The sequence below is a fragment of the Myotis myotis genome, unplaced genomic scaffold (genome assembly GCF_014108235.1).
Source record: "Myotis myotis isolate mMyoMyo1 unplaced genomic scaffold, mMyoMyo1.p scaffold_m19_p_16, whole genome shotgun sequence".
Classification (NCBI taxonomy): Eukaryota; Metazoa; Chordata; class Mammalia; order Chiroptera; family Vespertilionidae; genus Myotis; species Myotis myotis.
This window is the reverse complement of record NW_023416320.1, coordinates 33,442,962-33,731,319: the sequence shown is the minus strand read 5'-3', so window position 1 is coordinate 33,731,319 and position 288,358 is coordinate 33,442,962. Positions and strand designations below refer to the sequence as shown.

The 288,358-nt window shown below is 39.5% G+C and overlaps 2 protein-coding genes and 1 long non-coding RNA gene across 5 annotated transcripts; 2 read left to right on the top strand and 1 right to left on the bottom strand.

Moving 5' to 3' along the window:
- Positions 1-117,740: 117,740 nt before the first annotated feature.
- Positions 117,741-271,131, top strand: LOC118670889 (cytochrome P450 7B1). Of its 3 annotated transcripts, none has more exons than XM_036338375.1 (6): positions 117,741-118,150; positions 244,303-244,439; positions 251,972-252,559; positions 253,056-253,262; positions 263,812-263,987; positions 269,889-271,131. In XM_036338375.1, the coding sequence occupies exons 1-6, from the start codon at positions 118,038-118,040 to the stop codon at positions 270,183-270,185; spliced, it is 1,518 nt and encodes a 505-aa protein (XP_036194268.1). In that variant the 5' UTR covers positions 117,741-118,037; the 3' UTR covers positions 270,186-271,131. The 3 variants fall into 3 exon arrangements, with proteins under 3 accessions (XP_036194268.1, XP_036194269.1, XP_036194271.1); XM_036338376.1 differs by lacking the exon at positions 117,741-118,150 and adding an exon at positions 193,345-193,388; XM_036338378.1 differs by lacking the exon at positions 117,741-118,150 and adding an exon at positions 224,046-224,083.
- Positions 271,132-275,395: 4,264 nt separating this feature from the next.
- Positions 275,396-279,198, top strand: LOC118670890. Its single transcript, XR_004972496.1, has 2 exons — positions 275,396-275,797; positions 278,547-279,198. It is a non-coding gene; the product is annotated as an uncharacterized LOC118670890 (long non-coding RNA).
- Positions 279,199-282,494: 3,296 nt separating this feature from the next.
- BHLHE22 (basic helix-loop-helix family member e22) lies at positions 282,495-285,851 on the bottom strand. Its single transcript, XM_036338374.1, has one exon. It carries the CDS (start codon positions 285,042-285,044, stop codon positions 283,932-283,934), a length of 1,113 nt encoding a protein of 370 aa, XP_036194267.1. The 5' UTR covers positions 285,045-285,851; the 3' UTR covers positions 282,495-283,931.
- Positions 285,852-288,358: the final 2,507 nt, after the last annotated feature.

Here is a 288,358-nt window from a genome sequence, read left to right as displayed (position 1 = left end):
GGATGTCACTAGATGTCTCTCCCCTTAAGAAAGCATTAGCCTAAATCATGTCCTTGGCACGACAACTAAGGTATGCTTGGCCCAGCTGCTCGGTCCCCACAGGCATGGAGTCCCTATATGTAGAGCTACCATGGCAGCTGCTACATGGTGGCCCTTTGTACCACTGTCTCATAAAGGATTTTACAGCTTCAGGATCTGCTCACATCAGAGCTAAGGTTCACATTGCTATTTGTCCCAACTAACAAGTGGATAATTGCTCTCACAATGAGCTAGACTTGAGTTTTCTTTGTCTAAATTAAGGTTCACTATTGGCATAAAATCTATAGCTGGAGCAGTGAATGTCTGTTATGGCAATAAAATATAAATCTAGAAATCCAGAGTCAGATATTTAAAAAAGTGTATCTACAACTATGGGTCCAAATCTCATTGTACATTAGAGTCAGATGGGATTCCACTAAAAACTCCTGGTGACTGGCCCTACTCAGATGCCTTAAATCAGAATCTCTGGAGTTGAGGCCCAGGTACTTGTTTTGAAGCTCCAGCATATGACTTAGTGTGCACTCAGGGCTCAGAACCTCTGCCCTAGGAGAAGGGCTTGACATGACCTTCCCTCTCACGGCCATGCCAAGGCACAGACGCCATGGTCGTGTGGCCATTGGGAAGTCCACCTCAACACTGACTCTGGGTTACACTTAAAGTGCTGGACTCTGAGAAGGCAAGTGAGTTTCATCAATCAGAGAAAATTCCAGGCTAAGTGGATTTCTAATTAATTAATTTATTTGTAGCAAAGCAAAACCACTGGTACTCTCAGTGCTTGGAGCTGCAGAACACTGAGTTGCAAAACCTTCCGTGCATAAGGGGAATGTTGACTTGGATGGCACAATGATGTATACCAGAAACATGCCGGAGAAAGTGTGATACTTCAGTTTTTTTTAAAGGTGTCATCAAAAATAACTGTATACATCCAAGATATATTTGGAACCTTTTTGCCCCCCCACCCCCACCCCATGCTGCCTTTCTCCTACAGTAGAAACAATAAGGACATCTGTGAGCTCAGTTCAGCCTCTTCTAAGCTGTGCAGAATAATTGAGCTTCCCTCTTTGTCCATCTTTACCTGCTCCTTCCTCTGGGCTTTTTTTATGCCTCCTTGTAGACAAACCACCCAGATTGAGGAGTCTCTGTCCACGCTCCTGAAGTCCAGCACAACAGACACATCCCAACTCTCTCCGTGGACTGTGGTTGGTCTAAATCTGCAAGAGACAGGCTCTCACTGCCTTTTATTAAAGGCGTGGGTTTTGTGACTTAAACCCATTCAGAAAGATCAAGATACCCCCTTTTGGAAGAAACATGAAGTCATATTGCAACAATAAAAAAATCTGCCTCTAAAAAAAAGCTATTTCTAAAAGAATCTGTTCACTATGTACCAGCGAATCAAATTACACCCATAGGGAGACATGCACGTGAATAAAAGAGCTGCAGGAGACAGCAAACCACATCCACTGTGCTTCTTACAGCAAACAAAGAAATGCTGGGGGTATCAACAGGCAGGGCCTCTTTTGATTAAAAAGTACTTACAGGATGAGGGCAAATCAAGCTCTTAGGCTTCCTGGTTCTTTTCATAAGGTGAGGATGGTGGGGAAAGGGGGCAGCTGGACAGTCTGAGTAATTCATACAGGGAAAAAATCATTTTCAGTGGCCTGCGTATGGCTTTGAATGCGAACAGATTTCCATGCAGAAATGATCTATGGGCCAGGGATTACACCCCTTTTTGCTCACAAGGACTGATTGCATGGCCCACAGCTGGAGCTAATCCAGATATCTGTTTAATTAAATAGGAGCTGTCATTCTGTTGCATTACATCAAAGCCCCAGAAGGTGACATGGAGGAGAGATGGCAAATGTAAATTTTTAGTCCTTCATTTCTTATATAGCAAAGGGATAAAAATTCTGATTTTCAGTAGAGGTGTGTGTGTGTGTGTGTGTGTGTGTGTGTGTGTGTGTGAAAAAATAGAAAAATAATTGAGACATCTGTGACTAGTCCAATTTCCCATTAAGATGATTCTTCCTAAAATCATATATTTTTCTGGGACAGCATGTTTGGTTGGGTAAATCTAAAGAGATTATCAGTGAGGCAATCCTTTCTTTCAAGAAAAATCCTGTAGAAATGGCATTACAGGGACCCATTACGGACCCAGCCAAGAATACAATTTGTTTAAAAAGGGGACTGTAAGGGCACTGTTTTCATGGTTGAACAATTTTGGGCAACAGAATGTTTATTAAAATTGCTGTTTGCAGTTCAGAATTTATAAAAACCAGTACCCGAATGAATATGTTTACATTCAAGATCAAACAAATGAAAGATGATTTCATTATGAGAATCAAATCAACATTTAAAAAATAAGGACTACCCATAATTTAATAAATAAACTTAACATGATGTACATACATCAAATATATCAAACACAAACTTGTGTAAATGTGATTCTGATATTAACTATCTTCCACTAACTGATTATAAAAACCTTTCCCAGGTGTGGCTACAAGAAAACGTTGTTAGAGAACTTCATCTAAGAAAAGAAGCTGATGGCATTACCCTCTTTTAAGTTCTCGTTTGATAAGGTTTTTATTTTTTTTAAATTATTTTTTAATTTTGAAAAATGTTTTCACTTACAGTTAACATTCAGTATTATTTTGTACTAGAGGCCTGGTGCACGAAATTTGTGCATGTGGGGGGGTGTCCCTCAGCCTGGCCTGTGCCCTCTCAAAATCTGGGACCTCTTGGGTAGGGTCACTAGGCTTGGTCAGTGATCAGGGCCTATTGGGGCTTTCCTTCCCCTGGTTGCCAGCAGCTGGCCCCACCCCCGATGCTGCTGCTGCTTGCCATCTGTGTGGCACTGCCCCCACTCCCCCACCACCAGTTGCCTCCCTCTGGGGGTAACAGGTGTGGGGTGCGATCACTTGGCTGGCCTGGGCCTCCGTCTGCGGAGTGATCGCTGGCTAGCCCCACACACCTGCCACAGTGTTGCTGGCCAGTGGCCTGGGCCTCCCTTTGTGGGGCGATCGACTGCGGGGCCCCCAGATCTATTGCCCCGCAGAGGGAGGTCCCGCTCACCCACCATGGTGCTGCCAGCCAGGTAGCCCGGGCCTCCCTCTTTGGGGCGATTGATCACAGAGCCCCCCCCCTCCATAGATTACCCCAGAAAGGGTGGCCTGGGCCTCCCTCTGCAGGGTGATTGTGGGGCGATGGCGGGGCCCGCCGACCAATCACATCACACCCGCTTTGGCTGGCCTGGTGCCAGTGCGTGTCTTAGTGTGGTCGTCCGGAAGGTTGTCTGGATGGTCGTTCTGCTGTTTGGGCAATTTGCATATTATGCTTTCATTATTACAGATTTGTTTGAGGTGTGCCACATAGTGGTTAGGCAATCATATACTTTACAAAGTGTTCCCCCAAATATTTGCAGGTACCCATCTGGCTCCATCCATAGATATTACAATATTATTGACTATATTCCCTATGCTGTACTTTATAGCCCCATGACTATTTTAACTACTAATCTGTACTTCCCAATCTCTTTATCTTTTTTTAAAATATATTTTATTGATTTTTTACAGAGAGGAAGGGAGAGAGATAGAGAGTTAGAAACATCGATGAGAGAGAAACATCGATCAGCTGCCTCCTGCACACCCCCTACTGGGGATATGCCCGCAACCAAGGTACATGCCCTTGACTGGAATCGAACCCAGGACCCTTCAGTCCGCAGGCCGACGCTCTATCCCAGCCGTGGGCAAACTACGGCCCGCAGGCCGGATCCGGCCCGTTCAGCTGTTCTATCTGGCCCTCGGAGCCGAAAGAGCGGAGGGTTCTCTTGCTCTCCCCTCCGCTCCTTCACCAGCAGCAGTGTTAACATGTATTAGTTCACACAAACACTCCATCCATGCTTTTGTTCTGGCCCTCCGCTCCAGTTTAAGAACCCATTGTGGCCCTCGAGTCAAAAAGTTTGCCCACCCCTGCAGTCTATCCACTGAGCCAAACTGGTCAGAGCCCCAATCTCTTCATCTTTTTCACCCAGTCTCCCAATTAGCCTGCCCTTCACCAACCATCAGTCTGTTCTCTGTATCTATGAATCTGTTTCTGTTTTGTTTGTTTATATTGTTCTTTAGATTCCACATACTAGTATAAGTGAAACCATATGGTATTTTCTTTCTCTGTGTAAGAAGGCTTTTAGGAGGATACACTTGATCTGTGTAGATTTCTTATCATAAACTGATTTATAAGTCACGGTTCCCCTGGAGAATAGAAATTGGTAACTAACATCGAGATTAAGGAGATATAAAAATGAGAACATCCTAAAAATAGGCAGCTTCCCCGGGCTTACTTGTACATCACACAGAGTGATTATCTGTTCATTCAACACCACAGTGTGTCTCAGTCCAGAAGAAGGAAGCTCCATCCCGTAGTCCAGGGACTTCCAGATATTGCCGCTGTATCAGTGACAGTGGCATCTTTCTTGTTTCTTTCACTGGTCCTTAGTAAAGCTCTCTGTGTTGGCTAAAACTTATATTGAATGTGATTCTATTTGGGTCAGTGCATTTTCTCATAGGTTTGTTGCAAGGAGTAAATTAGTTAATATATGAAAAGCTCTTAGAATGGTGTTTAACATGAATGTGCTATGCAAGTGTCAGCTATTAACAGTATTACAGTTCAATGACTTTCTAAAACAGTATTGTAGAGGTTCCTTTGGATCCTTGGTGTGAGTGTTAGAGATGCAAATGGTCTCTTTACATAATAATTAAAATTCAGAAGAAAGGCATATATAACACCAGCCAGCAATAACGCGAACAGTGCTGTAAGAGGTCCCACTTTATTTCTTCACTGTCTTGGTGTGGGTTTCCCCAAGAGCAGACCCAGAGACAAAAAAGAGAATGTAAGTAGCTTATTTTGGAGGTGATACTAGGAAATAGCAGTAGGTGAGTAGGGAAATGAGATAAGGATGGCAAAAGCAGCCAGTAATGGGTGAGTGATCAAACAGATTTCCACTGTGAATAACTGGGACTTACTCCCACTGGGCAATTCTTCAAGCCAGTGCAGATGCAGAGCGTGCACCTTTGAGTTACCCTCACCATAGAAGGAAGACACTGGTGTATTTATATACCACCTCCCATCAGCCAGCCATTGGTTGAAGGAGGAGTTAATTGTCTATTACTTCAGCCTTTCCAGGCAGGGGCAGCTTGCGCTCAGAGAAGGCCCTCAGGCAAGAAGGCACAGAAGCTGACAGCTGGCAATTGGCCAGTACAACTACAACAAGGGTAAGGCTGGAAGGGAAATGCACAGACCATGGGCAGAGGCTGTTGTATTCAACAATTTCAGGCATTTTATTCCTGAACATAGAAGAGAATCCCCATTAAAAAAGGTTAAGACCTGATTCATCTGAAACCTATATAATTTTATTAACCAATGTCACCCCAATAAATTCAATAAAAATTTTAAAAATGAAATAAAAATAAAAAGTTTAATACCCAATTAAAACAAAGCATAGGGTGGATGGGATTTAAGTCAGGAGAGTATATATGAAATGTTTGATAAATAATTGTTCTTGGAAACAAAATAATAAAAAATACTCCACTAAAGACAATACAAATACTTTAGTATACAGTTTATATTGGTATGATGGAATCCTGTGCTCAGAAATATTAATTTCCAATTATAGGCACTATCAAATGGGAACTATTTGGATCTTCAACTATGGTCTCAATTAAGTGTTCATTTTAATTTATTATTACTTCATTATCAATTATATGCACAGTTATTTGAATCTTGCATCTGGTCTCCCATCTGAATCCCAAAAGCAGTTCTGCTTTTATGACCTGGGAGTTGTTTTCTTCTGCTTCAGAGATCCTGGGGACTTTCTGTCTCCCGAGTTTCATTTCTCAAAACCACAGGTCATTCTCCATAACTTTCACCTCTCTGACCCCATCTCAGCAAGTACCAATATCCATGTTACAGTTTCATACATTTCAGAACCCACTGAAGAACTCTTCATCATGATTTACATTGTCTCTCATTTGGTTTCGCTATAAAAATGTCTTCTTCCTTCCACCCATTTTACATCCCTTTGCTATGCCCAATACCAGTTTTAAGTTTTAATTATGCAAAATAGAGCCTGATGTGGAGGTATCAGAAAGGATTCTTGGAGAATACCCTTGACATTTGAGCTGCCATCTGAAGGATGAATGGATTTAATACCTCCCAGGCGGGAATGCTCCATGTGGAGAGAACAAGTGTGTGCATGGTCCTGGGGTGGAAAAGAGCCTGGTGCCTGGGAGGAATTACATGGCAGGAATGGCTGGAGCTCGGGGAACAAGTGCAGGTGTCAAACAAGAGAAAGCTCAAAGGACAGGTGGGGACTGATACCAGGTTGAGAGCTAGGGGTGTCTGTCTTTATCAAAAGACAAATGAGAAGCCATTAATGAATTTTAAATAAAGGAGTGGTCTGATTGGGATTTTGCTTTAAACTCAGTGCTCCTGACTCGACCAGCGTGGCTCAGTGGTTAAGTGTTGACCTATGAACCAGGAGGTCATGGTTCAATTTCTGGTCAGGGCACATGCCCAGGTTGTGGGCTCCATCCCCAATGTGGGGCATACAGGAGGCAGCCGATCAATGATTCTCTCTCTTCATTGATGTTTCTATCTCTCTCTCCCTCTCCCTTTCTCCCTGAAATCAGTAAAAATATATTTAAAAAAATAAACTGAGTGCTCCTGCATTGATAATGGATTGGAGGAGTACGAGAATGAAAACCGAAAGACTTGTTGATGAAGTTTGTTGTGAGAGATGACAGTATTGTAGATTAGCCTGGTGAAGGAAAGTGGAGATGATTAAGCCCACAGAAATACCACAGAAGGCCCCCTAACTGCCAAAATGTATGCAGAATAAGAGTCTGAACTGTTTCATACTTTATGATATAAAGTGTCACATTTTTCATTTTTCAAATTAAATAAACACTAAGTGAAAACCCCAGATGCCTTGTTGGAAAGAAGTTTGTTATCACACTCTTGGGTTTACCTAGATTACTGAAGGACCCCAGGCACTCCACAGGCCAACAGTGAGGCACACTAGTCAGCCATGACTACCTTCGCTCCTCATTGCACCACAAGGCCCTGTCTGGCAAATCTCGTGCTGCTTGTTCTTGCCTAGGGTGTCTTTAGAAGTCATCCGTTCCTACAAAACTTGGTCACTTAGCTGCTATCACTTTTACTGCCCGGAACGTTCAGGTGTATGTATTTCTGCTCTTCTCCAAAGTCCTGCCAATTAAAACATGCTTGGTCTGAGTGGATTTGGGCATCTGTTCTCTGAGGAGCGTGCAAACACTAACTAACCCTTTTGTTAATCCGAGGCAGCTACCCAGGGAGTTGGCTGCTTTCCTTTATCAATTCACAAACACAAAGGACGTATTCAGTAATTTCCTTCTACAAAGAGCTTGATTTCCTTTTAGGAAGCCTCCAGTCATTAAAAATATATAAAAATCTCACCGAAATGAGATTTCCGTGTACTTTCCTGCAGAAGTAATGCAGAACAAACCATGATTTAATTATCAGGTCACTGAGAATACAGTATGCTTATGTTTCATGTGCTGTGGTTGAGGAATTAATAGTACAAATAGGTTGCTATGGGCTTCAGAGGAAGAATCCATGGACTGCCCTTGGGGTGGGTGGGGGTTGAGGGACTAAAGAACAGAATTTGAGTTTGACCTTGCAGGCTGAATGGGAGCTTGCAATGAACAGAAGGGAAAGCAAAACAAGCAAGCAGAGGCAACAACTTGTACAGGGGGATGGAGAAATAGTGAGTGATCTGCTATGGCTAGAACATAGGATGTGTGACTGGGATGCAGAGTGTCAGGATCATTCTAGAAAGATAGATAAAACCATATTGTAGAGGGCTTATAATGGCATATTGAAGAACTTAGACTTTTTTGTACCCTAGTCAATGAGAAAATATAGTAAATTTTTTAATATTTATTTTAAAATTAGAGAAAAAATCAGATTGGCATTTCAGAGATTTGGTCCTAGGAAAACTTGCATCTCCTGATATAAGCAGGTGCACACAGGAAATCAAATTACAAAGCTAAATATTGTTTCATAATCCTACAATTAGAGAAGAAGATATAGATTGTCTTAGGGCAGCTGTGGGCAAACTACGGCCTACGGGCCGGATCCGGCCCATTTGAAATGAATAAAACTAAAAAAAAAAAAAAAAAAAAAAAGACCGTACCCTTTTATGTAATGATGTTTACTTTGAGTTTATATTAGTTCACACAAACACTCCATCCCTGCTTTTGTTCCGGTCCTCCGGTCCAGTTTAAGAGCCCATTGTGGCCCTTGAGTCAAAAAGTTTGCCCACCCCTGTCTTAGGGTATACTTTTCTGGATACATTACTCTTCTTTATTCTAGTAAAGGAACTCCACCTCTGCCCCAGGCCATGTTGAAATCATAAAAGCTTTGCCTGACAGCAGATGCATTAGGGTTGGGAAGTCAGGAGACCAGTTCAGAGGCATTATAGTAATGCAGATGAGAAATAGCGTGAAGTAAGTGTCTACTCTTGGGGAAGAAGAAGGGCAGATTCAAGAGAAACTTAAGAGGCAGACAAAAGAATGTAAAGATGGATTATATGTGGAAGGTGAAGCAAAAGAAGTTGAGGCTGATTTTTATATGCGCCCCTCCCTCCCGCCCCGGGACACGTGAAGTTACAGCTAACTATGAGGCATTCACATGGAGGAAACCAGTAGGCTTTGGACGAGGAGGCAGATTTGTAAATCATCATTAGATTCATCTCTCCGTATGAGGATGAGATTTCTCAGGAAGTGTGTGTAGAATAAAAGAAGCAGACGGTAATGCATAGAACTTTAGAGCACACCAACATTTAAAGGGCAGAGGGAGAAGAGGGGCCCCAGCAAATGGACTGAGAAAAGAGCAGCCAAAGAGATAAGAACAATCAGGGAGTAATAATGCCACACAAGATGATTAAGAAGATTTTTTCAATAAAGAATGAGTTCTCTTTAAAAACTCGCCAAAAATGGTTTCTTATCAAGCCAAATGCCACCAAGCGGCCACAAATGAGAAGGAGCCCCAACAGGTGTTTATTGTACATAACAACAAGGAGGTCCTCCGCTGTCTGTGACTGGTGAAGCCGCAAGTCAGACTGTAATGAGTAGGAAGGTAGGTGGAGTGAAGGTGCCAAAGCAATAATCTGAGGCTACGCTTTCAAGAAATTTGGCTGTGAGAGAAATAAGAGTTGGCAGGTAGTTTGGGGTTGCATTGGGCTTTATAAGCTGGTTAGGTGTGAGCTTGCTTATTTGCTGATTAAAAAATGCTAACAGAGAAAAAGTCGTTGGATATACAGAATGGGAGACTAAAATATGCTTTTCCAATAAATGACGTTTCAGGGTAGACTCATGGGTTGCTGTGCAACCTCTTTAGTAAACAAAATGTGAAACTTTAAAAGCTAGCCAGGATAGGTCATTAAGGGTAGTCCTGATCCTGAAATTAAAATTTTAGGGATAGGACAGAAGCAGGTAAACTATATGTGGACATGTGGCTAATTTTATTAAATGAGATTAGGCCAGCCACTTTCCATATTTAATTTGGATATACAAATAAATCTAAAATATGAAATATGAATCTAAAATATATACAAAGTATAAATAAAAAAGAGTATTGCAACATTGTCTAAATTAATTTATTCATTCAACAAACATGTATTGAACCATCCACTCGGTGACTGTCTTGGTCCTGGGATTTCAGGTTAACAGACCTTGTTTTGATATGTCAGGTGATATAATTTGCTAGTTTTCTGAAATAACTTCTTTTTCAATACTTTATAAAGTGCTTCAATGGCAAATATTTTAAATAATATAAACTATGTCGTTTCTTAAATATATGGTCAATCAGATGGCAGGATTTTTAGAATACATGCTTGTTTGTGCTTATGGGTGGAAGAGAATTGACAAGGGAATTATTTGGAAAGGAAATGAAGAGTTACAAAGATAAAGCAGAGCGTGCCTTTGAGAGAAAAGTCACTAGCGTGGAAGTGGCTTACAGAATACTGTCCTTAGCATTTTTAAGTTCGATTGAACATTTTCTTTATGATTTAAGTTCTTAATTTTATGCTGAATCTTTGCTTAAATCCAAGAAGTGTTAAACTCTGAGGGAATATTTCTGACTATAGATATTAAAATTACTGTCTTATGAAATAACAAATGCATCAAGGTTATACTTAGGATGTCCTTTTGAAGCAATAATAATGCTTTCCTAGTTTGGCCTTCTGCTTTGTTGAAGCGCGATATCTTTTAATCCACCATGAAACATGTTATACTATTTCATTTGATATTTTCTTTAAAGACTTTTTTTTTTAAGAAGAGAGAGAGAGGAACATTGATGTGAGAGCATAACATTGACCTGCTGTCTCCTACATGCCCCCTACTGGGGATCAAGCCAGAGACCTGGGCTTGTGCTTTGACCAGAACAGAACCGGCAACCCTTCTGTGCATGGGATGACACTCAAGCAACTGAGCCACATCGGCCAGGGCCTTATTGTTTTCAAACCACTCACATTTTGGGGAAAAAGTAGTATTGTAAAACTTGTTTCATTGGAAAGGAAGTGCTTTGTGCACACCAAAATAAAGGGTTTATAATGAGAAAGACCTGAAATATTAAATAAAAACTGTGCAGTTCAGAAGGTGATACTACTGACTAGGGAAATTACATAAAACACCATGCTTAGCAAAGTCTCTTGGTGCATTGTGGGAGCTCAGATAATGAAAAATAGCAAATGAAAATAATGCACAAATTTACAGTACCTTTATGGTATTTTCACACCCAGAATCTGCTAAACTACACAGGAATTTAGGAGTACATTTAGAAAGAAAAATGCAAATCAAATATATTTCTCTCAAGTCTGTTTATACTGTTGATACTGCAAGATCTTTTCTCTCTTATGAAAGTTAAGAGGCTTGATTATTTGGTTCATACCTCTTATAAACAATTAAACAAACATGATTTTATTAATTACATTTTAGTTATTTAAAATCCTAAGCTTGGTTTATTTTCAAGAAAAAACAAAAAGTAACGCAAACCCAGGTCTACGTTGTAAAGCAGCGGTTCTCAACCTATGGGTCGTGACCCCCTTGGGGGTCAAACAATCCTTTCACGGAGTCGCCTAAGACCATCAGAAAACACATATATAATTACATATTGTTTTTGTGATTAATCACTATGCTTTAAGTATGTTCAATTTGGAACAATGAAATTGGGGGTCACCACAACATGAGGAACTGTATTAAAGGGTCGCAGCATTAGGAAGGTTGAGAACCACTGTTGTAAAGAAAAGTAACTGCTACTCTATTTGAAGAGACTGTTGCTCATCAGCTAGCCTGGTTATTCAAGTGAATATGTTATCAAACATTAACTGAAAGGTAATGCTTGTCACCTGTCTAGTTTAGCACTACATAGTCTAGCCAAAATGGCCTTTGAAAACAAACTGGCCATCTATCCATTCCACTGCCTGCACGGTTACATTAGGCCTCATGGGAACAGCATGCACTGTTAGGAAAGCCAGCAGAGGTCACTCCAAGAAGCAGAACTGGAGGGGAAAGACCATGACTTACCTAGGAAGAGCCAAGCACTCTGTCATATTAATAGCTCACTAATTCCAGAAAGCTTTAACACTTAATGGCCTTGAAGCTTAATTACTCTCATTTGTCTTGCTAATAAATGATGCCAGAGCTTAGATATGCAGGAGATTTACCCATGGTAAAAATCAATAAATGAATTTGGGGCCATGACTATATTGGAACACCAGATCTATACGTGACTTAGATTGCCTTGATGCCAAAATAGTAAGTGTAAACACTCAACCCAGAAACCACTGGGCCTGTCCGGCGATTGCCACACTTCCAATTGATTTCCCAATAGAGTTGGCTGGGCCTACATCTGCTGGCACAATGTAATTTCAGTAGTTAAATAAACATATACAGAGAAGAATAAAATAAATCAATGTAATAATTCCAAGAATGAGAGGTGCAGACAGATTTGGTTTTAGCTATTCCCACTGTAATGTAATAGAAACAAATACAAAAATAAATAAATAAAGATTCTAAAATAAAAAAAATGGATTAAATGGAAGGAGCGTTAGAGATTATGAAGCTCAGTGACCAGCTCAAGTCAAAGTGGCGAAAGGTCCGAGGAACAAGAAAGATGCACTCTGCATGGAAATGCATCCTGGTGCTGCAAAATCTGAAAAAGTTCACTTTGTAAACTAATGCGACGCTCTACATTTCCTTAAAAACTGTGAGTTCAGGAAAATGGCAGTGAAATGTTAAAATGCTTATTAAAATTAAACGGGCATTGCAGACATCTTCTGAACAGATACTCAGGCTCTTCTCTTAATTATGTTTCTATTTTCAGTCACTAAAGACACACATTTACATATGGTGAGCATTAGTTTGAAGTGGTCTGTTAGCTTTTGTTAAGTCCTCTCATTAAATTCCTTGGATGGATGCCTGTCCAGCTTATCCTACCAAATCTAAAGTTTGTTCAGGTGTTCAGAGTGAAGAATTTCTAAAGCGAGTAAACAGCTTCATGTGCTGTCACTAAAACATGAGAACCATCCAGAAGCCTCATGTGTTCTGTGTGGATGTTGGAGGGGAAAAACAGTAAACAGAGGCTGAACAGCGAGAAGTGTGAAAAACACAATGAGGAAGACTATTGCAAAAAGGCCCACCAGAGAATGGGGCTGGGAGCATTTTACTGAACTCTGAAAATCCAAATTCTATTGGATTTTGGTGGTAACCAACAACAGTTAACATTTACTGAACGTTTTCTCTATCAAGCACTCTTCTAAGAGTTTTGCCATGTATTAGCTCAGTTTATCTTCACAGCAACCTCAAAAGGCAAAAACTTCTATTATTCCCACTTTACGGACGAAAAGATTGAGGCAAAGGGATGCAAAGTCATTTGTCCAAAGCAACATAACTAGTTAGTGGCAGAGCTGAGACTAGTAACCAGGAACAGATGATGCCTATTACATAGTAGCCCGTTCCAGGCAGTGTCTTACTGAGAGGGAAGGTTTTCTGTGCATAAATTGGTATTGGAGAAGCAAGGCTATGTTCTCTTCTTAAGTTTGTAGCTGGGCATATGAGAGTTTTGACCAAATTCTGCCAATTCAATTTCATACATTTACTAAGCACCTACTGTATGTGAGGAACACTTCTAAGTATAGAGGATAAGAAGATGAATCATTTGATAGATTCCATTTTCAAAGCTCACAGGCTAAGTTTTTGAGTAAATTAATCGGAAGACTTTGGCAAACAAAAGATAACAATAACAATTAGAGCAATAGTAGCTACTACTTACTGAGCACCCACCATGAATACTGCATTGCTTGGTACACAACATAATTTATTTCATGCACTCTTCATAGCCATGCTATGATATAGATTGGTGATTCTCAACCTTCCTAATGCCACGACCCTGACCCTTTAATACAGTTCCTCATGTTGTGGTGACCCCCAATTTCATTGTTACAAATTGAACATACTTAAAGCATAGTGATTAACCACAAAAACAATATGTAATTACATATGTGTTTTCTGATGGTCTTAGGCGACCCCTATGAAAGGGTTGTTTGACCCCCAAAGGGGTCACGACCCACAGGTTGAGAACCGCTGGTATAGATAGAATAGAGCTTATTTTACCAATGCGGAAATAAGACTCAGATAGGTTAAAGCAACTTGGTCAACCTCATACAGGTAGTAAATGACCGAGCCAAGATTTGAACACCAAGCAGAGTGCAAATGGATCTAGAGAGCTTGTGTGGAGGTTCCAGCAGGGGAGTGAAGCTACTCTTGTACCTATGACCAAATGGTCCTTCTTTGTCTGGGAATTCCATACTCTTTAATGGAGTGGGCAACTCTCAGAAGAAAGCATATAACTCTGTTGGAAGGGAGGGGACAGCCACCTCGATATCATGTCAGCTAAGTAATGGGCAAATGACGTTTGTTACTTGTATATAGTGGCTAGAGAAAGTGAAACATGCCAAAGGCAGATTTAGCGATAAGCTAGTATATTATATAGTTTTATGTATAAACTAGAGGCCCGGTGCATGAAATTCGTGCACGGGAGGGGAGGGGTATCCTTCAGCCCAGCCTGTACCCTCTTATAATTCAGGAACCCTCGGGTAGGATCCCTAGGCCTCGCCGGTGATCAGGGCCTATAGGGGCTTTCCTTCCTCCTGCTGCAGGCAGCTGGCCCTCCCCCCGCTGCTGCCACTGCTTGCCATCTGTGTGGCGCTGCCGCCCCCTTCCCTGCCACTGGTCACCTCCCTCTTCGGGCGACAGGTGTGGGGTGCAATTGTTTGGCTGGCCTGGGCCTCCCTCTGCAGGGCGTTTGCTGGCCAGCCCCACACACCTGCTACAATGCTGCTGGCTGGTGGCCTGGGTCACCCTCTGTTGGGTGATCGATTTTGGGGCCACCAGATTGATTGCTCCACAGAGGGAGGCCCCACACACCCACTGCAGCACCACCAGCCAGGTAGCCTGGGCCTCCCTCTTTGGGGCAATCGATCCTGGGGCTCCGCGATTGATCGCCCAGTAGAGGGAGGCCCCGCCCACCCGGCTGGGGCTCTGCGATTGATCACAGCACAGAGGTGGCCTGGGCCTCCCTCTTTGGGGCAATCGTGGAGCCCCCTCCTCCCTGATCAATCGCCCCACCAGCTGGTGGCCTGGGCCTTGCTTTTTGGGGTAATCGATTGTGGAGCCCCCCATTGATATCCCCACAGAGGGTGGCCTGGGCCTCTCTCTGCAGGGTGATCATGGGGCGATGGAGGGGCCCCCAACCAATCACATCACACCCGCCTTGGCTGGCCTGGGGCCAGTGCATGTCACAGTGTGGTCGTCCAGAAGGTCATCCAGAAGGTTGTTCTGACGTTCCATCATTCTGTTGATTTGCATATTACACTTTTATTATTATAGATGGCATAATATACACAAATAATTATAATTTAATAAAAATATGTTAATAAAATAAACATTTAATCTTTTTTGGATGTTATAAAGTTTATAGTATTGGCAGCTTTAAAAAATTTATTACAGCTGTGTGCTGAGGGCACCTAGCAGCCTGGGGGAGGTGCTGAGGGCTGTCGGCCCAGGGTCAGTGAGTGGGTGGGACAGCAGAAAGCATATTCCAACCTGGCTAGGAGTTGCCTATGGGACCTGAGAGCTCACCTGGAAATTTGGCCCATTCTCTACATCCGGGAGCTGCCTATTATGATGGAAAGTTTAACAACCTTGTTGCAGAAACCAGAGGCACCAGCCCTTTGCAAACCCTCAGGCCTTTGCATACCCCCAGGTTTTTGCAAACCCCCAGCCCATATTGTCTATAAACTGTCCATATTGCATAACCATTCTTATCCCTTTTGCCTACTTCCTCATGTAATCTTTGTCCTTCTAACCAAACTAAGCAGCTGATTTATGGTTGGGGACAGAACAGATTTTCTCCCATACAACCAGCACCATTGGAATAAATGCTCATATATGATTTTTTTAAAAAGTATTACATGTTAGCTAAAATTTATTATTTTTTACTAATAATATTCTAGTTATAAAATAATAATTAACAAATTGTTAATTTATTTAATTTTTAGATAAGATTCATATAAAACAAAGTTGGCCATTTTAAGGTGTAAAATTCAGTGGTGTTCAAAATGTTTGCAATGCTAAGAAACCATTACCACTATCTAATTCCGGAACATTTCCTTCATCCCAGAAAAGAAACCCTCTACTTCCAAGTTTTCTCACCTCCATCCCTGGCAACTACTAATCTACTTTGTGTCACTATACATTTGCCTGTTCTGGACATTTTATATAAATGAAATCATACAATATGTGATCTATTGTGTCTCTGACTTCTTTCACTCATGACTTCTTTCACTCAGCATAATGTTTTCAAGATTCATACATGCTGTGGCATATGTCAGTACTTCATTCCTTTTTATGGCGCAATAATAATTTGTTGTATGGCTGTACCACATTTCCTATGCGGATTCCAGTTTCTTTCTAGCATCCTATCATTTGCGCCTGAGGGACATTTTTAAGGGTTTTTGTTTGTTTGTTTTTTGTGGGGCAGGTTTGCTAATTTGATTATCTAGGAAAGTTTGATTTTCACCTTAATTTTTGAAGGATGGTTTTACCAGATATAGAATTCTTGGTTGACAGGTTTTTTTGTTTTGTTTTGTTTTTCCTTTCAACACTTTGAATATAGTCCTGTGCCGCATAATGATGTTTCAGTCCACAATGGTCGGCATATTTGATGGTGGTATACCACAGAGCCTAGGTGTGTAATAGGCTATCCCATCTAGGTTTGTGTAAGCAAACCCTAGGATATTTGCACAACGACAATATTGCCTAAGGATGCATTTCTCAGAAAGTATCCTTGATATTCAGCATGACTGTATATCATTCGTTGGCTTTTGGTTTACGAGGTTTTTGATGAGAAATCAGCTGTTGATCTTTTTGAAGTTTTCTTGTATGTGATGAGTCACTTCTCTCATGCTTATTTACCAGATTTTACAAATAAATCTCATATGACACTTGAGTTTGCTGATTATTTTTTCCCCCCAGATCTGCTGTTGAGCCCCATGAGTTTCTTATTTTAGTTATTGTACTTGTGAACTCCAGACTTTCTATTTGAGTCTTTTAGTTTCTCTCTCTTTATTGATAATTCCTATTTGGTCAGGCATCATTTTCATGTTTTTCTTGAGTTATTTAGACATATTATTTACTTTAGTTTTTTGAAGATACTTAAAATAGGTGATTTAAAGTCTCTGTCTAGTAAATTCAACATATGTGCTTCCTCAGGAAAACTTTATATTAATTGCTTTTAATCTGTCTCTAGATCATACTTTCTTGTTTCTTTGCATGCTTCATAATTTTTTGACGAAAACTGGACATTTTGAATATTATAATATGGCATTCTTGGAAGTTAGATTCTACTTCATCCTAAGGTTTGTTTTGTTCTTTGTTGCAGTTGTTAACTTTTTTAGGGACTTTCCTGAACTAATTCTGTGAAGTGTGTATTCTTTGCCATGTATGGCCACTGAAATCTCTGTTTGATTTGCTTAGTGGTCAGCTAATGACTGAACAGAGATTTCCTTCAGTGCTCTGCACCACAAAACTCCCCCCATCTTTGCAGAAGGTTTCTGTATTTATTGGGGTATGTATTCAGTACTTCTCCCGGCAGTTTACAGCTCTGCCTTAGCCTTTTTTTTTTCTTGCACATAGCCTCAAGGTTAGCCATAGTCTAGACTTTAGAATCTTCTTAGGCCTTTTCTGAGCATGCACACAGCTCTGCATGTGTGTGGCCTTCCAGATTCTCAGGACTATTTTAGAGCCTTTCAAAACTGTTACTTTCAAAAGGCTTTTCTTCTAAGTTTTTGGTTAGTCTATCATTTACTTCAACAGTGACTTATTGCTTCTGACAATAGCAATGAAAACATTTGCTTATATATGTTTGCAACAAATGGACCAACCTCAACCTCCTACCTCTAGCCAACACCCATTGCAGATTTAGCACTGAGCATGTTCTGAGTCAGGTGAAATAAAGACAAGTCTTTTGAGCCAGACTGGTCAAAACAAATAATAACAACTCTTTGCAGTAAGTTTCATTCTTCTCCCTTTGTATGAACACTGGGAATGCAGGCTGTTATATTCAAGTCTACCAGTGAGCTGAGAAACTGGAGATGAGACTAGAATAAATAAAAATATCACAATTCTCATTGTTCTTACCCAAAATCAGCCATTTTCTTGGATAAGTCCTTCCTGGTTACTATAAGTTTTTACTTAGTTTCCAAAGTTATATATAAAAAAAGATTCTGCCAATTTTTTCCAGGTTTGTTGTTGCTGCCCTTATGAAAGGGTGGAATTTTGGAGTTCCTTATTCAACCATTTCACTGGTATCACCCCAAAACATTCTCTTTTGTACCTATATTTGTATTTGTAATTTCATTTTCCTGAGAGCATCCCCCAAATTATGTAGCCATGAAGCCCCATAAGACCTGAATCTGTCCATATACATGACAATGGGAAGAAGGCAGTATTATAGAAGGAAGAAAATATTTTAAGATGAGGGGATTAAAGAAGGAATTTAAAGCGAGCTTTCATGGAAAAATTATTTTCACAAAGTAGAGAAGGGAAGGTGGTGTGGAGAAGCTGAAAAGATATTCCAGACCCAGAAAAGCAGAAAATATAGATTGTGGGAAAACTGACATATTTGAGAAAAAGCAGTGGATCCACTTTGACTTGGGTGAAGAATGTTTGAAGAGTTGTGAGGGAGATAAAGTTGACAAGGTGGCTTAGGGTTGCAAATGCCTAAACTAAAGGGTGTTATAGCAAACCTCATTATAAAGAAATGATATATTTTTTTTAACCTGCATGTTATTTTTACCCTCAGGTTAGAACCTTACAGGCCATTATGTGTGACATGTATCCATGCTATCTTTCTGTAAGCCATGTCTTACATAGTATGCTGTACCCTTAAATAACACAGTTGTGAGTGAGTTATGGGGCTTTCTTGAACGTAAACGTAATTTGAAAACCCTGTACATGTGAGGGAGGTTCCATTTCATCATCTCGCTGGATAAGCTTTTAAGTACTGAGCATCCTGATTCTGGAGTCGAAACAGAGCATGACTAGAAAAGAAGCAAGAGGTGTGTGTGTGTGACAGATTTAGAAGAAGCAATAGAGATTAATTACTCAGAGCAAAAGGAAGCACAAAATTCTAAGGTCTAATTTTTGGAGCTGGTGAGGCTTTATAATAGCTATTCACTTCTAATCATCCTCAAATAATAAATGAATAGAACAGTCAATGCTATTAGAATAATTTACCATTCATCAAGAATAATAAATGAGGGGAATAGGTTGTTATTCAAATTTCTCTAAAAATAGCAAAGAAGAAGGAAGGAGAAGAACTACTTCTGTTTTTCAGTCTGGTAACAACTTGTGCAGTGGTGGCAGGATTGCTGGGGCACCCGGGGGCAGAGGAGGAGATGGAGCCAAATGTGCTTGCAGTCAGTGCCTATGACTTGGCCGGACACCAAAGTCAGCTGAAAAAATGATGAATCCTCCTGGTTATTCCAGCTCTAAAAAGCAAAAGACCTTCCTGCTTCCTGCCTTGCCCCCAATGAGTTGCCTCTTCTTCCCATTAATCTTTAGTTTGTGAACTCTATTGGCAAGAGGCACACGAATCATCCACAGATAACACAAATAACAGAGGTAGATGGCATTGACAGCTCCTGGTCACATAGGTCTGTTCACTCATTGGCAGTAGCTTTGAATCAGCGTCAGCCTCTATAGCCCTAGTTTAGCCACGCAAAGCAGATGTGATGCAGATGCGATTTGGTTGTGTTCTTTATCCACAACTCACTTCCAAGTACTCTCAATAAAAAAAAAAGAGGTGGAAATGAGCACTGGGACACGAAGCTGGGCGTGGGAAGAATGGGTGTGAAGTCTAGATTAGCCTCCCACCTTAAGTTGTCATTAGCGTCATCACTTGGCTGCTGAGCACTAAGCTGAAGCCCCAGTAAGGAACTATTCCAGATGCATCCTTTGCTGCCATGAGTTAAGACCTTGAGAATTTGCACAGCCTGAGGGGGGATGTGTCAAACAATCCCGACCTGCATTCACCCACCTCTTTCTGTGAGGGGGGCCACATCAACAGGCCTGATTCCTTCAACATTGATGATGAGTTTTCCTACCAGGGACTCAGCTGTGTTTTTCTACAACACAATCTTATGGGCTGGGCCAGCCCAGCCAATCACTCTTTTTATTTTTTAATAATTAAAATTCCTAGGAGACGAATGAAGTTTTAAATTGGGATCTAAATTCCTTTACACCCAAATGGAAGGGGATTTGCTGAGGACGGGATGTTGATAACTTAAGGCATCTATAAATGTCATATTACTGAAGTGAAATTTCTATGTGGCTTGTACTAGCTTGAGATGTTTATGGTTGAATATTTTAAAAAGTAGATAAGTTTATCTTCTTAGCACAAAGGGGCAGGGTTGGCAGATAAAATACAGGGTGTCCAATGAAATTTAAAATTCAGATAAACAATAAGAAATGTTTTAGTGTAAGTATACACCCAGTATTGCATTAGACATACTTACTAGTATACTAAACATTTATTCATTGTCTATCAGAAATTCAAATTTAACTTAGTGTACTGTATTTTAATTTGCTAAATCTGGCAACCCTACAAAGGAGACTGTATATACACATATCTGCCCAATTGTGAAAGAAATGATTCTTTGTAAATATGATTAGGAGCTCTTCCTAGATATGTGTACCTTGCGGAATTACTCATGAACTTGTTATTTAACATGTGAAAAGGCAACATTCTAAAGCCTGTTAAACTGTTATCAACATGTGACTTATACTGTGAATAAAACACCAATAAACATGTATTATGCTAAATAAATAGCATACACAAATGGTTCCAAACACAATATCACTTGATTCCCAAAGCCATAATCAAATGGTTTCATGCAAATGAAATGGCCCCAGTAGTTATCAGTGTAATGATGTTGTGAAACAGCCCTACTGTCAGGTAACCTTATCATTTATGTACTTTTCAAAATGCCTAATATGTCACACTAAAGCACTTTTAAAATTAAATAATGCCTTACTATTTCTAAAATGAGATACCTGCTGAGTTTAAATCACTAAAAAATATAGAAATGTTGGCAAATTTTCAACAAAACTAGATAGTTATCTGGTTTTGTGAAAGAAACATAATAACATATTTTGTTTAGTTACAACCAATATTTCATAAAAAATGATCATTCCAAAGATGTCAAATGGTTGAACTTTAGAGGCTGGATCTCTGTATAAATATGCAGAAGGTCTTAAAAAATAAAATGAACAATAACCATTGCTCACTGAAGAGTTTTCTACTCTTTTTTTTTATTCTGCAATACTGATTTTTTTTTAAGGCTCCAACTTCTTGAACCTCTTATCCTCTTCATCGCACATTTGGAGACCCTTGATATCTTCTTGCTAGTACCACCCCCACATCAGTGTCAAGTACCACAAACCCAGAATCCTAAAGTAAGGCAGGAGAACATTAAGGAAATCTGGCCAATAGTTGGTGATTGTGCATTGCATCACAATCACAACCTGTCCATCTCTGATCTTGTGTCCCAGTAAAAATTGTCATGATTAGTTGGATCCCTAGATATGAAACTTAAAGTAGGTGTCCACCTACACCATATCGATAGGTGATTTCTTGAGTTTCCAACATTCAAAGTGATCTTTTTTACCTAATTACCTCTTCCCTTTTTTCAAGTGAACTTCCTAACATTTAGAGTAAGATGCCAATACCATGGCATAGTAAAGAGGCGTTCCATATAATAATAGGGATGGGGAAGGTTTTGTAGCTCTAGCCTTTCCTCATTCATCAGATTACCTAGTTGCAAACTTGAGAGAAGAGAAAGAACTTAGTACACAAGACTATAAAGAAAGATCAAATGCGTTAGGTATAAAAGAAGATAAAGAAGAGAGAAACTGCTGTGTGGAACGCTGGGCACTATGAAGCTGGGGGTGTTCGGGGAGCTGGGAAGCCTTTGAGATGTGGGACTCCACTGAATGTGCAAGAAGAGAAGCAAAGCCTGTTTTTCCCTTTTACACATTTTTCCTTGAACAAGCTGTTTTTGCTCATGGTTATGGGTCATATTTTCTTACTTCTCAAGGATAGTACTTTTTAAAAATTAGATGCTAGATATTGTAAATGGTACAATATCCACTGTTTGGATTTTGTTTTGTTTTCCTTTTATTGTCTGGATTTCATGTCTGGATTCTATTAAGTTTCTTTAAAGAATGTTAAAATTGTCTTCCAGAGCATGAATTTACTTACAGACTAACTTGATATCTTTAAGGCTTGTTTTCAAACTTTGCTTAGGGAAGTATAGATTACTTTTCCTCGTGGGCTAGTTTGGCACTACTTCTAATGCATGACTTTGGTGGGGTCTCTATTGACTTTATCTGGTGTTCAAGGAAATCTCTTCATTCTGGTTAGTCGGGACAATTGTGTGAAAGCTTGGGTAATTTCCTAGCTTATTGCGCTCAAGTAGTTGTTCTATTTGGGTTTTTGTGACTCTTTCTCTTAAACTCATTCATTCAAATTCTAGCAATCTATGCTTTCCTAATTTTTGATCTGCCTCCTCAGCCTAAGAGCATTTCTTTAACCACCCAAGAACTACTGATTGTGCACCCACTATATGCCAGGAATATTGTTCTAGAATCTAAATGCTTGGACTTTTAATGCAAAAAAATACAAAGCCCTAATTTTAGAGGGAGATAACTTTTACATATGTGGAAGGCAATCAATAGAATAAAAACAGGAAAAAAAAAAGAAAAAAAAATCCCATCTAGTAGGTGAAAAGATGATAAACTCTATAGAAAACAAAAGAAAACAGGGTATGAGGCCTCAGGAAATAGGGGATTGCAATTTTCAGTAGGTGGTGTGGGTAGACATTAAAAATATGACTGTTGAACAATGACGTAAATGAATTAGCATGTGAATATTTAAGAGGAAAGTCTAGAACTGAGTGAACTATGTGAGGCCTTGTTAGACATTAGAAGGACTTTGGCTTCTACTCTGAGTAAAATGGGAAACCAATTCATTGAGAAAATTGGAGCAATTAGAAGAGAACTCCCACAGACTCCAAGAATAAGAGTGCATTCAGGAAGGCTTATGGAGGCTGCGGAGAAATAAGAGGGTGGTCTAGGAGAGAATGAGTGGAAGAGGGAAACTGACATGACTGCCAGGCAACATTGTGGGTGCACCTGAGATTTCACAAATTTAAAGGGAGGCAAGTTAGGGTAGTTGTAAACTTTTCTCCATCCCTACACTGTCCAAGTGCAGGCAAGAACTAGGAAGACATATGGATTTAATTCTCGGCCATAGTTTTGCTATAAAGAGTTGGGATAGAATTATAATGGAATTTAAGCTGGGAAGAGAGTTAAAGAGTTGAGAGGATTAATGGATTGCAGGTGCCAGGGAGGGACCTGTCCAGCTATGGCACAAAATCAAACTTGGGAGAGCACCACACCCATTTGAGCTAATGCTGGTACTTTAGAAATCTGATCTGGAAAGCAGGGCATGGCAGCCCTTATCCAGGGAGCAGAGAAAAATGAGTACACGAGTCAGCCAGGCACTAGTTTCTCAGATGCATTAACACATTTTTGAGGAATAAAAATCTGTCAAGTCACAGGGAGAAAAAGGACTGAAGATGGATAAACATTCTCTTGCAAAAAAAAAAAAAATCACAAGGACCATTTTTAATACACTTGCAATTAACGCCAATTTAACATTTTTTATTAAATAAGCGAAGAACAATGCTAGAGCCATAATGATTCCACCTCTGGCCACTTCCATTTCCTCTGGTCACTTAACAATGAGTTTTTAAAAATAGATTTTTAAAATTTACTTTAGTGTACAAACTCTTTGCTAAAGTTGAAGCTGTGATAAAGACAGCAGGATTAAAATGGAAGTGAGTTTTACCAAAAAGCTAAAAGAATAGCAAGAAGAGAGAAAAAAGTGCCTGAGTGAATATTTTAATTAACTCACATGCAATTTTAATTAAAAACATAATGTGTCAGGAAAATGAGTAACGCCTTAGGGCAATAAAATAACTGGGTTTCTTGCTTAATCTTCTGCTTCATCTCTCTCACAGCACATGCATGTTATTGTTACGAAAAGATTTTCTTCTTCTGTTTCCTTGTCAGGGAGAACCCCTGCTAACAAAATGAGCTGAGTAAAAGCTGTAGAAAGAGCCTGTGTGAGCCCTCTCATTTTCTTTCCAAATGTTCTTAGGCTAGTTGACTTCCTTTCTCAGAACACGCCCTTTTCAGGATAGCTGATAAACTGGATTAAATCAAGGCCTCCTAACTCATTGTAATCAAAATTTGTTGTTTTGAAAACTATATATTTTTATTGATTTCAGAGAGGAAGGGAGAGGGAGAGAGATATAGCAACATCAATGAAGAGAGAGAATCATCGCTTGGCTGCCTCCTGCCAACCCCACACTGGGATTCAAGCCCGCAACCTGGTCATGAGCCCTGACTGGGAATTGGACCGTGACCTCCTGGTTCATAGTTCAACACTCAACCATTGAGCCATGCTGGCTGAGCAAAATTTCTTATCTTTTTGTGCTTAGGATTATAATGAAAAGCCAATAATCTCTTCCCTTCCCTTAGATATTGGGTCCAAGAATGCCTGGTTCCCTGTGGGGTACAAAAGTAACCCTGACTTGGAGTCATATGATTTAGATTTTATTTCACCTCTTTTTGTAAACTAACTGTGAAACTTTGTGGACTTCAGTTTTCTGAAGGATGAACCATGGAGAAAAATGCCTGCCTCCCATGACTGCAAGGAAGAGTAAATGGTACTACATACAAGGAAGTGGTCACTTCTCCTTAAGGACTTTATTCTGGTGTAATAGGAATGTTTTGTTGCTATTGTTGTATAACTCACTGTCTTCTAAGAAATTAGTCTTGGTAACTACAAGGTAAATTGGGGAGGATGGGAACACAGCGTAAGGTGCCTACATACTATGAGGGGCCAGCTAGCATCTAAATTTCACTAAGTTGAGGGGCCAGTTAACATCTAAATTTCACTAGGATTGTGACAACAGCCCGACCCTTAAAACAGAAAGGACTCACCCTCATAATACTCCATCTGCTAACCCCCATGACAGCTCCACTAGTAGTGAAGTCATCACTCCAGCATATCCAGGGGACTTGATTTTATCCTTCCTTATTCCTTTCCATATGTTAGCCATAAAGCACTTACATAAAGTTCCCCATACAATCCTATGTATCCTAAACTCAATCTAGACATACTGAATCCTAATACTTTTCCCAAATTTTCCTAAGAAACACAAATTCTATCTTTAATGAGATTTGGGGGCTCCTTGCTCACTGTTGGCATTCCACTGTAATTGTATTTTTAGCCAAATGTATTGGACAGATAAATAAGAATAGGCAGAACCCTTGGAGATTTACTGGTGTGACTCTGCCAAATAAAATGACAAATTAGAGATAAAAGTTCAGACTTGAATTGGTTTCCTGAAAAGATCCGATCAAGTTTTATAGTATAGTTCCTGCTATCATCATTCCAGATTTCCTCCTCCTGTTCAGGTGGAAGTTCACTCTAAGAACTATTCATTCAGTACCAGCTCACTATCCTGTGGGCTAAAGATAAAGACATGAATACAAAAAAGTCACTAGTCCACTTCCTAAATTGTGCTTTCCCAAAAGTGGCCAGTTTACGGCCTTGGAATTTATATCTCTTTTGGTTCCCAATCTGATTTCCAAGTTCACTGTTTAGCACAAGAGGTTTTCCTTGAGTGTTAAAAGTCACCAGTCATGGCAAAGAAAACTCAGAAAGTTTCACAGTTGCCTTCATAGAAGTAACAGCAATGCTTTTCTGCCGCATGGTGACTGTGTCACAGCTAGGTCCTCACTCAGACGGGCACCAATTCACAATGTGTCATTTGTGAGACGGGGAGCCTGAGCCCTTGAGATTTTTGCATGGTTGCCTTGAGCCCCAGAGCCCCAGGTGACCTTAAGATGTCTTCCTTCAAGTCTGTTTCCTGTAACAGCCCAGAAAAGCAAGGGACCGGTCAAAAGAGTAATTCTGCTGACCTCTCCCTTCCAGAGCTAGTCTAATCTCTGTGTTCATCTGGGGCTTGTCCACGTCTTCTTTTGAAATGACCCTTACTCTGTTCCGATCAATTAGAGGTTGCTTTTTACATTTTAAACGTGGAACTTTCTATTTACCGAAACAGTCCTTAAATCATTCTGATGTTAATCAGAACGATTAAGCAATTTAAAAATATTGCACAATCTGGATGTTGCAGAACACATAAACAAAGGGCAGACTTTGATATTAGTGTTGAGATGCTTCTTTCTTGTTCAGTTTCCACAAAATTTTTATTTTCAAAAATCATCTGGTTTTTCTTCCATTGCCTCCTTTCTATAATTCAAATTTCAATAGGGTCCTCATCACTATTAAAATAAATCAATAAAAATATATTTTTACCTCCCCCCCATACTTATTTTTTCTACTATGTTTTCATCAACACTTTTAAGAAGACACCCATTGTGTAATATTTGGGCCCTGTAACCTTTACAGATAAATGAGGCTGGTAAATGCATGTTAGCCTCTATCACCTATACTTGGCCACATGCCCACACTTCCTCCAGTGGACCTTTAATAGGTCAGCTAGGAGGGACTTGATCCTGGTCACAGTGGAAATAACCCTTAGTTTTCTATCTCTACCCTATAGGGTAACTCAATTCCTGAAAATGTCCTGAGCTCAGCTTTGGTAGAAGAGCAAAAACAAAATGTGCCAGGCTCAGTGGAGACAGAATAAGTAGAGTGTGTCAGGCAGAGAAGTGGTCGGAACTGTGGGGCTGGGGATCATGTGACCTCACATTCATCACAATGTTTACTATGACTAGTCTGAAATCAGGAATTTGCTAGGCAATCGCCAGGTTAGGGATGTCTCAGGGTTTCCTTAGCAAATATTTGGTGCTCTCTGGATGACCAAAGCCCGGATGGTCCTTCAGGACACCCATGGCTTCACTCAATCTCCTAAAGCAGACAACGCAGCATTGTTTTTTGAAGAATTAAAAATTTTTATTGCTTCAGTATTCCCAACTTAAGAACAATAACTGATATAAGAATGCATTCACTATATATTGTTAAACTAGATGGAATAGAGTCAAAAACAAAATGGATTCATAAGCAGAATAAACTAGATAATGGGATCACTGTTGTCTGTGTCTATGGGTTTTGCATATATGTTCTTGTGCTAATCTCTTCACCTTCTTCCATCCAGTCCCCTTGCACTCCTTGACAGCTGTCAATCTATTCTCTGTATCCATGCCTCTGTTTCTTTTTCGTTCATCGGTTTATTTGTTCAGTAGATTCCACATATAAGTGAGAACATATGTTATTTCTATGATTGGCTTATCTCACTTAGCATAATACTCTCCAGGTCCATCCATGCTGTCTCAAAGGGTAAGACTTCTTTCTTTTTAATAGCCATACAGTATTGCATTGTGTAAATGTACCACAGCTTTTTTTTATCCATTCATTGACTGATGGGCAGTTGACTATTGTAAATAATGCTGCTATGAACATAGGAGTGCATATATTCTTTCGAATTGGTATTTCAGAATTCTGAAGATATAGTCCTGGAAGTGGGATCACTGAGCCAAAAGGCAGTTCTATTTTTAATTTTTTAATGAAACTCAATACTGTTTCCCACATTGACTGTAGCAGTCTGCATTCTCACCGGCAGTACACCAGGGTTCCCTTTTCCCCACATCCTTGCCAGCACTTGTTATTTGTTGACTTGTTGATGGTAGAAAGCAGCATGGTTTACTAAGGATCTGATTTCTTTTATTATTGCTGAAGAGGATGTTGGTAAGTGGATATCTGTTTGTCCTTCTTTGAATCCATGAAAAAAAAATTACTGTCCTGACTGCCTAGACAACCTGTGGAGAAAAGGACACATAAGGTGAAAAGTCTAAGGTACAGACATTCAGATTCTTCAGGCTGCTTTTGTGTGGCTCCTTGTTACTTCAATCTTATCACTGCTATGGCAATAGAAATAAAATAATTTTTCCAACACACAGGAGACTTTCTCCTTTCACTAGACATAAAGTATTTTTATTAGATTATTATCATTTTAATGGGTACTAATCAGCTGGTAAACATACGGGCAAAGCTTATACCAACACCTGTTCTCCGCTGGTATGAAGATCTCTTTGCAGCGTTTCACACGCTTAGGCTTAGTTCATTAAATACTAAATACTGTATTAATAATTGACTTCCTTGGAAACAAATTGGCCCCAATGCTGTGTGTTCTGTTTTAATTTTCCTTGTAGAGGCACAAAAAATGTAGAAATCTTCTCGTGCGGGTATTTTAACCAAGTAATCACAATTATTACTGAAAACAACAGTTCTGACGCTTTTTTGCAGGTTTCCAGGGACTCATGAAAAATTCCATTTTTTCCCTTTGCAAGACTATTCATTTCATTTAGCTTTTAAACGCTATTTCTATCCTGTCTCAACTGCAGGATCTCGCTTTCTGAAGCCAAAACACAATCAGCTTTGCTTCTTTCTTTCTTTTTTCCCCTTCCTTCCTTCCTTCCTTCCTTCCTTCCTTCCTTCCTTCCTTCCTTCCTTCCTTCCTTCCTTCCTTCCTTCCTCTCTCTCTCTCTCTCTCTCTCTCTCTCTCTCTCTCTCTCTCTCTCTCTCTTTTTTCTCTCCCCTCTCTCCCTTCCTCACTCCCTCTCTTTCTTTCTTTTTCTTCCTTTTTGTAGACAAATAAGAAGAAATCAGAATCTGCCCTAACCGGTTTGACTCAATGGATAGGGCATTGGCCTGTGGACTGAAGGGTCCCAGGTTCGATTCCGGTCAAGGGCATGCACTTTGGTTGTGGGCACATCCACCAGTAGTGGGTGTGCAGGAGGCAGCTGATCGATGTTTCTCTCTCATCGATGTTTCTAACTCTCTATCCCTCTCCCTCTCTGTAAAAAATCAATAAAATATATTTTAAAAAAATTCCAAGTATAAAAAAAAGAAATCAGAATCTTAATCTACTTAGCACAATTTAACTAATAGATGCCTGCAATTTGGATTCAACATTATTTTTGAAAAATAATTTTAGCTCTTCATTTGATATTTGAATAATCTGTATAAATAAGGATAAACGGAGGAAACCAAAGAAGACAAAGTCAAATAAAGCCAGCAAAATAGGGATCCACCTGACACCAAAATCTGGGTTCTTTCCACCAGCATGAGGCCCATTGGAGATATTTTTAAAAATACATTTTCTTTTCTTCTTTCTTATTAGCCTCAGTTTCCTCTGATGTATTCGTCAAAATGAAAAGGAACCAGTTAAGACCTCTGAAGAGAGACTGTATACTCTGAGTTTGATAAAGCAGTTTAATTCTCCATTGAAGAAACTTGTATCCAAGTACTGAATGTGTAACAGCACCCACCCTAGAGAATTATAATAGGTTGAGGCTGCCAGTTTATTACTATTGATAAGAAGGTGCGAGTTGCTGCCCCTCTAGGCTAGAGCCCAACAAACAAAATATGTTCATTCTCTATGTCTTCACAGAACTTGTGTGGCTCACAATATTTTATGCATTGAATTAATTTTCAGTTAGCATTTCTCAAGTGTAGATAGAGATGAAAGTCCTAAAGGTTTTCTTGTAAGATGTGAATAATTCCTGGCGAGTACATTTAAACAGTAAGATGACAATGAACATAACTTCAGTATTCCATAACTTTAGTGGTCAGTTTAGTATTTGTCTGCTTAATCAGATCAAATCCACAGCTAATCAATGAGCACTCACTATGTACAAGGCTTTGTGTTAAATGTAGAAAAAGGCCTGTGCCGTGTTCATGAGGAGCAAAGCTATGCTGACTTGCATAATGCAATAGATTTATAACCAAGGCTTTGTCACCAGTAGGTAAAGCTGCATTTCTGAAGCATCTATCTAAATAGTCTCTGCATAATCTGAAATCTAAACTTGATCTTTTGAAAAATTGCCCTTGAGCCATGATAAAATCAACTATTAATAATTAACACAACAGTAAAACTCTAAGGTGTTGATCACTGGAATAATGTCTACCAATTTAAAGACATACATCAATTCCTTCTGACTTACATTCCATAATGGGACCTTAAACAGAAGATTCTTAGGAATTATCTATATGACACCTACATAAGTGGAAACTCCCATCCAAAACCTCGGAGTGAGCTGGTGATTGAAAAAGCAGACAGCTTCCATAGAGATAATACAATAAAAGTCATTTCCTCATTTCTCAGCAACTTCTTTTTGTACTTTTTGCTTTACCACTAAGATTGCCTATTATTAGACTTTGCATCCTTCATTAACTAAGTAAAAAACTCTCAAAAATATACTTTAAAGGTTTTTGGGGGGAATTTTTTTAAAAAAATCTTTGTCCTGTTAACTTTAACTTCCTGTGGACTTTTGCCACTTTAAACAAAAACTCATTGGCACATTTTCTAAATTAATAGCTACTGTTTTGATTTGACTTATTGCCAACAAATTAATTAATTATTAATTATTAAACAGTTCAGATGATAGAGTCCCTTTTTCAGTTCCCTCCCGACACTTAAATATACCTCACATCATTTAATCCCAACTTTAATCTTATAAAAAGTGAACCTTGACCTCATGTCAACTAAAGCTGTGGTCGGCAAACCGGGGCTCGTGAGCCACATGCGGCTCTTTGGCCCCTTGAGTGTGGCTCTTCCACAAAATACCACGTGCGGGTGCACACATGGTGCGATTGAAAATTCGTGGCCCATGCGCAGAAGTTGGTATTTTGTGGAAGAGCCTGTATTTTGTGGAAGAGCCACACTCAATGGGCCAAAGAGCCGCGGTTTGCCGAGCCACAGTTTGCCGACCACTGAAAAGGATCCTGTCAAAAACACTATAACCATATCAGCAAAACCTAGCCCATCAGAAATAAAAATTAATATTGGGGATATCGCTAGTATAATAGTGAACTTGTTCTCTTCAGAGACAATCCTGTTTTGAAGGAATTGTTTAACGCCACTCAAGATATTATACCCCCTTGAAAAAAGAAAATGGTTCACGTCTGTTATCCTAAATACTATTCTTACTTTCAATGTAGTCCTTGCCCAATAGGACACTACTTCTTATGTGAACATCAAAATTACTAGTATATGTTTGCTACACACTGACTGTGAATTACAATGACCCCACAGAAGGGATAATACAATTGTAAAAGATGTTCTAAAGTGTGTCTCTGATCTTAGCAAACATCATAAGTGACATAAATTCTGCCCTAGAAATCCAACAAGCAATTTTAAATTTATTAGCCAGCATTATCATAGATAACTCAATAGCCACTGGTTTTCTTTTAGCTAGCTAAGGATGAGGCATCCTAGAGTAAATACTTCTTTGCCTGACCTATGTGTGTTACAAGGAAAGTAAAACAACCATGACTAAGAAAAACAACAGGCACAATTGGATTCTGGCACATGCTTTCATTGCCTAGGTTTTAGAACTTAAACTCCTGGATTCAAGGCTTGTTACAAGGACTAATAATGTTTTTTCTGCAGTAATTGTGTTACAGTTGGCTGGTGTATTTTATTCAGAGTCTGAAATGCTAAAGCACAGCCATGGTTACATAAGGTAACTTATCCTACAATAAAAAGAAAAAGGGAAAACATGGATTTAACCCTTGTATGTGATTGACTACCTTCTCTGGACACCCTCCTGATCTTAATCAGCAAATCTTGTTAAGGGAGAAAATCTGAATATCATGGATTGATATCCCATGGCCCGTCTTTGTCTTCCCTTGGTTAAAAAGGAGGACTGAGAAGAAAAAGCAGGACCTGACAGCTACAAACTGGCCCAGCTCTATCAGGCTCCGGTGTTGCTAGGAGCTGGCCTGGCACTCCCAGCGAGACATTGTGGTTCTCCAGTTAAACACGACAATTCACAGGACACCGGTATCAGAAGAGGCCACTTCGAGGACCATGAAGGATCAAGACAAAAGCACAGCATACTGATGTCTGAATACAAACAAAACGTGAACATTTTTTAAACCACAAAAATGAAGAATCTCCATATCATGTCTGATATATGTGACTACTGCTTCTTTAACAATTTTAACTTCTATCTATATTTTTCTCCTTCTAGTTGAGATTTTTTTTTAAGATTGCCAATCAGAATTACCTCCATTTCAAGTCAGCATCAAATCCAAAACAAAGCCTTACTTCCTTAAATACTCACCAAAATCACCTAATACAAAGCCAAATACTTCATATAATTAGTTCTAACTCTCCAACATGCCCCATGGCAAGTGAGTATTCTTCCTCTTTGAAATATCAGTAAACCCAACTTCAACTGTAGGTATGTTCTTGGTAGTCTTTGGTTGGAGGACATTGACAGTCAATCAATAAAATTCAGTTCCTGATTTAAGAAGTGTACAATCCAAGATGGAAACAGCAACAATTTGTCAGCATCTTACTAATAAAAGCCTAGGTGGTCCTCACCCCATCACACTGTGATGCCCTCACGCCATCACAAGATGGCTCCGAGTGGCTTCCACTTTGGCTCCTGCGGCCCCATGCCTGCTGCGGAGGCAGGACCCCTGGGTCTGGCCTACCTCTTTGGGGCAATCCATCTAGGAGCCCGGGATGGGTGGGCGGGGCCTACCTCTTTGGGGCAATCGATTGTGGGGCTCCCACACTGTGAGAGGGCACAGGCCAGGCTGGGGGACCCTCCCCCGCCCCGAGTGCATGAATTTTGTGCACTGGGCCTCTAGTTTATTATATAAAACGTTAGGCAATTAATATGGTAAAAAGCAGTGTCATTATCAAGATGACAACATCATTTGCTCTGTTGCTGGAGTAGGTGCCAGAATAGTTTCATAAAAGAGAAGTCATTTTAGGTGGACTTTGAAAGATGAAGAGAAAAAAGCAGCAAAATGAAAGCTAATGCTAATAAAGAGGGAGGAACATATCCATAGAAGGGAATGGCATGGGCAATGACGTTGCAGTGTGAAAGGTGATGGGTTTTTCAACGACAAAAATAGTCAGGTGCAATGCAGCCAGATCTGGTACAGGAAACAATGGAATTTGAACTTTATAGCATGTATATTTGTGTATGTTTGTGGAAGCAATTAAAGCCACTAAGCAAGCAGTATATAAACAGAGTGCACTTCAGGAAGACACTCCTGGTAAGAGAGTGAGAGAACAGAGTAACCTAGAACAGAGACTGATGAAAGCTATAAAAGCATTGTAAGTGCCCTGAACTCAGGCAGGCAGTGGGAAGAGACCAAACTCAAAATGAAACATTTTTGAATTGCAAATATTACTGAACTCAGTGACCAATAGGATGTGTGACTTGAAGAGAGAACCCAAAGATACCTCTAGCATGAAGTGTGGAGAAGATACATATCCCACTATGGACCTGTTAAGATTTCTGTACATTGGGACACTTTGATGGGCATATGCAAAGGCTTCTGGAAATCTAGATTTGGAATTTAGAAGAGAAGTCTAGTCTGGAGAAAGAGACATGCAGGTCATAAATGAAGATGAGGCTTCTCATGAAGAGATGGTAAAGTAAGGAGAAAGTTGAGGACAAATCTGGGGTTCTGGACAAACCCACCAGTTAAGGGGTCAATAGAGATGAAATGGAATGTTCAGCAATGAGAACAAGGAGATTAAAAGTTCCAATTCTATTTTTCTCTCTCAAAATATCCCTTATTTTTCCACTTTTGGTAAAATTTCCTCTCATGATTTTTCTGCTACCGTCGGTTAATTAAAAAATCTTGCCATGATCTATGTCAGACTCTTACACTTCCCCTCTGTAAGAAACACTGGCAAAACAAATACACTTAATCTGATTTATACTTCTTAAATTACTTTGCCTGCAGTGTACCACCTGAGTAGTCAAGAGGCCCCAGGCTTTTTAAAATACATAAACAAAGAAACAGGAGATAGTTAATGGCTGCTTCTGCAGCAGCTCAGTAAATTAGAATAATTGAATGCATCTTGGAGTAAACACATGTGCACATAGCTGTAAACAGTAATTTCCATTCTTTTAAAAGTGCAAATCATTTATTGCAACAATTCATAATCAATCTCTCAAGTTATAGATGAGAATAAGTCATAATGAGAGAATTTGTACTTTCTAATCAGTTGATTTTTAAAGCAGAAAAATAAAATAGTGAAGTCTATAATTAATTGAAGAAAAGAAAAGAGAACTTAGAACACGTCCAAATCAGTAGAAATTTAAAAAGTTTCACTCATTCAGGAAAATCCACAAAGCACTTATCCTTTCTCCCAGAATCCCACAGACTCTGTATAATGGGGTAAGACAGTACCATGAGCTGCTGGGGAAGAGGAATTTGGTGAGTTGGTCATGCTCTGAAAAGGCCTCCATTTTGGGTGTGTGCCAGGTTTCCCCGAGCACCCAGTGCACACAATTACTGCATTTGCATGTGTAAATTGGGTAATGGTGTGCCTAACTATCAGATTTGTATGTGAAAATGCTATCAGCATATGCACTATTGGTTGTATGCCCACTGAAAGAAGACTTTTAATGGGGTTGTGTTAGTTGGGGAGCAAATTTTCTAAAAATTTGAGACCAGGTTCTACATCCCTGGCTCCAGTGTAGATGGTGCCCCTATGAATAATTGGCACCCCCAATAATTACTTTGTTTTGTATATCCTCTCAAATTCTATCTAGGGGAGGAAATTCATCAGAGAATCATTTGACCAACTCTAATTAGCACAGAGCAAAATTGTACCCAAGTTACTCTTGGCAGTGCCTATCTGAGCCAAATGAACAGACTGCGGCACAACCAACCCATTCGTCTTGACTATCTTAACAATCAACATGGATCTATGCAAAATTGACTTAGGTTTGTTTTTTCTTTTTCCTCCCTAAGACACAGTATTCCTCAAACATTATTTTGGTCACATCATTTTACTTTTCTGAAGACTTCAGTGTTTCTCAGTTGCATCATAGAAGAAGTAGACAAAATTATTGTCCCTCCACCCTTCCCCCCCACCCCAAAATAGGTAAGACATAATGATACTTCTTTCAGCTTACCTCAGTGGATTTTTTCCTTCTGGAAGCTTCCATACTTATTAGTACCCTAGAATGTAAAACATAATTTGAGAATTCGCCTAAGAAACACAGCAATCACATTTCTTGAGTCAAAAATTGGTGCACAGGGTATGGGGATAATGGAACTGAATATTTCAAATTGGAATTTACTGAAAAAGATCTGTGAGGTTTGGCTGTTGTAACTAAAAGGTGCCTGATTCCAGGCAGCTCCCTATTTGATCTGCCTCATTTCCCGTCTCCCCCCAAATACTTCAATTTAAAATAACTGTCATAATACATCCTTCTAGAACCCTGCTGTCTCAAGTGACAATTTTTTTTGCACAAATTGCTCATCCCAACTCTCTATTTAATCTCTTGATAAAATCTTTTCTCAGACTGCTAAAAACAAGGAATTATGAATCACTTAGTCTTCTTTCCACCCATTATCTTTCTAGCAGTCTTTCTCAAAGTTTGTTATGAGTAACATTTAATAAGAACCACCTGGAGAGCTCATGAGAAAGGCAGATCCCACGTCTCATTCCAGACCTACTGAATTAGAAACTGGGGGAGTGAGGCCTGGGAATCTGTACTTTAACAAATGCCTCAGGTGACTGGCAGACTAAAGCGTGTGTGTCACGCAATTCTGTCTTAGTTTTGTAATTTGACTTCTTGTGTTTAGCTCCAAGTATTCTCAGTACTAAGTTGTAAACCAGGGGTCCTCAAACTACGGCCCGCGGGCCACATGCAAATACAAATATTGTATTTGTTCCCATTTTGTTTTTTTTACTTCAAAATAAGATATGTGCAGTGTGCATAGTCCAGCCCTCCAATGGTCTGAGGGACAGTGAACTGGCCCCCTGTTTTAAAAGTTTGAGGACCCCTGTTAACTATCAAAGGCATGCATTGCATGCCCCTTCCTTTAATACAGACAGGATCATCGCACTGGTTTGCAGTTACGAGCATGACACCTTAGCAAGAGAATACAACATGAATATTCACAATAAATGTCACAACATAAAACACACTTCCGTCCGGGAAGATCACTGCGTTACTCAATCTGCCTGCTTCCCCTACAGATATTTTCAACAAATGGCAACCTGAAGGACCCAACATCATCTCTACTTAAGGTTTGCCATGTAATGGGCATCTCTTCAGCAGTTATCCCTGCCCCAAGAATGCATGCAGGAGGTGATAAGAACAGACTGATTTATGATCACTCAATATCGGAAAGGTGTAGCATTCCATTTCACAAATAGTATTCTGCTAGATTAGAAAATATCATAAACACATTGGAGACTCCTCAGCCCAGGAGCCATAAACCACTGCATTGCCCCCACCCCACATTTTAATTTAGCTATCTGTTTTGAATTACATAAATAAAAATGAGCCTGTATTTTCTTTATAAAATAAATCAGTCTCTGTACACAGGAATCACTGGTGAGACGGAACATTAGGGCATGTATAAAATTGCACCCTTAAAAGACACGAAAACATTTCTCAATGAGAAAGAAGCTGCTCACGGTGACCTTCCTGTTGAACAGCGGGGGGTCAGGCCTGGCACTAAATCATTTTGATTCACAGATGAGATCAACATATTCATATTTGTTTGCCAAATGTGTATTTTAATTTAGCTTTCTCTGATTGATGCATGTAATTTATGCCGCTCAGAACTAAGGCATCATATTTTTCTTTTTTCCTAACAGGGGGAGACTTTCTTGGAAACAGATAAAGGAAAGAGTCCAGTAATTTGTAGCAATGTGACTACAGCCACACATGTCCTAGAATTAATGTTCTTCATTAGGGTGAGTAGGATCAGCTGTATGTATACATCAGGTTTTTAATTAACTCAGTCCCCACAACAGGACTCATGATTCAAACTGTTAGTATTTTCTTCTTAAATCACAAAATAAAAAAAATTGGGTGGTACATCTTTTCCACACACACACACACACACACACACACACACATGCACACACACAAAAGGAGGGGGAAACTCAGAGACATGAAAGGCTCTTTGTACTATACTAACAGTGCTCAGGAGATCTTTATAATCCTCAGTTAATCAGATGAAGGAGAGCCTGGCATTGAAGGACTCCACCGAGATGCTGAAAATCCAACCATTGTGACAGTATTTTCTCCATATACTAGATATGATTTCAGTTTATTCGTACTGATGTCTTCAAACTAACATTTGGAACTAGTTAGATATTTTTAACTGCCTTGTTCTTGCAGTTAAACTGACCTGGTGATATTTTAATAAGACACTGCTAATTTAAAGAAATTTCAGTACAACAACATGAGGCGCTTGCGCAAGGGGTGAGGGGAGAAACTTTTTATAGCAGCTTCATTCTCTGAGATCATATTAACATAAAGTTGACAGTTAATCTCCATATTGCAAAAAGGCTGCCCAGACTTATTTAATTAAACTTAGAACAAATATGTTTCTTTATTTGCCAGGTACAGCTTTTATCTTAAAATATCCACTTCCAATTATGAGGCTATGGTTTAGGACAGGAGCTTGGGGCCGTGGGTGGTCAGAGCAGTGCAGATGGAGGGATATGCTGCTAAGGCAGCTGTGGGCAAACTACGGCCCGTTTGAAATGAATAAAACTATTGAAAAAAAAGACCGTACCCTTTTATGTAATGATGTTTACTTTGAATTTATATTAGTTCACACAAACACTCCATCCATGCTTTTGTTCCGGCCCTCCAGTCCAGTTTAAGAACCCATTGTGGCCCTCGAGTCAAAAAGTTTGCCCACCCCTGTTAAGGAGAGAGTCTGGCTGCTGATGCAGTGATCCTGGTTCCCAGGATCCAAAGAAATCTCACAAAAGATGCTGATGATTTGTAAAATCGATTTCTTTGCTTTAGATTTTAAATGATAGAATTAAGTTTGATCGAGATGTTTTTTCCCCCCTCAAATACATTTACAATCTATTCTTTAATAAATAATTGTCGAGCAAACGTCCAAGCTGTTTATCCAGAGAACTCTCTCAAAGGATGCACGTGAAAAAAACTGCGCAGGAATGAGCAAGGCCTTTGACATGGGGAGGCAATGAATTTATACTTTGGATCTGTTCCATTCTGCAAATAATTTAACCTTTATGAACCTCATTTCCTCTTCTAACCAAGATGAAGGATATCTCATAATTTTTGGTAAAAGTGAAACATGATGGTTCATTCATTCCATAACTACTTATGGGACACCTTGTTTGTCCCTGCCTTCATGGAGCTTACATTATGTCAGGCCATTTCAAATCCCATGAAGCAACACCAGGAATAAGAGGATACACCATGCTGGCAGTGCGCAGGTGATATTTAGCTAGGGGACAGGCAAAGGTCTCTGAGAAAGTGACATTTGGGCAGGCTGGGATGAAGTGAGAGAGCAAAGCCTGAGAATTATGGGGAACAGAGTTCCAGGGAGAGGGAGCAGTAAGCTCAGAGCTCCTAAATGGAAGCTGACTTTGCTTGTTGAAGTTATAGTCAGGCCAGCAGAGGGTGAGGCTTGAGTGGGAGGCTGACCAACCCTGGTTGACTTTGTCACCTCATTTCCTACCACCAACCCTCTTAGCAGCCACAGGCAGCTGAGGGCTTCAATCTGACTGCGATGGGATGCCATTGAAGGATCCAGGCAGGGAAGTGACAAGATCTGGTTTGCATTTTACACACATCACTGGCTGCCTTGTGGAGCATAGACTATAATAAGGCGATGGGAGAACAGGAAAGATGTGGGAGACAACTGCTGCTTTCTAGGCAAGAAGGTGGCTTGGACTGTGATAACAGGGATGGAGGAGATAAAAGTGATCAGATTCAAGATATATTTTGAAGGTAGAGTGGCCTGGATTTGCTAATGGATAGCATCTCAAGCTTCTTGGACAAACAAATAAAGAATATATTTACTCAAAGTCACTCTACTACAAAATAAACCAAAAAGAAAGCCAAAAGGTTTCAGAAATGCAGCAAACAAGCAAGCCTTCACAAGAGAGACAATAGTACGGTGGGTGTCGCGCAGGACTTACCGCAATGCCACTGTGGTGTAAAGGTTATAGACAGCCTCAGCCTTTAACTGTTAAAGTACAATGAAACCTTTGGAAATTCTCCACAGGGGTTCCTGTGTATGCACATGATCAAAGCTATAATATATGCAAAATTCCACCAAACAAACAAAAGCAGCCAGTGTCAGGAAATTAACCTATTGGTGCTCAGGTAGAAGTAAGAGGCCAAGCCAACTCAGAGGAAATTTCACACCAAAAGAGGATAATCTTCCATGTTATAAATCCCAGGAGGAAAAGACTGTGTTCTTCTTCTTCATATCACCAGGGCCTTCTTCATGCTAGATGGCCTTGTACTATTTATTGGAATGAACAGCAGTGAAAAATATAAGGGCTTTTAAGAAAAAGCTCATAAAAACAACTTTCAGACATTTAGCCTCTATAAGCAACGTTTTGGGTCCTTGTAAGACTTGGGGCAATTACCATTTACCAGTTCCAGATGCAAAATGTTTGTGGTCTTTGTATTCCTCTCAATAAAACTTCCTACTGTCAACTCACAGTCTGGGTGTTTACATAATTTTGAACTATTGCCAATCAAGTTGGGGTGCCTAGTGTCCACGTTTCTCAAAAGCCAGTGCAAGTGTCACTTGCCTACAGAGTAACCTGAACCCTCCACACCACCTGGTTTCAATGATAACAATCCTGGTAATCTGTCACAAGTGAAGAGCAGGAGGTGGTAACCCTCAGGAGAGAAGACAAACGACTAACTGGAGGGAAGTGAGGGTTTTCCTTTCATGCCATGAGTGAGATGGTCATGAACTTCGTTGCCCCACATGTGCATCTCAAGCTCAATGGCCTATTGTCTGCTATCCTTGACACAGACTGCTGAGTTATAGGTTTTCTGCTCCCTGTTCCCCTGTGCCCCCCAATCTCTGATGTTCTTCTATACTGAGTTTCAAGCTCCAGTAACACGTTGGCCCCTCCAACACACAGCAGACTGGCTAAATAGTTTTCTGGGGACATCTTAGTCCCCTCCCCTTCAGAGGAACTGGGAGGAGTAAAGAGAGAGAATTTTCTCCCTTTCCTTGAACAATATTGAGCCATTGTGTCTTAAGAATATCGAAGAGAATAGCAGAATATAAAAATCAGGGATAAATTATTTTTCCCTCTTAGAATAACACCCAAAAGTAAATAAGCAGTTTTTCACCAATTGGTAAAATATGAAATAAAAATAATCATCGTACTTTGGGTAAACAATACTTTCACTTCTATAACATAAATCACTTAACATATGACAGCAATTTTACATGCATTTACTTGTTTGATAAAGGTCAATGGAATAGAAATTGTTCCTGCAATTTTATAGATATAAAACATGTTCAGCAGGTTAAGAGACATGTTCAAGGATATGTGATATGTAATGAGCCAGGACTCTGCTGTGGGTCCACATAGTTGACTAGGTACAGGAACTTTGCATCTATTTACTAAAATTACTGTATTAGTCAGGGTTCTTAGTAGCACACATCAGCTTGGGCTGATTTAAGCAGAAAAGCATTTATTTTTCCAAAGGCTCTTGCGTGGTTCCCGGGATTGCCAAAAGGTCTGAGAAATGGTTTCATTTATGTGCCCCAAATCTTTGATGAAAAAGACTTTTGTCATATCCATTAGTCGTCACACTAACTGGTCATTAAATATCCACTTAAGGAATGCTTTGTTCACAGAAATATTTAACTATTACTCATGGGAGAATAGTCTAGCATAATCTATCTTTTCTCTTTCTTCCCTCAATGGTACTTAGTGAACCCAAAGACAGAGGAACTCAATGATATGTTGTTTTCATCTAACCCCTGCACAACAGTCTACAAAAATCAGAAGATTAAGAACCATGAGATCTGTTTTGAGTCCCAGATCAACACTTACTACCCATGTGATTTCACTTCTCAGATTCCTTACCTTTCCTATTTACCTCAAAGAGTTGATTGTTCATTCATTCTGAAAATATTTATTGAGGGCTGAGATTAATACTGTGAGAGTGATTTGTAGACTATAAAGTTCAATGACAATTATTGTTACCACATAATTTAGTGCTTAATTTTATCTCAGCACTTATTTATAACTGTTTCTTATTTCTGTTCTTTCCTCTTGGGTTGTAATATTCTTTACCATAGTCCATTCTTCTTTTAATATGCAAGGAGAGTGCTAGTTCATAGTAAGCTCAACTATGGGACATACTGAAGTCCCAAGTTGATCTGCATAAGGTACAGCTCTGACTTTGATTCTCCACTGTTTAAAGTCATCTAACGTTCCCATTGCTCAGAGTCATAGCTGAACTCCTTAGACCACCATTCAGAACCCTTCACAATCTGGCTTTTACGTACCTATCTTTTCCCCCTTGTTTTCTTCACCAAACCTCAACTTTCTCTGACCAAATTAACTTATAACCCCTCACCACTGGAAATGCCCTGTGCTCACTTCCCATCAAACTTTCTTACTTTTGCTATTTCTTTCCTGTGGAAACACTCATCCCATTGAATCTCCACATTTCAAAGCCCAGCTCAAATGCTAATTCCTAAATTACTCTACATGTGCACAATGCCTTTGTTTCACAAACAAATAGCAATTTGTGTATCTATAATATGTTTATTGTTATGAAGCCATTTTTCATAGGGCCTCTTAGTCATCTCAGGGGGATGTGTTCCAGGAAGTTGCATCTTCTGTGTCAGGATAAAGTTCTTAAAGCTTATTATATTTCCTATTATGACAAATTTTTGATGCATTATTACTTACATTTCATAGACAGAAAAGTTAAAAGTCAGGCTATAATAAAATCAGGTAGTAATGATGGAAACAGGATTAGAAGCCAGGTTCCTTCCATATAAGCTTTACATTGCTCATATTTAGGTTTTGTCTACATTTCTTCCAAGTTAGAAAACTAAAATAATAATAATTGCAGATAAGTTAATATTTACAGTAGATGTGGTTTCTGAGTGACAGTGTGGGAGTGAATCACAGAGTACTTACTAGGCTTTGTGGAAATTGTACTTTTGAATTGATAAAAAGGGAACTAGCAATCTTCCTGGTCATCTGGGGAGATAAATCTGTAAAACTTATGGCTGATATGATAAGATGCTACAGTAAATCTACCTTAGAGGTGGTGGCTTCAAGCTCTTTCTGCAACTGAAAACTGGGTTACATCCTTTGTTTAAGGAAGTTAGGGACTCCACTTCCAGCTATTAAAACAGATATTATCAACCAAGTGTAGGAAAAAGATTATCATTTTGGAACTATGATTTCATATATGTTTCTAGTCTCCAATACTAGAGAATGTTGTCAAATATTTCTGAGAAAGCTCACAGTCTCCGTGGGTTGATTAGATGAGCTTTCCTACATTGGAAACCTGAGTACTTTCCAACAACTTGATTTCACAAATGGAAAAACAGCATCTGTTTTCCTGCAGCTTCGCATATGGCGATCATTGTTGCTAAGACGAGCTGAAGCAGGTAGACCGTGTGTCAGTGCCCCTCTGAGTGCTGCAGTCTCCTGGGACCAGAGAACGCTGGTCTGCTGTGCAGGGCTCTGGCTCCCCAGGCAGCGGAAAGTGTATATTTAATCAACATATGCAAAGCATTCGTATGAACAGCAAATTACAGAAAAATGATCAAATGTAATATTTAGAACCGTTGTTTGCATGTGCAGTGGCTAATTTGGATAGGTGTACTTTATGCCATATTCTCCTACTTTGAATGCTTAAAAAAATATTAGCTACTGCCTTGCATAGGGGAAGGAGTTGAAAGGCTTGTATATATGCAGGAAGTGGGTGGTAGTATTTGTTATGAGGGAATGAGACTTTGTCACATTAGCCAGCAACGAAGAATGAAAAAGAGAACCAGTGTTGGACAGAGATGGGAAATGTATTTTGCATATGAAAAGCCCGGACACCTCTAGAATTTCATTAAGAGGGGTCCTGTCCCCCTGGATGCTCTGACTGTGTTTTAAAAATTTCAATGTATATAACATAAATAAGATTCCTTAATCAGTGGCCCATTTGGGGAAAAGAATAGCCATGAACCTGAACGACAAAACCCTTCTTCCAGGATCAATGTTTTAAAGGTCAAGAGATTGGCAGCAGTAGAAACTAAATTCTAGAATGCATCCACCAGCCAGGTAGATTGCAAGCAGATGTTCTTTCTCCGAAGTTGCCACACCAGTCACCTTAATCCTGATTTGAAAGGACAGTGCAATCAACTATGGAAAGAAGAGCCATTAGTGATTCTGGAGTAGTGCTGGACTTTTGAATATTATTAAACAAATTATTGTTTATCAAAAGCTGTTTCTCCAGCTGATCTCTACCACAGGCTCATAATAGATGGGAACTGGAAAATCTCGAGGTGTTCAATCTTTAATTATCAAAGTAAAAGCCAGGATTCCAAATTTACCCATCTTTTTGTGTGTGAGAGATCAACTTTATTCTGAAAAATGTCCAGTGAGACACTGATAAATTTGAAGCCTTTTGCAAAGTTAAACAGTAACCCTCTTTTGACATGAGAATGAGGAAGATATAGGGAAAAGGCAGAAATTAAAGGCAAGTTAGGAGAAGAATATCAAGTTAAAGGCTAAGAGCCACATATAGGTTAAAAGATGTCAGGAAGAAGACAGCAGAGGCTACCGTTCCTCAGCAAAAACTGCAAAATCAAATCCCCACAAGCAGATCAGTAGGAGGACACCTGTCTAGGGCTGCCTTACAATTTAGAAACTCATACACTTTAGGACTTGTACCCCCAAAGTACACAATCTGAACAGTATTGGATGTCAGACTTCATGTGATTCTGTGACCTCAGGCTGCCCACGAATTGCATTCATAAAAGGCAGTTTTCAATGATTACCATCCATGAGTCCCTTACACATGTTCTTAAGCTGCAAGAGAAGTTTTCAAGCCTGGTCAACTTTCTTCTCAGATCACACCTAAGCCTCTTGTTTTGGGAATCTCCCCTTCCTCAGTCTGGCCTCTTCATGCCAATGGCCTATGTTACTCTCAGATGTTGACCTCACTTTCCCATTCTTGACCCAGGTGACTTGCCCATCCCTATATTACTGGGTTTTCCCAAAGCCTATTTTGGGCTTATTGTTTCTCCTAACCAGTCTGAGTTCTAGTAAAAATAATCTGGAGATAATATACTATGTGGATTCCATTGTCAACTCTGTACCTAATTAGCTATGTAACTTTGGGAAGACAATTTCTTTATCTCACGTAGCCTCTCTCTTTTCAACTGTACAATGAGGGAATTTGGCTTGAGAAGTGAAATTCACTTTGAAAAGCTCCTCAAAGGCCCAGGGAAAGAGTTGCTTCCATGCACTCCTTCAGCCAGATTTCACTTAGTAATATTTTGGATTTCTGTATAAAATTTTGTTTAAAACAAGGTTTGGTCAGCAAAAAAGAATCCTTAAACATCTGAACTAGAGGGTTGCCAAATTCCATTTTAGATTCAATAGTTTAGGTTTTTTTCTGATAATTTATTCTCATAATCAATCTTCATTTGAAAATTGAGGATCTAGCATTCTGCAAAGTTGCCTGGTGAAAATATTTGGGACCAAGGTGGATTGCAAGCAACTTCTAGAACAAAGGGAATATACTTTAGTGTTTTGCATTTCTTTTTTTTTTAATCATGGGATAAATTGTACTGCAGGCACTTAATACAATTTGATAAACACGTACTGCATGCCTGTTTTATATCAACACTTTTCTTGTGTTTGGGGATGCAAAGGTGAAGTAGGCATTCTTTAACAGATCTAGTGGTGAAGTGTTGTCAGGATAAAGAAATATAACTAATAGAAGAGAGGAAACTCAGAGCAAAATTTTAGCAAAGTTGGCATAAGATATAGATTGGCAACCCATTTAATGCTGTACTGTATTTTAATATTTATTTTTTGATGAAAATTAAAACCCTAATAAGATTTACTATATTGCCCTGCTGGTGTGGCTCAGTGGTTGAGTGTTGACCCATGAACCAAGAGGTCCCTGGTTCGATTCCCAGTCAGGGCCTGGATTGTGGGCTTGATCCCCAGTAGGGGACATGGAGGAGGCAGTTGATCGATGTTTCTCTTTCATCGATGTGTCTATCCATCTCCCTTCTTCTCTAGAAAATCAATAAAAAAAATATACTTATAAACGATTTACTATACTAAGGAAAAATTTTGCTTGAGGAAAAATTTCCTTTCTTGTTTTTTTCAAACTTAGTAAAAGTCTTAAGTGTATTATTCTACCCTGCAAAAGAACAAGCTTTATGGCTGAGACCTGACCCTTGACTACTCACAAATTTTACAAATCAGTTGGGGAGAAGTTTTGACATTTAGTGTTCTGCAGGCTGCTGCACTCTTTCCCTGCTGTTCCTCTTGAACTCAGCCTTGAAGCACCCTTTGAACAACTAACTATCCAATGTCTAATGGTAGTTATTACAGTATCACCAAGCATACCCCAAAGGCAAGCTTATCAATTCCATAAAGTCCTGACAGTCTGCTTGTTTTTCAGCCAAACAACTCCCAGAAACAGTATTATGCAGCACTGATATAAAAGCCTGGCCTCAGAAGCCATACTATGGTTCAAATTCTAGTTTTTCCTTAGTTTCCTAATCTGAGTAGAGATAATAATGGCATGTAACTGATAAGCTGTTTGAGGCTACAGCAGATATAAAACCAAATGTTTTTGCACTTAAGAGGGCTCTATATAAGCAGCAGCTACTATTATTATTATATCATATTTTTTTTTAAGTGAGGTCCGTAAGAGGCTTGACAAGTCTCTGTGGAAGGTAGTTCATACCAGCTTAGGAAACACACTGAAACATCTGTGGGGCCCTCTGGGTGAAAAGTGATCTTTCCAGACTAGAAAATAGCAAGGGCTTGGGAGTCACTATGCTTGAGGACTGGGCCTACTTCTCCCACACTCAAGACTCACCAGAGATTTGTAGAATGCAGACTCCAGGGCCCACCTTAACCTCCAGAGTCAGGATCTCTGCGGTTGGAGCCCAGGAGGTGCATATCCACCACAGACTCTAGTGTATACTCTGTCACCCAGGGTTTAGGCACCAGCTCTGCCATTTAACTGATTTGAGCTTGTGACATTGGGACTGTTACTTGATCTCTTCAAAACCTGCTTCCTCACCTATAAAATGGGGCTAATGGCTCTAAACACATTGTGGAAATTACATGAGACAATGCAGGGAAAATGCTCTGCTGGTCTGGCTCAGAGGAAATGTTTGAAACATGATGGGTATTAGCTTCCTTAAGTTTTAGCCCTGTTTTGGATTAAAATCACCAGAAAGTATTGAAAACTAGTTGGACAGTACTAACATCTGCATTGAGTTCCATAGAGAGGTGAGTGTCCAGATAACTTTTTTCTCATAACCATCAATCTTTCCTGTGGTAGGTGGGCTGGGTAGACATACATTTTTCTGTAATAAACAAAACATAGTTACTGATGAGAGTGTGGTGAAGCCTTTGGTTGTGTTACAGCAAAAAACCAAAAGTTTGAGTACCACTGCCCGAGATGGACTCGTATGATTTTTATTTTGACAGAATCATCCAACTCCTCACCCTCAATTCAGTCTTTGCTCTTCCACTCTTAGGAACTTGGTACCCAGTTAGAGTAATTCACTCATCCCAGATCCCCAGTTTGTCCTCTTTCTCCTTTCTCTAGTGTCTTTTGATCTTCTTTGAAATTTAAAATTTTGGACTAGCTATCTGATTTCATATTTACTTTAGGAATTTAAATTATATTGATAATTTTATATAAGAATGAGTAAAACAGATAAAAATTAAAGTCATAAAATATATAGGAGATATATTTGTGTTCTCTATCTAGGGAGGCTAAAATGAGAGTAAGAAGAATCAAAACACTGATGGAAATCGATTCAGGTCAGACAGAGCTCAGCAATCAAAGAAAAATTAAGCTTGTAAATTAATAATCAAGAATAAATAAATACATCAGGACAAAAAACTTTTTGTTAACAAAGCACAAAGTACCAAATAAAAGGAAAGGCAGTTACTAATCAGACCAGACTTTTCTTGTAACTATGACTATACCTAAATATTGCCAAATGTAAATAAAAATGGAAAAATCCAGTGAATGATTTTTAATTACTCTTTTCTAAGTGATGCCAAAATGCATATTAATAAATAGCCGAATGATTGACTGAATGTTTTGGTTTTCATCTGTATGCTTGGAATTAGGTAGATAAATACTCAATCTAGAATCATATTAGCAAATTGAGAAGCAAAGCAGCAACTCATTGAAGAAATGATGAAGGATTTTTAGTTTTTGTTTTACACATAGATACCATAGAGAAATTTCCAAATCAAAACGCAATATGTACTTGTTAGCATTATTTCTAACCCTTAATTGTGCTTTTGCTGCACTGATGAATCTTTCTTGAACATTCAATACTACTATCCCATTCCTATTTAAATTATAATATTATGCCCTAGCCAGTTTGGCTCAGTAGATAGAGCGTTGGCCTGCAGACTGAAGGGTTCGGTTCAATTCCAGTCAGGGCCACGTGCCTGGGTTGCAGACTCGATCCCCAGTGGGGGACGTGCAGGAGGCAGCCAGTCAATGATTCTCTCTCATCACTGATGTTTCTCTCTCTCTCTCCCTCTCCCTTCCTCTCTGATATCAATAAAAATACATTACAAAAATAAAAATAAATGTTATAATATTATAATGCAGCAATTTTCAACTATTTTCCTCTCATGGCACATATAAACTAATTACTAAAATTCTGCAGCACACTAAAAATATATTACATATTTTGCCTATCTGACCAAAAACTAGGAATAATTTTTATTCATTCATACCAGACGGCTATTGTTGTGTTGGCTGTTGTCATTTTTTTAAAATTTGACAATCTAAGGGAAAAGAGGTCAGTGCCCCTGACTAAATAGTCAAGTATTGCATGTTTTAAAGATTCTTAGAGGATATTTTCATGTCCTTGCAACCCAAAACTTTTAGTGTAAATGCTGGGACTTTCAATGTGCCTACTCTTGTCTTCTGTAGCTCAGGAAACTTCCAGTGTTATTCCATAATCACTGATATTTATCTCTTCCTTTTCAAAAACATTATTTACATATTGAATCTCCAGGCTATATCTGAAAAAAATCGTCTCATTTGTTTTATTTATTTTTAGGGGACATTTTCTCTGAGTTCTGAGAAAGCTTTTCCAGTTTATCCTCCATATTACTGGGTCTAGTTTTTACATTGACCATTCTACTTTTTATTGGCCCACTGATTTTGTATTTCTTCAATTAAATCATCACTTAAAAATAAATTTATACAATTTGTATATGAATGTAGTAGTGTGTTGTAGTTTATATACTTACAATCTCTACATTTTTTAAATCAAATTTTAAATTTTCAAGCCCTAATTCATCTCAGCCTGCAGCTCATTAGCTCCTTTCCTTTTCAGCTCAGCCCATTGACTTCTCAGGTCTACTTTTACTTATTTGTTGTTAGATAATTCAGTGCAGTACAGAGAGGGGTTGAGTGAAATCAGTTAAATGAATGCAAGTGACAGAAGGAGCTATTTAGAATTAAATGGTACTGTGAAAGCTCAGTCTTTACAAAACAACTGAAGAATCCCATGTATTCTGGCTAATGGTTATGATAACTGAGGAGGAAGACAGGAGAAAAATGGCGTTAGAGGCTTTTGAAGAACTCCACAAGAACAGAAAACCATAAAGTAAAAACCTAGACCATGTCTTGGCAATAGAAATGGTATAGATATGACCAAAATCCCATCTAGAAAAACTCTACAGAGATGGAAACCTGACATTAAGGAGGTGGGCAGGCAGAACTTGGAAATTAATGCAAATGTGACATCATTTGTATCATAGGTTGTCAGGACCTAGGGTATAGGGGTTGTGCCAGTAATCCTGACACTATAATATATTCTATTAAATTATCCCAAACATTCTTTTCTCTGATGCTTCAGCAACCCTAACATCAAAATTCCCAACCTCCTCTCCCCATGGAGATCAGGGAGGCCTGAAATGGGATTGAGACATTGGCTGTAAACTGCAGCTTCCACCAAAGCCACTAGTCCCACTGCTGGTTTGCTTTCTCAATTTTGAAAATGTCTATTTCAGCTTATCTCCATTTCTATGTTTATTACACTTCTATGTGAGAAACTGGACAAATCTGTAAAGTAAACCTCAAAGCTTTTACCTTTCTCTCCCAGTTTATTGCCATTCTCTGTGTTCCTCCTGGAGTAAATATTGTTGAATCTGAGCTAGGAGTTAAAACAACTGGAAAACACTCATAGTCTCTAAAAGTTATTGGACCTCCCCTTTTGCATCACATTCTTGCTCCTGTTTAGACTCTTTTGTAGCAGTAAGCAAGGGAATGAATCACTTCTCCAGAACGTTCACGCGACACTGCCCCCTTGTGCAACTTGATAAGGGCCCAAATGGCAGGGATCCAAGAGAAAGAAAAAAGGCTCAAATAGGATTCTTTTAGGGATTTTGTTTCCAAATATATAGAGGAGCCAAAATGCATTTTCACACGGCAGTTTTTTCCCCATTCATTGCCTATGTAAAGGAAAACACTTTGTTTTAAAAAAGGGGAAATCCACCTCTGAAATTATGGAACACTGACACAGCATCATTCATCTTGGCAGAAGTTGATTGAGCAGATGATGTAGATCCACTTAACTTGGACTCAATCAAAGGTTTTGCTATTTTCATTTCACAGGCCAGATGTAGCTCATCATCAGTTGGAATCAATTCCAGAAGAGGTGTTAGAGTCTGTTGGTCCAAGAGAGAATCTGATCCAGGCACCAAAAAGAGCCATGAGGAAAACGGATACTATCTCCACCAGTGGCCCAGCAACTGAGTCCAATATTCAGTTCAGATTAAGCTGAGGGATAACCTAGAAGTAATGCTATTTTATTTTTTGATGCAAAAAAAGCTTTATTTTTTCCATTTGGCCCAATGCATGGGAGAGGGCTTCAGGGTGGTTAAAAGAATAGCTAGGGCCTTTGGGGAGAGGCTCAGGCAAAAGCCAGACACCAGGGAATGCAAAGTGTCCTCAAAGGCCTCAGGGCTCCACAGGCTCCTAGTCGTGCTTGAGGGTGAGCCTTTGGAAGAGATACTTGCCCAGCCCAGCCTGGGGGCCCGCCAGCCTGCAGAGGTGAGTCAGGTGTAGCCCATCTTCTTGATGAGTTTCACCTCCTCACCCCGGAAGTGGTTCTCTAGGAAGTCACAGAGACGAGGGTGTGCGTGGGTAGAACGGCCTGCAGCTCCAAAAGAGCATGGTTCAGGTTCCTCTCCAAGGCCAGGGCTGCTTCTATGGCATCCTGAGTTTTGCCCACTCATCTTGGGGAGGCTTCAGCACGTCCCGGAGAGAATGCAGCCACCCCGCTGGTTTTGCATCTTTAAGAGACGCTCAGCACCCTTTTGCTTCTTCTTGACCAACTGGCAGAAGAAGTGACCACGCTGTCCAGAGCCACATCTTCAGGGTCGAAATGGAAGCCCAGAGAGAGAGGTAGGTGTGGGAGGCCCGCAGATGCAGGTTGGCCAGGTGGTTGATGGCAGCCTCCACCTCGGTGGAATAATGCTGACAAATTTGGGAGCTCATTGTTGTTCGGCAATAAGGAGTTAAGGTAGAAAAGAAATGGTGTGTTGGCTGGTCTCAGAGATGGTTCCAAAGATGGTGACTGGATAAGTCGCTGGAGAGTGGTGGGAGGCTGGAACACTGTTAAAGCAAGAGATAGATCCGTGACCACCAAGCGCACTGTGAGAAGTGATGCTATTGCACTTATAACTTATTAAATCCCCAGTCCTTGTGAAATCATGTCTCACGTCTACTCCTGTGACTACACTGTTATATCTGAATGGATAGGAAAACTGAATAATTAATAATATATACACTTGGGTTTCTGATACGTAGAAAAAGCCAGAAACCAATTACAAGCTAGGGATGTATTTAATTGGGCTACTTGAGTCATCTGTGTTGACTTGAATCTGACTACTGAATAAATGCTTTATAATTTATCATAGCTCCTATAATTCAAATGAAAACAAATTCTTAATTTATTGAATAGAATACAATGAATCAATGTTACCTGATTCAAATAAATTTAAAAGAAGTTTAGAATCTTTATATTAATTTTGTTATATATTACAATATAGATTTCCCATTCTCATAAGATAACAGTGGATTTCTCTACACATCCATCATAAACAAAATAAGACCAACCACAACTAATGCCTACAGCATAACTAGGAAACAGAAAGTACTGTAAATTTCTATACCTGAGTAGGGAAATAACACTCTTTCAAAAAATTCTGAGATGTTGTGACTACCATTTACTGATATTATGACTTGAAATTTTTTCTCTTAAAGGATGTTGAAGTCCTGACTTTTAGTGCTTATGAATGTGATTTCTTTGGAAATAGAATCTTTGTAGATTATTGAGATTTCACTAGGTTAGATCTTATTCATAAAAAGAAGAAATTGGGACAAGACAAGCATCTCCACCCCCCCATATCCTCTTCTACCTTCTCCTACCCACCCCCAGACGTGGAAGATATTAAAATATATTATAAAGCTATAGAAAAAAATAGTTTGATATTGGTACATGAATAGATAAAATGATCAATAAACAAAAGAGAGTCCAGAAACATAGTATCATTATAGATGAAAACAATATAAATGCCTATCAGCAGAGAAATAGGAAAATTTAAATAATGTATTTATAAAATAGTCTTTTATTTTATAAATACATTAAAATACCTACAGCCAGAGCTACCTGTGTTAACATAGTTGTATCTAAAAAAACTTAATGGAGTGTGAAGACAAAAACAATCAAGAATTAGAATGATATACTACCATATATGCAAAATTTTAAACACACAAATAATACTACATGATTTTGGATACATACACACATAAATAATAAAAATTTAAAAATAAGGCCATGAAAAATACACAACCTAGTTGTTAGGAGGCGATACACTGCCTTAACTCATCAATGTCATTACTCTTTCTTTTTGTTAGTATTTACCTGATAAGTCTTTCTCTGTTAATTAGCTTTTGGATAGTCTTTTTCCTTTTTGAAAATTGTTTCTCTCCTAAGTGGTATATAGCTAGCTTTTGTTGTTATTTTAAACCAGTCTGATAATTATTTACTGACTTATTGATTGATTGAGTGATTGATTGATTGTTGATACTATTAAAGTTGTCCCCCCAGTCCCCCCAAACTCCTCTAGCCATTACCACACTGTTTATTTATCAAATAAAAAGCCAAAAGCACCCAAACACCCAGACCTCTGAAGGTGCCTCAACTACACAGCTGCTTGTGTAGCTGCTGGGAGTCTGCCAGGAGCCAGATGAGGTCCATGGGATTGCTTCTCACAGTTGGCTCCCTGAGGTCAGGGGGGCATTATCACATGATGCTTTGCATCCCTAGGATGTTGTTTGAGGATGGGATGACAAAACTCCCATGATATTGTTGGGGGAAGTCATGCTTTGGGGAAAAAGTAGCATAAGGAAAAACCTATTAGAATGCTCACCTCATATTTAATCATAATGCATATGATTTGTTGCAGCTCAAATTATGTTCTTATACAAACTGTAATGCCTTTTTCCATAATGTGGAAAGAAGGCTGCATAGCATTATCTAATGCAACATTGGTTCACTCAGCACATACTTACTTAGTTCCAATTAGATACAGGACACTGCACTGGCCACCATGCGGATGTAACACTAAGACTGATTTGATTGTGACCTTCAGTTTACAACTGGTGAGAGAGATTAAGTGCACAAATATACCACCTTACGTTTGTATAGCACTGTTGAGTTCCTTGATTGCTTTCCAATATTTTATTCCAATTCAGTCTCATCACACTCTATGAGATAATTTTCCCTCCAAGGAAAATGAGCATCCAATAAATCACCTGGCTGGTAAACTGCAGAGAGATGGAAGCCTGTGTTGATCTCTCTTCAGATCTCAATGCGGACTCCCACCAGGCAGCAGCGGGCCCCTTTGCAGGGACACAGAGGACTCACTGACCCTGAGCAGCCCATGCATGCCTTCCCCTCTGTCCCCAGGCTTTGCCACTCTCTGGGCTTACAACTCCCCTACACTTAACTCTTACACATCATCTTCAAGCCCAACTATGAAACGCACCCAGATGTCAGAGGTGAGAATTAGTTGCCATCCTCCCTGATTTTCAAAAGCCTTTTTGACCCTTTTCATACGTGAGTGATTCAATTTCAGCATTACTAAATGTCAGGAACACAATAGTGCTGTGAGGTGTTATCTTTACCATACTAAAGGTCATTTAGAGTAGTAATTTAAAATGTAGATTCTGTAAGCAGTCTTCACAAGTTCCAGTCCTGGCACCAGGTTATGTTCCCCTCAGTAAGATGGGATAATAAAACATTCAACTCCAAGAACTTTTGTAAGGATTGAATCAAATAATACAAATAAAATGTCTGATGCAGCCCTGCTGGCGTGGCTTAGTGTTTGAGCGTCAACCTATGAACCAGGAGGTCATGGTTTGATTCCCAGTCAGGTCACATGCCCAAGTTGCCAGCTCGATCCCCAGTGTGGGACATGCAAAAGGCAGCCAATGATTTTCTCTCATCATTGATGTTTCTGTCTCTCTCTTCCTCACCCTTCCTCTCTGAAATCAATAAAAATATAAAAATTAAATAAAAATAAAATGTCTGATGCATGCAACACATTAGCTAATATTAGTTAATATATGAAGAAATTGAAGCTAATAAAAGTTAAGTAAAAGTTATTCAACCCTCTCTTGGCTAGTAGGATAATAAGTAGTAGAGACTGGATTGAGAACAGATTGGTCTAGCTCCAGCCTTGGAAATATGCTCCTTTCTTGAGAACAATTATACTCAAACCTTTAAGTTACATCCTCATATCAGTAGGAAAAAAAAGAGCATGTTCCCAATATTTATTATAAATTTTATCTGTAATACTTTAATAATATATTAATGCACACTATAAATAACACACAGAACATAAAGGAAGGCTATAAAACCAGAAATAAAGTTACACTACATTTTCTCTCACTTCAGATTATTCTTGCTACCTCCATATGAGTGTTTGTCTAATTTTAGTTTGTATGCCTAGCCCTAGTATAAAATATAATATCTTGCCTATAGCAGATGCTCAATAAACATAGTGAATAAAAGAGAATGAGGTTTTACTCTATGTTGTTATACTCTATACTCACTGCTGTAACATACTGACATGTTTGAATGCAAATGTGCTCAAAAGCAGCGTCCTTGAATTGCTTTTTAATATAACCACTAGCTTTCAGCTGCTAAAGGTCAAGCTTCAGTCATCTTCCTCAGAGCATTATTTAAAAGAGAGAGTTTGTTATACAGCATGAACAGCTGGTATCCCAAAAGGGACATTTACAAGAAGGAGGAAGATCTTCAAAGGCATACATATCCCATTCAAAATTGTTTGTTTAATTCCCCTATCCATATAATCTTACAGAAAATAAATGCCGTTGCTGTCTCTTTAAAAGCCCTGGATCTGCTGGGGAATTTGAAATTGTTTAATAATCATGGCCCTTAATTGTTTTGTTTTGTTTTTTCGATGAATGGAATAAACTATAGGTGTAGGTCTTCAACTTGGAGGTGATTGCCTGTGGACTGGATGAACGTGTGTGTTTTATTTCCTTCCCCACCAGATGAGAGGGCATAAAAGCAGTCACCTGTCAACCCACTCCAGCAATGAAATTCAGCAGCCTATTGTCCCAATCACTGCTCTCAATCACTCTAAACGGCCTCCAGAGGCCATCATTATTATAGGACATGTTCCTAAGAGCAGATAAATGGAGCTCCACCTGCCAGCCTGCATAGGGAAAGATGGACACTCTTGGCCAAAAATATGAAAGGGCCTGGAGCTTTATTGACATTTACATCAAAAATAGTTAGCAATGAAAGCAGCTGTTGTGGCGTGCTTTCACCACGACGTGTTTGGAATATGCTGTGAATTGAAATACAGACCTCCTGACAAGCAATTTACCTTCTGTCAGTCTCCCTGTGCTTGCAGCATTACTGGGTACTCGCTGTGATAGGCCACTTACAGCTGCACATGTGTACAGTTTGGATGAAAGATTAACTACAATTTGAGACAGGAAGTAAGGAATTGTGGAGTGTCATTCATAATGGCTTACATTGTCATCTGCAGGGTGACACCAGAGCAAGAAGGTGCCTCTGTTGTGACTGCCTTATGGAATCAGATGTCATTCATTTTAATGAAGATCTGACTGCAATTCTAATAAGCAGAGTGCAAGACAGCTCAGGACTGGAAGCATTAATCTGCCTTGTTTGTTGACATTACGGTGACGACTAAAATGCCATTATGCAAGAAATTCTTTCAGAAGTGATTCGATAGGGGCAATTGTAACACAGCGTATATAACGGCCCAGAACAAAAGATGTGCCAGGAGTTCATTTCTGTATTTATTCTTCTCAGTCGATTCACTACATTGAATTCCCCCTCCCTTGAAAAATTTCTTTGAGATGAAATATTAGGGTGTCTCATTCGTAAGGTACTGATTGCTTTGTCTAAGAATTCCAGGTTTTAGAATTCCAGTATCCTCAATGCAAAATTTTGTACCAAATTTTGGTGGCACTTTCAGAAATCAATGCAGCATTTCTTATGAGTAAGAGTAGATTAAATACTTAGTCACTCTTTCCCTAAAACTGTTGTCCTGCACCATGCTATCTGTAGTTCTAGAAGGAATAGTCAGTCATGTGCAAAGAGAAATAAATAGCTGATTGTTTTTTTTCTCCCTTGACTAAGGAGTTCATCATGTTCAATCTGGTAAGCTGCTCCACAATGTAGGGCCAATGGTTAACTGCCAACGCTGATATTTCTATAGAAATCCAGCGCCTTTTGAGTCATTACCAAGCCCACGAGTCATTCCACATTTCTTTTGAAAAGACGACAGAGAGTTTCCTTTTCCTCACTAAGTGTTGAGAAGATGCTCTCTGTCTCTCCTCTTTCACTAGCATCTAAGTTGGGAAGTTCCTGTGAGTGTAGCTGATGAGGAAAGAAAGTGGTGAGGAAATGATTCATGACAGTGAATTTTCACAATTCCGTAGAAAGAAGGCAGCAAGGAGATGATGCCTCAAATATCCAACACACTTGCTCTTAGGGTCATGTGTGTATCATCAGCAACCCTTGAACCATCCAGTCTCTAATTCTCCAATTTCACCCTTTTTCACCACTAGAGTCACAGGCTGTGTGTGGCCAGCATTTCTACTTCTGCTTCAGACCCAAATGTGAACTGAAGTCCTTAGTAAGCCTGGGAATCTAGGCTTTCAACCTCTTCATGCTAGCCAGACTGGTTTGGTTTTGTTTTTAAACTTTTTTTTTTTTTAATTTAAAGAAGGAAGATATGATTACTGATTTCTATTGTATGCTGAAAGATGTAACTGAACTTATTCCGGAAGCATATTCCTGCTAATAACAACTCCAAACATGTTCCTATGACTATACACTTACACATGTATTTCAAAGACCATAAATTCACGGAATCATTTGTTGTGATTGGCTGTTGGGCATTTGGCGGCTACTCCTGGCTCAGCACAGAAAATTGATGTGAGGCGAGTTCTAACGGGCCTGTGTGTATCAAAGCAGAGGCATTGCTGTGGGCGACTCACTTTCAGTGAAACTGCCTTAATTGAGTCTTTTGGTAGCTTCCAGCCAATACATAGCGGAAGGAAACCACCGGCAGCTGCCTAGCTGCTGGCAGGCAGAGGCTTTAAGGCAGCCATGCACATTAACGTGTTCCTGGAGCCCCTCCCGAAAAACAAACAAGCAGCAAACATCGAAGTTTCTCTGAGTGACTTCCTTTTGACTTTCTGTTAACTCAGCCTTGTCCTCGTTCCTATTCCTGCTGTAAAAATTGTCACAAATTTAGTGGCTTACCACCCTATGAGTGTATGACCTTACAGTTCTGTAGGTCAGAGTATGAAATGGGTCTTACTGGCCCCAAGTTGAGGTGTCACCAGAATTGCATTCCTTCTGGAGGCTCTAGGGCAGAATTCGCTCCCTGCCTATTCCAGTTTCTAGAGGACACCTGCATTCTTTGGCTTGTGGTCCCTTCTTCATCTTCAAAGCCAACAGTCCAACACTGCTCTCTAACTCTGACCCTGGCCTCCCTCTTTCCTTTAGGACACCTGTGATTACATTGAGCTCACTTGAACCATCTCCCCTTCCAAGAATCCGTAGCTTAATCACATCTGCAGGGTTCCCTTGGCTGAGTAAGGTAACATAGTCTCAGGTTCTGGGGATTAGGATGGTGACATCTTTGAGGCGCCATTATTCTGCCTCCCACACCTACTTTCTAGGGATGCTCTCTGTGTTCATTGTCTTTTTCTCCCTTACAAACTTGAGAGGTAGGCACTGTAGGAAGGGCTATCACTCCCCCATGGTCAGCAAGGAAACTGAGGCTCAGAAATGTTGGTGACTTGCCCAACTCCATAGTGCTTTGTGCAGAATTCTGCTGGGAAAGGAGTATAAAACTCAGCACTTTTTAAAAAACAACTCTTACTTTTGAATCCTTATGAGCATATCACAAAGGCACACAGAGAGTGCCTGGTCCCCACATGATGACCTTGCATTCCAGCTATAGGTCTCTCCATGCCAGCCTCCCACCATTTGAGTCTCTGCTTCTTTAGAATCCAAAGGTGGGTTTAACAGAGAACAAATCTTTTGCTTCCCTTTATTAAACCTCCTATCTGCTCTTCCTGTTAGGCCTATCCTCCCCAAAGCACACATGCTCTTAAATAATCCTTCAGGTCAGATGAGTAAAAATCTTAAAAAACAAATATTGTTAATGGGCCACTGCATTAGGGTAAGCTTTTCAGTAGATGGAAGGTAAACAGTCACAACATTACAATTCCTATAGTACAGTAGTGAGGCCTGGATTCAAATCCGAAATTCTTTTTTATCTAGATGACCTTGGCTAGATTACTTTGTGCTTCTCTAAACCTTAATGCCATTTTTTTAAAAAAGGGGCATTTGTGATTAATGGCATAATTATTAATGATTAAAAGGGATGACATATAATAGTACCATGCTGGTGTGGTACTATTATGTGTTTAACCTGTGTTTATTCTTTCTCTTTTATTGCCCAAGAAAAACAGGACAGCTGAATCATGGACTCTAATTAGGTGTATTTGCACATTAAAGAAAGCAGGAAGGGAATTTTGGGGGCAATATCTAAAATTTTGAAATCTCAAATAGTATGGCAGATGCAGAGGTGTTTCTAAGTGAGCACCTTCCAGCTATTTGCCAAATTTCATCACATGGATGTAGATCCCAGATCACAGGGAATTATAGTCATTATAATAATTACATGGGAGATCCCCTCAAATATATGACAAAAATGACTGGGTAATACAAATCTTTTTTAAAGATTATCTTTATTGTTGAAAGTATTACAGATATCCTCTTCCCCTCCCCCCCCCCGTAACCCCCCCCACACACACCTCACCCACCTTCCTAATACAAATTTTTTACCAGAGGATCATGGAAAATTGAAAAAATAGTAAGCCAGCAGTCCTTGTCTTATCTCCTTCATTCCACCCAAAGCTCATTTGTTCATGATTTTCCCATGCATTAATTTATTGGACACTTCCTCTACATTTACTCTGTGCTACTTGTATTAAAGTAGGAATATCATGATTAATAAAACTAGAGGCCTGGTGCATGGAATTTGTGCACTGGAGGGGGGTGTCCCTCAGCCCAGCCTGCACCCTCTCCAATCTGGGATCCTTCTCACAATCCGGGACTGCTGAATCCCAACTGCTTGCCTGCCTGCCTGCCCAGTTGCAACTAACCGCTTCTGCCTGCCAGCCTGATCACCCCCTAACCACTCTCCTGCCAGCCTGATAGATGCCTAACTGCTCTCCTGCTGGTTGATTGCCCCCAACTGCCCTCCCCTGCTGGCTTGGTCACCCCTAACTGCCCTCCCCTGCCTGCCATCTTGTGATCACATGAGGGTGGCCATCTTGAGTGAGGGTGTGATGGTCAATTTGTATATTACCTCTTTATTATATAGGATAAGTGTCTCCAACGTAGCATAGACAAGCAGTAACAACTGAGGAAAGTGAATGCTAGGATACCCAGTAGGCTAAGATGCTTTAGGAGCAGAGTGGAAGGCCATCCATTTCAGCCATTAAAGGAAGGGAGTCAGAGATGTTTTCCTGAGAAGGGGCTATTTAATATGAGAACTGAGTAATAAGTAGGAATTACCCAGGCAAGGAAAGAGAGAAGGGAGGGTATTCTAGCTAGACAAAGGCAGAGCCTATGTAACGACTTGAAGAAGAGAGCAAATGGCATGTTTGGGGGACCATAAGACATTCATCTGGCTAGAGCAGTTTGTAAAATATTAGGAATTAGGAAATGTGCTATCCCTCTCTGCCTCCCCCAACTCAATACTCTCTTGAATAGCAAATGTGGACCCCCTCTCCTAAGAACACACTCTCTCTCTCAAAGACACAACTCTCCAAAATGTCAGACAAGATTCTTTTGTCAGACAAGATTCCCCTAACATTTTCCAACTATTCTAAAATGATTTCCTTCAGAAGCATTGATCACTTTTCCCAGTAATGGTACACACTGGAGTTTGAGTCTTCGGTATGCTGAGAGACCATAACCAAGAAGAGTTGGAGTCCTTTCTGCTTAATGTAAATAAGGCTAGATGGTCATACCATCTTAGTGCAACAGAACCATAGTAGATGAAGGTGTGGTGAACCCTGAGAGGTGGGTGATCTAGAGGCTGGACGTCTGAATGTGCTTTTCAACAGCAGGTCTGAGAATTGTCTTTAGTGAAGTCCCAAAATGGGCAGAAAATAAAACCAGTGCAAACCTAGCTAGTCAGCCTCTTACTGGTAAAGATCACATCTCTGGTATGAGTGAAAAATTAAACACAGAGAAGACATAATAAACAAACCGAAAGCAAAGGGTTGAAAATAACTGTAGAACAAGGGGTATGGAAAGACTAAGAGGGAGAAAATAATTCCAAAAGTAATTTACTATAGCTATCTGGGAAAACAATCACAAAACTGTTTAAAAACTTAGTAGGCTATAAGAAGATAAAGCCTTTAGGAAATGGGTACTCACACATAGAAAAGAAATAGGAAAGAAAAAGGAATGAAATGAAAATGATATGAGCAAGCTAAGGAAAAATGTCACTAAACGAAAACACATAAAATTACAATGAAAAGTACAGCAGGCACTACATAAAATAAAATCAGCAATAAGCAGGACAAACTTTAGATTGGCCTTAAGAAAAAAAAAGGATAAAATAACAAAAGACTAAAACAAATGAGAGACCAGTGATGGTGAACGCAAAATAGCAACATAGCTTCAAAGTTGTATTACTGCTTAAGGAATAAACTGGAACGACTATACCAAAAGCAAAAATTCAAAGACAAATTTCAGAGTTAACTGGTATCAATAATTATGATGATGAATTTCAGGTGGCTGTCAAGTGGGAAGCCTGTTTCACTGAGGAGGTCTTACACTTGACAGGAATCCGGGCACCAATGCCTATTGTACTGGTGATAAGCCATATAATGTCTAATGCAGGACTAAAGAGTTACAGGAAAGTTTGAAAGTTTAAAGGTCAAAGATATATGTATTATTTTTTCCTCAAGCTTCAGGTTCTTTAACAATTGAGTAGTAAAGTCAGGAAGAGACACCATTATTTTTTTTCTAGCTCCACTCTTTCCTCAGAATGTTTGAAAGAAAAATAATAGAATAAACTATACCAAGCAAATGCTAAACAAAAGGAAATGGATTGGTTGATATCAGAACTAATAGAACTTAATGTGATATGATGAGAAATATTTCACCAAGAAGATATGACAATTATAACCTGCATTCATTGCAACCTCATATACAAAGCAAAAGTTGTCAGAATAACAAGAAAAAGTTAGCAAATCTACTATCATACTTATAGATTTAATGTACATCCAGAGCCCAAATCAATAAGGATAAATATTTTAACAGCCTAATTCATAAATCTAATTTAATGGATTATTCTAAAGACACTTCTGTATTTCCAAAATAGATAAAACACTTTTTTTCCCAGTAGAGTTGGAATAATCACAAAAATTGATCATATATTAGACCCCTAAAGGATCTCACAAAATTCTAAAAAACTGGGAATCAATAATGAAAATATGTTCTTCCAAATCCATGCATTTGGAAACTAAAGCAAGTCTAAATAATTCAGAGTTAGAAGGAAACAATCCTAATGGAAATTTCAAAATATTCAGATTCTAGTAATTGGTCACAAAGGAAGATGAAACTCTCTCACTGTATCTGGTTACTTTAGAAGCCCACTGCTTTCCTGAGTTTTTTGATTGTTCTACATCTAAATGCCTCTTTGCAAGGCCTGATGCTCCACCAGGCTGTTCTGTCCTCCGGCTTCTCTGAGCCCTCTGGGAGATCTGGAGATTGTGCCTTTGCAGCCCCTGTCCTCATGTGCCCATCCAGCAGAGGTTTGCCCAGGTTAGTGTTCAGTAGCCAAACGCAGGACCCTGTGGGTCTCTGGAGCTCTTTCTCTGTGGCCCTGTCCCCTCTGGTTCTCTGCTCCACACATTCCAGCTGCCAAACCCTCCCCCACTCCAGCCTCTGTCTCTCTGCCTCAGCCAGTGCCCTCTGGCACCCCTGCCCTACAAGCTGGTCAGGAAAGTGCCTCCAGGAAGAAAGCCAGGGCAGCAGTCTCAGGGATCACAGTTCTGCACGGCTGTTGTGCAAGGTCTGAAAATAGTCCCATATATTTTTGTCCATTTTTTAATACTTTACAGTAGTAAGGCAAGTCCAGTTCCAGTTACTCCCTCAGAGCTAGAAGCAGCATTGTGACCCATATCATTTTAGCATTTCTCCCATGTGCTATTTTTAAAAAATATATTTTTTTATTGATTGCAGGGAGGAAAGGGGAGAGAGAGAGAGAGAGAGAGAGAGAGAGAGAGAGAGAGAGAGAGAGAGAGAATGAGAAAGAAATATCAATGTTGAAATCATTGATTGGCTGCCTCCTGCGTGCCCCCTCCTGGGGACCGAGCTCGAAACCTGGGCATGTGCCCTAGACCAAAATCGAACCTGGAACTTTTCAGTCCACAGGCCCATGCTCTATCCACTGAGCCAAACCAGCTAGGCCTCCCCATGTGCTATTTGAACGTAAAAATGCTCTTTGTGTGAGCTTTGCTTGTTTCTTTCTTTCTTATTTTCCTCCAATTTCAAGACAATTTGGAATTTGATTTCTTATTAAACTCTAGTTAAACCGTAAATCCAGGAAGACAGCAATCTTTAGAATCTAAACAAACTGAAAGTAGAAGGAAACATCATTTAACTCATTAAAGATGAATTCAGTCCTAACCAGTTTGGCTCAGTAGATAGAGCGTCAGCCTGCGGACTCAAGGGTCCCAGGTTCAATTCCGGTCAAGGGCATGTACCTTGGTTGCGGGCACATCCCCAGTAGGGAGTGTGCAGGAGGCAGCTGATCGATGTTTCTCTCTCATCGATGTTTCTAACCCTCTATCCCTCTCCCTTCCTCTCTGTAAAAAAATCAATAAAATATATATATATATATTTTTTAAAAAAGATGAATTTAGAGTGTTAATACCCACACAACACTCCTACTCCTTCACCACCAAGAAAGTAACTAGAAATTCTGAGAAAGCCCATAACTCCTTTCGTGGCCCCCATTATGTGATTCCCACGCAAATCTCAAGGAGCAGCAAGTGATAAGCTTGACCTGTGCATGGTAACCTTCTCCGTGAGACCACGCTCACATGTATCTTCACTTTTAGTTTTCATCTGGACAGCAACAGAAAGACTTACATGGTCACAGAACTAACTGAACAAAGCTAAGTTACTATAATTTGCACAGTCGAGTTTCTATACTACATGGTCTTTTTGTTATTACTGTTCAACTCCCCCATTTGAGACGGACCAAAAATGTGCTTTCCTCGTGGTGGGACAGTGCTCTATTGAGGGGCACAGGTGGGCTGGAGGCCCTGGCCATGGGCCACTTGGTGTTATGCTCCTGTCCCTGAGTGCGCACACAAATGCGAGTTTCCCAGTAGGTGCCCCATAACTCCCTCACTCATCTGCCTTAACCAGCCCTGCTTACTCCCATTGCCCCTGAAGGTCACATGTTTCACAATGAGAAAACCCCATGGAAGCCCCTTTCTCTCACCCCTGATCTCCAGTGTGGTGGGAGCCTTCCCTGGCTTCTGCCTAATACATTGCGATGCAGGCCGGCCAGCAAGTATGCTGACAGCTAGCCTTTCAGGCAGGTCAGACCTTCCCTTTCGGTGATTTATTACGTGGCCAGTGTTTCAGTTAGATGAAAAAATGCCATGTGCTGATGAAGGAGTGAGTGTCCTTAGTCCTCTGGCTAAACTCTAAACGTGATCTATTCTCATCCCTTAGTTTCAGGAAAACCATGCAAAGTAGGCAACATGCATAAGCATGATTGTCCCAATGGAAAAGTAAGCAGGAAAAGAGAGAAGCCAAATGTTTGAGGTATATTTGGTTAAGTTCATAATAGCTTATATTACAAACTAAGCCCTTACTTGGTAACAGTAAAACCTGCCTATTTTGCCTTGTGCGTATTGTCTTTTGTTTTATTTTGGTTGGGTAGGTAGCATTTTGTAAGATTTAGGTTTATGATGATGAAAACATTAACAAATGATATTTGTTGAATTTCTTTAAATCATCCAAAATTATTTTCTTGTTTTTTGTCTAAAAGATTGAAATTAAACACACTATCTTCTATGTCTCATGTTATTTTCAGTTTTTAGGGAAGATCAAAATAATATGTAGCCTGTATTTATTCACTCTTTGTTGTAGAACATAGAAGAAAAGTTTATGCAGACAGAGCATTTTAAAGTATAATACCAACCAAGATAAAGACAACAATTTACTTATTTACTTTTGAAATTGGCTAGTAGAATCTTCTAAATTGTAGAGTTTCTTCTTATGAGATTCCCGATACTTCATAATAACATTTGCACATGTTTCCATAAAAAAGGAAGTTTATGAAACATGTTTAAATATTTATGGAATGTTAAAAATGAGGCATTAATTGGCAAACAGCTTAATTAAAATGCTTTCTCAAGTAATTAGCAAAAACTACTTCCCTATCTGCTTTGCATGCCATTTGTCTTGTGTTTGTTAAACCCGCTTGTCAGTCAAACTTTGCTTCAGGTAATTTTTTTTTTTTTTTTTTGCTCTGTGGGGAAAATCTTCAAAAAATTACATCTGAATTTAAAATATTTTGATTATCATTTTTATCTAACAAATTCTCTTTTTTACTTCATCTTCTATATGTCCCAGTAAACCACCATCCTGGGAATTTAGGGCCTGAAGATGAAATTCCGCATCAAGGCATTACCGAGTTTCCAAAAACACTCTCGAGAGAACAAACGGAATCAATCTAGAATCAACAAACAGTGCAGTTAATTAATGAGAACACCATAAGGGAGCTTTTTTAAACAATGTTGACGGCTGCTGCCTCAGGACCAATAGCTCCAGAAGTTATTGCTGGTTTGAAAGAAGTGACTCTTAGGGTTCCCCCAAGGCACCTTTTGCTTACATTAGCTATTTACCACAACTTTTCCTTTTATTTGCACTCTAGGGGAAGTACACTTATTTCCTAAATTACTTTTTAAGTGATGCTTATTCCTGCCAGTAGCCTGAGGTACAGAGTGAAGGTACCACAGAGTAAACAAAACAGAAATCAAGTCTGAAAGAGCACTGAACAAGTCTGCAGAAAAATCTTTGTACCGTAGAGTTGTTTGCCAAACCACAAGTCCTCAGATGGCTCATAAATTGTGGGGGCTTCTTCCTTGGGCCTGATCTAACTGGAGGGGGTGAAGAGGAGAGGGTGAGAGTGAGAGGAAACCTCAGAAGCAGGTGGTGGTGTTGGGTGTGAACAGTTAGGAAGATGCAAATACTTATTCAGGGCAACAAATCTCATTAAAACTGAAGTGACTAAAAGATATTTAGATCTTATGATAAGACTAGAGGCCCGGTGCATGAATTTGTGCACAGGTGGGGTCCAGCTGGCCCGCCGCAGTTGGGGCCAATTGGGCCAGGCCAACGGGGGGAGGGGCTGTGGGTGGTTGGCCGGTCAGCCCCGCCCCCTGGTTGACTCCTGGTCGAGGGGACAATTTGCGTATTAGCCTTTTATTATATAGGATCTTGCTACATCTCAGTGTTTAAAGGCATCTATCTACAAAACTTACTGTCCACAGAATGTGAATTCTTCAAAAACAGGCATCTGACTTTTGTTTGCTCACTATTCCTAGCTCCTAAAACAGTGTCTGCTGCATAATAAGCACGCAAAAAAAAAATAACTGTTGAATGAATGATTAAATGATTAATGATTGAAATGAGTGGAATTTGAGAAAAGAAAATCTTAACTTGGTTATTTCTTGCCTTAGCAGTTAATAGTTTTTAGAATCAGCCATTTGCCATCGATGTCTAGTGCCTGATATAAGAAATGTCCTATAAAGTTCAGTTATTCACTAAGTATTTGTAGAAAACCTATTAGGTGTCACGTATTGTATTAAATTTGGAGATCAACAGTCACATAACAGATTTGGTCTTTGCCATGAGTTTGTATTCTGATGGGGAAATCAGATAGTAATCTAACAATTATATCAATATTTAATTGAGCAATGTGACAAGGGCCCTAAAAATGATACTGGGTTCTATAAAAGCATATAAAAGGGTCCAGAAGATTGAAGTGGTCATATAAGGCCATTTTTAATATAATGAAAATATTTTAAGTGCAAAGGGGGTAATTTAAAATGTGGGACTTAGGGATTCACAAACTAGACTATTCACCTCTGCATCCTTTCTTGTGAATTATAAACTCATCCAAAACTCTGAAATTCAGAGTTATTTAATATGTCAGCTGCTTCAAATCATATTATGCAGTTTTAAAACTTTCAAAACTTGTACACCCACATAATACTATTTGAGTAGAATAAGTAGGCATTACATTTAGTAAGTCTTAATTCCTTTACCTATAACTAGGATTTTTAAACATCTTAGAAAAAAAATAAGATTAGTCTTTAAGTAATGAATGACCAAATGAAGAATCTAAACTTTTTGGATTTAAAAACATTTAGGTTTCATATTAAGCACAATAATAGAAAAAAATAGATATTTATTGACTGCTTTCTGTGCCCCAAAACTATGCTAGATTCATTTACTCAATTTCAGTATTCAATTATATTTTAGTAGTTTTATTAAACTAAAAAATGTGGGTTTTCTTGCCAGATAAGATTCTTGTTTTCATGCTGTTCATTTTATATATAGTTTTTATATAAATGAATGAGATGAAAATATAAACCATTCTGAACTTTTTTTTTAATCTAAAGAAAAATTTTGATACAAACATAGACAATGCCTCTACCAATGGTTATATTTATCATTTTGTGCCTAATGCATAAAAATATTGAGCAAATATAGCTGCTCCATTCTTGGAAAAGGTGAATCCTTGATTTTTGTAGCTGTGTGTGTGTGTGTGTGTGTGTGTGTGTGTGTGTGTGTGTGTGTGTGAAAGAGAGAGAGAATATCCATGTTTCATTCTTTCCAATTCCTTTATTATATTGGTTGCCACCTAAAAAATTGAATTTCATCACTGAATAAAGCTAACAAAGTTGGTTAAAAGCTACAATTTAAAAATTGATGGTGCCATGAGAGTTGGATAAAACAAAAAAGGCAAAAACAAGAGCAGCTTGGATTTTTAGGCATAATCCATGGTGCACACAGCCAAATGTTAGAGAACCTATATAATAAGATAGCAAACTTCTAGCAATAGAGTTTGGGAGGACAGGTCTACATAAATTGCTTTATGTAGACTTTACCTGTTACACCTCTATTCAGAAATACTCAAGTGCTTATGTCTTAGTGAACATGGTACTTCTCTTTACCTTGGTCATCACACATCCTCCTGACCTCTTTCACAAATTTGCAAATTCCAGATGGTAAGGCAAGACATCTAAAGTAATGTGACATTTAGATCACATTGTAATCAAAGAAATGTAAGAGCTGAAGAGTGTAATTTATTAAAATAAATGCTTTTTTGGTTTGTTTGTTTTTATAAGAGTGGAGAGGGGGCAATATGGCGGCAGAGTAGGTGGATGTTACATTTACCTCCTCCCAGGACCAAATTGGAATTGCAACTACAATAAAGAACAATCAACCTGAATAACCAACTGAAGACCAATTGCTCAGAACTCTTATAACCAAGGACTTATAGAAGAAGCCACATTGAGACTGGTAGGAAGGACAGATACATGGAAAGGGCTAGTCCTACTCCAATGGAAGATCTCAGCTATAAAAGTTCCACCTAAGGATCTGGAGTCTCAAACCCACGAGGGGTTCCCAAAACCAGAGCACCAGAGCTGGAAAGAGGTGCCCACATAACATCTGGCTGTAAAAATCCTCAGGGATTCCATCTGCCAAGGAGAGATGATAGTCTGATAGAGACACCGGAGCCCTCTTAAAGGGCTAGCACACAAAATCTTGTTTGCAGCCACTCACTCTGGGCTCTGGCAGAGAGAGATCAGAGCAGACTAGAATCATGTGAGAAGAGATTGGGGTTTGTAGTTCTGGAGAGAGAGCTGGAAGGGACAGCTACCAGGACCTTTATTCTTGGTGACTCTCCCACATTGCAGAAACCATCTTTTTGGGTGGAACACTCCCCTCTTTATGGCATCAGCCTGGGGAAATGCAGTAGCCCCACCCTTTGGACTCCTTGTCACCCCACCCTACAGGGATCAAGCCATGAGGAGGAGTCAGCTGCCAGGTATGGAGTGTAGAGTTCTGGGCAGATTTAGGAGGTGTCAGTGACTGAGAGGTATGGCTTTGGGGTGGGGGCTATTTCCCCACTTCCCCATTAACCTGACTGGTGCCTCACCCTCATGAGAGATCCACGAGCCCCACCCTTTGAGGTCCCAGTGACCCCACACTCCCAACTTCTAGTAGCCGCGCCCTCCACCCCCCCACCCCCCCACCACTAGTAATGACTAAACACTATTCTTGTCTCCTCTAGTAACAACTCACAAATCAAGGAACTGAATTTAGTTGTATGGCTCTGGGATGGGGGGCCATTCATTTTTACTTTCCTCCAAGCCTGACCTGAACCTCCCTACACTGGAGATCCTCTAGCCCCACCCTTCCAATTCCAGGTGGTTCTTGCTGAGCTCCAGCTTCTAGCAGAATCTGGGACAGACTGAGTTGTGTGGCTCTAGGACAGGGGCCATTGTTTACTTGCATGACCGAGTAGTGCAGAGCCCTCCCTTCACGTGGCCAAATCTCAGTCTCTTTGGAACTCAGCTGATCTCACACAGATGACTCCCTGAGGCCCCACCGCCCCACAAAGGTCTGTGGGCACCCAGAGGGCAGCTAAACAATATACCCTGGGTCATTTGCTGAGTAACCTCAGGTCCAGCACTGGCACTGAGTTTAAATCTCTGTCAGTCTGTTGAACACCCCTCACCCCTGCCTCGTGACTCCCTGAAATCCTACTTTACACAACCAGAGTACTGCCAGAGGCTCTTTCATTGACTGAGTTGAACAGGCAGCCGGCAGGTGGAGGCAGACCTTGGGTGCTTTAGGGCTTTTGCTGATCTTCCCCTTGGACCTATGTTGGTAAAAGCTGGCCTTGGTACACAGCTTGGTCCTTCCTGTGCACATCCAGGCCCAGCAGGGGCAGCCACAAAGTGTGGATCACATTGTAGTTCCAAACAGGTTTCCCAGGCCAGGCATAGTCAGCATCTGGCAATGGCTGGTGCCAGAGTCCCTCCCAAGAGACCTCAGAGCCAACATACCCTTTGGCCAGTTTCAGAAAACACCAGAGCAGAATCCAATTAGCTTCATAATGGGCATATCCAAAAGAACCACCAAACTCAGAGATAGAGACAACAGTATGGTGATGACCAGAAGAAAAGGGGGTGGTGGAAGGAAGATGAGGTAAAGGGGGAATAAACGGTGACTAAAGGGGACTTGACTTTTGGACTTATGAACATACAACACAATACACAGATGGTGTATTATAGAATTGTACACCTGAAACATATAATTTTATTAACCAATGTCAATAAATTTAATAAAAATTCTAAAATAAATATTTTTAGAAGTAAAAACCTGCCTACTTGGCCTCCAAAGAATATACTGTAGACCATTCAATGCTGTAAAAAGTGAAGACTGTAGGGAAATAATAAGCATGCCACAGAAAAGGAGACCTGGAGAAGAAAAGTAAAAATTAAGGCATTTAAAAAGTAATTTTTAAGGTGACAATATTTAGGAAAAGCACTCAATAAAGTATTGGATGAAACAAGCATTAAGACACCAAAAATGATAGAATTGCATAAAATGAAGAATATAGAAGAATAGAGAGGAGACAAAATGTATTAAGATAAATAAGGGAGGAAAGGATTAGAAAATTGTTTTTGGCTCTTATTTATATATTTAGATAAATAAGGTATTCTCTAGCAAAGAGGAAGATTAATGTAATACTCTTGAGCAATAAAAATGAACAGGACGGAAGTATGTTTTGACAGCAACAATAAAAGGTCATATTTTTATGAAACTAGTAATGACTAAGCACTATTCTCATCTCCCTCTAGTAACAAATCACAAATCAAGGAACTGCATTTAGTAGTAGCAGATTTCCAAAGAAACCAAGCAAGTAGCATCCAGCCACAGTGTATTTTGCCATATAATATTTAGTCTAAAAATAATGAAGCAATGTCAGACACCAGAGGTAATCTATTAAGTGAAAAAAAGTGGAACTATAAATGCAATAGTCCTCATCTCTGTTAAGAGCAAATAATTTTTGGTTGTCTGTGTAAATATTAGTAAATAGCTAAATATCCTTAATCCTAAAGTAGAAGTTTCTATGAAGGAAGAATATATTCAATGTAACTAATTCTGAAAAATCAATCCAGCTCTCTATCATTCTGCAGTACCACATTCTTGAGTACCACATTTAAGAGCCTACAGTTTTGGGACAAGTCTAGGTTATCCTCATATTATAGGCTAAGTTGTATCTGATTTAAACTTATAGGATTTCCTTTAGCTTTACAGCAAGATCTGAGTAATGTTGTGGATTTGGATCAAATTAGAATCCCAGATAGCCTCTTTCTTTGTGGGTGACTTGCTCTTTTCTCGAATTCTATTGTTGGGGCTTGGCCAGAATTTAGCCAAACTCCATGGTGGCAAGGACATCTGGGCATTTACCTCAATGTGTTCAACACATTGTCAGATCAAGAGAGATATATGCATCACAGAATGGAAAGTTTTGGTTTCACAGAGCATTGGAAATACCTCCTAAGAAGAGAAGTGTCTGTTTGGATTAGATGGTTTCCAGTTAAACAGATGGGGTACCAGCCTCCTGGGTTTAAAACTGGCAGAACCTTTTAGGGCATTCAATAAAAGAATCCACAGTGTTTAAAGAGGAAGCAGAAACAGTAGGGTCAAAAACATGACATATTTTTGCATGCCAAATAAAAAACTTAACATATCTACAAGTACAATGTGCCAATAAATTTGATTCTTTGACAAAGTAAAATTATATAAATTAATGGAAATTTTGACTTTTCTTAAGATTTCAACATTTTGTCCTACAGTCACTGAATTTGGCATAAAAATTTTATAGAAAATGTTTTATTTCCTATGGTTTAACATTATGATTGTCCATGGCAAATGTTGGTCTCTTTCTTCTGCCATAAAACCAAGTCTCAAGTAAAGCTCAACCAAAAGTGAGTTCAAATTAATTTAATAATCACATATTGGCTACTTAATATGCTCCAGGTCCTGTGCTAGTTTCAAAAGGTGAATAACACTCAGTCTCTGCCTGCAAGGACTTACTATCCAAAATATTAGTTCGCCACATTTTATCTTGTTTCCACATTCATCATCCAGGCAAGACATCCAGAAATGAATCCTAACCTAGAGGTATGACCTTCTTAAGAGTCTGACATGCTATGGATCTTCATAACTGCTTATCATTTGCATATTATTGATCTAGGGGAAGAAAAGCAACCTAGAATTCAACAGATAAAGCAAAAGCTTTCAGGCGTTATTTAGAAATCTAAAGCAAATAAAGCAGAGGGAAGACAATTGAGTTAGTTTTCATGATTTTCTTAGATTCTTTTGGTCTATCCACATCGACTATTGATCATTCTATGATCTGGAATTCAGGAGAGAAACTCACCTTAGACATACAGATTGCAGGATGAGCCACACATGGGTAGAAGTTGAAGATATAGATACAGATAAACTTGTGTGGGTAATGGGCATACAGAGGAGACAAAATGACAACGGAAGTGAATATGTTGTAAAAGTCAAAGGATAAAGTATTTCCACAAGAGAGTGAAATAATTTTACATGCAGAAGAGACCACATAACAAGACCTGACAAGAATGGGTTGGGTGTTGTAATTTGGGTACAATTAGTGACATTTGCCTGACCAAATGAGGTGAGGAAGGAGCTTAGATTTTAGAGAGAAGTATAGAAAAAAATGTGAGTGTGATGAATTCGTGGTTATAAAAGACTATCTTTTGTGTAACTTATAAAATACCAAAAAGTATAAAGTGAGGACTAAAAATTTCAAGTGTAAGTAAGAAATTGGAGAGAGGAGTTATTTTTTGATTTGCTTTTGTTTATTTACTATTGTTATCTGGTTAAGGTTAACTTTAGTAGAATAATTAAAAAGAACTAGTTAGTAGGAGGTTGAAAATGTAAAACAGAAATCCAAGAAAGAAGAAAACATTTTACAGAACTCCCCTCCATGATAACAAAGAAAATTACAGGAAAAAAAGCAAAAATAAAGAAAAATACTTATTTAAGCCAAAACTTAACAAGCTCTGACTTCTGATGACAAACTACGGATATATCACATTTTGGAACAAAAATGTTTAACACTAAGTAGAAATTACTCATCTAAGGGATTAAAATTCATTAAAAAATACAAAAGTCATTAACCTTTGTATATCTAATGACATTGCATTTTAATGCATACAGCAAAAGGTGTTAAAAATATAAAGAGAATTAAACAAAACCATGTTGGTAGTGGAACACATTAGAACACTTTTTCCAGTGGGTAGGAGCAGAGAGGAGGGAAGAAGTGGGGCAGGAGGGAAATGGGAGATATATGTAATACTATCAACTATATATATATATATATATATATATATATATATATATATATATATATATATATATATATAAACTACTTTTCCAGAATTCAGTAGGACAAAAAAATCAACAAATAAGTAAATATACAAATGATTTGAATAACAGGTTTGATTCTATTCACAAACTATGAGGAAGTTAGTCTCGATAAACCCATTGTACATTAAAAATATCCTAAGTCAAAATGCATTTAATATACCTAACCTACCGAACAGCATAGCTTAGCCTAGCACATCTTAAACATGCTCAGAACACTTACATTAGCACACATTTGGTCAGTTATATTGAGTCTCATGAGTAATTGCCTTCCTCTTCTCACCACAAGCAGGAGACAGAGATTGGCATTTTGTAGACATGATGAGATGCAAAAACATAAAACACAATATCCAAAAATGCTGAAAACACAGTGCACTGTAGAGTACTGGTTGTTTACCCTTGTGATCGTGTGGATGGTTAGGAGGAGCAGCTCTCTGGCGCTGCCCAGCATCACAAGAATATTGTACCACATTTTGCTAGCCTGGGAAAAGATCAAAATTCAAAATTTGAAGGTTTATGGGTATTGCTTTTACACCATAGTAAAGTAAAAAATCATAAATGGAAACATGGTAAGTTGGGGACCATCTGTACATGAAATATTGCAAAATTTAATCATGTACTAAAAAGTGAATCATCTTATCATAAAAATGAGAAAAAGTCATGAAGAGGAAATTCATAGAAAAAGAACTATAAATGGCCCAGCGGGGTGGCTCAGTGATTGAGCATTAACCTATGAACCAGGAGGTTGCAGTTTGACTCCCAGTCAGGGCACATGCCCCGGTTGGTTGTGGGCTCGATCCCCAGTGAGGGGCATGTGGGAGGCAACCAATCAATGATTCTCATCATTGATGCTTCTCTCTCTCTCTCTCTTCCTCTCTTCCTCTCTGAAATCAATAAAAATATTTTTTAAAAAGAAAAGAAATATAAATGGATAAGATAAATAAGAAATATGCTCAGCCTTATTATTAATAAAAATGTGCAATATAAAAACAATGAGGTACCTTAATATCTAAAAAGATTGAAAAACAATGTCCGATGATGATGAGAATTTGGGAAACTATGAAGTAATTTACCTTATTGGTATGAGTATAAATTGGCACTGTTTTCTGGAGATAATTTGGCAATAAAACTAAATGTTAAATGTTTACATATTTTTGTCAAGAGATTCCATTTATAATAATTTTTTCAGGAAATAGCAGTTTAAAGGTGTATGTTCAAGAATGTTTCCTTCAGTGATGTTTAAATAGTCATAAATTGAAATCAAGTAGAGAGTTTACAAATAAAATGGCAGCTTTGCAATAATTAAAGAGAATAAATCAACTATGTACTGGCATAGGAAATAATAATCGAAGTAAGGAAAGTAGATAGTAAATAGATTACTAGTATAATTCCACTTATATAAATTAAAAATTTACATATATGTGTAGCAGATACGTTTATTTTTTTTAATTGAAGGAATTTACTTGGAGGCAGAGGGTGCTTAAGTGTCTTGGGCAAATACGGAGCTTTTTATAATTCAATTAAGGTTATTTTCTGATAGCAAAGATGGGCATCAATTGCACAAGATTCAGATCTGATTCCTGAAATCTGAAGTTACCTAGACCCAGTGGGGTGGATCAGCATTGCCTCCTCAAGGCCCAGGTCAGAGAAGGCTTCTGAAATAAAATCACCTCAAGGAAATAGTGAATATAGGCTCATGAACAGGGCTGACAACATGAATCCCTTGTGAAGATCATTCCAGCAGAGCTTTTAGCTGACCAGAGAAACAACTTGAGTCCTCACCACACACATGTTTGTTCTCTCAGAAACCATGGAATGTAGTTAGAAGAGGGATACAAAGCAGTTATTCAAGAACTATTTTTTGAATGCTATCTTCTTGGCAGTTACTGTTCAAGGTACTGTTCAAGGTGTCTTTGCTACAGCAGTGAACCAAAAATACAAATATCCTTGCCTTCACAGAGCTTGCAGTCTGGTAGGGAGAAACAAATAAACATTATTTTTATACTGGTGACATTAAGAACTGTAAAGTGAAATATTGCCAGGAGTACAGGGGCAGGATAGGAGTATTGCTATTTTTATACAAAGTTGTCGTTGAAGGCCTACCAAGATAAATTTTGAGGAGGCATCTAAAATAAGTGAGGAAACAAGTCATAGAAATATCTGGGGAAAAGGATTCCAGCTTGAGAGAACCACAGAGCCAGATACCCTGAATGTGTTTCTTATGCAAGAAATATAAAGAGGCTAGTGAAGCTGAGATGCAATTAAGGAGGGAGAAGTAATAGGAAATGAGAGATTTGTGGGTTAAGCCATCTTTAGAATTTTGGCTTTTACTCTGCAGAAGAGAAGAGAGGAAGTCACTGGAGGATTCCGAGTAAAGGAGAATACTTGGCTGAGGTCTGCACTGATGAACTGCGAGTGTTAATCAAAGGACAACAGTGTGGTCTCTGTCAGCCACATTCAGGAGGCTATATTAAGGGTGTCCTACAAGAGACCACTACACAGAAGAAGAAAACAATAGCAATTGCTGACTTCTGCAATAAAGTCTTAATTTTTAATATGGGTGGAGAATGGATTTTACTCTTCCATAGACTTTAATCTTTTGCAATAATTATGTTATCAGACAAAATGATAAAGGTACACTAACAAAAATATAGTAAAAAGAAAAATGTAACACAGAAAGGAAGCTATTTGTGATTAACGTAACAGAAAAAAGTGAAGGAAATATATAATGAGTACAGAGGAAGGATGTGATTTGAATAGGCAAGTAACACATCTCCGCAAAATATTTTTTTAAAAGAATGTGTTTGTAGGCATATTGATGGAAGATTTGAGTAATTTCCATGAACATACCCTTAATCTCCTCTGTAACATATAAAAAAGGTTAGGTTGCTTAGACAATGTTTCTAGATGTTGGAATCGGGGACCTGAAGAGGTTGGCAAGCATTTGAAATAGCAATAATAGGAAATGGTGTTGAGAAGGCAGTTGAAATTGAGAATCATCTAATCTAATAAAAGACAAACATGCAAATTGACCTTACCTTCGCTATGCCTTAAGCCACGCCCACCAGCCAATCAGAGCGACTATATGCAAATTAACCCAACCAAGATGGCGGCCGGCAGCCATGAAGCTGGAGCAAGCAGGAGGCTTGGCTACTCCAGTGATGGAGGGAGCCAAGCTTCCCGCTGGCCGGCTCTGAGCTCCACTGAAGGCAACAAAGTTTCAATTATAGAAGATAAATAAACCCCAGATACCTGCTTTCAGCCGGCCATGGCCACAGAGCTGGAGCGAGCAGGAGGCATAGTTGCTCCAGTGATGGAGGAAGCCAAGCTTCCTGCTGGCTGGCTCTGAGCTCCACTGAAGGCAACAAAGTTTCAATTATAGAAGGTAAATAAATCCCAGAATAAAAAAAAAGAAAAGAAGGAGAGGCTGGGAGCTTCCGTCGCTGGGGGGCTTGGCCAGCCTGAAAACGGCTCTCAGCCCCTCACCCAGACTGGCCAGACACCCCAGTGGGGACCCCCCACCTTAAAGGGAGTGTGGCCAGCCTGAAAACAGCCATCAGCCCCTCACCCAGATTGGCCAGGCACCCCAGTGGCGACCCCCACCCTGAAGGGGGTGTGACCAGCTGCAGACAGCCATCAGCCCCTCACCCAGGCTGGCCAGGCACCCAAGCGGGACCCCCACCCTGATCCAGGACACCCTTCAGAGCAAACCAGCCAGCCCCCACCCAGGCCTCTATCCTATATAGTAAAAGGGTAATATGCAAACTGACCCTAACAGCAGAAAGACTGGGAATGACTGGTCACTATGACACACATTGACCACCAGGGGGCAGACACTCAATGCAGGAGCTGCCCTCTGGTGGTCAGTGCGCTCCCACAGGGGGAGCTCTGCTCAGCCACAAGCCAGGCTGATGGCTGCCAGTACAGCGGTGGTGATGGGAGCCTCTCCCGCCCCCTCAGCAGCACTAAGGATGTCAGACTGAAGCTTAGGCTTGCTCCCCGCTGGCAAGTGGACATCCCCCAAGGTCTCCTGGGCTGCCAGAGGGATGTCTAATTGCCAACTTAGGCCCGATCCCCCCGGGGACTAGGTCTAAGCCAGCAGGTGGTCATCCCCCGAGGGGTCCCAGACTGCAAGAGGGCACAGGCCGGGCTAAGGGACCCCCCCCCCCCCGAGTGCACAAAATTTTGTGCACCGGGCCTCTAGTCTATATATATAAAAGGCTAATATGCAAAGTGTCCCTTCAGGAGTTTGACTGGGAAACGTGAGTTCGATCACTCACTATGCCATGTGCTGACCACCAGGGGGTGGCACGGAACATGATGGGTGACCAGCAGCAGCAGTGGGGCACTGAGGGGTGAGGGAAGGGGAAGGCGGTGTGGGGGGGAGACCCTACCCATGCATGAATTTTGTGCACCGAGCCTCTAGTAAAAATGTAATGTCCTACCATTGCTCACATTTATGTGATTTCCTCTAGCAGACCACAAGCATCTCAGAAATAGAAGTAGAGAAGGCAGATGTTTGGATTAAACCAAGGTTCTAGTTGCAGTATAACATGGAAGAGACTCTGAGAAACATTCACTTATGGCTAGTGCTTTCATGATATACCAACAGGGACTGGATTTGCCCTTATATCTTAAACAGCTACACAAGTAGAAAAATACATGAAACAACAATTTCAGACAATTTATGACAGCCCAAAACAGTGATCCCTGAGAAAAAATAACAAGTGAAGTGAGACCTACAGGTGTCCAAAATAACTACCCACAGAAACTTTCCAGATCTCAGAGCAAAAAGATACCCAATTGAAGCCCAGAGGTCTGGCTGAGTAGAAGAGAGAGTTGGAAATTTCAGGAAGACCAAGATGGCTCGAATTTGTTGGGAGGGGTGGACTTCAGAGAAAGAAGCTGCATTGAGATAGCTCTAAAGATCTGCAGAGGGTTTCTCTTGAATGTTTGACTAAGAACTGATTTTCACATACATGGGAGAAAAGTAGCAGAGGCTGAAAAAGGAAGTATTCAGAAGAAAGGGAATAAGTACAGAAAGGTCTGGTGTTAACAAGGGGTTGGGAAGAATCTGTGACCCAATCAGCCAGAGTGCAAAGGCTTCCAAATATAAGAATCAATATTGAATAGTGTTTAGAAGGATAGTGCTTCAGTTGTGGGGCTCTGAATATGCCCCATAAAAGCTTTAAAACAAGCCTGAAAAGAAACTCATTCCAACCAACTTAACTGTGTCCCAGAACCAACAGGTAACAGTAAACATGTTTAGGTTTTAGACCATAGAGTCTAGAGATATAGGTATGGGCTTTAATTAGATGCTTCAATTGCTTTTATTATCATGCAGCTTACAATCAAAGATTTAAAAAGCATGTTATTCATGTTTCGAAGGCCTGTCTCTAAGTCAAGATCCAGGAGAAATATTTAAAAGTACACTTTGCTTGCGATGTTAGAAAAATGCAGCTAGTTTAGTGAAAACCAATGATAGCTTAAGCAATAACAGAAGTCACAAGATTTGTTTTAAAGAGAACATCACTGATACACAATCATAAGATAATTTGCAGAATCTTGGTTCCTCAACATGAGTAGATCACCACAGTGACGAAGGCACCAGACAAGATGATGTCAGGAACTGAATTAATCAGAGTAGGAAAACCCCCGAAGCTTGCACAAGAACTAACCAATCAACTTCACCCTCAAACCCTAACTCTCAACCCTCAATCTCCTTGATTAAAAACCACTGGGGAGTTTGGGTTTTAAGCAAATGGTGCCCTGCCAATAAATTGCTCTAATTTTTTCACTGCAAAACTCAGTATTCAGTGTTTGGCTCTGCTGCACATCACATGGGAGGACTCTCTTCAGTTCAGTAACACTAGCACGAAAGTATGGAACCCATGGGAGCCACGGACACAGGGAAAAGATCAACTCATTGGTAGGCTCTTCCCCATGGAGCTCACCAAGTGCTTGAAAGATTGGCCACAGAGCAAGAAACCTGAAAAAGTCTCTCGCGTGCAGGCCTAGAGGAAGGAAGCAGAAGCTGCTGTGGAAAAGGCTCAAAGTTGCCCTGATCCTTCTATTCTTTCTCTCCTACAGAAAAAAAAAAGGCTTCAAGTCAGTGAGGGACCCAACACATGTCACTATCAGGAGATATGTGAAGACCCATGAAAGCTAGAAAAAGGGAATGTAAAATAAAACACCTCTACCCCTGGGGAAAAGGCAGGGAAATATCCTGAACCCAAATCATTAGAGAACTCTCGCTGGAGAAGAGGCAGGATCCTGAGAAGGCCCTCCCTCATTTTAAGATACAGGTATCTGCCCCCCTTCTCCATTCCCCCCTCCGCCCCCCCCTCCCCCCCCCCCCCCCCCCCGCCCAAGGCATATACCTGCCTAAGATGGAGGCTCTACCAGGACTCTAGAGCAGTGGTTCTCAACCTTGGCCGCACATTAGAATCACCTGGGAATCTTTTTAAAATCCTGATTTCTGGGCCTCATCCTCTGGAAATTCTGTTTCTTTGTTACTAATGTTGTAGTCCCACCCCATAACAAAGAAACAGAATTTCCGGAGGATGAGGCCCAGAAATCAGGATTTTAAAAAAGATTCCCAGGTGATTCTAATGTGCGGCCAAGGTTGAGAACCACTGAGTTAGAAGGTTCTTCCTTGGTTAGGGCAGTTTCAGTAGAGGGGTGGGGGGCAAAAAATAAAAATAAAAATAATCCCACAACATATTCCAATAAATGATAGAAGTCAAAGGAAAGAAGAAAGTAAAGTACGATATCCACACTGCTCTTTGAGGCTTAGTTTGAAAGAGAAGCTAGATGGGACTAGAGAGAATATGTCAGAGAATGGCTGATAGGCTCAACCCAGTATGTCAGTTCAATAAGAAGTGATTACAAATAAATTCATATAAATCATCTTGTTTTGCCCTTGAAAATTTCAGTGTCATTTTTTTTGTTTTCAAAAGTCGAAGTAACATTCCCCTTCCCCCAATGAGATTGGGGCTTCTAAAAATTAATTGCCATTCATTTAAGTGATGGATTGGGATTTTGAAAAATTAAACCTTACCACTAAAACTCTTCTCAAAGTAATATTTCTAAATATTTTGCATAACACATCTTCACCCTATTACAAGAAAACTTCAATAGAAATATTAATCTTCAGGGTGAGTCTTATGAAAAACAGTGATAAAAGCAAAATTTGTCTTCAGTGACCACCTTCTTCATGATGCATCAAATATTTCTTAGATAAATCACTAAAATCACAATCCAAAACCAAAAAAATGACACATTTGATTACATCAAAATTAAAGATTTAAATTCTTTGAAAGAATGAAAAGATAAGTCACAGACAAAAATAATATATGTTTAGAAATCATTATCTGATAAGGACTGGTGCCCAGAATATAGAGAAACACTCAAATACCCAAAATAAGAAAACAAACAATTCAATTTTTGAAATGACAAAAGATCTGAATAAATGTATTACCAAAGAAAAGATACAAGATGTCAAAAATACACAAAAATATGTTTAACATCATTAGGTGTGAGTAAAATGCACACTAAAATCATGGGATACCACTATACAACTACGGAATGATTGAACTTTGAAAAAGCAACAAGTGACAATACCAAGGAATGATGAGAATATAGAGCACCAAGAACTCTCACTAATTGCTGTCGGGAAAGCAAAATGTAAAGACATTTTGGAATACAATTTGACATTTTCTTATAAAGTTAAACTCAATACCATATGATTAAGACTTTCCAATCCTGTATATTTTCCCAAGAGAAATGAACACTTATGTTCATGCACAAACCTTTAGGCAAACACAGCAGCTCTATTCATAAGCACTAAATCTGAGGACAACCAATTGCCCTACGGCTGGTAAATAGGGAAACTGTGGTACAACTATACAATTGCATATTACTGAGCAATAGAAAGGAATGAATGACTGCTATAAGCAACAAGATGGGTGAATTTCAAAAGCTTCCTGCTAAATCCCAAAGCTACATACTGTTTGACTTCATTTATGTGATATTATGGAAATGGCAAACTATAGGGAAAGATATCTGGAGAAGAGGGTTGACCTCAGCTCATGAAGGAAGTTTTGGGTTGGTGGAACAGTTCTATATCTTGACTGTGGTGGTGACTGTACAACTATGAGCATGCATCAAAGCTCATAGAACTTTTAACAAGTGAATAGTACATCTTAGCGCATTTTAACAAGTGAATTTTACTGTATATAAATTATAACTCAATAAAAGTGAAAAATAGTAACTATAGAGATAATTATAAATAAGTGTAAATTATAGGCCAATACTTTTGGTACCTAGAATTTTTAAAATTCACCTAATAAAAAAATACTCACACACACCTTGACTATCACTCCCACTTCTGAAAATCTTTGATACAGATATTCATTAGTAACACATGGAGATAGAAGTATAAACATGTCTATTACCTTATTGTTTGGATTAGGAAAAATAATCAAATTAATGTATTAAAAATTAGGAGAATGGTTAAATAAATTATCATTTATACATATATATCATATGTGTAGATATATTATGTGTAGTATATCTGTACTATATACAGTGGGGCCTTGACTTACGAGTGTCCCAACTAACGAGTTTTTTGAGATACCAGCTGTCTCTCGGCCGATTTTTTACATTGAGTTGATAGAGTAATTTGAGTTAATGAGCTCCTTTACGAGCTCAGTCTCGGAACGAATTAAACTCGTAAGTCAAGGCCCCACTGTATAATATACTTTATATACACACTATAGAATATTTTGCTTTTAAGCTGTAGAATATGATCCCCTTTGCAGGATAAGAAAGAAAGAACAAAACCAAATAGTTTACATTAATGAAGTCAACACACCTTGATATTCGCTATAGTCAAATATCTGCACTTTACAGCTTTAACTTATTAGACTACCAGTTGTAACATGGTCAAGAGTATGAATTCTTGAGCCAGAGCTTTCTGTTCAAATGCTGGTTCTACTACTATGAGCTCTGTAACCTTAGAGAAATTACTTAACCACTCTGTGCCTCAATTTACACTTCTATAAAATAGAAATAACAGTAAATGTCCAACTCAGGATTTTTGTAAGGATTAAATGTGTTACTACACATAAAGAGCTAAGTATAGCACTTTACTGATACATAGCGAACATTAAATATTTGCTGTTATTAGTAATAAAGCCCGAGATTTCAACTCATTCTAGAATCTGAAGTAAAAAGAATCAAGATCATAATTGCTTTAACTAGATTAGCACACTCTAAGCAAGTTTCTTTTTCTTTATTATTCAAGGAAAGAAATAACCAAAAACCCATATACAGAATTCTCCACTATGTCACTTTAAAAAATAAAACTCTAATAAAACCATAGTACTAAGTTGTCTTTTCACAAAAAGGTAAAAGTACTCCTTACTCATCATATAATCCTGTATTTTAAGCCTGACACTTTTTTTTCTTTTCTTCACCTCCTTATCCAAAATGGTGCCCAGGTGCAGAAAAGGATTTGAGTTAGTAAAAGGGAATTCACTGCCATCTAAACTCCATATGGTCACAAGAGATACCAGAAAATGAAAGAAGTTTCAGTCAAAAAGACACTCGCAGAAAAACTGAATTTTTAAAGCTACATCTGTCATATTATTTGTGCCACATGAATCATTTGGTTGCAATGAGGACAAAAGGAACTCGGTGCTAGGACTGTAGGATATGTGAGTATTTCCTGTGTGTGTGTGTGTCTTTCTCACAGAACATATGTTATCCCACTTGGATTTTGGCAAAGGTGAAGTTGGACCATGTAATAAAATATAGTGTTACACAATCAAAATGTTGGGGTTTAGTCCTTATCTGAAGAAAAGCATTTGATTTGAATTTGGATTACGTGGCTGTGTTGACATTTTAGCGAGGCCCATAAAAAAAGATGCTTTTATCTTTTCCAAATCAGCTCTTCTTTTTCCCTCCTCCCCTGGTGTGTGGCACTCAACAACAGGAAGGGAAACTTTGCAGACAATAAATGCAGCCGAACCATGAAAAAAATAAAATGGAATCGCTCTGTGACTCACATGGTGTGGCTACAGCAAGGCAGATCCTACAGAGTTGGAAGCATATCGCCCTGAGCATCTGCACCACTCCTCCTTGGAGAGTGCATACTAATCATCTCTCTTCATGGTCAGTAACCACATAAGGACACCACCAGACGATGCCAGTGGTTTTGATCCTGTAGCATTTATATGCTTCCCTGCAAAGATAGTCATGCCAGATAATATTCGTCAACCTTGTCCTTGGTCTTCTCTCTTGATTGAGGCAGATGTTTATTTTCCATCTGTACTGTATGTCAGTGCAACTGCAGCCTTCATCTGGCAAAGGGTGCCTGTGATATTATGAGGCCATCACATAAGCTGCTGGAAAGATTACTCTGGTGAATAAAATCAGTTTATGGCTAAAAACATTTATTCTTCATTTTGATAAGCTCTTAACAAATGGAAATTTGCTTTCTTCCACTTTTGCCAAGCATAGGACCATGTTTATTTCTCGCTATATGGGTCACGAAGGATTCCCAGCTGTTAGCTAGAGTCAGTTGTGCATTGCTGCACTCAACAACATCTGTTTCACAAAAACAGTATCCAGCTTTTAGCGCTCAAATGGAGGCTATACCATATGCCGGCAGACCAGTTAGTTTTTACCTTGGGAACTAACTTTACCCTAGTCAAGGTAACAGAGGAAAAACTGAATATTTAAATGTTACCCAGCTTCAGTCACATCTTCATGTGGGCTTGTCATTTCCAACAATATATAGTAAAATTAGTTTCAAGCATATACCACAAGCTGTTCCTCTGTTTAATTATTAATTGGAAGAAAGTTTGCAAAAACAGTTGAAATGTATTTAGTGATAGACCCTGATGTTGAAAGTAGTGCCATCAGCTGATTTTGCAAACAGAGCATGTTAGTGACTATGATAACCTAATATGTTGTCTTAGAATTTTTTCATGTGATGAATATTTAAAAAATAATACTAAAGAACATTAACATTCTCTACTTAGGTCTTCTACTTTTCTTAGTTCAAAAAATGAAGACATTGGTCCTATTTGTCTCTAAGGCCCATTCTAAGTGCTGTGATTCTACAATAGTACATAATGATTACTCAGAAAAGTCTGTGTATTTTCTCTATGAGCAGAAGCATTCGTTTTTTAAGGTTTCTTTGATGGTATGACAAATGCCAAGAGATTTTCCTGAGTCAAAACTTTAATTATGAAGCCAGAGCATCAAGAAGGCCTTACCTGGACCTCAGTTGGGGAACATCTTAAGTCTTCTAATTTCATTTTCAAAGACAGTAAGAAATATGTCCATCTCAGGACTGAATTTCTATAGAGACTCTAGAACAACCAAGTTAGAAACCTGATGAATAATTACCACAACTAATTATTAGGTTATTCAGATTTTTCATCTGTGAACTTGCATATAAGGTTATAAATCCACCTCTGGATTAATCACCCAATTAAAAGGAAGAAATAAATAGGTTATTAGCATGAGCAGGCCATTCCAATCCTTAACTTTGATTATCTTCTTCTTTAGAGAACTGCCTGTTTTAGAAACTAAGTCAGGGTTTGTGGCTTTAGGGAGAAATGTGGAGGAATTGTTGCCAGGATCCTGGTGCTGAGACATCTTCCAATACCACTGTAGCCATATTTCTTGTTGGGAGCAATCCCTTCTGAGTGGAATCAGCCTGGGGAAATGCATTTATTCCACTCTCTAGAATCCTGTCACCCCACCCTGTGGTTCTTAAGCCCTGCTGAGGAGTCAACAGCATAGACTAGGGGGTAGAAATCTGGGCAGACTCAGGGGGTGTCAGTGACTGGCTTTGGGGCTGGGCCATTCCCCTCACTTTAGCATAAACCTGACTGGCACTTTCTCCTCATGAGGAGATCTGAAAGATCTCCTGGTTTTAGACAGACCCAACCTCTAGGCTCCAGAGGTCCCACCCACCTGACTACTAGGGGCTCCACCCTGCCAACTTCAGGGGAAAATCTGGAGCAGATACAAATGTGTGACTCTGGGGCGAGGGATCACACCCACCATCTTCCCAGAAGCCTGAAAGACACCTCCATTAGCTCCATCCTCCCAGTTCTGTCAGAGGCTCTTTCAGTGACTGAGTCTTTTCAGTAACTAAGCCTAACAGGCAGCCAGCAGGTAGAGTCAGGCAGAGGTGGATCCCAGGATGCCTTGGGATATTTGTTGACCTACCCTTGGGCCCAGTGCTGATAAAAACCAGCTTTGGAGTGTAGCTTGGTCCTTCCCATGTGAAGCCAAGCCCAGCAGAGGTAGCCACAAACTATGGATCCTTGTAGCTTCAAACTGGTTGCTGAGGGCCAGGCATAGGCAGCATCTGACATTGGCTTACACCAGAGTCACTCCCAAGAAGCCCAGGACCGATACACCAAGTGGCCAGGTTCAGACAACATCAGAGCAGGATCCAACAAGCTTCACAAACAGCATATCCAAAGGAAGATCGCAACAGGCAATAAGTCTGCTGAGGCCAACTCCGCTTCTTTCTTTTTTTATTCTTTTTCTTTTTTATTTCATTTTTTTATTTTTCCTTTTATTATTCTATTCTTTCCCTTTCTCCCCTTTTTATTTTCTTATTCTTTATTTGTTCCTTTTGATATTATTTTTTCTTTTCTTCTTCTTCTTTTTCTTTTTTTTTTTTACAATTTTTTTTGTTGTTTTTTTCTCAGTACCTGTATAGGACCTTGCAAGCCATGGTTGGAGTTGAGCCTCACAGACAGCCAGCCTGAGGGTTGATTCTACCCTTGAATGGGCCAATAGTGATCAAGGGAGGGCCCACATGCATTCATGGCCTCGGATGTTGAAAGATCTGAATGGCAATTTCATGACTAGGGTGTAACTCAAGCAAGATAAAACATAATCTTTCATTCCCCTTGGGGTAAATTTACTCAACTTGAGGTGTCTATTGCATAATTAACTTCTTCTATGAAAACCTCTAATTTACAGTACTTTTTAGTCATGTTATAGAGACAGATGAGCTCATCAAATGGAATACATTTCAATTAAAGATATAAGAAATGAACACATGGCAAAAGGTTAATAGACCTTATAAAAATTAAATCTTTTGTTTCCAAAAAGTTGATGTTCTTAGTTCTTAACTTAAATTAATCCTCCTGCATTTCTACTGTTTAGAAACAAAAGACAACCTAAAATAATAAAACTCACTTTCTAGGCTTTTGAAAAGAACTCTGGGAAACATTAGTCTTTAGCTGTTAATTGAAAATAATCTTACTTCCCCATAAATATTTATCTTTGAGTTACTTATAAAAGTCCGAGGGTAACTTCTTAAGAAGCTCTAACAAAATCACTTCCTTCCCTTTTATCATTAATGATGACTGTGCAAAGCTCTGAGCAAATTTAAGCTTTATCATTGACAAACTAGGATTAGAATGTGCCATTGGCTTTCTTTGCATATTATATTTTCAAAAATAAAGGAAAACTTCTGTATGTGCCTATAATTCTTCTTACTCTTCTCTTTATTCTCAAATATTTAGACATAGAATGACTATATAATTTATTGTAAAAATATTTTTTAAACTTTTTAAAAGAAAGGGGGACATAACTAAGAATTATTCTAGGACAACTGGTATAATTGGAATATAGTATTACCCTATTTAAAGAGCACTTTAAGCTCATCTTTCTTTTATTGTTTACTGTAGAAAATGGGTTATAAACTCTTTTAACAGCATTTATGTCAAATTTAAAGTTTTTCTTCTCAGTCCCCATTTGAAAATTATGTATAAAAAGACATGTTCTTAGGAGCTATGTGAGGTTTGACCCATAAGCACAAATGCTGCTAAAAATAATTATAGAAAACAGATTCTTTAACCTTGATGACACAGTCACCTCTTTCCCCATTCATGGGCTAATTATTGAGAACTTACTAGATTTGGGCTATATTGATCAGCAAGACCCACAATTCATTGCCTCGCTAGTCTGTCATTGGTGAGCAAATATTTAGAAAATGTGGATAAAAGGGCTGTGTTGAGGATGACTCATGGTGCCATGGCAATACCTGTGAGGGGCACCAAGCTTGGACATGGGGTGAGGGAATGTTCAGGGGATGGCTTCCTGGAGAAGCAAGAACTTAATGATGACTTCATAGTCAAGTGAAAGAACATTTACAGGGACGGGCTGTAAGATGGAGAAGAAAGAGTGGGATGAAAAGGTTTTCAGGAAGAGGGAACAGCATGCACACAGGCCCCAAGGACAAAGAGATCAAGGGAACTAAAGGTAGTTTGGCATGAGGGAAACTGTAGAGATAGCAGGTAACTGGGGTTGGAGGGGGTGACCAATTTGGAGCTCCAGGCCTAACCCAGGCAAGAAATAGCAGTGGGCTGAACCAAGGAAGTAAGAATGAAGACACCAGATCTCCAGCTTGAGGGAACTTCCAAGTACCATATTGTAGTCTTTACATTAGGCAGGATCAAAAAGAATATTGACTCCAAGTTGTTTTAAACCAAATAGTTCTGCCTGTGATTTCTAGTGTGTGATCAGCTGCAAAGCAAATGTCTCTCAGCCATAGCACTGAACTGACAGATGATACCTAACACCCACACCCAGTGGGGAGAAGCTGGTTTTCTTCCATACCTGAGCACTTCACAGAAGTCCTCCAATCATCCCAATCCCCCAGTTCAGGGGTATAGGAAAGTGTTTAGTTACTTTTAACTTTTGGATTGTATTTTAAAAGTAAATTTTGTTTAAAATTTAAAATCCCTGGGGATTTTTAAAAGTTCAGTTAAGAACCAGAACTTTTGTTTACTACTTACTGTACCAAATAATGGGGCCAACAGACATTACTAGTCCATTCTTGACTTTTGGGGACTCACCACCTGCTTGGGGGATTGCAACAACACACCAGCAGATCATGCACAGGGCGGGGAAGGCATTAGGTGATGTTCGTCGATAGAAGATCCAGAAAAACCCTTTCTTATGAAAGTGAAATTACTTCTGCTGAAATTTTTAGTATCAATTCCTTTTTCCACTGGCATAGATAGGGGTATGTGCGTGCATGTATACCTGGTAAAAAATATGCTGGGGATTTTCTGAAGAAAGTGAAGAAATAAAAGAATTGTGTGATAAAATAGTACTTGGGTTCTAAAGAAGCCCCAATTTTCCATGACACCTCAACACCCACCAGCTGCTGTGTCCATTTTGTCCCAGCCCCTCTAATCTGTAACAAAGTCATCTTTACAGACCAATGTTTCTTTGTTTTCAATCACTGGCCCCATAATAATCAGGTAAAACCGGAAATCCTTTCCTTAGGAAAAAAATCTAATCGAAATTTTTGCACAGAATTAGAGAGTATTTTTTCTCGTCCAATTTCCTATATAGAATTTATGGACTCCCTGACACCCATCTATGGAATCCTATTAAAGAACCTCTGCTCCATACTGAACTCCTGAGGGTATGGGACAGATGAGGGATATGATCATATTCATGCTTTATTCCCACCTTCTGGCTGAAGGTAAGACAATTTTTTTTAACAAATAGCAAATAGTAATAATAAAACTGATTTTATCATCTAGCATGTATTAAGTGCTTACTAATTGCAAACATTTTTTCTAAGTCTCATATAGCTAATTAAATTCACAGCAACCTTTGAGGTAGATTTTATCATTTCTCTTTTACAGATGAGAAGCAGTTCAGAAAAGTTGTGTAACTTCTTCATGGCATAAGCTCAGAAGTGATAGAGCAAAGTTTCATACCCAGACATACTGGCACCCAAATCAGTGCTTTCTATAATTATGTCAGGGAAGAAAGAAATGAATGAATTAAAGCCTTTTCAGATGTCATAAACCTAGCAGACCAAGGTTTAAGTTGTATCTTCTTTAAGTTCTTCATAAGTATTTACCTAAGATTAGCTAGGAGATGGTAATTCAGATTTCCTACAGTTCAAATGCATGAGTAAAGAACTTTTGCTGTTCTACAGATAAGGAAAAAAATTTGCCAGGAAATCCCAGCTTTTCCTATTCTACAGATTATGAATACCAGTAACTTCCCTATAGGTCTTCTCATTCATCTCTTGTTATTAAAAACAAATAGTCTGTCCTGTGATTCCCAAGGCAAAAAGTCCCAAGCACCTAAGACAAGCAAATGTCACCATGGAGTTATTTTTAAAGGTAGATCACAGGTTCTTCCAAATCAACTAGTATTTCCCAACAGAGAAATGCACACTATTACTAGATTTTTTTTACTCCCGTTTTTCTTCTCAATTGGTATTTTTATTGTAATTTGTTGCTGCTCTATTTCCCCCATTTTTAGTTCTCTATTACTTTCATTTAAGTTCTCCCTAACCTATAAGCCTGATGAGCTTTCTATAAAGAAAGCAGGAAAGATATTAAAAATAAGAGGATTTTCCAGGTGGGTTCTCCCAAGCTCTCGGTTCTCTCATTATAATAAAGATTTTACAGTTACATCTGCAAGGTTCTTTTAAAAAGAAAAAGGTATATAAAGGGGGAAGATAAAAAAGAGCCCGAGATATGCCATCACTCTTCTCCCACTACCGTCCAGATGTGCAGAGGCATTAGAGGACTGTACGGACACCATGGTGAGACGGAGTGGGCGTGCACTGGAACGCTCCAGCTCCCTTTACCAAAGCATCAGGTTCACCTTTCCTTCCAAAACGGATGTCCTTACCTGTAAGTGAGCCCGCTTAAAAGTATCCATCCCATATTTATATATCGTATTACATTTTTTTTTTTTTTGAGATTCAATTAGTTACCAAGAATTAAAGAAAGCACACAACTAATCATTGGTCTCTAGACATCCAACCTTTAGCTGAAATAAAACAAGGGGACAAGGGGGGAAAGTCCATTTCATTTCATGTTGCTGTAAAATTGCTCTAAGAGTTATTTTTATTAAAATTCTCTAATTTTTATATCTGCTAATTAGATATGTCAATGTAACAAACGTCCAAACCTATAGAGAATTTTTATGAGTTTGTTTGAGCCAAACACTGATGACAATTGCTGGGAAGCAAAATCTCAGCAGATTGAGAAAATGTTCCAAAGAATGGCAGTTTTATAGCTGATTTTATACATTACAATCAAAGCAGGAGGCCTAAGGAGGGTTACATAGAATCCATTAGTGGTAGGATAAGGCGGTGGGAGAAAGCAAAATGGAGAGGAGGAAATCTCTGGGATTGGATAAAAAGTAAAATGGAGAGACACAAACTTCTTTTACATTGGCGGGTACAGGATAGTTAGTAATTAGCTATGTAATTAGAATTTATGGCACATAGAGATTGTAGGAGGGGAACAAAATAACAATGAACAAAATTACAATGAGGGATTCTGTGGTTTCCTGCTTTTGTGTGGAGATTGTGCCCTGAGGGGTCTGGAAGAGATTACTCTGACATTCCCAAGGTTTGTTATCTTAGATATAAAAAGATAATAGACAGGTTCATGTCAGGTGAAGATTGGCTTTGTCAAGGAAGCTACTGGCCTACCTGTCATGACTCACTTTCAGTTAGGAATATTTATGTTCAGATCAGCCTATGTGGTTACTGTCAGTCTCTGAGTTTCTCTGGTTTAGTATGTGTTCCCCTTTTTCATCCACAGATAAATGTCCAATATTTGTCTATCTGTAAGTATGAACATCTGTATAGAATTGTTAAATAAATGGGCAAGTGACTAAGATTATGACATGGGCTCTGAGTGACTTCTGCTTTCAGATGAACATTTCACATTATGCATTTTTTGTACCAAGAAAACGTAACCAGCCATGTGAAACCAGCCCAGGATACTTTAAAATCATCTTTCTTTTGGCTTCTTGTCTTGATCTACTTGCTATGGAATAGGAAGGACAGGAAAAATAAAATAAAAACATCCAAATATTTAAAATTAACAATGTTCTCATAAGTTAGAGAGTTGTCATTTGAAATTCTCCTCATATTAAATTAACTGAAGGAGTAGTTCCAAAGCAAATAATGTGTCTGGGGGTAGTCATTCTCATTCCTGAATTAGTGTCATTATTTTATCTACAGAAAAATAATAAATCAATATCCCGAAGAAAAGAGGGTAGTTTTCTACTTATTAGATTTTCCATGGGCATGAATTAAAGCCTTCAAAAGATTTTTTTTGTTGTGCTCACATCATTAAGAGACATGCTTATCTAGTTGAAGAAATCCTTCACCAGAAGACCTACTTATTGCTAAGAGTAGAAACAAAGTACCTAGCTCTCAGAGCAAGGGCCCCAGCGACAAACCCACTAGGTTTGATGCAACCATAATATAGAGAATTATGCAATAACAATTATGTTTAGAAAACATGAAGTCTACAGAAAACAATTCATAATAGAGGAATGAAAGAGAGAGAAAGTGACTTATTTTCCCTCCAGATTTACTCTCAACCTTACTCCACAGAGTGGTGATAGAGCCTTATTTGCCCCATCTCTTCCATCTATTTAGAGATAGACACTGAACATGATCTCTGCCCCCAGATGTCCTACCATGTATGAGAGAGAAGCTAGAGCAAGACAGGTGTGCCTGTGGGGCTGAGACACACATCAGAGTAGATGTTTGGTAAACAGATCACCAGAAAAACAAGGTAATTTCAGTAGATGACAGGTTCTACTGGAAAATAACACAAGGTACTGGAGAGTGTCAGGGGAGGCTAAACTGAATTAGGATTGTGTTTTTCTAAAAATATATTTTATTGATTTTTTACAGAGAGGAAGGGAGAGGGATAGAGAGTTAGAAACATCGATGAGAGAGAAACATCGATCAGCTGCCTCCTGCACACCCCCTACTGGGGATGTGCCAGCAACCAAGGTACATGCCCTTGACTGGAATCAAACCTGGGACTCTTCAGTCCACAGGCTGACTCTCTAGCCACTGAGCCAAGCTGGTCAGGGCATGAATTAGGATTGTTAAAAAACACAATTCAACCAAGTAAATTTAAAGATCTAATTGACTTTATTAAATGATTCATGAATTGGGCAGCATCCCATCTAGCAACTAGAAGGGTGCTCCAAGGGGTAGTAAAAAAATGGAAGGATTTTATAGAAAGAATAGGAAGGGTTATTTTTAGACCAGGATTTTACAGAAAGAATAGGAAGGGTTATTTTTAGACCAGGGTTTTGCAGAAAGAATAGAAAGGGTTATTTTTAGACCAGGACATTTTCTTTTTGGGGAGAAGGAACTGCAAGGGTTTTTATCAGACAGATTGCCTCTTCTTTCTATGGGGAGAGGAGATAGAGAGGGCCCACATGACAGATTACCTCATTAGTACTGACCAGAAAATTCCAGAATGGTTGATTAAGATATGTTTCTAAGAAAGGCTGAGATAACAATTAGGTCAAGTATTAAATCTAGGTTTGTTGTCACAGGCTTGAGCATAAGTGATGCCATTTTGGGCTTGTGGTTTTCTCTTTAACAGAATTTAGGAAAAGACCTCTCTAAGGAATGAGACTGGAGTTGGAAGGGGCCAACTATGTAAAGACCTGGAGAAGGCACATTTCAGGCAGGAGGCAGAGCAGATACTCAGACTGAGGGTGGGAAAAGGCAGCAGGATAGAGGAAAATCAGAGGGACCCAGTGAGTGAACAAAGGTGAGAAATGATGCAATGAGGTCAGTAAGGGAGATAAGAAATAAAAGCCAATCTGTCCATCCTGACAACAATTTTCATGGGTGGCTTATGGGAGAGGTCATACTTGCATTTATAAAGCTAGATAGGGCTCTTCAAGTTGAACTCAGCCCACCCCATACACAAACAGCCTGACAATAAGCCCTGACCCAATACCTCTCATACTTGCCAAGACAATGATGCAACTCACCTTTTACTACATCCTCTTTCTCTAATTTTTCCAGTTGGCACTCTAAACCCTGTTCTACCACTCTGTAATTCACCCCTAGACTCCTTGACTATCTAGCTTCAACCAACAATGCTTCTCCAAACTATCTGCTGGCAAGACATATCTCTGCCTGTAGCATGGGCCAGAAGGGAACAGGGGACCAAGCCTGTCACTCATTTCACTGCTGAGGGAAGGGAACTGGATAAAAGGAAGACACCCTCACTCCCCACTGTAGCCTGGTAACTGCTGAATGGAATGAAGGAGCAATGAGCAGGAAGAGGGACTGCCATGGAATAGAATCCAGAGTCACATGGGAGCCCAGGGAGGGCAACAAATGCTAGTAGAGGCAGAGACCATGGCTGTGGCCTGGTATCATGACCCTGTTCTTCCTCTCTATCTCTCAGAGAGAGGATGGCAGCTTTGGTTAGTGTATCAAGCTCCATATTCTCTCTGGTGATGCAGCTGTTGGAAGTTATCTCCATCACTAGACTAAGTTGCAAGAACTATATGTACTCATCTTTGTATCTTTAGTGGGTAGCATATGTTAGTTGCTCAAGTAATAGTTATTAAATGATTTATGTTCAATGATGTTCATCCCAGCATTTTTTTATTTTTATTTTTAAAATATATTTTATTGATTTTTTTATAGAGAGGAATAGAGAGTTAGAAACATTGATGAGAGAGAAACATCGATCAGCTGCCTCCTGCACACCCCCCACTGGGATGTGCCCGCAACCAAGGTACATGCCCTTGACCGGAATCGAACCTGGGACCCTTCAGTCCACAGGCCGACACTCTATCCATTGAGACTAATCGGTTAGGGTTCATCACAGCATTTTAATGGAATAATCAGAAGCTGCTTAAACATCCCATTTTAATACAACCATAATATAGAGAATTATGCAATAAAATTATATTTTAGAAAACATGCATTCTATAGAAAATAATTCATAATAGAGGGGAGAGAGAGAGAGAGAGAGAGAGAGAGAGAGAGAGAGAGAGAGAGAGAGAGAGAGAGATTCCCTCCAGATTTACTCTCAACTTTACCCCACAGGGTGGTGGTGATAGAGCCTTGTTTGCCTGGGACAGTTATGCTATTGTCCTGGGTTTATTGGCATTATGAGTAATTCACTCCCTCCCACTCTCAAAAGCATCCTATTCTTGCAATAAATTTTAAAGTCACCCTTTGGTTCTGAGTCCCTCAAGGAGTCCCAGGTGTAATAGGCATGATAGCCTGGTCTCTCGCTCCCTGGTTTCTAGCTGAGTTGGTCCAGGAGGAGCACTGACTGGCGATTGACAGTAGGGAGGAGGCTAGGGGGGTACAAGAGTTTATTCCCACAGCTCCTTCTCTGCAAAGCCAGTCTGGGCCTGTTGTATCTCTCTGCCAAAAGGCCAGGCAGCTGTTTTCACACCTAGAGTTTCTCTACCTCCAGGTCCCAGGACCTCTTCCTCCCATTACCTCATTAGGCTTCTCGGTAAAATCAGGCTCCCTGCTGTTTCCACTGTCTCTTCCAGTTTCCCTACAACCAGCCCACATCTTTGTAAACAGTCTCTTTATGAAACTCTCCTCACAATGTCCCAATGTGAGTGTGCCATCTGTTTTCCGCTGGCAACCTGGTTGATTATCAGAGACAGCAACAGAGATACACAGAGACAAAGAGAAAGAGGGGAAAAAAGCATCACCAAAATGTTCTCAGTGGTTATCTCTGTGGGGCAAAAGTATAAATGATATTCATTAGGAAGCCTTTGTTTGTGTTTTGATGTTTTCTAATTTTTCTCCATTTAGCATGCATTTGTATTTAGAGAAATGATATAAAATAAGGTGCAAATTTGCTGAAAAAACTAATAAATTATTGAAATACCCTTTCCCTACCTCTAGAATCAACGTTCATGTTCCAGCTTGATTCATATTCAAACTAAAATGTGCTTCCTGTGAGCATATGTTCAGTTTAAGGAGCATTGCCATCATGCTTGCTATTTATTGAACCATCACTATGACATTCTTTCTATGTCCATTATTTTATTTAATCCTTACAACCCAAGATAGATGTTACTAATCCCATATTACAGAAGAGAAAAGGAAAGCTCAGAGAAATTATGTCATCTGCCCACGGCCATTTAGGTAAGAAGAGGCAAAGCCAAGATTTAAGCCCATGCTCCCAGCCACCTCCTCCCATAAATTATATAGACATGCACATAGACACATTAATTAAAGCACGGCATAAAATCCCTTTGAGAACAGAGTGTTCTTTTGTCCTAAAAAATTAATTGGCCTTTTGATTATGCAAATATAAAGTAAGAAGAAACTCTATTCTCCCTGTCTTTAGAGACGGGCCTTGGCTAGGAAGGAAAGCTGTGCTCAAGGGGACTCCCATCGCAGTGACCCCAGAGCTTAGAGACAGGGTGGCACCCAGCATTAAAGAGAAAAGCCACCAGTAGGCTACTCTAGCAGAAAAGACAAGCCTCTAATTTCTGAGAACCCTATCTACTAGGCGTGGTTTGCGTGTTCTTTACACTGTAATACCCGTTTGGTGTTTCCCAGTCTTCGGTACACCTAGTTAAGTAAGTCTGTTCTCATCTAGGCTGAGGTGAACTAACTGTAATCTGTTTCCTCATGTAGGATAAAGTGACTTAAGGGGAGGAAGAGAAGGCCAGCAGGGCTGTCTGTGGAGCAGTGGTCCAGAGCTAGACCACTGGCTGGGTCAGGTGACCTCCAGAACCAATCTTTGGAGCATGTATGCATTCCCTGGGGATTTCCAGTCAGACTAGTGCCTCTTCTATCATTGCATTTAGATTCTTTTTATGAGTAGGTGCTATTACACCTGTCAACTGGAGGTCAGGGGCTATGTCTTGTTTTGTATTTGTATTCTCTGTCCCTAGCACAGTGCTTCGCATATAGGAAGAACTCAATATACTTCTGTTAAACTAAAGAGAAATAAATAAAAAAAAAAAACAACAGAAAAAAATGTTTTAAAAATAAATTATTCAGACTTATTTTCTCATTTTAGGAATTCTGTAGCAACTTATGCACCAGGAATTACATCTAAAATCTTAAGATTTTATTTTACAACATACATTTCTGAAGTTTTTTTTTTTCCTCTTCTAAATCAAGTATTAAAATGTTTCCCTATTGATTAAATTTTGGGGAAATATTACATTTGCTCTAAGTTGTAATCAAATGGGTTTCCATAAAACAGAAAACTTAGCCCTTTTTTTAAAAAGAGAAATGAATATTTTGAATTCAATATTGATAGTATTTACTATTAGGCAGTGATATTTAATCATTTAATTTAGTCACAGCATGTTAATATTAAAAGTTAACATCTTATTTTGGCACTAATGTTTAATGGATTCTAGAAAAATAGCAGTCTATAAACAACATTTATAAAGCATTTATTATGTATCATGCTCAGTGCTTTATAATGAACTTAATCCTCAGAAAATCTCTGGTAGTTGAGTGCCATTATTCTAATTTTAAAATGAGGAAATTGAGTCTCAGAAAGGTCAAATAACTGACTCCCGGAAGCATTATTCCACCTCTTTTCAGGAGGTAGATTTGCCAAAACACATAACCATGTTCATAAATATCTTCTAGTTCCTCATTCTTACCTCTGAAGCCATCCATCCTGCACACTAAGAACTTCCCTTTTTTTCCTTTTCACTCGGAACTTTCTTATGGAGATTAAAAGGGCTGGTTTATGCAACCAACTATTAAGAAATCAGGGAAAAAATAACATTTGTCATAATAGTTCCCTCTACATGTGCCTTTGTGAATGACGGGTGGACCTAGAAGTCTTTTAGAGGTATCACTGAAATGGTCCCTCCCACATAATGCACTCATCCTTCCTTCAACACATGAAGTCTTTCTTTATAGAAAGATTCCATCTCCCCTAGTTCAAACATTAGCAAGCTTTTACTCATCTGAAACAGGTAACAAACAGAAAGCAACCAACCTTCTTCAAACCTGTCAGGGGCATATCAAACAAAAGAAGGCACGTTGGAATTCATTCACGTTGCTGATGTGTGAAATCTCCCTTCCTCACTCTGAGCATATTTATGCCTATGTAGCATTTGCCTTTAGCACGTTTCTGGGTATTGTTTTAAAATCCTCTTCACATAAATAGCAGAAAATTGCCAGAGAGAAAAACAGTCACTCCTCTCAGATACAATGACAATCACAAGAAATGGCAGCTGAGAGCATGGGAAGACACCAGGAAACTGCAGAAGCAGGTAGAATGTTAATATCAATTAGTGAAATATTTAAGGAGAAGCTTGTCTAGGACCAACACACTAGACTGTCTTTCCATTTGAAATGCTCAAATAAGGATGCTATGAGAACAAAGACTCCTGACCAGAGATTACTGCTTTAGCCCAGGATTCTACTCACGGGTCCTCCCCTGGTAATGCCATGTCGAAATCACATTAAAGCTTTTTAAGACCGAGTAAAAGGCAGATCTCAAACAGTCCTGCAGTATTACAGGTAAGGACTCACTGCAGATGACAAATATGTTTTAATTAAATAGGGAAGCAAATGGTCTCAAACTGAAGCTTGCAGTGAACAAAGCCCTAGACATTAGCTTCACAGGCAAGTGGGACATGGTTTACTTTCCTTCTTTCTCAAGTTTGCTTAGGGCTAAATAGCATTTCTCATCTGTTACTATATGCAATGAGGATGTTGTGTTGCTTTAAAATAGCTGTCAGGTAGGGTGTGTACACGTGTTTGAGTATGTGTGTGTGGTTAACTAATTTTTTTTGTGGCAAGGAACTACTATCATTGATGAATCAATTTCATTTAACCAAATTAACTCTGTTAGTTACATGAAAGATTAGGCACTATTATCTTATACTGGTATGCAGAGAGTTATACAGAAGTACAAAATGTACATCGAGGGCCAATTACACATGAAGAACTACTGATAATTATGAGAGCTGGTTAATATTTCTGAATTATTAAGTCTGACAGCATAATCCTGCTTTCTGTGTTGTTTGGTCTATTGATACCAGATGCTTAATGCATAGTAAAATGTGACAGTTCAGTAGAAGTTAATGCTATCCTGCAAAATAAAGAAAATTACTTGATGCAATATGAAATGCGGCAAGCAGAAGCTGAAAGTTACAATTGGCTTTAAACTAAAGGGTAGCTGTAAGTCTGAAAGCGTATTCAACTTCAAACATTGTTCTCTTATTCCTGAATGCAGTGGGGTTTAAAGGACTGTGGTCGCTTTCCACTACGACAGCTGGTTAGAGATTGCCCCTTCTCCTGTCATTATGTTTGACATCATAACACCCCTTCCCTCAAATGCTGAAACTGCTATGTATCCCTTCTGACAGTTCATGTCCCCATGTCATTGGAACTCTCCCACCTGCAAGGGTGTTATTTTGGGGTCATGGATCATTTGCCATCAAGCTGATGTTTAGTACTGGTTCATTGATGCTGCTGCTAAACTTTTTAGTACTCAAAAGCAGTTTCTACAAAGCAGCATCGGAGATCAGTGAGAAACATGCACCTGGCTAGATTTAAAAAAATACTAATTGTAAACTTCACTTAGTGGCACAAGAGAGAAAAATTCACATGGGCCAATTATGCATGATATACCATAGATGATTATAAGAGTGGATTAACGTTCTTGAATTATTAACTCTGACAGTACAATCATCTTTTTTTTCTTGTTTCTTCTGATGATACCAGATGTTTAATGCAGAGCAAAATGTGACTGTTACACTATATGTTGTGCTTATGGCTAGAAAACAAAAAAGTACATGCTATCATTGTGACTATGAAAGACATATGTATCATATAAGACAAAACAGATGTCTTCTTCAGGATTCTCACTCTCAGTTAAAGTAGGTGAATGTCCATAGAATATATGGGTAAGCGGGAATTTCCTATGACAAATGGGATTGCATTTCATTGCTTGGATAATAAAATGTGTCACTTTTGTTAATTGGTATTATTAGTTGCAGAGGTGATGGGATGGGATGTATCAGACTCTGCCCACATAAACTGAAATTTCAGTTGTATCAACCCTGGTCAGTGAAATGTCTTAATGATAATAGCTAACTAATGACATGAGATATGCTAAGTATACTACATGTGTTATGTTAACCTTTATACTACCATTGTGAGGTGGGAATTATCATTATCCTCATTTTGCAGAGAAAGAATAGACACAAACAGGTTAAGCAAGTTGCCTAAGATCATACAAATAGAAAGTGGCAGAACTGAGATTTGAACCCAAGGGGTTTGGTTTCTAGTCCGCACTCAAAATACATGCTAATACCATCGCTACAGCCAGCTCAGTTAGCCCTAACACCCTCATTCTCCCCTTTCCCTTATCACCAGCCTAACTGTTGTTTAGAAAACAACGTCATGGCTCTAGCTGCTGGGAAGGGGGAGAAAGTCTCTATTTTCTTGCTAACAGAATGTAGAGCTAAAAGAGATGCCACCATTATCACAGGCGTGCAGTTTTGTATGTTCTCATTCTTTAACAATCATTCATACTTCATGGCATAAATGAGCTTTTTCAGGTAAAACAGAATCTCTTATTTACCAGATCACTCAATTCTACCATCATTCACTAGCTAGAAGCTTAGTCATCAAATTTCAATTTTAAAAGAACCTATGCAAATGTGGAAAGAGAAAATGCTGAGACCAAAGATATCTGTAACTTTGCCAAGACATAGTAGTTAGTCCTATATAAGTGGCAAGACTGATTGTATCAGCATTTGTTTACCTTGAAATAACAAAATATAAAACTCCAAAGTAGAGGAAGACACGACTATGGAAGAATGGCCACAGAGACACAAAGGTGCTCGGGGGAAGAGTACGTCAGTTCCCGGAGTGTGGGCAGCCTCTAGAACAGTGGTTCTCAACCTGTGGGTCGCGACCCCATTTGGGGGTTGAATGACCCTTTCACAGGGGTTGCCTAAGACCATCGGAAAACACATATATAATTACATATTGTTTTTGTGATTAATCACTATGCTTTAATTATGTTCAATTTGTAACAATGAAATTGGGGGTCACCGAAACATGAGGAATTATATTAAAGGGTTGCGGCATTAGGAAGGTTGAGAACCACTGCTCTAGAAGCTGGGAAAGAGTCTCCAATACAATCGTAAGGAGAAGCAGCAAGAATGTACATCCTTTTTCTGTTGCTAATCTTAAGAGAGATTGCCTACAGATCATTTCTACAGAAAGAAGGATGCAGGTGATAGGCCTGGAAGTGCATCTAATATAGGAGTGGGGCGTGAGAACTATACAAATCAACTGAAGTCAAACAAAGTTAAGTCAGGGGCCTGCTACATGCTGCCTGACACAGAACTTGGCTGACAAAGAGCCTCTGGCAAAGATTAATAGCTACTCACCCATACCTTACCATTTACTCATATTCTAACATAAAAGAAAACACAAAATATACCTTGCAAAGGTTAGAGTTAATCCCAATCTTTTTCCACTCTATTTCCCCATGGCAGCGTGTGCGGGCACACGCGCACGCGTGCACACACACACACACACACACACACACACACACACACTGAGACATACACTCTACTCCAAAAACTTCCAGGTGTTTTGCCACTTAATTTTCAAATTCTGAGATTTTTAGACAGAAAAACAAGATTTTATCTTAGCAAAATATTTTTAAAGAAAATAATTACTCATTATGTATGAAGGGAATGTATTTATATAGAAATTATTGTTCAGATTTATTTTTATGTAGTTTATATTATTATAACACTGTCATCAGGATTTCATTTAGAAATAGGGATGTCTTTCCAAGCAAAGACATTCTTTAGAGGAAAGTGAGTGGTAAATTACTAAAAGGAAGGAAGGGAGAATGAACCTTGAAGGACAATTAGCAGTTCCTCACAGAGTGACACTTATTATTCTCCCCCCTTGTTGAGAAAATGGTTGGTAAAGTGTAATAATACTCAGGAATACCATGCCAGGGATTGCTTAGCGGTTGTGAGCACTGAAAGAAAGAATGAATTTCAGGCTATAGTCCACATGGTTCAGCCAGAAGTTACAAGAGCCCAGAAATGGAAGAGATTAGGAGAATGAATGTATCTGAGAATTTGCAGAAATCTTGAGGATGCCTTTTGATTCCTATACACCAGGGGATTGAGATGTTGGAGGCAATTTCCACTGAACTAGAAGTGGTAGAATGTTCCTCAACTAGATGGAGTCTGGGTCTCATTATCAACATTTGGAAGATGCTACAATTTGCATAGATAGGAGTTTTTTTATTTAGAAGTTTTAGGCCACGCAGAAAGAACTAATTATTAAAGGTCTATGTAGAAAAAAGACTAAGAAGAAAGGACTTGGGGTATTTGAGAATTGCCTCTCTATGAGAAACAGTTTATTTCCAATATTTCTAATGACGTAGTACATGGGCAGCAACTGTTAAATTTGGGAGTGGTATTTTGGATTTCAGAGCAGTGTTTCCCAATCCTAGTTAAACATCACATTCACTCATGGAGTTGAGGTTTTTCTTGTTTTGTTTTGTTTTGTTTTGTTGGTTTTTTTGGGGTTGTTTTTTAGTGTTTTTTTGTTTTGTTTTGTTTTGTTTTTAAATTAATGCCTGAGCCCATTCAAATCCAATTGAATTGAAATCTTTTCTACGAGTGGGGCCTGGGCATTGGCATTCTTTGTGCTATATTCCAAGCATTGAGTGACTCTAGTGACTAGTCAGTATTGAGAACAACAGTACCACCTGTTTCAGTGGAGCACTTAATTAGGCTTTCTACTGAACATACCGTAGCTGTTTGAGTGTTTATTCTTCTTTATTGATTATGTATAATTGTAATCGGGAGATTTAAAAAACTTGCCTAGATTGAGAAACTAATCTAAGAATTTCAAACAAACCTTGGTTTGCTGAAATATTGCTTGCAATGATTTGAATATTATTTTAATTTCCATTGTTATTAAAAACAAGGAAGGTGCATTATGTAATAAGCTTATTCATTTGCATTTTTGATAAACATGTTTCCTGATAATGCAAGTATTATCCTGTAAATTTAAATGTTCTAATCTCTGGTAAAAGTTAAAGCAGTGTATAACTGGAAATTTGCACAAATGCAAAACACAGTTTAAAAGTGGATATCTTCTAGAAGCTGATGATATAAGTAATAGAATTTGTAATGAAAAAATAATGTTTTCTTTAGTTAGAAAAATTACATTATAACTTCTTCACTTTTTTAAAACTATATTACCTAGTGCATTATCTTATTAGTTGACAACTTTGAGATAAAGTTAAATATTCAGATTTTAATTTGTTTTTCTTTATCTGAGGATCTTAACCTGGATATGTTATTTTGAAGTTTAGAGTTGGGTAGGGTGAGGTAAATCTGGTATACTGGAAGTGAATATAAAGTACTCCCTAATACCTACAGATCAAATTGTTCTCAAACAAGATAAGCTAATATAAGGTTGCTCATTTAGGGGGGGAAAAAAAATCTCACAAATCAAATCCCCAGAAAATCTTATTGACTTTATCTTAAAAGTATGTCCAGAATTTGGCTACTTCTCACTTCAACCTGCCAGGCAACACACCTGAGATCCCCATCCATTCTAACCAAGTATGCCAAGAATGTAAGGCCCTGACCAGTCCTCACTCAGGACAGCTCTTAGGGTTGTGCTTGTAGTGAGTACCCTGAAGGGATGGGGTAACGTCACCCTCTAGGACAAGGAGCAGCTTTGCTTACTGCCTACTGCTATAAAAGAGATAGATTTTCTGAGCTCAGTGTTCCTCAGCTGCAGCACATGCCCACCAATTATGTAGCACTCATCTGGGCCCATCCATATTGCCTCCAAGGGACTTGGCAGGACAAGGGGAGCTAACACAAACATGATGCTTGTGCCGCTTGCTATGCCATGAGTAATAAAGTCCTTTGTTTCTGACCCAATAGTCTCATGTCATTTGCCAGAATCTATGAAAGTTACAGTTTAATATATTACCTTATACATAGGGTAAAATCAAATCCCAGATTCCTGACACTCATCAAATACCACCCTAACTCAAGACACCATCCTTTCTGACCTGGATGATTACAATAGTTTCCTCATTGGTCTCCCTGCTTGCACCCCTTTGCTGTCTGTTTTCAACACAAAACTCAGAATAATTCTGTTAAAAGTCTCATTATGTCACTCCTCTGTGTAAAACTCTTCAGTGATTCATATCTTATTCAGAATGAAATTCAAAGTTTTTACAATGAGACAAAGGCCCAACATTATCCCTGTTGACTTTGTCTCTTCTTACTTTCACCTTTGTCCTATCAGCACTGTTGTCTTTCCCACCAGGCACATTCCACTGTCCCTCAGTTGTTTACTAGGTCAGCTCCCTCACCTCCTGCAAGTAGTAACTCATTTCCTGAAGAAAGTCTGTCCTGCCCATCCTGTATAAAATTTCCACAACTCTACTTATCCTTCAACATTTCATGTTTTCCTTCCTTATTTTTGTTTTAACTCTTAGTCCTTATAACTCACTTATTATGTTTACTGTCTTTCTCCCTATCTTAGATAAGATAGAAGTTCTATCTCCAGCATCTATAACAGAACCTGATATATACATACTAGCAATACATATTTATTGTATGAGTGAATGAAGAGGGCTTGTGAAAGTAACTAGTGAATAACTGAATACAAAAGAATAAAAAGATTATTTAATATCCTAGTCTACTTGAAGAAAAAGATATACTGGGGAAATGGTAGATGATTGTTTCTATAATCTATTGCTGCATAATTTATCATCACAAAACTTAGCGGCTTAAAACAACAATTTATTATTATTTCCCAATTTCTATATTTTGACTGTCCTCAGCTGGACAGCTCTTGATTAAGGTCTGTCATGCACTCGTGGTCAGCTAACACATGGGGCTACAGTTATATAACATGGGCTGGACATTCAAGATGGCTCCCTTGCAGCACCAGCAGATGATGCTGGCTCTTGGCTGGGCGATCAGCTGAGACTGCCCCTGGAGCACCTAACTATGGTTCTGAGAGGAACATCCTGAAAGCCAGTGTTTCAAGAGTCAGGAAGAAGTAACAGCAAGGCCAATGAAGGGCTACATCCAGAAGTAGCTCAACGTCACGTCTGTGATATTCCATTGACTGGAGTAGTCACAGAGCTCATCCAGACTGATAGGAATACACACATCGGCTCCACCTCTTAATGGGGGACTGGCAAGGACAGCACATAATATCAAGAGATTGTTGTAGCTATCTTTGCAAATGCAGTCTGCCACAAAGGTCTCTAAAGAAGAATAGAGTATGAGAATAAGAAGCATACAGTTAGCAATCTTCACATAGCCTGAGTAAGGGGAAAAGACCCTGTTTTTAGAGGGTGTGTTCCATTGATTAGAAAGTTGGACTTTGCTTTGATATAGGAAAAGTTTGTGAGATATTTTTTTCTGGTTTAAGAGCTATTCTTCTTCAAAACACCCAATTCCTAATGCCTTTTTTTCTCTCCTTACCAGATCACACATCTGATTCACTATTGATATCCTCAATATAGAGTTAAAACACTTCTTACTTGAGAAGAAAAATGAACACATTGGCATTTTGATTCACATATCCATCTCTGTCACAGATTTCAGTGTGAATCTATTCTAGACAGTGTGATCTAGTCGGATATCATAAAATCAACTTTCTCCACTTACAAAACCAGACCCACTTACCCCACTAACAACGTGCCACCTTGCGAGGTGTCCTATCAGCAGTCACCTCTATGTCATATTTATCTTACCTTAACCTAAGGTCCTAGGAGTTTCAACATGTAGGTATCATTTTTATTATAGAGTAGAGGACAGTTCTATGGAAAACTATCCTTTTAGATTATAGAAGGTGTCTAGAAATTCAGACTTATTGATTGATTAGAAACAATTTTTTTTTTTTTTTTTACCAAAAGATAAGATTGAAAGAAAATAATTTTGCTACTCTTTCGTCAGAGGTAACCTATGGTCTTGGGAAGATCAGTCTGCCTAATCTATTTTATTTATACTCCAAAAATTTGGGGAGAAAAAAACAACTGTTTTATAGCAGTTTAATGTACAAAACATGTGATTAAACTAGTTACTTATAAGGTAGTAAAAATATAAAAGCTATCAGAAATAATGGTATCAGTGCTCTTATAAGTCTTGACCTCCATGTGTTTGGATGGGACCTGGGAAGCAGACCTGTGGGAGGGCGGGGGGGCGGGGGGGGGGGAGAGATTCTCTTGACATAATGTATCCAATCAGATTCATTATTCGTCATTTTGATTGGGGTTATGTTCCTCTTTTGAAAATGAAAGTTTTAGTAAGTTACTGCAACATCCAGGTGCAGTAACACAACTTTCATTGAAACTACGTGGAAAAGCACAAGGGGTTCTAATTAATGATCTGCTGAGATCTACACAGGTTTTCCCTACTGCCCATTCTTTATTGGGCATCTCACTCAAACTTACAGGAACAGTGTAGTTGCCTATTTTACCTCTTAACTTGGAATGGGACCCATTATTTCTGATGCATTTCCATAGGCTTCACTGCTTGCATAGGCACTGTTTTAGCAGGATCTCTGACTCCATATGGCTGAGATTAAAAATGAGCACAACGATACATCTGTCAGATGCAACTCATTTTTTAATGAGAGAGACCTTGGAATGTTACATTTCTGTTTGCTTGTTTTGCTGTGTGACATTACTTCTCCTATGAGCTCAGGAAACTGGCCATTTTTCTTGTCTGTTTTCTTTAATTTATTTTCATTAAGCTGTCAAAATTGAATGCATCCCTCATACCCTGTGGTATGTAACACATAAATATGCATCATCACACACCACCTTCCCCTTTCCCATTCCCTGAAAGTAATATTGTTTACAAAAAACTGACCACGTTTCAGCTTTGTGGTGAAAAACTTACTTGAAGATGCTCAGAAGACAAATATAAAAGAATCATCAGAGAGTTCTCATATGTGTTTCACTTTATGCATGCATGTAAAAAATGTGTTTAAACACCAAGTGATTCTATGAGCAGTTCAAATATACAGTATATAAAGGCATGTTACAGCAGAACATTCGATCAAATCAACATAGAATGATTGTGATTCAAAAATCACATTGAAAAGGACTGAAGTATTTTTGTTCTAAAAAGTCTTCCTCTACTGATCATCCGGTTTGGGGGAATTGGGGAAAACCCAAGGAAGAAATCCATGGAAGTCAGTTGCTGTTCTTGCACAAGCCACATAAATCCTTCTGCATGACCATCAACATGCTATAAACAAACAGCCTTTTACCTTCCTCCTCCGTCTCACTTGGCAGGGATCTACATTCCAACTGATTAGGATGAGATGGCCTACTTAAGAAGATGCTCATTTTATGATTCCCCAGTGACCACCACAGGGAGACTTGTGTGAAGATGAGTTTCATCACTTTCATGATTGCTGGTCAAGCACTGGAAGACTGATTGTTTCCAGAAGTCATAAGAGTGTGCCATGGGATGTTTATTGACATTTGAGTAACTGTGCATTTTACAAAGAATATTCTATGACTCTTTTATTTTGCCATTTTAGGTTTGGGGGCAACCTTCTCCCCGGTCACCCTAACCATGTTCTTTCTTTCCTTCTTAACTTCTTACCATGCTTCACTTAAAAATTTACTTTTCCGCAAATAGTAAGAGAAGGCATCACAGTTATTCTAGTGATTTTTTTCATAGTAAATATTTTTGCATTATGGTCCTTTATATACATAGCAGCAAAATCTGGGCAGGGAAGGAGAGTCTTAGTTGCTTTTTGTGGCAGATACAAACTGCAGGGAGTGCTGTCAGTGACCCGAGTTGCAGGTCTCAGCGCCTCCAAAATCTGCCTCAGTTGCAGAGAGGGCCTCTACCCAGAGTACCCCTCTCTCCCCCAGGTTGTCCACACTCGGTGACTATGTGAGGTAGTCATATAAAGGCCTGGACAATTTGACCCAACTGGGGACACTCTGATGGTTGATCTGTAATTCAGAGTTCCAAATAGGTTGACCACAACTTTATCAGTGTAATACGGCAGTTAGATTTCTCCTTCTGCCCAATCTGCTCCCTCCCCCTTCCTTGTTAGGTGGTGTTATCTAAAAAACATCTTGCACTCCAAACTGCATCTCAGCATCTGCTTCTAGACAGCCCAACCTGTGACAATTATTATATCCATGCATGAACATCTTCCTGTATTCCTTTATCAGGACATTTGAAGAAGCATTTTCTATGACCCTGATATTAAACATTGGGAACAAAAGCTGAGGACAAAGATGCCAACAATCCAGTATCAAAGAATTGGGGGACCAGGGTGCCCTCTTCCCGGCCTTGCTTGGGGTGACCAAACTGGCCTTGTTACACCTATCACCCCAGAATCCTCTCTCACCTGTCCTTGTAAGCTGAAGGCGAGTGTCACAGGAAGGAAGTATCCAGCAGGATGCTGCTTTTGTTTCCATCCCCTTTATTGTGGGAGAGAGTGTGCCCTCTGCCCTAAATAGGGCACCAAGAAAATCAATCATGGAGATTTGGGAAATTTGCAAAGAAAAGACTCCGAGCTCATTCCCCAACTGACCAGCCATTGCGCTTCTTTATGAGGGTAGGGACATGGAAAGAGAGAGACCTGGAAAATGGGCAAAACACACCTTGGTCCAACAAGGGTGTCTGACTTTCTTGTTTGTCAAATTGGCACAGCTCAGATGCCATACTAGGTCCATCTTATAAGTCTCCCATCTGATCTAAGAGGGAGAAAGACCTACAAAAGAAAAATCTATTGCTGGACCAGTAGGGAAGGGGGCTGAGAGGACAGAGGTCCTCCCAGAAAACATCTTCTGCCCAGGAGCTGGGCAGCAAGGAGACCTTGTCCAGGCACCCTCCACCACCACCACCCCCACGCCTCCCCCCTCCCCCCGGAGAGACACACACAAGAGTCTCACAGGAGGATGAGAAGTTTTCCACACAAAGGATACTGATGGCCCCTATGTGCCATCCCTGGTTGAAAGAAGAGTGCAATACCAGAGTCACAGGATACATGTGTGCTTTCCACCAGTCCCACCCTTTTCCTGAATCAACACTAGGGAGAAGTAAAGAACTATAGGTGGGAGAGAGGTGCAGGAAGAGTAAAGAAGAGGTATTCCAGGGGCAGGCCTTGCCCCTCCCCAATCATGTCCCTCTGTGGAAGCCTGTTGGACCCTGGAGAAAGGGGAAGGGAGGGTGCATAAAATTACATGTAAAGCCAGAGGTTTAAATTGGATTACACTGGTTTGGAATTTTTAGGCCTTAAAGTGAAATGACTATAAAGTTTGTGGCTGATGTCATTAAAAGACCTGAAAGAGTTTCACAACAGCACTGTTGAACGCAGTGATTGGAGAAAAATTAAACCATTTACTGTTTGCACCTCATTGCCTTACCACTTTTCAATCAGCTGGGTATATTTGCTTCCAAATGGTTGTTTCCAAATGTTCGAGTACCACATGGAGAGGAGTGTTTTTGGTATTGATCTACTTTCAAGGGGTTGGATTTCCTGTCTTATTATTATAACTTCCTTATCATATGAAGACTAGATGCCCGGTGCACAAATTTGTGCATGGGTAGGTTCTGGCTGGTGCCCCCTGATCAGAGCAATCAGACTGGGCTGGCCAGGGGGAGGGGCTGTGGCCGGTTTGTGGGCCAGCCCCACCCCTGATAGGGTGGGAGGGGAGGATAGGGGGTGGGGCCGGCCGGGTGGAGGGACTGTGGGTGGTTGGCCAGCTGGCCCTGCCCCCAGGTAGAACTCCTGGTTGAACTCCAGTCCAACTCCTGGTCAAGGGAACAATTTGCATTATATAGGATAGGCAAAGTTGAGAAATTAAAAAGAAAATACCTTGGGGCAAAACTATAGTACACAATAGGGACTTAGAGTCATTGAAATGATTTCATGCAAATGACAGAGGTTGAGAAAGAGGCCGTCACCAATTGGCTAAAATCAAATGTAATTGTGCTTCAATATATGGGCTAGCTGTTGCCCACTGATCCTTCTTCACGGCAGCCTCAAACATCAGCTCTCTAGTGAACTTATTCCTCCACATAAATGTCCCTATATATTGGCCACACCTGTAACCCACCAGCACTCACACTACCTAACCTTGGAGAGCTCAGATTTTTCAACGCCTCCCCCCCCGCCCCCCCCCCCCATACCAGTCTACTTGTTTGCCACCACCTCTCAGACCCTAGTTTCTATTGAGTCTGCCCCCCTTTTTCTGTTAATCCTCACTGTGGATACTTTTTCCATTGATTTTTAGAGCGAGAGAAAGGGATGAAGGAAGGGAGGGAGAGAGAGAGAGAGAGAGAGAGAGAGAGAGAGAGAGAGAGAGACATCAATATGAGACATATCAATTGGTTGCTTCTCTCATGCACCCCAACTGGGGCTGGGGAGCGAATCCACAACTCAGGTACATGCTCTGGACCAGGAATTGAACCCATGACCCTTTGGTGTGGGGGCCAACATTCTAACTGCTGGGCCACACGGGCCAGGGCAAGCCTGCCCTTCTTCACAAGGGTTCTACTCTCCCAACATCCCTTCTTCAGGATCAAATGCCTTCCTCTCCTGTCTAGACCTAGTGACCATTTCAGGACCTGCCCAGATTCATGCACGGAGGCAATGACAGAACAGTGACTACCATGCAGTAATGCCCCCACGGAGATCCAGGTTGTAGTTAAAACCTGGCTTTTTAAGTATGACTATCCTCCAAGAAATTCAGATGTTGTGCCAGGAGGAAAGGGAGACTGAAGATGAACAAGACACACCTTTAAGGGGCAACAGTTTTCCTCATCAAGGCAGGTGGAGGCAGAAAATCACTTGAGCTAAGGTATTTAAAACATTATTTTTATGTTAATGGCATTAAACTTTGTCTTCGTTTTAAAGTTAAAGACTGAAAAAGCTATCATTGTTTCAGCTGGCAGGTTCAAGGCCAGCAGCAGATCACATGCAAAGTAAACTTTCTTCTGTGTTAGATAGAGGTGCTTTGGTAGGAAGGGTTATAAAGCATCATCTTAGGGGGAAGATGAGGACCGATTATGTGTAGGAGAGAGAAGAGGAAAAGGTACTCACTTGTGCATAAGACCATGGGGGATCCCATAGGTTAGTATGGGGAGCATTCCCAGAGGAATCTGAATCTACGGTAAACAGAACCTGGGATCAAAATAGAAGAAGAAAAGTGACCATGAAAAATGACATAAACCTTTATCAGTTTTCTATTGTTGCTTTAACAAATTGACACAAGTTCAGTGACTTAAAACAATGCAAATTTCTTACCTTACTATTATCTCATTGAGCTAAACCAGGATGTTGGCAGAACTGAGTTTTTTTAAAAATTTGACATTACTGCAGGATTTCACCAAAATGAGGAAAAAGAGCACAACATCCTTTAAGAATTATTGTTTTTATAAGATCTCAACAAACAAGGTTAAGCAAAATCCAGGAAATGCAAGCAATTTTCTTGGCACACCTCACCTTTCACAGTAATCAAGCATTGCCCTTAAAGCAGAATAACTTCCAAGTAGTCCTTTGTCACCATAACCATATTAACAGTTATGCTGTAAGCCTTTTAGCTACCCTGGGATCCTCTGGGAATATTGGGTAATAGAAAGCTGGGGAGAGAGGTTGGCTTTACCAAAGAAATACCCAGCAATATTCTATCAGTTTCAGGGCATATAGAACTCAGGGGGTTCAGCAAGAACTGGGAAACTTGTGTGTCAGCAGTAAGATGTTCGTTTCTATAAGGTTTTGTCTTTTTAACTCTTTAAACCATATCCTATAAAAAAGAAGATAGATTTTTCATGAAATTTTGAGAATATATTTGGAGTGGTCTGATTTAAAATATAAATTATATACTACATATGATTACACGAATTACATGAAGGGTCTGAGGGAGCATAATTTTAAAGATTTCAATTAGTTATATTGTTTGTATTTTGAAAAAAAAAAGATTTGTTTTAAACGAAGAGGACTCCAAATGTTCATGAATTTTCTAACATGGTTAATTTAAATATTCTTTTGGCCACGGGCATGAGAAATTATATCAGATAAAAGGCAAGCTCAAAAATTAGCAAATCTTAGTTCCACATCATCAAAAGCCTGAAAACAAAAATGAGAATTCAAAGTGAGCCCAAAGGCCATGTGGAAAGGATGGCTACTTGTGGACACTCAGGAGAGGCATGTTCTGTCAAGGAGACCTGAGACTGATGCACAATGTGAGGGACAGCTGACCACCAAGGACAGGCGTCTTCTTGAGCAGCTGAAACCGAAGCATGCCCAAATGCCCATGTGTCTGCAGGTCCAGACGGGCTGCCACCGGTAGTTAAAAGTCCAGCCTGAGGGAAATTTGGCCGCTACTCAGGAGAGACATGCTGTGCATATTAAGATCTCATGGACAGAGAAAACAAACAATGATTTTAAATATGAACCTCGAATCAAAAAATGTAATGTCAGTTATGTTTGAAATGTGTTATTGATAAATATTGAAAATAAAAGATCAGTGCAAAGGTTTCATTAATGAGCCTACTGATTTATTAAAATGGTAATTAATAGGACAAAAAAAAACATCCCCCACAGAATTTTGAAAATAGCATCAAGATAAAAAATATTATATGACCAGAGGGTGCATTAAAAGGAAAACAGTGTTTTACATGCTGGATCCAGTGTTTTCTTGGGCAACCCTTCCTTTTTTAAACCTTCACAGTTCCTGTGGAGCATTTCCTTCAGATGTTACTAGGCCACAAATGTAGATGCTACAAATTACAGGCACTGGTTGGTGATTGAGCTGCTTCTCTATGTAATGTGCTTCACAAAGAGAACAGCATTCATGTGTGCATCGTATAGCAAATGTTTGTATGTATGAAAACATTTTTAAAGCTATAAGTTATTATAGGTCTATTTTAAATTAAATTATAAAAACATTGCACTATTTTAATTAAAATGATAAACACATTGCAACATTGACTTTAAAAAAAATACATAAGGATGATTAAGGGTCCTCTTAAGAAAGGCTGGACAATATGGATGGATATAAAAGAAAGAGAGAAAGAGAAACAAGAGAAAGCAGGAGAAGACCAGAAGAGGGAAAGGGGGCGGGAGGGGTGAGGAACTGAAGCAATTTTAAAATTTAAACTAATAAACTGGCTTTTATATAAGAATATGAACCAGATACAGATTTTGGTTCTTGGTTGAGAACTGCAGTGGACATTTCTACCCCAAATATACTTTCTCTCTTCCTCCCAGTAGAAACCCTACACTCCCTCCTTTTTAACCTTTAAGGAACTTTATTCTTTGTGATTATGGTGGAACTACCAATAACAGTCACACAACTATTCCCAGAGATGGAAAAAGGACTCAAGCACCATCAACCATATTCATGCCCTCAGGGATGTACATTGGAACAAATATCCACAGGTGAAGAAGGCAGCTGTGGCTGGATGATCTAATAAAGGCATTTCAAAAAGTGCGTTCTCAGGTTCCTGGAACTGAAAGGCATAGACACGCTAGATCCTGTCTTTCATTTTGGCAAGCTCATCTATAATTCTGAAAGTGGATTCCATCTTCTTGCTTAAGTTATGGTTCCTTTTGCTTTCAATAAAAAGATTCTAGACAGTATCTCCATCTAATTTCACTCACTGTTACATCCCCCTGTTTGTCTCTACATTGAGTTTTTGTAGGCATTCAACTATTTGCCAAATGATGAAACATGCGTAAATAAGTATATCCCAACTCTTAAAAATACTTCCTGCCTTTAATATGTATAGAGTAATTTACATCTTAAGTCTAAACAGTTGAGGTAATTTTCACTAAACATCTAAAACAATATGACAGAGATGAATTGAATATTAATATGAAAAGTTGTGTTTTAAGAGGCAAAAAATTTTACAGAAATTTAAAATTTTTTTGTAGTTTCCATTATATGTTCTATTTTATAGAAGTCAACTGTAATTTATGCCCAATTCCTACTCATTCTCACTAATGAATGACATTTTAACATCTTTTTATTCTTGTGCACATTATTGGTTTATCTGCATGAATTATATTTTTTCACAGACTTCAATTTACTAAAATTTATTGGTAATTGCATTTTTCTTGAACACCATTATAAATAATCTTTGGTTCCCCCCCCCTCCCGGCCCCAATTCATGTGTTGAAATCTAATCTCCAATATGATGGTATCTGAAGGTGGGGTCTTTGGGAGGTAATTCGGTCATGAGACTAGTGCTCTTCTAAGAAGATGCCAGAGAGACTCTTTCCACCATGTGAGGATATAACAAGAATTCCGTAGTCTGCAAACCAAAAGAGGGCTCTTCCCAGAAACTGACCATGCTAAAACCCTGATCTCAAACTTTTAGCATCGAGAACTGTGAGATATGAATTTCTATTATTTATAAGCCGCTCAGTCTATGGTATTGTGTTATTAGTACCATACTGCTAAGATAAGCACATAGGCCAATAATTAGCAAATTTGGTACAAGTGCCTCTAAGGATCTATGAGGGTTTCCCAAAAACGTTGTAGGCAGTGAAAGATTTAAGAAAATCCATTTTTCATATCCTCAACTTTTACATTTTGCTAAAACTGATCTGCCTGTGGTCAAGGAATTAATGTATCTTTCCCATCTCCCCTTCTCACAGTGAAAAGTTCCCGCATATTACAAAAGAAAGGATTGTGTTTCACCCACACCAACTTTTATCAAAAAGTGTCTGAAAGCTTCTTTAACCAAATTACTATAAACTTTTGAGAAGGCTTTTGTCTTTCACTTTCTCATAATTTTTCTGTTTTAGATAAAGTAGGTCATTAGAAATAGGGATATTTTGTCTGTGTTGGAATATTTTGAAATCAGATATATTTGTAGAGTTAGATTAAAATAGTGACAATTTTCTTTTAAAGACATATCTTATTTTCCCTCCCTAATTTATGTCAAGGAAATTGTCAGAGCAAAAACTAGAGGGCATTGTGGGTTATTTCATCTAGGTGAGAAACTCATAGACTTGTCCTTCCTATCTATCTATCATCTACCTATATCTATCTATCATCTATCTATCTATCTATCTATCTATCTATCTATCTATCTATCTATCTATCTATCATCTAATCTATCTTTCCATCCCAGAATTAAAGAGTTAAGATTTGTAAAAACACATGCTTCTTTCCCCTCCCTATCTCATTTCCTTTCAGAATAATTTAGTCCAAAAGTCAGTAGCTGAGGCACAGCAAAATAACACAAAGAGGGGAAGTAGAAATGCAAGCCGAGTTGTGGGTGAAGGAGGCATCTGCATGATGGCCATGTGTCAGGTGTCAGAGCTAATAGGTGAGAGGAGGTTGTGGGAATGGGGCAATGCTGGTGGTGGTGAAGGGAAGGGAGGGGATGGATCAAATAAGTCAGTGGTTCTCAACGTTGGCTGCACATTAGAATCACCTGGGAATCTTTTTAAAATCCTGATTTCTGGGCCTCATCCTCCGGAAATTCTGTTTCTTTGTTATGGGGTGAGGCCACAATATTAGTAACAAAGGAACAGAATTTCCGGAGGATGAGGCCCAGAAATCAGGATTTTAAAAAATATTCCCAGGTGATTCTAATGTGCAGCCAACGTTGAGAACCACTGAAATAAGTAAATATATTGAGGGTGATGGGATCCAAGTTTCTCATTGTCAGAGAAGAGAGTTACATATGCATAGCCATTCATATACATATTTAAATGTGCATTTCTAAGTAAACTTTACTTTTTATCAATTTCTGTGATATATTTAAGTTTTTTGATCAATAATGTGCCAATAATAACAGAAATGATAACTTAGTCCAGATGAAGGAAAAAATAACACTTAGGTCATCTGGTCATAAAGAATATAAAAAATAAATTTCAATTTATATACATATTTTTATAGCAGAAAGATAAAATGTTATCAATAAAATATCTTCAAGCATAAAAATATATGTTAGAATAAAAGTCTGTGAGAGAAATGAAATGGAAATATGAGTTCAAGGAGAAAATATAAAATGTAAAGTTTAGAGAAGAGTTTATTCATGGGTTTTTAAAAAATTGATGATTGTGGGCATTAAGTCACTATAGTATTTACATTGTATTGAATCAATAAGTTGAAAAGAACATTACAGTTTTTAAATCAAATGTCAATAATTAAAATATGCCTGGGGTCAAACACCTAGGATCAAACCCTTTGACATTCACCGATCAAGCTGAGGAAGAACTGGCCAAGGGGACTAAGAAACAATTAGAGAATTAAGAGTACAATTGGGAGTGCACAGCCATAGGAGTGCCAAGAAGAAGGTATTTCTTGAGAGTGAGAGAGCTGTTGAGAGGACAATTTTCTTTTAAAGACCTGTCTTCTTTTCTCTCCCTAATGTTTGTCAAAGACATTGTTGATGCTGAGGAAGGCCGTAAGAAGAAAGCAACAAAAGAGCAAATACTAGAGGGCACTGCAGGGCCATAATCCAAGCTCTAATCATTGATCAGGCCGAGAACAGAGACAGAGGCTGACCGCTCCGACCAGCTGGTAGATGAGGGTCACCTGAGCTGGTGAAGTATGACCCATCATCTGGATTTCACAGCTCACATTGTAGAGACTCTGGTGTATCATCCTCTACCTTTATTCCCTTAGCTTTCAATTCTGTTTTTTCTTGTGTTTCTCTATCTCCATATGTCTCAAAGTCAGTATTGTCTGAAGTAAGGCCAGTTGCTATCTGTACTGATCCATGTCCACATTTGGATACCTCGGAGTCTAAGGGCTACCCCATGACTTTCTTGGGTCTGGCCGTTGGCCCTGGTCTAGTTAGGTACACAAGACAGTAACACTGGAGCGTGATGTTGAAGGAACAATTTGTGGCTGGTTTCTGAAGTGGACAGTTGGGCAGTTAGAATTGTGTAGTTGCTCTGTATGCCTTATGAACCCTTGTGTTGGAATTAAGCTACTAGAGTTGCCAGAGTTAGCAAATAAAATGAAAGAATCCCCAGTTAATTTTGACTTTCATGTAAACAAAAATAATACTAAATGCAGTATTTGGGACATACTTATATGTACTAATAGGGCCACTTGAGTTCCAGGCATATAGTCCACAATCTAAGCAGCAGGAAAAAGGAAAGGTGGCAAAGGGCCTGTCCATTCCTGTTAAGGGTACTTTCCTGGAGTAATAACTTACACTTGGCCTACTGGTTAGAATTCAGTCACATGGTCACATCTAACTACAAGGAAGGCTGGGAAATCTGTGTTTATAATGGACAGCTGCATTTTTAGCTAAAAATTGAGAGCTATTCCTGAGGAGAAAGTAGATATGGAGGGTCAATGAGTCATCTCCGTCAGAGAAGTGATGTGGATCAAGGCATGCATATGAGGTAAAATGAATTGAACTGGATTGAATATAATGATGCAAAAGAGGAACAAAAGATGTCTTCAGATTTTATTTCAACCAGGTCAGTTTACAGAATGAAGGCTCCTTTGAACAGAAATGAAAAACATATTCAGAAAGTATTAAGTGTATACTATAATCTTCTAAGTAAGGTACTATGCAGATACCATAGGGATACGCGACACAGTTGTTAACCAAATCTTCTTCGTTCCACTTCCAGGGGACAGTGTATTTAACTGCAGGGGTTTGCTGTTATCCTATATAATAAAAGGGTAATATGCAAATTGACCCTAACACTAGGGTCACTATGACACACACTGACCACCAGGGGGCAGACACTCAATGCAGGAGATGCCCCCTGGTGGTCAGTGCACTCCCACAGGGGGAGCTCTGCTCAGCCACAAGCCAGGCTGATGGCTGCCAGCAGAGTGGTTGTGGTGGGAGCCTCTCCCGCCTCCTCAGCAGCACTAAGGATTTCTGACTGCAGTTTAGGCTTGCTCCCCGCTGGCAAGTGGACATCCCCCGAGGGCTCCTGGGCTGCCAGAGGATGTCTGACTGCCAACTTAGGCCCGATCCCCCCGGGCACTCCGTCTAAGCCAGCAGGTGGAGATCCCCTGAGGGGTCCCAGACTGCGAGAAGGCACAGGCCAGGTTGAGGGACCCCTCTGAGTGCACAAATTTTTGTGCACCAGGTCTCTAGTTGCTTAATAAACAAAATGTTTAGTACTTAGTAAATGTTCCAAAAATTGATCAATGCTTGATATTTTTACCTGTATTTTCAAACAAGTGATCAAATGGAAAATAAAATTATGGAAGTTGAGGCTTCTTGTGAAAATCAGCAAGAGGGGCTTGCTGCCGCGGTTACAGAAATGCACAGCATGCACAACATCCTGCAAATGAGCTCTGCTGGCCAAGCAGTGATGGGAACCAATTTGCTCACTGCACTTTATCATATTTCCTGGAAAACTGAATCTACAGCAGGAGGAAGGAGAGGCTGTAGAAGGACCCTGGACTAAGTCAGAGATGAAGATACTTATAAACATTCGGGTTCCAGTGCTGGCTCAGCTCTTCACAGCTTTAAGGCCAAGGACAGCAACACAGCAGTAATTCCGTTCTGGAGCACAGACTAAGAGCCAGGCAGAGGCAAAGTCCTTCCAACTATGTTCTTTGAGGATATGGGATGAGGGAGTTGGGGAAAGAGAGTGGGTGCAGACATGGTTGTCTAAGAGAGGGTTCCCACCTGCTATAGCAGGAAAGACAGACTGAAGTAAACTCAGATATAGTGGGACAATTTGATGGGGTGAAAAGTAGAGACAGTGTTAAAAGTATGGAGGAGAAAGAGATCAATTACCAAAGTAGAGTTAGGGGTCATTTCTAGAAGGAAAGGGGATTTGAGCTGGGCCTTGAGAGGTAGCTAGAATTTTAGTATTCAGAGAAGAGAGGAAAAATTTCCAGGCAGGATGAATATAGTAAGTCGTCAAAGGGCTGATTGTGAGGGACATATTGGCTCAGGCTTTAGTGTATATGGAACTGTACTAGCCATGGGAGTTGTACCATAAAGAGAAATTGTGGAGTGCTTCTCATTGCAGGGTGAAGATTTATGACTTTATCACAAAGGCAGCCATTGAGCATTTTGAACGGTCAAAACAGAATAGGTCTGTGTTATAGGAAGGTGGCAAGGGAGAGGAGGGCTGGAAAGGTCAAAGGTATGGAGGACATTTCTGAAGTGGTAATAGTTTAGAGAACCCTTGAAATAAAATGTTGCACAAAGGAAAAACAAAACAAAACACATGGCTGTCTGGAATAGCCTTGGTTAGAATGGCTATTATTCTTTTTTATTTATCAACTCACCGGGGTAAGTCACTTAACCTAAGTCTCGTTATATGTTCTCTAAAACGACGCTAAAAATTTCATCACCAGTGTGGAGTGGAGAGTGAATAAACATGTGTGAAACGGCAGGGAAAGTTTCTCCCTTATTTTAAAAGCGTCTCCCTTATTCTTTCTGAGTACAACCTGTGGGGTTTGCACCACTTCTGTTCTGGCCCTTAGGATTGTTCTGCAGTAAGCTGGTCGCTTCTGTCTTCTTTCTTCCTGGACTGTGTGCATCCTCGGGGCTTCTATGTCTTATTCCTGGTCCCCATATTCCCGGTCTCCGAGCACACAGTAGGCTCTCAAGGTAAACAAATAGGATGTGCAGGGTGACCAGGCAGGCGCGGGCCGCGCACTCTGCAGGTCTCTGCCTGCCGGGCTCCGGGGTCACCCTAAGTGGTGCCAGAGCGCCGCGGGCGCAGTCCCACCCTCTTCAGGGGCACGTAGGGTCCCTCCCGAGGGGTGCGGGCTATGGGACTGGGAACCCACGCCACACTCACTCCCAACTCGGAACCCTCCCGCACCCCCCTCCCCTCTCCCCCCTCCCCCTCCGGGCCTTACAAGGCTGGCTCACGGGAAATCCCTACCCCTTCCCCCTCGCTGGCTCCTCTTCCCGCCCCGTTTTCCAGGAGCCGGGCTGGGAGCAGGGCGGCGCGCGTGGGTGGGGGTTGCGCCGGGGGAGGGGAGTCGGGAACTTTAGGACCCAGGCTCCGGGGGCCCCGCCGTGACATTCCGGGCAGCGCCGAGGGCGGACAGCCGCTCGGGCCGGAGCGAGGGCGCGCAGCCCAGAAACCACGCGGGCTGCAGAGCCGCCGCCGCGCCGCGCCGCTCGGAGAGACGGAGCAGCTCACCCAGCGCGGCCGCGCGCACCGGACGGCGGAGGACGTGACGGCCGGCATGGGCCGCTTCCCGCTGGAGCCCTGGCTGCAGCCGCTCCTCAGCCCCGCGGGCCTGGCCCTGGCCGCGGCCCTGCTGCTCCTGGTCCTGTGCCTGCGCGGCCGGCGCACCAGGTAGGCGGCCCCGCGACCTCCCCGCGCGGCCCCGCGGCCCGGGCCACGCATGCGCCCTGGGCCCCGGGGGCTGCGCGCCACTCCGGTGGCCCAGACCGTCCCCTCCACGATCTAGGGAGCAGATAGTCAGCACTTACAGGGGGCGCCGACGTCTTTGGGGATCCTGGGGAATGGCAAAGGCTTTTTAGGACTCTTTCCTACACGTACGCGTCCGTGTAAAAGCGTCGGGACCGACTTGGATTTGCAGTTGGTGCAGGTTGTAGTAAGCGCTGGGCTGTGTTGCACGTTATGCGTCACGCATGGCTCCCAGAAACATTCTGGTGCCTTGTCGCAGCCTGTTGAAGCTTTAGGGCCTAGAATTCATAGAGCATTTAGGGAGGGAAATTTTATTCCGTGCAGAGTGGCATGTTTTAGGAAAGTGCGTGGTATGAAGAATAACTCTGTGTGCCTCTCTGTGCCTCAATTTACCTCACTGTACCTCGCCTGGGGGGAAAAAATAGTTCCTCCTGGGATTTTTGTGAGTACTAAATGAGTTTACAGTGTAAGTTTTATGCATTTGCTCTATTATTTTTATTAGAACAAAACAAACCCCAGAAGTGTGTCGCTTTATGTGATCTGATATGTGGAAGTAGATCAGAAGTTCAAAATAAAGGCATTCATTTTGAAATCACTCTACTTTCCCTTTTTATCAGGTTATTTTCCTTTTCTACCAGGTTCTTCATAGCTTTTGAAAAACAAGCAGGTATGTTTTACAGGATAGTAATAACTACTCTGTGATTAGATATCATACACACCCACATTCACACACATTATGTGTGTGTATGTGTGTAAGTATAGATACGCACACTTATATGTACCTATACATGCACAACTATATATCCTATATAATAAAAGGTGAATATGCAAATCAACCAAACAGCAGAACAACCTGTCACTATGATGCACACTGACTACCAGGGGGCAGACAGTCAATTCAGGAGCTGCCCCCTGGTGGTCAGTGCACTCCCACAGGGGGAGTCCCGCTCAGTCAAAAGCTGGGCTCACAGCTGGCAAGTAGCGCTAAGGATGTCTGTCTGACGGCCAGTGGGGAGCAGGCCTAAGCTGTCAGTCAGACATCCCCTGAGGGCTCCCGGACCGCAAGAGGACGCAGGCCTGGCTAAGGAAACCCCCCCCCCCCCCCAGTACACGAATTCATGCACCAGGCCTCTAGTATATGTACCAGTATATATGTGTGTGTGATCTAGGTTACTTCTCAATAGTTTTGGGGAAATAAAGTAATTGTACTATTCTTTACATTTCCATCAGTGCTATATGTGAGTTCCAGTTGTTGCACATCCTCACTCATACTTAATGTGGCCATTCTATTGGTTATAAGCACTGTCTTTCTAGATTGTGTACTTCACTATCCTTCCCTGAAAAGTGTTGGGTTTTGTTGTAGTGTGCAGATACATTTCTGGTTATCTTGATAGGGCTACATTCCTTTTGGTGGGTTTTGCCTTTTCCAGTTTCTAGAGGCCACCAGAATTTAAATCTCTTTTTCATATGCTGACACTCCTGCTTCTTTCTTATAAGGACCTGTGTGATTACATTGAACCAATCCATATAATCTAGGATAATCTTTCCCATCTCCAGGTCCTTAATATAGTCATATCTGCAAAGTTCTTTTTGCTACATAAGGTAACATATTCATAGGTTTGAGGATTAAGACTTAGGCATCTTTAAGGGATAGTCTTCCTACTACAGTACGTCCACCAACCTCCAAAGATTTGTTATGTCCATCTTACATGCAAAATATATTCACCCCATCCCAACAGCCACGAAAGTCACGAAGGTCCCAAACAATGACACTGAATATCCAAGTTCACACTGTTTACAAACGTTGCTTTCCACCTAACTTCAGGGCACAACGCAGCTAAGCTTTCTGCAATTATATGACAGGGATTTTTTTTTTTTTCCAGTTTCCAATAACATGCTCCTCATTTCATCTGGGCCCTTATCAGAAGTGCCTTTAATGTTAATATTTCTACTTACAGTTTATTTATGACAAGGTAGGTATTCTTTAAGATGATATATCTGTTCTTTACATACTCATCACTTCCGAGTCCTCAGTTGTTAACATTCATATTTGTACTTACCATCTGTTCAAGGCAATCTAGGTTTTTCCTATTGTCCTCCTCAGAATTCTCCCAGCATCTGCTCATTGCCGAATTCCCAAGCCACTTCTACATTTTAAGGTATTCCAGGTACCAAAATCTGTATGGGTTTCCTATTGCTGGTGTAACAAATAGCCACAAGTTTAGTGGTGTAAAACAACACAGACTCTCTCACAGTTCTGGAGGTCAGAGTCCTACCGGGCTGATATCAGGGTGTCAGCAGGCCTCAGACCCTTCTGAGGCTGTAAGAGAAAACTCTAGATTTTGAGAACACAACTGAACTTGTGCTAGATGAACAAAGTCTTTAACTAGAAAAAGACCTCAAAGATTGAGCCCTGAAGAGGATGGCTCACCAAATGACATTTTCCAGGCTACCTCAGCAGGAGATTCAAAGGGTCCGGAAACTCTGTGACCGCTGACCGGTTTGACTGTCTTGTTAAGGAAGATGACCTACCTGAGTCATCTTCCTTAACTAGAAAATGGCAATAACAGCTACCACACAAAGCAGACGTGAGAAGCGAAGTGCATGAGAAATGTGAAGACATTTTGTAAAGTGTGAAGTCACTTAGGAGACAGTTGGGCTTGGGAGGGGTGGGTCCGGGGTGAAGGGGGTCAATAGGGGAATAAAAAGGAGCATCGGTAATACTTTCAACAATAAAGACAAAAAAAAAGACAGTTGCTTGATCAGGTTTCTTTGGCACTTCCCAGAGACCCTTCTAGTTGCTGGTTTCCTTTCCTCTTTCATCTTGTTCCCCCAACATATATAACTCCACACCCCCAAAATGCTGTAATAGGTAAGAAATAAGATTTAAATGCTGTTAAGATATATTTTAATCAAAGTAAAACTTCAGTGATTTTTTTTTTAATTGTAAGATGTCAGGGTTATGTTGATAACGAGTTGTTTTGAAACGCTGATTTGTTGACATCACTGTATCACATAAATTATTTTCTCCTTATTATTACTTAAGTACTCTCAGACGTGACCCCTGGTGCTCCAGGTTCCTCACATTGTTACTACGGCCTAGAGCAGTGGTCGGCAAACTCATTAGTCAACAGAGCCAAATATCAACAGTACAATGATTGAAATTTCTTCTGAGAGCCAAGTTTTTTAAACTTAAACTATATAGGTAGGTACATTGTTATTAACTTAATTAGGGTACTCCTAAGGCTTAGGAAGAGCCACACTCAAGGGGCCAAAGAGCCGCATGTGGCTCGCGAGCCACAGTTTGCCGACCACGGGCCTAGGGAATGAGAAGAGCTAGGTTGCCATCATTAGTGGGTCTTTTTCCTTTGGTCCTCTCTTCTCATACCCCCATTAGGAAAAGGATGTGTGCAGCTGAAAGCCAAGTCGTTTCCTACTAAAGGGTATGCTGAATTTAACAGGTGGACTTTTGTGTTTTTACATAGGAGGCGATAGGGAGAGTCTTTAATCAAGGCACATCTGCGGCTCTTGATTGAAGGGCTAAGCTGTTACTGCATACTTCTCCTTATTAAGCTGCAGAGTTTAGATTGGTCTTGTTACCATTTGAGACAGATTTCAGACTTGCTTCAATGTGTTGTTTTGTAACTTGGAAAAAAAAAAGTTCTCGAACATCCAGAACATTCTTGTTGTGTTGTTCTGGGAACATGGAAGCTCTGAAAAACAAACACTTGGCTGTTTATTTTGTGGGTCATTTAAAATGACCATTTAATGCTTCATGAGATGGGCAGAACTGCTAATATCATCAGCATGGAGGATTGGTCAATACTGTAATCATATTCGGCTGATAAAGCCTGGTTTTCCCTTTATAATTATCAAATATTTGCATAAGAGAAATCAATTCAGAATTTGTGCTGGATCAGCCTGAATCTCTTACCTCCATCAGAATAAAATCTTGGAGTGCTTACTTTAGTAATAGAGGGCCAATAGTGTATGTAAAGACATTGTTTGCTCAGTGTTTCCCAACAATAAAACCTTCTTGTAGAAGGCAGTGTAGTGTAAGACAAGCATGGCTAGAAGCCAAAATGGACCTAGATCCAAAATCCAGCTCCCCCCACGATGATGTTGACTTTTGAGAGGAAGATAAGAGATCAAAATTATAAGACAGAAATACTTAATGTCCACAGCTGAAAGCCTTTTTAAAAGACAGGGTTTATTGCAGACTTGGAGAAACAAGGACCAGAACATAATCTCTACAGTCATATTCATGGTTAATTCTGTAGTTCAGACTCTAAGCGCCAGAAGACCGGTGGCTGTAGAAACAAATGCTGCAAGATGCAGCCTTGAAATACGGTTCACCTAGGAATTACTATGTAAGATTTTAATTGGTAAAACACAAACATTTATATTACAGGCTCCTTTATGAATATGAAGAGTTCTTTCTCTCATATTTAATGTATGATGGTTAGCTCTGGGGTCCCTGATGGATGGGAGTTGATATAGCCTGGGGATACTGAGAAAATAAATAAAAGGCAGGATTCATTGGACCCTAAAGGAGCAGGTTCAGGGGTGTGAATCTAACCCCCCAGCAGCATGGTTAGGTGGAGAGGGCAGCATGGCCGCCATCCTGGAGTTGATGGCGCTCTATCACAGGTCAAGTTTGGGGGAAGAAGGATGAAAGTTGTTTTGAAAGAATTGACATTGGCTACCAATAAGGTGGGCAGAATAAGGTGAAGTGAGGGCAATTCTAAGATAGGGGCACAATCCAGAAGGAAGATGTGTTTGCTCTTTGGATTGGTTGTGGGCAACAGTCTAGAAAGCTCATGGGAAAGCAAGAAGCGGCGGTTCCTGGGGTGGGTGGCCCCTGGCCTTTCTCTTGTAGACAGTCTCTGTAGTAGCCACCAGGAAGTTAAAGTTTCATCATATACTCAGGAGTGTGAGCAGTCTTTTGTTGGTGTTGCCCTGTAGGTGTTAACTGATTAGCTTCTTCTTCTTCCTTCCATCCTCTGGGCTGCTGTAATTTAATTAAGGATATCTCAGAATGTTTTCCTTATCACAATCTACAGCCTGCGGGCCCTACTTTATACCAGGCTCAGGTGCTTAGATGTTTTGCATATATAATCTCATTTAATCTTTATTGTGGTTGTTGAGATAGTTATTATTAAGCTATTTTTCAGAAGAGACTAACACAATAAGAGATTGCCTAATTTACCTCAGGTTGCAGAGTTCTTGGGAGTAGAATAGTTTTTTTTATTCCAGGTCCATTGTAGCTGTGGTAGAATAAAGCTCCCTTCATCCTGCAGCTGTTCACACCTTTATGCCCAAACCTGTGACTTAATACCAAGAAGCTATCTGTAGTATCTGTAGAGGACAGGAGAGGGGGTCAGTCAACCATTGCAGGCTTTGGGGAGGGATTAAAGAGTCCAAAAGCCAAACAATGGGCAGCCTCTTGAAGCTGGAAAGACAAGAAAAAAGTTTCCTTCTAGAGCCTCCAGAAAGGAACCTAGCCCTGTGAACATTAAGTATTTGATTTTAGCCCAGGGAGACTCATTTTGGACTTCTGGCCTACAGAACCATCCTATCTAATAAAAGAGAAACATGGTAATTGGCGTACGACCGCTACCCTTCCCATTGGCTAATCAGCAAGATATGCAAATTAACTGCCAGCCAACATGGCGCCCGACAGCCAGGCAGCTTGAAGTGAACATGAGGCTTGCTTGCTTCAGTGATGGAGGACTCCAACGTTCCCCGCCTGCCACTGCAGGCCTCTGAGCTGCAACTCTAAGCAACTATGTTACAAATATAGAAGCTAAACAAAACCCCAGAAACCTGCTTTAGTCTGCCGGGCTTCAGCCAGCAGGATCGCAACACTGTTTCAAATACAGAAGGTAAACAAAGGCCAGAAACCTGCTTTCAGCAGCAGAGGCCTAAGAGCTGGAGCCAAGCCTCAAAGCTAAAGCTGGCCCACAATAAAAAAAGAAAAAAAAAAAGAAAAAAAGGAGTGGTTGGGAGCTGTAGTCACCTGCCAGCCTGAAAACAGCCCTCAGCCCCTCACCCAGACTGGCCAGGCACCCCAGTGGGGACCCCCACCCTGAAGGGTGTGTGACCAGCTGCAAACAGCCATCAGCCCCTCACCCAGGCTGGCCAGGCACCCCAGTGGGGACCCCCACCCTGATCCAGAACACCCTTCAGGGCAAACCAGCCGGCCCCCACCCGTGCACCAGGCCTCTACCCTATATAGTAAAAGGGTAATATGCCTCCCAGCACCAGGATCAGTGGAGCCGAGAGGCCTCCCGGCACCGGGATCAGTGTGACAGGGAACAGCGCCCAAACCCCCTGATCGCCCTGCGGCTCTGTGCGTGACAGGGTACGGAGCCCCAACCCCCCTGATGGGCCCTGCTCTGTGCGTGACGGGGCAGCGCCCCAACCCCCTGATCGGCCCTGCTCTGTGCGTGACGGGGTGGCGCCGCAACCTCCCCATCGACCCTGCCTTGAGTGTGACGGGGGGGTGCCCCAACCCCCCAATTGGCCCTACCCTGAGCGTGACTGAGGGTGGCATCGCAACCTCCCAATCCGCCCTGCTCTGTGCATGACAGGGGGCGGTGCCCCAACTCCCCAATCGGCCCTGCTCTGAGCCCGACCAGGGGCTGCACCTAGGGATTGGGCCTGCCCTCTGCCACCCGGGAGCAGGCCTAAGCCAGCAGGTTGTTATCTCCCAAGGGGTCCCAGACTGCAAGAAGGCACAGGCCGGGCTGAGGGAACCCCTTCCCCCCCGCCCCCCCGCCCCGAGTGCACAAATTTTTGTGCACCAGGCCTCTAGTAAGATAATAAATTTGTATTGGGTAAGCCACACACTTGCGGTAATTTGTTATAGAGGCCATAAAAAGCTAACACAATGCCTATATCCCCCATTCTCTTTGTATTATACTATACTGCCTCTTGTAAGAAGAGGCAAAGAGTGGGAAAGATGGTCTAAGATGACTTTTCTGATTGCCCATGACAAGCAGGATGGAGAGTAAATATTTCTAAATACTCAGTGCCTTCATCACTCTGTCAATATATAATAATTTGAGAGTTTTTGGTCCCAAGCTTCACAGATTATCATGAGCTATGCCTCAGTGTCTCTCTTTCTTATCCCTCAATTCATGAGTAAGTTTTGAACAGTTGTGATGTAGCTAATAACTCCATGAATCTTTAGGAAAAGAAGACATAATCTGTAGGTCTTGTGATCCAGATGCGATTTGGTCAGGAAACTTTTTATTTTCCAGTCTTGGTGCATTCCTCCTTCCTGCTGTCCATGGCCTGGAGCAAGAGCTGAGGATGACTCTGTGGATTTAAAAAAATTATTATTATTATTTTTCAATTACAGTTGACTTTCAAAATTATTTTGCATTGGTTTCAGGTGTTCAGCCTAGTGGTTTAGACCAGTGGTTCTCAACCTTCTTGCCCTTTAAATGCAGTTCCTCATGTTGTGACCCAACCATAAAATTATTTTTGTTGCTACTTCATAACTGTAATGTTGCTACTGTTATGAATCGTAATGTAAATATTTGATATGCAGGATGGTCTTGGGCGACCCCTGTGAAAGGGTCGTTTGACCGCCAAAGGGGTCGCGACCCACAGGGTGAGAACCTCTGGGTTAGACCATCATATACTTTACAAAATGGTCCCTCTAATATTTCCAGAGTCTAGGATTTGAAGAGATCTAGGGAAATGGGATGCTGTACTTCACTGATTTCCCCAAAAATAGTAGAGCAGAAAGAACCATCAGCTAGAGAGGAAAGATTAACAGTTTCTTGTAGGAGAATATTTTTGTACTTTATCCAAAGTAAAATCCCACTGAAACGACTTCAAGTTACTGTTCTGTGAAAGGCAAAGGACAAAATTATAGAAAGTACCTTGCCGAATGAGAGAAGGTGACATCTATTATATCATGCAATTTTATAGCTACAGTGCTCATTTTTATGGCTTTGGCATTTTTTTCAACACAGGGGTATTTGGGATAGGATCTTTTTTCCTCCTAGGAAAGTAGAAAGCATTAATTAAGTCTGTAATTGGGTAATACAAAAATTAATAGAAATTTTAATAAAGGTGCAACCATAACAGGATTTAAATCCTTTGTCATTTGTCTTCATAACTTTATCCTAAATAGTTGGTAGCAATGAAGAGGGAACTTTAGAAGCTTTCCTTTAGTTTTAGCACCTAGCATAATCACTAGACACTGAGTAGGTCCCAGTGAATATTTGTTATAAGAGAGAAGGATGAATGAATGAGTTAACTGCTTAGTGCAGTAATTGTTATCTATTTACAATATGATATTGTAGAGTTGCAGATATCGATAGCAAAATGTTCAAACTTCAAATAAAAAGGATAAATCAGATGTCACCCAAATCAAGTTTTCTGCTGCTTTCATCAAAAAGTAAAGATTTTATAAGCAAGTGCTTACCTATTATGAATATTTAAAATGGAGAACATATTGGTGCAACAATTATTCTTTATTGTAAACCTCACTGAAAAACATAGCAGTTGGAGTGCAGTCAATTCCTAAAATTCCTGCTTCTGAAAACTCAGAGTTTAAAAATACATATTGTTAACTTTCGGGTCTAAATACTGGATTTGTAGAACTGTGCTTATGATTCCCCTCCCTGGTGTAGGTGGGCGCTGCTGTATTTAACAGGTGAGCTCCTTTGTGCAAGGGCTCAGCCTGGTTTGGGTTAATCGCATAGAATCACACACATTTTGATCTTTACACATTTCAACAAGTAATGGTAGGATGATTTCTCATAAATATTAAAGAGATCAGGTTTTCTGTTTGAAAATCAAAGTTGCCTTGGTGAAAGCATTGCTTTGTTTTAGAACTATGAACACCCAAACTACTTTATCCCAGGAAGACAAGTGGCTTATTGTTCAGCCATATCCAGTGAGAATTTAGTGTCCTGATATAGTGTTTCAGCGGTGCTGTCTTTTTGGGGCAGGACGTGGAGGGGTTAACATCTTTGGAAGATGGACAGTTACCACTTTAGGTTTAGCTACTCCAACATTCTGGACTCTTTTATATATTTTTGTGTATTGAGTCAATACTAGCATAGAATTGTTTTTGACTTGTTATAATAATGACAGCCAACATTTCTGTGCACTTCTTATGTGCCTACTAGACATAAAGACAAGTACTGTATATTATTATTACATGGAATTTATTGACTCCTCCTTCATAACAACTTTCCTAATTTTATAGAGGTAAAAGGTAAGTCTTATTTAAATAATGTTCTCAAAAATCATAAAACTGGAATATAATGCAGTTAGGGTTCAAATGTAGTGTTTAACTTGAAGTCCAAACATTTAATACTGGGTTTTTTTCTTTTTTAATTTTCTCAATATAATATTCTGACATTTGCACTTACTTGTTACTAAAAATAAAAGTCTTAAGATCTAATACAACTTTTAAGCATTTCTGGTAGAAATTGAACCAAGTTATGACTATATGACTATATACATTTGGACTTTAAAAGGATACATTGTCTGAAAAAAGCAGGCACGAATAGTCTGCCATCTCCCTCTGACACTAGGTTGTATGAAAATCATATTTAATGGACTAAATGTGAGAAAATACCTCTTTTTCTCTATCCCATTTACTGGCTTCTGCGCCCACTCATGTAATGGCTCAGCAGAGGATTTGAGGTTATTGTGTACCCCTTTTATTCAGATACAGTGGAAAATAGCCTCCTTTTTGACATACATATTTAATATATACAATGAGTCTGGAGATAAGTATACGTCAGTGGAACCGTCACCAAAATCTATACCCCAACGATATCTATCACCTGCAAAAGTTTCCTCCCATCTTCTTTATTCATGATGATGATGACGATGAATACTTAATATAATATTAACCCTCTTAGCAAATTTTTAAATATACAATACAGTATTACTATAGGTACTATGCTGTACAGCAGGTATCTGGGATTTGTTTATCTTCTATAACTGAAACTTTGTAGCCTTTGATGAATATCTCTTTGTTTCACTCTCCCCCTAGTTCCTGTTAACCACTAGTTTATATTTTTTTCTGAGTTTGATTATTTTAGTTAGATTTTTCATGTAAGTGGTATCATGTAGTATTTGACCTCCTGTGTCTGGCTTAGTTTACTCAGCATATTGTCTTCCAGGTTCATTCATATTGTCACACATAGTGAGATTTCCTTTTTAAAGTTGAGTAATATTCCATTGAATATACGTAACACTTTTTAAAAATCCATTTCTACATTGATGGACATTTTAGTTGCTTCCACATGTCTTAGCTATTGTGAATAATGCTTTAATGAACAGGAGAATGCAGATAATCTCTTTGAGGTCCTGATTTCAAATTTTTTGGATTTTATGCCCAGAAGTGGAGTTGCTGGATCATATGGTAGTTCTATTTTTAATTTTCTGAGGAACTTCCTTAATGTTTTCCATAATGACTGTACCAACTTACATTCCCACCAATAGTGCACAAGCGTTCCATTTTCTCCACATCCTCACCAACACTTATTTTATTTTTTTATAATGCCCATCCTGACAGATGAGAGGTGATATCTTGTTGTGGTTTTGGTTTGCATTTCCCTGATGATTCGTGACGTTGCACAGCTTTTCATATACCTGTTGGCCAATTTATGTCTTTTTTTTTGAAAATTGTCTATTAACTTCTTTTGCCCATTTTTTAAATTGGGTTATTGGTTTTTTACTGTTGAGTTGTAGGAGTTCCCTATAGATTTGGGGTATTAATGCTTTATCAGCATATGGTTTGTAGATATTTTCTCCCATTTCATAAATTGCCTTTTCCTGTTGTTGATAGTTTTCTTTGTTGTGCGGAAGTTTTTTAGTTTGATGTAACCTCATTAGTTTATTTTTGCTTTTGTTGCCTGTACTTTTATTATCAAATTTAATAAACCATTGTTAGGGAGCTTTTATTCTATGTTTTTTTCCCCCCCAGGGGACTCTGCCTCTTGATACAAAGACTAGTGAGCAGGCCAGGAGTCACACCATAATCTTTCTGGAAACGTGTACAGTTTGATTTAAAATCACTGTTTTCCAAAGGAAAACCATGTTGAAGCATCCTGGAATCAGAGGGGGAGAATATTGTCACCCTCTAGGAATCCATTAAAGACAGTTTAGTGTGTTTCTCCTTTGAACAATCCTTCCTAAATGTATTATACAAGCTGTCACGGCATTACTGCAGTTCCTATTGCACATAGAAAACCAGCATTAAATATTGTGTGAGAAAGTGTTACAGACGGTTCAAAGATTACTTGATGTAGCAAAGCACGGTGGTTCCTGATATGTCTCTTGAATGCTCTCAGATCCACAGTGAGCTCTTAATCTTGCTTTGGATTTCGAATGACCTTTTTTCATGTGGACAGAGACTCCCAGTACTGTGTGTAGAATGTGTAACTTGGCTCTTATTTCTTCGCAGGCATACATGCAAGTTCTTTCACTGTACATGAAGTGTATGTGTGTGTGAATATGTAAATGTGTAAATATATGTGTGTATATATGTGTATAGATTTCAAACTAGTTCTACCCTTTTTGCTTGTCAGTGTGTTGTACCATATGGTATAGAGCATCATGCCAAAAGATAAAAATACTCCTAGAACATATGAAATCACCCGTCAACTGCAGAAGGGTAAAAAATTTTGGCCACAGCATTTGTGACTGTGATGCATTTATGGACAGTAGTCCATGGCAGAATACCCCAATTGTAAAAACAGGACATATTTTGAAATCAAAGTGGCTTTTACTTTTTAAGAGAAGGAACCCAAAAGTAACATCCTTGAACATTTTTCTTTTTCTAAAGTAAAGGAATTGATCCAAGTCAGTGTTTTCTTTCTACATGGAAAATCTCCATATTTATACATAAAACTTTCCCATCTTATTTACTCTGCAGAGTTACCATACAGGGAGGCCTTAGAGATGAAGCCTGCTATATTGCAGGTGGGTGGAGTTTCTTGGTTGTAGATAACATGGCCACTACACAGTTTTTCTAACGATTCTGCGGGTGGGCTATCAACCAAAAAAAGAAAGGTATAGAAAATCAAATCCCACAGCATTCCTAGGGACCATGGGATAAAGTCACAATGACAGTGTGACTCAGGGCTGTTTATTCCCCAAGAATAAAGGACTTCAGGTGGTCTACAATATGCCTTACCTGTGCTACGGAGATTTTACTCATTGTAGGTTTCAAGTAGACCTGTGGTCATTTGTGTCACATTGAATATTGTTTTAAACTAAGTCAGTGATGGCGAACCTATGACATGCATGTCAGAGGTGACACGCGAACTCATTTTTTTGGTTGATTTTTCTTTGTTAAATGCCATTTAAATATATAAAATAAATATCAAAAATATAAATCTTTGTTTTACTATGGTTGCAAATATCAAAAAATTTCTATATGTGACACGGCACCAGAGTTAAGTTAGGGTTTTTCACAATGCTGACACGCCGAGTTCAAAAGGTTCGCCATCACTGAACTAAGTCTACCAAATTCAGGGGAGGAGGGCTCAGTAGTTAATTTTCTAACTAAGGACTGAGTATTTTTTACTCGAGAGAGAAATCCTATATAATAAAAGCCTAATATGCAAATTGTCCCTTTGACCGGGAGTTTGACCGAGGGGCGGGGCCGGCCCACCAACCGCCCACCACCCCTCCGTCAGCCGGCTCCACCCCCAACATCCCAATCGGGGGGCAGGGCTGGCTGGCCAACCTCCCACATCCCCTCCCCCAGCTGGCCCAGCCCGATCAGCCCCAATCGGGGCAGGCTGGCCAGGCCCCACCCATGCACGAATTTGTGCACCAGGCCTCTAGTTACTACATAAAACAGAGTAAATGCTATTGTCATGAAATTTCTGGGTAATAGTTCTGTAAATAGTACTCATGTAACTTGACAAATATGTAGTCTTAGTTTTTCATCTCTTCACTAATGATTCTTCTTCTTTTGTATTTAACCCTAATTTTTTGTTTAACAAAATGATCCTACCTGAATTTGGTTTTTACAGGATAGATCTAAAATAGAATAGTCTTGCTAGACTAGACTGCATTTTAGCAATGTCCTTCCTCATTTGGTGATTTCTGCTGGAATACTGCTATTTTGCAACTGACTTCCTACCTTGAGACAAACATAGATCTCAACACTGTTCAAGCAAGAGTCTTAGTCCAGAAGCATCTACATATTTTATTTGTGTGCTTTCCCCTTCCCTTTGTTCACTGGAGAGCTACCATAGAGCAATTATTTCAGCCTCAAATATAAAGTTAATAAAATTGAGTAAGTAGGTAAAAATGTTCTTAATTACACTGCATTGGAAGATATATGCAGATTGCATTCCACTTTATAGGCAATTGAAATATTTTTAAAGGGCTAGTCTTTCCTTTTTAGGAGCCAAAGTGACTGATTCATGTCAGTTTCCTTAATCTGCTTTAGTGGGACTAAGGTAACCCAAACCCTCTTTGAAACCCTGCATTTGTACTCTGAAAAGAGTCATGTTTGAGAAGAAATTCTGGCCAAACAGAACCAAAGTCTATTTTGGGACTTTAAAAAATTGTTACTCTGTTATAAAAAGGAACACATAAATTAAGAGTCTCAAGCACTGTGCTTATATGTGTGGGTAAAAGGGCCTTTTAGTATTTTAAGATGACTCAAATTTGTAGGACATCTCATGACCTGTGTCACAAATTTAGAATCAACTTAAAATGGATCATTCTTCATTTGTAAATTATTTTGAACAGAGACAGTTTTATAGCTATTTATGATATACATAGATTTATTTTCAAATTCACCCCCTTCCGTAGTACCCATATTTATAAAAGGAAAAGGAAGGAAGCAACAGTCAAGGACATTGTTTCTGTCTGTCACAGGATGGCTTTGGAAAATGGCTAGAAGTTTGGCCACATCCAGAGCCTGCTTTCCCAGGGTCCCTGAAGCCTTAAGATCAAGAAAGGAGGAGTCCATAGCAGTGAGTGCTCTCTTTTTCCAACTGCTGTTTCCAAGTTTCCATTGGAATGCTGCAGTTACAACCAGGTCAAGGAAATCATTTAGAGTACTTATCCTTATTAAAGGAAAACAGCCAGGGTTGTGATATTTGTGAAGAAGGCAATGATGGAACTGATTCCCACAGAGAAATGGCACGATAACATTTCTCAATAACTCTCTCTGAGACTCAGTTTTCTCATAAATAAGAAAGTCAGACTAGATAATCACTTTGGAAATGATATGATTCTACAAGGACATTGCCATTCTCAAATTAACACCACCAAAAGATTTATATTTCAACTATCCAGAAGGTATGCATCTTCAAACAGGGCAAGTCTTTTATTATTATGATTATTCCATTGAAATATCTTTCTTTCAACCTTTGTAGACCCATTGTAAAAACTCCACCTAACTGGAGTTTTTCCAGCTCTTTCCCAGACAGAATTCACCGTCTTCTGCCCCAGCACCTCAGAATTCACATCACCACGTATTATAATAATCAGCCAATAGACATCGCTCCAGGCCATTATGTCAGGAGCTAGTATGAGAATCAGAGTCTGCTTTTTATTAATCTCTACATCCTCAGCACCTAGAAAAAATGTCTGATGCATTATAGGTAGTCAATCAGTAAAACATTAATAATTTTAAAAAGAACTGTCCTTAAGTAAAATCATTGCTCATCACATTGTGGAAAATAAAGCCTGTGGACAATTTTCTTTGTAGTCATTATTGGTTCATAAAATGCTGGGAAATCTGACACACAGTTGACGATAAAAAATATGAGTCACGGCTCCACATGGTTCAGAGAGCTAAGCCAGTTGTTGGAAATTCCTGTTGGACCACTTGTCAGCTACATGAGTAGCTTCAGGGTCCAACATAAAAGGATCACAAGATCCTGAATCCCAGAGAGAGTCTGGGGCCATGAGAAACAGCTCATTCCTGAAGACAGAATAACCCTGTTTCTGGGAATTAGAGAAAAGAGTTGTTGGAGTGGGATTGGATAAGGACATTTGGGAATCTAAGCATGCCTCCAGAACTCAGATCAGAGGCCACAAGATCATTTCAAAACACAGATCAAATGGAGCTCTTGGTACAAAAAGCAATATAGAAGAGGCTGGCCATGCATGTTTACCTTTATTCAGAATACTTCAGGTGGCAATATGGCAGGGTGGTGAAGAACTAGGGCTCTGGAACCAGAGAGATAAGGAGGTTGAAAACTAGCTCTGCTACGCATTTGAGGTAAGCTCTTCCACAGTTTATTTTACCTCTGAGGATAGAAGTAGTTTTGGAGGCAGATGGATGAGTTTTGAAAAGGCTTTATTGCTTATCTCCTTCAAGAAAAGTAGGCATGCACTATTTAGTAAATAGTTATTGAATTCCTGCAATATTGAAAACCCTGAGGGGTGTAGAAAGCAGAATAAGGTGCCATTCCTACCTGCAAGGGGAATATGGCTGCATTAGGAAGACATGTAAATACGTCCCAATCCTCAAATGTTCACACTTTTCTGCTGTATTAATTCAAGATTGCTTAATGCCCATATTTGTCAGTGTTTACACACTTAGTGCCTTTCACAATTCTGATAGGTCAAGTTAAATGATCCCTTAAGTCTGTTACGTGCACTGGGAGAAATTGAGGCCACTCATGTTAACTGTTACTATTTACATAAAGTACCCAACAGTCACCGAGGCAAAAGAAATTCCCATCTCTCAGATCCATTGCGTGTTCTTTTCAGTCCAATTCAACAAGTGTGTATTTTGGTTGTCTACTATATTCATGCTTTTTGGCTGCTGGATGTACAGAGATGAAAGTTGGTTTTTATCCTCAACCCAGAATTTATAGAGATACATGACGAATCCAGCAATTTCATTACATAGTGTGATAGGTAGTCAGGATAAAGATAAGCTCCTTAAACAAACAAACAAACAAACAAACAGAAAACAACAACAACAAACCCCCAAACAACTATTGGTAGGAAGGCTAGAATTGAGAAATTCTTAGTTGTAGAACTGCTTGACTTGGTATTGGGTTGCATATGGATGGAGGAAAGGGAAAAGGTATAAAGATGATTCTTAGGCTTTTAGTGACTGGGCCATTCAACAAGATAGAAACTGTTTAGAAAGGTTAGGTTTGGGGCCAGAGAATGAGACCACTTTGTTGGACATAATGAATGGGCAGTGTCTATGGGATACCCTGTTGTTCTATTGTCTTTGGCAATTGTATATGTTAACATTATTTTTTCTTCAATTATAACTTAACTAGAGGCCCGGTGCATGAAATTTGTGCACGGGGGGTGGGGGTGCCCCTCAGCCCAGCCTGCGCTCTCTCGCAGTCCTGGACTCCTTGGGGGATGTCCGCCTGCCGCCTTGGGGGATGTCCCTGCCTCTTGCAAGCTTGGATCCCTCGCTCTTACTGCCTGCCTGCCTGCTCCTTACCACTCGGCTCACTGCTCCTTAGTGCTGCCACGGAAGTGGGAGAGGCTCCTGCCACCGCCGCTGCGCTTGCCAGCTGTGAGCCCGGCTTCTGGATAAGTGGCTACTCCCCCCGTGGGAGCACACTGACCACCAGGGGGCAGCTCCTGCATTGAGCATCTGCCCCTGGTGGTCAGTGCACATCATAGTAACTGGTCGTTCCGATCCTTCCACTGTAATGGTCGCTTAGGTTTTTATCATATAGATGATTTTTATCAGGAGAAGGGACAGAATGATTGGTAGGTTAGTAGAAATAAATTGAGGTAGGTGCCAGCTCATGACAATTCTCCCAGATGTCACATATTCCCTGACATCCCATGTTACATGTAAATGTTATCTACCATCCTTTCATAAGATGTGTCCTTTGGGCCAACGTATTTGGCTTAAGGGTAGGCATGGAACCTAAGATTCTTTCTCTTGAATTTTTTTTTAACTACAGTTGACATGGAAGACCCCATTCATTTATGGTCTTAGAGTTGTAAAGATATGAACCTGGAAATGGCTAGCAGCCATTTGCCTCATCTTGAGGAAAGCAGATCAACATCTTGAGAGAAAGTTTAGTTGTCTAGCAGAAGAGAAAAACAAAAACAAAAATGAAAAAAGAGAAGATAGCTAAAGATCACCCTCATTTATTTATTCAACAAATACGACTTTATACTTTTACTAGAGGTTCAGTGCATGAAATTCGTGCATGGGTAGAGTCCCTAGGCCTAGCTGGAGATCAGGGCCAGTTGGGGCCTTCCGGTTGCTAGCCAGGGCCTCCCTTCCCTGGCTGCCAGCCGGGGCTTGCCTTCATTCCGTGCCGTCCCCTGTTGGTCAGTGTACATCATAGCAAGTGACTGGTCTCCCGGTCAAACTCCCGTGGGGATAATTTGCATATTAGGCATATATATATATATATATATATATATATATATATATATATTTTAACTTATTTTTATTAAATTTATTGGGGTGACATTAGTTAATAAGATTATATAGCTTTTATGGGTACAATTCTATAATACCTCATCTGTATATTATATTGTGTGTTCACCATTCCAAGTTAAGTTTCCTTTTATCATCATTTATCACCCCAATAACCTCTTCTAGTCCCCCTCCCCCCAACTCCCTGTCCCGCTGGTAATCATCATACTGTTGTCTGTGTCTAAGAGGTTTTATTTTATTTTATTTTATTTTTCTTAATCCCTTTACCTTTTTCACCCAGCCTCATAACTCCCTCCCCCTCTCTGACAACTATAAATCTCTTTTTTGTATTTATGAGTCTGTTTCTATTTTGTTTGTTAATTTATTTTGTTCATTGGATTCCGCATGTAAGTGAAATCATATGGTACTTGTCTTTCTCTGACTGGCTTAGTTCAGACATTGTTTTAGATGCTTGGGAAAATACCAGTGAACAAAACATACAAAAATAATCTGCGCGGAAGGAGCTCTCATTGGATTCAGACAGTAAATAACACAATACATAGGTAAATTCTGTATCATGTGAGAAGTGAGTGCTGCAGAAAAAATAGAGCAGAATAAGAGGGATCTGGAAGTGGAACTGGTTGCAATTTTACATGGGTTCACCCTCCCTGAGGAGGTAACATTTGACAGAACTGAAGAAAGTGAGGAGGAACAACCAGTGCAAGGGCAGGAAAGTGGAGGCAGGCCTAATGTCTCTGGGGAATGGTATGCAGGCCAGTATTGTGGGAGTGGAGTGAGTGATGCGTAACGTTGTTGAAAATCAGGTCAGGGGAGTGACAAGTAGCCTGTTTGTGAGAGACTTTGAAGACCATTGCACATCTTTGCCTTTTATTTTTAGGGAAACGGTAGACATTGGAAGATCGGGCACAGTGGGGTCAGGACATCTGATTCACAGTTTTAAATGATTATTCTGGCTGCAAGGCACTGAGCAGGTTGGAAGCCAGACACCTGTAGGAGGTTAAGAAGTGATAGTGGCTCAGGTTAGACAGGTGATGGTGAGGACTTAGAACAGGGGTGGGCAAACTTTTTGACTCGAGGGCCACAATGGGTTCTTAAACTGGACCAGAGGGCCGGAACTAAAGCATGGATGGAGTGTTTGTGTGAACTAATATAAAATCAAAGTAAACATCATTACACAAAAGGGTACGGTCTTTTTTTTTTTAGTTTTATTCATTTCAAACGGGCCGGATCCGGCCCGCGGGCCGTAGTTTGTCCACGGCCAACTTAGAATCTGAATATATTTTGAAGGTAGAGCTGACAGGATTTTCTGAATGAGGGAAGGAATTGCTCAGAGCTGCTGTAGACAACTGTGAATGAGTGTGTTTGGGAGGGAAGATCAATGGCTCAGTTTTAGTTGTGTTACATTTCAGATTTCTAATTACACAGCTAAATGGACATGTCCCATGGAAAGTCAGATATTAAATATCAAGTTGAGGAGAGGGGTTTTTGGGTCCTTGGCATATAGACAGAAAATTAAGGCAATAGAGTAGCTGAGATTTAAGGGGTAGTATAGATATGAAAAAGCAGAGGACCAAGAACTGGGGCTTGGGCACTCCCACATTCAGAACTTAGGCAAAAGAGGATGGATCAGGGGCTATCAGTGAGGTAGAGGAAGACCTTGAGAGGGGGGTGTCCAAGTGAAGAAAGTGTGTCAAGGAAGAGAGACCGATAAACTGTGTCAAATGCTGCTGGTCAGTCAAATAAGAAGAAATCTGTTGAGTTTAGCAAGGTGGAGATCATTGCTGATCTCAACAAAAGAAGTTTCTGTGGACTGGTAGAGCTGAAAAACTATAGAGGAGGCATAATGGGAAATGGGAGGCGTGAGATTGGAGACAGTAACTACAGATAAATCTTTACAAAAATTTTGTTGGGGAGGAAATAAAAGATAGGGCAGTACCTGCTGGGGGACATGTAATTAATAATATATATTATTAATGTATATATATAGAGAGAGAGAGAGAGAAAGAGAGAGAGAGAGAGAGAGAGAGAGAGAGAGAGAGAGCATGCTTTAATGTAAATGGAAGAGATCCTATAGAAAAATAATAAAGAGAGGTGGGAATTTCCAGAGACAATTCTTTTTTAAAAAAATATATATTTTATTGATTTTTTACAGAGAGGAAGGGAGAGGGATAGAGAGTTAGAAACATCGATGAGAGAGAAACATCGATCAGTTGCCTCCTGCACACCTCCCACTGAGGATGTGCCCACAACCAAGGTACATGCCCTTGATGGAATTGAACCCGGGACCCTTCAGTCCGCAGGCCGACGTTCTATCCACTGAGCCAAACCCGTTAGGGCTCCAGAGACAATTCTTAGCATTAATGAGAGAGATGGTCTTTAGAGAAACAGAATCAATAGAGGAGTGTGTGTGTGTATTTGTGTGTGTGTGTGTGTGTGTGTGTGTGTGTGTGTGTGTGTGTGTATGTATTATAAAGAATTGGCTCATGTGATTAAGGAGGCTGGCATGTCCAAAATCCAAGATTTGCAGAATGGGCCACATCAGCCTGAAGACCCAGGAAAAAGCCAATGTTGAAATTCAGGTCCAAGGGCCATGGGTTGCACAATTCTTTTTTGCTAGGAGGAGGTCAGCCTTTGTGTTCTGTTCAGGCCTTTAACTGATTAGATAAAGCTGACCAGCATTATGGAGGGCAATCCACTAATGTAAACCTACCAGACCTGAGTCCCTGAACCTAACTGCCCCCTATACCTGGGCTCCTGGTAATTAAAGAGAAAAAACCAACACGATATAGAAAAACGTTAGTTACATGCAAACAAGTGGTTAGAATAAGATGGAACTTGGAGACATTGTAGAAAATAGGTCTACCTTTCATCTACCTTTCATCTAGCGCCAATAGTCCCCCTCTGTGTGGAAATTACCTAAAAATCGGTACAGCGGTCTGGTAGTATGGATATGAAAAAGCAGAGGACCAAGAACTGAGGCTTGGGCACTCCCACAAGTGTTAATCTCATTCAAAAAACCTCACAGAAACATCCAGAATAATGTTTCCTTTGGCCCAGCCAAGTTAAAACATGAAATGAACTATCACAAGTGGGATCTCGTGTGCCAGAGAATAAGGTAGGAAGGCGGAGTGTGGGTGTGCGATGCTGCTTGGTGGGTGGCTGCAGTGCTGAGAGTCTGTGACAGCTCTGCAGGTTATTTCAGTTTCCTCGAAAGAACTGAAGTAATCTGAAGAGGAAGTAGGAAGCAAGTCATCTGATGAGAGTGAGTATGGGGAGTGAGGTAGGTATTTGGAGTTTGAAGAACTAAGCAAAGGGAAGGTGTGAATTGGTTGTCTGGACCCATGGGAGAGTGAATGGAGTAGGGAAATGTGGCATGATTACGGACAGAATTCAGGATCACTGGAGGGTCATTCATTTAAAGTGAGACCTGTTAGTAGAATTGTGTCTTTTTCTCCAGCTGTGTTCACTGCCTAGCCTATGTGTGGAGAAGGCAGTGTTGCTGATGGAGCTATGGTTTTGCCCATGAGCTCCCTGTAGTGTGAGAGATTAAGGGAGTTGAAGGGGTAAGCCAGGAGTGAATATGATGACAGGCCATGGAATTCAAGCAGGGAAACAGGAAGGAAGTACATCAAATGGGAGAGGGTCTCAAAAGGTGAATGCTCTGAGGGCATGAAGCCCCTGGCTCCTGTCAGTCCTGGGGCCAGTTTCACTCCTGATGTTAGATATCTGAGCAAATTCCCCTTTGAGCCCAAGTGGGTTGGGTTTCTGTTATTTGAATTTTTAAAAGTCCTGCCAATTTGGGAAGAAAATATAAAGAAAAGTAAAGGGAAGAATATGACAAAACTTTCACTCTCCCCAAAGAAGTAGTTCTTAATTCTCACAGAATTGAAGTGTATCGATTTTTAAAAAAAATGATGCTCAGATTTCACCCCTGAGATTCTGATTCAGTTGGTGAGGATGGAGGAAACTGTTTTCAAAACTCCCCAGGATAATCCGATGGTCAGCCTGGGTTGAGAATGATAATTCTACACCCTCTCAACTATGGTGTTTAGTGACAGCTTCAAATTATTTAGATGCTGCAGATTAATCTTTGAATTCAATGATCAGTTAAGTTTTGGATTATCTCTGCATTTCACTGGGAGATTTATGGGGGAAGGAAAGGTGTTCAGATTTACTGTGGACAGTTTTTACAGCTCTAGAGACCAGCCGTGTATGATGTCAGAGGCCAGCAATGGACTGTGGGTGACTGGTGTACTGGGCACTGTGCAAATAGAAGCATGGCTGCCTCTTTCCAGGAACTCACTGTGGGTTATTTGTGTTTTTGATTGTGTAATGTTTATTGTGAGGAGTATATTGGTTTTAGATTTATGGCTCAGTAGTTTTATTCTTTATGGTAGTCTAACACTTTATTGCAAATTAAGGCTCCTTAAATAACTGGTGTGTAAAGTATGGCCTTTCTAATAGGCATTTATAGCAGGGCAATAGAATGTACTAGAAAGGACTTTGGTCTGGGTATCAACAGAGCTGTGCTCAAGTTCCATCCCCCACCCTATTCCAGCTCTGAAATTCAGGGCAAGTTTCTCACCCTCTCTGTGCCTTTGGGGTCACCATCTGTAAAATGAGGAGGATGTCAACTATATTGTCCCTCTCACACTACCAAAACTTTATTAATATGACATCCTGCCTTCTCCACACCTAGCCTGTGTAGTGAACGGAACTCTAAAATCTGTTTCCATCCCCGAAACTCTATAACTTAAGCTATAGTTTTATTTTTTCCACAATTATTCTTGATATAGAGTTGCATTTTTTCTGTTTTATAACACGCTATTGATCTCACCTATGGTTCATTGGAATATTGCATGGTGCCAGATAGAAAACATGAATGGGATTGATGACAATCTGCTTTCCAATATGGCGGTTAGGGATGCATTGTGGGAAGTGAAGATGCCTGTTCACAAAACAATGTCCATGAGAATACTAAATGATAAAGATGAGGTGAAGAAGAATGGTAAGAACACTGGTTCTTGCTGGACTTCAGAAAGGAAGAGAGAGCGAGTTTCTTTGTTGTTCTGGGAAGACTTCAGGCAAGAAGTGATAATTGACCCGACGTTTGCAGGTTGAGCTGGCCCTCAATATTCAAGGGAGAAGAGGACTTTCTCTGGTGTGCTTGGCTGGAATGATGGAATGAAGGTGGAGGACTGGGCTAAGACATGAAGTGAGAGAAGTGAGGATTATATTTGATGGATGAAGGGAGAGGATAATTTGCCTTGCAGGAGCAGAAGAAAGGACTGGAAATAAAGAAATTGTAGACATTGAACTGCATACCAGCAGTTGACAGCGCTGTGGGGTATAATGGATGGTCATGTTCTAGTATTAATACTTAATGTTTGTGTGAAAGGTTGAACAGTTAAAATGTAATGGGGAATGGAGACTTAGGAGGGGGCAAAAATCTCTAGAAAAAGTGATACGAAGTGGGGTTTGCACATTCCTTGGAGGACATGCAGGGGATAGTGTGAAGGTAGTTTCTGGGCTCTTAAGTTTCATACACCTTATAACCTTTTAACCTAAATTGATAGATTCCTTGGCATCATGCTTGGCTGCCAAGGAGCCTATCCTGCCTCCTCTTTTTATCATTTTCCAACTCTTGATGAATCTTACCATTATCTTAAGGCATAAAAATCTCTTTGGTAGGGGAACAAAGTGAAGATTCAAAAATTTTATGTGTTTATCAAGACTTCTTTAATCAAGGCACTGCCCCCCCCCCCCACACACACACAATGCTAATGATTGGATACCAATAAATTTTATTTTTTTAGGTTTAATAATAATTTATAAAGTATATAATCATCTAACCTATTTTGTTTAATTGTGTGCTGCTAATGATTGTAGTAATGTAATGATAATTTAACTCATAAGAATGTTTTTAATAGCATATAATGGGCACGAACATTAAAAACAATATTTTAAATTTTAATACACCAATATTTCTGCAGAGATGTACAATGGGTGAACTATAAAAACAAAACAAAATGGATGTGTAGCTAATAATCCTGTGCCACTAATCTCATATAGTTTGAATTCTGTTTTGGAAAATCTTTCAGGAATTAGAACCACTCAAAGGTAGATGATTCTTTTATTGGGAGATTTGCTTTAATTTGATTTGGTTTTTTGAATTGTCAAGTTAGGCATATGGTTAGGCCTATGTCAAACACATCTTTGAATCCAAGCATAGCCACCTACCAACTATAAGATCTTAGATAAATTACTTACCTTCTCTGGGCCTCAGTTTTCTCCTGAGTAAACTGGGAATAATAAGACATACCACATCGTTTTGACTTGAGGAGTAAATGAGATAGTGATGTTGAGTGCATAGTACAGTGTCAGGTAGACACAAGATTCTCAGTCAATTGTCTTTCCCCTTTTCACCCTTTCATTATATATAAATAATTCAAGTTGATTGTAGATCAGTTACTACGTTAAATGTGACTTTATAAAGTAGACTCACTTGGAACATTGTCACAGAAAAATATGAGTAAATTAGTTTTTAAAAATAAATGAAATACCAGAAATGCATCAGAAAATTACAAAATAATTGCTCCTTGATGTAAATAATAAATAATGCCTCTTCGTTCACCTCCTGTATTTTAGATTTTTGTGTATTGTTTATGCCTGTCTATCTAAATATATACCTATCTATTTATTAATATAAGAAATATCTTAAAAGGCATTTATTATCCTCTAATGATTATGACAATGAATAATAAAATACAGATGAAAGATGTTTTGGAGAAAAGAATAACATGAAGCTTTTGGTTAATTTTGGTTTATAAGGTTAATGCATACAGCAGTTATATGAAAGCTCATTGGAGGGATTTGAACTTTTATAATGGCCATCAATAATAGTTTTGTCTCAAAAAGGATAGGAACTACTAAAATATATGCTTTTAATACTGTGTAGATTTGTGCTATAGTAGTCATTTTATCATTAACCAAGGTTTCAAATGCATGATGAAAACTTAGTGAAGTAACCTATTTTCTCACCTTTTTGCATTACCTTCTCAACGAATTCCACCCAACTATTCATAATTCATTGTCACATTTTCCTTGAGTGCAACTTATTATCAGTATTACAGAAATTCTAGAAATTTGAGGAGGGGGTAGTTGTTTGGGTAATATAAGTAAAATTGACCATTAAAGCTGTAACTGAAGGAGTCAGAAAAGAAAATCAATATGATGACTCATGAACAGGTAGGTTTATTCTCAAAAATCTTTTTAATACATCCCCAGGGACCCTGTTCAGACGTATGTAGCTTTACAAAATTCTTTTAGATAAGATAAAATTACTAATTTAACATTTGTACTGATGCATTAAAATCTATTAAGGTAGATTTTTAAGCTGTAGTTAGAACTACCATATCGGTGATTCTCCATAAGCTGAATGTGTATGTTCAGTGCTATCATTTATAACAGTTTTTGCAAGCTAAGGGAATTTTCACATTTGAAAATTTGGAAAGCAATTCAGAATCTCAACTTTGGAAAATTCCCGTCTTTCCCAGTTCCTGCCTCCCTCCATAGCCCTCCATTCCTCCTCACCATGGAATATGCATAGGAGTGAATGGCTAGAAGACAGTACTGTACACAGTTCACATGAGGTCTTGTTAAGAAGACGAGAGGGACTGTATCTTCAACCATATGGAGTGCTGAAATTTTGGGGAACAAACCAAAATGGTAATCTGAAGTCCTATTTAGGAAACAAAACTTGTGTGGCTAGAAATAGACCAGCTCCTAAATATATTCTGGTTTATGTGCATTCTGTTGTAAACCACATGTCACTAGGTAGGATTTTAGGTGGTCAGTAGAGGGAAGGTATATTTTCTACCTAAAGAATGTGTCTACCAGTCCAAAAAGCTGATTATATTAGTTTGATCATTTCAAGTCTTTTCTACCCCGTGACAAATTTGTGCTTATACATACATGGTTTTTAATATTGTCAATCCCTTTGAGGCAATGAATGTTCATCTTAAGACAGTTTTAATTATGAATTAAGGTTTCAGGAATCTCATTTTTACATTTCCAAATTTTGAAAGTATCATATAAGATGGTCTGTGAAATATTGGTTCCCATTTTGGGCTTAAACAACTGAAATAAAATTATAAGCTCTTGTTGGAAATTTTCTATATTTTACCAAAATAATCCACGTTGCTCATGATATGCAGCTGTGATAGAGTGGGTTCAAATCTCTAGATTTTCAAGCATCAATAACTTTCTCATTAATTAGGTGCTTCATCTGGTTAAATACAAATTATTTAACCACTCTGAGCTTCAGTGTCATAAACTAAAGATTTTTATATTTCATGACCTTAGAGACTTATACTAGGTCTGAATTTTTATTTTTACAAAAGTTTAACATCCCATACTCATAGTTTGACCATTTTCCATATTTTTTTCTTATAAATCATTTACCTGTCAGCTTCTTTGTTGGCTGCTTTTTATAATTTGGCATATGCTTACTCTTTGTTCCTTTGATTTTTCTGGTACATTCTTTGGCAGTTGATAGAGGAAACCCAGTGGAATGTATTTTTGTAAAAAAGTATAAGAAGTATAGATATATAGAGATGTAAGTAATCACAAACAGCATCAAATTCATCCATTAAAAATAAGAGAAGTAATGGCTGGATTGTTCAGGGCCTTGATTTTGGTTTAGAAGGAGGACACAGGAACTCAGAAATTAGACCGAGGACCTCTGATACTGCACCCTGTGTATCACCTTTTAGCTGTGTCATCGGCAGTAATGATTCTACTCTGATGTAACTGGTTTGTGACGTTTGAGAACAAAACTGTGATTCTGGTGAGATAAAAGTTTGAGATTTCTGTAGCCAAGGTCCCAGCCAGTTCCTCCTTCTAACTTGGGTTTGGAGCGGACCAGGCTGAGAAGGCCACCCTAATCGTAGTTTATCCTCGTCCTCCTTCATCTTCCCATAGTGCAGCAGGACCCCTGTGGTGCTTGGTCAGCTCCTCGGTTAGCATTTGTTTGGCAGCAGACCCTGCCTTGGGCTTGTCTTCCTGTAGATGGTGATCAGGATTGTCTGATAGCCTAGATGGGAGGCAGCATAGTGTGATAGGAAGAGCAGGGTCCTGCCTTTAATTGAACAGGTGTCATGGATCTCTTAGCCTCATTGTTTTAAAATGTAGGCTTTATTGTTTTTCAGGTTATGGTGAATAATACCACACCACAGAGGGACACACAGGGTAGCATCAGGTTGGTCAGGAGACAGAGAGAGCAAGGAAAAAACTAGGGCAAGGGCCTTTATTATGGTTTCTACAGAAAGGAAAGCCAAGGCAGGGTAAGCAGGCTGAGGATTGGCTAGTTTGAACGACTTTAGCAGGCTCTGGAGCCTATGAGCTGTCCCTGGTTGTCTGGTATCTAGCCGTGTGGTAATTAGGGCAGGGGCTAATTCCCCAGATGGTGAGAGCCCAAGGTAAAGGAGCTGGTTGAGATGGAGTCTCTGAGTCGGTTGGTTTGCTTATGAAAGGAATGCTTTTAGGTGAGTCATTTATTAGCTCTAGGAATTGGCTAACCCTGGGAAGGCGGTATCCCTCCAGTGTCCACAAGGCCTCCAGATGTCAAAGTGTCAAAAATATAGACTATAGAATAAGAAGACATGCTTAATACACTCACTAGGCCTTAGGACTTTTTAATTTGAAATAATGTAGGTAATTATTACTAATGTTATGTTAGTACTTAATAATCCTATTATACTTACTGCAAACAGTAATGTGGTCTATTCATTTGATTCTCGCTATAAAGAGGTGTGATTATTATATCCTTTTTACAGAGGTACAAAATGAAGATAGGAGTTTACTTGCCAAGTTTACACAGTGAGTAACTGTGTAACTATGCCTGCTTATTGCACTTCGAAATAAAAGGAGAACAGAATTACACGTATTGAATATCTACTGAGTGTCGAATATCTTCTTAGGTACTTTAGTATACTGTGTTATTAAATATTAAATAAATAAAAATATTTCAGTACTATTAAATGTTTTTAATAACAATGCACAAAGGAATTATTATGCCATTTTATAGGTGTGATAAATGAGGTTCATAAAAATTAGTGAAATTGTTTCGAGGCTGCAGACCTAATGGGTGGCAGAACTGAGATTTGAATCGGCTGGGTCTGTTGGACCCAAGGTAGCAAATGAATTTTATCTCAAACATCAGCTTCAGTGAGCCGACAGAGGCTGGCTGCAGCCGTGTGGAGAAGGAGTCTGAGGCTGTGTCTGGACTCCCTGGCAAAGAATGTCACATTTTGTTAGTGACTTTTGTCACAGGAGCGAGGGAAGAGAGACAGCACCCAGCCATTTATTTCTCGTCTTCGAAGTAAACTCTCTTTAATATCTGTCACCTCCACAAACCTGTTGTTCTGGGTAGTCTTGGTAGCAGGTGGTGTCCTTAGCCTCATTCCCCTGAAAGCAGAGTCTGAGACAGAGGCTTCCGTGCAGGTAGTTTGAGGATGTGACTCCAGGGAGCAGGAGCCAAGGATGGGGAAGGAGGGAAAGCCATGGTGTTACTGAGGCAGCCACCACTTGTACCCAATCTTCTGTGACCTTCTGTGAAGCTTTATGAAACGTATCAGAACATTTCACATGGGAGGATCACAGGGGCAGACACATTTATGCGCATATAGACTCTCAGGCCATGTTGGACCAGGGCAGTTCTAGGGTGTTACCTCCTCTATACTGCCAGGTGGCACATGTGGGAGTCTTCAGGGGGTTTGGGGTGTCCTCTGCTGTGGTATCAAAGAAGCCCGAGGGTAGGAAGCAAGGAGCAGGCAGTGCAGATCGCTCATGTACTATGCAGACGTGCTGGAGTGAAACGGGTAAGAGCCTGTACTGACTTGGTCAGCTCAGCAATGGCTGGTGTGTGCTGTGGGGCCAAAGGATGTTGAACAGGTGCCCAAGAGGACACTGACCACTGTTGATCTCCGTAACTCCCAGAGGCTGGGGGAGACGCCATGATCCTTTGAAGGCTATACTTACTCCAGGAAGTTGCTAATGACAGCTAGTCTTGGTACTTCCTGAACTTGCCCTCTCTCCATTATTTTTCTATTGGTAAGTTGGGATTATAAATATCTGCCTGTTTTTAAGAGAGCATGTATGTTGAGCACTTAGTGAGCCTACTTAGTTGAGTATCTTTTTTAAAATATAGTTTTATTGATTTCAGAGCAGAAGGGAGAGAGAAATAGAAATGTCAATGATGAGAGGGAATCATTGATCGGCTGCCTCCTGCACCACCCCCCCCCCCACACACACACACACACACACGGGGGATCAAGCCTGAAACCCAGGCATGTGCTCTGACCTGGAATTGAACTGTGACCTCCTGGTTCTTAGGTCGATGCTCAACCACTGAGCCATGCCAGCCGGGCAAGTTGAGTATCTCTTATTTGCTAGACTCCACGAACCCAGGATCTCATTCAGTCTTGAACCACACTATTCAGAAGGAGGTACTGCTCCCTTGCCCTGCACAGAGCAAATCACTCTAGGAGCCAAACTGAATTGCCTAAGACCAGCCTTGCCAAGCAGTTGAGCTGCAGTTCACACACACCTCCAGCTGCTTCCTAAGCCCATCATCATTTCACTCTGCGGTTGTCTAATGGGAAAAAGCAGGGAGGGTTGGCTCTGTTTTGACCAGTGTTTGAGCTCTCACCCTGGGATTCTACAAAATGGCTTACATGTGGGTATCTGGCCCATCAGCATCCTCCACTTGAGTCAACTGGAGACTGGCCGTTCTCACGAAAAGTGCTGGAAATCCCCAGTGCTTCTCTGAGCCCGTGAATCTCTCAGCTGGGTAAGCACCAACTGAGGTTGCTGAAAGTCCCTAGAAACTGTACCTTTTCCCCCCTAGAAGGGCTAGAAGGCCACATTTTCTCTAATACTCAGAAACCTAAAATGAAACAGCAAATCACATTACAAAGAAAACTAGCGTCAGCCTCTCTGAATGCCAGTTTTCTCATTTACGAAATAAGGCTGTGGGTCTTATAATCTCAAAGGTGCCTTCCAAGCTCACTTTTATGAGGCCAAGGCTACTACACAGAGCAGGTTTCCAGAAGCCAGCGGATGGGGGCCTGGTTTCAACATTTTTTTTCTCCTGTAGTCAGCACACAGCGAACCCTGACCTGTGTCTTCCCGATGACAGCTGGCAGGCCCCCTCCGCAAGCCTTTCTTCCACCTTGATAGTCCTTCGTCCTATCCCAGCACCTGTACATTCTGCTTCCAAAACAAACTCTGTGCCACCCTATCCCAGCACCTGTACATTCTGCTTCCAAAACAAACTCTGTGCCATCCTATCCCAGCACCTGTACATTCTGCTTCCAAAACAAACCCTGGGCGTAAAAATTGGTGGGGGCATTGAGTGTAAAGGATCTCAAGTCAGTGTATTCTCTCCCCCAAGTATATTTGCAAATTGAGATTTATACCTACTTGTGAAATTAAAGGAATTTCATCTACCAGCCAGTTTCCATTTTGAAAGATAGGGCTCTTTCAAGGTTCTAAAATCATCCCATTGAACATAAAACCCAGATTGCCTGTTTGGCTCAGAGCGAAGGGAAAGAAGGGGAAAAGGAGGAAAATGAGTGAAGAATTGGACATGAAGTGACCACAGGCACTGCTGGGAAGCCAGATAGTCTTTCTCTGGTTGTGGCTGCAAACCCACCAGGTACAAAGCACACAGGGCGGGGGAATGACCTGAGAGTTTAGAGCAGGAGTCCGAAGCTACAGCCTGCGGGCCAAGTCCAGCCCAACCCCTGTGCCTTTGTGTGGTGTGCAAGCTGGGAGTGGTTTTAAGCTGGGGTGAATATTTGTAACTGATGTGATGATTGAGAACACTAACTTCGAAATTCAATTGCGTGAAATGTTAACCCCCCAAAAAAGAATTCTATTCCTTTCCTTAGTAGGCTTAGATTATTTCAAAAATTGTACTTTATTATTATTATTATTGTTGTTGTATTTTAAATTTTATTAATGAGAAATATGTGAAAATTGTGTTTCTTCTTATTATGTAAATACCTGTGTAATATAATTGATTTTGCCTCTTGGCCCTCAAAGCTTAAAATATTTACTCTCCATCTCTTTACAAAAATATTTGCCAGACCTTCGTTAAGAGGAAAAGAAGCCAGACAATGGGAAGATGAATAGGGCTATGGGAGAGGATAAAAGTGAGGTGATGTTACAAATGAAATGAAAGAAATAGGAAGATATTCTGTCTTCAATCATGTGAAGCACCTACATAGCATCTTTAAGGACTAGCCGGTTTCTCCCGACTTCAGAAAAAAACTCTCTTCTGTGTTCAACATACACAGGGCACTTGCACACACAGACATGGCACATGCACACAGACACAACACACACACAAGTGTGCACACACCCACAGCTGGCTAGCTATGAGGACAATGTCACCCTGGGCCCAAATCACAGCTCTGCTTGGAACTCGTGAGATTTGGCGAGTTATTGCCTCTCTGGCTTCCCAACTATAATAAAGTTGCCAGTGGAACTTGGAATCATTAAAGCCAGAGGGTTTTCCCATGTCTCAGTCTCCTTAAAACTTTATCTCTGGGTTTCATGTGCTGCTCTCACTATTGTTCATTGACTCCAATTTTATCCCGAAATTTTCTACATAAATATAGGCCTCGCCCAAGGTTCTGTCCTCAGCCCTCTGCCTCCTTTGTTTTACATATTCCTTCAAAGTTCTCATTCCTTCTCCAGTCTGATCATGACACTCCTTTGTATTACCAAATAAAGGTCAGGTGACTGATACATAAAAAGCACTTATGTCTTCACCTCTCTCCCGCCAGCTCTAACTATGCTATCTTGCCTTTTTAAACACTTGCCCCTGATTCCAGGGTTCACTTCTGCTTGCCTGTTTGTCTACTGAATCCTGTCTGCCCCCTCTCACCTTTCCTGGGCTAACTTCTGGTCCTTCCCGTCCCCGTCTGCCTTGTCCCCTGTCTGTTGGATTCTGGCAAGCATTTAGACATTGGTTTAAATTAAATATATCAGGTTATCTTTTGGAGCACATCAAATTACTATCAGGGCAATCAATCACAACCCCAATGTGAGGACACTCCCAAACACTGAGACCTCGTGCAGATCTTAAAAATGAAATTGGTCAATGTACTGCATCAAGTTTGCACAAATCTTCCAATACTAAAAATATTCAACTGATTTGCATGAGATCCTACATTTTGGGGACAGGCTTTCTATAACTTAATCAGATCATGTGTGTAACTCCCCGCCTTCTGACTTTTCTCAGAAGGGAGAGTACATCCTCGTTGGGGTGACTGAGCCCTTACAGAGGCCTCCTCCCATCCTCTGCTGCCCTGTGCGCGGGCACCAGCCACACTGACCTCTTTGTTCCTCAGCCATGCCAAGCTGGCTCACCTTTGCACCCTTGCACTTTTGACTGGGGTTCAGCTCAAACATATCCATGACGTGCACAAGCTTGTCATCCAAGTGCAGCTCCAATGTCAACTCCTCAGAAAAGACTTTCCTCACCACCCTAATGCTGTCTTCTCACTCTGTCAACTAAATCCATTTGCTTTATAGACTCCTCGCAGTCTGAAACTTTCTGGCTCATGCGCTTGTGTACTTATTCTTTTCTGTTTACAATTCCTATAGTATAAGCTTCAGGAGAGCAGAAATCCTGTTTGGCCATTACTAGGCCTCCTCAGTTGTCCTGCCCCATATTCATTCCCTCAGGGTGTTGGTATGAAAGGTCTGATTCATTCTTTGCTGGCAATGGGTTGCTTTGGTGTCACAAAGATACATGTTTGGGTTCAAAGAAATCATATGCATGCATACTTAATATGGGAGCAAGGATTGTTTGCAATACAAGGATTATTTGCAGAGCAATGGGAGCTGATGCAATGCTAAATATTAGCATAGTGCTTCAGAGTTCAACAAAACAATTATTTTGTCGGCTCAGCAAATTAAAATAAAAAACAGCCCTTGAGAGTGGGCATTTGGCATTGTTTTGCAAAATCAGTATAATCTTTTTTATGAGAAACTCCTGTCAGTCTATTCAAATCTGAGTTCATCATCTTAATTTTAAAAGAGTGTTAACTGTTTAAAGAGAACCATTGAATTCTGATACATTCTAAACAGAAGTCTTCTCTTTGAATCTTCCATGAAAAATAACATTTCAAACACTGGAAGACCTTAGTAATTTACATTTGACCTCTACCTTTTTTTTGTACAGGCTGTTAACTTTTCCAGATTGTTAATCCAGGTTGTTAATCGTGTGTGCGATCTGTAGGTCCTCTCAAATTTCATCTCGTCCCTTTACGTGTAATAGAAGGAGTTTATGCATAGTGAATTTACCAAAGCTTTTATAATTCCTGACTAGAAAACCTAAACCAAAGTATTGGTAAGAAGACATTGATGGGTACCATTCAAGTGTACAAATTTCTCAGATTTTTACTTTCTTCATATATTGCAAGAAAAATTATACATATGTATATGTAGGATGGGACAAAAGTAGGTTTACAGTTGTGAGTACATGAAACAGAGTTCATTCTTGTATTATTATTTATTAATTATTATATTATTTTCCATACAAACAACTGCAAACCTGCTTTTGCCCCATCCTATATATATGGTCAAGGTTCAAGCACATATATATATTATATATATATATATATATATATATATATATATATATATATATATATATAATATATATGTATGTACATATATATGTTTAAGAAATAATATGTTTCAGTTTTCCTTCAAATACTGTAGTGTATAGTTTCACACAGAGAACATTCGGGAAAAACATTCTCTCCTTGAGTCCCATTCTGTATCTCTTACCACCTACCTCAACTCTACATAATATCCCATATGTCTTTCCTCATTACCAGCATATTTTAAAGTCATTAGAACTCTGTGGGTAGTGGAGATACATTGGAGTACAGCTCATAATTAATATAAACCCTTGAGGGACCTTTAGAGTGTATATATATATATATATATATATATATATATATATACCACTAACAACTTAGGACCAGATTTTACGTGATACATGCCTTCCCAGCCTGTGAACCTGGGCAAGTCTCTTAACCTCGCTGATCTCTTAACCTGACAGTATATATATACATATACATATATATATATACATATACATATATATACACATATATACATATATATGTATACATATATATACATATATATACATACATATATACATATATGTATATATGCATATATATGTATATGTACATATATATACATATATACATATATACATATATATATACATACACACACACATGCATGATTTAGTTTAACAGAAAATTGGACATGGTATTTAATTATGAAAATATGTGGCAAAGTATATAGCTCTGCTTGTAAGTAAACTTTGTTCACATAGTTGTTCTGTAACCTCAGCTGGGCACGTCTATGATCTAGCTAGTGCACTGGTTTGCTTACAGGTCCTGGAATCTCATACTTAAAGGTTTTTTTCTGCTTATACATCATGGATCAGGTAGTGGCATCTGCTGGCAGTGAGTGATATTGCTTTCTAATCCTATAGGCGGCCTGGCTTTTCATAACAATACATGTCTGAAAAGCAGATCATGATGTTGTTTTTTTTGTGTGTGTTTTTTAGAATGGACATATGCCTGAAAAGATAAATAACCAAACAGAGTGGCGAAAAGAATTTACACATTGGCTGGTATGTCACACGTGGAAGGAAGAAAAACTTTTATTGTGAATTTACTGTGCCCATGTGGTGTCATGTTCTTTCACATACTGTCAGAGAGGTTAAGAGATCAGTGAGGTTAAGAGACTTGCCCAGGTTCACAGGCTGGGAAGGCAGGTATCACGTAAAATCTGGTCCTAAGTTGTTAGTGGTAAATAGTTAGGATGGCCTAGTTTGTGAGCAAAAAAGAAAGGGTATTCAGAAAAGGATTTGGGTGGCAATGGACACTCTCATATACTGCTTCAGTTTTTCTGGAGAGCAGTTTTCCCATATGCATCGAAAGCCCTAAAAATGTGCATGCCAGTTGATTAAGCAATTTCAATTCTGGTAATTTATTCTCAGGAAATAATAATAGAGATGCTTGAAGATTTATTAATATATGACTATTCCATCTCTATATGTACATACTATATATGACAGCATTTATTATAATCCATGAAAAATAAATGCTCTAAATAACAACCAGTAGCAAAGAGTGGGTAACATAGATTATAGTATATCCCTATAAGGGAATGATATTCATTCATTAAAATACTAGAGGCCCGGTGCACGAAATTTGTGCACTTGCAGGGCTCCCTCAGCCCAGCCTGTGCTCTCTCACAGTCCGGGAGCCCTCAGGGGATGTCCAACTGCTGGCTTAGGCCTGCTCTCTATGGACATCCTTAGCGCTGCTGCAGAGGCGGGAGAGGCTCCCGCCACCACAGCTGTGCTTGCCAGCTATGAGCCCTGCTCAGGGCTTCTGGCTGAGCAGCACTCCTCCTGTGGGAGTGCACTGATCACCAGGGGGCAGCTCCTTCATTGAGCGTCTGCCCCCTGGTGGTCAGTATGCATCATAGCAACTGGTTGTTCCACCTTTTGCTCGATTTGCATATTAGCCTTTTATTATATAGGATGTTGTATAGGGCTATTTATTGACATGAAAAAATGTTTATACTATATTATCAGGTAAAAGAGCTGGTTTTGGGTGCTTTATGATGTCATTTTCAAGTAAAACTCTATATATGTCCATGTGAATTGTGTGGGCTTATAAAGATGTATCAAAATACCAACAGTGGTTACTTTTGAGAGATAAGATGACAAGTCACATTTATTTTCTTCTTTTCCTCATCTCTATTTTATAAATTTTTAAGGGAAAACACATTATTTTAAAAATATAAAATAGTTTGTATCTTAAGAAAAGAATTACTGTGGTAACAAGCAGCAACTAAGGGGCCCAGATTACAGAGACCCAACAGGGATGGAACTGGAGAGGGACAAGTTTCTCCAGTGGGAAGTCAATGGGATGTGACATTAAACAAGATCTGGCATTGGCCTAAGGATGATATCCTGCTATGTCAGAAAGGGAGAGGCAAGAGGCATGAGGCACCTGTTCAGGTACACAAGCTCATCAGAGATGTTTAAACGACAGTCCTGGTGCCTAGAGAGAGGCCAGGCACCATGATATATAAATAACGTTTGTCAAAGAGATTGGTGGGCCAGGAAGGGACCTAAAGACAGGAATTAAGGTTGGTTCTGGGAAGTGGATGCAAACCCAAGGCAGTGGGGGAAGCAAGACCAACTCAGTGTTATCAATTGTCCCTCCTTGGATAGTTCACATTTCCCTGTGATCACGCTGCAGACCAGCTTTGTTCCCCCTCACAGCACCACACTCAAGATTTGGAGACTCATTTGTTTTCAGATAGATGAAGCACAATGTCTCGTGTACGAAAAGTTGCTTAAGGCTACTAATGTACTTGGAACGAGTTGGGAAACGTACAAATAAAACCAAATCATCAGATGGAATCGATATATTTCCCCCTACTTATTTTTTCCCTAGGGAGCAAAGGTGCTTACATTTATGCCTTTGACTTTAAACATGCCCCTACATTTGGATTGTTTTCAACATCTAGATGTTTTAAACCTTGAGAAAACTTTTGATTGTCAAGTTTTGGAGAGAAGAAGAACTTTAGATCTAGATCATGTTGTGCTGCCATGCCTGACTGAGAAAGTCACTCACATTTTTAGATCTCAGTTCTGTTGAGTGAGAGCAAGTGAGATAAAGGTGGAGGGTCCTTTGGCCCTGAAATTCCAGGACTCTCTGGCCCTGAAACGTTGCTCTTATTTTTATTCCCATATTGTCTTTCATGTCTACCCACCCCAGTCCCCCAAAGACAAGAGCAATAACAGGGAAATTCAGAAGGTCAGACTGAGGGAAGAGCTGGCTGTCTTCTCTTTTTCTGGAGTATTCTACAGACTGGCTGCATGGCTAAAAGGAGCATTTTCACATTCTTTATTCATCTATACTCATTTATTCAAGAAACACTGAATACCCAGGTTTGTTCTAAATATTGTGCTAAGTCTTAGTTAAACAATGTTTGAACAGATACCTCTTCTCCTGTCAGGAAACTTCCTATGTAGAGAGGATTTTCAATTCTCTACTGTATATTCCCCTAGAGATTCTGAACTTCCTCCCTCTTCTCCTCCCCCTTCCGCCCACACAGCTTCTAATAAGAAATATCATGATGGAACTTGATTGGATATATGGATAGTATGGATGTTGAAAAACACTGAAAACCATGGTTTGGTGCAGGAGACAGACTCATGCTCGGGCAATTAGGAATTGCTATTGTACAATCTATTATAGGTGATATTCTTTGGAGCCATAGAAACACAGCCACCTGAACATACATGATCCCATGTTTCCTCTCCTGTTTCCAGGAGTGTCTTGCATATCCAGCCTTAATTAATAAGCATTACAAATCTATTCAATAAATTTCTCTAAAGTCTGTCTAACTTTTTTTTTGTTCCCACTGCCTCTACCTTAATCCAGTTTTTCCTCATTGTTTACCTGGATTACTATAGCACCTCCTAACTCATCTCCCTGCCCTCTTTGAATTTATTATAGTCAAAGTGATCTTTCTAAAACAGAAATGTGATGATCTCTCTCTCCTTGTTATACTTTTTAAAAATATATATTTTTATTGATTTCAGAGAGGAAAGGAGAGGGAAAGATAGAAACATCAATAATGAGAGAGAATCATTGATTGGCTGCCTCCTGCACGCCCTCCTACTGGGGATTGAGACTGCAACCCGGGCATGTGCCCTTGACCAGAATCAAACCTGGGACTCTTCAGTCCAAAGGTGGATGCTCTATCCACTAAGCCAAACCGGCTAGCGCCATATATATATTTTTAAGTCTAAACCCTCAGCGCAAATTAGGGGAACCTTCTCTGTGCACATCTCTGTGCATCATTAGATATTGTAATTGCCTGTGTAGTTATCTTTCTCTTAGACTACACTAAACTGAAGACTAGTTTAGTCAACAATCAATGAATGAGCCTAGCACAGAGTAAGTGCTTAATGGTATTTTTTAAATGACTGTAGGATGTCATTTTGGAGTTTGTATTTAACTGAAGTCATAGGCATGGATAAAATTCAGATATAGGAGGTGTGTAGTAAGGGTTTTGTTGAATGAACTGATAATGAAGATTAGGAAACCAAGAACAGACATAGACAATAGAACCCTGAGGAACACTGACACTTTACTAAGTGGTAAGGAAGGTAAATCTGTGAGAGTGATTGAAAAGATGGGAGCAAAGATAGAGAATGTGGGAGGGTTGTCCAGAAGCAGACAATTCAATAAATGCTTCTTTGTATCCCCAGAACCCAGCACAGGGGCAGGTGAATGAACGGGTTAAATGAATGGTGGTCAGCAAATTAGGGTTAAGTACATTCCACAAAAGGCAGTTGATAAGAATATGTCAAATCTCCTCTTAATCCCTCTTGTGTCCTGATTCTGCAGCAAAGTAGAATATCAGCGGGACTGAGAAGTGTTCACGGGATTGGGCAATTAGGGGATCTTTGCCAATCAACCCGATAATTATTATAGTTTTAGCGGAGCATTCAATGCAGAAACCTGGGGTGGGAATGGAGGTGAGGAAGGAGGACAGCAAGCATAGGCCATTCTTAGAAGGAAAGGGAAGCAGGCATATAGTTGGGCAATAACTGGTGTGTGACTCAGGGGAAAGGGAAGTTTTGGTTGGTTTGTACTTACTGGTGGGAGACATGTGAGGACATATGCGCACTGAGTGGAAAAACTCCACCTCCCATCTCAGTGCTCACCCGGTGTCATAGCCCCTCAGCAGACGCTTTGGTCCTGGGCAAAGGCTACTGAATGGGTGGATGACTTGTGGGTTCAGGGAGTGCAGATGTTTACTAGGCAGCATCAAGGAGTCAAGCAGGTGGAGGTGAGAACCACCTCAACATCCTCTGTACTTGTGAGGCCTGAGAAGCATCTCGGAGTCCCCAGAAGAGGAATTTGGTGAGAAGGGGCGAGCACAGGTCCTGAAGTGGTGAGGAGCCAAGCTCAGAGGGTCACAGGCCAGGCCTGGGCCTTAATTTTCTTCCTTTCAAATGTTTAGCTTTGCCCATTGGGTGACTTATTTAGTTTTTTTCTGCTGTATATTTTCTTTATATTTCTCTAATGGTGATAATGATAATAATCATAGGCCAGGTACTGTGTTAGGTGCTTTTATAAGCACTAATTTCATCCAGTTAATAACTCAGTGATAAAGATAACATTGTTATTGTCCTTTTACAGATCAGTAAAATGAGCTTAATAAGTGAATACTTTCTACTAATTTCTAATAAAGTCAGTGATAACAATAGAATCATTTTTTTTGTACTCAAATTTTAGGGAAAATGTCTTTCCTAAAATGAGGGTATATACAAGATTATAGATTTGTAAATGTAGATTGGGGTATAAACATTCCTCAAAAGGCAGTTGATAACAAGAGTATGTCAAAAATGTCCTTTTAATCTCTTTTGTGTCTTAGAGAATAATGCTATAAACAAATGGAATTGGGAAAATATGTAGTATTGGGTTGGCTATCTGTTCCAAAATGTTATATCTTAAATAATGAAAAATAATAATTTTAAATTGTTTACTCTTCTGTTTCTAATAATTTGTTTCTGAAATTGAGATGTTTCTCCTGGTTCATGGGTACACATTTTTTTTTTCTCTTGATGCTTACTATAAAAATACAAAAGTAAAATAGCATAGCAATGTTAGCTCGCACATAAAATTTAGTTATTGTTTTTTTTTAAAGCACCAAAATAAAAATGCATTTAGGATCAATACTTGAGTCTTCAGAGCCTTTACAATCAACTGAATACAAAATATATTTTAATATATTCTATAAATGAGTGATGATAACACACAAGGAGGACAGTGTCTCTTGTGTGATTCCCTATGTAATTCTCAGAACTGATTTTTCTGTGGTAAAACAAAATCAGGGAAGAAAATGCATGCTTTTAAAGTAACCTGAAAGGCCTGCCTTTAAATAGACAACAGAAGCTAGGGAAATCAACACGGGGGGGATCTTAGCTGCATTATTAATCCACCTTTTTGTGTTGCAGGATTACAACACATAACATACATGAGGGTCTACACTGAAGTGTTAACAAAAGGCCTTAGCTAGACTGACTTAAAAAAGGGATTGTATTCTCACCTTCTAAATATCCCCCCCTTTTTTTTTTAAGTCAACTTAGATGTAGGAAGAGAATTTAGATACATTTGAAAAGTTTAGTGGAGAGAAATACTCCTTACTATCAAGTAGATTAAAAATATGCGTTGAATGGTTGACGCAGGGGCTTTCACTAAACTGGCCATGAATGCTGAAACCATCTGTTTTTCTGGGCGTTGTCAGGGTGAGTGTGGCGGAGGCAGCTGTTTGAAAAGGGACGCTTTGGATGATGAACCAGCCCATTGTTTCTAAGCAATTCACTTGCATTCACAGGCTCTACCCAAGCGTACTATAGAGTAATCAAAATCAAACTATTGTTTGTACCAATCACATTGATCTGAAAAGAACGTGGTGGGATGACCCCATTGTAGATGCAAATAGTTGTTCTGAGCAGCTGTATGCTGGCCAATATGTACCTCAGTAGGAAACAGGCGTGGAAGCTAGAGGGCTCTCTGCACCCTACTGGGGGAGGAAAAAAGATTATACCAGATTGAGCTGCAGTTTAAGGGGACTGGAGGGAATGAAGACAAGTCTGTTGGCATTAGTGGTAATTTTCTCTTGCAAAAAAAAAAAATTGTCAACATTAACTCTATGGTGGTGAAGCTCTTTTTATACTAAAGCCTCTGCCAACTAGAAATCCAGAATCTCCATAAAATTAGATAATGACTTAAAACTATATAGTGCAAAAGTGGTTTGCTTTGGTTGCAAATGTCAAGTCCTGACTAGCTCTGCAAATTAGAAAACGCACAATCTTGCCTTATGTGGACTTTTTCATACAGTGTTTAAAGTTTCATAATTTATTTACAATTCAGAAAAATGTAGAAACAATCTTGATATTGCAATATTTGCATGAATATTAAAACATTTTTGTCTAAGGAAAGAGAGCAAATGGAAGCACACAAAATGAAAATTATACTGTTTAGCTTTTAATATAACCTAAATGCTATCTTTTACCCATTAACATTTAAGCTTTTTGGTTGTCCTTGTCACTTCATTGCATGCATGCTAATATCTTCTCATATAAAATTTAATCTGTTCAACTAAATGAAGGAATTAGTATCCGAAAGACATCTTTCATTAAGCAATTAACGAATCTCTCCAACAAATCGACAAAAGCATATGTGTTTATATTTAATAATTATTTGTATGATCAGCCAGTTATAACACATGCGTACACCTTGTTTTAGTCATGACATCACTACACCTAAACTTACTGTCATTGTACTATAGAGTCCCAATAAAAATGTGGTTAAATCTGGTTACTTATTAAAGAAATACACATCTATAGTTTATCGATTTTCAAAATGTCTCTGTTGTTCCGTATAGAGCAGTGACAATTCTCTCAAACAGCTATTTGGTTGTGGATGTGATTTTGCGTTATATTGCAGTGAAAACCAGAAATAACAGGATAAAGTTAAGACAATTCATAGGTTTGTGGATTATGGTTAAAAAAAAAAGGCTCAATACCCAATATGCCAACCAAACTTCATTGTTCATATATAGGGACCATGATAAGACTTGAATATGAAAATAAAAGAAAATATGTAAGTTATCCACAAATTTCATTGCTTAAATAATTCTTTCTGAGCAGCACTTTAATTAGTAACCTACTCTGTTTCTCCTGAATTTATTCAGTTGTTTTGGTGTCACTGCGAGATTGACACTGGGTAGAGCCTATGAAACATTTGATCATGGCAAATTCAATTCATCACTAGATTGGCAGGCCTATTATTATGTGAAAGAAAAATACATATATATTTTTAAATGAAATCTGATTTTTACTTGAATTGTATATCTGGATGGAATGGCTATGAAATACCTGAAAATAAACTCCATTGGTTCGAATTCTTAAATGTTTTATGTATACAATTAAGAGACATAGACAATACTTCATTATTCTAACACTTAGTTGATTTTCTTTCTCCTTTTAGGAGAATGAGACCAATTACAATAAAAATGGAAAAAAAACAATATACAGGTTTTATTACAAAAGCAATTTTCACATTTTATCCCCAATATAAGTAAATATTTGGCCAAATTCCCCATGCCTATCTATAGAAATATCTATAGTGGTGGTAAGTGATATTCTGAATGATGACCTGAAGTGCCATAATGACATGTCAGCCACCAGAGAATCTATATATATAAAAGGCTAACATGCTAAGTGTCCAACCATCTGAGTAATGACATCACATAGCAATGCCTGGCTTCTTCTCTGTAGCGACTAGCCTCCTTTCAATTGCTTCAGCTCAGGAACGAATCTCTCCAACAAATTGACGAAAGCATATGTGTTTATATTTAATAATTATTTGTATGATCAGCCAGTTATAACACATGCATACACCTTGTTTTAGTCATGACGTTACTACACCTAAAATTGCTTTCTAGCCAGGTAGAAACACTTTACACTGTAACCAAATGTCTGTGAAGCATTTTCCCATGCTTTATCTCTTTGAACCTCACAGAAGTCCTGGAGTAGGTATATAGGAGACTAGGTGGAATCCTATTTTCTTTTCATTAGCCAGAAAATGGAGATTTAGAAAGCTTAGAAACTTGACCCGACTGAAAAGAAGTAAGAAATGGTGGACCTTGAAAATGACTTTAGGTTTTCTCACTGTGCAGAATATAGTCAAACACTGCTGCAGTTTACCTTTTGTTCTCCTGGCATGATCTACAATAGTAATCTGCTTCGTGTTGATATTTATTGCTGTGTTGCTGACAATTACCTGAAGAAGTTGGGGTGCTTCACTGGGCTGGAAAAAGTTTAGCTAAATCAGAAAGCAGGTCTAATTAAGCAAGTTTATTCTATATCTATAAAAGGCTAAGTTGACTCGTGCATGCACGATACATATAAAGCTCTCACTGGCGCCAACCGCACACGTGTGTTTCCATCTGTCATTGTTGATCATGAATTTGGTTGACACTTCTATTATAGAGAAAGGGCAAATAGCGATATTAAAATATTTCTTCTAATTAATTTCCTTTCAATGTACACCAATTTGTGCACCGGGCCACTAGTAATGACATAATGTTCACAACATTGTACTTAACAATAGTTACTTATTATTGGATTTTTCTATGTGTCCATGGGGTTGTTCAGTTTTTTAATATGGAAACAATTTACTACTCCAAACTAATAACATAAAAAATATATTAGTGCGTTATGGGCTGAATTGTGTCCCCCCAAATTCATATGTTGAAGCTCTAACACCCAGCATCTCTGAATGTGATTATATTTGGAGATAGAGTCCTTAAAGAGGTAATTAAGGTTCGATGAGGTCATATGGGTGGGCCCTAATCCAATCTGTGAGGGCCCTAACCTCATATGAAAAGGAATTTGGGCATACAAAGGGATGCATGTGCACAGAGCAAAGACCAGTAGGACATGGTGAGAGGTGGCTATCTGAAACCCAAGGAGAGAGACTTCAGAAGAAACCAAACCTGCAGGTAGGGTGTTTGTATTTTAGTACAGGTAAGGAAGTAGATAGAGGCGTAAAAAGGTTCAGATTTGCCGAAACCGGTTTGGCTCAGTGGATAGAGCATCAGCCTGCGGACTGAAAGGTCCCAGGTTCGATTCCAGTCAAGGGCATGTACCTGGGTTGCGGCCACATCCCCAGTAGGAGATGTGCAGGAGGCAGCTGATCGATGTTTCTCTCTCATCGATGTTTCTAACTCTCTATCTCTCTCCCTTCCTCTCTGCAAAAAATCAATAAAATATATTTTAAAAAAAAGGTTCAGATTTGCCATGGGCCCTACAACTGAATACTGGGAAACTTGATTTTTGAACCCCAAAATTTTTTCTGTGAGTCTCCAAAGCCTTTTTCTTAGCCACCATGCTGCCCTCTTTCTCAAGTAAGAAAAGTCAATCAATGCCATTTAGAAAGAATTACAACAATAAATGTAGAACTATAAAAACTCTCTAAAATTTTAACCCTCATTAATAGAAAAGTTAGTTAACAAAAATGGTCTATTACCTAAGAATTTTATTAATAGAGGTTAATATTACATATTGACTATCTCACTTTGAATTTATTGGGAAAAAATCCACCTGTATCAATTCTCCAAATATGTAAATCAATAAGACAAATTAAATTTCTCCAGGAGATGCTAACTGAAAGAGTTTAAGTTATAAGAAAAAGGTGTTACAGATAAAATATTGTATATGTGCTCATAGGGAAGTTCAACTCCCTTGTATAGAAAGAAGCAATTGACTACTTCAAGCTAATAAAATGGAACATGTATTATTATTCAAAGGCCATATCATTTACCCTGTGGGTTTTTTTTCTTTTTTATTGGACTGAACTATATGATTCAGGGAGTGGCTAGAAGTTGAAGTCAGTAAAACAATAAAACAGTCGACTTGATGTTTGCTCATATATACTTGGGGAAGGGCACTATTTATGGGGGAAAAAAGCAAACTATGGACATAATGATGCATTTTCTTTCACCCTCTTCCACCATGTCATCACCTGCTATCTTCATACATTCAGAAACCTTATAGACTTGCTTTTTATTTTTAAACATGTAAAGAATGCTTACTTTAAGTTGGGAAAAAATGCCTATTAAAGATTGGAGATAGATAAGGAATGAGAAAGGCTATACCTTGCACACACCAGAAAATAGAACATTAAAAGGAATACTGACAATATTGCAAAACAAGTAGCCGAAGTTGGATCTCCTTCATCCATTCCTATGGACTCTTTATCTCCTTGATCATGGGTCAGCAATTGGCTTTTCTTAAAATGATCTGCTTCAGGACTCAAAAAAGAGTTCCAGCAATTCGACCCAGTACATTGTGCCAGTCATCCAGGCGATGTCAGCTCAGAAGCTTGAATCCATATTCCAATCATTGAAATGTCAATAGTTAAAAAGTATCTGGTACTTTCCATCACTGTTCTGAGCCTGTGTGTTGTTAATGGCACAATCTTCAGCCTCTAGTTTATAGCAGAGCCTTCGGGCTCACATAAGAAGAAAGCGGAAACCATCTGCTAGCTGGCAGTATCAACTGTCTCTGGTCCATGATTACAGTAAGGAATATAATATTAGGAAGTAGGAAAGTAAAATTTTCTGTTTATTTAAAAATAACATTTTGCCACTCTGATAAATAAGTAGCCGTGTTAACACCATTCTTCCCAGGCAATTATGATTCCCTCTTAATCAAGTGACCTAATTTCCCCTAACAACTCTTGATTTTGCCTTCCCAAGATTAGACCCTAGATTAAACACAAAACTGTTTCTGATTCCTGTTTGAATATGATATGCCTAGTTGTAGATTCGCAGGATAACTGCTTGATGTTCTTTGAGGTTCCTGCTTATGTAGTTTGGTGTTTATCATTAATTGTGGAAATTCTTCATCATTCTTACACCAAATATTTCTCTGTTTTGTTCCCTCTTTTCCTCTGGTATGCCAATTGTACGTATGTTACATATTTTGAAATTATTTCACAGTTTTTTAATGCGTTGACCTTGTTTTTTCATTCTTTTCTTTTGCTTTATTTCAGTTTGGTAAGTTCCATTGAACTACGTTTAAACTCACTGACTCCTTTGCTCTGTCCAGTCTATAGGTGAGCCCATCAAAAGCATTCTATGTTTCTGTTACACTGTTTGTTTGTTTTTTAATTTCTAGTATTTACTTTTGATTCTTAGAGTTTTCATCTCTCTGTCTACATTATGGATCTGTTCTTCCATGTTGTGTAGTTTTTCCATCAGAGCTATTAATAGAGTCATCACAGTTATTTTAAACTAGAGGCTTGGTGAACAAAAATTTGTACACTCGGGGGGGAGGGGTCCCTCACCCCGGCCTGTTGTGCCCTCTCGCAGTCTGGGACCCCTTGGGGGATGACCACCTGCTGGCTTAGGTCTGCTCCCCGGGGGATTGGGCCTAAGCTGGCAATCAGACATCCTCTGGCAGCCCGGCAGGCCTCGGGGGATGTCCACTTGCAAGCGGGGAGCAGACCTAAGCTGCAGTCAGACATCCTTAGTGCTGCTGAGGAGGCAGGAGAGGCTCCCACCACCACTGCTGTACTGGCAGCCATCAGCCTGGCTTGTGGCTGAGCAGAGCTCCCCCATGTGGGAGCACACTGACCACCAGAGGGCAGCTCCTGCACTGAGCGTCTGCCCCCTGGTGGTCAGTGTGTGTCATAGTGACCAGTCATTCCCAGTTGTTCTGTTGTTAGGGTCAGTTTGCATATTACCCTTTAACTATAAAGGATAGAGGCCTGGTGCATGGGTGGGGGCCAGCTGGTTTGCCCTGAAGGGTATCCAGGATCAGGGTAGGGGTCCCACTTGGGTGCCTGGCCAGCCTGGGTGAGGGGCTGATGGCTGTTTGGGGTGCCATTAATAGAGTCATCACAGTTATTTTAAATTTCCTGTCTTTAATTCCACAGTTAGTGTCATACTGGAATCTGGTTTTTATGCTTGCTATGTCTGACCAGACTGTTTTTCCTATAGATTATTAAGATAATTTTGCACAGTGTCAGCTTTTATAGTTACTTTTGTGGTTCTGTACCACTGTGAATAGTGAGGACTGCCTATATGTGTGTGTGAGTGGGGGGATGTATAAGAATTCTGGTCAAGTAATGAAGTACCTAGCACAGGAAGTCCTGGGTTAAGATTTTTACTTTGCTTTGATATACCAAATAACCTGAGCATATATCTTTAAATTGCTTTATCTTTCTCCTTGTCTATGATTTAGTTGTGAAGCTTTCTTTCCTTGTCTCAGATTATTATTGAACTAGAATTCCTTTTGTGACATTTCATCTCTTAGGAAATAGCAAAACTTCCCTAAACACTTTGAAATTGAATTTCAATTGTTTTCTGAATTTTTTAGAATTGTGATAATTCCCTGGACAGTTTCTTAATGATAGTAAAAATTATAATAATAGCATCTAACATTTACTGAATATTTGACATGTGTCAGCTTCTTTGCAGAGCACTTCATATCTATTGAGAGAACATATGCTTTTCTTCTTCTCAACAAATATAATAACACATTTTGAATACATACAGAAGAAGAAAAGTCTTTTATTAAGTTTTTCATTAATGTTGTTGATGTAAATTACATCTTGGACTTTGTCCCAGCTGAGGCAAGGGGCCAGCACTGTGTGGGTAAGGATCTTTGTAAGACCCAAGCACTTCCTGCTGTCTGCATGGACCAAGAGGCTCCAATGGCTGAGACTTGTCCTCTGGCCACTGAAAGCACCAAGGGAATAAATGTTACTTTTATATTATACTAGAGGCTAGAGGCCTGGTGCACGGATTCATGCACTGGTGGGGTCCCTTGGCCTAGCCTGCAGGGATCCGGCTGAAACCGGCTCTCCAATATCCCCTGAGGGGCCCCGGATTGTGAGAGGGCAGTTCTCGGGTGACGCACCCTGGAATCGGGCTCCCTCCTCTCTGTTTCCAGGTGTGTCACCAAGAACTGCAGCTGCCAAGTCACCGTAGCTCGGGAGCTCCTGCGTTGAGTGTCTACCCCCTGGTGGTCAGTGCACATCTTAGCTACCAGTCAGATGGTGGAATGGTCGGCCGGTCGCTTAGGCTTTTATATATATAGATTTAGTCAGAACATACTTGCTAACTTGGTTGTATGGTATAAAAACTTAAACACATCCCTCATTTAGAGAAGGGACCAGCCCACCGCCTGAAGATACTGACAATTCAGAATAATTATCCTCTCCAAATCCTCCCATAGAAAACTCAATGAGCTGTATTTACTTCTTTCTGGCGTTATAAAAGTTATGTGTCCTTTTATGTGCAGAGACAGTTCCTTGAGGATAAAGAGTTATGCATGCTCATTAACAGAAGAATATGTACCACAGCAGGTACTGCATGCTAAACCCAAGACTTATGACCCTATTGTCCACATGAGTGGCAAGCATAACTTCTCCATTGTGGTGGCAAATGAAAGGATGAAGAGACAATGATGATAATGAAAGAGGATAATTTAAATGTTCTTGCTCCATTCTTTGGTTAAATATTCAGATACACTTCAAATTAACATGCTTCTTCAAAGGTTAGAATCCAGGTGTGATTAAAGCATTACCTTTTTGCTAAATTTCCTATGTTCAGAAATGGAAGATATCTTTGGAACTCTGCCTTAGAGTTGGCAAAGTACGTTGCCCTGGCTGTGAACCTTGAGTATTAGTTTTAAGCCTTTCAGTCTAAAAGGACTTTAGATTGTTTTTCTTAGTCTTTCTGGACTGATTTTCCTGGACTCTGTTAGCAAGTGTATTAGTATAATCTTTGGCCAAAGACTGCCACTTACTTGGTCAGCTGTTCCCTATAGTCCTTGTCAGCTTAGAAAAATGAAGTAGTGGTACGGTCACTTTGATGTTGGAATCTTCCTGATAATTATTATTTTTCAAGGATTCAGGTCCTTTGTGTCATTTGCTAGGATGGTCAATGTACATATTGTGTGAAGACCTGATTCATGAGAATTATTATGAAATTGGGTCATTGGTTAAATATACATTAAAAGATTTCAAGTGAACAGAAAATGATTTGTGCAGAACAATAACAAGGAGACAGTGAATGCTCAGAATTATGTCATTAGGAAATCCAGTCAGCAAAGAGAAATGGTGTATTATTACGCATAGTGTTTAAATCAGAGGCATGACAATTTAGGCTCAAATTAAGTAAAATAAATTACAAGAGAATTTATAATATCATACTGTCTTAGATCAGGGTCCTTGGAAGTGAAACTCCTGTGCAGGACCTCCCACAGGAAACTTTAAGGGAATCAGGAAAGCAGGACAGGGAGGGAGGTTAGGCGAGGAAGTGGGGGCGGGGGCCGATTTCAGGCAGAATCTCCAAGAGGGTGGGCTTCAACCTAATCCTGCAGAAGAACTTCAGAGTTACATTTACATGTGTTGAAGGTTCATACTCCCTCATCCCATGACTGGTTGGCAGCCACAGGGTGTAGGGAAGGTCATAGACCCTCAGGCCCTTCCCACTTTCTGTACCTGCAACAAAGTGGCCCCAGTAGGCTGAGAGTCACACTCTGAAGGGCCTGGCCATTGAGGACACCAGATTACAATTTCAGGGCATGGTATGTGTCCAGGAATGGTAAAAAGGAACTGGAAGCAGGGGGGTTCAACATTGTCTGCTATGCAGATAGATATCCTAAGTTACTTAAGAGTAATGTGAACCCTAGCTTGTTTGGCTCAGTGGACTGAATGGTCCCCTGTTCGATTATGGTCAAGGGCATATGCCGGGGTTGGGGGCTCAATCCCCAGTAGGGGGCAGCTGATCAATGATGCTCTCTCATCATTGATGTTTTTATCTCTCCCTCTCCCGTCCTCTCTGAAATCAATAAAAATATATTTTAAAAAAGAGTAATATGAAAAATGTATATAAAAATTCAATAAGGATATTTCAAATCTGTATAGTTTCTCAGATTAAAGTTCAGTGCTCTTTCCAAAACAGGAAGTTGTTTTGATTATTTCCTTTTTTTACACTGTGAGTTTCCCAGAGAGATTCAGCGTATTTGATGGAACGGTATTATTTCAGGATGATTAGTCCATACACATTTTCTAAGCTGAGTTCTATGAAATTGCATTAAAATGGAGGCCTTTCTGATCCCCAAAGTACATATTCAGTCTCTGTGGTTTCTCAGATACATGTAGTATGGGGATGGCCTGCGGTTCATTTGAAATCTTCAACAATTTTGCTAATTAAGAACTGAAAATTTTAGAGAATATGAGAAACAGTGGAGAGTACTTTTGTTGGTTGTTTTTCTTTTTGTTGTTCTTCTTTTAAAGATCATAGGGCTAAAAGAAGGTTTTTATTCTACATACTTGTTCCAAAAAAGGGATATATATATATTTTTGGTTTCACTTCAAGAAGACACCACCTTAATTAAACTCCAGTGGGCCAGTTTAATTAAAAAATGTCAGTCAGATCCTCACAAGGGAACCAGATATCCATGCAGCACACCGTCTGCTTCCTTTGTGATTACTCAGAAATCTCTGACCCTGCGCCCACCAGGACAGCCCTGGTGGCCGTGGGTCAACCTGGCGAGTGTCTGCTGCTAAAGGAAGACTGGGCCTTCAGTGGGCCCATGAGCCAGGTCGGGACACACTGAAGAAGAGACACCAGGTGGATCATCAGGCCCCCGAGTTGGAACATTTAGAAACTTTCTTCTCACTATTATGAACTAAAGGATCTGTCATCATATTTCCTATTCTCTTCACCAACAAGATAACTACGAAATTAGTTACTCTTCATCCCTGTTCCACTTCCTGTCCCCCTGTTTTCCTTTCTCTGGTCTGGTGGGAGGCCCAGAACTCAGTTTTGTGTACATCTGACAGCCTCCTAGTGGCTACTTCAGCCTGAACTCAAATACTCCTGTCAACAAGGAAGCCAGCTCCCTAAACCAGGGGTGGGCAACCCCTGGCACGCGTGCCAAACATGGCACGCCAGTAACCTTTGCTGGCACGCGAAACCCTCTCTTATAATCTTCCATTTACAATTTTTTTCTTAATATCGACTTTTTTATTTTTCAAATAAATTCAGTGTAGGTGCATCTTAGATAAATAAATAATTTCACATAACAAGTTATCTTAAAGACCATAGACATGGATTGACGAGAGAGGGGAAGAGCAATTTCTATGCCTCTGCCTTAACTCTCCCTGCCTTCCTAGATCCGACCATTGTTTTGGTTTCATCCACATACGCTTGTGAATATTTGTTCTCAGTGATGAATTTTGTTAAGTCTCGTAATAGGTGTAGCCTGACGGATGAAAGTAGTAGCTCGTGCATATCTCTGAAGGTCACGAAATATAAACCTGATGTAAAATCTCTGTCATCAGTGATGCAGCAGCAAAAGTCCCACTGATTATATCAAACAGAGTCATAAAGTTTTCTGTCGGACTATCAGTGTACATGTATACATTAAAAAATAAATGTGTTTTTCATCATCATGTACTGTGTTTTTGTCACTCGAATGAATTTTATTATTTCTTCAAGGTTCTTCACATACGTACACCTTAAGAGACATCAAGTAGGCGTAACATGTTCTCAAAAAATTATGGTTGGCACGCAGAAGAGTTTTGAGTCAGAGATTTTGCTGGTTTTGGCACGCACTCACAAAAAGGTTGCCCACCCCTGCCCTAAACCCTAGGGTGAGAGTGTGGGGAAAGATTTCCGAATCACAACGTGTTGAGGGCCTCCTGTGATCATTCCCCTTCTAGATGCTTTAAATCCATGATTTCATTTAATGCCCACTTTGTTGTGAATTCACTTTACGCAGGTGTGGAAATGGGAGCTTAGAGAAATTCAGTGATTTCCCCAAATTTAAAAAGCAAACATATGGAAAAGTGAGGAATTGACCTGCAAAGCTATCCATGACCTGGAAGTTTCCAACTAGACTTGCTTCTCAGCTACCTTTTCTTTATTTATGAAAGTAGCTTTATTGTTTGAATCTGGTTATATAAGTATTACATGTTTAATATGTAATAGTCCATAGGATGGGTGGTACATAGTTTTTCTACTCTGTTTTGGTTTTTGTTTGTTTTTGCCCCAAGAGAAAATTTTGCACTAAATATTTTTTATTACATCTGACTCAGTATTGATGTTTTTATTTCTGTGGGATAGATTTCCTCAAAGTGAGAATTTGAGATTGAAGAGTCTGTGCCTTTTTATTTTAATAGCTATTTCCAAATTGCCTAAGCAGTAATTATGCTTTTTATTAAAAACCCATTAGACGTACTTAAGAATGGATATAACGTGTTCCCAACTAAAATCTGACTTTCACAAACCTGACCTGGATTAGGTACAGATAGGAATCCACAGGATCAAATTGAAAACAAATTGCCAGAGATAGTATGTGTACTCGTAAATGCCCCTACTGAATTTCTGGATTACTTAAAACTCACAGGAGTTCTACACATTTTACTTAGTGGGCATTCGGATACACATTGTGACATAGCAAATCAACATGACATCTATGTATGGAAACTCTCCCTATGATGTAAACTTATGGAATCAGAGGACTTAAGAGCCAGAACTGCTCTTAAACATGGACGGTTCCTCCATATACTGTGTAGAACCTCTGTGACTCATGTCTTGATGAGATGACTGCTATGATGTTATCTCATTTGGTGCTTCGCTGAATACCTGTTTCCAAAATGTTTTTCAAAATGTTCCAATTTTTAAAAAGAACGAGACATTTATTTAAATTTACTTTAAAGACCACTGATTCAGGGCTAATGATTTTATTAATCAAATTGTATTTAGCAAGGGGGAAAAAACCAGCTACAATTCACTTACAATTGAGATTTTACTCTATTTTAACATTATTTTAATGAGCTACAGATTTGAATGTGGGCTTTGTTCATCTGTTGCTTCCGCTCAATTGCAGTTTTACCCTAAGAAGACACAAGACAGATTGATCGGGCTTCCAGTCATTGTGAGGCTTAAATGAAGTGAACAGGGCCTTATGTTTCTAAACCAAATGAGAGGATTAAGGCAAAAAGAAAAAGAAGGGGGAACATTTTTACCTCCCCCCTCCCCCCTCCCCCCAAATACTCTGTACATCCTTTCCATCATCTGTTTGCTATTCTTAAATTTGCTACTATATAGTTTCCCAGTTTTCCTGGGAGAGCACCAAAAGGTGACATCATAAAATGAAAATCTCGAACATCCCCAGAAACTGTTAGCACATGTAAAAGGAAGGGAAAAGCTACTTACTACCCATCTCAATTTTTGACACATAACAGTTTCAGTGCAAAAGCAAAGCACTTTAATCATGTTAGATTTCCTTTAGTAGATAACATTGTTATGTGCAGATTTTAAAAGCTATTTCTCATCTAATACTTTATTGAAAATTATTTTGCATTTATGTGATTTATTTAAATGAAAACAAAATTTGTTTGAATTACAGTGATTTTTGTGGTTAATGTTTGCAGCCATATTTTCAACACTGGGTATGTTTTGGGAACTTCTCTGAGGGGTCGTATAAGGTCGAGCAAGCAAATCCTGGACAGGTTTTGGCTGCTCTTGTCATCCATTTTCATAGGCGGCCTAGAGAGGCCGTAGCTCCCAAATGCAGTTTTCCATTGTGTTTATACGCTATGCATGCTGCTTAAGATGAAAAAAAGAACTTCACATTCAGAAAACAGAATTTACAGAGTGGTCTTCTTAAAGCTGTAGGAAGCTTTGGCCAATTTCATTAAACAAGAAATTAATCATAGTTTCTAAACTTTTATACCCAACCTTCTGATAATAAGGAAGAATGAATGTCCCATTATGTTATATAAAAAATAGAGATGGTTTATATTAAATGCAAGTTTCATAAGTTATCTTTTTAGGTCAGAACAGTTTCTAATTAACAATAATCAAATTTTTTACGAACAAAGTTTCTTGGTGGGATCATTCCTATTTCTATTGCTGTGCATTACAAATATGAGTCTTTTAGTCATCCTTCACCCCTCATTTACATGCTGATTTTGCTTAAAATGAGACAGAACTATTTGAATTTTCCCTGAGACCTTGTTGCTTAGTATTATTATTATTATTGTTGTTATTATTATTATTATTTTGCAATGTGAAAGGATTTTATTGGGCAAAGCTGCATACATTTTTATCTAATAAATGCACACCAAAGTTTGAACAACTCTTTACATGAGAAAGCATTGTATTTAACCTATCAGATTAGTTGACACACATTATTAGTGAAAGCAAGAAAAATCTTTTAAGTTTCTTCTTTGATTTGATGAAAACATCTCCTTAGGTTGCCATTGGCTAATACTTAAATCATGGAAAAATTCCCAAATAGAAACTTAGGGTCTGGAAGGAAAGTCAGCTGGCCCCAAATTCTACACGTGTGTTTAGAAGAATTTAAGATTATATGCTTCAAGGAAAATATATACTTCTAATTTAGATTTTTAACTTAAGTTGTTAACTGTACTTGTGCTTCTGAAAACAGAAAATTCTATCTATAATAAAAATGTAAGTGGCTCCATATCTGGAAGGATATGCATGGCAAGAGTGGAAACAAAGTTTATTCCCCAGTTGGAGTGGTCCAGAGCCCAAGGACAGACTGTGCCCAAAGGCCAAAGGAAAGGGAGCCAAGTCACGATGGAGAGAGAGCAGCCGATGACCTCAGTGTGCACAGGAAAAGAGGAGCAGAGACTGGAGCAACAACAAACAAAGAGCATTTATTATGTGCAAGGGGCAGATGATGGGAGGGAGAGCAGAGCATATTTTATTATGAAATACTTCAAACATACAAAAAAGTCCAAAAAATAATAAAGCTCAAGTATCATATTGGTAATAGGGTAGATGCCGTAAAGCCAAAAATATATAAAATAAAATATAGAAACTAAGGTATTAAAAAAAAAAGAAGTGAAGAAACACTGTGATTTTGGCTGAGCAAAGCACAGGATTCACTTAGAGGAATTATTTAACAGCCAGAACAAATGTTTAACTTGTACTTGAGCTAGTTGTGTAACTTGGTGAATGACAGGGTTGTTTGTAATTTGTTAGTTAAAATTAATGTTGAAGTTCTGGCCCTAGCCAGTTTGGCTCAGTGGATAGGGCATCGGCCTGCAGACTGAAGGGTCTCAGCTTCGATTCCTGTCAAGGGCACATGCCCGGGTTGTGGGCTTGATCACCAGTGGGGTGTGTGCAGGAGGCAGCCAATCGATGATGTTTCTATCTCTCTCTTCCTCTCTGAAATAAATAAAAATATATATTTTAAATTAATGTTGAAGTTTTAATACATTTCCCATTAAAAAAACAAAACAACCACAAAACAAAAATATGCAGGAAAGTTGAGATTGACTTTACAGATAAAGAGCTAAGCATTAAGAAACAAAATTAAACTGAGTAAATTTTGAAGATCTTAGTAGCTTTATTCAAGGATTTATGAATCCAGCAGCATCCCCTCTAGCAAATAGAAAGGACTTCCAAAAAGTTGTACAAAATTAAAGACTTTTATAGGCAGAGGAGGTTATACTAGGAATGGTGGCAAGGTCACCTTTCTTTTGGGGACAGCAGGGGTCTCTCAGGCCCATTACCTCACTAGTGCTGATCAGGTAATTTCAGATTGTCCTGGCTGAAACTGTAATTAAATTAGGTATTAGGTCTTGGTTTAGTGATGTGGGGCTTAGCACAAGTGACTCCATTTGGGGCCTGTTGCCTTGTTTTTAACATAAGTAAGAATCAAGTATTTTCCTATAGTTTGTCATTTGTGATTACATGTGACTTTGTAATATTTTAGGCTGTTTTATTTTAAAGAATAGATTTTTTAAAGAAAAATTTTATTTAGATACTTAAATTTTAATAAACTTTCGCATAAAGACAAATTTATTTGAGAGTAACTTACACATAGATTAAATTTAGAATATAATAGAGAGGCTTTTAGCAAACTCTGCTAAAAATTTTTGCTGAAAAATTATATAACACTTCCATTTACACAGAGACCATTATGCTAGTTCTTAATTATGCCAAATTTAAATCATATCCACATATAGTTTTATAATTACATAATTTAAAGGGTTATTTTTATCATAAGAGATCTATATTTGTTTAACTAGTATGTCTTTTAAAATATGCACATGACATACATTTTGGCCTCAGACTAAGAAATCTGAATTAAAATTACTTAATGACATGAAACCATTTTTAAAGAGCTTAATTTCCTTTTGATAGCATGTGTGTACAACCACTGTGTGGATGTTTTTGCATTGCTTCGAACATTAACATTTTCTCTGACTATTCTGTGTATCTAAGTAACCGTGATTGTGGTTCATTTCACTTAATGGTCATTCATATAAAATTAAAGCTTTGAGAGTATTATTTGCTTCAGCTACTACCAGTTATATTACTCTTTTATAGGATGGCTTATATTTTAGCATAACAGAGATTTTTCTCAGTCTCTTGACTTTTTCATTTTGTGTTGTTTTCACTGAAAAGAGCTCATAATAAGTTCAAGGTGAAGTTTTCAGGCTCAACGCTGTAAGTCAGTTTTCATGTAAACAATTGGCAACAACCATCTTTGACATCATCCTTTTATTCATTCATCTTTGCATTCTGTTGCCTAAATGACCATACCTGTGTGTTTTTAAAAATCACTATTTGTAATGAGCACATTAAAAAATCCTTAGGCATTCAATGCTTTTCTGCAAATACATGCAAAGTGGGTGTATTGTGCCTTAGATTAAAGGCCAGTAAGGCAGACCAAAAGGACACCATTGCAAATTAAACCATAAAGGTCTGAAGTATTATTAAGAGGTTCACAGATACTATGTTCCAATCAGGCTCAATAAGGGATGAATTCCTATTATGTTTCTCCCAAAAAGACATGGGAAGGGACTCAAAGTTAAAGTCGTCAAATAAAAAGCTCTTAGGCCAAGAGCACATGAATGTATGACTGGGTAATAGGTCTTTCATCTTTGAAATAAAAACAGTTCAGTTCAGTTGGAACTGAAGTTTCCCCCTTTGAGAAAGTTTATTTTAATGAGTTTCCATTTTATGCGTGGGCTGCTCTTTAATCCAGGCAGGTCCATTGAAGTCTTACCCAATAAAGATGCAAGACAGATTGTCCAAGCTTGCGGCTATTGTTAGGGGTTGATGAAGTGTATGGGCCCTTATGGTTGATAACAGAAGTAGATGGTCAAAGCCAATAAATAAAACTTTAACTCTGATTGTTGGGTGCTTTCTGCTGAAAAGGTTTCCATTAGCATGGATCTTTGGTTTTGAAGGACTTGTGAACCCAAAGGCAGCTTGTAGCTCTGTCACACAAACTAAGTCACTTAGACAAGCAACAATCTGTCCCAGCTAATCAACTCAGTTTGGCTTTTAAAATTCTAGACTTCTTTCTAGAAACCAACACTGTTAATATCTTAACAGACAATCAACAATTTGTGTATCTGCTGCATATAGATTCATCACCATTGTGGTTTAAAGCGAGATAGTTTAGGCTTTATGTTGTGGGGTCTTAATAATATCAATTTTAGAATGAACAATATAGTATATATTAAGTAGATGATATTTGAATGTGAGGGAATGAGGATCTTTTTTTGGACAAAAGTAGTCACAGAATCATCTCAAGTGTCAGAAATGTTGGTTGCCCATCCAAGTAACACTCATGTGCTCTCTACAAATTTGTATTCTTCTAAATCCCACTTAATCCAACTTTTGAGTGATAGATACGGTCAGTTGTATATTCATAGTTGTCTTAAAACCTACTGTAACCATTTGCCATAAGTTTAAGTTCCTTAAAAATATGCCTCAGTGATCTCAAACTTACACAGCACTAACGTAGTACTTTAGAAACCACCGCATCTCATGAGTATTTAAATCACGATTATTGTAGCACAATAGGTGGGACCTTGATGGCCTGGAAGGAGTAACCCCGCCATCACTGCCTTGACACGGGAATGCAAATTAGACCCTTGAGGGAAGTCTAGCTCATATTCACCTTTGCGGTTACCCTGAGGAAAATCAGGGATACAAATGGCTGCCTTTATACCACATTCTGCATCTGCCATTCTACAAGGAACCTCACATGCCTCACTGTACCCCAGAAGCTACACACACACACACACACACACACACACACACACACACGTACGCACGCACACACCAAACAACCCCCATCAGCTAACTTCAGACCTAGAGACGAACTAGTGGCTGCAGTCTGGAAAAATAAAAGCAGGATCCTAGAATTGTGGCAGAATGAGATAGTCTCTTCTATATATTTTTTAGTAAAACCCATATATTTTGTAGTAGAATGACTAACAAGGATAATAATGACAGAATGAGGAAATGAAAGAAGGTGGGTTCGGAAGCCTAATGAGGAAAGGGCAGCATAAATGTTGTTTGGTAATTTATGTAAATTATCCACTGGGTATCCTTTTATGTCCCTTTCCCCTTTGAAGAATACTGTCTATAGTTTATAACCATGTTCACAGTTAGTGATCCCATCTCTTCCTTAATACAATAATTTACAGTTATTTTATAGTCTCAGTATATTTCTGTGGTGTCAGCTGTTTTAAGAAATATCAAAAATATTTCAGATTTTTTTCTTTCAGAAAAGACAATTTATTATATGCCCATTGTTGTTTTCTTGAAAAAATAATACAAATTCTAATTGCCACCAAATTTCAAGGTAGACACATTGGAAAGAAACACATGCTTCCAGAATTCTAGCCTGTAATTCCTTGGTTGGAGGCCTTGGGAGCCATCAGGGTCTTAGGTCTTTCACTGAAGTCCCCTATTCCCTCCTTCCTAAATTTGATTTTTTTTTAAAAAAAATATGTTTTAATTGGTTTTAGAAGGAAAGGAAGGGAGAGGGATAGAGAGATAGAAACATCTATGAGAGGGAATCATCAACTGGCTGCCTCCTTCACACCCCCTACTGGAGATCGAGCCCAAAACCCGGGCATGTGCCCGGACCCAGAATCAAACCAGGACCTCTTTGTTCATGGGTTAATGCTCAACCACTGAGCAACACTAGATTTGATTTTTTTTAATGGTTTGAATTCCCAAACAAGGAGCATGGACAGCTTTATTCATACATAGGAAGAAAGGATTCTACATCTTTCTATAAGACAGCCTTTCTCTGCACCATTAGATTACATATTTGTTTTAAATATGATTAAATGTTGAATTTATCCTGTGATTTTTGTAACATTTAAAAATCTCATTATTATTGTATGCAGCTGTTTATCCTGAGAGAGTGACGGGGACATCAGTTTTCATACGGTATGTGACACAGAACCAGAAATGGGACGCTGTCATGTCCAGATCTGTCTATCACCAAGGAATGGCCTTAGACTTCCTGATCAGTTCTGACAAGTCACTGACAGTTTGCAGGAGAAGCACATATGTGACAAAGGACAAGCAGAGGTTACATGTGTCAGCTAGAACCCTCTGATTCTGGCTACAAGGAGTCAAGTTATTGACAACTCTGGTATTTGGATGTGCTTGGTTTTCTTTTTAAATGTGGTTTCAGAAAATCCCAGGTGCTCATTCTTCTAGATACACACAGTTGTTTACTGTTGAATTAGTCAGTGGCTAAATGGCAGGTCACACTGATTTGAATGCTAATATGTTCTTGGTCTTTTTGCCACTTTGTTTATGAGTTTGCACATACTTAATTGACATAACTCTGAATCCTGGGTGATAAGGAGTAAATTGATATTATGTAAAGAACCACAATTGAACTGAATTAGTTTTAAAATAATGTTTAGGATAAAAATGTGCACCTCTCACTTAAGTGTTAGAATGTTAACATCTGTCCTTTGCACAAATGGCACTCAGGCCAGATGGTACAGTGGTTAGGAGCGTGTCATATCTCCTGGGTTTGAGACCTGGATCCACTTAAGAGTTCAGATATCTTGAGCTTACTGCCTAATATTTCTGGGAGTCAGTGTCCTTATCTGTAAAATGGGGATAATGAGAACTCTTACCTCCTCAGGTTGTGAAGATTATGTAGGTAACTACCTGTAAAGCTTTTAGAACAAGGTGTGATATATGATAGGCCTTATATAAGTGCTTGCAATTATTATTGAATTGTGTTGTTGAATTTTTATGTAGCTAATAAGCAATTTCTATGTGATAGCATAATATAAAAGGAAGGGATCTGTGACTTTATAATTTTAATAAAATTTGGAAAAATTTGGGCCATTATTTCTTGAAAATATTTTTGCCTTCCCTTCTTTCTTCTCTCCTTCTGGAATTCCAATTACTGCTTTATATTGTCCCACAGGTCATTACACCTCTTTAATTTCTTTTTAAATATTTTATCTGTTTTTCTTTCTTTTTGTATAGTTTCTACTGCTATTTCCCCAAGCTGAGTGATCTTTTCTTGTACAGTATCTAATCCAGTCTGCTGTTGGTCTCATCCAGTATAGTTTTATTTTCCATCTCTAAAATTTCTGTTTTGTATATCTCCCATTTTTTTAAGTTCATGTTTTCTTAAAAAAATGAAATGTTTATATTTACCATTTTAACATTCTTGTCTGCTAATGTTTTCTCCTTCATTTTGGGGGGCCTTTTAAATTGATTTTTTTCATAGATTTTCCTGCTTCTTTGCATGCTTGATAGCTTCTGTTGCATGCTGGATATTGATGAGTTTACTTTGGGGTACTGAATTTTGTACCTCTTTTAATAGTGTCGGACTTTGTCCTGGCATCCAGTTAAGCTTCTTGGTATCAGTGTGACTAATTTGAAACTAGCTTTTAAATTTCATAAGATTGGGTCCTCAAACATATCATTTGACAAGTCTCACACAATTCACTGACAATTTTTATTTGCTGGTACTACTTACTTATTCACTAATCAACTCTATTCATCCAACTAATATCAGAGTAAGAATCCTCAAGGAGCTAATACTTCAAGATCAATATAGATATAAAATATTTTTAGTCAGTGATATGCACTGATAGCATTATATGCAAAGGACTGTAGAATTTGCTGGTGCATACTTCCACATATATAATGGATAGTCAAGCAAAGTGTCCTCTCTTACACTGAATTTTCTTTTCTCTCTTGACTTCACAATGTCTTAAACTTTTTTATTATGGTAAATATATATCATGAGGAGGGAAGATATCTACTTTTATAAACATCCAGGCATTTATTCAACAAATATATCTTGATTAGCTGTAATGTGCCGGTTCACAGCTGGAGCTACAACAATGAACAAAACAAAGCCCTTTCAAAATGCAAATTCAAAAGACACAATCAAGCGGTGGTAATATATACCATATTACAAAATTACGACTCTGTATTTATCTTCTTGCTCTTAAAGTGGCATGATGATCCTAGCATTGAGTTAATGGCAGAAAAATTGCCCTTGGGCAGGCCAGCTTGTTTCCTGTTCCGAGCTCCAGATTATAAGTGCTTCTGAAAAAAGCCAGTTCCAAAGAAGTGTTTAAAAGGATTGCTGGTATATTTATATTTTTGTCTGTGAGAGTGCTATTTTTGTAGATACAAGTTGGGTTTCCTTTTTTTTTAGAGTTTTAGGGTATGAATTTCAAGAAGATTCTTAATTGCAAAAGAAAAGTCAGACTAGGAGCAACTACTACAAATGCTGCTGCTGCTGTTGCTCGTTATGATTTCCTGAATTGTCAACATCTGCCCGTGCTCTGTGAAGTCCTTTACTTAATCTCTTTTCATCCTCAAAAGCAGGGGTTGTCAAACTTTTTAAACAGGGGGCCAGTTCACTGTCCCTCAGACCGTTGGAGGGTCGGACTATAGTTTTTAAAAAAACTATGAACAAATTCCTATGCACACTGCACATATCTTATTTTGAAGTAAAAAAACAAAATGGGAACAAATACAATGTTTGTATTTGCATGTGGCCCGCGGGCCGTAGTTTGAGAACCCCTGCTCAAAAGAATCCTATGAGGTGTAGGATCATAACAGTACAGAAGAGAAAAGCGAGGATGGCCGTAAAATTATTTTTAAGTATTCATGAAAACGAGACATAGCCACCAAGACGAAAATAATTTTAAACCTGAATTATTGAAAGGACTATAATAAGACTATTAGCACATGCTACATTGCACATTGTAAATTGCAATTAGCATTGTTGATTTGATGAGTGAGTAGATAGCTTTCTGAGCAAGCTTTGTTTGGAAGATTCAAATCAAATTCTACGTTATTTTCTGGAAGAGAGGCATATTATAAGAATATTTGGAATTTAAAATAACCCTCACTATAGTGCCTTCTTAGTATCTTTGCCTTACCGAATGGCAAATGTCCCACTTAGCTAGCTTTCCAAAGAACTGATTAAATGTTGAGTTGGAAACAAGGTTAGAACGGTCAGTGGAGGTGGACGTGGGGATCCTTTTCTGCAGACCTTGGCCTCCTTCTCTAAGGCAAGGCTCCTTTCTGAGAGTGACAGATGACAAGACCTCCGCTGGGCAGGAGGTCTTTTCTGACCCCTCACCCTCTTTTATGCCACCACATGCCCTTCCCAGAGAGCTATGGTGACTGGCCACCCTGCATTGACTTGTCCCAGAGCAGTAGGGCCACTGGCTTGAAGACACCTGTAGGTTGACTGTGCAGCTGTGAAATCACTTGCACTCATCTATGAAGTATTTAATAATAGAGCACTGGTGCATGGTAGTTCTGCTGTTCAAGAAGTCGTAGCAGATCTCTTACATCTTTTATATGAACATATTATATACTAGAGGTTCGGTGCACAAAATTTGTGCATCGGTGTGGAGGATCCTCTCACCTCAGCCTGCACCCTCTCCAATCCGAGACCCCCTCGGGGGATGTCCAACTGCCGGTTTAGGCCCGATTCCGTCCTAAACCAGCAGTCAGACATCCCTCTCAAAATCCGGGACTGCTGGCTTCTAACCACTCACCTGCCTGCCAACTTGATCACCCCTCACTGTCCCCCCTCCTGGCCTGGTCGTCCCTAACTGTCGCCCCCTGCCGGCCTTATCACCCCTAACTGCTCTGTCCCCCCCACCCTCCCCAGCTGGCCTGGTCTCCCCTTACTGCCCCCCCTACTGGCCTGGTCACCCCCAACTGCCCCCCCTGCCAGCCAGGTCACCCCTAACTGCCCCACCTCCGGCCTGGCTGCCCCCAACTGCTCCCCCCCCCCACCAGCCTGGCCGCCCCTCACTGCCTCCCCCCTGCAGCCTGTTCGGTCATCCATTCAGTTGTTTCGGTTGTGATGGCCCCTGGCTTTTTATATATTAGGATATTTATATAAACATATAAGAAATTGATATAAATGAAAACATGTTATCTATTTTTCACAAGTGATCCCTCCCCTCACTGCCCACCAAACACTCATCTATGTATCTCTCTTTTTAGATATACTTTTGTAGTGAATTATAAAAAAATGGCCTCATCTCATTTCCTATGTACACTGACCAATAACTCTTCTTCATAAGTCCAGAGTTTATGATTGGTCAGACTGCAATTTTACTTTGGACTCTGGACTTAAGTTTTTAGAAAAACAAGTTAGAATCCAAGAAAATAAACTGAGTTAAAAAATGTTAATGTTATCATGAAATGGTTTTGTTTTTTTTACTAATACAACTTGGAAATAACTGACTATCCAATAGAGCCCTGCTATCTTAGTGACTGGGGAGGCTTTTCATTTAAAATGACAATTGAATTTCATTCCCGGAGATTAACTTCTGATTGCAAGTTACCTTTGCAGTAGAGTTTATTGAGTTTTAAACAGCTAGGGTCTGATTGAGTTTGTGAGGTCTCTGTTCATTCAAAAGAGAGGAAGAGGTTACTCTTTAGTACCAAATAAACACAACTCAGTTTACATTTTTGCGTAGAAAAGAACTTTTACCTGGGGATGACATCAGAAAGCTGACTGACTAGTCATGTATCGGGAGAATGTGGCTTTGATTCAGACAAACATATTGAAATAGATAATAGACTCTGGAATTTGGGAATTAATATTGGCTTGGATATTCATTTTGTTGGTCTCAGGAATCCTCAAAACTAAATGGAGATGCACTCCATTAAGGCTGAAAGTATCATGTTAGTAGGGCTCTCAGACTTTCATTTTCTCGCTTGAAGCCTTGTTTGGTACACAGATATGTTGGATGGCATATGCATTTTGAGTTATTCACATGTAGATCCTAAATGCATACTAATGTGCTATTGTTTAAAACCGAATCAGTCAGGGTTTCTAATATATTCTGATTGTGTGAGCTACTAGATGGCATTAAGTAGATGGACTGCTCAGTTCTGTTTTTGATAGTGATCTAAATAACCTTCTTTTAAGAAAACATTTTTTCTTATTATAATCCTTTTTCTCATTTCTAGAGGGCTTACTAGGTGCCAATGGAACATTACTATTATTGTGATTCAAAGAGGTAAGACAGATGTGAATAGCTGAGACAGGGGCAACCCAGGTCTACCTTGTAAACCTGTTCATGGCAGTGATGCTGGATGGCCTCTCTGTCAAGCAACATCTTTGTTTATGGGGTTATTTTAATATTTTAATATGGGATGAAATGGACCTAATTTGATCCTATTGACAAAAATATTAGAGCTGTTATTTATGACAAGAACTAATTTCTGTTGTCCTGAGGCAACCAAGATTTCTTGCTGCAACTTGCTTATCAGAAACCAAACAAGTGAAGGAAATTTTCATAATTGCTAAACTTTCGACAACTATTTCTATTTCATTAGAATTAGGATCTTAATAACCAAAGTTAGGAAAATGAGAAGTTACATACCTAACAATTTCTCAGTTAGTATGTGGGAATAGTGATTGTTTGGAGAATACCTATCTTCCTAGCTTGAGTATAAAAGAGTTCCTAAATTAAGACATTTTCCCCTTATACTCATTATTAGCATGTTTTACTCAGAGTCTTATCGTCAATTTTACCAATTTTACTCTAACTTCAGCCTTACCTTTGCACTCTAACATTTCCTTGAGTTAGCGTTAAGTTTACAGCTAAATAGGGTATATGCCTTTTTTCAATGACAATTCTAAATATATTTTCAGAGAGAAATGTTATAAGCATGTAATCTATTAGAATTTAAATAGAGGAGCTCTTAGTACTGTTTTATTTTTCTAGAAAAGTATCTTCAAATAGATATTTAATATAAAAGTAGTTTTATATAACTAAATTTAAGGCTGAATTTAGAACTCCTGGGTTACAATAACCTGTTGGAGTTCAGAAGACACACATATATATACACCACGGTGTTAAATGCTCCAAATAGCAAAGTAATCTGTTCCTGAAATTTATTGTTCTTGCTGAATCACTGTATTAACTTGATACTTTCTAGCATTTTCAGTACAATTATTAAAACAGTTATAGTGGCTCTAAAGGAACGTAATTGGGGAAGAAAGATGGCCTGTAGTGGATGAAATTCTTAATTAATCTTTCACTGTTAAATTGTTCAAAATTAATCAAGTATATTGCCTATAAGAAGGCAACTACACTTTACATATCTCAGTATTATCATCATCACCAAGCCATATATTAAAAGTTAATTTCTGATTTAAAAGTGTACTTTAACTGTGCAAAACCATCAATCCTAAATAATTCTATTATCCCCCCAAAATTGTATAATACCAGAGAACATGATAGAGTACTTTGTGCTTAACATTTGAAGTGTGTGTGTGTGTGTGTGTGTGTGTGTGTGTGTGTGTGTGTGTGAGAGAGAGAGAGAGAGAGAGAGAGAGAGAGAGAGAGAGAGAGAGAGCGCTTTGCAGCATCAAATTAGGACATATATTTTTATAAAATAACTAATCTGTTTTGGAGAATACCATTCATTCACTCATTGATTCATTCATTTATTCAACACGTATTCATTGAAAAAAAGTTAGGTGTTAGGTATTGAGAATAATGTCTGTGAAATGCATTAGCAATTTTCTGGTGTATAATAAACAACTTGAATTCTAATCATGTTAGTAGATAAATGTCCTTGGGGCTATTTGAGAAAATCATAGAAAGGTGATTCCCCCCAAACACCCAAATTGTTTTGATTTATGTATACTATACTATCTGCTGGTTCTCAGTATTTTTACCACCCTAACACACCAGAGTGACAAGACACAGCCCATCAGACACACTTGGTCCCTAAGACAGTGCTTCTCAGCTGGAGGGAGGTGGTCACTTGTCCCTTTGCTGGAGCTGGAGATGAGTGAAAGACTCCCTGGGATCTCTGCCCCATTTCTAGGTTGAGAATCACCAGTAAATGTGATTGTGCTTAATTGCTGAGCAGACCACAGAGATAAATGTCTGGATACATCCAATGCAAGGTCCATGTGGTCCTTCCATAGTCAGTAGGATCAGCTAAGTTTAGTTGATCTCCCCCCATTAAATCAACTATTTCTGATTTAATAAATTAATTAGATGTTTTTGTGTCACACAGATGTAATCTATATATCCACATAAATATATTATTTGATTGTATAGTTTGTTAAGGTTTGATTGTAATTAAGACCATTTTAAGATGTGAATGGATGTGCCTCAAAGCCAGAATAGCATGAAATACTGCATCTCATGGAATGCAAAAGTCAAGAGTCAAGTCGAAGATGCTTTAATGCTGGAGTTCTCTTGATCTTACCAAAGGTACCAACAGCTGCCACCTGGCTGGCAGAGACTGTAAGAAGCTATTCCAAAGAGGTGTAAGATGTGAAAACTGTGCTATTCCTAGAGTTAATGAAATAGAATAATACCTTTCCCTGAAAATGTTTAGTGTTCTGATATATTCTTAAACCTACATGTGAAACACATATAATAGTATATATCAAGAAAGACTTAAGTTACTCAGGTAAGGGGTAAATTATGTATCCAGTGGGGACTTGCTGTGATGATTAAGATCTATCTGTGGAACTCACGGACATTATTCAACCACAGATATGTCTTTTGATAAGGTATCCTAAATACCAAGTTTGATTAAATGACTCGAAATTGGGTAAAATCTTTTCTGTATGAACTAGCCATAAAATCTAGTGGCGTGATGCATGAGTAGAATGGACAAGCTACTTAATGTCATGATCTGAGGAGCTGAAATATAAGTTTAAAAAAAAGTCTTCATGTTTAGGATTATCTTAGCCTTGCCTTTTCTTTAAAATAGTAGTGCTTCTCTGAGAGTTAATATGCCGTATCCCTAACAACTTAGTATGAGTTAGCTTTTTGATTGCTTTCTCCCCTGACTAGGAATATAGAAAGAAAAATTCAGAAAACCAGATACCCTTTGTAATACTTTAAGCAATAAATTAAAAATAAATAAATAAAAATAAAGTAAAAAAAAAAAAGAAAAGAAAAGAAAAACTTGAGCTATTTCTCTGGTTTGCCTCATCTCCTATTAGGATTTCATTGATTATTTACAATAGTAATGTTAGAAAACCACTTGGAGAAGCCAGCAAACAAAAAGTTAAAGAAGATGAGGTCCTTCCATAGATAATGTCACTCCCGTAATTTGAAATGGGATATTGGACCATCCATTAAAATGCTTCTTTAACAAGGTGGACTGTTGCATTCATTGTTAGTTCAATCTACCCTAACGTTTCCCAAATACACATTTTTGCTGTAAACATAAGAGGACAACATTTTTTTTTTATTGCTTAAAATATTACAAAGGGTATTACATATGTGTCCATTTTATCCCCCCGCCCTAGACAGTCCCCTAGCCTCCCCTATCCCCCAGTGTCTTATGGAGGACAACATTAAAACAAACATGTGGCAGAGTGCTTTCTCAGTATTCATATATTCTCTTCCTTTCTGAGTGATAGAGCTTGTGGACAAGCAGCTGTTTGTTTTTTAATATATTTTTATTGATCTCAGAGAGGAAGTGAGAGGGAGAGAGAGATAGAAACATCAATGATGAGAGGGAATCATTGATTGGCTGCTTCCTGCACGCCCCCTACTGGGAACCGAGCTCACAACCTGGGCATGTGCCCTTGACCGGAATTGAACCCAGGACCCTTGAGTCCGCAGGCCCACGCTCTATACACTGAGCCAAACTGGCTAGGGCCAAGCAGCTGTTATTGTTATGTGCTTTGGGATATGCTGCTTTCTCTTGTTCTCCCTATGAACCATGGGGGTTTCTTATGCTTCATCCTTGAGACGGGGGTTTGTCCTGATGGCCTAGCGCAGTGCTTCTCAACCTTCTGGCCCTTTAAATCCAGTTCCTCATGTTGTGACCCAACCATAAAATTATTTTCGTTGCTACTTCATAACTAATGTTGCTACTGTTATGAATCGTAATGTAAATATCTGATATACAGGATGGTCTTAGGCGACCCCTGTGAAAGGGTCGTTTGACCGCCAGAGGGGTCGCGACCCACAGATTGAGAACCGCTGGCCTAGCTGCTACTTAGATTTTTTTTTGTATGGTCTTAAATATGATTTAGAGGTGTCACCCAACTGCATTTGCATTAAAGGGAAAAAAATAAGCACGCAAGAGTCGAAGAGTTTTATAAGAACAGTGGCGTATCATGATGCGGGAGATTATTCTGTGCTTCTGCTACCTCGTTAAGCAATTCATGCAAATCAAGATAATTTGTCTTAGAAACTAGATGATTGTTTTTCTCCTATCAAATAGGGATTATTTTTTACTTTGTCCAAAAAATGCATCCTTACCTTATATTTTGGAACAGAGTAGACCCATTTAAAAAGACAGACTTTTGTATTGTTGAAACCAAGCCAAGGGAGACAAAGCTCCCAACCCTTTCCTCAGCGCCTTTCCGCCCGTCCCCAACACGGTGACATTGGTGCAGGCAGGGTTTGTCACCCATAAATTTACAGCTTATTCCAGTCTCTTCATACATTGACTAAATTTTTTGAAAGAAAAAATATATATATATAGCTGTATAAAATACCCAGTTACAGGTTGTGTTCTATTTAGCCCTTGATTGAAACGTATTGCTCCTCAGTATCTCTTAGCTATGAAAATTATAATATGGAACAGAGATTAGAATGAAATTATCATGGCTAGAAGGCATTCACTCAGTGGTGGCAGCCACATAAACCTGGGTCCCGAGAATGATGATAATACATTAGGTTCTGCATGCCCGATATTATTGCCGTACATTATGTATGTTTCATTTATACTATTTCGCACACCCCAGCAACGCTGACAGAGAGGTAATTACTCTCTGCGCCAATGAGCAGTTATCAGCACCACCGCTGTTTATTGCTGGAATGAAGTGCGTTTGTCACTCAAGGTCACTTGTTTGTGTGTCCTCTTTAATAGTTCCTTCACAGTTGTTGAACTTTGCACGCCGTTCTTATTGCAGGGTTCCCGGAGGTTCCTTTGCTGCATAATGCGTTTCCTGTGTTAGCGGAGTCTCTTGTATTTATCACTTTAATTGATAAACAACTAAGTTGCAGGAAGCAGAACTAAAGATGTGAAAAAACATATTTTGCTAGTCAGCTGATCCCGCTAGGTATTCAGTAATGAATGGCCTCAAGAAGATGTATTCAGCGCAGACCCTCTGAGCTGCTGCCACCCCGCCAGCCTGAGCTAGGGAGATTTCATTTAATAACGTTCACCTGAATTTCAGCCACTGATGGGCATGGACACAATCTCATAAGTACTATAGACTTAACATTTGGACCCCCCCAGAAGTGTTTTTCTTTGTTCATTTCTTGTGCAGTGCCGAGGTTATTTTCACGCTTACTATTTCCATACTTCTATAACGAGCTATATCCATTTGGGTTGACTTTAAACCAGCCAGGTTTATTTCTTTTTTAGATATGTACCATTAAGCCTCCCCTGCCCATAAAAAAATGTGATCCATCTACTGCTGGTTATCATTGTTGTGTTAAAGCACCGGTCTTGTTCCAAAATGAACATCGCACGGGGCATGTTTGAGAGTAAAAATAAATTCAGTGCCATTGTGTCTATCCTGTGAGACCTGTAATTTCATCTGGTGTAAAATAAAGAAAGTGGTTGATCCTTTTATTTTTGTTTGTTAGCCACAGTGCTTTATTAGAAACTGGAATAACCTCTAGGATGTAATAATTTTTCCAGTCAAGATAACTGGAGCTATTTCCTTAAGCCTGTGATCAGCTTGAGTTTCTGTGTTGGGAGATTTATACTTCCGTTGCTTATTACCAAAGAAACAGTTAAAAGGGATTTATGGTAGTGCACATTATGTGTGTGTCTGGAATTTTTGTGTACTTAACTTCTCTTCCCTGCCTTCCTCTCTTTTTCCTGTGTTAACCTTATTATCAAATAGAATATCTATACCTACTATTCAATGCAAATTTTATTCAAGCATTTAAGCAGAATCACATTCATTCATTAAACCAATGATTCTTTTATTTGGAAAAGTATATCAGCACCTGGTAAAATCACACCCTGTTTACAAGGGACTGTAGTTCCCCATCAGTGCAAAAGTTTACTATTTCATTATTAAGGGATTAAACTTTGGCAAAAGGTGCCTGGTGACCATGAATGTTTTAGTTAATTTGATTATATCCATAAAGAAAGAATTTAATTCCATAGCAGCCACTGGGTCGTATGCCTGTCAGTGCGGTTCCAACGCATTACAGGTTTGATCTTGTCCTGGGAGGGACTGGAATTGCCATTTGCGTGAGGCGTGGAGGGAGAGGTGATGAGCAATTCGACTCACTCGTGCACCCAGTTAACACCATGCCTCGACGTTTTCCAAACGCTTCCTTTTCTTAGTTCTTAGTTACCAGAGTGCTACAAAGAAAGGGTTTTGATCTCATGTAGATAGCATAGCATTAATTACCCTGACACTAATTAAACTGCATCAAACAAATACCACCGTGTTCCTCAGGGGGACAACAGAAGGCAGTTTAAAATAATTACTGGAGCTTCATGCATGTGTGATGTTTTCATTACTCTTAGGACACGAGCAAAAGAGATCTGCTATCATTAAAATAGCCACCCTTTAGTGGTTGCAACAACAACAAAAAGGTGGTGAAAATTTCTGTGGATATTGATGTCTAAATAGTAGTGGCTCCCGTGCCCGAGAATGGTAACTTTTCCTTAAGAATCGCCAGTCTGTGAAGCAGGAACAGGTGTGCCAGTTCACATTCTGGTATGATTATGTATTAGCTTATGTTTGTCAGACCATTTCATTAACCACCCACTGCTATCACATATACATATACTTTGTTCTTTCTGAACCATGAAATGAAATGCATATATCTTCACTAATGCTTGCTATCAATGTAAATGAGAAAAATAAGCTTATTACCAATCACGGCTGCTGTGGAGCCCACACCTCTGTACACTTACAGGTAATAAACATCTTTTTGTAAGTAGGCCACAAGATATATTGAGTTCTTCCTAGAATGAGAAATGGAGACCTTGTTCTAATTTTGCATTAACGGATGGGACTTCCCAGACACATTTAGGCACAATGCAATGGCACTGGTTTGAAGCAGGCTTCTACTCTCAAAACTGGAAGCGGTCATTATGTGTGAGATCTTTTGTCGTTCTGGAGGTAAGCAAGCCTTTCTGGTCACAGGGAATGGACTTTTTTGCAACTGGATGAGTGCACCGAGTCAGTAGCCGCTGTTATGGAGATTGTAGATGGTCTCTGTAAGGGCAGCTTTTAGAACGGACTGATGTAAAAATTGCTAGATCATAGCTAAAGGAAGTAGTGTAAGTGATCAACAGAGTCATGGATGGTTACAGTGAGTGTGGAATTATACATTTGATTCCTGGTTTAGGTGTATGTGTGCCTGTGTGTGTCCACATGTGTGCATGCATGTGTCCCTGTACGTGGGTGCATGAGTATGTGTGGAGAATTATATGTATTTTTCCCTCTTGTCTGCTCTCTATATACACACATTGCCCGGTCTATGACCTTTACTTCACAAGGTCACTTACCCTGTTTATTTCAGTGACATATGAGCAGTGGGAATCAAGTTGCCTGGGTTCTAGCACCAGGTGCCAGCCATCCTCCCTGAAAGGTGTTGGGAATTAAAATGGGAGAGGGGTCGTTTCCAGATTCATGCAACTCATATTTCACCCGGTGAATGGCTCTCTGAATGTGATTATGGAGTGCTTCTGCATATACATTACTTTATTTTTTACTTTTCTCTCAAAGCAAAAATTTAAGGAAAGTATGTATTTGAGGCTTTTCCAATGATTTTTTTTTATTAAAGTAATACCAGATATCTTGGGAAACTTGATTAGGAAAATAATACTGAATTAAGTGTTTTATAATTGTCACTCTAAGCAAAATAAATAAATAAATAGATAAGGATCAAAACTGGTTGTAGAAGAATAAAATTTAATCTAGTTGCAGAAATTTGGTGGGTCCAGAAAATTTGCAAAAAATATACTTTTGTTCCTCTATAGCCAGATGGTTTGTCTTATTTTAAGCCGATAGTATCTCCATACATCTCTCTTGAATGTCATTGGTTTTAGCTGGAATACAGTGTTTACTATTAGAATTTTCCTTATTCCTGCGTGATCTAAAGTATATGTTTGGAACATGTGGATGGTCATACTGTACACCAAAAAAAATGTTTTATTACATTCAGCTCATATTCAAAAAGGTATTTATATAATTTTAAAAAACTCTTAAAATGAACAGTTCTTTTGACATGATGTTGACAGAAGTCACTTTGATGTAGTTTAGAGGCATGAATTTTCTATCTGTTCCATTTTTCCTGGGGCTCCATCGACTCAGACAGCCTGATCTGTCATTTTGCAACTCTTGGTGACGGCCTTGACAGAGAGAGGTTTTGACAAGTGCTGGACATCAGCAGCAATGCAGAATAAGCCGTGGATATTTCTCCAGGTAAAGTGACAAAATGTCTAAAAGCGTCAGAAGAACCATCCGGCCTTCAATCGTATCTAATATAATAAAGCAAGCCGCTGTTTACGGTCCGCGTTTCAACACTGTATGGTGGCAAAGATTTAAAATTCTGTCAGAATGGAAGATTAGAGCTCTCCTACCTTATTTATGAGTGTTTACAATAATAAGAACATTTGGGTCACTAGAAAAAAAGTTTTAAAATGCCTATTGAGTGAATGAATGATGGCGATATTGCATAATGTGATAGGAGTCTTTCAAACCGTGACATGTCATTACGTATTCTTTTTGTGTCTGCAGTACCGATTTGAGTAATTCTGCTTGATTAAAAAATACTTCCTCTTCCATCAGTGTTGTGGATTCAGGGTTCAACGTAGAACTTTCACGGGGCGCTAATTAGATTTGTTGACAGGGCATTAACTTTTCAGTCATGTCAGAGTCTTTCTCAGTTATATCCTCTATTGATGACTGTGTAAGGAATGTAAACATCGTCCCGCATATTGGATATGCTGTTCTTTTTATATAATCATTTTGTGTCTGTATTCACTCAAGAAACAGCTGTTGAAAGTTTCGTGGGATGCAAAATGGCACAGCCCGAAGAGGTTCTCGCTCACACAGCTGACTCCGTTTTGATGTGATACCTACTGGCAGGCTTGTGTGGTGACTTCAACTTCTTTGACAGCCATCAGTGCTGCTGACCAGTGGTCTCGGGTTTTGCAGCAATGGTAAAGAGTAGGAAAGGATCCCCTAGCTTAGCGTTTTCCCCCTGCTGCTGGATCTACAGCTTCTGCCAACAGCCATCTAAATCAACACCATGCCAGTGTGCTCTGCAGACCAAAGGTCACCCCAACATCTGGCCCCACTGTCGGCTTCTTTCAGGATTGTCACTGGGCAGCATCTGCTTATAGATTCTTTCTCAACCTCTCTTTGATCTCTCTGACAGTAAAAAGAAGCTTCTATCACCCATCATGTGTTAGGATTTCACAAAAAATACATTCAAACGCATGGGACATTGGAAAACTGGTGGGATTTTGTATGTTTTCTGCTGCTTTGATTTTTTTTTTTTAAAGCTGGGCATGTTGTTTGACATAGGAACATGGAACGAAGTGGTTCTACTCCTCATTTCCAAAAATATTGTCACAATCAATAAGTCTAACATGTAAAGACAGCTAATCTAAGTGAGCCCTGTCTTGTCTCTCTTGGTCAGTGTTTAAAGAATAAAGGGCAAATAGTGCAAAGAGTGAAGAGTGAAAAATAAAGGTTTTGTGCGTGTTTGTTTTGTGTGAACTCGGAAGAATCACTGTTGATACCTATTGTCTGCTTTTCTGACATTTCTATCAGTGGTTAAGAGCTCATGCATTTTTTTCATCCACCAACTTGGAATATAGGGGACAGTGTTGGGTTGCTGCCTAGTCTCTGGATAAGTATTGGGGAATGGAGTCCACGTTCTCCCATCTGAAAACTGAAGCCCACAGAGTGTCTGCCCCCGGCAGTCGGTGGTGAGGTAGCATGCTGTTTATATACGCTGCCGATCTCCTGCACAAAGCACTCACTAAAGCATCCCCATCACCTTTGGCTCAGTTCCTTCTCTGATGTCTCCAGTTTTTAGTTCAAATTCAGCAAACATGTATTGAATGCTTACTCCGCACCTGGCATTTCCCTAAGTGCTGGGCATGCAGAAGTGCGCAAGACGGAGACATCCCTGGATTGACAAGGAGGGGGTGAGGGGCTTAGGAATGTTCATGTCATGGAAAATCTCAATGATTTAAGTGTGTTTGGCCCTTCCTGAGAATTGGCAACCCATTACTATATCTGTATGTGAATGTGATTATGATAGTTCACAGCGATGATTGTGATAAGGTTTTAATTCCAGTCCAAATCAAATGCCACACTCTCAGGAGGAAGCTATAATGCACTCTCCATCATGCATCACTGCCACTCAATACACATTTATGGAGAGAATTTGTGATTTTCTTCTATTTTCATCCATTCTCCAAAAAAGATTGGCTATTTCCCTTCATCTTTCAGGAAACCAAAGCAGTATGTAAAATCTGGGGTTTTACTTTGTCGAAGTAAAACAAGAATTTGTTTTTAAAGCACTTACCCCACTTTCAAAGCACTTTTACCAGTTTGGCATCATTTGTTTTTCACCAAATCCTAGAGAATTAGAAGACAAAGTTTAACTCATGTAAGTTTGTACTAATGAGGAGAGCATTAGGGCCGGGAATCTGCGTATATTATTGCTATCATTAATGTCTCACTTTTATTCCATAAAAGGGCTCCTTTAGGAGCTTGTTCTGTCAGTTTATGAATGCCTCTGAAAGTGCTTTAATAATTGATAAAATGTAAAAAAAAAAAATTGAGATCGCTAAAGGAATGAGACTTTTTCATGGGGGAATTAGTCTAAATACTTCATAGTCACAATTCAGTGCTAAGATGCAAACTTGGGGAGGAACATGACAAGACGAGGACTATTTTTCCCAGTCACGTGGACTTCAAAAGGCCCGAGCCAGGGTCGCCGATTCCAGGTCCCTCACCTGCTAACCGGTTCAGTGATGAGGAGTGAGTTCTCTGGTTCCCAGGTTTTTCTATTTTATCTGTAAAACAGGGTCTCAGGATTAGATGGCAAAAAATAATCATCTTATCAGATCTTTTGCTTTATTTGGCAGTTTATAGAATTTACACATATATTATTTCTTTTAACCAGAACTTTTAGTTCTCATATTTTAGGAATTGATCATTTCACTTTAAAGGATACTCATCTGTTATGTTTGATAAAGCCTTTGTTGTAAGCATCAGGTCATAAGGATTCTCTTTAAGGACTGGTGATTCCTGTCTGTGGAAATCCCATCACCCAAATGTTAAGCGCTAGTGTTGGTAAAGAATTATCATGGTTCTATTAAGAAATTTGGCAACAATTCTTTGTTCTGAACGTTTACTATTACACATTCAGGATGATGTAGTTGTGTCTTATCCATTACAAGAATTATTACTAAATATAACATTTACTATATACACTGAAAGAATTTGCATATTTTTGATGTATATATAATTACCTTGTTTGAAGTACTCCCAAAAGGAAAACATATAAAAAATAAATATTTTCTTTTTAAAAATAGATGGATTACAAACATAACCTTTTTAAGAAACCTGTGGATTTACATATATTATTTTGGCCACTAGAGGGAGTCTGCATTGTCACAAATGCCGGAGAAACCTAGGAGAACAGGAAATATACTGTTGGAGTGTTGATAACACATCAATTGTCTGCCCATGAAATTACATGCCTACAAAATATCAAGGTAATCAAACTCAATGTCATTAGGTCTACTATCGCCCCCAACAAAAAGGAATTTTCCATATATTTTATTTTGTTCTTTTTTTTTTAAGTACAACTTTCAAAAGATGATAACTTAAAATGCTTCCTCCAAAATGACAGAAACTTAACAATCTAAAAGAACATGAAGGGTTAAAGAAAATATATTAGTGGTAACCTGATCACTACTTTTCTTAAGTTAATTTCAGTACTGGTGAGAGAAGTGATCCGAAAATGAAAACCTTCTCTTGCTCCCTCCCGTCCTCCCCACATAGGCAGCAGCTGCCGCTGGCTGTTTTCATCCTGACCTACTGATATCCATCACCCCTAACCTGCAGGGACCTCCTTCTAGGGTGAGAGGGTAATTGTGTCTCATGTCCGGTCAGTCCTTAGCCCGTCTTCTGAGGCCGCCGAACAAGTGGCTTTGCGTGTCTATGTTTGCAGAGCCAGTTTACAAATGAGGAGCTGCACTGAAACCACCTGCTCCTACCACCCCACCTCCCAGAAAGCAGAGGGAGGGCAGGCCCAGCCATTCCCTTCTCCGCGTGGCTGGTTCCAGTCGGCAGCATTACTGATAGAGCTCAAGTGTAAACTGCCCTGTTGTCAATAGGGAATCTTGGGTTTGTCTTTCATATCTTACCTGACACACGATTGACATTTGGCTTCACCCATTTCTGCATTGTTTGCTTCTCATTACCCAGGTGTGCAAACGTTAGCCGGAGGCCCACAACACAACGGATGCTTGAAAATGTACGTGGTTACTACAGAGATATACAGGGAGGGGCAAAAGGAGGTTTATAGTTGTTCATATGGGAAATAACACAATCATTAATAAATAATAATACAAGAAAAAATAGTTTCGCATACTCAGAGCTTTAAACCTACTTTTGCCCCCACCATCTATTTATATATTTTTAATTGCTGTTTTTATCGATCTTATTTTGTATTGGTTTCAGGTGTACAGTTTAGTGGTTAGACTACCATGTATGTTTCATAGTGTTCCCCTTGATATTTCCAGGACACAACTGGCTCCATGCATAGCTATTGCAATATTATTGATTATAATTCCTATTTTACTCACTTCCCCGTGGCTATTTTGTAACTATCAACTTGTGCTTCTCAGTCCCCTCACTTCTTTCACCCAGCCCCCCAACACCCCTCCCCTCTGGCAACCATCAGTTCTCTGTGTGTCTATGAGTCTGTTTCAATTTTGTTTGTTCGTTTATTTTGTTCGTTAGATTCCACATATAAGTGAAACCATATTGTATTTGTCTTTCTCTGACTAACTTATTTCACTTAGCATACTACCCTCCTGGTGCATCCATGCTGTAACAAATGGTAAGATTTCATCATTTTAATGTCCAGGTAATTTTCCGTTGTATATATGTACCACAGCTTTTTTATCCACTTGTCTGTTGATGGGCACTTGGGTTACTTTCATGTCTTGCCTATTGCAAATAATGCTGCAATGGGGTACATATACTCTTTCAAATTAGTGTTTTGGGTTTCTTCGCATAAATCCCTAGAAGTGGAATCGCTGGGCCATAAGACAGATCCATTTTTAATTTTTTGAGGAAACTCCATACTGCTTTCCCTGTCTTTAGTGGCTGCATCAAACAGATATGTCTTTATATTTACCTTTTGTTCTCTCATTGAGATGTAGGTATCTTTGATTTTCTAGAAAATCTTTATATTCCTCCCAAATAACACCTGACTCAGAAGGTTTGGTGGAGTTGCCTAGCACAGTGCTTCTCAGACTATCTGTGGCAATGGACCAGTCCTTTCTTCCTTTTCCAATTTGTTGCGGGTCAATACTTGTGCAAAATACACTAAAAATAAATGATGAGAAAACTGAAATAAGAAGCATTTGAAATACTACCTCGTTTTTTAATATATTCAGCAGACATCAAACTTCTCTGTGAAATTGCTGCAAGAGTTCCTGAACACGTCCTTTCATTTTCCGGGTCTCCTGGTGGTCCAGCAGGGACCCAGTCCGCAGGCCACAGTGGCGTTGCTGTGGCCTCATGGCATTCTCGGTTTTCATCGAAGTTCCATACCTTCCTAACAATCCAGCCAGAGACTAGGCGGCATTGCTTTTCAGACTACTACATGCGGAACAGCAACTATAGTAGAACTCCTTATTCTCCTTCATCTGGACCAAGGGAGGAGCTGGAAGGTTCTGCTTCTGAGCTGAGTATAGGGCAGGGATAAATATAAAAAGAGCTGTATTAAAACATAAAAAGCAGAGTTGATGATAGTGCCAGAGTTGATGAAAGTAAGGTTCCAAATGTTTGACCCTGAGCATATAATTAAAGTTTGTTGAAGATGATATTTTCTAATCACCTCACACTACGGAAGGTTCAAAATTAAATTATTTTTGTCTTAGGAGTTTGGGGCAGGAATGAAGAAATTGAAGGGGGGGCTCCTTGTTCATGAAATATTCAACAGGTAAAGAATCTGGAGAGCTCAGTAAAATAATAGATTGAACACATTGCCTTATTCTTTTTCTTTCTTTTTAGTTGCCCTTTTGAAATGGAGCTGATGGTAATTTTGCCTCCCAAGCCTCAACACACATTGAGGATAGATTAACTAAACAAACACACTGGTCTGTGAATCAAGAGACCTAGTCATCATCTTGTCATATTTAACTAGCCATCTGGCCTTCAGCAAATCACTTTAGACCTCAGTTTTCTCTTCTTAAAGTGGGAAGACTACCCCCTCTCTTTCTCAAGATTACTGGGAGCACCAGCTCCATTAGCCAGTGGGCTTTGAAAGCCATCAGGCATGTTACAAACAGGGGTGGGGAACGGCTGGCCTGTGGGCCGTATAAAGCCCTAAAAATCATTTGGACTGGCCCTGCCGAGGCTTTAGGAGTGAGTTAATTAAATGTTTGACCAAATATAGCAGGCTAATTTTTAAAAAAATCTTTATTGTTGAAAGCAGGCTAATTTTTAAGTTGATAATTTTGTATGGCCTGAGAACGATGCTATAAATATCCAAATGGCCCTTGGCAGAAAAAAAGTTTCCCCACCCCTATTATAGACACATGCATATGTAACTATGTAAATGTATATGTGTGTGTGGCATTATTCTTTATTTTTCTTAATCAAACAGTTATCTTCATGAACTGTCTTGAAATATACAGTCTAAATTCATTGTTAACCCATCCAATGTATATGTTATGGTCTTTTCTCACTACAGCCCCAGTCTATCCATACCTTTAAGTGTATAATGGTTTTTTTAAAAAAACATATTTTATTTATTTTTTACAGAGAAGAAGGGAGAAGGATAGAGAGTTAGAAACATCGATGAGAGAGAAACATCAATCAGCTGCCTCCTGCACAGTCCCCACTGGGGATGTGCCTGCAACCAAGGTACATGCCCTTGACTGGAATCGAACCTGGGACCGTTCAGTCTGCAGGCTGACACTCCATCCACTGAGCCAAACCAGTCAGGGCTGTATAATGGTTTTTATTCTTGTTTTTAAAGAAGCTTTTAAATACCATCTCTAAGATTTAGCCTCACTTGTCCAGCGATGTTAAGCAATGCTATGGTGCGGAGCTTGCAGGTCTGGATAAAAGGGAGTCCTGCCTCGGAAGGCTCAGTGCCCCCCGCTCCCCTCCCCCCCACACACATGTACATACATGCCCAAGCCCTTGACACTCAGCTGTCTCCCTAGAGCCACAGTCAGGCCTCTGACCTAGGATTTCTGCAGGACAATACTTGATCCTCCTGGTTATGCTCCATGAACCTTCATAATGTGGCCCCCTTTGGAGAGCAGTGATTGCATGACTGCACAAGGTCATTACCCTTGGAGCAAAGAAGAGGAGGTCTCAAGGCTGTCCTGATCAGCCTCCTCAATCCCTGGAGAGACAGGTCTAAACAACTTGAATCTAAATATGAAGTTATGGAAATGGAAAAGTATCTGTCACCCCAATAAACTATAAAAGTCTGTATTAGTCCCTGGAAGAGTCACCGGTGCTTGAGAACAGGTTAGAAGAATTATGGAACCTCATTCACTCATTCATCCACACATCCATCCATTCAAATATTTATTGAGCACACATCATGAAACCACCAGTCCAGTACCTGGTGCCCGGTACACAGAGGCAATGAAAAAAAAATCTGGGTCTCTTGCTCTTGTGAAGAATACAGCTAATTATACAGGGTGAGAGAATAGCTTCAGGACGCTTTATTCCTTTTTCTGCTGACTTTGAAGGTGTATGCAGTGTGATAGAGAAGTTGCAGAAAACCAGCTTGACTTTATTTTTGCCCTTACACCGGGAAAAAATAGCTATGACCCAGCTTCTGCTCTCTCCCTTCACTCCACTAAGAAATTCTTTGAAATGTCCCCGGCCCATTTCTGTCGCTCTTTGAGAAAGCTGAGCTAGCGATGTTGAGGGAAATGTCTGGCAAGCCCGAGTGTGGCCCTGGCTCCCTCCCTCTGTTCCAGGGCCTGGTTCTGGTTCTGATGAACTCCATTCTTTAGTACAAACATCTGACTTTATCCATGACTACAGATTATCTTCCTGTGGGCTGATGCTCACTTACAGTCTCACAAGAGACGTGGTTAAATGAGAATGCCCACTTATTAATTTACCAGAGGCCCAGTGCACGGGATTCATGCACTGGTGGGGGGCATGGCCTGCGGGGATCGGCCCACTGTGGGAACACTGCTCATCCCTGTCAGCCAAGCGGTGCTCCCACTGTGGGAGCACACTGATCACCAGGGGGCAGCTCCTGTGTTGATCATCTGCCCCCTGGTGGTCAGTGTGTGTCATAGTGACTGGTCAAGCAGTCATTCTGGTCGTTCTGGTCTTTCAGCCGTTAGGTCACCGGGCTTGTATTATATAGGGTAATTGGGATGGACTCTTTGAGAGGCAGAAATACTTGTAGATCCTAACCAGGACATCCTTTTGCAGACATCCAGGTAACTGGAGATCACACTGGTCTTCTAGGGGCTGCTTCATGAGAATGGAATCAGAAGCAATGGAAGGTTGATAGTCTTGGGGCTATTTTAGGCAGGCACCTATTGTCAGTGTATTGTGAATTCTTTTCCATTATCCTTGCTCTTTACTTCATCTGTGAGTTTCTTTTCTAATAATGTTTTTCCCACAGAGGACACTAGATTAATGCTGAGTGATTCCATTACTTGAGATAGACCCTACATATCTGTACTCTGTACCTTGCAGTGTAAACACATTCTAGGTATGTCAGAAAGTACAGCCCTTTGGGTGTTCCCAGCAATTCTGTGATAAGTGTGGTCAGTATTGAGGAGTTGGTGGAGAAGGCACACGACCTAAAAGTTATGAGGCATGAGGTTTATGAGGCATGAGGTTTGCTTTGGCCCTGCCCTTTAGTGCAATAGTCACTTGCCTCTTCTGTAGGTGGGGGAGTATAGACTGGGGAGCAGTAAGGGCCTGTCCAGTCTTAAGGCTTTGATGATCCCATGTCTGCTGGTGCTAGAGGATGACTTGTTCGTTTCTCAGGGTGCACTGAAGTGGAGGGCAATTTTGTACCATTACTATTTTGTTTAATGTTTTCTTTTCTACACCTACTATGCCTCAGGCACTTGGGAATCCCTGGTGAGCAGAAAGAAGCCTATCGCATGTAGACTTGAAAAGGACTCAGGAGGCCATTCACATCCCAACTGTAATTACCACCGTTCCCCACCTCAGTTGCCATCACAACCATATGTTTATATTGGTGCCTGTTTCTATATGTGTTGGGGGCATGTGGCAGTGGGACCTTGCTTTTCTGGCCATCTGTATCCTTTGACAGTGGTCAAAATAGGACAAGTGGATATCCTGATATCCACTGTCTTTATTTCAGAGCTTTTATGTCATTTTCTGCTATAGGCACTAAGCCAATTTAACTTCCCAAGCTCTATGACCTGTTTGAGGGTTGAATTAGTGTTGATAAATTGGGACATTTATACTTTTTGGTAAAGAATACAACTTTGACAAATGTGTATGTCAATTTAGAAGCTATGGATATTGATGTGGAATGTTTAAATAATACTTAACTATTTATATGACTTTTCTCACTCTCATTGCTGAACTGCCTCCACCCCTAGCCCTCAACGGCATTTGCTCCTGGAGCTATCTGCTCCCTCCCAAAGCACTGAATTGTTCAATAAACCAGGAGGGGGGATGGAGTGGTGAATTTTGTGCACAGTGACACATGTGTAATCCCTTCATAGCATGAGTATTTAGTTCCATTTCTTACTGGAAGGCATAAAACTAATTGCTTATGTGCATGCTTAAACCCCAAGAATGTCCTGGCAGAAAGTGAACGCCTGGGGATATTTGTATCCACATCCCACAGTGGAGTGAATAGGAGAAGTGGTTCCAGCTAATGGAGAAACACAGTCTTCCTTGAAAAACAATCTCTTCAGTGTCCAATTTTTTAATATGTTCATTTTCAGTAGAACAAGTCTCAAATAGTTCTTCAACCACAGCTCAACATATGTGTTATTGAAAATGCATGTTATTTCTTTAAATATGGGAAAGAATAGAATATAGGCTTTTTATTGGTGATTGTGTGTGTATGTGCCCTGTGTTTAACCATAATTTTCTAAGCAGAAAAGGGCCGTATAGTTTCTTGACTTGAAAGTAGGCTACAAATAAGCTTAGCCCTATAACTCCTCAAATGCATAGCATCTGGATTTGTTCACTACTTTTTGTTGTTGTTGACACTATTACAGATGTCCCCATCCGCGCCCCCCCCCTTGCCCACCTCCATCCAGATCCCACCCTCCCATCCCTCTGGCCCTCACCACTTGTCTGTGTCCAAGGCTATGCATATATGTTCTTTGGCTATTTTCTTCACCTTCTTTCATCCTGTCTTTCCTACCCACCTCCTCTCTGATATCTGCCATTCTATTCTGATATCTGTCAGTCTATTCTATGTATCCTTGTCTCCGGTTCTATTTTGTTCATTAGTTTATTTTGTTCATTATATTCCAAATATAACAATATAATATAAATATGTGAGATCATATGGTATTTGTCTTTATCTGACTGTCTTATTTTAATTAGCATAATAATCTCCAGGTCTATCCATGCTGTCAAAAAAGGGTAAGAATTCCTTCATTTTTATAGCTGCATAGTATTCCATTGTGTAAGTATACCACAGCTTTTTTACCCACTCATGTATTGATTGGCACTTTGGCTGTTTCCAGATCTTGGCTATTGAAAATAATGCCACTATGAACATAGGGGTGCATATATTCCTTCTGGTTGGTTGGTGTTTTCTGCTTGGTGATTAGTGTTCATTACTTCTTGAATAGTACATTTTATCCTAAACATGGGAAATACGATGGTGTTGAATAGTTGGTTTTATTTTAAAGAATATTTAGTGCTGGGACTCTTTTTAGAATTAGGAAAAAAGAATATTACATCAAGATCTATTTCTCCTTATTTATGAAGCAAATATATATTTTAAGATAGTAAGAACATAACTGCAATTAACTTGAGGCATTTTCCAAGAGTGGAGATGCCAGTTGAAACTCAGAATCAAATAATTCTTCTGCTAGACATTACTCAATTAGGGTTGGGTATAATCAATAGAGACAGTGGATATTTCAACATGGACTGATGTAATTAATAAATAACAGTAGGGAGGAAGGAATGTATTATGCTTTTCATGATTTGGGGAATAATAATATCTCTGTCTATTTGTGTTATTGTATAAGCTAGGTCCTCATGGTTCCTGTCAATAAAGCAGAGCTATGTGTGTGGGTGCATTCAATTATTAATTTCCCCTCCTCTTTAAAGAAATTCTAAAATTAAGATTGAATTCAGTTATGAGCATTTTGAGTGTATATAAGTATTTACTTAATTATTTCTTAAGTAATGTGCTTTGGTAGGTCTCTCTCTCTCTCTCTCTCTCTCTCTCTACATATATATATATATATATATAATCCCAAGGATATATATATTATACATATATGTATACATATATATATACACATACATACATACATACATATATACATATGTGTATATATGTATATATATGTTTGTGTGTATATATGTATATGTATATATAATCCCAAGGAGAGATATATATATACACACACACACATATACATACATATATATTAGAGAAAGAGAGAAACATCAGTGTGAGAGAGAATCGAACCCGCAACTTTTTGGTATATGGGACTATGCTCCAACCAACTGAGCCATCCAACCAGGGCAACTTATATTTTAAAGCTTGATGTTCATATGTATTTTAGAGAATTTATCTCAAAGGGATGCAGCATATTTGGAAACAAATAAGAATATTTTTAAAGGTAACAAAATGTACATAGCTATTTTTATAAAACCAATGTAGCACTAGGAGAGAAATGAAAGTCTTTTTAACTTAATTACCAATATCTCATAATTTATTTTTAAATGAACAGTTTTTTAGCGCCCAGTGCCTAGAAAACCAGAACTCCAGAAACCTGCACTTCAGCAAAAGTTGGATCCAGGCAAGTTTACTGGGAGTGGTGCGTTTTAAACAAAGTGTAAATTCCTTGTAGGTATGGAATTTCATTCAGTGTATCCTCAACGTCTAGTATTAGGTCTGGCATATAGTCTATAAAAATAAGTATTTATTACAAAATAAATAAGTGAATTTTAAGAAGGAAAGGAAGGGAGGAAAGAAAGAATGAAGAGGGGCCTGGAAAATGGAAGCGCTTCACAGGAAGCTAGTCTTAAATGCTTTTCACATGTTCATTGCAGTCACTACAGGCACCCAAGTCTCTCAAGCTTTGCTGGGAGCGGTGGTAGCTATGGAAGGGCACAGCGTTCTTGCAGGAGTGGCTGCAGAACTGTCCTAGGCACAGTGATCCAGCTTGAATGTGGGATTTCAGGTGCAGACATCTATATGATCACCATGGCTCTCCCTGAGTCAGGCCCGGACAGCAGAAGGAACGATGGCTAAGTATAGTTCTCTGAGACTAAATGTACTTGTCCCTGTTGTGATATGGGATGAGGTGGCTGGGAAGGGGGATGTGACCTGCATCTGTCCATTGAACCAGCGTGCCCTGTCTCCATTCCCTGCGCTACCAGCTTCAGTTAGCAGATACCTCACGCTGGAGAATCTTGCGGACGACCTTAGGTAGATCTAGTGAAATGTGAGAGTTATTCTAGAAGACCTACCGTGAATGAGTGAGGCTTTCATTATTTATTACTCCTTTCACAGTGCTGAAAGCAGGTGGAGCTGTTTTCCCAGCTATGCAGAGTAACACACACTTGAAAAATACTTGAAGAAACTTTGAATTATCCAAGGAGTACATTTTTAAAGAAAAATTTACATTTCTGCAGCATCTGTTATATGCCACATATTTTTAGATACTATAGAATGGGGTGGGGTGAATTTATTTATTTTTTAAATTGTGATATAATTCACATACCGTAAAACTCACCTTTTAAAGGTGTGTACAATTCATCAGATTTTAGTATATTCAGCAGGTTGTGCAACCAACAGCCCTATCTAGTTCTGGAACATTTTCATTTGTCCCCAAAAGATACTCTGTGATCAGTCATTCCCAATTCTCCCTCCCCTCATTCCTAGGTAATTGCTAATCTACTTTCTATCTCTATGAACTTAGGGCCCTGCCTATTCTAGGTATTTTGTATAAATTGAATCATACAATATATGATATTTTGTGTCCAGCTTCTTTTACTTAGCATAATGTTTTTAAGGTCCACCCATGTGGTAGCATGTATCTGTGCTTCATTCCTGTTTATGGGTGACTAATATGCCCTTGTGTGGATATACCACATTGCTCCATCCACTCATCAGTTGATGAACATTTGGATTACTTTTACTTTTTGACTAAAGTGGATAATGCTGATATGAACATTTATGTGTATGTTTTTATTTCTCTTGGGTATACCTAGGAGTGGAATTGATGGGTCATATGATAACTTTGCGTTTAACCTTTTGAGGATCAGCCAGTTTCCATAAAGTGATATCTCATCATGCTTTTGATTTGCATTTCTCTCATGACCAATGATATTGAACATCCGTGCCTGTGCTTATTCATCATTTGTGTATCTTCTTTAGAGAAACATCTAGGAGTAATTTTGCTTGGTATTATTATGCATTTCTGAATTAATCAGGAGACAAAAACGAAGGCAGTTTAATTCAATTCTCCAAACAATTGAAATAATTTCCACTAAAAAGGGGGAGATTTTGTGTGTGGGGTGGATGTTGGGTGACATCTGGGTCACAAAGAAGGTAGTTTGGACCTGAGTGCCTTTGACTGCAGTCGTGCAGAGTTTAAAATGGCATGAGCACACTGTGGAAAATGGGAGTGGAGGATGCTGGAGAAAATCTTACTCACAAATGTAACATAGCATCATTAAGTATTGCTTCAAATTTTAATTTCAATTTTAAAAGCTCAGGAAAAGTGAAAGCATGTAATAGTCAGGATCATCTGTGTCTTTTTATTTCCATATAATGTGCTTTATTAGAACCACATTTCTGGCTAAAGCAGTGGAAATTTGTGTCACTGACAACTGTCAACACCTTTATTTTCTGTGTTTTTAATTTTCTTTTTAAAAATATACTTTTATTGATTTCAGAGAGGAAGGGAGAGGGAGAGAGAGAGAGAAACATCAGTGATGAGAGAGAATCATTGATTGGCTGCCTCCTGCATGCCCCCAACTGGGGATCGAGTCCACAACTCGGGCATGTGCCCTTGACTGGAATCGAACCTGGGACCCTTCAGTCCACAGTCCAACACTATCCACTGAGCCAAACCAGCTAGGGCTGTGTTTTTAATTTTCAACAGGCCCGTGCTTTGGTTTATTGTGAATTCTAATCAATCATAGAAACTTCTATATTTTAAATAAAACAATGCCCCAGCGCTGCAGGACACAGGTTTGATTTTATGTTTTTAATTTAAATAAAGTAGAAAATTTGGTAATTTCCTCCTCCATTCACAGACCTGGGTTGGGCAGGGACTGTCACTTTTTTCTCTGATAAGAAGACAAGAGAAAAGACCAGCTTATCAGTGGGATTAGCCCAAAGGAACATCTGAGGAAAATAAGACTTCATTCCAAAGGAAGGCTTAACTGGTTGGCATGTACAACATTGGAGAGGAAAATGAAGGTCTGGATAAAGAACTGTTTGAGGGGAAAGAGTTGTTGTTTTTTTATTTGCTTTTTAATGGGGGATACAATCTACTATACTGCAGGGGGGAGGTTTTCTGTTGCCTTGAAAATAAAATAAAAGTTAAATAGAAGTAGAAATTAGAAAGCAAGAAAAAAAGTTGAAAAACAACAATTTCTATTAAAAAGAACTGAGCCATCTCTGCTAGCATTCACGGAGTTGAGCCTTTTTGCCTCACATGGTTTTTTTAAAGAAGCATATTTAAGTGATAGCAACAGAAAGTATTTTCAAAAGCAAGAAAATATGTGCACTGTTGTTTCCACTTGTCTACATAGCACACATCCCAGGGAAGGACGCCTGCTTAGTTTGGGGATTTCGGGAACCACCTAAGGCGGTCAAGACTCACAGATGTTTGCTTAAGCTGGGCATGAATTTATAGCCTCACAATCTCTTCCTTTTACGAAGGGCTTCCTCACTGTTTCCTGTTAGTGAACCCTAGTCCCTGGTCAGTGAAGTAGCAATGACAGAAGAAATCTCTATCTATCGACATCCATAAGTCAGGAATCTCAATCCAAAGCAGAGACTGTGTTTGGTCAGTCCTTTATCCTTCACGCTGGCTATTGAATGAATGAATGCATGCATGAGGAAAGTAGACAGCCCTAACTGGTTTGTCTCAGTGGATAGAGCATCGGCCTGCGGACTGAAGGATCCCAGGTTCGATTCTGGTCAAGGGCATGTACTTTGGTTGCGGGCACATCCCCAGTAGGGAGTGTGCAGGAGGCAGCTAAATTGATGTTTCTCTCTCATCAATGTTTCTAACTCTCTATCTCTCTCCCTTTCTCTCTGTACAAAATCAATAAAATATATTTAAAAAAAGAAAGAAAGTACACAGTCTAGTTTTACTACCTTAATGAAGTTGAAGTTCAACAAAAAAAAAGTTATGAATGTTTCACAGGTCTATGAACCATCAACTCTAACTTTCCTGCCCCCTAAAAACTCAATACATATAAGGACTGTCATAGAAATGCAACCATATGCACTTTTTTAATTTTATTTTTCAGTTATAGTTTACATTCAGTATTATTTTGTATAAGTTTCAGGTGCACAGCATAGTGGTTAGACAATCATATACTTTACAAAGTGTTCCTTGTCCATTGCCATTATGCTCTCTTCCTTTTCAGAAACTGGCATCACAATCTCTTTGCTTCTCTCTCTCTTTCTGAGATAGATAAATAGATGATAGATAGATAGATAGATAGATAGATAGATAGATAGATAGATAGACAGACATATAGATGATAGATAGACATACACACATGTGTCTATATAATGGCTTTGAGTATATATCACTTTACTCTTTAACAAAAGCAGCTTCCCCAAGTTCGGATAATATAATAGTTCTTATTTCTTGGGATATGAAAGGTCTATGCAGGACTCATAACATATGGATAGGATCCTCCTGAGACATCAGTTATGTTTGCATACAGACCTGGTTATCACTGTATATTCTGTACCTCTTTATTTCCCTCTTTATTTCTCTATGGAGAGAACAGTCATCCCCAGCAGCAGCTGTGCGACCACATACTGACTGTTGACACTGTTTTGCTTTCCTCTGAATATCACCACATGCGCCCCACGTCTTGGCTTGTCCAAAAGGCTCAGCTTGGCTCAGCATGAGTGAGATACCCACCCTGGACCAATCAACTGAAACCTGGGTCATATTGCACATGGCAGCTCCCATGAGGATGGTGGTTACTGCATCCCTTGGGTGTCTACTGCATCCCAGCAAATGAGCCAGCATCTTATTTTTAACTAAGAAGTTGGTTTTGTTGTCACAGAAGGAGTTTGTTTTTTAATCAGGATAAGGTACCTTCTTCTGTTCTGACTTTCCTTGGGATAAAGAATTGATGCTAAGTAAATGCTGCTAGACTAGTGACCGCAAGAACCCTAGAAGCGTCTTTAAGCAGAAGACTAAGATCTGACTGTTTTAGGGGCTTACAGTAGCTGGGCCGATGGTGGGCTCTCAACCTTGGTGCAGGCTGAGAGCAGACTTAATGAAATGATATTCACCTGTAGCATACCTGAACTCTGCTTCTCCACAAGCTGGAATTTGAGCATAGCCCTGGACTATGGGGGAGATTTTGCCCATAGTTCCTGAGATTGAGAGTGACCTGAAAGACAGTTGGGGTGAAATGAACAATAAAAGCAAGACATACAGTTCAAACCTTCAGTCCTAAGCATTTAGGCAGAGGGGGAGAATTTAGGTAGATCAGAGGTTGGAACTAGAGTGCCAAACCAGAGCAAAAAATATCCAGAAAGGAAGGTAGAGACAGAATTAGCTGGAAGTATATGGCTTAGGCACATGAAATCCTTCTAGGGTTCCTTTAGACCTTGGGGGAAGGAACCATGAAAGGCAATGAGCTGATTCTGACATCCCAATAATAATGATAATAAGAACAGCTAACATTATCAAACACTTACTGTGTGCCAACATGTATGCTAGCTGCTTTTAACAATGAGCTCATCTGACAGACATATTTTATAGTTAAGTTTACAGTACATTTCTGTGTAAAGAAATCAAGGAGTGTGTTTCCATCTTATGCATTCCTTTCAGCGCATAACCTTTGGGAATATTTGGATGAATCCTTAATTTTCTGACATGCGCTGATTTTAGATTAGATTTTTAATGTGATGGTGATAGAGCCTTTACAGCTTGTCCTCCTCAGTTGCTTGAGAACGTTCTGGTGAGCTGTTAGTCCTGTACTCGTACGGAATTGTCATTTTTCTGGCAATTGGCTAATGTAATCATCAGGAAATCATTGCTTTAAAAAAAAAAAAAAAAAAAAAAAGCCCTTAAAAATGTGCTGTTTACCTCATTTCTATCATTTTTCTCTAAGAACTTCTAGTTCTTATTTAGCTATTATTTCAACGTTACTGTTATGTCTATGACAACATTTCCCAGCATATCATGTTGGTCAGCTTTAAGAAGGTTTACTTTTTTCCTTAGGGTCTGTGATTGTCCGGTGAGCCCAGGAGACGGCTTTGTTCTGAATTTCAGTGGCCAGTTAGGGAGGGAGGAAGTGCCCCCTTTTTTGATGTATTTTGCCATGAGTGTATATATTTCCCCCCCGTAACTCAAAATATTGCATGTGTATGAGGCTTATCACAAGCTTCATTCAAATTGTATATGTAAATATATTTTGTCTGGTGGGCTTTTCTGTTAACATTCCTGAGTTTTTGTTCTAGCATCATAATGCGCCGCCTTCTACATTAGAACAAAAGCCCCCAAATGTCGGTTCATCAGCTGACAATACCAGTTTTGTCTCTTAATTAGAAAAGAGAATAAAGCTGTTTAGGGGTGTCAATAAAATGACAGATGCATCATTAGCAGACGGCTATGGTGGATCAGTTCTGTGCAAATACTTGGAATGGAATTAATAGGAATTTCTGCTAGCATATTTAAATTGCAAGCCTGTGTGGGGAAAGCAGCGTTCAATGCAGTGAACTAGTCAAAGAAAACGGGCGTGAACGACCATTTAAGACTGAGTGAAGAGTGTAAGAGAAATCAAGTTGCAATAGAGACTATATTACGGAGAATTTTATATATTATTAATATATCGCAAGTAAGCCATTATGGATATTATATGATTAATTCATTTGATAAATATTTATTGAGGGTGTACTGCCTGCCAGGTGGTAAGTTTAATGCGAGAGTACAAGCTCTGAGTCCAAACCCAAGGTGACTGCCCCTTATCATTAGTAGGACCCAGTTTCAGACCCATCATAAATCTCGGAAGAGGTTCTTTGAAGGTTTTGCATTGGATGGCTTCACACTGTGTAAAACCCTGGTCACTCAGTGCAATTTAAAGGGGAGTTCCATTTAGTCCCTATTTCCCGAGTGGTTGGCAGGGTTGCTTAGCCAGTGTAGGCAGGTGCACGTGCGTGTGTCCCACACAAGATGATAGATCACGTAACTCAGCGATCAGGAAGCACTTTACCCATGGACTGAGCACTGCTTGTTCAGCGATCATATTCCCGATGCTTAAAATAATGCCACCACAGAGTAGGTACCAATAAATATTGATTAATGAAGGGCTGAGGAAAGAATGCATATAAAACTGAAGACAAAGTAAGCTAATTGGATAAATTTTAAGAAAGACAGGAATTCTTATGCTAGAAGCCCTTCATTTTCCTTGAAATCTATTCATTTGCTTATTCATTCTGTCAATACCTTAGCTGATCCATGTACTGTGATAGGACTGGCAGGGTCAGAAATGAAACATACAGTCCTGCCCTCAAGGAGCTCCAGTGTAGCTTTTATCTGCTGAGCGACTCTGGTCCTATGAGAGGTCTCCCTCTGATGTATCACCACCATGCAGAAGAGTACAAAATGTCACAGACGTCTAAGGGTTGGCCTTGGAGCTGTGTTAGAAAAAAGTCATTTTTGGTTTGTTTGTTTTTTGGTAAATTTCAGCAGGAAAAAGTGTCTGCCCTCAGTCTGAACGTAGATATGTAACATTTTGGGTTTCTCTCAGGAGCTGCCATGTTCTCACTTCTTGCTCTCAGACTCCCCATTTCAGCCACCTTTGTTCAAACAGAATTGTAACTAGTGTATTTAACATCCAGAAGTGATTTTTTAAAAATATATTTTTATTGATTTCAGAGAGAAAGGGAGAGGGAGAGATAGAAACACAATGATGAAAGAGAATCATTGATTGGCCGCCTCCTACCTGGGATCAAGCCCACAACCCAGGCATGTGCCTTTGACTGGCATCAAACTGGGACCCATCAGTCCAAAGGTCGATGCTCTATCCACTGAGCCAAACCAGCAGGGCCCCAGAGGAGATTTTTAATACTCCTTTTTCTCTATGACAATGCCATTTAATGATAAATTATGTAACAATCTGTAATAAGTATTTCCTTAATATTTTAGTTGTTTGATTAATTAAAAATCAATTTCAATTTAATAGATACTGTTCAAAATCGGAAAATACTTCTTGTATGAACTAAAATTAGCATTTATCAAATGAAAATATTACACCTTGCAGTTTGCATCAATTCATTGTTTAACCTGTGAAGAACAAATAAAAACCCCAAGGGGTTACATCAAATGAATTGTGACACAGACTCTGTTTCTTCACCATACAACCACTGGGCTATCAGATTTATTTAGAATTTACTGTTTAAACAAAGAACTATGTAGAATGCCTGGGTTAGGAGTTACATTCAAAGTTAGTTTACTTCTTTCGAACAATTTAGAACTTATTCTTGAAATAACTGGGTGTAACTGAGTCTGGGTGTGTCAGAAGGGACAGCTGGGGAACTGGTAGTTCTCCTAATTTAACTTTCATGCAGAATACCATGTTCATGAAGGAAATGTAACAAAAATGAGCCGATTCTCATAAACCCAACAATTGTTTAGAATTTAGATCAACAAAAATTTGTTTAGGATGAATATTTGATCATGAACATTGTTTAGAATCGTTGGCTCACGTTACTAAGAAAGAGCAGAAACTTTCAGTAGGTTTGTCATTATTTTTCAGTTCTCTGCAGAGAGTGCAGCCTTAGTGCCTGTGCCCAAGGTGGGCCCCTCCCATCATCCTGCCCTTGTGCAGCCACCGCACTTGACCACATGCCTCCACATGTCAATATAAAAACAGGGTTTTCTCAGACAGACCTTAGAGTGATCGGTGGTCCTTACCCAGACCCCCATCTAGACCCTGACCTCAGTACACCTGACCTATATGCTCCCAGAGTATAGGTCTCAGTTATTTCTCTATCCTGGTGCAACTCCATGATTTAATTGACATCCTAGGCTTTGTAACTTGTCGGCCTAAACCTGCCATGCTTACCTGCCCATCCTTGCCTTCATTGACACTGGTCTTCCTATCTTATGTTACCAGTCAGCTCTCCACCCCTTTGCCTTTGTCCACATTCTGACCCTGGCCCCCTTATCTCCCTGGCTTGTTTGCTGGCCCAGCTTCATCATGACACAATCTATTTCCTTGGCTTTGGTGGTCTGCAATTAAGGAGTTGCCAATTGTTAAGTCAAGGTATGTTTGTGTAGATTTCTCCCAGTAGGTCTGTAGGTAGAGGTGAGATGCTGCATTGCTTTAATCAGCTGAGAGCCCTGGGAAATTCCAGCTGACTGTGGCAAAGGACCATGAGAGCAGCTGCTTGCACTGCCCAGCTCCCTGGTGCTGGTTCACTGAAGCCACCCAGCAGGGGGTTCCGGGGGCTTTCCCAGGATTTTCCAACCTTTCCTCTCTCTTGCCTGTTTTTCTCAGTGGTGCCATAGGGATTGAAAATCCTGTCCTTAATCAGAAACCTTCAATGACTTACTGTCTTTCCAGTCTGGTCTAGATCTTTTTAGCTGGTTTCCAGACATCAGACTGTCTTCTCCGCCCTATCCTGTGTTCTCTCTCCACCCACAACCAGTTCTACCCCCATGCTTGGTTTGTGCTGATTCCTTCTCTTCAGTCTTCTACTCCATCTGCTGAATTCTGCTTACTCTCCAAGGTGCTATTGTCCTGTGATGCCTCCTCCACCCCCTTCCCTGCCCCAAGAGGGTCCCTGCTGTCTTCTCTCCCGCTGCCAATAGACACCTCCTCATAGCAACTGCTCCGTTGTACAATAATATGGTTTTTATTACTTCCCGTATCAGCTACAGACCTCTCAGAGAAGAGACTGTGTTTTGTTCATTACACATATGTCCATTGTCTGGCACTGTTGTTGGCGATGTGCTGTAGATACTTTTTTAAAAGTTGTTAAAGAATGAAAGTCAGTGCAAGAACAAACCCTATAGTGACTTTGGGAATTACCGCTCTTATTTATTTATTTAGAGAGATGATTTGTCCTAAAGTTTGAAGAGAAAGTTGCCTAAGCTGCCAAGTTTAAAGGAATAAAAAAGAATACCGACAAGCAGCTTATGAAACTCAGTGGATTGAAACTGTTATTGTGCAGAATATTATCTACTAGTTACTATTCATGGCTAGGACCTCCAGCTCTAAGAAACCAACCAAACCATAAAAAACCTTTAAGTTGTGATCATTGTGCAATGATATGAAGTCAGGGGAACTTGTGATAAAATTTACAAATACTGCTTTCCTGAACATATTGTATAATTGCATAGTTGTACATAGATATGCATGTAGTTGAATACTTGTAGACAGCTGTACGTATAGTTGAAGAGTTGTGTATAGCTATATATTAAGTTGTATAAAACTGACTCATAAAAAAATATTTCAGTTCTCTCTGATCCACAACAAAGGTATTGCTTTATTTTGCATTAATAGCACCTCAGGTGTACCTGGAATTGATAGGGGGTCTGCTCAGAGTTAGGTCTGCATGCTATATAAGGTTGTAAACATCAGTTTGCTTTCTTTCTGTAAAGAAGAAAATGCCCATTTTGTTTTATCTTTGCCTCTTTTCATGGAATAACCACAGGCAAGGAAAGTAAGCTGGAACATTAATGCCATCACTTATTGCCACCAATTTTTAAAGTTATAATTATTTACTCATTCACACATTCATTCTTTCAGCAAACATGTATCAAACACTTGCCATATGCCAGACAAACCAGGTCCAACAAGGTCAAGGGTATATAGTGTGACAGGCAAGGAAGTCTCCTGTATAGCAGTGCAGTGTTGCCCATGCCGATGGCAGAAGTGGGCAGACTCAGCTTTTTTTGCAAATGGCAATAGCAAAGCAGACAAGAGGTTCTTTTGCAAATGGAAATAGCAAAGCACAGAAGAGAAAAGTGAAAATGAATGTAAAATATCTGTCTCTGTGAGTATCAGGGCTATAGTCAGTAGTCAGCTGTTCAATCCAGCAAAAATTCCTTTGCTTTAATTAATTCCTTTGTGCTGATTCTTCCTAGTGAGCCTCAATTTTAACAAATTAATTAGGTTGAAGATTAAAAATCCCATTAGTGTCGATCATTCACTTCTTGGCTCTGGCAACAAGATAGTGAAACTTTGCTTAGTCCCGGAGGGGTAGAGGAGGGAAGGACCAAACGGAGCTCCCGTGGGCTGCCTGGTGTTCTTGGGATCCCATATTTTTTGCTGTTTTTAAGACTTTAGAAGGATATCAGCTACCATTGTCTTTTTAAAGCTATTTGTGTACTTTTCCCAAACGTTACTTATCTCAAATCCTTTAGACCTGTGCTGTTTATTGCCTGTGTGGTCTATGGCCTTGGTGTGTTTGTGAGAAACTGCCCCATCTACTCTGATTATCTAATTTGCAGGTTTGCAGGGCATTGATTTTTAATCAAGGACCTGTTTCCGCTGTCACCTCATCTGCCCGTTTATTATGGTTAAAGACACAATGGTGGCTAATATCTCACCCAGAGCAGGAAAGAACAAACCATTAATAGAATCATGAATTACCTGCAGGTCACAATTCTGTTCAAAACACTGGTTTGTTTGAGTTATGCTTTCTGCTTTAGCTTCCAAACCAGACTTACAATGGCAAGAATTGCAGAAATTCAAAAGGTATTGTTAACACTCACTCCTAGGAAGTGCCTGTAGTGCTAATAATAGATAGACAGGGACCAAGACCAGGGCAAGGGAGCACAGGATGCGCGCCTACATTCTGGTTCATAGGTCAATGCTCAATAACATATTATCTCATTTACAGTGGAAAGTTATCAATGGGAAGGAACCCAGAGAGGATGGAGGAGGCGGGAGGCCATCTGAAATCAAGTTCAGACAGGGAAATATAGCAAGGGCATTTCACTTCCTGCTCAGAGTTGAAGGCCAGGAGGAATTTGGTCAAGAGTTAGGATTAGAAAAATTGAATAAACATTATGCAGAACAGTGTTTTCCAAGCTGATTTATCTAAAAACAAGAGAGGGAATATCAGAATAGAACACAGCCCCATGAAACTTGTCTGGGACACCAGGGCCCACGAAAGATGGAGATACTCCAAGAACCTAGAGCAAATGGAAGGTCAAGGTAGGTAGCTTAATCTGTGTGTGAGTGTGTGTGTGTGTGTGTGTGTGTGTGTGTGTGTGTGTGTGTGTGTGTTTGGGGCAGGAAAGGGCTGTGCTGTGATGCAGAGAATGCTGTAAACATAGTGGACCATCAGAAGTATTGGGTTCACAGGGAATAGCCTAGTATCTTTAACTATTGCATGTAAATCCATACCATTGGCGTTATTATTAATATTATTATTATTAATGTGCATATCTTGAATCACTGTGACTAGGAGGGACCACCACAAGATGACACATAAAATGCAAAACAAATCAAAACAAAACCAGGATTTTATTTATAAATGGTCTTTTGCTATAATATTATTGAAAACTAGTTCCTAAGGCAGTGATGGTGAACCTATGATATGCGTGTCAGAGATGACACGCGAACTCATATTTTGGTTGATTTTTCTTTGTTAAATGGCATTTAAATATATAAAATAAATATCAAAAATACAAATTTTTGCCCTAACCGGTTTGGCTCAGTGGATAGAGCATCGGCCTGTGGACTGAAAGGTCCCAGGTTTGATTCCGGTCAAGGGCATGTACCTTGGTTGTGGGCACATCCCCAGTAGGGAGTGTGCAGGAGGCAGCTGATTGATGTTTCTCTCTCATCGATGTTTCTAACTCTCTATCCTTCTCCCTTCCTCTCTGTAAAAAAAACCCAATAAAATATATTTTAAAAAATATATAAATCTTTGTTTTACTATCATTGCAAATATCAAAAAATTTCTATATGTGACACAGCACCAGAGTTAAGTTAGGGTTTTTCAAAATGCTGACACGCCAACCTCAAAAGGTTCGCCATCACTGCCCTAGGGCAAGTTCTGCAAAGATGGTGCCCTGTCAAGAACCTATTGATAGATGTGGGTTGCCTCCACCTAGAGAACAGAAGTAAGTACCTACTCATGGCAGAAGAAAGGAGGAATTTCTTCAGGTGAAATGTTTATCATTGGTCTAATAAAGGCGAGAAACTAATTTCTGTGGACAATTTTAATCTAAAAATCTATGATCCTTGACTCTGTACAAGTGTTGTTTCTGTTGAACTGATCATGGCCTTTCTCTTTTCCCACTTCTTTGCTGACAAGAAGCTGTTCAAATCTGTCACCTATGGACCTACCCCAAAACTGGGCCCCGCTACCATGAAAATCCGGCTCAAGCCTGTTGGGCAAAATATTCCTTCTGTTTCTCAGAGCATAGGCTGTAATGAAGTCTTTAGCAATGCCTCTTATCTCCTCGCACACTCCCTACTCTGGTCAACCTCTACTACCTAGGGGAGCCTGCTTGGAAATGCTCCAAAAGTACCTTCTCTGTTCAGAAGCATCAGCTTCTGCTCACACTTTCCCAATCACAGCTCAAGACAGGGAGGAAAGAGGTCTCAGAGTGACAACTGCAAAGCGACCAACAGCACAGTCCTAGCTCACTCAGTTAATTCCTCCCAACAGGTGTAACCACCGCTTTAAGTTAATTTAAGACATAATTCCTTTACTGGAAACTTTTTGAACCTTTAAAGAAGCCAGCATCTTATTCTCCACCATTCCAAGTATCTGGTTCTGGATGGCTTCACACAATATGTAGTTTGTCTAGGCTCCTATATTTGAGTTGGTGGAGGGCAGGAACAACACCTCATGGGATGTAACTAGAGACACTGAGCCTGTATTTCTTGTGTACAGCTTCTGAAATGGATGTTGTAATTTTGCCATTGAACCTCTTTTGCTTTTTTCATTCTCTCCTTTAGTCTTGAACATAACTACTCTGTTCATATTTGACCCTCAAGAAACCCAACTGGCCAGAATGAATATTTTTAAGCAATGTTAAACACCAGTTCTTACCTATCACTTGAAATCTGGTAATCCAAGAAACACTAGTAAAAACAAACTAGCTGATGATGGTTCTAGCTTTTGCATACATGTAGTCTTTAGCCACAACATGTATCATATACTCACATTCAGAAGTCAGCTTATCTGTGCTAAGAAATATAAACTTCAAGTCTGCATTCCTTGAGAGGCGGATCTGGGTCACACTGCACCATCTGAAATGGTTGTCAGATCTCCCCTCACTGGTTTGAGGTATAGCTCTTGGGTGCTAAGGTTATCTCTTGGGTTAAGGTTTGAAAGAATTTCAACTTTTCCCCCTCCATGTGCCCCCTACACACACACACACACACGTATACACACACACACACACACACACACACACACCATTGAATAAAGAGAGTAAACATAAGTGGCCAGATAAAATTGATAAGAAAGGAAGGAAGGAAGAAAAGAGAAGAGAAAAAAATACAAGATCTTTTCTCCCTGATAAATAACCCATAAAACCTGGTCAATTGCCTTTACTCTCATTATTCAATGGTGTGTGTGTGTGTGTGTGTGTGTGTGTGTGTGTGTGTGTGTTTAGAGGGCACATGGTGGGCGAGTGTTTATGTGCTTTGAAGGAAAGGAGGAGGAGAAGGAGGCAAGAAGAGGCAGTTTGGGGTCAGAAAGTGGTATTTGTTCTGCTTTGTACCTTACCTACTGACTGTGTTATATCTATATTGTTTTCAAATTAGTGCAGGTAAAAGGAATTGCATACCCAGAACAACTTAATCAGTCACCTCCGTTCATTAATCAAGTCAGAAACAAGAGCTTCCAGCTCCAAGTTGATGTAATTGCAGCTTGGAGAAAAGACTTTCTTTTCATTAAGGTCTTAAACTCGGCTTGTTTCCTAGTTGCCTAAAATTAGAATGGTCAATCTTATATAAAACCATGCTACTAATCTGCTCATTATTTATTCAAAATAATTGAGTGCATACTATGTAAATCACTTTAAACAGGCTCTATGGAATAAACACAAAAGTAATGAGACTATCACTCCTGTTTCATCTTAAATGCCACGACTTCAGAGAAGCCTTCCCAGATCACCCAGCCTAAATGTAGCTCTCCAACTACTTGCAATCATATTTGTCTTGCTTTTTCTACATAGCCTGTCATTCACTATATTTCTTTTGATTAGTGATTAGTTTTCCCTAGAAGAATTTAAGTTCCATAACAGCAGAACCTTGAATCTTGTTCAGTGCTTGTATTAACCCAGGTTCTCTAAAGAAACAGAACACATATATAAGATATTTATATATGATATGTTTATGATATGTGATTATATGTGAAATATATATTATATGTATGTATATGACTTTTTAAATTGGCTTACAGGATTGTAGGAGCTATCAAGTCTACTAGTAAAATCCATAGGGCAGGATGTCAGGCTGGTGACTTTTAGACAGGAATTGATACTATAATCTTGAGGCAGAATTTCTACTTTCCTCAAGGAAAACTCAGTTTCGCTTTCAAGGCCTTCAACTGATTAGACAAGGCCAACCTTATTATTGATGGTAATTTCTTTTACTTAAAGTCAATTGTTTATAGATGTTCACCTCATTCACAAAATACCTTCACAGCAACACCTAGATTATTTGGTACTATGCCCTAGTCAAGTTGACACACCTCTGTATCTCTACCCGTTAGAACAGTGCTTGGCACATGGTGGGTAGTCAGTATCTATGTCAATATCTATTGGCTACCTACTAATTAATTCATTGTATAGGTCTAACAGATATCCTTTAAGATACAACCTTACCTTCCTATGCTTATGATCTGGATGGAAAGATGTATCTCACACAAGTTAATAATTAAGCCACAGCACTGAGCAATGTATAATTCAAAGCTAAAATAAGTGATACTAACATAATTTAAAAAACAACAGACGAGGAATTCTGAGAAGGAAAGATTGTTGTTAGTGGGAGTCTGGTTGTCTATGTTAGGTTTCATTTTATTGCCATTCTTTTTTTGACTTTTCAAATATGTTTTTATTTTACAAATGAAGAGTCACATTCTGCTTAAAAATCCAAGAGACATTTTTTCCAAGATGTAAACACAAGGAAGTAAAGAGACACAATGAAGGAAGATTGCCAGGAGGCTCAGAGATAACTTACAATTTCTTCTTAAAATACTATTTAAAATTATGGGCAATATGCTAGAATAATTGAAAGAGCATAATTCAGACAATTTCCTGATTGTTGGCTCAGAATTTCTCTTGTATCTTTAACTACCATATCTTTTTTAATTGAATTTATTGGGGTAACATTGGTTAATAAAAATTATATAGGTTTCAGGGTTACAGTTCTATAATGCATCACCTCCTATTGTATTGTGTGTTCACCACCCCAAGTCATGTCTCCTTCCATTAGCATTTATTCCCTTGTTACCCTCTTCTACCTCCTCCCATCCCCTTTTCCTCTGCTTCGTTGCCATTTTTCCGTTGTGTGACAATACCTCACAGCCCAGTGAGATGCTTTCCCTTTGCCCTCTGCAGTTTGGATCCTGCATAATGAGTGGCCCTCCTGCCCCCTTTGAGCTATCATCCTCTTGAATCCTGTGGGTCAGCTCTTAATTGGGTGGGGAGGTGACTCATTTAAGCTATTTTGTACTCAAAATAGCTTTAGTGACTTTAGTGTTATATATTCACTGACTCTGATAACTGTACTTTATTAATTAGGTTGGCAATCTTTTTATCTTGAGGAAAATAGTGGAAACTGACCTTTTTCTTATTTTGCATACTTATTCGGGTTATTTTCTACAAAAATTATCCTTCTTAAAGGAAGCCAGGAGACTGCAAGTGATTTCACCCGTACATAGTATTGAAGGATGAATATATAATGAAGTAGAAATGAATCGGAAACCTAGTGTAGACTGGGGTGTGCTCATCACTTTGCGTCTACTGCTGGCTACTTCTGATTTCCAAGGAAGGGGGCATGTGGCATGCGTATGAAGTGGGGCACCCCCAGGTTATGAAGAGGCCATGTGGTACAGGGCACCAGGGAGGGAGAGAGACCTACTGTTCTAGGCTCTGCCACTAGGGGTGTGTGTGGCCTTGGGCAAATCACCTTGTCATTGTGGGGACAAATTCAAAATGGAGGTGGAATAGCCCTGAAATATTTCTAAATCCTGAAACACTGCTCACATACAATCTTACATGTAATTCTAATTTGTGAAACAGAGAAAGGCCAAGCTGGAGACCAGAGATGGCAGGGTATGTCTGACTGTGTGTGTGTGACAATGTCTGAAGCCCACCAGCGGCAGTCTTCCTTCCTTCCCCCAAAGGGACTCTAGAAAGTTCTTAAGGCTTCAGAGTATAGTTTACAAACCCTAAGCTCAATGAAATGGAAGGATGTGTTTGCCTGCTCTGAAATTCTATGAACAATTGTGCACAAGGTAACTCACAAGTTTTTATGAAGCTGTGATTTCTTTAAAATAGCGACTACCTAAGAGATGTGAGGGCATATCTTGCTATAAAATATTTAACTGAAGTAGGAGTATCTAGAGTGAAAATGTGAAAAGCCCTTTCTCCTCACACCTTCTTTTCACTCCCCCAATCTCTGTTTCAAGTTTGGTAGGGAGTTTGGTTTGAAGCCTTCTAGATGTTTGTTTTTGCATTTATTTTATATATGCATGAGGGGAGGAAGCATTTACATAAATTGTAGCATGTGAAGTGTAGAATTATTTTTCTATAACTTACTTCTTTCACTCAACCACATGCCTTAGAAATCATTGGGTCAATAGGACATACTTAATTCTTTCTAAGACCTAATTGTGTATGAGAATTCCCATTTGCCCCATGCTATCAACAGCCCTGAAAATGATCAGTCTTTGAAATGTTTCATATCAAAGTGTTTCATATTTGAAGTCTTCCTGTATACTTTTTATTTATTTTCTCTGATTTGAGCACTAAAAATTGGCAAGGTAAATTTCCCATTATCTGTTATGCTGGATATTACCTAAGGTCTAAACAGTGGTGAACATTTTAACCATGGAATCTGCTTAACAGAACTATTGACTGTTACATCTTATGTCTCTGATGAGAAATTTAGGCCCTATAATCTGTAAAGCAGTTTGCTTCTGGGATTCAAACATGTTTTCATGCATTCATAGTCATTAGTGGCCTTGGAGAGAGAACATTTTATTAATTAGAGGAAACTTGTCATTCTCATAGAATTTTAATGAATAAATGCAATAATTATCATTTCCACCTTGATTTTAATTGCCAGGTCTAGCAATTATAAAGCCACAGTATTCTCTTTTTAGCTGGGTTTTTTTTTTTTTTTTTTTTTTTTTTGGTCAATTTAGTAAAGACTTATTTTTCCTTTAAAAAGGAAGCAAAGCAAAACTGAGTATCAAGCTCTAACTTCCTATTTCATGTACTAGGATGTCAAGTAAGTTACCAAACCAATCCATCATAAGGAAGCACGGATCTCCTAAGCAAATGTCAGTAAAAAAGGGATAGATTTAGTAAGATTAATAATCACTTTAATTTATAGCACTCTTTCTCCCAAAGACGCTTGGGAAGCATTTGAATCAAAGTGCAGTTTAAGCCACTGAAAAACAGATATGTAAACTTGCTAAAAAAATAAAATATGAGCCTCATATAGTGGTCCTTCATATTCAGAGATGACACATTCATATTATATAGATATCAGTTCAACAAGTTTTTACTGCATTTTATTTGTTCTCCCCAAAGCCTTATTTTTGATAGATGATGCCTAAGATATACAGGGAGCGTCCTTTCAATAACGTGTGAGTGATGAAAGGCAAAACAAAACAATTTATCAAATCACACCGCATGCATCCCTATAAATTTGGAGAGTGATGAATCTGTAGACCCATAGAACTTGGCATGTCATGTAGTCATCAAAGGTAAAGCCCCAAACAGCTCAAACCCTGCTGGTGACAAGAAGGCTGATCTTACTTGGGGAAAAAAGTAATTACCCTCTGAAACTATTCCTATACTATAAGAATCCTTGGGAAATTGAACAGTTTTCTGTCGAGTTTGAGTTCAGAGTTATATGGAGAATTTTTTTTTAAATATATTTTATTGATTTTTTACAGAGAGGAAGGGAGAGAGATAGAGAGTTAGAAACATTGATGAGAGAGAATCATCGATCAGCTGCCTCCTGCACATCTCCTACTGGGAATATGCCCGCAACCCAGGTACATGCCCTTGACCGGAATCGAACCTGGGACCTCTCAGTCCGCAGGCCGACGCTCTATCCACTGAGCCAAACCGGTTTCGGCTGTATGGGGAATTTGATATGAATATTTCAATAGAGGATGACGTCATTATAATCTTTTCTTATTTAGCACAGTTAAGTGCCTTTACAAAAAGAGTAAAAAATGCCTACTATGTGATGCTATGTCTAGTATTTATAGCTGCTAATGAAGATCCTAATAAACCACTTTTTTAGAATGTAAAAAAATAAAAGGTCTAGATATACATTTCCCCCCATCCTATTTCAAGGGACAAAAAGAGAGTTATTTCTTCCATCGCAGGTATTTTGTAAGTATAGATAAGAAACACAATGACCTAATATCAGTCCTTAATGGCAAGGCACCCACATGATACCCAATTAGCAGTGAGTCTCATCCCTAGTAATTGGGTGAGTAGACAAATGAGTCATTATGGTGTGCTTAATACAAAAAGATCAGAAGAGAATTGTCTTTCTTGTCTTCTTTGAGAACTCAAGATTTTTATTTTTTAAATATATTTTTATTGATTTCAGAGAGAAGAAGGGACAGATAGAAACATTAATAATGAGAGAAAACCATTGGCCGGCTGCCTCCTGCACGCCCCCTACTGGGGATCAAGCTGGAAACTCCGGCATATGCCCTGACTGGGAATTGAACCGTGACCTCTTGGTTCATAGATCGATGCTCAACAACTGAGCCACACCAGCTGAGCAAGAACTCAGGATATTTTAAAGGCCACTATTGTCACCAAGTCCTAAAATATTTAAGTTGTTTCCTGGGAACGTTAGGAGAATGGTTTAGGGCAGGGGTGGGCAAACTTTTTGACTCGAGGGCCACAATGGGTTCTTAAACTGGACCGGAGGGCCGGAACAAAAGCATGGATGGAGTGTTTCTGTGAACTAATATAAATTTAAAGTAAACATCATTACATAAAAGGGTACGGTCTTTTTTTTTTTTTTTTTTTTTAGTTTTATTCATTTCAAACGGGCCAGATCCGGCCCGCGGGCCATAGTTTGCCCACGGCTGGTTTAGGGTCTTCTGTGCTTGTGTTCAAAATAGGAGAGAATTAGGCTTCAACCAGCTCCTGGCCTAGTTCTCCTGGGTCAACATGCTCGGAGGAAACACACCCCTTTTTACTGCTAGGAAGTTAATATGGTGGCCCCTATGGGATGTGTAATTCGGCCCAATTTCAAATTACTTAGTTATTAGGAAACCCTCACTTCAAAAGCCTTTTTAGTTTGTTTCTTTCAAGTCTGTAATTCTATTAGCATAATTTATCCCATAGTAATAGGGTTTGGGTTTTTCCCCCTTCTGTTTTCCCCGGTCATTCAAAGGGCTTTTTCCCTTTGAGGAAAAAAAAATAGCTATATTTTTAATTAAGAAAAATATTTTGAAACTCAACCAGAAACTTTACTTTGGTGGGTAGGCCCTGCTCACATGAGAACCCTGGTTTCTTTCTGTAATATCTGATAACTGACGTTGTTTGAGTGAGAGACTGGATGGTCATAAAGGAATCAGAGTGGAAGCACCCACCGGTAGGGTTAGAAAGGACATTAGAAGTAGAACAAACTGACTTTCTGGGGTAGATACCTTTTCACCTGAATTTTACAGGTTAAATAGTAATACCGCCTTAACACAACTTTTATTTTTTAATATATTTTTATTGATTTCAGAGAGGAAGGGAGGGGGAGAGAGAGCTAGATAATCAGTGATGAGAGAGAATCATTGATCAACTGCCTCCTGCACGCCCCACACTGGGGATCGAGCCCACAGCCCAGGCATGTGCCCTGACTAGGAATCGAACCGTGACCTCCTGGTTCATAGGTCAGTGCTCGATGACTGAGCAACGCCAGGCATTCAACATGACTTTTATTTTAAATAGCCAACCGTGTTTGCTATTTGACAGTGTGCGTAGTTTTTTAAGGCCGATAATGGCTAAAGCAAAGCAACTCATCGTGATGGTAAATAACAGTCATCAGCAAAACTGTTGAAGGGGGGAGATCCCAACAAATAATTGGCTCCTAGTCTATTTTTCGCTTTAATTCAGTGTTCTGATTAGTTCTACTCATTCTCCTTCTATTGTCAGGTATGAGTTAGCATCATCATCAAAACCATCCTCAAAATGCAAACACACTCTCCTAGGAGGTCATTTCAGAGTTCCCTCCTTCCATTGGCATTTCCTCTGGAAGACAAACCTTTTGGGTTAGATCCTTTCTAAAATGCATTTGTGGTTAACATGAGAAAATAGGTTTTCCCGACAGTATAAAAAATATTTGTTTAGCCTGAGCCCAGTTAAATTTAATGACGCAAACCTAAAACAATCTTTTAAAAGAGAAAATTGGTATGTGTGTGCATGTGTGTGTGAATGGATGTATGATTATGTTTATACAAGCTTATTTCTTTTTAATCAAAAAACGATGCCCTAAAATCAGACCCTTTAATTATGTATCTCTCTTAGTTATATAATGAATCATTTTGCTTTTAACCTGATATGTGTTACTTTTGGTTTCATATCTAAAAGGAAGAAATGGAAAGGATTTTTCATAACCAAGATGTTGCTTGGTAATAATCATAATTTATTTTTAAATTGTTTACTATATTCTAGGCACTGTTCTTCAAATACATTATCTCTTTTAATCCTAACACCTACTAAAGCAGTGGTTCTCAACCTTCTGGCCCTTTAAATACAGTTCCTCATATTGTGACCCAACCATAAAATTATTTTCGTTGCTACTTCATAACTGGAATGCTGCTACTGTTATGAATCGTAATGTAAATATCTGATATGCAGGATGTTCTTAGGCGACCCCTGTGAAAGGGTCGTTCGACCGCCAAAGGGGTCGCGACCCACAGGTTGAGAACCGCTGCACTAGAGGTTAGTTCCATTTTAGTTTCTTTCTGTAATATCTGATAACTGAAGTTGACTAAAGTGGGTTTTAGGGAGGCTGGGTTGGAGCGTCTCCTAGGGGAACCCGAGATTTATGCCAGGTCTGGCTGACTCCAGCATCTGAGTTCTTTGCCCCCCGTCTTTTGTTGCCTTGAGTTCCTTTAGTTCTACCTACAACACTACTTATTCTTGAGAACAGAGCTACAGTTGCTGGCAGAAAAGAGCCTGCAAGTTCCCATGAGACTTGGACCCTCTGCTTCTCTCCAAGTTCCTCTCATACAGTCCATCTTCCCCCTCAGAGTGCTTTGCCTGCCACTCCTCCCATCTGTTTCCTACCCCGTGCTCCTAGCACCCTGGTTCACCTCACCTGGACACTCCTCTCCAGCCTGACCCTACTCACCCTGTAGATCCGGCCCCAAATGTCCCTTGCTCTGAGCCTTTCTCCATAACCCCTCCCTGACACCCATTTAATTGTGTCTGTTCCCAATACCCCCTTTCACGGGACCCTGCTCCTTTCTTTCCCCTCAAGTCATAATTATATATTTCTAATTTATCTGAGCCATTTAATTTCTTTTCCCTCTGTAGGCTGCAAACTCTGTAAGGGGACTTGCCTCATCTCTATCCATGATGACAAGGACACTGCCTGGCATGTGAGTGGGACTCACATGTTTATAAAATTCGTGAACTGAGTTCACTTCTGTGTGTCAGTGAAAGCCAATATTTTAGGACTAGGAAGTCATTTAAAATTTTTAAAGAGATTGTATTAACTTTGTAAGCTGATCTAAAAGTGAAGCAGTTTCTCTAAGTTAATACAATATGCCCAAACTCAGTTTGCCTACTCTAGTTGGTATAGCTTGTTAAATATTGACATTCTCTTTTTTCAGCCTGCCTTCCCCCAGCCTTTCTGCCTTTTGATGTAAAATGTCTCCTCCTCCTTGAAGCCTTCCCAGATCACCTCCTAAGAACATGACCCTAATCTCCAAAGCTCAAAAGTACTCACTACTCCAATAACCTAATCTCTAGCTCCCTTAACCACCTGATTTTATGGGCCCTCTTCTTGGTAATGAACTCTGAGGGGAGAGCAAAAATCATACCTTTTCATCTAAATATTGTACATAGAGCCTGACCCCATACCTATAATACAGTAGTCTTTCAGTTAATCTTATATAAATTGCCAGGGTCCAATTCACTGGCCAGCCGTGGTCTGGGTTCATTTTTATAATGATGCCAGTGTGATTGGCAGGGACACATTTTAAGTCCATGCATAATCAAGCCAAATTGCTCTTGGCTGGGGTTCCTTTGGACAAACTAATTAGGCCATTGTTCTGTCAGTATTTCCACTCTATATTCTGTCTCTATGTTTCTCATGCTTCAGTGCTTTCAGGACAGACAGATAAAGGACAGATGCAACAGAGGGGACTCCCTCATGACGATTATGGCTCAGCTCCCCGCCTTGTCTTCATCGCAGGTCTCTCAAACGTTTGCACATGCACCCCTTAGGTCTGTGCACATCAAGTGAAAGTCAGTGAAACGTGGGTGTAAGGGCACCGGCTTAAGGGAGTGACAGTTGTGGGCGTGGCTTTTGTGTAGCCTCCAGCCTGCAACCAGAGCCCAGCTTCTCACTCAAGAGTGGGGAGGCCCAGCCCCACTCAGACCCAGCTTCCCTGCTGTGCAGTGGAAGGCACACTTCTTACCTCTCCCAAGTCTTGGTTTCTCTCTGTATGAAAGAGGGTCATGATAACATCTGCTTCAGAAGGTGATTGTAAAGATTAAAGGAGACAGTCCATTCAAAGCATTTAGCACAGTGTCTAACATAAATGGATTCCATAAATAATAGATATTATTATTATTATTATTGAGCCAGAAGCAATAATAGTGTGTGTGTGTGTGTGTGTGTGTGTGTGTGTGTGTAAATATATATGGTATGACCTGAAAAATAGTGAATCTTGTTGGCTGATTGTTCAGATTTCAAATAGGTCAGATCTCAAATACTGCCTCAGAACCACCCAACACCACACACATGCACACTCACACCCCACAGCTGACCTCAGTCATGGACAGTGTGTGTGAGCCGAGACATGGCCACAAGAAACAGTACAAGTAATCTCTCCCTTCCCTGGCCTGCGAGAATCCTGACACTTCCCAGTGGCAATCTGTATTTCCACTCTGTGAGGGCAGAGTGGGTCTGACCAGGAAGAGCAGTGACAGGGACAGTATTGCTGAGAGCCAAGGAATATTGGGCAGCTGAGGGGAAAAGGGTGGGTGTCAGGAGACAAGCAAGAGAGAAGCATGGCCCTGTCAGATTAGAATGGACAGAAATGATATTCTTAGTCCTCAGGATCTAGGGGTGAAGCTGAACGCAACCTCATGTCTTTATGGTGATGTAGTCACTGAAACTTAGCAGAGAAATGATGGCAAGAGCAGCCATCCCAGTCCCTTCCCAGGTCCAGTCTACTAGACATGCCTGCATGCTGTAGTTTACATACTGGTTGATACTTTAAATACAGGGTAGGCGAGAGGAGAGCCGAGGACTTGAAGGGGCACTGTTGGAACTACCGAGCGAAGTTGCCTTTGCCTTTGCAACTTTCAGGAGTTAGAAAAGTTCCTTGACTGTTTAATGCAGCGGTTCTCAACCTGTGGGTCGCGACCCCTTTGGCGGTCGAACGACCCTTTCACAGGGGTCGCCTAAGACCATCCTGCATATCAGATATTTACATTACGATTCATAACAGTAGCAGCATTCCAGTTATGAAGTAGCAACGAAAATAATTTTATGGTTGGGTCACAACATGAGGAACTGTATTTAAAGGGTCAGAAGGCTGAGAACCACTGGTTTAATGCATCTTTTAAAATAGTTTAAAGCAAGGAGGTCCTGTCCATGAAAGGAGAAGGCAAGTGGAATCATGGGAAGCCGTACTTCAGGAGCTTTATAATCTGAACCAGAAATGACTGCTATTGATTCAGCTCCTGCACGTTCCTCTGTGAAGCCTCCATTTACTTAGCCATTCATTTATACAGCCATTTTTTAGAAATATTTACATGTCAAGCACTGTGCTAAGAGCTGGGAAAACAGAGATAAATATAAGACACATCAGTAGGCATTCAGGAATAATTAGTTGACCAAAATGAATCAATATATGATTGCTCATCACTGTCTATTATAAATAAACATTTGTAATAAAATAAGGCAGCAGCCTCCTCACAATCATTTACAAAGTGTCGTTGAAAATAAAATAGATATCATCTTTTAATGGTGAGAGATTGGAGGGAGGAAGATAAAAAAAAAGGTTCATGAGAAGAGGATTGATTAAGCTGAGTCTTAAATGTATCTAGAAGCTTTCCAGGTGAATAAGGACAGAAAATATCTGGGTTATGGGGAGAGTATATTTCAGAATTACTTGAGTGTAGGAGTGGATGAAGGGGAGGAAAAGGAGAAGAGGAAGTCTTAGAGGTTGGTAGAGACTAGGAGATGAGAAAGGCAGAGTGTGAGGGGAGAGTCCAGGATTGGGGTCAAACAGACCTGGTTTTAACCCCATTGCCCTCAACTAACAATAGCAGTGTAACCCTGGCAATTCCCTTCCAGATTTCATTTCTTCATCCACCACAAAGAAAAGCACACTTATCTCGTAGGGTTGGGGTAAGGGTTTGTAACCATGTGGGTCAAATTCTGGACACCTAGAAAATACTTAGTATTTGACTGTGATCATATTATTTAAATGCCATGCAGAGGAATTTGTGCTTCACTTTGATTGTTCCAAGGAGCCAGTCAGGATTTAATCAGTCAAGTGAGATGATTGGCATTCACATTCTGGTTGGATGGGAAGAACAGAATTGATTTAATTTGGGCAAGTTTGCTAAATCTTCGTTTACTCATCTGTAAAATGGAGATGGTAATAGAATTTACCTCCTCACTTTATTATGAAGATTAAATGAGATTATACCAGCATTTGGCACTGTGCCTATGCCAAGAGTAACCTATCAATATATGTTAGGTATTTTTATTCTCTTTATAGGAGTGAGATTGACAGTGAAGAGACAAGCCAGCTGGGAGGCCTTCATTAGGATCTGATTGGGATAGGCTGGAGCTATTTAAGAATGAAAATTGACAGGCCTGGGATTCTTGAATGTAGAAGATTCTCTTGCTGTTGACATTCTTTCCGTTATCACATGTTTTGTTCTCTACAGAATGAACACTGTGATGAAATGATTTTTGTAAAATATGCATTTTGCAATAAAGGCATACATTTCCAAAAGAGTCAGGCCCACATTCCCTGATTGTCCCTGTGAGCGAACCATCACAATGGAGTGTCACAGCTTAAAGGAAGAGGTTACTTGGAATTCGTCAAAATTGGAACAAGTACTGGAGACCACAGCTGGATTTAACAAATCCACAGAAGTCCAGCAGGAGCTGTGACTTCCAGTCTGCACTAGATCTTCCCCCCTTTAGCCTGCACACAAATTTAAATATATTAAAGGGATTACTAACATCATTAAACGGTTTAACAGACATTAGCCGAGGCAATGCGAACCATCTGGATAGAGCGAGGATCAACGGCTCCGGCTCCACTCTCATAGAAACACAGTGGAAATCATCTCTGGTTCTCCAAAAGAAAAGGACACAGAACTAAAGCTGGCTCCCTCGCAAACAAATGGCAATAACTTGTATCGGAGTTCTTTTGCTGGCGGAAACTAACTTTCAGGAACACTTAAAGTGGCCTGACACGGAAGATTTGGCTTCCTTCATCTAAATGTTCACAGAATCCAGGAAAAACCTTTCACAACCCTCATGTTCAGGAAACCCCCCACCCCGTTCACAATTGTAAGAATGTGTGCAATTTTCGGTGGCCTCCTATTCTTGTACTTAACAGCAATTCCCACCAGGGCTTTACCCTTTATGCTTATGTGAAATCCTACATGTGCCATTTAAGGCCGCTGTATTTTACTCTCATTTACATGGAAGAGCTACAAGTCATCATACATCATCTTTCATTATTTGCAGGTCTCTGTTGAGTTTCTTCTCAATTTTCTGAAAATTTCAGTGTGTTTTTCCAACCTCACAATTATTAGTTTTCTGAGTTTCTCATTACATTTTTCAGGTTAAACTCTCTCCTCATAGCAGAACAAAGAACTAAAACGATAAGCCTAGATAATAGAGTATTGCTCAGTAATGTGTAAGAACCAACCCCTTGGTTCCTGAGACCTAGGAGTTAGCCTGATCTGATATGTGAGGAGTGGTGAGATAGGCACCCTCTACCCTGCACCTCTAAGGTGATCCTTGACTCCTTATAGTTATACCCTTGTATGTTTCCTTCTGCTTAAATGTGGACTGGACTTAGTGATTTGCTTCTAACAAATAGAATAAGCAGAAATAATGGGATGTCACTTTCAAGATTCAGTTATGAAAAGACTATGGCTTTCATCTTGAATCACTCATTCGGATGAAGCCAGCTCCTGTGACCTGAGGCTGCCCTGTTGAGAGGCCCATGTGGCCTGCGACTGAGGCCTGCGAAGCCCTGCCCCACTGAACCTTCAAATGAGACCATGCCCTAGCCAATACTTGAGTCAGAGGCACCCTGACCCTTGCCCGGCTTCTTGACACACATATATTATGAAATAACCAATGTTTATTATTTTAAGCCTCTCAGTTTGGGGGTAATTTATTACATAACAATGATAATGAACACAAAAGGCTAAGATCCTAGAAACAATGTTATGTGTGGAAATCCTGCCTGCACCATGTTTTAATTTAGTAATGGCCACAGGCTAGATAATTAACTTTTGTAAGCTTCAACTTTCTAATCTACAAAAAGGCAATAATAATAATAATAATAATAATAATAACACTTTCCTTAGAAAGATGGTTATTTGAGCATCAATAGAGATATAAAGTGCTTGACAGTCTATCTGGCTCATAGTAAGGGCTCAGTGAAGTTTTTATTGTTACTGTTACCTTCAATGCTTATCATTTTTAAATATTGAGTTTTGACTTGGGTTCTGTCCTTTAGTGTCTTCCCTTTGGCTCTCCCTGGTAGATCTCACACCCCAGGGCTTTACTTCCCACCTATGTATGCATGTACTTTCCACCAAACATCTACATCTCTTACAAACTCAAGGTGAATATTTATTGTTACCTGTCTTATAACTCCACCAGGCTGTCCCACCCACAAGTATTTCAACTCAGAAATTCAGAGTTCCATCTTCCACCTTCCCTCTCCACCACAGACCAGCTGTTGTCTCCGTATTCTCTTGGCAAGAATCATGATCTAAGAACCTTGTATGAATAGTTGTGTATGAATAGCTGAGACTGTGCTAAACTTCTAAAACAACCATTTCATGCATACAGTGATCCATGTACCAAAATATTCACCATAATGCTGTGCTAAATATTAGGAACTATCTAAGCTCTCTTCAGGAGGAAATCAACTACATTGTGCTCACAAATAATAATAGCTCATATTTATTTAATCCTTGCTATGTGGTAGACTCAGTTCTAAAAGCAATACAGGGGTGGAAAAAAGTAGGTTACAGTTGTGAGTACTGTAAACCTACTTTTGCCCACCCCTGTATAGAGATTATGTCACTTGAATCAGTACAGCCACCCTGTTTATATTCATTCAGTGGAATACATGCAGTGCATTTTAGAAGATGCTACAGGTATATATTTACTGGTATAGAAAGATACTCGTGAAATACTATACAATGAGAAAAGAAAATTATGAAAGAATTATAACATAATAGCACACTATTAAAACACATCTATGCATAGATGTGAATATATATATAATAAATAGTTTTTCATTTCAGGCACTTTGCATAGTTTCAACATGCACAAATGTTCAGTTCCCACAATTTAGTTAAATAACAGCAGTTCCCAAACAACACAGTTCAAATTTTAGTTGATACAGTATGTTACTGTGAAAAATAAAGTACAAGTTTCACTATTAGCTCTTCAATCCACAAACCACTATGCAAATAACAGATGCACATCGTGTTCACTGGCCAGCCATATTTCCTTCAAAGCGTGTCTATGATGGGTCACTACACATCTGTTACTCAGTGCATGCAAGTGTGTCATTGTATAGTATCCTTGTCTCCTAGTGATTAACCCATATGAAAAATTGGATACTTGAGAGAGGGAATTGACCGAGAAAGATCCACAAGGAAATAAAAAGTGATGAAGCTGGAAGTGAGATTTGGATCTAATACAAATAGTTATAGAAGGAATAGCTGACCCTGGGAAAGGTGAGCCGACCACCATGCTAGAGACTGGAGTTGAGTGAAGGGAACTGAACATAAATGAGGACAGTGGTTATGATGAAAAGGATGACCTCCCAGGAGATGTGACCATGCAAATAACTTACTTCACATGAAAGGAGTTCTCAGGTATTTCACAACATGGAAAGCACAAAGGATAAAATGTTGGAAGCTGATCTAATCTTAAAAAATGAATGTGACAGTTCATCAAGGCATAGGAAAGATGTTCACTCATGTAGTAAGTTACATGACAGAAAGAAGGCAACCCCTGTTCAAACTATTCTTGATAAGTTTTTATATTTTAAAAATGTTATTCTCAGTGTTGCTAATGTTTTAAATTAAAATATACTAAATAAATATCAGTTTATGTTCTTATCCCCCTATACATTTATGCAACATTAAGAAAGATTTTAATGTTTTGACCAAGACTTTTAAAGATTACAGAATCATCATATTTTTCCTTATTGATAAGCTCATTTTGCACAGTTTCATCTTGCACAGTTTTATGGTCCTACACCATTGTGTGGAACAAGGACTGCTTGTATATATTAGTAAAAACAAAAACAAAACAAACGAAAAACAGTCCTTAATACTTACATTATGTTAATAATATTACTTTGGGGTGGTTGAATTATAGGTGACTTTTTTATTACATCCATTTTACAATGTCTCTACAATGAATATAGATTTTAAAAACCTAATCTAGCTAGGTAAGTATCTCTTTGGTTAATAAACATTTTTGAGCCCTACTAATGAAAGGAATTTAGTAAATACTGGACATTTAAGGAAGAAAAAGATATGGTCATTTCCAACAAGACAGTCATGGAGTAGTGCAAACATTTTCCACATTGCACAGATTTTTACACTGCATGTCAGGTTTAATAGAGATATGAACAAAAGGCAGTAGAACACCCAAGAGAAAGGCCGTCTCCTCCTAGAGAACAGGGAGAGAGCCTCGGGCTTTATACACTCCAGTGTTTAAGCTTTCCCTCAACCCCCCCCTCCCCCCCCCCACACACACAAGGAAAAATGGATACTAGTTGGCCACACCAGTTTATACTGGAAATTGCTGAAACCTGTAGCCCTCTTTCTAGAGAACCAATTTTAGTTCTAGGCCTCACACACGAAAAAGGCAAAGCTAATAAGGTGATGGGAAAATACCCTGACTGTTTTGCCTGAAATTGTTCAGATACTTGCTTTATCTGCTTCCTTCTGTTACTGAAGCTTGATCAAAGGGCTGTCACCTGGATTGGTCTTTGTCTTTGTTCCTCACACTGCTTTTTATAAAATGCCAAACCCGTGTAATCAAAATCAGCAGCAGCAAGGGGCACCGAGGCAGGAAGCCCTGCTCTGGGCCCAGGGCTGTGACTGACGCAGACAACTCCTGTGCCACTGGTCTGCGTTGTTGCTGTCTGTGCTTTGCCTTCAGTTTTGAGAGTTTTAAAATTAAAGTTTAATGAGTGGATGGTGGCTTAAAATTTAATTACTTCCCCAACCACAGTGCAGTTGTGAGATCCCCTTATTATAAAGCTGACAACGCCGAGCAGGAACACTTCCTAACATAAATAAAGACATTTCAGGGGGGGGAAAAAATTCTGAATACTATATGAAAGGCTTGTGCCCTTGGGCTTCCCCATGACGCCCTAGTGTCTTCAATTAATTCTTGTTTGTTAAAATGGTTTGATCTTTGATCTTGTGACCTCATCTAGAACACGCCTTCCTACCTAGTGCATTGAGATCTGGTGGTGAGTGAGAAACTTCACTGGTGTCTTGGCCAGCCCGGCCTTCCCTTCCCTCTGATTCTCTGACATTGGCTCCTCGGGGCCTTTCTTCCGAGGCAGCCCAGTGTACATAGACAGCTTCTCCCAAAGTGCCATGGTGAGCAGATGGGCTTTCCCTGGTCAGGAGGCCATTGTGAGTGCGGCATCAACATTGAATCATCTTGTGAGGAATTTAACCCTTTCCAGTTTGCTTTAAACCTTTTTAAGCCAAGGACTGTGTCTCCACTCCCTAATAATCTTCCATTTAAACCAAGAACAAGCTGTGGGCTAGGAGCTCTCAGCAGACTAGAATGTCTAGCTAGAATTTAATAACAATGTTTTGTGTTTTCTCTCTTTTTCTGAATTGTGGTGATTTATTTATCTAAAGTAAATGAGTCGATTTAAAGAAAGAAACTATGAAAATAGTGGGAGCAGTGTTTCATAGATAAGTCTAAAAAATGTGCCCATGTGCCAATCTGTCTTTGAAGAACTAAAGCTGAGAAATATCCGTAATTTGGGAAAATCTTGGCTAGGAGTCAAGAGGCCCAGATTTATATTTTGGGTCTTTGTCATTTTAGGATGCTTGCAAATCATTAGCACATCTCATCTATTAATTTTCAAGTTAGATTTTATGTGATGCACAATAACAGCTATCATTTAATATAGAGCCTTTCTTTTGAACTTGAATGTTCCTAAATATGTTATATACATCATTGGATCCTCACAACCATTCCCTGAGGTAGGAGGAATTACTAGGCAAACTTTTCAGAAAATGGAGCCAAGACACAGAGATCTAAGATGCCTGAAGAGAATACAGGGAGTAGGTAGAAACCAGGAGTCAAACCCAGATAGATTCCAGTTCCTGTGCTCTTAAACCACCAAGATTACCACCCTGGGTTCTCAGGAAGCACTGCAAAATTCCTTTTAAAGTCCAGAGTCTAAATATGTTCACCCACTTTCCCCAGATGACCTTCCAGCCATTTTATTCTGTGGCAATAGCTTAAATCTGGACCTTGTGGGTCAAGCAGTGCAGCCAAGTGGCCTGGGGGAAAATATCTCCATCTGCCGGCTGCAAGATGGAAAAATGAGCCGCAGCTTCATTAGTTTCCAGATCGACAGAGAATTTTCAATGTGGGAAGCTTTTTGATGTGTGGAAATAGGAAAAGAACAGTGGAGCCACGTGATGGCTCATAAAGCTTCTGCTAGGAAGTAGCATGTGCCACCGCTGCTCACGGTTCATTGGCTAAAGGAGGCCACATGCCTCAGCCTGGCCTCAGTCAGTGCCCATGAATAATGCTCCTACACTGGATTTTTAAAAAATATATTTGTATTGATTTCAGAGAGGAAGGGAGAGGGAGAGAGAGATAGAAACATCAATGATGAGAGAGAATCATTGATAGGCTGCCTACTGCACGCCCCCTACTGGGGATGGAGCCACAGCCCCAGGAATGTGCCCTTGACTGGAACTGAACCTGGGACCCTTCAGTTCGCAGGCCAACCTCTATCCATTGAGCCAAACTGGCTAGGGCAGGGGTGGGCAACCTTTTTGTGAGTGTGTGCCAAAACCAGCAAAATCTCTGGCTCAAAATTCTTCTTCGTGCCAACCATAATTTTTTGAGAACATGTTACGCCTACTTGATATCTCTTAAGGTGTACGTATATGAAGAACCTTGAAGAAATAATAAAATTCATTCGAGTGACAAAAACACAGTGTATGATGATGAAAAATACATTTATTTTTTAATGTATACATGTTATGTAAAATTATTTATTTATCTAAGATGCACCTACACTGAATTTATCTGAAAAATAAAAAGTCGATATTAAGAAAAAAATTGTAAATGGAAGATTATAAGAGAGGATTTTGCGTGCCAGGAAAAGTTATTGGCGTGCCATGTTTGGCACTTGTGCCAGGGGTTGCCCACCCCTGGGCTAGGACGACTTTTTGAACATTACTACAATTTACCACAGCTCTTAAGTTATTTCCTTAAAAAATTATCCTCATATTCCTTGTTTTCGGGGCTTTACTGAGGTTTTGGTAAGATAAGTTTGTCTGAGCCTTTGGAGGTAAATACTGCTGGTTCTAGCCTCTAAGAACGTTGGTGCCATAAATTTTTTATTACACTTTACTGTCACTTTGTGACAAATAATGCGTCTGAGTTGGTGATATTGAAGACTAAAACGTTCTGAGTCTCAGATGTCTTCATCGTTTCTTTTGCTTCAGATGCCTAATTTGGGACCCTGTATTATACTTCCATCAACCAGGGGCGATGAAAAAAAGCAAGCATTGCACTAGACTAAGATTTCATTTCAGACGTTTCTAGAGGTACCTCTTAGAATCTGGAGATGGGGAAAGGGATTCATGGGTTGTAGAATTTGAAACCCTTTAGCTACCACACTCTGGCTGGTGTCAAGTGGCTCGTTTTGTTTCCAGAGATTTAATGTTGTTTCCAAAAATTAGCTCTCATATGGCTCATTCAGGTAACCAGTGTTGAATATGGAAATTAGATTTTTGTTCATACAAGTTTATTACATTATAGTTTATGAATCACAGTGGCTATGTGCCAGACTCCCTTTCAAGCTAAGCAGCCTCTTTGCTGTGTTATTCCAGCTGAGTCTTTTATTTGAAGTGTTTCTTCATCTTGGCTCATTTAGCCACAAACAGAAGTTGCCCTGTGGGAGATAACATCTTATGTTTATTTACTTTATAGGATTATCACCTCTGGGCTCATTGCAAGTGCAAAAGCTACCAGGAAAGAGAAAATTTGATTTCAGGAAGTCAGGACTCCCTTAACCCTGACTCGTGCCTGACTCTCATTGGAGTGTGTTGCAGAGAAATCAAGTCATTGGATTGACAGTCAGACTTGGTTCCTGATCTTGTTTTGCTGCTTTGTGGCCATGTGACTTTGGGCAGGTTATTTTATTTCTCGGATTCTCTTTCCTTATTTAGGAAACACATAATGAACTCTTTCAGGTTTAGGACGCTGTTCTGCAGAAGTCATATGGATTGTGCTAGCAAATCATTAAAGATGAGATTTTTGTTTAGAAAATATGAAAATAAAAATTTATTTCTTCAATATATAGTAATGGTGTGGAAATTGCCAATAACACCTAAGTTTAAACCTAATGTTTAAGTTCTGTTAAGTCATTAAAGTGACTTCCATTCAGGATGTGGTAAAGTCCACCAGCCCCAGGGACACAGGCACATTTTCAAATGGGAAAAGAAGCTAAGGATCATGTGACATTGGGGAAAGAAAGCTTCCATTATGAGAGAGAGAGAGAGAAACCATAACAAAGAAACAAGGATGAATAGGAGACTTGGGGGAAACAGGTAATTCAGAGACAGGAAAAACAACCCCGAAGAACTATGCTTAACCCTCGTAGAGAAGAAATCGCCTTCATAAAACAAGAATGGACTGCCGTCTGTGTAAATTATAATCAGACGGCACAGAAGAGCTCTTGGAAATTAGAAATCTAGGGGTGGAAATAAAATAATCTGTGAAAGGGATAAAATCAAGAAAGTCTCTTATTAAATGGAGCAAAGGAAAAATGGATAGAAAAGAGCTGTGTGAAAAGTACAGGACCATATGTCTGACTGCACTTAGAGAGATTTTAGTACTGAAAGAAGCTTGATAAGAATTAGTGATGGATACACAAAAACACAAGGCAAACACAAAAGCAAAGCCACTGAGCACAACCTAGGTAATGATTATGCTTTAAACACTAAAAACTGATTTCAAAAATCAAGTGGGAGGATGCTTGTATGATGGAGTAGCATAAGCAAACAGACCATAAGAAATATATTTAAAATATGTAAAAGATGCCTGGCCAGCATGGCTCAGTGGTTGAGCATTGACCTATGAACCAGGACATCATGGTTTGGTTCCGTCAGGGCATATGCCCGGGTTTCGGGCTTGATCTCAAATAGGGGTTGTGCAGGAGGCAGCCAATCAGTGATTCTCATCGATGTTTCTAGCTCTCTCCCCCTCTCCCTTCCTCTCTGAAATCAATAAAAATATATTTTAAAAATAAAATATGTAAAAGGTGATCTAGTATAGAAATCTAGACCTTGCAAACCTTTGTGATTTCTGTATATAAACATGGTGCTCTTTCTTCTATGTCCCATGTTCTAATATTAGTGATGATGGACTTCCTGAAATCACTCCTTTTATGCAGTGGCTTAAAATTACCAGCTAAAGTTAGAAACCAATATTTGGAAAAGAATGGTATTTTTCCCTTCTGAAAAGCCCTCTGATTTGTAACAAGATCAAAACATTGCCTTTCTCAGGGCCATGTACTGTGTTAACAGTGGAGGAATACTATTACTTACGCTATGTTAATAGTTTGCCCAAATTAAGATATGATTATGAATTATTATATTATGAAACAAATGTGACATACAGTCTTCAGGCTACTTAGCTTCCCACCTCAGCAAACCAAGCACCCTTCAATTCTTTTCCTATGGTTCTGGCAAGCTGTGCTTGCTTATTTTAGTGCTGTCCTTTAAAATTTGGAGCTGTCTTTTTTATTGGCTCAGGTTGATGAAATGGCATTTGGTAAGTGGACTATGCATTTATATATTGTTGGCATTGATCTCTACATTGTCATTTCCAAGGCTTTCCAGGCTAGTTCTCTGTTATAATTTAGTTTCCGCAATTCTGTGAGTTCTGATCTTTGATTAAACATTCAAGATCAAATGATTTAATCCAATGTAAGAAATGATGAGTTAATGGAATTGATATATCTTCCATGGAGTCCAATCAAATCCTGACGGTAAAATAAATTAGCAACTGATCATTTCAGAAATTACAAATTCAGTTGCATGGTTTTCTATTTTAATTAAGGAGTTGAAATAACTTTCAATTATGAGTTCATTTTCTTTCTTTTAGAATTGTCTGGGCCGTTTAAACACTCTTGACTGGCCTTCTCCTAAGACCCAGTGCTCTCTGAGTCAGTTTTGTATCTTGCAGTGTGTTCACTCAGAGAATACAAAGCCTGAAAAGTTGTAGTTTCTTTCAAAGTAAGAAGGTAATGCTGGTGCCCCATTTCTTAACCAGCAGGTCACAACTGGTAGCCCTAAACTAAAGTCTAAAATAGGCAAATAAAGGAAATATGAAATCAAATGAAAACATATCTTAAAAATTGGTGCTCTAATGAAAACTTTCAGGAAAGAGGTCAGAAGAGAACCATTATTGGATGTGTATTTTATGTGACCTTATATAATGATATGGAGATATAATAATACTAAGAAGAATAGCAGCTAACATTCTGAGTGCTTACTGTGTGCAAGTCATTGCCTTCAGTTCTTTGCCGGCATCTGATTAATTCTCACATGAGGAAAGTGCGCTAGTATATCTATTCTACAGATGAGGAACCCCAGGCACAGATAGGTTAAATAAATTGGCCAAAATCACCAAGCCAGTGGGAGTTGGCACAGCCTGGAATTTGAGTCATGCCGTGTGGCAAAACTAATCAGAAGGCTTTGCCATAAAGCTTGTGAGAATGGATACGGATTTGAACTATGCACTATTAACCCAGGGTCAAGTTCATAAAGAAATGTGCTCCAGTTGTGTAGTCATTGTTTGTGAAGTCTGCTGGAGACTCAATTAAATGTTAAATGATAGGTTTTTAAAAATATGCTTTGACATTATTTCCATGGTGCCAATGTAGGCATCTCTCTCAGTTAAAAAACAACAAACAGACACAAAAAAAATGAAAGAAAGAAAACTCAATATAGACTTCTCTGAGTAAAATCCTACATGGATGTGGTTGGGCTTCTTATCCACAGAAGCATTTACAAATCACTCACTTGATCAAAGCATTAGTATAAGTCGGCTAATGGAATTGAGTATACAAGGCACATTCTACAGACAAAGCTTTATTCGGATCACACAATTGCAGAGATGAACTGACGGCTAAAGATTGAACTGCAGTATGGCTTGCAGAGTTGTGTTCTAGGGTGTGAGGATATATTTAGTCATGTTCATTTGGATTTTGCTCTAATTCCATACAATCACACAGCACCAGTGGATTTGCAAGGTTACAGGACTGGGGGGAATAATGAAGGTTAAATGCAGGGTACAAGAGAGATTACTTTTGATAATGAATTATGTAATTTTTCTAGACAGAGTTGGATTAACATTCATCCTGAAAAGAGATTACAGTAAGTCTGATTCTTGCAATAAACAAATATTAAGCAGATCACTTATGTTCAACATGTGAATTGAAAGTCCTAAAGGATATATGATTTATCATATACAAGGCCAAGGGGTGGGGGAATTAACCTGTCCCTAACTGTACACATGAGATGCCCTGGGGTTTTGTGAGGGAGTGTGGAGACCGTGCACCCTGACTTCTTCCTTCGAGTGGAGCCTTGAAGAGATGATCAGGGACATCAGTATCACAGTCTGGCAGCTGCACCCCCAGTTGTGAAGAGCACCCCTCCCTCCCATGGATGTCAGAGAAACCAACTCTGCCTGCCTCATTAGCATGTCCCCTAAACCCCGATGGAAGTAATGGGGCATCCTGGTGACACCTTGTGTCCATACTTGTACAGTTATACAGTCAGACCCCCGGTGTCTGCTCTTCATTTTCACAGTGTGGGTGGCGTGGGTCTGCTTGTCCGTATGGTAAATCCCAGGCGGTTTCTCCACTCACCGCCGAAAGACTGTTGTGCTCATTTTTAGAACCAGCCTTTGATTCATTTGTAGGGTGTATTTTTTTTTGGTCATCCTCTACTTTTTAGAAGACAGTGCCTTCTGTACGTGGCTTTCATTTTAGCACTAAAATAGCATTTTCTTGAAATTTCAAAAACAACAATGCACTGAGAAGGGCATATCACTTCTGTGGGATTGTTTCCCAAAATGTTACAACCTCAATCTAATCATGAGAAAACATCAAACAGCCCAAACAGAAGTACATTCTGCAAAATAAATGAGAAGCACTCTTCAAAAGAGTCGGGCAAATTAGAAGATATCAGCATCTCACCACCCAGAAGTAACAACCATTACTATAGTAAAATACAGTAGGCATTTCTCTTTGCATTTATATTCACATAACTTAAGGAAAAGAGAAATATGGTATGGGTCTGTGGTTATTTAACCACTTATTCACTTAAAAGAATATTGTGACCAAATTGCTCTGAAAAGTAAATTTGATGGGCTCTGTGTCACACAGCACCCCCTGCAGTCTCTGTCTGTGGTAAGGGCCCAGGGAAGTCATTGCTTCTCCCCACCCCTCCTCACTGATGGAGCCCATGGAAACCATCAGCTCAGTCCACCACGGTCCTTGGAGTCGAAGTGGCTCTGTGATAGCCTTTATTGTTATCTTCAGCTTTTTGCCTGCTCACTTAAAGTTACTGCATCCGTATGTATCTGGGCACTTACTTTCACTTAGCCAATAATTCAAAAGATGGGGCGGTGCTTCCCTGTCATCTGAGCAGCTCGATCAAAGGTAGAGATGTGCAGGGAGGGTTGACCAGTGAATTCATTCAGGCAGAGAATGGGCGGGCAAAACCACTGAGGTGCAATTGCCTACGATGTATGAATAACCGGGAAAACTAATCCAGTTCTGTGTACCAGCTACTTTCAAATAATCCAGCCCAAAAGGTAAACCTCTTAAGGTATAGAGTGTGATTCCCATTTTCAGATGAAACTGAAGGTCTACGTGGCTAGAGAACTGGACTTAAAATTTCCCAGTAAGAGTCAGATGTGCAGAAATGTGACTTTCTTTCTCTGTAACTGAATTCAAATTTCTCATGAGCCCCTATATCTGCTGTTGGCAGAAAACACTGAATATTTTCAGTGAAAAGTTGCTCAATCACTTCTAGTTTAAAACCTAGTCTCTTTTTTCATAGATATTAAATGAGATCTAGGATTCTCCCTTCCCCTTCCTTCCTGTTGATCTGGTGAATCCTGTTGTGCAGATGTTCAGGTTAGTTGTCTCTGTTGTCCCAGAGTGCCTCCTGGCTTTCCACGTGGCCCTCCACCTTTGCACCCATGACTGCAGTGCCCCCAGTTGGCTGTAACTCCCTTCTGGCTTCCCAGCAAAGTAATGCATGTGGTTCTGCACTTCCTTGGACCCAACTGGGATCTCACTGAGGGTGCTGGCAGCCCAGTGTAGCCAGGCCTCCACCCACTCCTCCTCTTTCAGGGCCTTTCACCCATAGCCTTACAAAGATGTCCCCTCTTCCCCATATCCTGAAGAGCACGTTAATTCGCAGTTACTTAGAGGTGTGGGAACATTTTAGGGATCCTCATGCTCACCTTGGAGCCAAGGAAGAGTGGAGAAATAGAGAGCATTTCAAGCACAGTTCTAAGAAGCACTGTGAGGCAAATTCCATTTTCCAGTTAAGTGGCTTCCAAAGTAATTCAAGGAAAAGAGAAGCAGAGCAACATCAAAAGTCCGTTGCTCAACAACAGTTTATTCAAAAGGTCACTGTTTTAACCAAATATTGCCTTTCACATCAGCTGCGTAGTTTCTGAAATTTTGACTGCACACACACACACACAAATCTTCACTAATCAGGAATATTTTTTTAAAACTTGCTAACTACTATCACAGACATTAGGTGTCCTGATACAAATAGATTACATCTTCGAAAAGCTTTCCATCAGCACATACTTTTATTTTTTCTGAACTGTTGTACATGTGTAAAGGTTTCTCACCACTTACTTAGGAGGTGGTTACAATAACCTGGACTCCTAGTCTAGAATGATCACAGAAAAAAAAATGGAAAAGAAGGAATTATGTTTACAAGTACAGAGTATCGATTGCTGTGGAAAGTGCTGGGCATTAAATGTCCATGGGAACAATGTATGATAGGTCACTAGCCAACTCTTTTATGTATGTATTTAACCAAACAGGTAGCATAAAGACAAACAAACTTCAAACGTTATTAGAAACCAACTATTTTGTGTTGATTCACTCTTTTCAATTTTAGAGGCTTCTTTTTAACCAAAAAAAAAGAGTCTTAGATGTTTATTCTAATTCACACATTTTATGTTCTTAGATTATTCTCCACTGTTTGCTTCTGTATAAATCTGGACCATATTTGACACTTCAATTAAACTTCAAGATGGGTCCCACAACTTATGTGGAAGAAATTGCGAGCAGTGATACAATGGTTTCTGCACAGAACTTGGGTTTAATAATTGGGAACCTTTGTAAGCTCTCATTTGTATACTTTCTGAGATGTGTCCTTATAGTCTCTTAAAGAGTAAAGAGGATGCCCGGCTGGCGTGGCTCAGTGGATAGATTGCTGATCTGCGGACTGAAGCGTCCCAGGTTCCATTCTAGTCAAGGGCATGTACCTTGGTTGCGGGCACATCCCCAGTAGGAGGTGTGCAAGAAGCAGCTGATCGATGTTTCTCTCTCATCGATGCTTCTACCTCCCCTCTCTTTCCTCTCTGTAACAAAATCAATAAAATATTAAAAAAAAAGAGTAAAGAGGATGTATGAGAGTGTATATATTGTTTGGGTGGGATTAAGAGGGGGTATGGACCGTGTCATTTGTTTTTTGTTTGTTGTTTTTGTTACCCATCATTGCTTCTGGATCTACCCATTTCAAGCTTCAGAACTCGATATTTCCCAAAAAGCATTGGGTATCCTATCCCCTCAACTCGGCAGTGAGCAGTGGGTATTTCATTTTCGAAGTCACAGAGCATGAGAGAGATAAATCGCAGTATTTGTAGTGTGCCAGGTGCAAGTGGGACTTTCTGGATCGTTACGGTGATAGCTTTCTCCCCTAAATTTTTTATGAATATACTGATGAAGACAGATTACTGTTATCTGTCTTCAATGGGTCATAAGTTGAACTAGCACTATATTTTTTCTGGAAAATATGCAAAGTTGTGACATGGTGTTTAATAGTTTTAAGCTGTTGCTGCCAAAATAAACAAAGCTGTAAGGAATGATGACCCTCTCGTTTTTGTAACAATAAAATGGCCTCCTAATGTGTTTCCCTGACCCTGGACATTAAGCTACTAACCCCCTGGATTTCTGAGCTCCATCCTTTCCCCCAGTGGAAACCCCATGCAGAATATAGCTTTTGACTGAACAACAGAACATAGAGGATAAAATTAGTTGCATTACATTAGGATATGACAAAAAGCCTTTGAAAATTTTTGTCCCAATGCAACATTCCAAGAATATTAAACAAGACAGAGTAAAAGTAGGCCAAGGGAAAGAGTTATTATATTGAAAGGAAATTTTGTGAACCAGTTCACCTACTAATTTTGAAAGGGTCATTATTGACAGCCTGTATGCAGTGGCATTTGATAGCTTGGGGATCCTGCTCTACAATCATATGTGCAAAGTTCTTGTTGTTAAATCTTTGGATATAAGAGTAGCTGCTACAACATTTTCTTGGTACACTTTTATATGTCTCAAAAAAAAACCAAGTCTCCATTGCTAGAGGTTGCATTCCAGAAAACAATGAGAAAAGGGATGAAGAATAAGATTCATTTCTATGCAATGTTTCTTGTCTTCCTATTTCTAAGTACATGTATTTAAATAGCAGCATACATTTTGTACATTCTTATAGAGATAAATTGTCTTCTAAAAACAGAAAACCTAGTTCCTAGATTTCTATCACACTCTGGATTATTTTATTTTATTTTTTAGTATATCCCCCCCACCCCAAAGACCTGATGTTTGTTTTTTTAAGCTTAATTCCACCATCTTGGATTGTGGGGAGATAAGAGGTTCTGATAGGGTTAATCTAGTGACATAAAAGTCCATGTTGCATATGATCATAATCTTGATCTTTGATTAGATCTGAGCTACTAATATCTTGTGATTAATCAAAATGGGTTGCACTTCATATAGTATATCACTTCACAGATGGAGCAGAGAATCACCCATGTTTTCTTGAATATCAGTTTTAATCTCTTTTATGATAAAATGGCTTTTTTTTAAAATATATTTTATTGATTTTTTACAGAGAGGAAGGGAGAGAGACAGAGAGCTAGAAACATCGATGAGAGAGAAACATCGATCAGCTGCCTCCTGCACACCCCCCACTGGGGATGTGCCCGCAACCCAGGCACATGCCCCTGACCGGAATCGAACCTGGGACCCTTCAGTCCGCAGGCTGACGCTCTATCCACTGAGCCAAACCGGTTTCGGCATAAAATGGCTTTGAATATTTTTATTTTTATTTAAATCAGATTGAGTCCCCCAACTAAATGACTAGGAAGAAATTTTGAATTCCACTTTTTCTAGGATTATAAGTAAAAAAAAAAAAAGAAACTTATTTTTTAATTCATAGTATTTTAATGTTTCATTGAACATACTTCATGTTTAAAAAGTTGTCTTATGAAATTTAAATATTTCTATTCACCGTAGTTTAAATAAAAATGTTCATAAAAGAATATAACAGGATACACTTTGTGGGAATGATGTTCGGGTTTTTGTTGTTCTTCACAGCATAAAACATTTTTCAAGATTATGAATTGCACCTTTTATAATTACCTAATTCCAGTGTAATCGAGATCTGATAAGAAAGAGCTTTACTTTGATTACTAAAATACCTGACATCTCTCACCCAGACTCAGCAAGAGCTCTCAGAATAAGATGTGGACTATATGTACCTGTTTCAGCCAGCAATTTGGGCCCAACACACACAATTTTTAAAAAAATTTGCTCACAGAAAGCTCTGAATTGAACAGTCTGTCCCAGAGCCACACATACCAGAGGCTCAATAAGTATATTTCTATGACTATATAGGAATCATTAAATAAAAAAAATGAAAAGAAGCTGTGCAATTCATTCAATCCACTTCTAGACTGCATTGATAATACACATGCATTAAAATAAGAATGATTTAATTTAACTTCTTCTTTTTTTTCTTACAGGAGACCTGGTGAGCCTCCATTGCTAAAAGGCTGGCTTCCTTACTTTGGACTGGCCCTGAAATTACAAAAAGATCCCATAGGTTTCATGAGAACTCTTCAAAATCAACATGGTGACACGTTCACTCTTCTCCTTGGAGGTAAACAGCACTTCTTATGTCCTTATATTTTTCTCTAGGCAAATTATGTACAGTATTGTTTTATTTGTAGAGCTAATACAAAAGGAAACTATGGTCTTGAGTATAGTAATCCTCACATTAAAAAACAAATTATAGCACACTCTTGAGGGTACCTAGGGAACCCCACTCTCCTGCCATCATCTGTCATTATAGTTTGGTTTGGCTTGATTTTAAGAATGGTTTTTAAAAAGCTACAATATATATGCATAACCTATGGACATGGGCAATAGGGTAGTGAAGACCTGGGTGGATGGGTAGGGGCTGGGAGGGGAGGATAAAGCAGGGGATGGGAAATATCTGTAATACTATCAACAATAAAAAATATATATTTTTAAAAGCTACAATATATTAATGGACTTTATTTTGTAGATCAGTTTTAGGCTTATAGAAAATTGATCAGATAGTACTGAGAGTTTTCATATCCCTTTTTCCCCACTGATCATAGCTTCCCCTATTATTAACACCTTATTTTTTATAATATAATTCCACTTTATTTTTGAAGAGATCAAACTTTCTCTTTTAAAAAAAAATCTTTATTGTTGCAAGTATTATATATGTCTCCCTTTTCCCCCATTGACCCTTTCTAGCCCGCCCCCACCCCCCATCCCAATATTATTAACATTTTATATCAGCATTTCTTACAACTGATGAGTCAATGTTGATACATTATTAAACATCCCTGGTTTACATTAGGGTTCACTCTTTGTGATGTACAAGTTCTTTAATGTTTGACAAATGCATAATGTCATGTATCCACCATTACAGTATCACACAGAATAGTTTTCACTGCCCTAAAATCCCCCATATTCCACTTATTCGTTCCTCTTCCCCTCCCTGACCCCCTAGCAACCACTGATCTAGAATGTATTTTTAACTTTAAAAGGTTCATTATCCCTCTACTTTTATAGAGTATTTACAAAACAAGAGACAAAAAACACAGCAAGGTTACTATATACCCCAACCTCATAGGGCTCAGAAGACAAGCTAGAATATTCTTAGTTAATCCTCCTTTAAGGCCCCTGCAGTCCAGATGCATCGCTATCTATTGCTGCCTAACAAACTCCCCACAGATTGAATGCTGTGCAGCAACCTTGCTGGAGTCACTTGTGTGGCTTGAGTCGTGGCTGCCTGACTGGGGCTGGATGGTCCATGCTGGCTTTCTTCATGTGCCTGCCTGGACCTCTTTGTCCACAGGCTGTTTCATCCTCAAGCAGACATCCTTACTGCATGTCAGCTAGTGTTTCAAGAGGGTACAGGGAAATGTTGCAAGGCCTCTTGATGTTACAAAACTTCACTTCCACCGCATTCCATCAGTCAGATCAAGTCGCAGGTCAGCCCAGACTCATAGATAGGGAATTAGACTCCACCTCCTCCTCCGCTGAGTGGCAGCCACATTGCAAAAGAGCACATGTAGAGAGTTAGCAGGAATTTGTTGTGGCCATCTTTGCTCAGTCTTCCACATCAGCTTATCGCCTGGGCCAGCTATTCCGTTTGCGGACTTCTGTCTGTCCTGTCTATGCTTCAGAAGGCTGAGCTCTACAGTCTAGATCCTCCACACACCTTTGCCCTCTGACTTCTGGTTGGGTGTGCGAGTGAGAAGGCAGGTGTGTTCCAGCTCCCCATCTCCCTGGGCTCTGGTACACAGCTCACTCTCCTTCCGAAGGAAATGGAAGACATCGGATATGACCTCACGCAGATCTCCACATGCCTACCAAACACACCATGTCTCTCAGTTGTTCTTAACACCTTTTCTCCAATTTCAAAGAATGTTCAAGACAATCCAGGGCCTTGTCTTCGTGACCCTTACTTCCTGCTTTCTCTGGGCTGGAATTTCATTATTTATTCCTCCCGTACATGTGTCTTCATTTTTTTCTCTCTTGGGTCCTTATCCTCAGCTTATAACCATGCTTAATTGAGCTTCTCCTATGTTCTCTGGCCAGTTACTTTTCATTTCTCTTTTTTTTTCTTTTTAGCATCCAGATTTTTCAAGAATTACCTATATTGTATGCTCTATTTAGGTCATTTCTTCTTACTGTAATTACTTAGCTGAGTATCAGAAGCAACCTTTTGTACATAGAGCAACTTCACTGCATCGCTACCATTTTAATGTAATTGGGAGGAAAAATGGTCCAAGTGGATAAAATTGTCAGCATGGTTGAGTTCTCACACGAGCGAGCAGGCAGTATCCATTTCATCACAACTGCCTCCTTCACCCGGCAGCTGGCGAGTCTCTTCCAAAAGTAATTGTATGCACTCTGATTTCAGAAAAATTGAAGTGAAAAAAAAAAAAACCATGCATCTTAGAAAAAGAGAAATTATAATATATAAACATATCCTTGCAAGGGTTCCCAAGGTCTGGGATCCACCTACCTCTCCAGCCTCATCTCTTGCTACTGCTTGCCTTGTGCTTAATGTACCATCAAAGCACCAAGTGGTTTGAAATTTCCCCTTCATACACCATGCCCTTTGGTGCCTCTTTGCTATTTATTCTGCCAGAATTCCATTCTTCTCTTTATGAGGCATCCTCAAAAGATGGCTGCCATGGACTCATCCTCTGAGGCCATAGTCACATATCACTTCCTCCCCAAAGCCTTCACTGGCCATTGCCCCTTTCCACGTTATGTTAATGCTTCTTCCCCAGTATCCAGTTACTCCCATATCACTTCTCCAATAGCATTTAATAAATTGTGACTGTATAGCCAATTCAGTTGTCTATTTCCTTTCATTATTCTCTAGCTTCTTCATTGCCAACCTTTAATCCGGAGCTCAGCATGGATTGATTCATAATAAATAATTGATGAGGAATTTCCCAATACCTCAGAGCTGATGAAATACTTACCAGAATACAGTTAAAGGCCATAGCTGGTTCTTCTACTCTAAGTGAGCTTTTGGCTTCATAATACAAAACTGTATTCTTCACTTCAAAAAAAATTCAACCGTATGTTCTAATGAGTAGCTACAACACATCATTGAAATTTTTACTTTTCTTTTTTAAGTGAATTATACAGAAATAACCTTAGGTAATTAAGCAGAAACTTGTGGCAGATTTGAATAATTGTATTCACTTTTCACAAAGCAACCGATGTCTGCCGACACTTGGTACCTTAGTTTTAGATACATACTGAGAAGCTTGCTGAATTTCTACCATCTAAATAAGTTGACCATGGTTATGTTTTCTAGCTCAACAGTAGACAACCATAGTTGAATATGTACTGCTATTTCTCTTTGCCTTCTTACTAGGGTTTGAATAAATTCCTGCCAAGATATCCTATTAATGTATATGATTTTAATAATTAGTTTGCCAAATAGCTCATTTGGAAAATGTGAAATGTGGAGCAGTCTTCCACAGTTGTCCCATAATGTGATTTCAGTGAGTAATGTTCTTGTATGATGAGCAAATGATTGTCATCCCAAAAAGTCTCCAGGGACATGGATGTCATCTTAATAAATAAATTAAAAGATACATCTTTTCATGAGAAACCACGTAAATTCGTGGCCTGTCACAGAAAATAGTTCTCTAATTGGTTCTGTGTGGTGGTGCAGCAGAATCATTTTCCCTAGATGTCACCCCAGCAAAGCAGCCCTGTACGTCATTGTCAACAGCTAGTGAAATCTCTCTAATAAGAAGAGGAGTATGTAATGTGGTCAGCCTTATACAACAAAAAATTGGTTTCTATTCCACGCCTCCAACTAATATTTACAACTTGAGATTTTTAAAAAAATCTATTGAAGAACAAGCTAAAGATGGAGATTAAAAGCTTGTAATTATGGAAAACTTATTTAAAATCCAGATTTTAAAGTCAGATTTGTTGACTGAGCATTTCTATTTCAAATAGTCAAATAATTGTCCTGAATTCCCATGGATATGTCTCTGTAAACACCAAATATCTGAAATAAAACATCAAAACTCAATTTATGATGATCCAGATGTCAAACTTCCTGTGTACATAAGATATCAGTGTGAGTGACCTTATTTGTTTTTTGGCATTTGCTGACATACTTTGCATCATGTAGTTTCATTTTCCTGAAAAAACTAAATTGGAAGGAAGTGAAAAGACTGTTGAGTTAGGAAAGGATCCCGCACAGGTTATATGGGAATGCTGGAGTTGATACCTTGATACCCAGGCAGCTCCTAAAAAGGGAAGATAATGAAATTATCAGTAAAGAAAACATTCAAATTTTTTACCCTATTTCAAATATACATATATGTATATGTATATCATATGTATATGTGTATCATATGTATATGATATCTATATTGTAAAAGTGAGCCTCATTTTGACATTGATATTTAGACACCATTCTTTTCTTTTTGAAAAACATGGCAAAGGATATTGTTTCTACCTTGTGATCTTTGTGAACTAGGCAACTTGCTTGTTGACACATGGCATTCATTTACATGAAATTACACTAGAGGAAAAGTTAATTTTGCTCAAAGAATCCATGGCCTTCAAAATAACTTTTCAGGTTCCCTTTGTTAAGAAATTTAAATTTATTTTATGAATGTTTATGTGTTTTCCTAACTGTCTGATTAAAGATTACAAAGAAACTGGTTTTGCATCGCACATTAGCAGATGGTGGACAGATGGTTTAAATTAATATTAATTTTGGAAAACTTAGCTTAAATTGTTTATACTGAAGATTAAAAGTTGGAAAGCCAGCTAACATCTCCAGGGTTACTAGTACTTCCAAACCCAGTTGAAGAGTAAAATCCAGAAAATCAAAACGTCCACTTTTAAAGAAATCCACATCTTACTCAGAGATATAGATAAAACACAATGCCTTGATATGGAAGAAAATTAAAATAAGAATAAGAAAGAGAAAATACAGATCCTAGAATGTAAAGAGGCTTGAAAACAGTGAGAATTTTACCTACAAATTGCTTTAAACTGATCAGTAATGATTTTTACATCAGAGACTATATGCAACAACTGCTTATTTAAAAAAATAATGATTGCTAACCAGAATGCTTTTACACATTTAGCCTTTATTCATTTTATTTGAAATTAATGTTACAGTTTCTCCCCATCTCCTCACCCCCAAAGAGAGATATAGAAAGAAAAAGAGAGTGGATAAATATGTATTTGTGATGAATTATAGACAAAAACTCTACCCTGCACACAGCCTGTACTTAAGTAGGCCAGCAGCCAGTAGCTCATGCTCTCATAGCTGAATAGAGTTTTGTCTTTCCACTTAGATTTTGATGATTGTGGAAAATTTATAGAAAAATTCAAAATATACTCTGATAATTATGTGTATTACAAACTGAATCTTTCATACATTCTCTGAATTTTAGTGACAAATTTAAAATAACCCTAAAGATATTTAGTAAAATTATTTCATTTAGTGAAAGGAGAAAAGTATGAATCACCACCTGTGAAAATACACAGCTTTGCCTAAAATTATGTCTTTTACAAAATAAGAGAATTGATTTTTTTTTCAATTATTCATCAGGCAGATGCTGGCAATTTTATTTAATTAAGCAGCTATGGTATAAGGCAGGTGTAATAAAATATGCCCAAATCCAGTTGAGTCCTTTTTCCTCTCCCCAGGGGGAAAAACAATTGAGTTGATTTTGTAGTTGTAGCTTTGGGATCTAACAAGAATGAGTAGTCATTTCTAGCTTTACTCTCATTCTTAGATTGGCCCCTCCTTATTAAGTAAATTAAGAGGAAATAGAGTAAATAAAATTTAAATCATATGATTCATTTTTAGAAAAAAATAATAGTTCATGTATCTCCATGTATATCAAAAACTTAAATAATGCTTTAAAATTGTACAACAAAGAGAAAACATTAATCTTTTTAAAAATGCAAACTAGATCATATATTTAACATTGAGATAAATGATATTTTTTTATATATCTTTATTGTTGAAAGTATTACATATGTCCCCTTTTTCCCCCCATTGCCCTCTTCTCCCCCTCTCTGCTTCCAAGCCTTTACCAGGATTAGGTTGAAAATTATTCAAAACTTTATCCTAAATCTTTAGCAAATTAAATTTAAGTTCTGTGATGCTGTTGGAGTTACCATAAATAATAAGTGAGAAGTCATTTATCTCAGAAAGCTACACAAACATACCTGTACACACACAGAGGAATGATAAGAGGAAAGTGTAGATGATCCTCCATTCTTCAAGGTCTAATTATTTATTGTTTTTCTAGAAGACAATAAATAGGTATCAAAGTATATAGGAGCATCTACACTTCATGTGTGTTCTTGGGAAAGAAAAACTTATTAAATGCTATTATTTAATATTATCTGCATATTACATATAATTACAAGGAGTCTTAAAATAGTATTAGGTACTCTAAGCTTCATGAATCAGAATCAGGTAGGAATTGTAAATTTGACCAGAACCATAAATCTTTTAATTAGTAAGGTTGGACAACACTAATGTATGAAAAGACCAAATGTCACCACCTCAAATAACCATTTCTAATAACTTCGGAAATCAGACTGAAGCAGATTCCACTTTCTGCCTCAGATACACATCTGCTGTGTCACTATCCATCCACATAATACAATGTTTTCTTTACATCTTTATACCTCAAGAGGAACAAGATCCAAACAAATGTCTTGATTTCAATAAAAGTTGAATAAATATAAATGAATGAATGAAAGAATGAATTCTAATTTGACATTCTGTTTCAGTATGTGACCTTGGACATGTTACTAAATCTTTGTGAGCCACTATTTTCTCATCTATAAAAATGAAAATACTGGCCTTTTGTGATTTTGTTGTTAGTGTTGAATTAGGAATTCATCTATGAGTACCTGCTTCATACCACATCTTCATTTATTTGAGTTAAAATTATTGTATCCAGCCAAAGCTAGGATGATACCAAGTATGAAAAAGCTCTTGATGAAGTATAAATAAAAAATCAATAAGGGAATGTCATCTTACCAATTTGATATTTTTGTTATTTATGTTATTGGAGAGAAAAATATGAGAAGTGTTTAAGTCAAGGGATTCTGAGTATATTTAAAGGATAATTTAAATATTTGGGTACTTAGTTAAAATAAAAATTTGATGTGTACACTACCTTAAACATTTTTAATTGATTTTTACAGAGAGAAAGGAAGGGGAGAGAGAGAGAGAGCGAGAGAAATATTGATTTGTTGTTCCACCCATCTATGCATTCGTTAGTTGATTCTTGTATGTGCCCTGACAAGGGATCAAACCTGTAACCTTGATAGTATGGGGCAGTGCTCTAACCAACTGAGTTACCTGGCCAGGGCTTATACTGTGTTTTATTAATTCATTAAGAATTTCAGAATATTTAACTTCAAGCTTCTAGAGTTTTTCCCACTATCTTCCATTTTAAAAGGAAACATGTAGTGGACCTTTGAATGAAATGGATTTTTATTAAACTTTGCATGTTTCTAGATGTTAGTTACTAAGATCTAATTTTCATTAAGATATTGTCAAAGTTCGGAGTGGGGGGCTGTTTGTTTTGCTAAAAAATGAGCTCATATTCTCATTTCTTTTAGGAAAGTACATAACATTTATTCTGGACCCTTACCAGTACCAGTCAGTGATGAAAAATCAGAAATTAAGCTTTCGAATGTTTAGTAAGAATATATTAAAGAAAGCATTTGCCATCCAAAGGTTGATGACTGATGATGAGCTGAACAATGAGCTTCATGACTGCTACAAACATTTACAAGGGAAATCTTTGGACCTACTCATGGAAAACATGACGCAGAACCTACAACAAGTTTTTGAACCCAAACTCTTTAAAACCACAAATTGGGACATGGCATACCTGTTGACATTCTGCAGCTCAGTAATATTCGAGACCACATTTGCAACCATCTATGGAAAATCTGTTGCTGGTGATAGGAAAGAATTTATTACTGAACTTAAAGATGATTTTTTTAAATTTGATGCCAAATTCATATATTTACTATCAGATATACCCATTGAGCTTCTAGGAAATGCCAAGTCTATTCAAAAGAAACTTATAAAACACTTGACATCAGAAAACTTGGCTAATATACAAGGATGGTCAGAAGTTGTTCAAATGAGGCAAGATATCCTGGAGAAATACTATACATTCAAGGACTTTGAAATAGGAGGTAAGAAACTTCTGAATGATTACTTGTCTAAAATAGAATAATTTACAATAGACCTTTGAAATAAAAAGACAAAATGGCGACCTTGAAAAATTTTATGCTCGCTCTAATTGGCTAATGATAAAATGTTTTACTCTGAAACAACCCTCTGTGATAATTGATTTTTTTTTTTTTTTTTTTTTTTTTTTTTTTTTTTTTGCTGAGGTGGTAAAACAAGATATTTAATGGTGATAATGAGAAAGAGTATAGCTAAGCTGCATTTACTCCTCTTATCTCATTCCCCCATCTCCCTGCCCCCAACGCCCCCCCCCAACACACACATTACATTTTAAACTATTCTCATTAAGCAGAAAATTAGACTTCAGAAGCCTATTGGTCCTCATTAGCATGCACTGATCCTTGGCTGGGTCTGTGTCCTAACATCTTTTAATTAGCACACTGCAAATCTAATCAGTGTAATAAACGCTATTAATCTTCCTTTTCACTTATTTTCTTCCAGCACATCATTTAGGCTTTCTCTGGGCCTCTGTGGCAAACACTATTCCAACTATGTTCTGGACAATCTATTACCTTCTACGGCACCCAGAAGCTATGGCAGTGCTGCGTGACGAAATTGACCATTTGCTGCAGTCAACAGGTCAAAAGCAAGGGTCTGGATTTTCCATCTACATCACCAGAGAACAATTGGACAGCCTGGTCTACCTAGGTAATTTATTTTTATCTGTTATGAAGAAAAGAAGGTTACTTCTCTGCTAACTCAGTTTATCACTCAAAGCTGTTTACCAAGAGGTGGAGGACACAGCTGTCTAATTGACATAATAACACCCATTTACATCAATTATAAATTATGTAGTTTATAGTTGTAGATACTCTCATTGCATGTAAACATTAAGGCCTAGGTAATTAACTATGCAAGGTATGCAAAAGGCTAGACCAAAGCTTTGCAATTATTTGGAAAAAAATAGTTTCTGCCTATTAAGTCATTTGATTCTGAGCATCTGTTGACATGCTAATGCTTTCCAAACACTGCTGCTCTATCTTGTCAAGAAAGGTATTTAGAGCTTGAAAAAAGAACGTATTTCAGGAATGCAACTTATGTACAAAACATATTTATTCTACCCTAAAATGGTGTCTATATTTTCATGCAGCAATTAGGATGTTTTATACAGTTTGGAGTACATGATTCTCAAAAATGTAGTACAAGTGATTTCCACTGAAAGTTCATGATTTAAACACAGTTGGGGGTGAAAAAGAAAAAAAAAGGAAGGAAGAGAGGGAGGGAAACAAAAAAACTACGAATTACTTCATGTGAAATGTCAATATTTTATAAAACATTCACTGGCTTATGAGATATGCATGGTCTCTGTGTTAAATACATTTGAGGTCAGGAGTGACTAAGGTGTTTTTCTGTTTCTACATATACCTGGGTACTGGTGACGTGAACTTTCAACAGTAGTGGATTGCATTCTACTTTACTAGTTTTGATAAGACCACTATGATTATGTGATTCCCAAAGTTAAATTCCATATAGATGAGTTATCCTCTTTCCCTTCTGTATAGATATTTCACCCTATAGTATCATTTACTATACAATAGTCCAAGTCCCTCTGGACAAATGGAGGAGTAAGTCTTTATATTTCTCTGTTGCTTCACTCATTTGACAATGTAGGCAAGTATTTTAACCCATTGGCCTCAATTTTTTATCTTTTAAATATGTTCCAGGATTTTGGTGGGATCTTGTGTATGTACAGGCCCTATAGGTCTTGACTGCCAGTTGGTTCCCACTGATTAGGATAAAACTCATCAGAGGCAATAGCCGGAAGCTGGCCTTGTATTCACAGTGGCTAGCTTGTTCATTCAATTAGGAAAACTATGTCAACTTACAGTTTGCTGTTTGGAGCATATATTATCAAAATTATTTTGAATTTGCTTCGTGAAAGAAAATAATCCCACATTATTAAAATTCAAATGTTTTTTTCTTTTGAGAATTAATGGGGAAGAAATGCACAAAATTTGTGTACAGTTCTGGACAGTTGCCTTCACAAGGATACACAGTATTTTATGAATAGAATATTTGTGGTTCTGTGAAGATCAAGGTTGCATTTCCCACATATTCAATTGCATTTTGTGAATCAGATTATGTATACTGAAAAGTAAATCAAATAAACTTCAAGAAATAGGTGTTTGTATTCGTAGAAAGTTATTACTCATAAAAATGTAGTTGAAACTCATCAACTATTTTTATTCAGCTTCTCATTATTGAAAGGATCATTTTAAAAGTATAATATCAAAAGAGGAGAGTTTAGATTTATTTGATCAAAAGAAATGGCAGGTTCCAGAGTTATAATTTGGGTCCATTCAAGTCCATACCTAGCGCTAGAGATTTTCATCCTTGGAGGACTCAAATTTACAGCTCACGGACCTTCACCAAATGAACAACAATCCCACGTGAGTGAGGATCCACCCGGATAAAGGCAATGCCTTCTGTCATCCGGAAGGTGGACCTCTGTTTTTCACAACCTCGATTACCAGCAGAGATCAGGTAACATTCATTATGAGAATTTAATCTTGTAGAAAATAGGGTGTGTTTTTACTTTCACGAGATAGAGTGTTTTATGCAGAGTGGAGCAAACTTTTCTATGACTCAGTCACACAACAGATAACCTCTGCATCTAGTCATAGCTCAACTGTATTTCTGTATATCAAAAGAGCTTGAACTATATGTACAATAGGCAAAATTTATGGAATTAAGTATTTGCAGTGTACTGCATGGTGTGAGTGTATGTGCTTCTTATTATTATTTCCTTAAGTGAAGAGTTCTATGTATTCTAAGTACAATTTCTCTTTTAAAAATGTTTTATCGTTGAAAGTATTACAATGTCTTTTTAAAGAGATATCTTGAATTTTTATTATTGTAAAAAAAAAAAATGACAAGGATGAAATGAATGCTGTTGTTTGTTTCTTTTCCTTAAACCAAGACAAAGAATTTTGTTATTAGTACAGGAGAGGGACAGGAGATGATTATTTTTTACGGAGATATTGCATATCAGCATACATTTATTAAGCAGCAAGGTTGAAAAGGAAAGTTAAAATGCCATAGAAAAGGGTGTCTTGTTCCTAAACAAAAATGATTTCTCTGGAGCGGACAAGAAGACAGTGCCCAGTGGGGTACAGGTGATGCAGCTCATTGTGCATATCTTACCGATATTTCTGGCCAATCCTGTAGGCCTCAAATGTATCAAATTTCCTCTGACATCAATATACACCTAATGTCAGCAAAAGTTAAAATGTGTAACATAGATTAGGCTTTTAAATATCAAGCTCAAAGCAATCATCTGTTGTAAGTGGTTGTAATGGATTTATGCTTTCATCCAGTGCTCTCGAAAATATTTCTTTAAAACCATCCTACCTTTCTCTTAAAAAAAAATGTAACTTTATATTTTTATATATTTATGTAACTTATTAGAGGAATTCTGCTTATTATGACCTCACTAAAATGTTATATAAATTTAGCAGAGTTCTCTACCATTAAGTTTAAATGTAAATTTACAATAAATTAGTAACTATAGTGAGGTTACTTGGGGGAGCCTAAATCTAAATAGAAAGAGTTGCTGATAAAATAAAAGTTTGAAAAACTCTAAGAGAAAAGTAAGAGATGATGCAAGGAATGGAAGTCTCAAAATTGACATTTTGATTAATGGATAGCAAAAAATCTTGAGTCCCACTTCTTAGTTCAAGGTTTACGGAAATAGTGTATGTAAATAACTTAATAAAAAGTATGTGTTCAATGAACACTATCTGTTGTTATCACCAAGATGATACTTAACCTCGGTGTCATCCCTGCAGTGTTTATATTGTTTTCTTTCTTTTTAAGTATCTGTGAGCCAAGCTGGTATCAAATTCAAGTCTACCTCACCCCCACAGAAGGGCGCCTTCTGCTTAGCACACATGAAAAGAGCAACTGAACTCTAAGAAAGAATGTAAGGCAAAGTGGATTATAACTCCTGAACTGCTCAGATGAATTGTAGGCACCCAATTTTGTTCAATGAGATATCTTGAAAATCAGGAAAGCTGCAAATGTGGTCCAAGTGAGGAATATTGAGGAAAAAGGAAGTGCTGTAAAACTAGGGCTCAGCAAATTTTTAATACTCTTTTAAAAGAGGAGATTATGTATTATAGTAACTCTAGAATTATAGGCTTGCTGTGATCTTCAGTAAAATTCTGTAAGACATTCTAAGCCCATTTTTTGTGAGTAATTGTGGGGAGGCAGAAAGAAATGATTAGTTGGAAAAAATAAAGATTACTAACAAATAATAGTGATTATTAGGCATAGTGCATATTAAATCTATTGATGATTTCAATATTTCAAAGCAACTTAATGGGCTCATGTTGTTTCATGTGATCTTCACCAAGATACTGTGGGACTGGGCAGCTATTATTTTGCCATTATTTATACAGATGATAAAATTCTCAGGGTGCTAAATGACTTTCCTCAGGTCATGGAGGTAAAGAAAAGAAGAGAGGCAGAACTTTAACTTGGGTTCTGTCCATACCCAGCCTTTTCCCCTCAAACCTGTCTGATGCAAGAATCACCCGAGTCCTTTTCATTGTCCGAAATGAGAGGGAAGAGGAAGTCTTTGTATCATGATTCAACAAAGCCAGCCATGCTATTCACATGGACAAGGTCTGAAAATTGGGCTAGGTGATGTTAGAGTTAAGTTTATTTTTCGTTCAGGATGAAACATTAAGAAGGACGGTATTAATCATTATTTTACTATGTAGCAGGCAGGCACTGTATTAACTGCTTAATGTAATTAGCTTATTTAATCCTCAAGAGTTATCTCTAATTCTTGGGCACCAAGGTTCAGAAAGATTAGTTAACCACCCCAAACCATGCAACTAGATAGTGGAGGAGCCAGAAATTGATGCCAGGCTTGTCTAACTTCAGTGCTAACCTCTAAACACTGTCACTTCCTGGAAAAATGCTCTAGAGACGTACCAGAGACCTAGTTTCTGTCTGATATGTATCACTAATTCTCAAATATAATTGGGTTTGAGTGTGAAGTTGGGGCTAGAGGTTCACATCAGAATTTTATGGAGTTTTTTTTTTAAATAAAAATAAACTTTTTATTTTAGAATAGTTTAGATTTACAGAAAAGTTACAAAGATAATAGAGTTTCCATATTTCCCTGACACATGGTTTCCCTTATTATTAACATGTTAGTGTGGTATATTTGGCACAATTTTGGGTGCTATATTGACAAAAACTTATTTAATGTTATAAAATAATTCTATTTGAGAAATTAAAGTTGTACATGATTTATACAACAGTAGGAAAGTTTACAAAAGCCTCTCTTCCATAAACAATATGCATAAACAATGTCAGTTCTACTTCATATTAGAAACTTATAACTGGACCAAGGGGAGAGGCATCTTCCATAAAAGGGTACATAAGGTAGTGAAATGTTTATACATAATATAAGGAAACATTGGTTAAAAACTAAAATGTACTGATTTGGATGTTTATGAAATTTCCTGCTCAGTGCAAAGATAAGAGGGTTAGACAATCTAATGAATGCTGGAAGCAGGAGTTGAAAGGATCGAAAGGGAAATTTAATGAGAATACAAATTATTGTATTTAGGTCTGGAAATCAACTGCATAAGAATAGGATGAGGAAATGTGTGGCTGAGCAGAAAAGGGTTTAAAGCCCTGGTTCTCAGCCTGGATTCCTCATTGGAATCATCTGGGAAGCTTCAAAAATACTCACACCCAGTCCCACCCACAGAGGTTCTGATGTCAGGGGCCTAGGTGCAAGCTCATGATTCTAATGTGCAATCAAGGTTTAAAAGCACAAATTTAAAGTGTCTGTTAATGCAGTGGTTCTGATTGCATTGATCTAGCATGGAGCATTATTATTATTATTATTATTATCATTGTTATTATTACTATTATTACTATTAAGCCATCTCAGGTGATTCTAATGGACATCCAGCACTGATAACCTCTGGGATATCAGGAAGCATAAAACAAGTCAGTGGTGACATCTCAAAAATATGTTGTTCATTTGCTTCCAACAAAGCATTAATGCAAGTATGGTATCTAGGGCAGAGAAAGCAGTTCCTCTCTACTTTTCCAGCTGAAGTAGCACACCCAGTTCCACCACATTTTAGTGGCACATTTAGTAGTTGAATTAATCCAGAATGTGAAAAAACTGAAAGCCATATCTTCTCTGACATACAACTTAAAAATGACATGAAAGTGCTCCTTAAATATTTTTAAAGGGCTCTTCTGTGGAAGAGGAATTGGGATTTTTATTTTTTACTAGAGGCCTGGTACACGGATTCATGCACCAGTGAGGTCCCTTGGGCTGGCCTGCGGGGATCAGGCAGCTACCGGTCCAACAGTTGGACACTTAGCATATTAGCCTTTTATATATATAGTTGGGGTTTTTTTGGCCTTTGGGTTTTCTAAAGGGGAGAAATGAAAGGAAGGACCATTTCAGCCCAGTAAAAGAAAACAAAAAACCTTTCTAATAAAATGGACTTTCTGAGTGCCATCATTGGAGATAGCCAATCAGAAATTGTACAATATCTTCACTAGGATCTTCAGAAGCATTTCTGTTTATATATACTTCCCAGCAGTGAACTACCTAAACTGCAGGAGTCTTGAAGGCCAAATCCACATGCTGTGTTCTCTCTTTTCTACATATGTCAGCTACCATTTCGCACCAGCAGCAGTAGCCCAGTGCCTTGCTCAGTAGGCCTTGGATAAATGTTTACTGAATATATGAATGTTGACTTCACATGTCTATATTTTAGCAGTAAACCAAAGGCCATGTCTGCAAAGCATAGTGAAAGTAGGCATTCATTTCTACCAATTCCGATTTATTTTTAACTATACTTAAAATATACCGTTGTTGAGCCCAAAATTAGTTATTTTACTTTGAATGATCTGATTATTACAATTTCAGATCTACCTTCTCATCTGTCTTGAAGGTAGTTGCATAAAATCACTCACACATCTGGACCCTCCCTCCATTTCTTCACACCCACTAGGGCACACTTCCTCCACATCCCCCTCCCTTTCTCACCTACCTTCTTCCTAAGATCACCCAGGTAGACTGTGGCAGGGCCTGGCTGTTCATTTCACTCCAGCCACTGCTGCTATCCACTGATCACCATGGCTAATCAGATGGTATGACAGTCTACACCAATCATTAAGATGACCCAAATTAACAGCCTGGCCATGTCACAGTGCATTCATTCCACATACACAGACATGGCCTAAGTGTGAGGCAGAAACTTGGATGTGCCTATTTGTATTTGCCTTGTAACATGCATTATTGATGGTCCAACGCTGCTTCCTCACTTTAAATCTGCAAATGAGAATCATCTGTCAATTATTACAACCAGAATTGAGATCTGAGGGCAAAAGAGAAAGTGTCTATGCCTTTTTCCTACCACCATTTCTTTCATTTGCCCTTTTTCTTCACACTGACATTTTACGTAAAGCATCTTAGCTCAACACAATCCCCAGATTTTTGCCTACAGTGGATACTGAATCAGAATATTTTTATACCCTAAAGGTAAACAAACCTTCCCCAGCCAGGTGAAGAGGGCAGTGCAGGCTCTGAATTGGAAGCTGCTTGTGGGAATTTCGGTAACCGAATTTCCTTGTGTGTACTGGTCAGTAAAGCTCAATATGTAAAACGAGGGTAGCCTTATCCTAATCACCATTGCCATTGTTGGCATCTTACAGCACCTGGTGTAAATTATCCCCCAAATATTTACATTCTTGATAGCCATTTTTCTACAATGCATTTAATAAGCAGAGGGTCCTATTACCTGCTAAATGTTAGTATAAATTAACAATCCATTATGCACAATAAGTTTTGTAAAACATTTACAGATAGAGATCATGTTTAATTAAAATTAACGTGCATATGAAAGCCAAGTGCACTAATGATCACGGTGACCTTTTATTACCTGCAGCCCCTTGTTTTGCCCGGAATGATTGACAGCTTGCTGTTTGGCTACCATGTTGAATTTCAGCTGACAAGACTTTTCATTTTAACTCAATTTGCCCGCCTATCACAAGCTGGTGGCAGGCCAGACCCAAGTCACCCAGCTTTGCCTCAGCAGCTTGCTCTAGTTCTCATTAGTACGCATTTATTCAGTGGAAATTGGAAGACAAATGCTTGAAGGCATGTGAACTAAGTATAGCAAATTAGGTTTAAAGACTGAATATTTATAAGTATATGGAAAGTTTTTTTTTTTATAATTCTAGAACGAATTGAGAACTGAGTGCCAGCTTTGGCATAAAAGAAATAAAGATAGTAGGGGGGGAGGAAGATTCTAAGAATAACAATACTATAAGCTTTTTCTTTCCGTTTTGGAAATATGTAAAATGCCTCTGACAACACCTTATCAAATACCAACCTGGCCTCTCTTTCGTGGAGTGCTTGCTGCACAACAAAGTTTAGCACCTCGTGCGTGAGGAGGGGGGTGGAAATGAGGGTCATGTTCAATTGTTGCTTGGTTATCCCTTGGTATGTTTTAAATTGCCTTGTTTGTTCGGCGCTAGCACAGAAACAGATGTTGCTCTACCGTGCAGGATAATTTACTGTACCTCCTGGTGCAGCATGGAAGCCCTCCCAGGGCCCAGCTGGTCTGTCAGTGGCACTGGCTGGTGTCTGCTCAACTATGACAACTACAAGTAGAGGCTGCAATTTTTTTTTTTTTTTTTTTATTGTGCAGTTGTCATTCTTCTCAACATATAGCTCTGCCTGCGTTCTTACGGGGGCTGGTGGGAAAGCTGCTGGCTTTTGTGCCTGGCTGTGGCAAACCAGAGCCGCAGAGGCCCCGCTCTCCATTGTTAAAAATAATGCAACTCATTACTTCTGCCGTCTAATGATTATCGGCATGATCGCTCAGAGCGAGAGCCAACCTCGTCTTGCACACATAGCTGGTACTGGAAGGTAAAACAGATTTGTCATTTATGATCTGACCGCTAAGCCACACTTTGTGCTCCATTATTGTGATTAACTTCTGCATAAGATGTGCTTGCCCAATTGTCATTTGTGATACTGCAGTGGGCTCAAGCTGCCATGCTCCCCCCCCCCCCCCCCCGCCCCTCACACACACACACCCCCTCCCAAGCACGTCGGCCAATCAGATGTGACCGTGTTATTTGGACTGTTAAATGCCTGTCCTGTCACAGCAGCCACGGCATCATTATTTTGCTTGTGTATTTCTTCTTCCCACACCCCTACTGGACTTGGTGGGTGAACAGGCTGCTACATATGTCAGCTACCATTTCACACCACAAGCTAAAATGATGCTGTGCTATTGTTGACCCAACAGAGCCAGCAGCCGTATAGGGGAACCCGACCCTCGATTTTCACCATAGAAATGTTGGTCGCTGGTGTCCTGCCAGCTAAAATCCATCGTGTCAGGTGCCTTGTGGCTATCTGCAGGAGAGTTCATGTTCCAAAACCAAAGTTCTTTTCCGGCCTCATCACCAACAAACCGATTTGACTCTGCCTGATTATAATAACGAAGGCAGTCCAGGAGAATATGCACAGCCTCGCTGTACATCACATCGAATCACCACACTGCCCACATGCAGCTGACCACAGCCTCATTTCTTTAGGCAAATGCATGCTTAGGAAAAGCCTCCTGGGAGAAGGCACCCGACGCTACTTGATACCGCTATGCAAGCCATGCATAGATTTAAATTTTAGTGAAGTAGCATTTATTTTTATTTTTTGGCTAAAACAAGCCCTCACTGGTCAGTCTGCTTCTATAATCTAATAACAGGTACCTATGTTTCAGATCTTCGCTGAACACTAGGAGACTGGGCTGTGTGTGTGTGTGTGTGTGTGTGTGTGTGTGTGTGAGAGAGAGAGAGAGAGAGAGAGAGAGAGAGAGAGAGAGAGAGAGAGTTTCTGCATTATAAGCCATAAACACAACCATTTGTTACCATGTGAAGGGGGAAAATACTCTATTTGGAGCTCTTTTTCACATTTCTGATTAGAAAGAAGCAAGCTTTATATTCTAGGACCCATTCACGCTGGTGCAAATATAGTCAGTTTTGATTATGAAGGCAGAGATGCAGACCCAGACGGGAGCTACATGCTGATATGCATGCTATCAGAATGATTTATGCAAATTATGCATATTATTCCCAAAGGAATTCCTCCTCAAACTGCCAGGATAAATTGCCGGAAATTAGCCATAAAATCTGTCGTGCTAGGAGCAAAAGGTGAAGGCCACTGGGAAAGCAAGGACATTCAGCTTCTGGAATCTTCCAGGTTATGATGATGGTTGCTATTTGCCCTGGAAGTGAGGGAAATTAGGGTTTGCTTCTGAACCCTGTAAAAGTATTTCCCCTTTAAAATTTTTCCAGCAAATGCTGACTCACATTTTTATTTACAGATAGCATAAAAGAAATTAAGTGTTAAGCTGTCTCAGGAAACACCACTACAATCACTTTACTCTTAACTGCCTAAGTGGTTATTAAATGCCTCAGTCTGGCTTTAAAAGCATAGCTTTTCAGAAGGCTGGTGAAATAACCCACCAGCAGTTGTTTAACTGGGACGTGGTTTTAATTTACAATGGGTATGCCCATAACGCAGCATTTCTCTCTTGTAAACTATTCCTTCCTACAAAAATCCTAACTACTGACGTTCTGCCCAAGCGCAGCACTGTTGCTCCCGTCTGTGAAGTGTCCCCAAGCCGTGTTGAGGACATACCACAGCTGTCTCACCCGCCCCCTTCTCGCTCTGGTCATGCCAGGCCATCATCCTGGTGCTCAGTGATCTGATTAGGAAAGGGTTTCCTTTTCCATCAAAGCTATCAGTGGTGAACTTTAATGGTAAATTATGGGCACTCTACAGAAGCAGTCATATTTTAAGAAGCTGTTGCCTGCAAAAAAAGAAAAAAGAGAGACAGAGAGAAGGAAGGAAGGAAGGAAGGAAGGAAGGAAGGAAGGAAGGAAGGAAGGAAGGAAGGAAGGAAGGAAGGAAGGAAGGGAGGAAAAGAGGGAGGAAAAGAGAGAAAAAACTACTCATGCACATCCACAATAGTATGCTGATTGGGGAGGGAGAGGGAGGTGGGTGGAAGTGGAGGAGGATATAGGGGGAAATAAATGGTGATGGAAATAAATAAATAAATAAATAAATAAATAAATAAATAAATAGCTATTTTAAAATAATGATTAAAAAAGAAGCTGTTGCTTGTTTGTTTTCCTTCAGAAAGTGCCATTCTCGAGGCTTTACGACTCTGCTCATTTTCGTCCATCATTCGTTTTGTTCAAGAGGATTTGACTCTACCTTCAGAGACCGGGGACTACCTCATACGAAAGGGAGACCTGGTCGCCATATTTCCTCCACTCATGCACCATGACCCTGAAATCTTTGAAGCTCCAGAGGTAAATAGTCATCGAGCTGTTCAGTGCTACTTCTTCTATGCTGCAGGCACATTCCTCTCCCTCTTGAGCTCTTTCTATCTCTTCCTTTCACCCCCATGTTCCAGGTGGCATTTGAGAGAGTTTGATGATTTCTGTTTTTCCTCCAATAGGAAAATGTTCCTGTTTACTGAACTGTTTGCTAAGGATCTCTCTTTCAAAGTTTCTGTGACCTATAAATCGGAATAGAGTGATGAGACTTAGTGCTAGTTTCATCAAATGAAATGGCCACTGTACCTTGGCCATCATTACCTTTAGGGCATAATTAGGTTTTCTTGGCAGAGAATTGTTGAAAGGGCAAGCTATTGACAGGCGGCTGAGAGAATAAATAATGATGACACTTAGATTTTGCTAAGTGTTTCCAGAATGGGGTTGATATCCCAGTGTTAAATACCATCATAGTCATGGTTAAGCCCATATACGTTTTCACCTCTTACTAAAGATATGTGCCCCTTCTTGATCAATTAGGATGGCATTATGAACTTGAGATTGTAAAGCTGCTGCTCACGGATGAAGCTCTGAGGGTAATTGTGTCATCTCCTTGTATTTTTCCCCCCAAAGCTGGAGTTAATGAATATCAAAGACTGGAAATTAATCCACCCTGGCTCATCCCTTAATACCACTTCAGAGGTTCACCACCTGCATGCAAATTGAATGCACTTACATTATGCCTGTGCGAATCATGAAGTAATGCTGTTGCTGCAGTGGTTTTTGTATGTGAAATGCCATTTTTAAAGGGAAACCTCTGTTCTCTTTTGGAGCAGTTCAAAAGCGGAACCACTTTTAAACCCAGTTTCTAAGTGAGATGTCATACAGCCAGGCTGGATTAAAATATTTGTTGAATTTTGGAAACTATAAGAAGAGGACAACCTCAAATACAATGAGATAATTTGCATTGAATTTAGGCAAAAATTTTAGGCAAGGGAGAATGTACATATGGTTCCTATGTGTTTCAGAAGGGACATTAAATGAATGATGATAGTAAGTCAGAAGTAAGGTATTAGTGAGTGAATGAACATTCCCCAGACAATAAGGTTTATTTCCACATTTGTTAATATCAAAATTTTCACCCACAAATAGATAGTCAGTAAATAGGGCAAATAAATAATTAATATTTGAAAAATATTTAAAAATTTTAAATAGCTTTATTTCTAGCTGTAATTTTTTAAAAATATATTTTTTATTGACTTCAGAGAGGAAGGGAGAGGGAGAGAGAGATGGAAGTATTAATGATGAGAGAGAATCATTGATTGGCTGCCTCCTGCAAGCACCCTACTGTGGATCGAGCCTGCAACCCAGGCATGTGCCCTTGATGAGAATTGAACCCGGGACCCCTTAGTCCGCAGGCCAATGCTCTGTCCACTGAGCCAAACCGGCTAGGGCTGCAATTTTTGATATATTTAACATTATCATTTTCATTATATGATTATTCCAATAGTTATTAAATTTACCATTCATGTCATAACAGTAAAATCAACATTACCAGCAAAGCGCAGCCAGGCTGGTGTTTCTCAGTGGTTAAGCATCAACCTATGAACCAGGAGGTCACAGTTCAATTCCTGTTCAGGGTATATGCCCAGGTTGCCGGCTTAATCCCCAGTGAGAGGTCTGCAGAAGGCACTGATCAGTGATTCTCTCTCATCATTGATGTTTCTGTCTCTCCCTCTCCTTCCTCTCTGAAATAAATTTTTAAAAATTAAGAAAAAAGTTACCAGTAAATACTCAGTAAATGTTTGCCAAATCACCACTGTTTTTATGGTACTGTTCTTTCAGTTCTTCTGATTCTCCACTTCTAACCCTACCCTAGTGATAACATTAGGCCATGAATTAGACTTTTAGGGATTTTTAAATCAAAGTTAAATACTGAAATGTGCTGACTTATATTTCTATTCTGGTATTTTCATATGCTGCTAGCACATTCCTAAATAGAAGTGCCCAAACTTTACATAAGACATTGACTAATCTTAATAGTAGTTGGAAGGGTTGGCCTCATACTAAACCTGTGGAAGAGTGTAATTGCAATATTGTGACTACTGATTTAGCATCACTGGGGTAGCTCTAACTTAAGTTGATGAGCACTCTATTATTTACTAAACTTAACATTAGACTATTGTACCTGACTAATATTAAAATTAACTAGCTAATTTTTTGTCATGGTATTGTTTTCCTGAAATTAGTTGTGGAATGGTAATAATTATAGTTCAGAGCCATTTTTATGACTTGGCAAGGTCCTGTGAAATCATTCTATAAACATTTACTGAGAATTTACCACTAGTGGGCATATAAATTGATTCATTTTGTTCTTAACAACTTAGGGTGGCAATAAGACACTGTAGATGTTTATATAACACACGCCCATCCAAAAACAACAATGCACTGACAGTCAAGAAGGCAAATCTGTCTTTGACCATTTGTCACTAAGAGCCCTGACCCAGGAGCTCAGCAGAGGCCCACATTCCCCATGTCCCGTCTTTTGTGTACTACATATCATGAGTGGGAATACCAGGCCTTAGATATAGAAAACAGACAGTAGCTGTTGGGTCTAAAATATGAGGAAGACTAACTTCAGATAAATGTATAGTTATTCTTGGAGCACATAGACATGGAAAAGCCTTAGCAGAACATAGGCATGGTTTCAGGATGTTCAAGCTTAAGAGACCCTAGAATATTACATTACATAAACAGGCCATGGCTTTCCTGAATCACATATCTTCCTGTTTTCTGAATGCCCTTCCTTGTCAAGAAACTAACATGGAACCTCTACTATGTGCATAGCACCCAGTTGGGTGCATAAAAAATACAGAGATAAATAAGACAGTGTGACTACTACAATCTCCTGGGATTTCTTGGCTCTGCCATTTTCTGTGGGTTAGCTCTGTCTTCTGCCTGGTGGCAAGAATGCCACGGCAGTTGCAGTCTTCATATTCATATATAACAAGGTCCAGAGGAGAAAGGATGATGAACTATTTTTGTTTCTCTCTTTCTTTCTTCACAAGAAGACATCTGGGAGAAGTCCCCACAGACTTTTCTCCTGTAGCACTGATGAGATTGGTTCACACACCCTCTCCTAAATCAGTCAGAGGCCGAAATGATGTGAATACCATCATTGGAGCCTAGAAACAAATGAAAACACACACACACACACACACACACACACACACACACACACACACAATCTTATGCAGAAGGAAGATGTCGAGGAGTCATCCATAGCAATCATTAAAGGAGCAATGGGAAATTTCAGTGTCTTACCTTTTATCTTAAAAATATCTCTGTTCTTATCCACTTAATGTTATTGCATTTAATTGACCCGCTTTAATTATGAAGCACTAAGTTGTTATGGCTATAAGAGTTTAAGTCAACATTAAACAAAAGCCCTTCCTTTTTAAAAAGTCTTTTTAAATATTTTTATTGATTTCTGAGAGGGAGGGAGAGAGAGATAGGAACATCAATGATGAGAGAGAATCATTGATTGGTGGGGATCAAGCCCGAGTCCCAGGCATGTGCCCTGACCAAGAATCAAACCACAACCTCCTGGTTCATAGGTCGATGCTCAACCACTGAGCCATGCCGGCTGGGCCACAAGCTCTTCCTAATATTACGTTCTGCTCTGGTTCTCCATGCCCTGGCCATGGAAAGAAAACAAACTGAAAATAAATTTCCACTCAAAAATATATTTATGGCCCTAGCCGGTTTTGCTCAGTGGATAGTGCGTCAACTTGCAGACTCCAGGGTCCTAGGTTCAAGTCCCGTCAAGGGCATGGACCTTGGTTGCAGGCACATCCCCAGTAGGGAGTGTGTAGGAGGCAGCTGATCAATGTTTCTCTCTCATTGATGTTTCTCTCTCATTGATGTTTCTAACTCTCTATCCCTCTCCCTTCCTCTCTGTAAAAAAATCAATAAAATATATTTAAAAATATATATATATGTATATATATTTATGCCTGTGTGCCCTTTGACCTTGATTATAGTCTGAGCAAAAGAAGTTGGCCTTTTCCCTTCTTGTTTCATAATATATCCAACTAAATAGGAATTTCTGTGATGTTTAGTATGAAGAAATTGAGTAGGATATGGTGGAAAATTAGAGGAGTGACATTACTGATTGACTAGAAATTTAAGGGAACTGAATGTAAACACTAGCTAAGGCCACAGGGGTAGAGGGCCATTATGTGCCGATCACCATGGCCTCTCAGAGGCATGCACAATCCATTTCATAGAGAAGAACAGGAAAGCCATGACAGTTTCTGGCTTACTTATGACACTAGGACATTGTGAAGTCATAACCTAAGCTAAGTTTTCCTTTTGTATTTTCTGGATTAAACACTGTGACTCCAGTAAGACTATTTCTAACAAATCATTTCATGGCAAAATTAATGTAAACTATTTGGCCTAGGCCAGGAGATCTCAGGGAGAGTGCTGATCTCCTCAGATTGGTCAGGAAGCAGCAGTACTGAACTTGGACAAGCAGGCCAGGGCCATAGTAATGGGAAAAGGTCACCCGGAAAGAGTGCTATATAGTAACTCTATCTCCTGGAACAAAATAGATCTCAACAAAGACTGTCCTTATTCCTAGGGATGAAGCGAGATTTTTATTTCGAACTGATTAGATTCTATTCGGATACACCCCAGAAATTTCTCTGTGGGGAAATACACTTGTGTTCTACTGCAGATTAATTTTTCCATTTGATTCCGTCCACTTGTAAGTTAGAGGGAAATAGAAGCTACCCAAAGTGTGTTTTCTAAGCTTGACTATTTATCAAAGTATGTATCCTAGATAAATGAGGATAAATTCAGTACTTTTAAAGGAAAGGATTTCGCTGACATTAATATTGGCATGGAGTGAGACAGTTAGGTGGTTTGTGATGAATTCAGAATCTACGCAGGTATTGTAGGGTCTTCTCTATAACCTGAGGTGCTTCCCATCTGACCTGCTTCTTTGCCTTTGATTCCACGTAGTTCATATCAAAGTTGTGTGCTGAGCAGGCCTAATGCTAATGAGCACCAAGCACAGGAAAAAATGTGGTCATTTTCATGCACGCCACGTGTTAATTTAATCAATGGTTTAATTCACCATGGGCCGAAATAAGGTCACTCCATCTCCTCTTGCAAACTCAAGTGAGAGTAAATTAAGATGGTGGGCCAAACACCGGAGATGAACCATTCCCATCATTTTCTGTAACAAGTAATATAACTTATTTATGAAAACATATCAGCAACACCTGCCATCCTAGAGTTACCCCAAAGAGAGTTCATTCTAATAGAACTGTCACAGGAGAAATTCAGTACAACATCAAAAAACAAGTAAGACTGATTTTGTGGCTTAGCTCCTCTCTAGTGCTTTATATGAATTTCATTATTTTATATCTATTGAATCCAAACATAAGCACTGAATCCTAAGTTCATAGTTCTCACCCACCAGTAGCTGACTGGGAATGGGTAGGAAAAACAGCATGTTCTAGATCCTTAGTTAGTAGCTCCGATTCATTATTCCAGTAACATTGGTGCCAGTGCCAGAGCCCTAACCTTCTACCAACATTGGTTTATCAAGTGCCCGTGAGTCAGGACTCACCTTACACGACAAAAGTAGACATAGTGCCTCTTTACTTAGGAAACTCAGCATAGGAGAGAAATGTGAGCTGGGAAGGAAAGTCATACAGGTATTTGGATTTTACTCTATATGGGAAAAATAACTTCTTAGTAGAATTTGAGCTTTTCTGAAAGTTCATACATGATTTGCTCTTAGTTTTGTTTTCTTAAAAGGAGCTTTTTAAGACAAGCAGGGGGAGCTGGCAATTTTGTGGACATGAACTCACACTATTTCGTGTACATTTTTTTATTGTAACACTCTCCACTTCTTCTTCACAGGAGTATAGATTCGACCGTTTTGTAGAAAATGGTAAGAAGAAAACCAACTTTTTCAAAGGAGGCAAAAGGCTGAAGCATTACATACTGCCATTTGGAATGGGAGCCAGCAAATGCCCAGGCCGATTTTTGGCAATCAATGAAATAAAGCAATTGTTAGTTGTACTTTTAACTAATTTTGATTTAGAAATAATGGATGATAAACCTGTACAACTAGACTATGGCCGCTTCTTGATTGGCATTCAGTACCCAGATTCTGATGTTTTATTTAGGTACAAAGTCAAATCTCAAAGAAGCTAAAAGGAAAGAAAAGATATCTATCAAAACCAACCTAAACATCATCAGCTCATCAATTTGTTTTTAATTTCTGCAAATGTAATTGCTTTGCTTCTATTGTTTTACGAAGTGCTAACTTTTATTTGATCTGAGATCAGTCCAGCTTGTACTTGTTCATAAAATAAAACAGGGTGGTGTTGTGAAACTGGACATCAAAATTAACATCATAATAAATTAAAAATGGTGTTTTTAAGTTTCTACATACTGTGATTTTTCACATGTGATAGTAAGTAAATGGCAATAAATTTAGCACTGTGGGATTTTTAAAAGTCACCTAAATTCTTCTCTAATATGTAAATACACACTTTATGTACTACTGGAAATTTGTGCTGGAAATGAACACAGTCTAACAACTTCCAAATTCGCAGAGAAGGAAATTAAATTTCAAGGAGATAGACTGAATGAAAATATTCCCTTCAGGTATAATATCAATAATATCTATATCACCAGGGTATGCTTTCATTACATGAGTTGTGCAGTAGATTAAATACTTCAACTTCAATATTTAATCACCCATAAATGCTCCTTATTACTTGTATACTATAGCTCAATAGAACAAAATTTATTCTGATATAAGACCACTCATGTTCAAGTTAGATCTGATAAGATTTAATGTATAAGAACACACAAAACCTATTATATATTCAGCAATTTCTCTAGACATTAGTATTGGTTTATTGCAGAAACAAATGTTGAAATTATTATAGGATTGATTGTAGCATTTGGCTTTCGTATAAACCACAAGATTATGCCAGTATTGCAATTTAGGCTTTCCTAAATGCTTCTATTTATATAAACAGAAACTAGATAGCAGTATTTGTTCTTGACACCTCACCTTTTGGGCTTGGAGTTTATTTGTTTTATTTTGAATTACAACATTAGGTAATAAAATAAAATTTTATGTGCCAAATGCAGCATTGTGTCCATGATTCAAAGCTTTCTCGTATCAGATTACCAAGTGATTGATTGTCTGGCATCTGACATAAAATGATGATGCTCTATCTAAAGAGGCAAAACAGGTACTAAAACCCAGGTAATTCATATGGCATTAATGATAACTTCTAATATTTCAGAAATGTACTATTGTTTTAAAACAGAAATTGATTTTTAAATAACATTATAAAGTACTTACTATACTTAATAAGCAAATAGATTTTCTAGCATTTATTTTCTCCTTCCTGAAATACATGCTGAAGGTCCTCTGGTCTAAACTCTGCTTTTGCTTGGTTGAAGATGTTTTCATTTTGCCCTCAGTCTAGAAACATGATTTTACTACATGCACACATCTGGGTGAGAGAATCATTTCCTTGCAATACTTTGAAGATATTGCATGTTCCTAAGGCTTCCATTTTTTTCAAGAGGTTAGCCTTTAGTCAGTTTAATTATCCAGTAGAAGTCTGCCCTTTCTCTCTGACGGCTTTAACATGTTCTCTTTGCCTTCTGTGTTTGTAGTTTCTATTTATCATGCTTGTGATTCTTGAGACTGAGAATGTGTGTCTTTCATCAAGAATGAGATAGTCTCAGCCATTATCTCTTTGAATATTACTCTTTCCAGCTCTCCATTAGATTCTCTCACTCTATATTCAATGTTGTTTGACCTTTTCTCCCATATTTTATATTTCTTATTTACATACTAGGTAATTTCTTTAGATCTTCTAGTTTTTTCTGTGTACAGTATATCGAATCTGCTCTTTTTTAAAAAAATATATATTTTATTGATTTTTTTTACAGAGAGGAAGGGAGAGGGATAGAGAGTTAGAAACATCGATGAGAGAGAAACATCGATCAGCTGCCTCCTGCACACTCCCTATTGGGGATGTGCCCGCAACCAAGGTACATGCCCTTGACCGGAATCGAACCTGGGACCCTTCAGTCCGCAGGCTGACGCTCTATCCAGTGAGCCAAACCAGCTAGGGCTCGAATCTGCTCTTTAACACATCCGTTGAGTTTGTTTCTTCCTTCTTTTTACTTTAACCTCGAGTTTATAGGATTGAATAATCATAGTCCTTATACCCATTAGTTCATGGTGCATAATTATAATTGGTCCAAGCAAGGCCCCTCTGGATTTATTTACTTACTATATTTTATCCCTAACCTCCACCATCATACCCTTCCCATCAGAGGCCAATATTCTAAAGTGTTTAATGTTTATCTTTTTATAGCACATATATTATTATTTTGGGTGAATGTTTTTTACTTACACAAATGTATTTTCTATAAACCAGATCCTTCTTAATTCAATATTCCATAATGTGTATCCATCATGTTTTAATGATCTACTTACCCAGGAAACTGTTGGTAAACTCTACTTCTGCTACTTTGAAGTAGAGGCCAAAGCCCAATCTTAAACACCCTCACGTTTCTTACCATTGCTATGCCCAGCCTCCTTCCACCCTGAGCTACTGCAAACCCTGTCCTCAACCTCCATAGCGTGTGCACACATGCACACAACTCAGGCCCGGGCTTTATCTCCTGCCTGCCACAAAGCATGGCCCATTCATTTTGTACTAAGACATCTAGTCTACCATATACCTGACGTAGAAACCTTCAGATTCTTAAATTCATCTTAATAGTATACTTCTGTGATGTTACAGCAGAGAAAATGCAGAAAATTATTCCATTTTAATTTATGTGCAGGAATTTAGAAAATAAGAATACATTAAATGAAAAAAAGAATAAATTAAATGGCTGAGAAAATATTATGCAAAATCAATGGACAAGAGAACCAATACAAGGGAGTCCTATGACGGGCTTAAATCTAGTAATTAAATAGCATTTATGAATAGAAAAAATGCCATGGTGAAATAGGTTAAAAGACATGGATTTAAGCCGTGACATAACTGGTTTGTTATGATTAACAAGTCACTTTGCTTCTCAATGTTTCATTTCCTTATTTTCAAAATAAAAATAATAACGCCTTTCGACATCAGGGCTCATTGTGAGGATTAAACACAGTAGGAATGTGTGTAAACATATTTTGAAAAGTGAAATGCAATATACAAACATAAACTTGTAGAGGAGATACTTTAACAATGTTGTGCCTTTTAAAAACTACTTTTATGTATTTGTAAGAGGGAATAAGTTTTGTCATTAGTTAACGCATTATTCATTTATTTGATCAAACATTCATTGAGCATTTTCTCTGTTCTAGATCTGATGTGATGCACTAGGTTACCTTTCCTCAAGAACATACAATATATTAGGGAAAGCAATGTACTTACAACTAATTTATTGTAAATGTAGTTGTAAGTAATAAATTCATCTTTTAAAAAGTATTCTAAAATTCTGATTTATCCCTAGCTCTAACCAATCTTCCATCATTAATTGCACAGTAATGTTTTGTAGTGAGAAATTACTCTGTACATAATCACACACATTAAAACATACATATCAGTTATTATGATTGTATGGCAAAAATAACCAAAACCAAACACAGTCATTGAGGCTTCAGAATTTTTTCAAACTGTATTTTACATATTAGAAAAAACCCATACTTTCATTTGTAAGTCTCCCCTAAGTTTCAAGTGAAAGGAAACAAATAAGTAATAATGTTGATTTGTATCAATGACCACCAGTAGTGATGCACTCAGCAAAAACTAAATGCTCTGAAGGTATTAAGATAAAACCTATTTATCACGAAATAAGGCATGCCATAAGCAACCCACATGGGAACTTTTATCTGTCTTGTTTTGGTTTTTCTGACTGGCTTCATTATATCTTCTCCATTTCATCATTAAGTTTTGGGTCAGGAGTCTAAGGCAACAGAGCTTCCCAACTCAAAATTTACATGATTACGTCTGCTTATTTTCTCATAAAAAATCATTTGGGCACCTTTTCCTATAAGCATCTCCTAATGTAACAGTGGAATATTAAAACCAAATTCCAAGATTAAAGCTAAAAATTATCTAGGTTTTGATCTTAGTGTAAAATAATGTCAATAATTATAAAATAAGAATTACATGCCAGTAAAATGTGCAATGTTTTAATCTATTAAATTCGCCATTGTTGCAAACTATTATTTACTTGAACTGCATTATTAGGTTTTCATATTCGCATTCTCAATTAAGAAAAAGTAAGCAAGCCAAGATTACATTCCCTGTAGCATTATTTTAAATTATAATGAGCGATCACATAAAACTCTCTGGTATTTCTCTAAAGCAATTATTACTTATTCTACTTCATAGTGTTCATCTAAATCAATGATCATTGATGTTTGAACTTTTTAGCTTTAAGTGTTTATTCTATTTATAATACCTTCTTGAGTAAGATAAATTTAATTCATGAAAAGCTCTACTACATAATTTTAAATAGGAGGTAATTTGGCAATACTTATATTTAAAAATATATTTTTAGGCAGAGGAATGCTGTATATTTAAAAAGAAAACTGTTGTCCTGAATCATTTGTTTAATATTATCTTTTGATTTTAAAATGGTACATATGTGGATTTATGAGAAAGCATATTATCTTAAGATTGTAGGTAAGAAAAATGCTTTACAACAGGAATTCAATAAATCAATTTTTAAAGCACAGATGAATGACCATGTCTTCTTATTTCCCTATTAGGAACATGTTAGACCTGATTACAAGTGACAAATTATTTGGGAAATAATTTTGCTGTCGGAATAGTCCTACATCCTCATCCCCTCCCCACATACATATATACGTATGTTTTTATTTCCTGATACTCTCCTTAAAAGAATATTAATTGTTATACTCAGTATTTTTCAATATATTTTAGCTTATTTATTTATGTGGGAAATAAACATAGATCCAAGAAATATCAGTGACTAATAAGCTTTTTTATTTTTAAATATTTTATTGATTGATTTCAGAGAAAGAAGGAGAGAGAGAGAGAGAGAGAGAGAGAGAGAGAGAGAAACATCAATATGTTCTTCCACTTATTTTTACATTCATTGGTTGCTTTGCTTGTGTCCTGACCAGGGATGAACCCATGGCATTGGCATATAGGGATGATGCTCTAACCAACTGAGCTACCCAGCCAGGGCCATAGTAAACTTTTTTAAAAAAATATATCATTGATTTTTTACAGAGAGGAAGGGAGAGGGATAGAGAGTTAGAAACATCGATGAGAGAGAAACATCGATCAGCTGCCTCCTGCACATGCCCCAATGGGGATGTGCCCGCAACCAAGGTACATGCCCCTGATCGGAATCGAACCTGGGACCCTTCAGTCTGCAGGCCGGCGCTCTATCCACTGAGCTACCCAGCCAAGGCCATAGTAAACTTTTTAATATGTTTCTTTTAACCTGGCTGTCCCTGCTAGGCTACAATTCTTCATAATTGTTATTATTCTGTGGAGACATATGTAAGAACAAGAAAAGGGAGAGAGATTTCTATTAGATGTGGTCTTTGTCTTCTGCAGATCACTTTACCACAAATAATGAATACAACAACAATATTTGGGCAGTATTCTGTTTATTCATAAAGCTAAAATTCAAACTGTATAAAAGGATATCGTACAGAATGCTGTTGATGAAAAATGAAATGTGGCTCCTTTAGTGACTGGCCATACAGAATTTCACTGGGATACTTGGCTTTTCCAATCAACACCACGGTGAGTCATTGTTTTAAGGGAATTCGCCTTAGACGCAGAAAGTGTTTGTGTGCATTTGAACTAGTCAGTGCAGTATTGTTTAATGATCAGGGTAAATTGTGTCCTTAAGTGAAGAGTCTATGGAATAATTATCTTTGTTTTCAGTTTTACTCTAAAAAGCATTTATTGAGTAAACAAAAATTTTGGAGAATTCTCTATGGATTTAACCATGATCATGTAAGTAGAAATGTGCATTTTCTAATCACGGTGCAGCTGGATAGAGGAAATACACCGTGGTCATGCTGGATAATTTTAAGTTTGACACAGTTTACTGTTAATTATTTGAGGCATAGTTTATGTTCTCAGTTTCTAACTATATTCATTTATATAAGGAGAGCATGATATGTTGCAGACTACAGAGAAAGTAAATGTTTAGATAGCATTTTATTTCCCTTACAACATTTTGTGCTTATAGGAGAAACTAGAGGGAATGTGAGTAACAAATAAAGGTACTAATATCTACTGATTTATCACTAAGTCAAATTTAAACACTTAAAAATATAAAGTGTGTATTTGTGGAGATTTTTTTGTTTGCAAAAGAATATTTACTCCATATTACTTTTGTTTCTAAGAAATAGCTATTGTTAATATAAAATATATGTAATTATTACATGAAAACCCACGTAAATGCTTTGTATATTTAATGTTTAAATGAAACGTACTTTTATTCCACAACTTCTAAAAACTGGCCAATATACTTAAAGTTTTGTAAATGCTTTGCTTTATACTTTAAATGAAATTTTTTTAAGTATTTGAAATCACTTTTGAATTTTCTATGAAGCTAAAGGTTTACAAAAAGGAGTATTTCCTTTGTGTTTTGAAATTAGGTATTCATTTTTTTTTTAAATGTCCTCTTTTGAACCAATTCTAGCTTACAGAAAAGCTGTAAAATAGTACTTATTTTTAAAGAAGGAAGTCCTCGTACTAAACAATGCTTGCAAAAAGTTAAACTAAAGAGTGGTCCTAGGACTTTGCCAGTGAAGATCTTAGTTCACCTTTGACCTTTGGTGGATGGTCATCCACAACTACAACCCTCTAGGGAAACATACTGTGCAGAGTTTGTTTAATTCGAGTTTGTATGCCACTCAGACCCTCCATAGGTCAATGAAGTGTTTTGTTTTCATTAAAATTTTTCCTAAATGTTAAAAAAAAAATAGCTTACTTTGTTGAGTAATTCCAGATTTTACTTAATTTCACTCTTGAGAAATCTACACTTTAAAGATATGTATGTCTGATGTTTCTCAAAAAAAAAAAAAAATGGGTTACTCCCTGCCCCTGCTTCCTTCTCTCCTCCATGGCTCTTCGTGTTCTGTGGAGGCCACAGGCTCAGCCTGGCACCTGAATTTTGAACATACCTGTGCAGAGAGACTGTACCTGGCAGATGTAGCTATACTTACTTAAAGAGGCAGTACATAATCTGAGGCTCTCCCATAATAAGTGATTATTTGTCTTCTCTTTTCAAAGAGTAGATAAAGGAGATTTAACAAAGAAATCCTTATACCAAGTTCTTCAGTAATTGCCAGAGCAGATAAATACATAAAATGAGGTTAGGCTATGAAGCACTTTAATGTTTAAATGTAAATTCTCATCTCTAAACATCTCTATTAACCTAGCAGATTTGAGTTGCAACCATCCTCCTAATAAAATATGAAATCTTTTAAGATTGCCAAGCATTTGTAAATAATGGATCCTTTAAATATCCCTGAACTTTATTCTAAAACTTATAAGGAGAAATAATAATTGCTTTATATAACCACTGATACCATTTTAGCATTTGATGAAGATGTTAATTTATGGTTGGTTAGCAGTTTATGGCAGTCATTAGTTTTTCAGTTTGGTCCACATTAGAAATCTATTTTTCTTTTTTATTTTAATCTGAGACAATTATATAAAGATATGGTTATGTTTTATCTAAAATGTATCATTCTACTATAGCATTTCAAATTATTCACAGATCATAGTTCTTATATGTGCATATATGAATTTAAAAATACAGCAATAAAATGCTTGAAACAGATCATAAATTTGCTTCATATTTTATTGCATCTCTGAATCAGGTTGCGAAGACAAGGGCAACTATGGTCTTTGGGAAAGAATTAACTCTTTCCCAAACTGGGAAGGAGAATGATAGCACAGTGTGCATAATTAAAGCCAACTTCCCCCTCAAAGCATCCTGGGGACTTGTAAGATAGGTTTGTCCATCATATGGGGTGGGGGCGGGGCGGGGGAAGAGGCACGGTGAAGTTACCTGCCAAATCCTCCTTTCCCTTGCAGTCTAACCTTCCCAGCACAGTCGTTTCTCTTCCGGAGCTTTCTAATCTGAATTTGTGTATTGCCCAAACTAGAGAACACCTAGGAAGGGAAGGGGAGAAAAGTCCAGGCGCACAGGCACTCAGGGGCACTCATTGCGCAATAGTCCCGAAGGCTCCTGACGGTGTTAAAACCAGTCATCTAGAAAAAGTGGTAGAATTTAACCCAAATCAGAAAGCCAGCAAAGAGTTTCCCTGAAAGCAAAGAGGTCCTTGGGGGATAAAACTGGGGCGCTTTTGCAGCATTCCTGGTTGTGGCGCGGCTGCGGGGTGAACTTGACAAGCCTGGCATTTGCACGTGAGCCCACCAGGCCGCGGGGGTGCCGGGGACGACCCGATCCTAGTGCCACCTCTCGAAAGAGTTTGACGCAGGGTCCCTTAAATTCGCTTTTTGTCCCTAGGAACTTGGAGGTCGGATGGCTTTGCGCCCGCAGGAGGGACCCAGAAGGCCAGTCCAGGGGGAGCTCAGGGAGAAGGGACGCTTTGTGGGTGCGGATCCCGAGTCCCTCCCGAGGCGCAGCGCGAACTGAGCAGCGCTGTGGGCGCGCTGATTGAGGACGTCGTTCTGTCTGCAAACTTGGGCTGGCTGAGCTGCAGGAATAGCACCCCGCTCCCTGCCCTCCCAGGTCCCAGCACCAACACTGGCCCGGGGGCGATGCAGACACCTGGTCCGCGCGCACAGAACCCTGGTTCTAGTAAACACGTTACCAATCGCTCGGAAGAGCCAGCGTTCCCGCGGGGAGAGAAAGACTCTTCACTGGAGAGTTGCTTTTCCTCTTAAACCAAGTTACTGTCTCCTCGTTTTCCCTCCTGTTCCCCTACCATCTACGGTGCCCAAAGTCTGGTATAAAAAGGCCAAATTTAAAGCAACTGCCGCTCCTCGGCTTGGCGATCAAGGGGCCTCCGAGTTATAAATGCCAACACAGAGCGCGCAGGAAACGGGCTCATTTATTTTGCTCACACAACAAAAAAATGTTAATTGATGTAAAGTTGCTTGGCACGTGGATAATTTAGTCTGACCCACATTTTAATTAAAAGAAAACTTATGATGTTTCTGATGTTCATCTTTTGCCATTTAATTTTGTTTAGAGGCGCCGTCGTGTAGTTGACAACCCTCCACCCCCAACCCACATTTCATTAAAAGTTTTACTAAGGATCCTCGCCTGACCAGGATTCATTACCTCCCGCCACACGTTCGGGTCTCCACTCGCAGGCCGCGGCCGCCACAGTGTGCTGCGAGCCGGGAAGTGAACTCTCATCATTATTTTTCAAAGTCTGGGGAAGTGTGTTACCCTTTTTTCCTAGTGGTAATTAGTTACCATAGCATCTAATACGCAAATGTGCCCAGAGCACACCATTAACAGTTAAACGGAGGATTCAATTTAACACATGATTATATCTTTCATAAGTCATTACATTGGAGAAGTCAATGCCACTCATGCTGGAATGATCTCAAGGTCCGGGGCGCGCAGAAAGGTTCGGTTCAGGCGTCCGAGACCCAGAGGGCCTGGAGAAGGGAAGCCGGTGAGACTAGCCCTCCCTCCACCCCAGTGAGCTGTTAGCAGTAAAGAGGGGTGATGAGTCCGGTAGAAGGAAGAAGAATTTAGCTCAATACAAGGTCTTGGAGGGGATGCCCAGCTGCGGGGTGGAGTGCGCACCACGAGCGCGCGCGCGCGCACACACACACACACACACACACACACACACACACACACACACACGGCAGGCGAGTTCTTCAAAGATGATCATTTGCCGGTCCTGTAGGAGTCCGAGAAAAGCCCCCGCGCTTCTGACTGTGCCCAGTGTCAAACTGGAGGTGAGACCTAAGAGGGAATTAGAATTAGAGAAGGAAATTGAAATTAGAGAGTAATTGGAAAAGGAAACAGGTAGAATAAAGGCCAAGTGGGATTCTGGGTCCGCGTTTGGCCTCATCTGCCCACTCTCAATTCCTAAGACACCAGAGCAGCAGCGGGATCCACTGGGAGATGCGCCTGGAGAAGCACCCCAAGGCTCCTGGGTGCCGGAGGGGCTCAGGGCGGCCAAGGTTCACTGGCCCTGGAGTAAGCCAGTCTTAGGGGCCAGGCCAGCCTGTCTGCCCTGTTCCGTGGGCACTTAGGCAAGACCTCCCCGCCACCCCCATCCCCCGACCCCCTCCCCCTTGCTCAGTCACCAAGTTCCCTCCTGGATACTCCAAACTAGAAGGACCTCTGGGGCCCACAAATGTGTGGTCTAACTTTCCAGATTGGGCCAAATTCAGGATTCAACCCTCAGAAGAAAAGCCACCGGGGTTTGGCCCGACCGGTGGGGGAAGAATTCTCTGTCCAACCCTCAGTGACCTTCTCTAAAAGCTGCTGCTGAAGAAACTTTGGAAAGGTTGGGATTAGGGCAGAAAAGGCCACCTAAGTAAATCACCAAAAACCCCTTCCCAGTTCCTTTCAGGTATCTCACGTTTATTCCTAGAACAACATGCTGGTCAACTTCTGGATTTGGGAAGAGAAATGATTGGTTTGAAATTATCAAAATAAAAAGAAATGTTATTAAACTGCTACTTTTAATAATTGCACATATTCCTCTGACATTTTGACTTATTCCCTACATCCTCTTTTTCCCTCCATCCCTAATCATTTCAAGTCTATTTAAGGACGAAAAGTGGAGATTGAGTTGTTAAAGGGTGAACTTCTAAAGTTCAAGAATTATTATTTGTACAATTTGTAATAATAGTTGAACAATACAGAGGCTGCAGAGGAAGTATTTCAAGGAGGCCTATTTAATAATGAGAAATGCTAAGCAGTAAATCTTGCAGAAAATGTGTCCCCTACAATGTTAATATGCAAAAAGGAAAAAAAAAAATCGACTGATGGTGGCTGTGTTTAATTCCTAATCAGAATGATGGACAGCAGGGCCAGAACAATACAAACTAATGGCTGTGTTGCTGATCACTTTACCCCTTGATTAAAGACACCCAATTATGGCGCAGAACAGTGTCGTAATTATGTTTCTTAATCACATCCAGGAGGTTTAATTGCCTTAACGATGTGTTTCATTAAATGAATTTAGGTATTATAGTCGACAGTTTTCATACACAGTTGTTTTCAAATTAACATAATATTAGACATCGTCATGGAAATTGTTTTAATAATCATAATTAGATGCACCCAGGCTTTGTCTGGTAAATGCTAAGAGATGGGTCTCTCCACCCTGGGGGCTGCCCTGGTCTCTCCCCTCCCTCTACCCCCACTCCCAGACTGGGAGGGCTTCAGCTTCAAGGCCCTTTGCCGTTATGTTTTCTGAAAAGTTACAGGTTCTGATTAATCCTTTTTGATGGCAAGTGGAGCAGAAAATATCCTCCCTCACCCCCCACTAAGTTTGATGGCATTTAGGAACATCATTCTGAGCTGAGGCTATACAGACAAATATGCGTTTAGCAAACTGCCTACGAAAGAAGCACTGTACCTTTGCCACCACCATCCCTATAACCTCCACCACAATAAACATCAAACCTCTATTTGAGGGTGTCATTCAGGCCCACATCCAAGTCTATACAGACATTCTTTAATAGAATCAATGCCCAATTTATCCAAACAGAGTCCCTAAATATCTCATTAATAAGCAACACTGTGAAGCTTTGAAAATCTCTATGGGCACTGTTTACACTTACAACTCAACCTGGTTGATTCTTCTGTCAGAAAACAATGTGGACAGCCACAATAAAAGTCATCCTCCATGAATTCAAATCCATCCCTTCTCCTTGGCTTTTGGGCAAGAAGGAAACAGAAATTTTGATCAAAACTCTTTAAGAAACTTCACCATCTTTGATGGGTTCTAACATGGTTAACAAGGCCACCAAGTGGGAAAAGAAGTCCAGGGACAGCATGGCCTTCAAAGTTAAGCCAGCAGACAAACTCTGGACCTTCCCTGGGTCTTACCACTGGCCCCACTGCTCTCTCCCCCAATGACCACCAGGCCCAGCCATCATCTTTTGAACAAGTAAACAAGAGAACTAGTCCCTCCTCTTTGTATATCCCTGACAAAACTTTACTTCTCTGAAACTCCTTTCTTTTACGTTATCTTTCAAGCCAAAAGTAACACAGAAGAGAGGTGACTGCTCCTCCCACAAAGCACAGCATAATAAAATGTTTGATCAAAATATTTTAATAAAGATTCTTTCTGACATAGATACACATACAAATGGTTGTACATAGCTGTCATAGTCTGATTGACCTATTGAATATATATCATTCTTTATACATCCAAAACCCACCAATAGATCCATCACAGCTCCCAGCTCGCCATAACCTGACAAACTAAACTTGTATTATCTGCAAGGAGTGGAAAATAGCAGGACTCCATTTTTTTTAAAAAAAAGGATTTCTTGATTTTTGTAGGATAGAAAGGCAGGCAAACAGCCATGCAAACTAAAACCGAAAGCTCACTTTGGGTAAATAGCTTCTTGCTCTTCCTTAGCTTTGTTTTTAAATTTATTTTATTTTTTTTCTTAGAAAAATAACAAAGGATTTCACACCATAGGCAAATCAAACCAGTCTTTTAACTTAAATAATTCTCCACAATTAAAATAACTTATATATGTACATATATATTAAAAGCAATTAAATTAGAGCTTCTAAAAATGCACAGCACAGCCTGGAAAAATATTTGCTTAGCATGGCCTTACTTATAGGTCCTATTGCTGTGATGTTTTTCCCTTTAAGAATGCAAAGGAGTCCCCTTTCAAAAAAAGAGATCAATTCATTCATCAATTAAGAATACACCTTTCCTGTAATTTTTGGACTGAAGCAATTTATTAAAGCTCAATTTAAATACAGGGATGATGCAACTGAAAAAATCCAGGTGACCTTTGATAAACCTAAGCAGCTCAGACACATCAATAGGTCTCTCCATCCTTGTTGGCAAATAAACCTTTTCAACACTTGGCACACAGTATAAGTTAATCTATAAAACAGAATTTTAGAGGCATTAAAAAAATCCGCACATAAGACCCATGACCTTACACATGATACATACTGTGGATGTGGGTCATTGAAGAAGAACAAATAAATACCATGAATGGTTAATACATCATTGCGGAGTGGAAAGTAACAAGGTGCACATAAATATTTTTAAATGCAATTCTTTCAGCCACAGTTGTTGTTTTTTTATATCACTCTTGCCAAAAACTTTTGAGCGTTTTCACAGTTCAGAGACAATAAAAAATACAAGTCTTTCATAGCAACATGTCTCTCTTTTATCTTTTCACTTAGATAAATCTACCTTCCGTGTTTTTCTCCTGGCTCAGAATCAAAATTTATTTTCAAGTGCCCTTTCTGATTTGTCTGAATGAATATTCCGTCCTACAAGCCACCCAACCCCAGACTCCTCTCCCCCTCAGCACCAGCCAAATTCACAATTATTAGTAAGATTAGTATCAATACTCTCCACACTTCATACCCAAGCGACTACTTTTCAAACTTATTTTGAACCTTAAAGGAAAACTGCTTCCTGGCGTCTTAGGCTGCCACCAAAGTTGCCACTTTTCTGAGAAAAAAAAGACATCCATACTTCAGCTCAACTCCACCTCCTTCCTCCCTCCCTCCCACTCCGAAGACCGAGATTCTGGGGATGTCAAGGCTAAAGTCCCGTGTGTCTCTGATACGTCTCCTCAGTTCTCGCCTCTGCTTTGTTTGCTCTGCAAATGTTTCACAGCTACCAGAGGACCCAAATAAGGGGTGGGGGCAGCGCTTCCCTTTCCTCTAGCTTTTGGGTCGGTCTTATGTTTCTCAGGGGTGTGTTTAAGGCTTCTCCGTGCACTGTTTGCAGAGGCTGGAGGAGACGCTGTTGAACAGGGCGCACTTCTCCGGGCAAGAGGCAGCCGGGGGCAGCCCGGCGCTGAACGGGTAGCCCGCAGCCTGCTCGTAGGCGCCCAGCGCCGGGTGCAGGGCAGCGGCCGCCGCCGCCGCCGCCGCGGAGCTGGGGAGCGAGGCGGCCGAGATGGCCTGGCCCTGGTTGAGGTAGGCGACCAGGCGCCGCATCTCCTCCAGGGCCTGCGCCTGCATGAGGATGTAGTTCTTGGCGAGCAGCAGCGTGGCGATCTTGGAGAGCTTGCGCACCGAGGGGCTGTGCGCGTAGGGGATCACCGCGCGCAGCTCATCCAGCGCGTCGTTCAGGTCGTGCATCCGCCGGCGCTCTCGGGCGTTGATGTTGAGCCGCAGCGCCTTTTGCTCTTTGGATTTCTTGCTGCTGCTGCTGCTGCTGCTGCCGCCGCCGCCGGCGCTGCTGCTACCCCCACCGCTGCCGCCGCCGGGACCCCCTGGGGGGCCGCCGGCGCCGCCGTGGAGGTGGGCGTTGGAGCAGCCTTCGGCCGCCTTGGTGCCGCCGCCTCCCGCGCCCGGGGAGGCCCGCGGGTCGCCACCTCCGGCCCGCAGCATCAGCTCGCAGCGGCCGTCGCTGTCGTCGTCGGGGCTCTGCTCGCCACCGCTGCTCTCGGCCACCGAGCCCCGGCTCGCGCTCTCGCCGTATTTGAGGCACAGGGCGGCCCCAGCCGGCAGGCTGCTCAGTCTCGGGTCGCCCCCAACCCCGGCAGAGCCCACCAGCAGCCCGGGGACGCCCACCCCGCCGCCGCCGCCACCGCCACCTCCCGCGCCGCCGCCGCCGCCACCTCCCCCAGGCGGCGGCAGCAGCAGCCCCGCACCCTCGGGATCGGCCGGCTCGAAGCAGCCCAGGGGCGACGACGAGGAGGACGCCGGGCGCTCCCGAGGCGGCGGCGCCAGGGACAGGTCCATGCCCGGGGGCGTGGAGCGGAAAGATGCCTCCAAGCGCTTGGCCGTGGAGGCGCTGAGGCTCTTATGCAGGAAGAGGTCGTCTTCCCCCGCGGCGGCCGCGCCGAGGTGCAGCCCGCGGTCCATGGTCCGGCGCCGGCACGCAGCCCCGGCCCGCCGCGCCGGCCACCGCCGCCTCCGCTCGGGAGTCAGGCGGCGCGGAAGACGCGCCCGAGCCGGGCTCCGGGGCTGATGAGCTCGTTGGTCCCGGTGCTGCTGGCAGCCTTCTCCCCTTCTTTTTCTTTTTCGCCTTCCCCCGCGCTCGCCTCCTCCTCTTCTTCTTCTTCTTCGTCTCCAGCCGATGGTGCTGGCTGCTGGGGCTCACCATGGGCCGCGGCCCCGCATGGTGGGAGGGTGGGCGCGGAGGGAGTGGAGCCGCCGCCGCCGCCGCCGCCGCTCTGAGCCCAGCCCCGCGCCTCCTCTCCGCACCGTTTATCTTGCTTGGATTCACCTTCAAGAGATTTCCGGACCCATCAGCCAGCCGCCGCCACAGACGGGGGAGTCTTTTACATCATTATCTCTGAGTAGGTTATTATGAGGAAGACTCGCCTGTTGGGACAGCGCTTGCTACCCAATCAGGTTAACGTTTTAATTAATAGGATTAAAACGGTAACAAACAATCGCAGACGCTATCTGGCCGCGAGTCTGAATAGTTTCATTTCCCAGGTCTGAAGACAGGCAGCAGCGAGAGCTTTATAAAAGGCGCCTGCTCCGTTATTCTGCCTGCCATCTGTATACACAGCTTAGCGCATATGTTTGCAAGGCGCTGGGTCCTGTTAGTAACCCAACAACTGCCTTTAGCTTGACATGTGTGGCGACTTTCACTCATCAATGAGCACACTAAAAGCCCTACTTAGAGGCGAGGATGTTCTTTGCTCCTTCAGCAAATTGTGGATCGGCGGCGAAGCCTGGGAGTCCCGTCGAAAGCCACCTCCCCCCACCCCCACCCCCACCTCCAGCCCCCACCCCCACTGTCCTTCCTTCGCCACTGCTGTCTCATCTTGTGCTACATTACCCTTCCGGGCTGGAGTTATACTCCACCCATGTTCATAGGATGACACTGGTCTGGATTTGGAGATGGGACTTTGGGGGTTGGGGGCGGACTTGCCCAAATTTCACCTTAGATTCTCAACTAGTTAAGAGAGCAGAGCAATCGTCCCCGCTTAAACACTGACTTATTTCCACCCCACCCGCTGCCCATTTCCAACCAGGACTGGGGAAGAAAGAGAAAAAGAAAAATGAAGAGCAAATTGATTATGCAGCCCATTCGATTAAAAGGGGAGGGGGGTGTCTTTGCCCGATTTCCAAGTCACTGCTACAGTGTGATGGTGACTGAAGCACACGACTTCCTAAACAGGAAGGAACTAATTCCTCAAAGTTTCCTCCAGATTTTAAAATCCCGTGGTTTCGGAATAACCAACTTCACGGGGAGTCGAATCCTCTCCCACCCCAAGTGGGGCATTTGTGCATATTTGCATATATTATTTTTGCCTGGAAACGTCTCCTCCAGGGCTAGGAAGCCCCGGGGGGACATCGGGACCAGCCTGGTGGCTCTGGGAGGGCTGGTAGAGGCAGGTCGGTGAACAGCGCTCCTCTCCGGGTGGGAAGTGGTACACGCCGTCCGCTCGCTCCCCAGTTGCGAGTCTGGGAGCACATGGTACTTAGCGGCTGGTGTGCATCCTTACGACATAAGTAAAAACAATATTTCCCAACACCTCCAATAAATCTTTCTTGTGTGGCAGGGTTGCTGAAGCCTCTGAGGTTTTTGGTTTCTCCGGTTTCATTAAAAACCTTTTAATTGTGGCGTTCTGACTTGGCCCCAGGTGTTGGACTCTTTTCATTACATTTTGCTCTAATGTGATGAAATTCTAATTCTCTCCTTACCATATGGTTAAATTTCCCAACTGAGAATTAGTTGAAAAAGGAGAAATAATCTATTAATCTCTGTAATAGATTCACAAATGAGGTTCGCCACAGAACCTGTTTTTGAATGGTGATATTTAGAACAGTTGGGCGCCTCGTTCCATAAAGGAAGGGCGAGGCCGACGCAGAGGCGCCTGCACGGTCACCTGGAAAGGCTGCATAGGGGCCCAGCGGCATCTCCCCACACTAATTGCCTGAGATGCCGTTTCTCCGCGACCGCAATACTTCCCAGTCGTCGGTTACCTTCGCGCCATAGAATTTACTGGAACCCAAAGATTGACAAAGAGCACGCGGGCTGCGGGAGGCTTCCCAGCCTGGGACCGAGGCCGGCGGTTCTGGAAGGCTTGAGCCAGCCCACGGGTCTCGCCGGGGACCCCAAAGCCCCCCGCTCCCCGGTCCCCTCCCACCTTCCCTTCCCGGGCGCTCGCAGCTGTTAACCTCTCCCTTTAGGAAGTTAAAGACACGCTCCTGTTACTGTTTTTCTCAATGAGCAGCTTGCTTTTCCTGGGATTGTAAACAAAGGCTCTCTATAAACAATGTAGGTAAGTCCAGAGTGCCCTGGCTCTGGGAGGAGTGGAGACGTGTCCCGGGCGCCTGATTCGGTTCTTCATGGAGACAGCCTTTCCAGTGGGCTGGCCCTTTCCGCGGGACGCCTGCCGGCCAGTCAGTGGGCATTGGAAGGGCCAGGTGGGAGCTTGGGCGTAGCTGGGTCCTGCAGGGCCGGGAAGCCCAGCAAGGGCGACCACAGAAAGCAGCCAAGACGCCTCCTGACCCGGCTTAAAACTGGGACCCTCGCAGGACCCTGGTCCTTCGCTGCTGTCAGATACCTGCGCGCGTCCTAGCCCGTCCCCGCCCCCACCTCCACGCCATCCAAAAATCTGGTGCGAACTTTTGCGCAACTTTATTTCACTCAGTAGGAGCCCAAAACCTCTTTCCTTAGAGGCTCAAGAAAATCCCCCAGGTCTTCCCGGAGGAGGTGGCAGCTTACTAGACAGTGGACATTCAGCTTCGGGAGACTGCCCGAGAATTTATAGCAGCTCTAAATGTGGGCCTGTAACAACCGTCGGGGAATGGTCTTCGAGGTTTACGCACTCGTAAACTTTTGCTGATTGCTTCTGGGAAGTTGTCAGGCACTTAGCACTGCGTGCATCTTACAGGGCAATGAAAACACATCTGCCTGGTGTCTCGTTACCTGGGTTAATCGTCGCCAGCCCTACGTCACGGCCTAGGCTCTCTCTCTCTCTCTCTCTCTCTCTCTCTCTCTCTCTCTCTCTCTCTCTCTCTCTCTCTCTCTCTCGATCCCGCCGCCTGGTTTCGGACCAGCGGAGGGAGGGCGTCTGCTGCTGATTCCGTGCCCTCTGCCCGCAGGGGCTCGGGAAGTCTGTGCACTTGAACTTTGTTCCGCCAGGAAGCTGGGAAAGGGCCTCGGCTCCTGATGTAACTAGCAAGTTGGAAAAGTAGCAGAGGACAAGTCAAAA

Bases quoted from the DNA above. Each gene is read 5' to 3' on its own strand.
- LOC118670889 (XM_036338375.1), top strand. From the start codon at position 118,038: ATGGGCCGCTTCCCGCTGGAGCCCTGGCTGCAGCCGCTCCTCAGCCCC. The intron at 118,151-244,302 runs GTAGGCGGCCCC...TTTTTCTTACAG, and splicing joins CTGCGCGGCCGGCGCACCAG to GAGACCTGGTGAGCCTCCAT. The intron at 244,440-251,971 runs GTAAACAGCACT...CATTTCTTTTAG, and splicing joins GTTCACTCTTCTCCTTGGAG to GAAAGTACATAACATTTATT.
- BHLHE22 (XM_036338374.1), bottom strand. From the start codon at position 285,044: ATGGACCGCGGGCTGCACCTCGGCGCGGCCGCCGCGGGGGAAGACGAC.